Consider the following 288,358-nt stretch of genomic DNA (forward strand, 5'->3'; position numbering starts at 1 on the left):
GGATGCATATGTTAGTGGGTATGAAGGGAAAGATCACCACAACATTAACACGATGCATAATCACAGACTGGATCTCACCATCACTTTTAGTTGGAAAATGTTGAATAGCCTTCAGAAATGATTTAATAATGGCAATTATAAAAGCTAATGTACGGTGAAAATTCCAAAGTAACAAGCTAAGAAACAGGTGTTTTTAAGTCACACGTTATGCTTGAAGATGCTTTCACAGAAATGTACTTCCAGCATGGCTCAACATTTAGGTTCAGACTTATTTTCTGACCGCGACTCAACATTTAGTTCCAGACCTAGGGCCTCATTTAGAGAACGGACTTACGATCAATTTTGATCTTAAGTATAACTTACACAGAAAAAATATAAGTAGTTATTTATAAAACTTTACTTTGACGTGGAAATGATCTTATCGCTATGCAAAGTCTAGACTTCACCTAAGTGATTTTCCTGCTGGTTATGTAGGGGTATTGCAGTTTGGGACGCATATGCGTCCAAGCCTGTGGTGAACTTTGCATTAGCTTTATGAACAATTTGATAGGAATTATCAATTAAAGATGTGAGGAATTAATTGCCAGACGCAAGGTGTTTTGAATTAAAAACAGGATGCGATGTTCTATAAATAGTGTGTCAAATTAGAAAAAAGTAACCATGACTGTTCTTGCATAATTGGAAGACATTGAAAACCATGCTTTTAGAAGGGAGAAAGTTTTCAGAGACCGGAATGACTTTTTTGCGCATGATGATCTTCCAAAAAGTTTGCTTTTTTCTTTTGGTCCATGGTTATTCCTGACTAAACCCTCATTTGTGCTAGCATTATTATTCCAAGGGGAAATCGCTGATTGTAAGGCACGTTCAGGTGCCGTCAATTTTAAGTTAATTTGAGATTTATAGATCACAGGTGCGTAAGTTACAAATGGGCTTCTTAGAACCTGCATAACCAAAGTTTTTTATGCTCAGTATCTTTTATGAATCGAACGTAAGCACACCGTCGGAAATGAGACTACCCATAGGAAAGCAAAATCCAAGAAGAGATCTCATAGTTGTTTCTTTCATTTCTCCTAGACACAAATGAGCTATTTTTAATACTAAGGTGAGACCAAAGGCTTTTTCTCCTACTTCTCAAATTCAACTCAGGAGAAACAACCACATATAATTTCATTTATGTCTTACTCTGATCAAAACAAGAGATCTCTAAAAGATATTAAATAAGTCTAATTTAGGTCTTCCTGAACATGGGACCATGAGATCAGAGAAAGAGCTCAAAGAAAACTCAGCTATGACTCCTAGAACCTCATGATTCTTCTCATATATGTCTCAGTTTTCTCATAGTGACCTCATGAGAAACAACCGCATCTCAATTCAATATCCAATCGTCTTACTGAAGTCTCAAATTCATCCTCTCATTATCTCATCTTTTCTCCTAAGGGGGTTTTAGAGCAACAATTCAGATTGAAGTGATCTCAAAAAGATGTACAATTGAGATCTTACTACTTTCTCAAGAATTAAAGAAAAGACTATCCTGAGCAAAAGATTTTTCCTCTGGGTAAGTATAAATCTAAGAACATTTTTATAAACGAGGACCCTAGTCTTTGACTGTTTATTACATTGTACAATTACCTGGATAGGCATCTGACAAATTTGGTGGAAATAAACCCTTTGCTAACTCTCTTTTTAATGACTCTTTAGTAACTCTGAGCACATGAGCATCAAAAACACCATTAACGCAAATGTCCAGAGCAATAAACCAACACACACCGAAACAATAGAATAAAAAAACCTTTAAAACTTTTTGCAGTTCAAAGCTGTGAGATACCAGGAGTTCTTTGACCACCTTCTTCTGTGTGATAACTCAGATATTAATGATTTTATTTAAGTCATTTCCTGGTTGAGGTCTCTCTTGCAGGAATGGTTTCCCATCACCTGTATGTTAAAAGGTAGAAGTTCGACATACTCAGGCCCAGGAGTGGATACTCCTGGCATAAACCATGTGGCTTTTGTAAAAACTTGATTTAAATCACACTGTTCCCATTATAAATGTATAACCTGCATGCTTTTAAATTCAGGATTTTAAAAGCACAGTACAGTCAGTTTTTACCAACTGTAAAATTCCACTGCTCCACATTATTATGTAGTTGTATACAGCAAGATCAAAGGTAAACACTGACATGTATGATAAATGTACAGACTAAGAAGAATTAGAACAACGTGACAAAAAATTTTTATGTCATGAAATATTTCTTATTAATGACCATAATGGAAGTAGTTGCAAAACATCTAAAGACATCTTTTGAATTCGAAATTGAATCTGATGAATGTTTGTGACACAACAATGAGGTAATACTTCATGGGCCTTTGTACAGACATACATCACAAATTAATAAACACTATGTAGGATTACATAACAACATTCATAATTATTCATAGACACTCACAGCAGCTCAATACAACTGATTGGAAACTGTCATAAACATATGACATCATCATGGAACATTGCGTGCTGATATTTGTTTTCCATTGTATGAAATTTATTTGAAGTTCTTGTGTGCTATGATATGATGATAGCTGTATGGCTGTATGTGCACAGAAGTCATGTAGCTTTTGACTCCATGTAATGATATGAATGTGGTTATGAAGCAATTATGTGTGTCAATACAAGACACCATACAGCCAATGGTTAACATCTGTTGTTTTCTCAGACCATCCCTACACAACATTTAAAAGATACTCTTGAACATATTCAAGATACATCTTGAAAACATTAAGAAAAATCACATTTCTTCTGATTCTCTATGCTTGAGGCAAACAAGTAAAAATGTCCACTGCTGTAAAGCAAATATGGTGAAAAATTGCAAACATCTTTAATGCAATGCCATTCTGTAGGGTAATGCCAACACAGGTGCAGCTTTAACTGCATTCCCTCCCATCTGAGCAAACAACTCAGTCCACCCACAGCATACAGCACACTCAATATGGGCCTCTCAAAAGCACACCCACTGGGGCGGGTCCCTCATAAATCCCACCCACTGGGTGGCAAACCCCTCCCCAACCTTGCCCACCTGGGCCCAGTCCCACAACACCACCTTATACAGGCAGGGCCTCTTCTGAGTCATATGGGGCTCTACATACTGGCGCTCTTGACTTTTACTGACACACTATTCTGACCTTATGAAATGTACATGCAGCAAGAGAGAGGAAAAAGGGAGAGAGAAATGTTTGTGTCTCAGGTTTGGACAACATACTTTTCCATGTATACTTCAGGCATTTTATTTCAGGTTTGTGTGTCTGTGTGTGTGTGTGTGTGTGTGTCTGTGTCTTCGTTTGTGTCTGCCTTCATGTGTCCCACAGTATATGCATATGTATGTGTTATTATGTGTGTGAATGCTTATGTGTGTACATGTGTAAGTACCCATAGAAATCCCTATGTGTTTGGAACATTAGCATTGATTTAAAAGCAAATGTTTAACTGTAAAAGGTATGTTTTTTTTGCATCCTGATGTTTTCTTGCAGTAAGGTTAGACCTGTAGTTCATAATGAGAACAGGAAGAAAAAAAGGGAAAATAAAAACAGTTCTGAATTCTGTTCACACCAAATAAGTTTACAATGGCAAAGTAAAAAATAACTTAGATGAACACTGTGTAAATATAAATAAAAATTATGACATTCTCAATAAATAATTCTACTATTTACACCATTATATATTGCTAGGAGACTTAAATTACTAACTATCTAAAAACAGAAGCAGCAAACATTACAGGCATGAGGTACAACAAAAGGGCCCGGTGTTTACAGTAGACTGTTAGCATTGTTCTCCCTCAAAACAATTTTTCCTCTGAAAGTTCATTTGACTCATTTTTCATGGCTTCCAAAATATATGATGTTTTAGAAGAAAAAAAGAAGAAAAAGAAAATTAATGCTGACCAACAAAGAACAATGAGATTCGTGTTTCACAAGAGCAGTCAAGCCACAAGGAGAGCAGCAGGATCACAGCTTGGATTTGGAGGTTTGCTAGATAGCTATGAAAAATTTTCCAAGGGGGAAATAAAAAAAGAATAAAATAAATGAGAGTTGCAAATAGACAAAGACACAAAGAGGTTGACTGGTCCAGCTTGGTCCAGTACTAATGAGTTCAATGAAGTAAGGTACATGGTAATGTTGTGAAACATCTTGAGGAAACAGATTGGCTGTGTGGCTATTGTCCGGGAGTCCTTTATGGATTTAAAATGCAACTGTCAGTCTTTTTGATATACATATACATAAATATATATACGTATCTATTCACGTGTACTGGTAAAAACTGGTATTGTATACTGGTTATAGTTTGTGCACTCCCCTCTCTCTCCCACATTGGTAATACTCAATTTGAAAGCAGCAGTATTTTTGCATACAATTACATATAGTTTAACAGTATCAACAAAAAAGCACATATTGATTAACTATCACATAATAATACATTTATTTTACCAGAGCTATATGTAAAATAAAAAAACTTATTTAAAAAAAATATATCTACCTTTGTTTTTAATAGCTGTTGTACTATCTTCCCTACTGTCCTTTGCACTGTATGCTCATGCTTGTTTGCTAGTTTATTTGGGAAATGCATTTTTTCTAAGCAGACCATGCAGCTACTGAACGTTGGGCTTATTCTTTCCAAAAAAACACCTCTTACTTTTGATTGTCCCATTTTGGTAGCTGCTATATCCTCAATATCCACGTATTTGTGTATTTGTTCTGACTTAGTATTCTACTCTATAAATTCAGGTGATACGCAACAACAATACAAATGTTAAAAATAATAGCAATCATAATAGCAACAATAATAATATACATATACATATATAATAAAAAATCAAATATAAACATAAAAAAATACCTGTCTGACCATAGCAGCTTTTTTCTAAAGTAGATGGTTTGTTGTTTTGTTCATTCTTTTTTCTTAAATGACTGTACAAAAACAAGTGCAGTAAATGAGGTCAATAATACAAATACTGATTAAATATGGGTACAGTTTGTAAAAAAAAATCTAATAAAAACAGCAACAAATAAAAAAAAAACACCTTTAAAAGACAAAAAACACATTATCTACCTTATGCCTTCCTCCTATGCACGAAACGACCATTATGCAAATGTTGCATCTAAAGAAAACTACCTTTAAAAAATTTTTTTTTTCAAAACTGCCCAATTCTTCGACGCAACATGGTATATATTTTCTTTGAATACATATTTTTTTCCTTTTTCCTGTTCAACTCATTTGGGTCAGTGTGCTTCGCACAGTCTCACTGCCCTGAAGCTGTCGCTGTCAGTGTGACAGCTTCAGACCCACTGTAATAGACTGTTTGTAACAACACAGGTAGCAACCAGGATGAAGCCACAGTTATAACTGGGAAAGAGAACCAGAACGGGAGAGAAGGAGACAGGAGACGGGGGCAGGGAGGGGGATGTCTGTCTTACAGATCGCCGGTTAATTCTTTCTAAATACATTGTCACATGAATCACATTCTGATGCGGATGCTAGGGGATGACTTTGGATTACTTATGTTTGCGTGCAAAAGGAGGGTAATGTGAGTGTTCCAGGAAGATGAATGGAGAAACGGAGAGCAGGACAGAGGGAGTTGTATAACAGTGGTTTTCTACAGGTGGAGATTTTCAGTGTGAGGTTGCAATAATTGGCAGGCTAGATGTTACTGACTGATTTCTGGATGAGAATGCTGTTCACCAATGGAAAATCTCAATGACAAAGAAAAAAAACTATTTGCACTAGTGCATTGCCAGAGCGAGTATTAACACTAATCCTAAGTGAAAGAAACATTAGACCCTGGTCTCTACTGGTCTCTCAGTGGTGGCTGATAGCAGTCAGCTACATTTCTGCCAGAATTATCTATGGCCAGAAATGCTTTGGTAACATGTGTAAAGGATAAAAAATGGTCATGTAAACAAAACTGTTTGTCCTTCACTGATTTCTTTTCATTTAAAAACACACAGAAGGCGAAAACATCTGCAACTGAGGCAAAAAGGGAAATTCTGTGACGGTACTGAGAAGACTACATCCATGTGGCCAAAATTACATTCTCCAACTGTGGTAGAGTTTGACAGCAGAGAGCCTTGTGGGAGACATGACATATTGGGTAATGAGTCTTGTGTAAATCTGAATACACCTGCTATGTCTCCTTTCAAAGCTTGTCCCAAAAACTGTACCTGCTGTGTAGGAACTGAGGACAGACTGCCGATAGTTGAAATGGACATATCGCGTGAGTTTGAGTGTCTGCATATGCATACATGTGTGTGTGTTTGTGTTTGTTTGTGCACACGTGTGCATGCATGGAAGAAAGGATGCGTGTTTGTATGCACGTGTGTGTAAAAAGATTTCTGGGACTGGACTTCAGTGTATACACACACAAAATCCACACACATACACACACACCAATCGCATGTGAAATTAAAGGCATTACTTTGTGCGAGTACAGTATAGTAACATGCATTCTCACATAAAAAGCTACTGTACACAGATGTCTCACAGATGGTTAGAGGTAAGCTTTAAGGCAAAATTCTGTCTGACATCACCATCTCCCTTGGAATGGCCCACAGATTTCTGTTTGGCTGTAACGCAAATAGCAGCAAAACTAGCAGCAGCGACAGCCGCACAACACACAACCAATCCAATTTCCTGCCCCTCGTCTTTAGTCTTAATCTATCTACTTTCTGTTCTTTTATATTGGCTATTTATCAGGGGATTTGTGTTGTATTTACCCTCAGCTAATTAGAATGAGGGTCATCTTTCCAGAGCCAATAGTGACCTCTGTCCCCACGCTCATCTGTTGACCACCCCTGAGCCCCTATAAACATTTTCTTGTTGATTGAATATGTAGGATCAGGGTGTCCAATCTTATCCAGAAAGGGCCAGTGTTAAAGCCCAGCACTAACACAGTTGATTTTACTTATCAAGGTCTTGATTGAAGACCATGATTAGTTAATTATTTGAATCAGGCGATGAAAGTGCTGGACTAAAAACAAAAACCTGTATCTACATCAGCATTTTCGAATAAAATTTGACACCTCTGATGGGTTTAACTCAAACTCTCCGTAAAATTTCTCAGCACCTCAACTCGCACCCAGACATTACACCAATACAACCTCTGAGGTCTCCCCTCACCCATACTGCCTTTATCCCCAAAATAAAGAGAACTCAAAACCTTTCCTTCATCTGCTAATACAAAGTGATAAAGAAAGAAGTTAAAACAAGAAATGGAAATGAAAAAAGGAATAACAAGTGAGAGGCGACTCGTGACCTTTAGATGAAGGTCAAAGGTCAGAGCCTCCTTTTTTCTCTCCTCTGTTTTGTGTTAACCTTCTTTTTTCATGGACAAAATATTAATACATAGCCCCTTCATCATAAGAGTACCAAAACTGACAGCTGTTGTCTTCTTTTTCTTTTTGGCATGTTGTTTTATCTCCCTTTCTTTCTCTCAATTTTATTTGTTTCTCCTGTTCTTAAAAAAATAAAGACATTATAGCACAGCCGGCAAAAATGGCTACTAAAGCTTCAGCACAAAACTAGACAATCATGCTATCCAGGCTTTGAGTTGATGTTCATTTCCATGGCCGGAAAGTCTACCTTGGTTTGCTTGCTGTGGTTTTCTTTTTCTCCCTTTTCACAATAAAAAAAAAAAAAATATTGTTTTGTTTTTCCATATCATCCATTTCATAATTTATTTTGTTGTTGTTGTTGTAGTGTATTCATTCCCACTTTAGTCCCCGTGTTGATTCCTGATGAGGCGGAGAAGGCAGGTTGCGTAAATGTGGGGGTGTGGTATGAGAAAAGGGAGGTACTCCTGTAAGTAGCATGTAGAGGAATGTATGTAGAGGCTGTCCTGATCTGCCCCGCTCTGCCGGGGGGGCAGGGGGTGGGATCTGGAAGCGGGAGGAGTGTGTGTGTGTGTGTGTGTGTGGGGGGGCCGGTGCTGGCCCAGCACTCAGCCCAGGTTACGGTGTCGTCCCCCTTTGATGTTTTCCTGGGCGTTGGGATCTCGGCAGGCACAGTCTCCTCGGATGTCACACGACATAGGGAAGGGAATCACCTGGAAGAAAGACACAGCCGCCATGTTTCTACAGTCATCTACATACGATCACATGTTCAATCTGTCTGACACAGGAATGGCCATGTTTTTACAGTCATCTACATACGATCACATGCTCAATCTGTCTGACACAAGAATGGCCATGTTTTTACAATCTCCTGAAATGTATGGTTGCATGTTTCATCTGGCGGAAAGAGGAATGGCCATGTTTCTACAGTCAGCCAGTGTTTGTGTTAGGCTGCAGAAATTAGGGCACTTTCCTATTTCAAAAACTTTAATTGTCAGATGAGGCCATATCACTTTGGCAGACATGGATACTGTAAGTAACGCTTAACAAGCTTGTGTGTATGCGTATGTATGTACACTAGATATGTGTTTATACGGATGGGTGTACAATGTGTGTGTGTGTGAGCATGTTCGTACTTGTGAACGTGTGCATACACTATCTGTGCATTTGTGTGTTTTATGTATTCATGTGTGTGCGTGTGTTTGTGGGTGGGTATGTTGCATTCATGTGTGCACATGTGGGTACAGCCCATGGCTTGAGTATGGCTATGTGTGGTTGTACGTGAGTGCACGGGTTTTTGCAGAATGTGTACGTGTGTGCGCGCCCGTGGATGTGTGTGTATGTTTTCTATGTATGCCTGTACATGTGTCTACAATATGTGTGTGAGCTACTCAGGCATAAACTGCCACTTCCTGCGACCTCTGCACTGTCCTGGCTGGCTTTACATCACTGAGCTGGACTGATTTTCGGTTCAATACTGTCCCAAAGCCTCTCACTTCTGGGTCACCGCACCTTACTCCACTACCCCCACCAAAGAGAGTGTTCAAAATCCTATTGGCCTAAGCTGGTTAAAATGATGTCGCTCCTAAATATGTCCCTCTTAAAAATATTTAAGCTGGAGTTTACATGAGGGCTTTATCTGAGTGTAGGTCTCATCTCTTTCTGTTTACTTTTCTATTGTTTGTCAAGCTATGTTTATGATATGCCATTAAAATGTAAATATTTAAAGAACTGTAACAAATGCACACAGAATCCATATGAACACATCTAATACCCCAAATAATTTTTTTGGCATGGCAATCAAAATTCAAAAGGTGGCGGCACATAGAAATTGCAGCTTAAATTAAAGGGGCGCGATGGCACTGCTGTCCTGCCTTGTGGGAAAATGTACTACCACACAATACGCCCTCCAGTCAGACACAAACAATCCAACATTCATCTGCACACATGCATTCTGACTTGGGTCAACACGACACCTTGCACAAACAAGACTCAAACACAACCCTTTACCCGCAGCCAGACCTCCCCCCCCAAACCCTCACAGCACCCCCCACCCTCTCACTCACCCAGCTGAACGCAGAGCTCCACACACCCCTCCCTTACTTCAACCCTGGGCCTCCTAGCCTCTGATATTTATGCTGAAACTTTGACAATAATAGTATGGTAATTGAAAAGCAAACTTGGAGTGTTTCTGGTTTTCCCTGTTGCAACACTTTCTCTGAATTTTGGTGCATGAATAAAGCTGCACAGTAGACAAGGTTTTCATTGACAATGACATTTTTCACACCCTCGCACATATTATTTTTATTTTCTTAGATTATTCCCTTTCTCATTTTGTAATTTTTTGCATGCATAACTGATATGCGGTACTGTTAAAAGATATTCACACATTTTAATGAATAATAATGAATGACTGATAATTTAAAAAGTAATCATACTATTAAAACCAAAATGGTGTAGAAAGTGACTGCCTGGAGGCTTCCTCTGCTCTTCCACATGTGATCTGAGATGGCTCAGGAACCCCAGGCAATGTGTTGTGGGTTGCTGATCTGTGATCCCCTCCATCGTACCCACCATTCCTAGCCCACACCGGGAGAACCAGGAGAGTTTCCAGTGGCCTGGCCAGTCCGTTGGCCTGGAGAGTCAGGCCAGCATTAAATTAATATGAAATAGGTCATTCAAAGCAAAAGAAACATGGCATAGCCACATCCAGTCAGATCTCCCACCTTTTTGGTGACCAAATGGAATAGATCAGAGCGGTCATATGCACAGAACTCTGTGGTCATACATCACTGAATATGTTTACAACCACATATTATTCCTGTTATTACCCTTATTCCGAATAAGACAATATTCAGAATAAGTTATTGACATGGCTAAAGAGAAATTACCTTCTTTAAATAGTCCTGTTTACATGCAGCCATGCATCTTATTAAACATAAAATGGACAGGTAACCTTATGCCCCTTATGCGTTTTATTTAACTTTCTAAATTTTTTAAAGTTAATTTCTGCCTCCATCCAAAAATTGTCTTCCATCCTTGTGCCCTGCAAACGGTTAGCTGTCTGGTTCATATTAAAATGGAATAGGTAGCCAAGTCCAGTGGTTACCAAACTTTTCAGACCCAAGGAACCTTAGTAAATAATTTATACGACACCCGAAACACCTTATACACGTTTTTTAGGGATAAAAAACTGCTTACACAATGAATGTATTGGAAGTCCTGTAAATCTGAATTAAAGACAGAAATCAACATTAAAATATTTTTTGTCAAATATTTTTTTGTCAAAAATAGTCCTATGAGGTACCACTGGAGGAATCTCACAACATCCACTTTGAAAAACCCTGGCCTTGTAACAGGAGTGCTGACCGCAAACAACACCGTCAGGCCATTTGTGTTGTAAACGTTATGAGAATCCCAACTGAGATGGTTATTCTGAATAAGCTGTATGTCCCAAATAACACCCCAATAACCTGAATAATATTGGCATATGCCACATGGCAAAATCAGAATATGCCTTATTCAGGATATTTAAACAGAAAATGCTGTTTACATGACCCATATCTTATTCTGGATATTGTCTAATTTGAAATAATATTGGAATTTAAGTGTGCATGTAAACGTAATCAGAGAAATTTCTTTGTCAAAGCCCCACCCCCTTTTGGGGGAAAGCAGTGCCAAGTCCAAACTAACAAGATACAGTATGCCTAAGAGTTGCTGTGCTGCTTTTTGCACTTCTACTAAAGTGAAAACCTCAAAAATCTGATTTTGTTTGCTTCTGAATCAGGAAAAGGATCCAGAAAAAAGAGCTATACCGCTTCAGAAGAGCGGATAAAATGGGCAAACGTTGGGATTCAGCAAGTCCACACACATATGACTGTGGAAGGTCCTTTGCAGAGTTTAATTTGATGTCATGCTTTACCTGAGAAAAAAAATTAAGTAACGTAAGATGGGAGGAAGTAAATTAAGCAAAATTGACCACCGTTAGTGGCTGATGGATAAGTTAACGTTAGCCTGTGTTACTATTTCCACTGCTGAAATGCTGGTGTGCTTCCAGCGATTAGCAGTTTTTCATTTTGTGGGTTGTATAAACTTTGGTAAATATTTGGGATTAAGTAAAACTGACATCCAACTAACTGATCACATAATAGTCCAACCCTGCTTGCCCATATCCCATCAATTACAACCCAACACTTCATTAACTGTTCTGTGTATTACTATGTGTTTCTGTTCTTTAATTTCCCTTTGTCATTTCCCCCTTTGCCAGAAATGACATCAACATGTCAGGCCATTTACAAACAGCAATGATGCTACAGCTGTTTGTTCCAGGAATAGCCAGGAGAATAAAAAAGACAAAATAATTGTGCCATTTAGCTGAATACTGAAGTGTTCATTTAGTTGTAAAATTTGTCCTAACAGGAAAAGCATTAATTATTTATCCATTATCTTTTTCATCCATTTTTCATGAGCTGAAAATGATCTCTGCCAACCCCCCCACCCCCCCTCGCTATCTGAGAGGATGGACAGTATATTCACTTGACCTTTGACCCAAATATGGTCACTCTGAAAGTGGACAACAGGATGCTGTGGGAAGGTGGGTATTCGGGGTGGGTGTTGAGGTTAAGTGCGCACATGCCCACCCCCATCTCTGATTGGTTCTACGTCATGCTACTCCAGGTCATCTCATTTTTTTTGGCACCGACCCTGAGTTGCATTAATAACCAGCATAACTCAAGCATGAGCCCAGCACTGTAATGTAATGCCAGTTTGCTGGTTGTGCAGAGTGCTCCGTAGAGACTTTACATTATTTTACATACTGTATATTTCCAAATTAATGAAAATGTTGCTTTTCAACACACTTTTCTCTCTTCCTTTCTGAACAGGGCCAGACCTGAAACGACTGCATCTGAATCAGGGCCAGACCTGAAACGACTGCATATGAATCAGGGCCAGACCTGAAACCACTGCATCTGGACTCTGACATACATATTTGATGTAAATCCTTTGAACTCAAATGCTCCAGCATTTTACCCCAAGTTCAATAAAATACATCACAGGAGGAAGAGCAGATAAAAAAGCGATAAACATCAGGATGTCCGGATGTGTTAAAGATTAGGACGTTCTGCCCCACAGACAGGTTAATGTAGGAAGCGTGGTCACATTACAAGCACATATTAACTGAATATTCGGAGAGAAAAAACAGCCCCCGGTAACAAGGCAATTTATGATTGCCACTATAACATGATCATCTCCAACATGCACACACAGCCACATGCACACACACACACACACACACACACACACACATCCATGCCTAAAATATATCACCGTCTCCTCCGAAAGAAACAGTTCTGCAGTATACCTGTCGTCATTGAGGTTCAGTTCCATGACTGTGTAATTCAATTACTTACGGTCAATCTAACCTTAAATCATAACAACCAGAACAGCATTTAATCTAATCAAACCTAATCAGGCAGGAAAGATAAATAAGGGGAAATGCACGGAGCAGGATTTATTAAGACTAAAAGAGACACACGCAAATGATGGCATTCAGACACATGCCCATGTACACACACACACTCAGAGAAATAATACTGTACAGAAGCAGTATTTATGTGGGAAATTGTAACCATACTGTGCTCATTCTGGAGCCAAAACACCTGACCTGTCAGTAGAATTTGCAATTAATCCTTTAACAGTGCTAAACATTGTCATTAACTGTGCATTTGTCATCTAATAAATCTGTTTAAAAACTTTTCCCCCCCACAGCTATTAATGCAAATCAAGTTTAGTTTCAAATTGTTTCTAATGACATCAAAACGACAAACAACTATGCAGTAAACTTTCACTCTCTCTCTTTCTTTCTCTCACCCTCTCTTTCCCACACACACACACACACAAACAATATTTACACAAAAAACAGGAAGGAAATGTAAAGTTATTTTGTTCATAGAAAGATGAAACAGCATGCTTCATTAGTTACTTTTTTCCATATAAACATCACCATCAACTTCATCAAGCAACCACAAAGAAACAACAGCAGCAGCTCTGACATTAGTCAGGGTATGACTGTGTGGTGGCGTGAAGCTATGACGGTCCTTGGGATTTCCCGCAAAGGTCACACGATCACGATCCCCGCACCAGACAAAAGTGACCATTGAGGAAAGTCCTGGGTTTGGCTGCAGCGGAGGGTGACTCATTGAAAAACAGCATTTTGAGTCTGTGTGCCTAGACAGTGTCAACATAATATAACAAGGGCAATGACCAAAATGTATTTTTCCTTTCATGATGGCTCCTGTTACGAGGGCTTATTTTGGGTGGAGATTCCGGGACGGCAAAAGCAAACGTAAACGAGAGAAGTTACAAAAAAGTCTCCGTAAACATCAACACAAGCGTGCAAGCGTGTACGAGGAAGGGATTCCAGCAAGTGGCGCTGTCAGGAGCAGTGAGGGGCTCCACGCCAACCTGAACCACCAACCTTCCTTCTGCCAACGGAGGCCAAAGGCAGCCCCCGCCACGCCCAAACGCAAGGAAACGAGCCAGGGACATCCTGAAGAGCGAGGGCCGGCAGAGAAAACCAAGGGGTCAGGAGGATGTCAAAAACAGACGCCGCCGGCGTGCCCGCACCACCGGCTCCCCCAAAACAAACACACACCACTTCTGAGAAACAAGCGCTTCTGAGGGAGACGTGCGGCCAGCAGCTTTTCCGTCATTAGAGCGGTGACCCGGTGCGCGGTCAGACAAATAACCCAGCACCAGTCAGCCGCAGCCTCGAAACCCTGATAAGAAAGCAAAACAAACCGCGTCGGCTTCCTCTGCTTAATTACCGCGCTCACGCAGGGGAAGCAAGCGGAGAGTGGGGGGAGGGTGGTGGAGTGACGTTTCAGCAGGCTGTTGTGGCAATGCTCAGGGCCCGTTAGGGATATTTTTAAAGACCTTGCAGGGAGCAAGCCCAGTGCTCCAGCTGTGCCAATGCAGATCACAGCTCCAAAGACAGGAGAGCCTCTGCTCTAAGATTTGGCCACTACACCAAATATGACTATATATATATATATATATATATATATATATATATATATATATATATATAGTATATTGTTTACAGTGATCTCCATAATGTGTCTGGGACAAAGACATTACTGTAACCTGGAAAAAAAGTCTTATGGACAGATGAGACAAGTATTACCTGGCACCAAAGTGACGGAAACAGGAGAGGAGTGGGAGAAAGAAAGAAACTTCTCATGCTCCAAAGCACCCTCATCTGTGAAACATGGTGGAAGTAGTATTACGGTGTCGGAATGTATGGCTGCCACTGGAACTGACTCACTTGTCTTAATTGATGATGTGACTGCAGCAGCAGGATGTACAGCAGCAACGCAGGCCTAGTGCAGGCCTGGCAAAGCATCACCAGGAATACCCAGTGTCAGGTGATGTCTATGGGTCACAGACCTCAGGGAGTCATTGAAAGCAAAGCAACCAAGTACTAATTATTACACCTTTATTTCAGATTCTGTTAATATGTCCAATTACTTTTGCTCCCCTAAAATGGAGGGGCTGTAATTCCTACATGGATTACCCAATATGGATGTAAATACCTGTCAAATAAACCTGCCAATCTGCACTTTATCCTCATATTTATTGTTCTACTTTGAATCCAATGTGTTAGATGTACACAGCCCAAACAACAAAAATTGTGTCACCATCAGACTACTTTTTTTATTTAATTGTATACATACAGTATATTATACATATCTTGCTGCTATACCAAATAAAATTTTACACAGAGAAACAAAGACTTCAATTCTACATCGGGTATCTAAATTCCATGTACCAGAAGTGTTAATACAACATGAAATCCTCTTAGATGCTGATTAAAATCTGTTGACAAAATGTGCCCCCCTACAAAGAGGACTGTTCGTTTACACAGCTAATCTGGAACTTCATGCTTTCCTCAGTCTCTTTTATGGTCTGTTAATAGTTTCCTAGTGAAAACAGCGGGCATCAAAGAAATGCAGGTCAGATTCACAAAGTGCTTTCTCAGAATTTTCTGAAGATTATTTGTGGATGCAATGGCAGGCAGTGGCTCCTTAACACACTAACCGCTCATTACAAACTGCTCTCAAAGAACTCTTTTTTCTCTCCTTCATATAAAAAAACTTCTCCTGATTATTACAGTTTTACCATTTAGTATTGGTTTCTGTCAGCTGATACTGAAATTACATCACAAACTTTAGAGCAGATTTCCAAATAATTTTCAAAAGTTGATTGCTTCTTGGGGATGAGCAGAATTTGTCAGCTGTGATCTCTACTTGAGAAGCTACCAAGGAGCAGGGTGAAAGTCATTTAGAGAGCAACATGACCTACCATGTCAGGCGACCAATCTGTCATCCCTGATAGGTTATCTGTCACCCCTGATCTTGTCATATGCGAGTGAGCTGCGCCTTTTGCCACACAATCACAGCTGACAATAGCTCAGCATGTGCCTGTGTCATGTTTTGCATTTAATACTACAGTTAGTTTGTGCCACACACACACACGCACACATACAAAAAAAAGGGTCAGTATGGTATATGCTACACTTTCTGAAAGGCATTCCTCATAATGCTTCAAAATGGGATTTTTTGTTGTCTTTCTGTCGCTGAACCTGCAAATTTATCCTGTTTTTATTTTCATAATTAAAACATATTTTAGGAGAGCTCCAGAAACTTCTTTTCACACAAAATGGCACAGCTAGTACTTTGAAAACTTAATGACACAGACTGAAGTGAAGTCGGACTTGTGCATTCAAGCTTCTCTACTCATTGCAGAGTTATACTTTATCACTTCATCAGATTCTATCTCAGAAAGTCAGAATATCTTAAATTGTACTCAAATTTGCATAATTGATGTTTTCTAAACAGTCCATTAATTAACAGTCCATAAATTCCCAGGAAAAATAATGTATTCCCCAAAAGAAAACCTACAGCTAAAAAAAAAAAGGGGGGGGGGGGGTGAGGCTAGAGACTGGAAACTTCCAGGAAAACAGTGGGATACAAAAGAAAACAATACTTTATGAAAAAATACATCCAACAAGTGCTGCTCTTCCCAGCTCAGACACACAGCACATATGGCCCGTGGGTGAAGTTTGGGGCAGAGAAAGAGCCCAGCGTTAGGCTGTATACTGCACTTCCAATCTTCCGCCTGGTGGTCCAAGAGCGATGCAACCACAGCGTCCTATCTATTTGTAATTTGTAAATGATGCTCTCGTAACTTTCCTGTGGGCGAGCTTGTTACGTCCCAGTCTTTTTTGGGCTTTGTGTTTTGTTGCTGCCCCATTGTTTCGGGTTCCTCTACAGACGGACATAATGACGTCACGGTCCTGTTGCAGAAATGCGAATCCAAAATGTGCCTGAGAGATGACCCACGCCATCGCTTGGCAACCAATTTAGAGGATGCCTGTTGTGAGGACGATGGGACCATTGCGGAGCAGCAATATTGGAAAGATGCTGGACTATATATTTATGATGTGCATCTTTTTAACTTAGTCTTGGTCTTAGTTTTGGTTAGCCTACTGCCTACAGTCTATGTTGTATGTTCGCTGCAACTTGTAAAAGACATCTTCTATAACGTGTTAAATTACTAATAGTATCCTGCCTGTTACTTTTTAGTTACAGAAAGTGCATATTGTAGCAATAGTCAGCGATACCCCAGTTTCTAACTCGAAACATCTATAAGGAACTGCAGGATGGACTATCTTGCTGGGCTACATCTACCTGCCCGATAAGATCCTGCAACCTGCACTATACCTGTACATATGCTTATATCTCCTTTAGGACGGATAGCTCTAACTCCCAGTTTTGCTGTAAAATAACTGCCTTCTTGCATTTTACATATCTCTTTGTGCTTACCTGGGTCTTCTTTCGGGTTGTGGTTAATATTGAGGTGGCTTTGTGTTATGTCCGCTAGCGTACATCTGATTATTAATCGCAAGTTATGGGACGTAACAAAGCTGGGACGTAAAAAAACCAATAAGCTTTTTTATTTTCCAAAAAAGAAGGGACCCCTAAGAAATGGGTTTCATTTCTGAAGGCCCACTGGCACTGCAATATTGCAATAACCCCAACAGTTACAGTAATAAATGTAGTGCTAATTTTCGTGAGGACGGCTTCACCAACAATCTACAAAAACAATGTGGTTCTGAAAGTCAGTGCTAGTACATGGTGCAGTGCCTTCCTTCCCTTCACCTCCCTCCCAACTGTTGCTGCTAGCAACACTCCTGGTTGCCACAGAACAGACGCGTGATGGATTGGTAAGTAGGCCTACTGTTAACTAGTGATAATAAATAGCTTTCAAGCTTAGATATTTGGAAAGAAAGTTTTTCTTTATTTGATTGTAATGTCTGGAGCCACGCTGTCCTTATTTGATATATAGGTCACAAAAATCTGATCTAATCAAGTGTTTACCACAACTTAATGGTTATAATTGGGTTAAAAACGTGAAAGAAATATAAAGAAGAGAATCTACTGCCACAACTGTCAAAGTGTCACAATTTGAATACAGTTTCCTGGACCTTAAATATTTAACCTGAAACTGAAAGAGGAGTTAAAACGTGCCATGTAGGCACTAAATAAATGTTTCACTAGTTTCTAAATGAGTGTCCCATGCATGTTAATTGTGTTCTCCACCCAAATCATGATGGAAGTATTCATTCCTCCAGCAATTCCTTCTGCAGTTCTGTGTTGCTGTCCTGAGTGGCATGGGGGGTGTTTTTGACAGGGTGGGAGCTGCCAGCTGGAAGGGTTGGCTGACACAGGGGCCCCGGACTGTTTCCTGGCCGTTAAGGAGAGAGTAATGAGAGGCAGGCACCAGGGGCAGCCACCTACCCAGGTCGAGAGGAAGCCCCACGGGGTGCCGCGCCATGCTTCCGTAAAACTCAAACTACAGCGCAGCGGCACGCGCCCGAGCTGTGTCTCACCGAACACCCCCCCACCATGTAAATCTCCTCTCCTGACAGGGAGTTCCCCAACACCCAGCCCCCGCTTTTTGAAGGTAGGGCACCAAATGAGCTGTTTGCATTTTACGCAAACACCCCTGTGATCAAGCAGCTTGGGTTACGGGACACGCGCTATAACGCGCCACTCCCCGCTGGCCGGGTTGACACATCCAGGGCAGGAGACCCATCAGGGGCCAGACGCCATTTCCTGATGCTCTGCCTGCTACTGGAAGCCCGGCCACTTATTTAACAAGCACCAGCCGTCTGAGGGAGGGCACCGGCAGGTCAGAAACGCACATGTGCACAAACACATGCAGATTCACACACACATGCACACACATACACACAAACGCTCACATTCACACAAATATAGACACTAAATCTTAAACTGATGAAAGAATATAGCATAAACAACTTTTAGGCACAGACACACACACACACACGCACATGCTTACTCCATCAGTTCTCACATTGTTTCCCCAGCTGATGAAGACAAGTGTGAGAGTCCTGCTCCTGTGGTCAAGGGGAAACTCCCTCAACTTTTCAACCCTGCTGCAGCTCCAGAACCATGGCCCAGAGAGCCTGTCTTACTGACGCACTTACTGCAGGGGTTCAACATGATCTATCTCCCCACACAATGAGCTGGCAGCCCGCATAATTTATTCTGTTTTGTTTTGCAAACAGAATGTTGCTCCTGAGCATGACGTAATGTGAATCTCCGATAAACAGCCGCTGGGATCTCTGTAGCCTGAACGATTGTGTAACATCAGGTGGGAGGGGCCAACGAAAGCAACCGGGACGTGCGAGTCCTGTGTCCAGAGCCTACTTTATTGCTTCTGCTTCTAGACCACAAATAACCATGTAAAGGAGTAAGAGCACGTACAGCCAGCATACGCAGGGAGACGGCAGTAAAGAGGGTGCTCCCTCTCCCTCTGTGCGGGAGCACAACATGGCCAGATCTCGCAGAGACCGGCCTTTGCCGGTCCCTTAGTAATGATGTCATCAATTCAAAATTACCATGGCTGTGGTAGGTACCTTGGGGAGCTGCTTGTCAAGTCTGAAATGGAATTCAACTACCAACTTTTCAGCCGCTCCTTCCACGACTCATAAAGCTCCTGCAAAGATACTACCGCTGCTACAGTGCTACTGTACTGTAGCACTATTACTATTACCGTAGCTGCTACTGCTAATATGTATTTGTCTTCTCCACACCACTCCTCAACAGGCCCCATCATCAGAAGAAGTAATGAGAGAGAGAGAAACAGAGAGAGAGAGGGAGAGTAAGAGAGAGTGAGAGAGTGTGACAGAGAGAGAGAAAGAAAGAGAGAGAGAGAGAGAGAGAGAGAGATAAGCACACCAATAGAGTGCTATTGCCATCACTTCTCAGTACCCCACAGCAGGTTCTCTGAGACGTAATGTGTCCATTAGCAGCGTACTCCATACAGCCTGCTGCATGTACTGTATATACATGTATAGAAACAAAACAACCTACCCCCCACCACCACTACTACACAGACACACACATCCATATACACACACACACAATGCGGGCACAGTCAGTCCAAGGGCAGATGTTCAATTTGTTTTATTACTTGCTTGGGTAATCCTGTGGCGTGAAAAAGCTAATGGCTGCCTGGTTTAAGTTTCTATACGATTTACAGCAGTTTTTTTACAGCCCAGTCCAAAAACTGTTAAAAGATGTTTCGCAACACGCCGGGTTTCCGTCAGGAAGGATAGGATAGGTATGCCAAAGTAAACCCTCAACATTTCCTGAATCAGGAGCACTATCCCTAAGATAACTGCCAGGGTTTCCTAATCATTAACGTTCTCACAGCAAACTGTTGCGCATTCTCCCGACCATCAAATCCAGGGTTAGCCAACAAGCTGCCAGTCTGGCTCAGTCTATTACAAATATGCCTCTGGTTCCCCTCAAGTAAATCTGAACTGCAACTAAGGGATTTACTCAAACATTTGAGGACACACAAAACTAATAACACTACCAATGATTGGTGTAAAACAAATACCATGACCAATCATTGGTCATGATATTGGTTTTGCCTATGTTATAAGGTTTTGCACATGATAAAGGCCTTAGTAAATCAGGCACTAAGGTCGGTCCATGTAAATGTGACTAAGTCGTCAGCTGCACACCACACACAATTCTCTATGTTCCCTGCTCTTGATATGCTACCATAAGGAATGAGCGTTGAATCGTGTGCTTCAACTAAATGACTGGAGTAGCGCAGAGAGTTTATTGTGGCACAGAGGACTAGCGCAAAGGCAGCAATCAACAGGCGAGCCTGAGAGGGATTAGCAGGAGGGCGTAAGCCTGGAGCAAACACTGACGCCAGCCACTCTGCTGCGATGAGTCACGGCAGTTCATAATTGCTTTATAAGTGGATTCCACCATACACTTTCTAAAGGAAAAATAGTTTTTCGAGGTGCACAATCTTATTTTATTCTTTTTAAACATGTCTGGTCAATAGGAATAGTAAATTCCAAAATGAAGTGAACTGCAGGCTTCCAGGAAGAGTGAGCATGGAAGCCACTGAAAACAGCCCAGGCAAATGAACGGTGAAAGGCTGTGGGGGAGCTGGCAGCCACGCTCTCGAATACTGCACTCAATGTGCTTAAGAATGAACGGCACGACTGATAATAAAATCTAATCTCATTTCCTTAAATACACCAGTATTTTCCAAATCAAACAACTCAAAATGGTAGCCCTTTTGTTTCCCCGTTTTTTATGAACTGGAAAAGCTTACATTAAACATAAATAAGCCTAATGAAAGTCCAAATGTAGGAAAACCCCCTGCTTTCCAGATTTTTCCATAGAAACATGGAGCCTCTGATAGGTTAGAGGCTTCTCTGTGGGCTGCACTGGTTTGGAAATTTGCGTGGCTCTGACACTACTGTAAAGTCATTCAATTTAATACAACATTAAGGCTTTTAACGTAATCACCTTCTGCAGGTTGAGCAGACGCAGGATGGGAAAACTAATAAAACACTGCGTAATTAAGAGCTTTTCCACCAATCAGCTCATTCTCTGCATTCACCCTCTATGCTGCATGCTACCCAGACTTCCCGCACAGCTTGCAGTTTCTTACAGGAACAAATTCCGAGAGGTTGAAGGTCAGAGCGCTTGCTCACCTTTTTAGTCTTGACGGTGGAGTGACAGCAGTCGCCGCCATCATAGTTGCAGAAAGCCCGGTTGTTGATGGAATCACAGTAATTGTCACCCATGAAAGGCTGGGGAAGACATGGTTAAAAACCATAAATACCATAGAAACAACAGAAACACAGAACATATTGCTAAATAAATATTCTAAATAAATTAAACACAAAATTACCAGACTGTATTTGTAGTTGGGATCAGATGTCCTGTTAGATGCATGTACCTCAGTTATTTTTTATACTGAAGTAGAATAGCTGCTATGCTAAATAGTATGAATAAAGGGCTTATCTCTAACAGCAGGACCCATTGTGCCTAAGGTGCTGTTATCTACAGTACACGTGGACCAAAATAACACCATTTAAAAAGTGTAAGTGCACAACTACTCCTCTCCTGTCTGAAAGAATTTATGCATGCATGCAAGGATGCACACACTGACATATGCATGCAAGCATGCCAAAAAATCAGGCACGCACATACATGCACCCAAAATGACACACAGAATCATGCATTTGCACAGTACACCCTACATATCCCCACAGTCATCTGTGCACACACTCTCAGAACCCCCCCACCCGCCCCACTCCCACATGTTCAGATACACGCATAGAAGTAAATATATAGCTCACGCCTGTTGCAGTTATTTTGCCCTGGAAAAATTGAGCTGGTTCTCCAGTCGTGTGGATAGAAGAGGCCTCTTTTAATGGGGAAACTGAAGGCCTATTAAATTTATATGTGTCTCCCACGGGAGTTACTGCACATTTCCATCTTGACAAGCATGCAAAATATTGCCTGGCACACCTGCAAACCTCTACCAGCTACAACCATCCCTCAAGCCCAGCACACTTATTACCGCACACACCTCCAGAATCTGGGTCAGAACAATGCGTCCTCCAAATTCAAAAATTTTTGACTTAACCTCTTAGTGTAAAGCCCCTAGTGGTCAGCACTCCGGCGTGCCAAGATTGCTGAACTCAGACATTCAGTGCTACTGCAACCAAAGTATGAGTTAAAAACAGAAACTGTTTTAGTTCCATTAGAAGACGATACACGACAACTATGCCAAATACGGAGTTTCGCAGCGCCACCATTGTTGCTCTGGTTGTTAATTTAAAAGCACCCCCTCCCTGCAGTCTCATCTGCAACTACACCTCCCACAGATGACATAATAGATACTGTTGTCTATCTGGGCATTCATAAGAATATTCTTTCACCACTCAAAAATTGTATTCTGTCACAGCAACAAGATAAACCTGACAATAGCCCTAAGATCTGCCAATACAGAAGTGAAAACGCTGCTCACTGAATAACGAAATAAACAAGAAAATGTTTTCAAAAACTATACCATGTCATTCTACAGTCAATATCTGGGAGTAAATATTGAATAAATATACAACCTTCCCTTTGGTTTCACGTGTAGAGATGTCCCACACATGTTGTTTACAGCATTGCCGCCCCTTTTAGTGCAGTCTGGTTTGATTGAATTAATTTATTCAGCAGGTGAGAGAATAAGCTTTCTAATGATGTATAACATGTATAATTTTGCTTTTAGAATAGTGTTTTATATCTCAGTGGAACCAAAAGTTTTCTCATCATCGCATTCACTCCGTGGTAGCAGTAAAAGACACTGCACCTGACGAAACGTCGTGAACGATTTTTCGTAAATTCTTGGAAATACTATTATTATTGAGGACCATTTGAGCATAGCTTAGCCATATTTTTGCTGATAGGCATAGTTGACATTGTTTTCTACTGAACCCAGATAAGATTTCATCATTACTGTGTAAGTATTACTGCTCAAAACATTTCGGTTATATACATTATTTTTTAAACTGAGTGTCTTTAAATAGATTAGTGGTATTTTATAATGAGGATATTTCACACTGAATAGTAAGCGTTCGTTGGTAATTTAGTAGTTTTTGTGATGCATGCAACAGTGATGACGTGAGAATTGGAACATTGCCAAAATGTGGTGGACGGTTGAAAATGGTTTTTGTGTCATCCCATCCCCATAGACGAAAACATATGACAGTAAAGAGTATAGAAATACATACAAGAGTTAATTATTACACATTTAGGTACTGTACTGCATTGTGTGACAATATTTTTGCATTATTTGTTAATCTGATTATTTGTTTCATCTTAAACCTTCATAATGGGCTCATTTATATGCTTTATAATGGACAAAAAGCATTTTATTCATTTTTTGGAGAGATTTTGGATATGCTTCAGGAACCCTAGATATTTTAGACCACTGTACTGACTTGAGCTTGTAATTCTCACTTGAAAATGATGCAATAGTGAGTTGATTTGTAGTGAAATACGTGAATATATTGTTATTTACAGCAATGCATAATTTAGACATTTTGGATAGATTTGGAGACACTGCGTACACTGCTTAGTTTTTGCTTCATAGAACTATAGTAGTTCTACATATCCACCCTTAGATTTTATGAACTTGTGGTGAAGAAGTTTTTGATCCAGCACATAGTTTAACCTGCTGTATATATGCAATCTCTCAGTATTTCATTGCAAACTAAAAAAGAGCAAATTCGTTTTTGATTTTTTGCCTAGACAATTGCATTTGCGGTACTTAATTTCTTCCAAAATTATGAATATAAACTAATCTGCATTAGTACTGTAAATTGTATAAATGTCTTGCTTCATTTAAGCCATTTTTCAAGTCTCTGTGGTGTTCATATCTGGAGTTATAAAGCTTTAAATAGGGTACCCCCTAATGGGCAAGGATTGGCCAGATTTGGCATGTGCGTCAAGGGGTTAACTACAAAGAATGTAACTCTTTATTGTGCTTCAAGAGGCACCATTTTGCTAAAGAAAAACTCTTAATGCATAGACTGCCAAACAATTAATTTCAACATTTCCTTTTTTGTTTCATTTTGACCCACTATTTTGTAAACAAGAAGAAATGTAAAAGAGTAGAAAAAAAAATCACTTTCATTCCATCTTGCTGAGAGACATTTTTAGCCACCCGCGAGAGACAATGTAACCATGAGACACAGTTAGGAGGTATCCCGCCTTACGTAAGAGTGTGTGTGAGGAGTGTAAAAGAGGTCTTTGCTGACGAGAAAAACCATAAACATGCAGAGGGAAGTCTTTGTAGACCCAAATGGGGTACATTATTGTAACCATTTCATTTAATTTTCCATAACTCTTTATCTCTTTATCCCAGTGCTATCGTGGTGTTGAATTTAATAGAAAAGAAATGGAAATGAATGTACAATTTTGCTGCAAATTGTAGATGTAGAAAAGACAACCCTCAAAAAAAAGATAATCCTCAAATTTATCATATTTTCCCCCCATTGCCTGACAAAATGTGTGAAGTTTATGATTGGTTGAAGTTTCAATTACATAATCCTGCTTGAAGGTTATCAAGGTCTGCAAAAACAATTTCCTGAAGGCTATTTGGAGACTACAGGAGGCTTTGCTCACAGACACAACCTGGAAATGCTTTCAAACAAGGGCATAGCAAGCCAAGAGATGCATGGTGGAATAACAGTCACAAAATACAACACTGAAGCAGCATAAAAGCTATCACCCTTTCAGCTCCACTACTCTCTAGTCCCAAAGCTCAGTTCACGGCGCCCTGCCCACAACCGAGCCACAATCGTTTTTCCTGTTTGTGGAAATGAAGAAGTGTCATCGTGACCTAGGAAAGTCAGCACTCCGAGGATGTCTACACATTCTGAAAAGATGCCTGTTTCAGAAACACTTTTGGCCATCTGGAACTGTCAGATCAAATTCCTATTTAGATAGGAATTAGATGAAAGGTCTGAAACCTCCTTGTAGGACCAGGAAAGAGGGGATGGGGGCAGCAGCTAAGTGCCCCCCATGGTTCAATTCAATTACAATGCAATCCTCTCTCCATGTTCCACCTAAATATTCAAAGCCTTCCAGAAAAATTATGAACACCTTACTCACTACCTAACATCTCTAAAACATAACTTCTCTATCATTGCACTAACTGAAACCTGGCTCACCAAGAATATAAAGAGTCTGTATGAACATGAAGAATACAACTCACTCAAAGCAAAAACATTGTTATTGGCTGTGTGTATCGTCCACCTAATTCTAATATAAACCATTTTAATGAGAGCTTTGCTGACATTCTTAATTCAATAACTAAAGAGGGCAAATTAAGCTATATCCTTGGTGACTTTAACATAAATCTTTGTAAGAGTGACTCTCATTCACCTACAAATGAATTTCTGAACACCATGTTTACCAATTACTTCTATCCTACTATTCATAAACGGTGACAGACAATTTGGCCACTCTGATAGATAATGTCTTAACAAATTCTCTAAGCAATGAGACAAAAGCAGGAATATTGTACACAGATATTTCTGATCACTTCCTCATTTTCAGTTCACCTTATCTGAAGGCAAAATCACCAAACCTAAAATAGACAAAGTCACATATAGAAGATTCAGTAAACACAATATCAGGAATTCTAAAAACGTGTTACAAAATATTTATTGGGAAGAGGTCCATCTGGAATCAAAAGTAGACTCTGCTTATGATGTTTTGATAAAACTGGAATTCCAGTTTTAACAAATGCTTTCCACTAGTCACATCTACCAGCAAATCTAATACTGATAACAGCAATCCCTGGTTTTCTCATGGTCTTCAGAAATCCTCCAAAAAGAAAAATAAGCTATACACAAAATATCTCTTGTCCTACACCTCTAAATTTGGTGACATATAAAACATACAGAAACAAATTCACCTCTCTGCTTAGAACAGCAAAAAAAGTACTTTAGTGACCAATTCAAAGAGCCATCAAAGAATATTAACATGGAAAATTATAAATCAGCTATTGCAATGGAAGAGAGTTACTTCAGAGTTGCCATCTGATTTCTGTGATGGGGAGAGATCTTATAACATTCCTTATGATATTGCTTATAAATTCAATGATTTTTTTGTAAATGTGGGAGTTGCTCTTGGGAGTGGGATTCCAAACGAGCAGGGCAACCCCTTGGATTATATTGAAGGTTGTTTTTTTACCAATGTGTTCCTTCGAGCTGCCTTACTCTGAAGAAATTAGTGACATTATAATGAATTTAAAAGACTCAGCTGCAGGACATGATGAAATTAGTACCTCCTTAGTTAACGAGGTAAGAATGCTCATCACCACACCACTGACTCATATTTTTGCTGGGTCCATGAAAAGTGGTGTTGCACCAAATGACCTCAAACTTGCAAAAGTCATTCCTCTTTTTAAGGCAGATGATCCTAGTTCATTCACAACCTACCGTCCTACCTCAATTCTACCATGCTTTTCTAAAATCCTTGAAAAACTTATTTATAAAAGAATCCTCCATCATCTTAACACAAATAGCATAATATATGAAAACCAATATGGATTCCGCAAAAACTATTCTGCATAAGCTTTGTTACAACTTATTGATAAAATTTCCACTGCACTTGATAATAATGAATTTGTCCTGGGCATATTCTTAGATTTATCAAAAGCTTTCGACACAGTGAATCATAACATCCTAGTTTTTAAATTACATTGCTATGGCCTTCAAGGCAAAGTTAACAGCTGGCTCAGAAACTACCTTAGCAACAGAAAACAGTATGTTGTAGCTAAAGGTTGTGAATCCAACAGAGCGACAGTAAAATGTGGGGAACCTCAAGGATCTATCCTTGGGCCATTATTATTTTGAATCTACATAAATGACTTTGCTAAAGTCTCAAATACTGCATCCCCTATTCTATTTGCAGACGATACCAACCTTGTTCTTTCCAACAAAAATCCCAGAACTCTGACAAATGAGGCAAATAATGGTCTCATCGCATACTCAAAATGGTTCCACATCAATAAATTATCTCTAAATGTTAAGAAATCCAACTTCATCATCATTGCTGGTAAAAAGAAATACTGCAAAGAGGATATAAAGATCAGTATTGAAGATTGAAGAGATAAATAAAGTCTCATTCACCAGACTCCTGTGAGTACTTATTGATGAGAAACTTTGTTGAAGAGAGCATATTGATATTGTCTGCAGAAACATCTTGATATCCTTTGGTATTATAAGGAAAATTTGTTCTCTAGTAAATCAAACCTGCTTCTTAACTCTAAATACTAAAGCTTGATATATCCTCACCTCACTTATTGTAATATTGTGTGGGCAGCTACCTACCCCACATACCTTAAAAAATATTACTTGTCCAAAAAAGGTTTGTCAGGACAGACACATTCTAAAATTTCTCTGAGCCATCTGCACCTCCATCTCTTGACAATTTTTTTAACATCAACATCTTACAAACATGTATCTTCATGTTTAAGATTAAACAAATGAACAGGATCTTGCCAGAGTCTTTCCAGCTTTATTTCCACAGCAACTCCCAGGTTCACTCCTACAACACAAGACAGTCAAAAAACCTTAATCTCCCACTGTGCCATACCTCAAGAAGTCAATTTTCAATTTGATTCAGTTGGGCAGAAATATGGAATACATTTTCTAATCTAGCAGACTCCTCTATCTCCCTGAATGTATTTAAAAGAAAAATAAGGGCTGTTTTGAATTCTGACAGCTACTAATGATCTTAGCCATTCATTTAGTTGCTTACACTATTATTCTTATCATTCTACCCATTATCCTATCTTGATGATCTGTTAATATTTGTTGCACCTATTTTACTACGACACCATTATATCACTGTATTTCAGTATTTAGAATTTTTCATGTTCGTATCAGCTTGACATGAATATACAATGCCTGTAAACGTAACCGGTGAGGTTTTGATATAAGCTCTTTGAGCTTCTTATCTCACCTGCACATGTACTACTTTCTTTTATTTGTTGTATTTGTTTTTTCTTTTACTGTGTGCAAATACTCTAAACTAAACTAAACTATAGTCCATGATCTGAATTCCACCCCTTCCCAATCCAAACCCCCCCCCCCCCCCCCCCCCCCCCACCCTCTACAATCGTGATCTGAACAACTCCCATGTGCTAGCCCCTCGCCAATCCCCAAAACTTTGCTTATGGACAGCTATAATTCTAATTTACATTGTTTCACCTGGCTTTTATATGGACAGACAACTTTAGGACGTTGAGAGCACTTACGTAAATTAACTGGATAAGGTGCTTGCAAAAAAAAAAACTAAACCAAATAACAAACAGCAAAACATACTAGGCAGATCAACAGGGTTCCAGCTTCTGTAAAAGGAAGCAGGAAAAACGAGCCTGCTGGGCCGCAGGGAAGGAAAGCCCCATGCAGAAAATCTTATGCCAGCTTTCATCGCTGAGCTCTGAGTTACGGGCATCATGGTAAGAGACTCGGGCAGCAGTCTTTAACGCGCCTGCCATTCATTCATTTCTGTGTTTTACATTTTTCCTCAAAAGACAGGGAAAAGTTGGAAAAGATGACTTTCATTTGAGAGTGCAAGAGAGACAAAGATAAAGAAAAAGAAAGAGTGAGAGAGTGAGACGGAGAGAGAGTGTGCATGTGTAAATGAGGTGCTGCACACCTCAGGAGTAACCAGGGATTGCCAGGGAAACCACAGGTGGTGAGGAAGCAGACAAAGCAGACAAAAGGCTATACGAACCCACAGAGTGTGGTACTGTAATTGGAGCAACTGTGTCCCATCATTAGTATTATTAGGACACAGGGAGACTGTGTCCCATCATTAGTATTATTAGGACAATGGGAGGCTGTGTCTCATCATTAGTATTATTGGGACACAGGGAGAATGTGTCCCATCATTAGTATTATTAGGACACTGGGAGACTGTGTCCCATCATTAGTATTATTAGGACACTGGGAGACTGAGTCCCATCATTAGTATTATTAGGACACTGAGAGACTGTGTCCCATCATTAGTGTTATTAGGACACTGGGGGACTGTGTACCATCATTAGTATAAATGTGGCATAGAGGACTCAAGGCCTGTTTATTAGCTCTATGGTCACAAATACCTATATTTAGCAATCAGTAATATACTCTAATCATCTATAGACCATCTACAAAACATCCGTAAGTCATTTATTATTATATATATATATATATATATATATATATATATATATACATATACACACACACACACACACATATATATATATATATATATATACATATACACACACACACACACACACACACACACACACACACATATATATATATATATATATATACACGTATATATAGAACATAATAGAAAAACTATTAGCTGTATATATATATATATATATATATATATATATACGTATATATAGAACATAATAGAAAAACTATTAGCTGTGTCCTCGGACATAGTTAACACATGAAGTTGACACATCGTTGACATCTTTGTTCTTTCATCTCCCTCAACTCAAAGAAGGTCAAACTGATCGAAACATTGCTTATTTTGTGAACGGATGCATTTGGCGGGAAGCTGACCAATCAACAGGTGTGTCATTTGTACTGAGGAAGGCTCTGCTGTCTGAGAATCGTGAGCAACAATGAGCTTGTGTAAGCCAAAACCACCTCTGCTCAGCAGGACACCAGGTCAACACAAACCCACTCCTCTGAGGAAAAGGGCGAAGGTCAGAAACCAACAGAGCAAGTTTCCTAAACTGTAAAAGAAGTGTTAGAGGTAAGATAAGGAAGGTAATTAGGTAGGACTTTTCAAAAAGCTCTTACCTCACAGCCTTTGATGCAGTGCAGGGTCTCTGGCTGGGGGTACCACTTCAGGCCCATGGTGCACACAATACTCTGTATGGAGAAAGGCAAAAAGAGTCTGAGAGCCTGAGCGCTACAATGGCAAACGTTATGGAATCCTGTGGGCAAGAGCGAGGCTTCGTGAATCTCCATAATGGGTGGGGCTACCGCGTGATCTCAAATTCTGACCAGTATCAGAATGGACCAATCGAAAAACTGTTCTCTTCACAGATACAGAATGTTTCGTTTGAATGACAGACAGTGAAAGATTTTGTGTTCATTCACAAATGAACTGAATTTTTTGGGATCAAAGGGATCCTACTAGCACCACAATAATGGGCCAACTGCACAGGACAGAAAACTGCAATGTGAGGTAATTATTCAAAGGATGGAAAAAAGTGAAAAGACACAGCATTCCTTCAACAGATTCTTTCTGCTTGTCAGGAAAATAAAAATAAAAACAGAAGGAACGTTTTATTCTGTGCTTGTAACTCCTTAGTCTGCTATTTATTTTGTACCAGTAAGTTATTTCTAGTTATCAGATTTGTAGTAAAAGATGTGTGATTGAACATGAAAATTGCTGTGTGCAGGCCAGTATGTTCTTGCCTGCAAATGAGCCATGGTAACTCAAATACACAAATGAAGAGATTACTGTAGATGGGCCTGTTCTCATATCATACATTCCTACATTTTTAATCCTTTCTGTGTGCCTTCCTTTCCACTGGAGGAATGATACATGGCACTAATTCCTTAAAGAAAGCTATCTCTTACAAAATTTTGCAACAGCATCTTTATTTTTTATTTTTAATGAACCTGAAGGCTGTTGTCCTGAGGCTTCTGAAGTAAAAAAAAACAAAAAAAAAAAACTTGTAGAGATACTGCAGACACTGTGATGCAGTATCACTTTTTCCTCTGAAGAGAGGACGATGGTCTCCTTCCACGTGCTCCGTCCCCTGAGTGTGAGGAATCGCTTGTTATTTCTGGGACTTCCTTTGTGTCAGTGAGTGCGATGTGTGCCTTTGGCCCATAATAGGAGAATATTTCCCACGGCCATGTTTCCTCACAGAGGACTCTGCAGGAACCTGGCTTGCTGATGTGCATCTGTTTATACTCCAATGCCTCATGGGAAATGTAGTCAGGAAGAACCGTACCTGTTTTTCTCTATAGTGAGACACACGCATACACACACGCATGTCTCCCCTTGGAGTTCACTGCAATACCTGGACTGATTCTATGACATACTAATCTGCCCTGATTAAAAGGGGTTAATATCCACCTGGGCACAGAAAAGCTCAGTTGCAAGTGTTCATTTTATCCAAGACAATACATGGACTGTCTTCTTGAGTCAATAAATGCCTTGGAATTTTCAGTGCTGGATCTTCTGTGTTCGTCCAGCAGGACATCCCCCCTGCCTGTGACTAATGGATGTCTCGTCTCTTGTTTGGATGCTTTACAGTGCTGCAAAGGGACTCCTGTGGAGAGTGTGTATTTGTGCATGTGTGTGGTGGCGATGGGGAGGACTGAATTTGCTACTACAGAGGGATAGTAATGTGGAGGCAGAGAAGACAGACTTCAAAAGCAGAGGTCCCTCTCCACCCTAGCACATATAAAGAGAGACCTCCTCTTTTAAAGACCCAGCTTTTCTTTGTGTATGTGTGTGTGTGTGTGTCTGAGTGGGGGGGTGGAAGGGGGGTGATGATTGCTTTCTGGGGCCTTCTTGGGTCAATGCAGGTAAGCTGGATGTTTGGAGAGTCATAACGCCATGGTCTAGGGGAATCCTCTGTGGACTGCATTTGGAATCATCAAGTTTCCAAGAATGCACCACTTTCTCTTTGAGCTGGTGGGAGTGGAGCGAGCGCTGGCTGGGACATACGCCTGCACACATGTGCGCACACACAAACATGTTTACATAAGGGCTCCTTTAAACTTCCATCCCTTGAGAACTACTTGTTTTTACTGGTCCTGTTGGAGTTTTGATTTTGTTAAATGGATGTCATACTGTCTGCATTAGGGTTGTTTTTTTTTCCACCTTTTTCCAGTCCTGTAGTCAGAGCCAGGCCTTATCCATCTGCAGATTTGTGTGTGTACGCAACCTCAAATGGAGAGGTATGTGGGAATGTGAGAGTGTGTGTGTATGCAGGTGAGTGTACTCATTCAGGTGCACCTGTGTATGTCAACATGCTTGGAAGTTTGTGAATGTATTACAGTACATGTCAAGGACAGGCGTGAGGCAAGACTCTCACTTTTTCTAAAGCCATGCCTGGTAGCTATGCGCCAGTCAGCTGTGATGTAACTTTGCGTCAGGCCGGCCCTGATGTAACCTAACACTGGATCAATCGGGGCAGAGTGGCTGAACGGCAGCCGTGACGGCATGTTGGGAGGTGAGTCTCCTGGGCGACAGAGAAACCACCGCGTGACCTTAGCCACGGCTCGGGTGTCGCGGCCGCACCGCAGGGCGAGGAGGTCACTCTCCCCAGCCGCGCTGCTCGCTAAGGGATTTCACATTACCGTGCTGTCAGCACATTAACGAGGGAAAATGAGTGTCAAGCAAGCGCTGGTCAGCTCAGGAAAGACCTGAGGACAGAACCGTGTGCGCGAAGAACGAGGCAGGGATTCATTTTAGCCTTGCCAACAGGCAGCGTGCTGCACTAACCGCCTCCTCATCACGTTTGCTCAGACACGTGGCCCAGATGTGACGCCTTTCAAATTAATCTCGCTCTGTAAGTACATGAGAGGCCAAGGAATTAGACTGACCATAGGTGGGTGTGGATTCACTTAAAAAAACACTACCCGCACTGCTAAATAAATGAACATGGCAAACAGACGGTACTTTTGCAAGTGCCTTTCACGTGTCAACACGTGTGACGGAATGCTGCCATGCATGGAATCGCTGGCCGCTCTTCTGAGACATAAAATGACTAAGTCAATCAGAGCAGCCAAATATTGCTCATTTTTCACTTCCTGTACTGTAAAGAGTCCTTTATTTGAGCTGGGCTGCAGCATGATACTGTGTGTATGTACAGCAGTGATGTCACAGCAGTGCTGCTAATGCTATAAACATTACTACATAGTAGCAGGTAGTGTGTGTGTGTGTTTGTGCGCATGCGTGTGTGTGTGCATGTGTGTGTTTATGTGTGTGTGTGTGTGTGTGTGTGTGCATGTGTGTGTTTATATATGTGTGTGTGTGTGTGTGTGTGTGTGTGTGTGCGTTTGTGTGTGGGTGTGTGTGTGCATGTGTGTGCATGTGAGTCCCTGAAGGTGAATGTGTGTGTGAATGTGTTCATACTGGTAGTCACAGGCGAGGGACTGAGGTGTAGAGGACCATTTGTGCAGTGATAATGATGGGGCGTTTAGAGGCTGCAGGCTGCGTCAAGGTTCAGGGACCCTGAGACCATTCGGAATTCGTTGACACAGACTCACACACAATCCAGATCTGCTGAACCAACAAGAAGTCCTATCGATTTCACCTCAGCCAACCCGAACACCATGACCTCCCAGCCCATCATCGATCAGTCCCCGCCCTCCAACCCCCCCCGCCACCCCCTGTCTGCTGTCTCAGATTACCCTGGGAAATACAGAATATATCTGCCTCATAATGTATGTAGGTATCCGTTTCCAGCTGCAGACGGCTGACTCGGCAGGAGCTCCCTGCCTTGGCGCGTTCGTGGTGAGGACGCTCGGAAGAAATCAAGCTCCTGACAGCTACGTCGGAATCGGAGGGGGCCATTGGCGGCTCTAAGAGTGGTGACTGGCGAAACGACAGAAATCCCGCGGAACGTGAAGAGCTTGCTCCTCATCAGTTAATGACCAGGAAAAGGTGGTCAGGGGGGATGGGATGCGGTTTGCCACTCAAGCTGAGAAATTACAGCAATCTTACCTGGTTTTTCCCAATGTAGGGGCCACTGTCTGTCTTTGCTGGTAATGAATGGCGATTGACCGTAACCTGGGCAGTAATACGTCGAGCCAGACGAGGGAACGGCCGAGATGAAATAGAAAGCAGGCTTTCATCTTCACCTGGTTGCCAGCTTCCGCTGCTGGGTACGCATTGCTATCAGATTCACGGCATGCAGGAGAGGGTGTAGCAAGCTTTGGAGCTTGCGGCGCCGTGTGTGATAAGGCTGAGGTGTGTAGAACGCGTGACGTGTGTACCTGAGTGGAAAATGAACATTGCATCTACGCATTTCACAGATCGGGGGCACCTTTAACAAGCTGATGTTTTTCCATAAAATGCATTTCCAGTCACACACCTTCCATAAGGATGCACCAGGAAATTGAACATGCAACCTCTGAGTTACAAGCGCAGGTCCAGAACCATTGTACTTCACTGCGTTTTAAGATGGTGAGGGCCAGTTTTGTTCACACTCGACTGAGGATACCTTGTTAGTTTGGATGACCTTTTAGATTTGGGGTAACAAATAAAGTCCTGGAGGGCTGCAGTGCACTTTCAATCAATGACCAGCCTTGAAAACTTGGTGTTTGTACTTGTTTTAGCCATTCAGTGACTAAAATGATTCATTTAAAGGAACAGTCCACTTTCTGGAGTTTTTGATATTATTTCAGTTTTGGTGCATGTTCTCAATTGGCCCTATAAAATATCTTTCATCACACAAAAGGTGTCTGAGCCAATCAATTGTTGAAACACACCAACAATCAGCGGACACTGTCTGACACCTCTGTACTGGGAGCCAAACATATCGTAAGGGTCGATGGGCTGCAATTAAGTGGTGAGAACACAGTAGTCGTAGTTTGGTTGAAGTGACAGGGTGGACCAACCTTGACTTTTTCCGGATTCCTCCAGTGATCCTTCATCACGATCTCAGTGGTCATGTTGCCGGTCAGGATTACCACGTTGTTATTTCTGTCCTTACAGGTGAGCTCGCACTCCTCACCTGCAACCAAGTAGATCCGCACTGTGGTTGGCATGTCATCAGCGCATCATCTGAGACTGCAATTAAACATCCCTCCTAATATTTTACATGCCAGCGATGTCTTAAACCGTGTAAGTCCACAATGTACACACAGTTACACAAACACACACACGCACACACATAAACACATATGCACACACAATCGCACACACTCACAAACACGCACACAAAGCAAAAGGAAAGAGAAAATGGGAGTAGCGCTTATGGGGTACAGACCGATCCCGTATCCACGCCTGCAGTTGACCCACATGTTGGGGCTGAGGTTCTGGGGGAGAGCACACTGTCCCTTCAGCTGGGGGCACACCTTAAATGACCCAGTCCAGTTCCCATCCTTCCTGCACCGGATGACGTTGGAGGTGGGACCCTGGAATAGACAGACATCACCGGTCATGGTCACGGTCGCAAACTGAGGAGCTTGCTGTTCTTAGCCGGCGATCAGTGATGGCAAGATCGGTCAGAGCGGTCCAATGCGGTCAATGAGGGCCTATGGTGCGGTCGGTCATGGGGCACTCTGTTTGCTCTCTCAAAGGTGCAAGGGTTCCAGCTGTTAATGAACTGAAGTGCACACATACGCACCAAACACAAAGAGATGGGCACTTTTAAAGGCAACTCAAACCCTGAATGCTGAAACCATTTTCATGCCCATAAAGCCATTTTGAACCCTTGAGTCCTTCAGAAAAAGCAGTCTCTTTTCTGTTTTTATTCCCTCAGTGAAATGTATACTGAGAAGTCTGTTCAAAAGCCTGATTGTAAATAGTGCGATAAGAAAATGAATGATTTACAGATTCAGTTATCCTCTGAGTTATTCTCTCTCTCTCTCTCTTTGCTTTCCTTCATTGCTTATGGGTTTATATAGTGGTAAATGGGTTTCCCTGAAATAGAGTACAAAACAATGAACTTCAATGAACAATGTAACGATCAAAGAAATTAATTACTGATCACTGAGCCCAAAGCACCTCACTGACACCTCATAATATCATCCATTTCACAGATACTGTTGCTGGTGAAGCACTTGCTCTGGTGAAAGACTTGTCATGATAAGCAGACAACAATCAAAAGCAGATCTCACATTTCACACATGACTATTCACTGAAGGACTCATGGATGATCAGGTTACAACATGAGTTCCCTGAGGGGGATTTGAACTGGCAACCATTTGGTGTGCAAACATGTTCTGTCACACTGCAACCTATTTTGCAGAAGAATATTGGATGTAGATCTGCCGCTCACCTGTGTGTATTACAGGAGATAAGTCAGTTGTTGGTTTGATAATAAGCAAAATAACCTGCCAAATAACCTTTGGCTAGTTTGCTTTAAAAAAAAAAAAAAACACTGTGCCATCCTTCATTTCAACAAGAGTCAACCTTTAATGTGGAATAATTAACTCTTGTATGTATTTCTATACTCTGTACTGTCGTATGTTTTCTTGTATGGGGATGGGATGACATGAAATAATTTTCAACCGTCCACCACGTTTTGGCAATGTTCCAACTCATCACTGTTGCATTCATCACAAAACTACTAAACTACCAACGAACCCTTACATTACAGTGTGAAATATTCTAATTATGAAATACCACTAACCTATTTAAAGACACTCAATTTCAAAAATAACATATATAACTGAAATGTTTTGAGCAGTAATACTTACATCGCAATGATGAAATAAATCGATAGAGACAAAGAGAATAAATAAATGATACACTTTTGTCTGCTTCTGTCTTACTGCAGAAATCAATTTCAGCTAGGTCTATCAGCAAACATATGGCTTAGCTATGCCCAGAAGTCCACAATAATAATAGTATTTTCCAAGAAGTTACAAAAAATCGTTGACAACGTTTCCTCAGGTGCAGCATCTATTACTGCTACCACAGAGTGGTAAGTAAGTGTATGCGTAAGTGAATGCGATGATGAGAAAACTTTTGGTTACGCTGACCTATAAAATGCTATTACAAAAGCAAAATTAGACATGTTATACATTGTTAGAAAGCTTAAATTCTCTCCTACTGAATAAATGAATTGTCAATCAAGCCAGACTGTACTAAAAAGGGTGACAACACCGTAAACAACACGTGTGGTACTACGCACAACTATTTTGGAAGGTACTCAGGCGTCACAAACGCGCATATATTTCACAAACAGATTGTCCAAGACCATATATGACCACTCAGTCTCAAAAGGGACATTTCTACGTGTAAAACCAATGGTAAGGTTGTATATGTATTCAATATTTAGTCCCATATATTGACTGTAGAATGACATGGTATCATTTTTTAAAACCTTGTCTAAACCTCGTTTATTTCGCTATTCAGTGAGCAGAGTTTTCACTGCTCTATTGGCATATCTTACGGCTACTGTCGGGTTTATCTTGTTGCTACGACGGGATACGTTTTGAGTTGTGAAATAATATTTTTATGAATGCCCATATAAACAATATTGTCCATTATGTCATGGGTGGGGGGTGTAGTTGCAGATGAGACTGCAGGGAGGGGGTACTTGTTAAATGAACGACCAGAGCGCCAATGGTGGTGCTGCGAAACTCAGTATTCAGCATAGTCGTCTGCTAATGAAACTTAAACAAAGCGTTTCTGTTTTTAACTCATACTTTGGTTGCAGTAGCACTGAATGTCTGAGGTCAGTAATCTCGGCACGCTGGCGAACCGACCACTAGGGGCTTTGAGCTAAAGGTTAATTAAACCACCTGCCTGCTACACATATGCATTTTTGAGGGACAGAACTGTAAAAGACTACTTCCATCTGCTCTCTACAACATCAGGCACAATAAGGCATAAAATATCATCACACTGACAAATGGAACAAAAAAATGCACAAAAACCAGGACAGGGAGAAAAGAATAATGACTCAAAGAATAAGAGGAGGTGGAACGTACAGAAATGAGAGAGGGAAAGTGAGGGAAAGAGAATGATGGAGAGGGAGCATCACATGAAAAAGTGGAATGACAAATTTAAAAGATAACATGGTGGAAAAGTTTAAGAGAGAAAGAGCGACAGACCTGCTTGCATGGAGGGTGCAGTCTCACCGTGTGGTTGGCACTGTTGCAGTTGATCCAGCAGTCACTGTTAAACTTGAAACCATTGGTGCACTGGTACATGCCGTGGAAGATGGGGGGCGGGGGGTCACAGGTCACAGGCTCACAGGCCCCCTCTTGCCAGCTCCCGTCCTCTGTGCACTGCCTCTTGAATGCCCGTCTGGTGGACACACAGTGAGAGAGAGACGCTTGTAACGCAAACATGATGAGGCAGGTGAAATGCCATTCATCGCTGGAGTCAGGCATGGACGGAAGTGGAAAGTCCAGGGGTCAGAATGTAAAAGTCCTGCCTTGAGTTTCTTCCGTCCATGAACATGGCCAGCTGATTTTGGTACTTAGTTCTACCCCCTCACTGAAAAATTGTGCCAATTAGTAAATCCATGTGATTGGAACAAAATATTGGGAAGGACTTTTACTTTTTCCGAACCTGGATTTTCCACCTCCGGGGATGGTGGCCAAGGCCAGCTGTTTCAACCAGCTAATCCAGCCGACCATTATTCTCTGTCCATGCCAAATCCCTGAACTGGTTCTTTCTACATCTGGCCACTTAGCTGCATCTGATTGGCTGCACAAGCCCTTGCATTCCTACCCACTGGGCTTCCCCAGGTCTTCACTGCAAATGAGAAGAGAGCTCTCAAGTCAGCCATCCCAGTCAAATAAAGGAGAGTGAATTTTTTTTTTTAAATACATTTAAATTATTTTACAAAAGATTTATTACTTTGAAAATGGAATTTTCAGGGGGAAATTACAGGAAGCAAATTAAGTTCACAAACCCTGAAAAAAAAAAAATTATATATATATATATATATAAAATAGAAATGTGTAATTATTATTACTTATTTAACACAAATGGTAATTATTATTTCTTTATTTTATATTGATATTACGTTTATTACACATAACATGTATTATGCTAAAAAGAGATTGCTGCAAAATATTGCATTAATGTTTATAAAGGCAGTCATTCATAATTTGTGCAAGCAAATAATTTGAGTAGCTATCATAATTTGTGTAGCTATAATTTTTACTACAGTCAATTAAAATAAAAAGATTGTTGCGTTTATTGTCATTCTTCTTGTTACAAATGGGTGTAAGAAAAAAATGGAATACAGTAACCCAGGGATCACAATGCAGTATAAGAACAGCCATAAACAATTAAAAATAAAAATAAATACAGGAATGAACATTATAAAATTGTTTTAAAGACAATTAGCGATAAATGCAAAGTATGGATCTTTCCTGCTTCTGGGATTTATATCAAAGGCGAATTGGAAAGCAAATGAACCACAAAAACCACTTATTAGCTTATGATTGTATTGCATAGGAAAGCCCCGAAATTAGCAATTCAGCATATGCTGGGCGGCGATCTGTGTCACAGACCTGGTCTGAGTACCAGATGGAGATTAGACTGACATGAAAATTGCAATGACCTGCACTCAAATTGCAACGCACTGCTAGATCTTGACTGACACACCTCCAGCAGTGTCTTTCCTTCTACTTTGGTGCACAGTGAGCCACAAAATTACCAAACCACTAAGGAGCATCAAAATTTATGATAATACCAGTTCGTCAGTGCGAGGGCTGGCCATGCGCTGGACAGAAAATAGCACCCCAAATGCACATTTATATTGACATTCAGGCATTTTAGCAGAGACTACTTACTATAATGAATGCATAAAGGTTGAGGCAAGGAACAGATCTGATGCCAAGTCATCAGCGTGACAACCGATTGTAGCCAATAATTCATAAGCCGATAACATAAATTTAAGTGTATGTTGTATGTCAGTTAGATGTATGTAAAGCTAGAAAACTTTCACTTTTTAATCAAATGTAGCCGGGTTTTCACCTGAACACACAGATGGCGTTTCACTGACTTTTCACCACAAAAATTTTCAATGGGGATATAAAAATCAGATGTTTCCCTGAAGCTAAAGGTGGTAGAAGCGTGATGGCATCTGACCTCTTGGGCTTGTCGGTGTTGGGAACGTGGTACCCGGGCTTGCACTTGTACTTGCAGAAGGAGCCGACCTTGAGGCCAGTGGCATTGCAGCGCTTGGTTTGCAGCACAGCATTGGGTACAGGCGGGGGGGCGGGGCATCGCAGCTCACAGAGAGCCGCGGGGAAAGACCACATCCCGTCCTCCATGCACGTCAGAGTATTATTAGAGCCTGGAGAAAACAAAGGGGAGGACGGGGGGGGGCAGAAGAACGGCCAGATAAATAAGCACGAGATGGGGGGTGGGGTGGGGGGAGGAATGAGTAAAGAGAAAGAGATGGAGGAGAGCATGGGGGGAAGGGGCGAAGTGGAGAAAAGGCGAGACAGAGACAGTGGTGAAAAGACAGAAGGGGAGGCAGAGCGTCAATTGCCCTACACGTGCTAATCGCTTGCCGCTGTGATAGTAAAAGGAAATAAGTTTCATATTTCTAAGTTAAGCCCATAGATTAACTGTCCTGTCCACTATCTGACAGAGTCATGCATTATTAATACAGTTCATATCAGGTCTTGATTTTTCTGAACATTTTTTACCCTTCTTCACCTGTACCTGTTTGCAAAGGCTAAAGCTTCAGAAACATGTGATGCCCTAAGAGCCAGAGTCATCAAGGTCTCATTGCAGTGTATCAGTTTTGCTAATTATTGCCAGAGGAGAAAATGTCAGGCTAATGGGAAAATGGCTTGATAAATGGCAGGCTGTTCTCACCTACAAGCTGCGCTGGCTCTTTGCACTGGAAGGAGCATTTCTTGCCATACGTGGTTCCCTCTGGAAAGTGGAAGATGGCGGGGTGGACGTGGTACTTGTCCGGCCGGCCGCAGTCCACCGGCTCGCACGTCACCTGCTTGTTCCACTTGCCGTCGGCGCAGGTGATGGTCACCATGGAGTCTGACTGAAGGGGGGCACAGAGACAAAAGCATTCACGAAACATATTGCATACTTCCGTGTCAAAGTTTATTCTGGTTACATTCTACCAAAATAAAAGTTTTCTTTCCTTCTTCAGATGAACAGCAAAGATTGTGGATCTTAAGACATAAAGGGTTAAGAATGCCACTTGGTTGTATTGTGTTTCGGGATTCATTTAAAATAATTAACTCAAAGAAAAACTAAGATTTTTAAAAATACCAACAAAAATAATTTGTTCCTGGCTAATAATAACAATATTCCTGGCTCGGCACTGTTATTGCTCGAGATTGTGAAGTGATTGCTGTTCCTTCCAAAATGGCTATTCCTCATTTTCATTATATTAATTGTACTTTCCTGCTTTACTTAATATCTCCAGAGAAAAACACCGTCTCCCTCTCCTGTGAGTCCACACACCAGGAAGAGTTTGCAAGGCCTGCAATGGGGAAAGGCGCGTATACCCTCAGCTACCGGCTGTGGGAGGAATGAGGCGCACTGAAGCGTTCCTATGATTAGCGGTGGTCGAAGAACCAGGAGAGCCACGCACGACCGACAAGGACCAGGTTGCGTGTTTTGGAACCAGGAAAGGGCGACCAGCTTCCCCTTTTTCACAACTCCCATGGACTTCACACTGGAAACCAGGAATCATTTCCAACAACGGAACGAAAGGACTGAAGTAAGGTTGTAACTCTGAGCATAGTGTAAGTAGCAAAGGACTGAATGTAGTAATATTTGCAACTAAATGTATATGATGATTATAATTATTATGGTGTTTAATGATTAATGTAAACGTCCAGTATGTTCGGTTGGCTCTAAGCCATTCACCGCACTGTGTTAGTTTCATATATCATGCACAGAACTGATCCTGCATGTTACGTATTTCAATTACTAACTGGTCGTAACATGGCATGATCTCGAAAAACGCACACTGGTAGCCATATAGTCAAGATCTGTTTGGTACGCTTCATGCGCCATTGTTTAACTACTATCTTTAGCTAATTTCAAACCCCGCTCCATCCTCGATCCTTTGTTCTCCTGGAACACGTTACGCAACTTCATGCGTAGGAGAACATCCAACACTCCTCACATATACATGCACGCACACACAACGCCCACACACACGTGCACTCACATAGTTTATTATATCTCATTGTAGTGAATTGTGCTTTGCTCTTTTCGGTACTTTGTACTTAATAAACTTTATTATATTTACAAGGTTGTCTGCATTGATATTACTCTTTTGTTGAATTAAGTCAGCCGCTGCTAATCAAATGAACTTAGAATACCTTCACCTCTTAGCTAAATCATTTATATTAATTTAGTATTAGCTTAATGTGTAATTTTAATAATAATTAATTTAATTATTAATTTAAATGGCCAATTTATAGTTTGTATACTTAACTTATGAGACTGATCGTTATATGCTGGCACCACCTATGAGGATATTGATGTATATCTTCTACATGTTGGTGACCCACTATAAGAAGTAGCGGCATGTCCCCTACACTAAAAACACACATTTTTCTCCCAATCATAAAATAAGCATCAATCTCCAATCCTGTCATCGATTGATAGCATGTTGGCTCAGTTTTCCAGAGACCATAATTAAGAAATCCTTTCTGGCGGTTTACACATGTCATTCAGAACTCTACAGCACCAATGAAAGGATTGGTGCAGCGACTGCTCTGTATGGGCTCTCCTCAAGTGATGCCATCGTCCTCTGTCACGGGGCATAACAGAACGCAAAACACAAACACGGTCCCTGCTGAAGCCACTGCTGCGGCACTCCTGAAGCTGCCACGTGCTCGCCTCCCGGGGCAGAGCCAGAACCTGCCAGGACATGCGATGGCCAACTATAACTCGCTGAGACAGTGGGCAGAGAGAACAGGCACATAACAGACTGGTGGTCCTGAAAATACACCACAAATGCCCCCACAGCAAAGATGCCATACATACCATGTTAAATCCCAGTTGAGGTTGCCTGATTTACACATTCGCATCTAATTTGCGGAGAAATTTTTTAAATTCAGTTTGCGTATTAAAACTGTTATCTCTCAGTATTACACCACATTTTCAAACATTTCTGTACAACTTAACACTATACAGCAGTGTTTTAGGTTCCTGTTCAAATGTAACCTTCACAATTTAACCAACAGGAGCGTGTGTACTTGACTAACACGTGCTTGAATGTAACTGAGATACACACCTCCTGACTTTGAAAAGCTGTTTAAGGATCTGTCCACCTATGCCATAAGTCTTTTTCTACACAGTACATGTTTTGAGATTGACAACTTGGCCACAAATGTGTGGTGAATGCATAAAACTTGCAAAGAAGATAAACATTCAGTTATATCATTAAACCAACCACTTTCAAAATGGTTGGGGTAACAAAATCTTTCTGAAACCAATATGGGCCTGCTTGCCAAAAAAGTCTAGAAACCCATGTTAATAATGGCATTGGGCACTGGGGGACTACACAGCTTGTGGTGGGAACAAGGCAAGCCAGTACAGCCAAAAATTATTTTTAAGAGAAAAAGCATATAGGTCCAGAATAATAGACACGTGATAGCTTAGAGAGTACAGATCGCCTGGTCAACATTGAGGTGCTCCATCCACCTGGATGCAGTGCTGTTTTTATGAGCCCTATAAAATAGCGGATGAGAGGAATCATCCTCTGCACATCTCTGTACCAGGGCTTCCACAGCAAGGAAAAGTTTCGAAAACTTTGCAAAGGAGCATTCAATTAAAGCCAACGGCGTATTCCATACAGTGACGCAAATTTCTCCTGTGGTTACGCAGCTGAGAAATTGCTGCTGGTACGTGGTTTTCAATAAGGCTGCAAACTGAAATCAAGACTTACCTTAAAACAAAATTTATGAGCAAAAATCACATGATAAAAGTTATAAAACAACATAAAGTGTTTGTTGTGAATCAATCTATTTTCCACTTGACCTCTGAGGCGGACAATCATTCAAAACCCAGACCTCTGAACTCTGAGTTTCTCTGGGCACATAACTAGAGCATGAACGCACAACAGCTGCGATCCAACCGCCAGCGCCGTGGGCTGAAGCAGAGGGCGAGATTCGGTTGAGGAGCTGCACGATAGCCACAGGGAGGGATGAGCCATTTCTCGCCTCTTCGGCTTCAGGCATAGCTTGAGAGCCGGGTTTTGCCAGATTCCACAATGCCGCTTGCACAAAGAGGCCTGCGAGCCCAGTCTCCACACTGGCTTATAGAAGCAGTCTGGGAGGCATTCAGGCCCCCCATATCCTTCAGACACGCATCCCGAGGAGGGATGACTTATGGTCATGCACTCAGAACCGAATGGGTTCACGGCACCATGTGTCTCTCTTTTTATCGGCTGTGTAAAAGTACTTGTGTCCAGTTGCGCCAGCTGTGACAAGAGTTTACACGTAAAGTAAAACAGCACTTTGACATTTCACACCTTATGAGGAAGACTGTTACAAAGAGGAAGGTCCTGTTGGGTCAAAAGGTCACGACCTCCACGCACGTGTTAACGTGTCCCATGGATTTTTCATGCCTCATCTACAGTGAGCACCATAATTCATTGGACAGTGACACATTTTTTGTTATTTTGGTTCTGTACTCTAGCACTTTGAGTTTGAAAGGATACAATGACAATGAGGTTGAAGTTCTGACTATCAGCTTTAATTTGAGGGTATTTTCATCCATATCGGATGAATCGTTTATAAATGACAGCACCTTTTGTACATGGTCCCCCCATTTTAAGGTACTACAAGTATTTGTTGAATTGGCTTAACAGATGTGTTTCGTTAGGCAGGTGTATTCATTTGTGACGTTAGTGAATGCAGAAGAGAGCTGTTGATGTCTAGTCTTGATTCTAGACTTTGTAATTGCCTTTGGAGATTGTTGTTGGGGTGTGACAACATGAGGAAGACAGCAGTGTTGATGCAAATTAAGCTGGCCGTCATAAGGCTCAGAAATGAAAATCAATCAATCAGGAACGTTGCAAAAACCCTGGGCGTGCCCAAGTCAACAGTTTGGTTCATCATTAACAAGAAAAAAACAACTAGTGAACACAATTATGTCAAAATACCCGGTAGACCGAGGAAGACCACTGTAGTAGATGACCGGAGAATACTATCTATGATGATGAAAATCCCCCTGACAACCCAACCGATCAAAAACACTCTCCTGGATGCAAGTGTAGATGTGTCAAAGTCTACCATACGTACAAGACTACACCAGCAGGACTACAGAGGGTACACTACAAGATGCAAACCACTGATAAGCCTGAAGAACAGAAAGGCCAGATTACAGTTTGCTAAAAAGCACCTAAAAGAGCCCCAAGAGTTCTGGAACAAAGTCTTGTGGACAGATGAGACAAAGATTAACATGTACCAGAGTGATGGAAAGAGGAAAGTGTGGAGAAAAAAAGGAAATGCCCATGATCCAAAGCATACCACCTCATCCGTAAAACATGGTGGAGAGGGTGTTTTGGCTTGGGCCTGTATGGCTGCCAGTGGAACTTGTCTTCATCGATGATGTGACTGCAGAGTCTACAGAAATATTTTATCTGCTCAGATAAAACCAAATGCCTCAAAACTCATTGAACGGAACTTCATCATGCAACAAGACAATGACCCGAAACATACTGCTAGAGCAACAAAGGGGTTTTTGACGGCCAAAAAGTGGAAAATCCTTGACTGGCCGAGTCAATCACCGGATCTGAATCCAATTGAACAGGCATTTTACATGCTGAAGAGGAGGCTGAAGGCAAAAAGTCCCCGAAACAAGCAGGAACTGAAGATGGCTGCAGTACAGGCCTGGCAGAGCATGACCAGGGAAGATACCCAGCGTCTGGTGATGTCTATGCGTCACAGACTTCAAGCAGTCACTGCATGCAAAGGATATGCGACCAAATATTTAAAATGATTACTTTATTCTACATTATGTTAAACTGTCCAATATTTTTTGATTCCTGAAAATGGGGGGGGGGACTATATACAAAAGGTTCTATAATTTCTAAACGGTTCATCTGATATGTATGAATAATACCCTCAAATTAAAGCTGACAGTCTGCACTTCAACCTCATTGTCAGTGTACCCTTTCAAACTCAAAGTGTTAGAGTACAGAACCAAAATAACAAAAAATGTGTCACTGTCCAATGAATTATGGTGCTCACTGTATACAGCGTATTTGTAAACATTAAAACTTGATCATCGGGACATGAATGTGTTTTTGGAATGGCCATTTAGAAAGGGTGCTAAAAGCAGGTACGGTGTTATTGACTTCATAAAGACTGCAAAGCACAGCAACAAAGCTAACAAAGATGGCAAAAGAGCAAGAGAGCCTTGTCTGTCTGTCAGATAGCCAGGGTGAGCATGCTTAAAGAAAAAAAAAGAAAAAATTAAAACAAAGATGCCTAACTCAGCCATATGAAAATGTGCTTTGTTGAAGCAGGACCCCCTTTACTCTCTCTGCTTTTGGTCTCCATTTGTGAGGTTTTTTCATTGAGAAGTCATTGAAGAGGGGGGAAGGGGGGTGTTTCCAGGGGCAAGCCCCTCCCACTGGCACAGGGCAGATGTTGTGTTGCTGCCTAGAGGCCTCGAAAGAGGAGGAGAGAGAGAGCGCACTCTGTGGGCCCCCGGCAGACCAGGCATGCAGCCTGCAGAATGCAATGCATATGTAATGTACTGTACCAGGACATGTACCAACAGTATAATCTGGACAAAACAGCAGGAAACAGGATATAAAATGCAATCCAGACACAGATGAAAAATGTTTCTTTTCTGCTCCCCCCCTCTCTGTCCCCTCTCTCTCTCTCTGTTTGCAATGGGAGCCTTTATTGGAAACAGCTCCTTTTCAGGTCACCGTGAACCAGAGTTATGACTGAAAACTGGAATGGAAGACCACACAAGGGACTGCACTGCTGTGCCTGCTCGTGTGCGTTTCAGATCCCAAACATTTCAGAGATTATGTAAGGTTCTGAGTTAGCCAGACCTGCTAGCTTTTCCATGAAGAATTGCTCTCGGCAAAAAACTACTGCAAACTCTCGCTTGAAATCCATACATTACAGTCAATGCAATATATAGATATTTGTACTGTAGACTTACAGTAGCTGTTGAGCCTGTACAGTAAAATGTCCAGTTTATTCAGCTCTAACAGAGCGCATGTCAGTCCAAAATTTAACACAGTCCAAAAGCATTGACATAACACTGAACATTTTACTGTGTATAGTTGCACTTGACTTCCTTGCACAGGGAATCTTAAAAGCAGGCAGATCCAAATTGACTGGCCAAATAGCAGAAAAGCAGCGAAGTTGCTTTCATTCCACAGTGTTAGGGTTCTGCCACTTTCAAAATTAATTCCATCATGTCTGCTTTGTCAATCATGCAGATGATATAGGGCCAAAGCTCTGAACATGGGTCAGGTGACTTTTAAGTCATTGCAGGGACATCATCAAGAGGAAGCCTGAAGGGAGCTGGAGAGCCTATCTTGACAGAAGCATTTTCCCAGATTCCTCAGCCACGTATAAACCTATTTGTCACTTAGCACACTTTACCTCAATAATAAAAATGCACATACCTAATTTGGAGTTTAAAAGCTGCTTTATATGCAGGATACCTTAGAGAGGTGTTTATGACCCCATGAAGGGTCTGGGGATCTGTTGTGGCTAAGGATGGCTTTGGTCTAGTGCTCTGATACAGTTAAGAATGGTTAGGGTTTGCATTCTGAGGTGGTTAAGGATGGTTTGAGTATGTGTTCTTTACAGAGGTGGACATTCCAGGGGTCAGAAAGTAAAAGTCCTGCCATGTATTTCATCCACCCCTGAATTCAGCCAGCTGATTTAGCTCTACCTCCTGGCTGAAGAATGGTGCTCATTAGCAAATCCAGGTGACTGGAACAAAATCCTGGGATGAACTTTTACTTTCTGAACTTGGATTGCCCACCTCTGGTTCTTTGATGTTTATTGATGCTTTGGAGTATGGACTGGTTTACAAAGGTTTGGGTAAAGTACCGTTAAGGATGGTTCTGGTATGATTATGAATAATTTGTGTCTACATTATGGTGTGGTTAGGGATATTTTCGGTCTGGTGTTCTGGTAGATTTATGAATGATTTGCCTACATTATGGTGCATCAATTAGTGTAGGATACTTTGTGTAGGTTAGAGTTAAGTATGGTTTGGGTCTCATGTTCTGGTATAGTTAAGAATGGTTTGTGTCTATATCATGGAGTGGTTAAGGCTGGTTTGGATTTTTATTCTGATATGGTTAGGGATGCCTTGGAGTCTGACATGGTTAATGAAGTTTAGAGTCCTGGTATGATTAGGAATGGTTTATTTCTACATGAAGGTATTGGATGGTTTGGATCAGGTGCATTTAAGGATAATTTTGGTCTGGTGTTCTACTGTGGTTCAGAATGGTTCTGGCCTTGTGTTATATTGTAGTTTAGGACAGATCTACTTCTCTGTCCTCTGGAGGTAAAAGACCTGACCATAGGTCACTCTGACCTCTCCAACCAGACAGACCCCCTCCCGCCCCTCACCCCACCTCCCCCCACTAGTCACCTAGGGAACTCTGTCTGTCTGACCATAGTCAGAATCCAATCTCCTCCCCACCGACCGCTTCTCACTTTTCCCACAAGCTTCAGCCTCTCGAGTCACTGGAAAACAGCGCCTATTTATAGCCCGGGAAGCGCCCGCACTACGCGCCGAAGGCACCAGTCTACAGACCACACCCGGCAAAGTCCCCACACCAGCCGATGACACGGGGAGCAGAGGGACTATTCCAGTCTCGGCTAATGAGCGCTTCACATGATTTCTGCTTCTCAGTGACAGTGAGCAACTGCGGGTCAGTCTGAGGATAACCACAGACTTGTGTCGACAGCTTCATGCATTTCACAGATTTTAATTTTCCCAAAGTGTGGCAAGCGAGGAAGAAGGTGTTTGGAGGGTGGGGTGGGTTGCAATAATTATCACTACAAACTTTTTCAGGATCCATATTAACTATAACAGGCTTGAAAGCTGCTCTTTAGAGCTGCAGTTACAGACAATCCAGAGTACTGCGTACATACACCATACCATGGCCATCAGTATCACTGCAATTGGTGGCACACTGCTCAGCAATGTCAATGCCCCGCCTACAGAGGGCACTCACTGGAAACTTTTCTTCAGCAGTGAGAGAGAAACAAGGGCAGGGGCAGCTCATGCACGCCATTATTCTTTCTCTCCCTCTCTCCACACCAATCTTATGTTGCTTTCAACCCTCTTCCTTCATACATTCTCCATCACTCTAGCCAGTGTGGCAACCCACCCTCACTCCCTCTCCCACTTTGTCATTCTTTCCAGCTGTGGTGGAGAAGGACACAATCCCCTCCAGTGGGTGAGTGGGGTCCTTGGTGTCACAGAGGACGTGTTTGTTTGTCGGTGACACTGCCACCAGGAGACTCCTCCTGAAACATGATGTTCAGGACACCACTTCATTTTTAATGCTCCAAGGGGTTCTATTTTCACCATCAAGAAAAAGGAGAAAGCCTTTATCCCACCATGAGTGAGAATGTGTGACAGCGAGAAAAAGAAAGAGCAGGAGTGTCAGAGATATAGAAGGAACAAGGGTGTTAATATTTTCTGTAGAGCCCAGCCTGTTAGCACTCTGATATACCATCACCATAAGAATTGTGCAGATTAATGGTTTTGGTTTGAAGATCAAAATATATACTTCTAGTCAACAAGTGAGTCCTTGAGACAAACAACTGTATAAGTCCAAAAAATAAAAAATCGAGATAGCCCTGTCACATGATCGTGTGATGCCCACTTTGTATATTGGGGCTGTTATGTGGATGTTTCCACACGATTGATACTCTATATTTTCAACTTTAAAATAGTCTTATGCGGAAAAAGCGTTTATGTCCAGAAGCGAGAATGGAAGTACAAGCCGTATGCATGTTACATTACATTACAGGCATTTGGCAGACGCTCTTATCCAGAGCGACGTACAACAAAGTGTATAACCATAACCAGGAACAAGTATGACGAAACCCCTAGAGAGAAGTACCGGTCCAAGTGCAGGGAACAACCGCATAGTTCAACTTGGACCCTGAAGGTTAAACTGATTAACACTACCACAACGAGAACGGCAACAACGCAGTCTATGGAAAAAAAATACAAGCAGTAGTTAAGACAGTTAATGCACCTAAGTCACCTACGAAACAGCTGCCTAGTTACAACCCTAAGCTTACAGTTATTTACAGGGGGGTAGGGAGGGATGGGGAGAGGTGCAGCCTGAAGAGGTGAGTCTTCAGTCGTCGTTTGACATGGGTCAGTGTCTCAGCTGTTCTAACCTCCACAGGGAGGTCATTCCACCATCGTGGGGCCAGAACAGACAGGAGACGTGTTCTGGAAGTGCAGGTGCGAAGAGGGGGAGGTGCTAGGTGTCCTGAGGTAGCAGAACGGAGGGATCTGGCTGGCATGTAGGGTTTGAATATCTTGTGGAGGTATGCTGGGGCTGATCCCTTGACTGCCTGGTATGCTAGGACCAATGTTTTAAATTTGATGCGAGCTATAACAGGCAGCCAGTGGAAGGTAGTGAGCAGGGGAGTGACGTAGGAGTGTCTGGGGAGGTTGAAGACCAGACGAGCTGCAGCATTCTGAATGAGTTCCAGGGGTCTGGTGGCAGATGCCGGTAGTCCAGCCAGAAGAGAGTTGCAGTAGTCCAGGCGGGATAGAACCATTGCTTGGACCAGGAGCTGGGTTGAGTAGGTGGTGAGAAAGGGGCGGATTCTGCGGATGTTATATAGGAAAAATCTGCATGCCCGGCTTACTGCTGCGATGTTCTTGGAGAGGGACAGCCTGTTGTACATCACCACTCCGAGATTCTTGGCACAGGGTGATGATGTCACTAAGGTGTCCCCTAGGGAAATGGAAATGTCGAGGAGGGGAGAGGATAAAGCAGGAATAAAGATTAGCTCCGTCTTTCCCAGGTTGAGCTTCAGGTGGTGATTGTCCATCCAGCTCTGTATGTCCCTCAGGCAAGCAGAGATGTGGACAGGGACCTGTGTGTCCGATGGGGAGAAGGAGAGAAAGAGTTGCGTGTCGTCGGCATAAGAGTGATAGGACAAGTCATGGGCAGATATTACAGGGCCAAGGGATCTGGTGTACAAGGAGAAGAGAAGGGGACCGAGGACTGAGCCCTGGGGAACTCCGGTGGCGAGGGGACGGGGTGGTGATACCTTACCCGCCCAGGCAACCTGGAAGGAACGGTCAGAGAGGTAAGAGAGGTAAGACTCAATCCAGTCAAGAACATGTCTGCTGCGGACCTTAATAAGCGAAATTTAGGAAAGAAAAGAAAAACAAAAGTGAATGAATGGATGAACCAAAAACGCAAGACCATGAGGGATGCGAGGAAACCATATGTAAACAGAAAAGGAGAGCCGAAAGAAGGAAAAAGTCCACCTAAATAGGTACGTGGAAGAACTGTATATGAAATATTGTAACTAGCTAGCTAACTTGCTAACAACGGTTGTTGCCAGTTGATGAAATTCAGTGATCATGTTAGCTGTTACATTGTATAAAATTATGATATAGTTAGCTAGCTAGTAACCTTAATAAACTGTAATTATATTTACAATATTTCAATTTTGCTAGCTATCAGTATCTTGTGTAGCTAACGTTACATTTTTTTCTGTTTGCTCTTAAGGGGAAGGTGTGTGCCAAGACGTGTGCGACGGAATTCTCAAAACTAACGGAGGAAAGGAAACTGCAGCTCTTCACTGAGTTTTATGCTGTCTCATATGAGAGGCAGCAGGCTGTCATTCTTTCTGGTTTAGAGCAGGTAAGCAATAAGCGATTCATATTAATCTTTGTTGTTTCAACATTATGCAACAAGCATATGGCATTAATGTAGGCTATATGATATGGTGCTTATATTGTGTTGGTAATAGTCTATTCAAATTGTTGGTTCATGAAAGGCTGCAGGCTTTGCACAACAGATAACTCAACCATGCAGGCGTACTAAAAATGTATTTGATTATTTTGTAGTCACAATCATCATTGTGGTAAGGGGAATACAGTAATCTCTGAAACAATGTAGGTCTACTTCATGTACTATACAGACTAGATGATGATTCAAAACGCTGTGGTACAGTGGACACATGGCTTATTATGATTTTTTTATACTGGCAGGAGTATGGAGCTGAACTTTTGGCAAGAGTCATCTCTCATTCAAATTATTTTTTTAGACTGATTTGTAGAGCAAGATATTGGTGCTTTATCTGCCTACCCTAGACACTCCATGATGTATTCGCCAGAATATTTTCCTTCAGTTCAGCAAGACTCCATACTGTGTGCTTGCTCACTGTAAATGTTATATTGTGAGCCAACAGTCAGGCAGTCAGTTTCATACAGTGTTCCATTCCTGTGCATTAACATCCGCATAATTTTTAAATACACTGTTTACAACAAATTCGCTAACAGTTACTTATTAACTTTTGGAAAGGTCATTCAGGAAAAGTTAGGCAGTTAGGCTAAGGCAGCTCAGGGATCTAAGGCAGCTGAAGGATCAACAGAGCAGGCAGCTAAATTCAGGTGTCAATTAGAGGACTTAAGAGGAAAGCATAAGAACAGGTAATTCATTATTCAAGCCTAGTTTAAGTGTTAGGGACATTACTGGAAAGAACTCATGCCTGTTACTCTTAAAGCCGCTATTGATGACATAGCACCATGGCTGCCCCACAACTTGTGAAACTTAGTGATTGTATGTGAAAACAAAATTCAGGATTTAAGAGGAAAGCATAGCATTAGATAATACAATACAGACAAGCACCGACTCAAAATCCAGCTACTGTAGACAACAACATCATATTGCTGGCCGTATACTATCTTTTCCCCATTAATACTAGAGAAATGTGATTGTTTCATGAGTGGTTCATAATGCTATCTCACATCTTGTTTATGACTTCTGATTGTTTTTCAGGCCAAATAACATTCATCCTGCAGTGAGAGAGGGATAAGAGAACACATCCTGACCTTCCCACGCCAGCAGAACCACTATTCATGGATGAAGGGGGATGTGGACAGAGAGTACCTGAGCCCCCATCTAAATCTGCTGCGGATGTACTGACTGTACAAAGAAAAGAACCCAATGTCAACAGCAAAGTTCTGGCTCTATAGGGACATCTTCAAGCAGCAGAACTAGAGTTTTTGGCAGCCAAGAAGCGACACGTGCAAAATGTGATGTCTTCTTCACCAAATTAACAGCAGCTACAACAAATAAGGAAAGGACGAAGATTGCTGCTGAGAGTGAGCTCCACCACCGGAAAGCTGAAAAAGCATACTCCCAGCTGCAGGACAATGCAGAGTGGGCCAAAGCTAATGATGACTGCCATGTTATCTGTATAGATGTGTATTCGCCAAATTTTACACTCCATAGTGTATTACCAGCGTCAGTTAGCAAATTATAATCTTTGCATTCAAGAGCTGGGTACTGAAGATTCCACCAAAATGTGTGTCTGGCATGAGGGCATCGCCTACAGAGGGTCCATCAAGGTTGCAAGCTGTGTGCTGAAGTGGGTGCAGTCTTCTTTCTCTACCCTGGTCAAGCCCAAAGAATGGAAGCTCATCATCTATAGTGACCAATGCTGTGGCCAAAACAACAACTGGAGAATGCTGAATCTGATGGCACTGCTGATATCCAGGGGCTACTTCACTGAGATAGACCAGAAGTTCATGGTGTCTGGCCACTCTTTCCTGCCCTGCGACCGTTCCTTTGCAGACTTGGGGAAGCGGCGCAAGGTGTCCACACTGTGCACCCCCAGTGATGTGATTGAGATGATCCGTGAGGCAAGGCAACAACATCCATTCAGGGTCATGGAGATGAAGTGTGAAGACTTCAGACAGCTCCCAGATGCAACACTCAAGCGACCAGCTGGCCTCCTAATCACATCTATGATGTGGTTGAAAGTCACAGGTTTTTCCAAATTTCCTAAAAACATCTCATAAGAAATATGAATATGAATGATTGCTTGCCTGTCACAGAGAACTGTACTAAGAATCTTTATTGAATTCCTGTTTCTATTGTGATTCATGATTTCAGGTGCTGATCCGTGGTGTCTGCACACAAAAGAGAGTCACAGCCTCTATGAGGGATGGAAGTCATGGCTGGTCACCAAACCCCAGAAAGGACAAGCACCTCTAGCTCCCTCATTTACCAAGACTTACCCTCGAGCATACGAGAGCCCTCTGCCGATTAAGAAGGAGAAGTACCACGATCTGATGACCATGCTAACCTACATGCCTGCTGCTGCCCAAGCATTTTATGAGGCACTAGAATGTGAAGTTTAGGACCAGCACCAAATTGCTATTCATGATCTGTTCTGTGTGTGATTCTGTGAGTTAATCTTGTGAATAATACTGAGACTTTTCATCTTTGTTATTGTGTTGGAATAGTTGGCTGTGCATACGCACGTGTGTGTGTGTGTTTGTGTTGTTGATTTGTGTTTCTGCAATAAATTATTTGCCACCTTATCCATAATCTGTACCCACAGCTGGTGTCTGTTTTACAGTACAATAATAGTACAATGAAAGGAATATTACACACCAAATACATTCAGGTGATGTTAATCTAGAAGTCAGTATTGTATTGCATTTACCCTAAATTTCCTGACAAACGTGAAGTCGACAGGAATGTGGTAAACATAATAGGGTGTTAATTCAAATAGTTCAAGCTACTATTATGCATGGGACTTATACTGTTCTTCCACATTCCAAAAATATAAGTTCTAATAACTTTCATTTTTTCATTTAGCAAAATAAAAACAAATCTAACAGTAAGAAAGAAGTGTGTGTTCTATATCTTCAATACAAAACATTAATAATGTGATGTACACAGGCCTAAAATAAGAAAGGTTTGATTATCCAGAAATTGGTTCTTATATGGTTCTTCGTCTGTAGGATTCAAGTAATGGGGAAAATATCTTTACTTAATTGCAACGAAGACACAGAAACATGTTTTTGAAAAACATTGCGGCTGTCATGTTTCTCCGCCATTACCTTATTACCAACCCTAATCCCCCCAGTAAAGCTGCCCTAGCAACAGTCTTGTAGTCTACTAAGCACCATAAGCACATCTTACGCTAAAGCATGTATGCCCGACAAGACAACAGCAGCTACATCAACAACAAAAACAAAAACAATACCAGCCACAACAACAACAACAACAGCACCAGCCGCCCCATGCCAAAAACATGACAAAGGAATCCAGCATGCGGGCCAACAGCAGAGTAACGGCCCTGAGGTCCACATGGCCTCCTGAACTGCAACTTGTGGTCTTAACAAGATCCTTCAGAGAACACCACTGTTATCCTCAAGCTACTAGGAGCACAACACCATCACTGAATCAGGGAAAGCAGAATAATAATTATAATAATAATAATAATAATAATGTATCTGTAATTTTCATTTCAATATTATATTTTCAGACAAATTTCCTTAGTTCCTTATCATTTTTGCATACCAAGGTTTAGCTGACTGTGAATATGGCAGTGCAGATCCAGCAGTTTTTTTAATGTATTTGTTGGCAAGCAAATGCATTTTAAAATGTATACAAATTGCCATAATGAAAGGGAGGTGTGGTTAACATGTCTTTTCACTCTCCAGTGATGTTAAGTTAAACATTCAAGGGACCTATCTTGTCATCATCCCTGCCCCATCCCTGCCCCTGGCCCCCTTTGGTACTATGAAAGTTCTAAAACGCAGTACAATAATGGATTACTATTTAGCACAGTCTTATCCAGTTAGAAGTACATTGTCAAGTGAGTAACGGCAATGTTCTGTCTGGGATTAAAACCTGCAACATTTGCCAAGAGAAATGGAATGGCCTTTTACATGCAAGTATGTGTGTGTGTGCGTGCATCCGTGCGAGTGAGCGAGCATGCATGCTTGCATGTGTGTTTGCGAGCAAAGAGTTTCCTTCTTTTAAAAATGTACAGCTGCTGGTACTTAAATACTCCGCTGAGTATTTAAGTACCACTGGCTATTGACCCTAATTCAACAGACACATCCATCAGATTCTCCCTGACCCCCTTCACTGTACCTCCCTTTACAACTACAGCACACAGCCACACACACTACCAGACAAGAAGCCTCACACAGCCACAAATACAGCCATACTCAGAACCTCACACACAGCCACAAATACAGCCATACACAGAATCTCACACACAGCCACAAATACAGCCATACACAGAACCTCACACACAGCCACAAATACAGCCATACACAGAACCTCACACACAGCCACGAATACAGCCATACACAGAACCTCACACACAGCCACAAATACAGCCATACACAGAACCTCACACACAGCCACAAATACAGCCATACACAGAACCTCACACACAGCCACAAATACAGTCATACACAGAACCTCACACACAGCCACAAATACAGCCATACACAGAATCTCACTCACAGCCACAAATACAGCCATACACAGAACCTCACACACAGCCACAAATACAGCCATATACAGAACCTCACACGCAGCCAAAACAATCGTGCATAGAACCACACACACAACCACAAATGCAGCCACTCACAGAATCTCCTGAACAACCCCATCCACCTGCCTGCTGTATGGACTTCTGCTAAGAACAAGCGTCTGCTTCGCACCTCAGTTTAAATGTGGATATAAATGGCCACATTTATATACACATAAATAAGCAAGGGAACAGATTGTTTCTGATGATATGATAATGCCAGGCAGTTATCCAGGAGCAGAAATATAGTTACGCTTTTGAGCAAAACAAAGAAAAGGAAAAGATTTATCTCAGTTCAGAATGGGAGCAATGCTGTGTTAACAGCTCTTCCCATCGCTCCCTATCGTTCACTCTCTCTCTCTCTCTCTCTGTCTCTCTCTCTCCCTATCTATCTATCTATCTGCCTTCTAACAGCTCTCAGAGCAGGTAGAGCCCTCTTTGCTGTCCTGTAAAATCAAAAATTGGTTTCCTAACCTCACATAACCAGCCTAAGCCCCACCAGAACACTTTCCCCCACCAAATCCTCTCTTGGGTTTTATTTTTTATTTTTTGCATTTTCAAATGTCTAGTCATCTTATCGCTATGCGTCCAGCACCTTTACCCTCTGTGAGCTATGCACTCACTGTGTGGTGGACTGCACTCGGTGTCCAGGCAGGCTGCAGGTAGAGTAGCTGCTGGCGTATGGTGCGTTGCGGGTCACCCGACTAACTTGGGCATGGGTTCAGCCTGTTGTAAGTCACCACAGCCAAGGTTCAAACCCTGACTCTAGGGCGTCATGGCTTCTGGCATAACAAGCCCGCTTACACCAGCATAGCAAAGACAACCACAGCATGTAATAACATCCAAGATTTAAAAGATGGTCAGGATAGGACCCGTATTTAACTAAGCGGGTCCTTAAGTACTGCTCACTCCTAAATCAAAGCGCCCGCTCGGGGTCAGGAGTCTGAGCATCGCTTGCCGGCTGCGAGCACGCTCAGATGTCCTCGGAGCATGAGGCTGGAAACCGAAACGGTCCAGAGATCGATATCGGTCCCGCAAATGGCGCCCCGAGAGAGACCACTGGCTGGACTCTGGGGCGCGAGAGAAAGAGCGCCCTCAGATGTCAAATAGACCTGAACCTATTACATCCTTACCAACTCCAGCTGAAGCTTTCTTCACACGTTAAATGCTGCCATTCAGCTGAAATGAGCCGTAATGTGGGCAAGCGCACGTACACACGTGCTAATTCACACACTTGCGTGCACGCATGCACGTCCTACCGAAAAACACAGACAAAAATAAAGTTGTGCATCCTTTTCAGTTTCTACACAAAAACTGCTCTGGTTTCCAAACCGTCTTGAACAGTTAACAGTTGAAAGCCTTTTGATTGGTTGTTAAAATAATATAAGCGGCCCAAGAGGGTGCCCAGACATGTCTGCGTTCTGCGCTGTTGAAGACAACCGTGAACCTGTGAGCCATGGCCAGACATGTACGTGGACAAGCAAACAAAAAGAAACTGTAAAGAACCCTTGAATCAGTTTCTCTGGGCTGCTACATGCTAAGTCATTTATATTTTATGCCTTTTATTTGCAAGCTGCCATTTCATTCCTCGTGTGCCAAAGGTTGTTCTCATGGTTACAGCCCCCTGAAAGAAAGTGGTTTTGGAAAAGGGATGTAAACCTGCAAACAGGCCGATACTTCAGAACACCCTCCTCCCATTATCGTGGCCGTTAAAACAACCCACGAGCGCAGTAAACCTTTACTGCTGTTTCCTTTATTAGGCATTTGTGTGAGGGAATCAAACTGTTGGGCAGGTTTAGGCTGTGCCCAGTTCTGAGTGTGTATGAGTTTGTGTGGGAGTATGTGTGCAAGTTTTTGTGTGTGTGAGTGTGTGTGTTTACGTGTGTGTGTGTGGATGTGTGTGTGTGTCTGTCTCCCTCAGCAAGTTAGTGCGTGCACCTTGCGTGTGTCCTAGGTTAAGCATATTACAACAGCTATAAACAGGCACCATGTTCACTATGTAAGCTTGGTAGAATACTGTAACTATAAGCAATGTTAACCTGTTCTGGAGTGTCTGTTTAGCACATGAATAACATAATATCATGCAATATATTAAGGGAATCTGGAAATAATCACATCATTATCCTATAGGATTTAGCAAATATAATCCTTCTCTAAACCACACTGTCCTATAGATGGTCTTAATGAAGATGTTCTGGGAGATACTTCTGTGTGATTTGCAATCAAGGGGACATGTAACAATTCCTACTTGGGAAGAGGAGAGTGTACATACAGGTTTAGGGGAAGACAGGGATAAATGCCACCCCTGAGATTTTGTTATGAATTAGTAGGTAGACTAGTTACCATGGTTATGAGTCTTGATGTTTGACTACAAGAGACTAGGTGATCCAGCAAATGAGTCTCCCCCAAAGTTGAAATGAAGCCTACACCAATGGAGGGAGGAGGACTGTTCCACACTGGAACATCAACCATACACACACAGACTCACAGAATCACTCCCACAATTTATCCAAGTCCAGTCTATGCAACTCTATTTGCTCTAAATGCATACAGACTTTGCATTGGGGCCTGATGGCACAATATAACAGTATCGTTCCAGTCCATGAAGTGATTCAATCAGAGGCAGGATGTGTGAAGCAGGAAGGGGTGTCATGCAGTAAGTACCTGGGTCTTGATGATATCATCGTCTCGGTGGATCTGCAGGACATACCCGCGGTGACAGGTTATGGTGCAGCGGGCGCCGTTGTAGAAGCCTGGGCTGTTGCACCTCATGTCCGCATTGTGGACCAAGGGCTCCTGGCAGTCGATGAGTTCACAGGAGTAATGGACGCAGCTGGAGGAAACAGTTCAGAGTAGTCAGAGCCCGGGAGTGCAAAATGTCCAACCACAGGTGGTGTGGAAACAACCACAATTAACCAAGGAGTTGTTCAGCCAGACCAATCAATCATTTAATAAACCAATCAAAATGCATTTATTATGGTGTTTCATTACAATTGTGTTGCCATGAAGCGATGGAGAGAGTCCTTTTCCACTATTTACAGCTTCCAGAGAATTGTAAAATATGAAAATGCAGAGCCAATGGGCGAAAGAAAAAAAATGTAATATTCCCAAACCACAGGAAAAACTACTGGCGGAAACACAAAACAAACAGCCAAATGGATACGACAGTGGGACTGTAAAGAACGTCTTTGCTCTGTCCCCTGCATAAATCTGCAAACTGCCATGGGCATAGTGATAGAGCAAAACAATGGGATACAGGTTAGGTGGATGGCCATTCAGAAGAGGGATGTGAAGGGAAGTTGGGGGGGGGGGGGTGTTATTATTCTTTTATCAGTCATTATTCCTTAATCAGTCCGTGGCATTCGGTTTGGTGGTGAATTGGATTGGTCTTAGCTGCGCTGGCTGGAGGAGAGCACACGGGGTTGTGTTAACTAATCAGCCCAGGTGCTAAATGGTGTGTTCCCCTCCACAGTTCGGGGCTGAGACCGAGAGCTCACACTGCGAGCACGTTTATTTATTTAGTTTTTGTTTGTGTGTCTGTCAGAGCACAAAACGAAAGTGAACCGCCACTGAAAAGCAGGTGGAGCTGGTCCACTGAAAGCGAGCCAGCTATGAGCAGGGAACTGAAAACGAGTTTCTCAGTTTAGCTTTCTTTTCTTTTTGTTATTTTACTTTGTTGTTTTAGTTCATTGTTTTTGCCCAGAACCCGTGAGGCGGAAAGATGAAGGTGAGCGTTTATTTCATTTTGTGTTGGTGTGGGTGCTCTCTCTCTCTCTCTTTTATCTAGCTATTTCTCTCTTTTCTGCCTGTGGTTAGTTTGTTAATTGTTTTTCTCTTTATGTTGCTTGTATATTATTTTTATTTTGAAGTACAGTAATTTCTGTGGTTAAACAATGTCCCAATAAAAGGGTTCTTAAATCTCTCTCTCTCTCTCTCTCTCTCTCTCTCTCTCTCTCTCTCTCTCTCTCTCTGAGTGAGTGTGTGCGTGTGAGAGTGGCTCTGTTGAGAGAGTTGAGTTTTCGGGTTTTCTGCTATGTTTTTGTCTTTTTTACATATTCTTTCTTTTCTCTTCCTCTTTCCTATAGTTCTTTCTTTCCTTTTCTCCCTCATTGCACTGCTTTTATTGTTGTTTCAATACAGTAAATCGAAAGGTAGGAACTGCCCAATGCGGCAGTACAGGGTTGGGGAATGGCGTCCCGCTCTGACGGGGGAACGCAACCCTTTTCCCTTTGCAATGGTTTTCGATGCGTCCCTGAGGCGGGCGTAACTATTGAAGAGATACTCATGGCAGTGGGAGAACAAGTAGGGCATGATAGTATCGACTCGGTATCGAGAATGAATAAGGCTGTAGTTGTGTTTCTAAAAACCGAAAATCTCGTCAGTCAGATGATTGAAAATGGTCTCTGGGTGAAAGAGACGTTCGTGCAAATAACACCGCTGTCAGCACCGGCCACAAAAGTAACCATTTCAAATGTTCCACCTTTTATTAAGAATGGGGCGATTGAGAAGGAACTAAATCGATTTGGTAAGTTTTCAAGCGCGTTAAAATGATTCCACTCGGGCGTAAAAATTTTGCGCTAAAACATGTTCTGTCTTTTCGCAGGCAAGTATTTATGTTTTTAAGCTCGCCCACAGAAAGATTAGATGTTTCGTTCCGTGTAAGTCACGGAGAAACATCATATATGGTATATGCAAGCACTGACAGCTTACGCTGTTTTGAGTGTGGCAATATAGACCATAAAAGATTTGCTTGTCCGCATAAGGAAAAAGAGGGAGAGAAGGGTCGATCGACGGGAGAACAAACACGGAGTGATAATGGGTCAGCTACAGGGAGTAGGCCCACGGTAGTTACAGAGAAACCATTTTCTGGAGACTCCGTTGAGTCCGTAGACCCGGGAGAGGGACCTTCCTCTGCACAGGGGTTGAATACAGACCCGGGCAAAGTACTGTCAGTACAGGAGGAGAGCACTGACCCGGGCGAGGGTCCCTGCTCGGTACGGGAGGCGAGCATAGACCCAGGCGAGGGTCCCTTCTCAGTACAGGAGGTAAGTAAAGATTTACTGGGCTTGGAGCATTTAAAACAAGTGGACAATGAGAGGGAGTAAAATAACGTGTTAATCATGAAAGGGCAGAGTAGTAGTGGTGGGCAGGACAATTGTGCTACACAGGGTAAGCGGGGGGTACAACAAAGTTCAGACAGATTGCAGGAAACGGTAGAGGTTGCGGATGAAACAATGGAAGAAGAGGATAGGTGGTCAGATGGTTCTGATACTTCTTGTAGTCAGACAAACGAAGGGAGTTTGTACTCGGTCGACCAAATTAACGCGTTCCTGGATAAAACTAAGGGAAAGACGGTAGAATTAGGAGGATTCTTCCCCGATCTTGACAAGTTTGTGCTTTCAGCTATAAAGGGACAGAACAGCATTGGTTACGATGTTCTTGATAGGCAGAAACGAAAGCTTGAAGAAACACTTAACAACAATTCGGAAGGGGAAAAGTGTTAACGCTACTCTAAGGGTTAAATCGTTTAAAAAACTTGAATAAATGCACATGGGTTTGTGGCTAATTTCTTTCTGTTTTCTTTTCCCTTTGTTTAGTCTGTTCTTTCTCTACTCCTTATAAGTCTATGGAGGTTTTAAGGATAGGATCTTTAAATGTAAATGGAGCTAGAGATAAAGAGAAACAGGCATTGTTATTCGAGTATATTAAAATGAAACAAACGCATGTATTTACAAGAGACGCATAGCGATTAAAACAATGAAGCCGAGTGGGGATTGTGGTGGGAGGGCGAATATGCTCTTAGCCATGGATCAAACGTAAGCGCAGGAGTTGCAATACTTTTTCTCCAAATACAAACATTAATATATTATCCAGGTCTGAAGTAGAGCAAGGTCGTCTTCTGATTGTTAGGGCAGAAATAAAGAAACACTTTTATGTTTTTGTTAACATATATGCCCCTAATAAAGGGGTGGATCGGATTAGACTTTTAAACAAATTAAAAGCTGTTTTAAATAACTTTAACAGAGAAGATATCTTGGTAGTAGGGGGTGACTGGAATTGCACTCTTGATTTTACTTTGGATAGAGATGGCGAAGAGCCTTACCATTTCTCTGCATCAGTTTTAGCTGGCATTGTTACTCAGTTTGTTTTATCTGATGTGTGGAGGGAGAGAAACCCAGGTGTGAAGCTCTACACCTGGACCAAGGTATTAGATGAAAGGGTGCGAGCAGCACGGTTAGACAGAATATACGTGAGTAAGGCAGTGTGTTTTTAGCTGCCCATCTTTTCCCAACCAGTTTCTCAGATCACCATTTTATCACGGTAAACCTAACAGTCCCGCAAATTTTATTTGGAGGTTTAATACTTGACTTTTACAGGACATGGTTGTTTGTGAGAAATTTAAACTCTTCTGGAAAAATTGGAGTGAGCAGAAGGGAGAATGTGACAATCTATTACAATGGTGGGATGTGGGTAAAACTCAGATTAGAGGTTTTTGTCAACAGTATACCTCACACTCTACAGTTAAACTAAAACAAACCAGGCACAAACTAGAACAAGATATCTTCAGGATTCAGTCACACATGGTACAACAGTATAACACAGACTTACACACTAGTTTAACAGAAAAAAGGAAGGAATTGGGGGACATACTGCAAAGGAAAGCTAAAGAGGCACTAATAAGATCTCGGTACACTAATGTTCGTGATATAGATGCTCCCACCTCTTTCTTTCTTAACCTGGAGAGGGGCACAGCCCAGAAAAAAGCTATGTATTGCCTCCGCTGTCCTGATGGGACAGAGACATCTGACCCAATGGAAATGCGTAGAATAGCTGTTCATTTTTATTCTGAGATGTTCAAGGCAGAAGGCACAGATAGGCATTGTACTGAATAATTATTTCAGCTTCTTCCCTCCTTGGAGCAGCAAGAGCAGACATCTTTGGACAGTGATCTGCTATTTGAGGAAGTGACTGAGGCGGTGCAACAGCTTTCCACCGGTCGCGCACCTGGAATAGATGGACTGCCTGAGTTCTACAAACTTTTAGGGAGTCATTGGACAAGATTTTTTAAACGTTTTAAGAAGCAGTTTTGAAAAAAAGACTTTTCCAAAAAGTTGTCATCGTGCTGTTTTGTCCCTACTCCCAAAAAAGGGGGACCTGGGGCTGCTGAAGAACTGTCGGCCTGTCGCTGTCCTTTGTTCAGACTATAAGATCTTGTCCAGATGTCTTGCCAACAGACTGAAAAAGCTTAGGAAAGCTTATCCACAATGACCAATCATATTGTGTACCAGATAGATCCATTTATGATAATCTGTTTTTAATGCGTGATTTGTGGGATTATGCCAAAGTTTATGAGACAGAGTTTGGTTTTCTTTCCCCAGACCAAGAAAAGGCATTTGACAGGGTGGATCATCAATATGTATTTAAAGTACTAAAAATGTTTGGTTTTGGGGAGGTATACATGTCTTGGTTAAAGTTATTATATGAAGGTGCCACATGCATAGTAAAAATAGGGGGTAGATTGAGTGTTCCAATTAAGGTACAGAGGAGGATTAGACAGGGATGCCCCCTATCCGGCCAGTTGTACACCTTGGCAATAGAACCTCTACTCTGCATGTTGCGGAGTAAACTAACAGGTTTACATGTTTACGGGAAACCCACTAAGCAGTAAATTAAGTTGTCAGCCTATGCAGATGACATTGCAGTCATTATAAAAAAATCCACAAGATATGCAAGCTATACAACAGGTACTCAGTGTTTATGAGCGAGCCTCATCTGCGAGAGTGAACTGGGAGAAGACTGAAGCCTTATGGTGTGGAACATTTCATCAGGGGGACAATTTTGCTTTGCCACTCCTCCCTGGTAATATACAATGGGGAAGGTCAGGTTTAAAATATTTGGGGGTTCATTTAGGCACAGAAGAGTACAAAAAGAAAAACTGGGAGGGTATAGTGGAGACAGTGTGTGCCAAGTTATCTAAATGGAAATGGTTGCTACCCCAGCTATCATATAGGGGAAGAGTCCTGATCATTAATAATCTGGTTTCTGCCAATTTATGGCACAGATTTAATGTACTGGACCCTCCAGTGGGCCTAGTTGAAGAGACGCAGAAGACACTGCTTAATTTTTTCAGGTCTGGGCACCATTGGCTAAGGGCAGCAATTCTCTATCTGCCAATCAATGAAGGAGGCCAAGGACTGATTGACCTCAAATGCAGAGTGGCAGCTTTCCGCTTGCAGGCTGTCCAACGCCTGCTGTACCACAAGCACCACTACTGGATGGATGTTGCCTGTGCCCTGTTAAACAAGGTGGGTCGGATGGGCCTGGATAGGCATTTGTTTTTAATGACATTGAGCAGAATGGACTTGGCAGGACCCTTTTTACGGAGCAGTCCTACAGGTGTGGCAGATTTTTGCTGTTTCAAGGGACGATACCGCTACCCCTGGTTTTTGGACCCTTGAGGAGCCTGTGTTTTTTAATCCACTACTACATATTGGGACACTTGACTCACCAACAGTGCAATCTGACCTGGTGGAGGCCGGCATTTCCAAGATCCGTCATCTGCGGACAGCTGACGGGTGGCTGGCAGCGGAACAGGTGGCAGCCCTGGTGGGTTTCAAGTCTGTCCGTATCTGTCAGAGGATGCTGGAAGAACTCTGCACCTCACTTCCCAGACCCATGCAGGATTACTTGAGTGACCTAACTGGGAGAATTTTCGATGCCAATGACCTGACATTCCCCGAAATAACTGTGGCACCTGGTTTGGGGGATTGGCAGGAAAAGGAGGGAATGATCCTTTCTTTTAAATCACCTGAACTCGGTCATTTTAGCAGAATCAACAAGAAGGCGCTGTACATTATCTGCATAAAGGTGCTGTATCTCCGATTTATGTGACCTGCATGAAACAAAATGGACTGCTTTTCTTGGGTCAGGTTCTTCCTCGAAGGGTAGCTGGCGGTCTCTGTACAAAAAGCTCCTCGAAAGAAGGACAGGAGACCTTCAGTGGCGTATTGTGCATGGAGCGATAGCCACGAACAGATACAAGGCACACCTGGATCGTTCTGTGGGGCAGGGACGTCCTTTTTGTGGGGAATCAGAAACAGTTTTTCATATATTCTTAGGGTGTTCACGTTTGCAAACAATTGTACATTTGGTCAAAGGGTGGTGTCTAGCTTTAGGTTTCCTATTTTCAAACACACTTTTTGTTTTTGGGCCAAGGTACACTGTTAAAAAAAAGAGAAAAGGTGGTATTGCTAAATGTTTTAATAGGAAAAGCAAAAATGTCAATATGGTAGACACGGCGTAACAAGGTTCAAGGCAGTGGGGGACAAGATCCCGTTCAAATGGTGAGAGGTCTGGTAATGGGAAGACTTTTGTTGGAACATGCATACTATGTACTAATTGGGGAAGCTGGAAAATGTTTTGCAATTTGGGGGATAGATGGGTGTATTTGTAAACCTGACGAAGGTGAAAGTTTAGAACTAATGGTTTGAGGTGGAATGGAACACTGATTTTGTAATATTTTACTGGTATTTGTTTTCTTATTTTTATTTCTATTTTCTTTTGTTTTTTGTTTTATGTGTTTGTTTCTGTCTTTTTAACCATAATTTTACCTTTTCCCTTTCTTTTCTTTTTTGTAAATAGTGGGGATTTGAGGGATTTGTCTTCTTTTTATTTATAATAAAGGGAACTTAAAAGTCAAAAGTCTCTCTCTCTCTGTCTCTCTCTCTCTCTCTCTCTGAGTGAGTGTGTGCGTGTGAAAGTCTCTCTCTCTCTCTCTCCCTCCCTCCCTCCCTCCCTCTCCCTCTCCCTCTCCATGCAGCAACCAATGGTGTTTCCCGCAACTGCCGCATCTCCTTCCCAGGGGTGTCGTGCTGGCGTGTGACACAGTCATTTCTGTACTCTATTTAGTACCGTCTGGCTTGATTGACAATTCATTTATTCAGTATGTGAGAGTATAAGCTTTCTAACGATGTATAACATGTCTAATTTTGCTTTAGGAATAGCGTTTTATAGGTCAGCGTAACCGAAAATTTTCTTATCATCGCATTCACTTAGGCATTCACTCTGTGGTAGCAGTAAAAGACGCTGCACCTGACTAAACGTAGTCAACGATTTTTCATAATTTCTTGGAAAATACTATTATTATTGAGAACTTCTGGGCACAGCTAAGCCATATGTTTGCTGATAGACCTAGCTGACATTGTTTTCTGGAGCAAAACAGAAGCGAATCAGTTTCAAGAAGCCTGTTCAGTAGCTTTTCTTATAACTTGATATTAAACAATATGGAACCGGAATCTTTGTCATATCATGAATATCAGTAAGGGTAGGGGAATTAGGTACAATATGATGTGAAGCAGAGCACAAGCAATCCCATGCCAATATTCCTTGCATAACATGGTTTCCAGTTCCATAGTGCTTTTGTAAAACTGATCCACCTACAGATATCATTGCAAACACAGACAAGTATAAGGCAACTTAACGGAGAAAACTCTAACGTTAGTAATCAAGACATTTGGTCACTAAGCAACCAGAAATCCATTTCTACATCTAGCTACTTATTACATAGATTCATTTAGCTTCTTTCTGTTGTAACAAAGTTTTGGAGGGCTATTTTTTTCTGCGCTTTAGTAAGTCAAACAAAGGACATTCCATACTAAAGCTCTGGCCATTGAGCCAAAGCGGCTTATTAACAAGTTAAATGTCATTATTTCTTAAAAATGTTCTATTACAGTTGACAATAGAACATGTTTTGTGTAAGATGTTTATGTGAAATGATATTAAAATTATGCAAGAACGTTCTATGTAAACTATATTTTGAATATCGGCACTGCTAAGAAAACTGGTTGATCAATTAGCACCCACAAACTGTCCATTAATTTATTAACAGCTAAAAATAGTACAATTTGAATCAAATAAATAAATAATGACAACTGGGTGTTATTTGCGATTTGTCTATAGCCAGAAAATTTCATTTACTGAAAATGCAGTCAAGACAACATGTCTCTCTACATTCACTTTGTGAACTGCATTCTATAGCATTTCACCATGACAACCCAAATGTGTGCCCTTAAATTCCTTTTGACCCTTCTATACAACAGAGCAACTGGACAGTCTGAAAAGAGAGGAAAATGACTTCACAAAAAAGAACACTGAAATATGTTCCATATGTGCACGTTGAATAATAAGCTACTTCACTAAAATACTTCCATTCAAAAAAAAAAAATAAATAAAAGAGAGGGGGAGGGGGAAAAATATGACCAAAGATGGACCATAAAAGTGGATTATGTTAATAGCTATGTTGTTAACAACTTTGGGGATCTGGGAGTTGGTGTTTTTCTGAGCTCCAGAGGGGTATTCGAGGAGACGGGCTGCTGGCAGCCTCTGGCTTAGCCCAAGAGAGCAAGAAGACTGGGACGGAGGAGAGGAAACCCATATCAAGAAACACTCATTCACATTTTACGGTGACCCTTCAAGCACTCGTGTAACTGGATGCTGTTTGTCAGCCAGAGTAAAAAATGACAGTAATGAATCCTAAATCCAGAATCTCAGAGAGCGATTGTCCACCCTGAGGACCTGGGCTGGCCACAAACTCCTGGAAAATGATCATAATAATGAGAATAATAGTAATAGCAGAAAACATTGTGACTGTGTCATGAAATAAATTCTGTAAAACCTGCAGGGATGGTAAACTGGGGCTAGGTGTGCACAAAGGGCTTAATATTGATTGGGAGGTTCTGCGAGTGTGTGTGTGCGTGTGCGCGCGTGTGTGTGTGTGTGTGTGTGTGTGTGTGCATGCGTCTGTGGATGGAGGACATGTTTGAATGTGAAACAGTAAGACAAATACTGGAATGAAATTGAAAATCTAAGCAGTGTAAGTTGCCTGGGACACACATAGTGCAAATGCATGCACGCTACAGAGCATGAAAGAACCTTCTTTCAACGCTAAACTTCACCACAGCAAGAGTATTGTTTGTATCAGCGCTTCAAATATCTTGACATCGGCAAATCTGCAAGTGACTGTTATGGTTATGGTGTAAGCAAAAACATGACTGGTTTTGGACCACACTTTGTTATTAAAGAGTAGGCGCACACAAAAAGGCACATAAAGAAGAAAATAGAAAAAAACAAGAAAAAAAAAACAAGCCAGTCATTGTGAAATTCCAAAGATCTCTTGGAAACATTTCTGGGGCCAGTCCATGGCGTAGGTTCTGTCCAGTGCTGAGACACTTGGCTTTCAGTGCCGGACCGGGCTTTAATCTGAAATCCAATATCACACAATGTGCTCTGCCAGTACAGTACAAGCCAGGCAATCCAGGCTGAGCACTGCAAAGTGCTATGAAACTTCAATTATGATTATTATTGTTATTACTATTCTTATTATTGCTGTTATTATGATGTCCTGATTATGTGTGTTCTCTGTGTGAGACAGGACCCCATTAGAAGGCAATCAGTCTCAGATTGCATTAAGGAGAGGCAGCTGCCAGGAAAGCTTCGCTATGTCTGCGTGTGCACACGCGTGTGTTCTGCCGTGCCGACCCCAAACATTGTGTCAGAGTACAAGCAACTCCGCTCTCAGGAACACCAGCCAGTTCCCCTTGCCAACACTCTTATCCCAGGCCTTCATTGTATCCCCTACCTCACTTTGTGTCACTGTTTCGCACTCTTGCTCTCCCTCTTCCTCTCCCTGCCCCCCACCCTCGTTTGGATTAAAAGACACAGCCTGGCTCTATTGGGACAGAGGGAAAGATGTAGCGCCCCCCCGTCCTTCGCGCCCTACGACATGGCTGTAATGCTGGGACCCAAACACTCCGACCCACAGAAAATACAAACACATGTCCCGGGTAAGTGAAGCGTTTTCAACGATCAGTGTAAACAACATCTCAACAAAAAACATTTTCAATGTACAAAAATGCCAAGTTACAGAGCACTGTCTAACATTAATTAAAACTTGCTAAATCCAGGCCTGCCAATAAAAGTATTGATATAAAATGTGGCGAAGTTACAACAAACAATATTTGCTATCTTAGCTCACACAAATTAAACAAGCTCCATTCCAAAACAAAGCTACCCAAAGTTTCAGAAATTATTTTATGTAACTTGGCCTTTGTTTTTTCATCTTTCAATTTCTGCTAAGATATTAGCAGATAAGCCAATATTTTTTGTTGTAACTTTGCCTCATTTTGAAATCCACATTTTTAACAGCATTCCTAGATTTTGCATGTTTCAACCAATGACTTATAGACAGTACTTTGTATGCATGAGCAACTTGGCAAACCTTACAAAAGGAAGGCAACTTTATAGGAAAGGAAACCAACCTCTTTGCAAACAAGATTAAAAAAAAAAAAAAAAAAATACTGTACATATGACATAGAATGATAAACTCCCTATAACTAGGTATCACATATACACATACAATTTACAATTTAGTCATTCAGCAGCCTTTAGCCAAACAACAAATAGCACCCCAAAGCACTAATGCACTTTCACGCTACTGTATATCATCAATCTTTCCAGTTCCCAACAATCAGAATATACACGGTTGGGCCAACTGCGAAAAGCATTATTCATTTATTTACTTACTTTTTTGCAGCGAGAACATTAGGGCTGATGTAGATTGCATAGTCTATGCCATGTGCAGTTTACAGGTGATTTATATGGCAGGGGTGGTGTAGAATTGTACCAGACATTTGTAGTTTTTTTGCATACTCACAAGCCATGATTAAACTACTGGCAAGAGACATGATTGTGAACAATGAACAATTACTAGCATCACCAACTGATGCATTTATAAGTTATGCCACTGGATAAATTTGATACCATATGTAAGACATTACACAAAACAAGCCGCAAGTCATAATTGTAGCTTATGTCCACATGGGATGGAGTTGTCCAGAGGTTTCTGTGTTTTTGCAAGTCCAAACTTTTTTTACATTCATAAAGCTGAAAAAGATATCCCCTTTAAACCCACTGTTCCTCTCCTCATGGATGAATTAATGGTGTAGCTGAATGTAAAAAAATGCTAAACAGTAATTAAGAACTTTTTTGTGACGGTTACCCATACACTGCATGATAAAGTGGGTTTCATTTTTTTAAGATATTGTAATGATGGAATTTACCACAGCCTGAACTGGAAATGCTTGAAGTAATATATTCCAAATTTAGGAAAAAGTACATAGCAGAGGTCCAAAAAAAATTGTGAAGTGATGAATTACTGTTCTTTGTGTAATCAATAGATGCTTTTTCTGTCATTTTTATGTCATAACTTTCCTTTTTATCCTCCACAATGTGTCCAACTTTATATAACCCCCATTCTCCCTCAGCCTGTTAAAAATGATCATTATGAGACACCAGTGGCCACTGAAGGTTATAAGGCAATGTCTATGATGGACTAAGTGAGCAGGGTGGGGACTGCCTGAAGCTTATATTGGTTACTATACCTTTACTGTACACCCCCCACTCTCTCAAAGTCACCTCCCTCTCAGAAAGTCACTCCCCACTCTCTCAAAGTCACCCCCCACTCTCTGGAAGTCATCCCTACTCTCGGAAAGTCACACCCCTCTCTCAGGAAGTCACCCCCCACTCTCAGAAAGTCACCCCCTCTCTCTGGAAGTCACCCCCCACTCCCTGGAAGTTGCCCCCATTCTCTGGAAGTCGCCCCTTCCTATGGAAATCACCCCCCATTCTCTGGAAGTCATACCACGCTCTCCTTCTCTTTCGCTCCCCTACCTCTGGCCCATGGGGTTGTAGATCTCGTTGCTCTGGCAGCCACTGATAGTGATGGGGTCGAAGTACTGGAAGGAGCGCAGCCCCACGCCGGAGATGGCCACCAGGTGAGAGCGGAACTTCACCTGGATGGCCTTGGTGCGGTAGAAGGCTGTGCTGAGATCGTGGCTCACTGGGATCACCAGGGGGTTGTTCCTGCAGCTCAGTCTCCAGTCACCTGAGAGGGGAAGACATCAGGTGTGACCCGTAGCCAAACAGAGCACACATATATATTCAAATAATCCAATGCACACAGCCTCACCCCCATTCCTCCCACCCACATGCTCATGCCTGCACTATCACAGCTGAACATTTTCAAACAGACCTAAGCTGTGTATCTGGTCCTTGGTGTCCACCAGCTGGACGGAGATGTTGCACTGCGTCTGGTCTATGTAGCCAGTCCCATCCGCCGCCAGGTGAATGATGACCGCCGCAGCCACCATGGGATGAGAGTAGTAAGCCTAGCACAGGGCAAATTACAAACACAAGCTGATCACGATCTTTGACATGGTCAACATCTACCCTGCTTCACAGAAAACTAGGCAAAACCACTGTTAACTGCTCACAAGCAATCTGCCGATGATGTTGCTTGTCCCTCATGCACCCATTGAGAGAGCAACCTGATGGCGACAACTAACACCTGCTCTAACCCCCCATTCTTCCATTTCTCGTACCTTGAGCCAGTACTGCAGGTTCCAGTTGTGCAGTGGCGCCTCCTGGCAGGGGAACCAGGCATACTGGGACACGCCATTGGACAGGTCGAAGGCCTTCGACTGGCATGTCTGAAGACAAAGAACAACACGGGCATTAGGTGTGTGCCAACAGCACCTGAACCACTAAGAAATAACTCAAAACCTACACAGCAGCGCATTGCCCGGATCAACAGGCTTTTTACATTACATTACATTACAGGCATTTGGCAGACGCTCTTATCCAGAGCGATGTACGACAAAGTGTATAACCATAACCAGGAACAAGTATGACGAAAACCCTAGAGAGAAGTACCGGTCCAAGTGCAGGGAACAACCGCATAGTTCAACTTGGACCCTGAAGGTTAAATTGATTAACACTAACACAACGAGAACGGCAACAACGCAGGGTATGGAAAAAATACGAGCAGTAGTTAAGACAGTTAATGCACCTACGTCACCTACGAAACAGCTGCCTAGTTACAACCCTAAGCTTACAGTCATTTACAGGGGGGTAGGGAGGGATGGGGAGAGGTGCAGCCTGAAGAGGCGAGTCTTCAGTCGTCGCTTGAAATGGGTCAGTGTCTCAGCTGTTCTGACCTCCACGGGGAGGTCATTCCACCATCGTGGGGCCAGAGCAGACAGGAGACGTGTTCTGGAAGTGCAGGTGCGAAGAGGGGGAGGTGCCAGGCGTTCTGAGGTAGCAGAACGGAGGGATCTGGCTGGCATGTAGGCTTTCTCAGAAATGCTGGGAAACTACAAGTTAAAGAGCTACAGCAAGCTTCTGAAAGAAAAGAGAGCTGAGCTACAGATACAGGGAGAAACTACAGCTAAGCATTACAATACATTGTCTTGACTTTATTAAATGGCAACATCAAAACTGACAGATGTAGCTTGTATGCTGTTCATTTATATGGGAGAACATACAAGGCAGAAGTACAAGGCCAGTAATAAATATAACTGCAAGCAGCAATTAAGGGGGCCAAGTGAAAATATCCACCATGAAGCCATAAAAGCAGTATAGTGACCTGCGTGCAAATCAGGGCCATAGTTGGCAAATAGATAGGACATATTTTTCTTGCAAAAAGTTATGATAATATGTCTTTGGATTGGTTATAATATACAGTGCTGCTGCTGCCACTGTCTTATTGGATCAGCTGACTTTTTAGTAAATTTTCAGCAGAACTTAACTAGAAATTCCGCCTCGTGGTTGTATGCCTCTGCCAACCAGTAGCCAGTTTGGATATAAAATGTCATCACTTCATCATTTTATCCTATTGGACATTTGTGTGAAACTTTGTCATAATTAGCATATGAATTCTTGAGTTATGGCCAAAAACGTGTTTTGTGAGGTCACAGTGACCTTGACCTTTGACCACCAAAATCTAATCAGTTCATCCTTGAGTCATTACATTACATTACATTTATTTGGCAGACGCTTTTATCCAAAGCGACGTATATAAAGTGCATTTCATGGTCATGGACAACTACAAAACAAAGGTTCAATAAGATACAATACTGCTTTTTCTAGCCAAGAACACAGCTTAGTTCACACAGTGAACACTATTCTGACCTAACCACTGCAAAGCCGACTAGGCAGAAGAACAAGCTACAGTATTAGGACAAATACAAATTACCAAAAAGTGCTGGGATGGGGGAGCATGTAACGTGTGTCATGAAAGGGGGGGGGGTGGATTTAGAATGAAATATACAGAGTGGTGGTAGTTAGTCCAGGTATAGTCTGAAGAGATGAGTCTTCAGACCACGGCGGAAGATGGGTAGTGAGGGAGAGGTTCGAAGAGGGACAGGGAGTTTGTTCCACCACTGGGGAGCTAGGCTGGAGAAGCTCTATGATCCCTTCGCTCGGGTGGGAGGGGGTACAAGGCGCCCTGCTGCTGCAGAGTGGAGTGGTCGAGCAGGCGTATAGGATCGAATCATGTCCTCCAAGTGGACGTTTGTGCCAAATTTGAAGAAATTCCCTCAAGGCGTTCCTGAGATATCGCGTTCACGAGAATCATGGCGGACAGACAGAAGGACGGACGGATGGACAACCCGAAAACATAATGCCTCCGGCCACGGCTGTGCCCTCGTGGAGGCATAAAAAGAACGCATCATTGAAAGTTCCTTGTCGATATGTCAAATAATAATAATAATAATAATAATAATAATAATAACACTACCTCCTACAAATATAATAGGGGTCCACCCCTAATATGCCAAAGCCAATAATAATAAGCTAATAAGTACAACAATAACCACAAGAACACATAACGAATGACAAAAATTCAGCTCATACCACCTTGGCTTTTGTCAACATAACTAACAAACAAATAAAAAAATACATACATACATACATACATACATTAATTAATTCATTAATTCATTAATTCATTCATTAATGTTAGTAATATATACATTACACAAACTGCTTCAGTGGGACTAAATATGAGCAAAATATATATTCGACATTGTGGTTTTACACAAAAAGTCGAGACTTTTTTACATCTGAAAACTTTAAATCAAATCATGAATGTTGACTGAATTCAAACCTTTGACTTTGACAGGAGAGATAACCCTTTTCTTCGTAATGCACTGTGCTGTATCATTTTTTTTTAAATACTTTAAAAGTTATGCCATATGGAACTTCCATGAGTTATGCAATTCTGTAGAGAGGCTGGCAGGGAATTCAGCGGCCTGAGTTGATGCATTGCATGTGGTAGGGTGCCGTAGCACGCTAGGCACGCAAAGCACGCCAAAGCACCAGGAACTGCCAGCAACTCGCAGGGGCTGCGGCAATGGTTTGATCTTCTCCAAAACCAGACCCTCTCCCCGTTCCCTCTGTTCAAACCCCATCGGAGAGGAACGCTCCAGTCCTTTTCTGCCAATGCCGCTCCATTCCCAGTAAATCTGAATTAATGTCTAAACTGAGCCTCTGGTATTTTTTTCGCCTTTCAGTAGGGCTCAAATGGAGAATGCAGACAGATATCCATGGCAACAGGTGGGAGGGGCTGACTGATTTTTCCATATACCTACCATATCACCTTTTGTCTCAACAATCAGATGACCACAGAGGACACCGCCCCAAAGCCTTTTCAGAGTCAGTGCTCCAGTTCTGTTCACCCCTGGAATATTCTTGGCTGAGAGTGCGAATGAGGCCAACCAATGGAGCATTTTCAAATCCAAAGGACTGCATTCATTATGTTATATTTTAAGCATTAGCATTTAGCAAACACTCTTATCTACAGCGGCCATACACAGCTTAAAATTTTCAATCATGCAAACCATTTTAGTAGATTATTTACTGAAACCGTTCAACGGTAACTCTAATGAGTTAAGTTTATTTACAGTCAAAGAGAATAGGTATTGTTGATTAAATTGATTTCATGAAAGGAACATTTACATTCAAATGGTGTAATTCCATAAGGCACACGTCAAAATGATATTCATTAATCATATAAACCAGGGCACATGGCCTATGAATGGGTATGGCATACCAAAGAGCATACCATCCAGTTCCGAGGCACAATGATCAACATTCTCCAGTTACAAGGGGAATGTAACCACACAACATGAGATCTAAGCGAACAAGCAAAGAGTTACCAAACCCAGTAGTGTTGGCAGTAATGTGGGCTGCACATGTGATGGAAGAATGCACTGTGCATGCATAGGGTTGTAATTTTACTGAATTCCAATTTAAAGGGATGCTGGCAAATTATCAGTACATGTGATGGAAGAGTGCGCTGCTGAATGCAGTGCATGGTTACAATTCAATTAAATGGGCATACTTTTAACCAAAACATGCCATAAGACTTTTTTATGTGTATTCCCCCGCCCCAAATAAGTTCACTATTAAAAGGTAAGATTTTAATATTGAAATTTGGCAAAATTCCCAAAATTCCCAAGCCTAACTTCCCTTCCGGGAATTCACCTGAAATTTACTTGAAATTTTCCAACCCATTGCATCCCTAGCTATACCCGCCTGTCCTGGGCAGATACAGCCTGGACAGGGGCCAATCTATTGCAAGGCACACTCACACACTCATTCCTATGGGAGCCTCCAATAACCTACTTGTATGACTGGACTGTGGGAGGAAACAGAGTACCCAGAGGAAACCCAAGCAGACATGGGGAGAACATGCAAATCCACACAGAAAAGCCCAGGTCAGATCCAATCCCAGGACCTTCTTGCTGTGAAGCTACCCACTGCACCACCGAGCTGCCCTTTCTGTAATGTCACTGAGGTAATTTTTCACTTAAGTTTCAAAGGTCTTTAAAACACAGCACATCAGTCCTGGTGCAGCTCAGCTTCAAAATGTTTTAAAGTTCATTACAAGCAAATTACCTGAAATGCTCACAACTGAAAACATTGTAAGCGTATGATTGGGGGTCGGGGGAGGGGGATCAGTTTGCAATTTAGTATGGAGACGTAATTTAAACCATCTGGATATTTGCAATTACCCTCAAAAATGGCGCGGCTAATGCCGGCAAGAGAGCATCTGCGAATGAGTGCCACACCAGAAGAAACTAAGCAGACTGGTCATGCTGGGGGGGTGTTCCTGGGGACAATTGATCTTGCCTGCTCATGTTGCTCCAGCTAACGCTGTGCAGCCACCCATCCCACCCTGTCCCAGCCCTATGTGGGAGATCATGCACACCGTGAGATGGCTTAATTGGGAGCATCAGGGACTTGAGCGCGTTCTAATGAAAACTCAGACGAAAATTCCAATATATGAGGCTCTGGGAGAGAGGCCAAGCCACCAGCCTTTTAGAACCATTCCTCACAAATATACTTCTATCCTCTCCAGATATTCACTAAGATAAAAACAATTAAACAAATAATTAATTTATTGGGAAAGCCATAATATTTGTCTTCAAAGAAGCTTTTCCTGCCTGTATGCGATTGGCCTACTGACAGAGTGAATTCAGGTCACCGACATAGACAGAAACAGTTCAGAAAAACTCACACTGGCAGAAACCAATACGGTTATCCTCTGCATTCAATACACAAAACACACAGCACGTAACAAACACAGCACCATCCACACTGCAAACGCCACTGTAGTTCCACACTTAACATTCTCCTGAAGCCTTCCCCCTTACATACACACATACACACACACACATACACATACGCATACAGAGATCTCAGCAGAAAGACTTTGTCAAAGAGTTAGACTGCTGTTCTAGTTTAAGTATGAAAAACAGAAAAGACAGACAGCCAGGTCTTGTTCTGATTACTGTTTCCCTGCGTAACACACCAATCAAGAATCTGAGTATATAACAGGCTTCTAACCTCTGACAGGTTGTCTCCTGGAAAGAAGAAAACGACTCGGAAAACAACATTTGCTTTGATATTGGCTTTAAAGTATATTTAATTACTTTATCCATCATTTAATTACTTGAGTTGAAATTAATGAAAAATAAATTTATATTAATTATTTATTTAAGATAAGATTTGCATGTTGATTTGTAAGATATGTGCTGATTATTTATTTATTTATTTATTGCTGTGAGGTCATGTAAGGGCATGTGAGAAAAAAATAATAACATGAGAACCTTGCAGGAGCATCTCTGCGCTCTGTCAAAGCTAACTCCGCCTTTCCTTTTGCAGACACCAATTGCCCTGACCTCATTAGCACGGGCCTTAGCGATGGGCGGTTTAGCGGTTCCAGCCGGCACGTTGCATCCAAGCCTGCAGCTGCCTCTCGTCCAGGCGTGAACACAAACAAACCAAGTCCAGCAGTGGCAGCTGAAGCGGCAAAGGTTTTTGGGTTTGCACCTGCAAGCTGACGGAGGGAAACGAGAAACACCTGACATACTAAAACAGCTGTTTTCCGATACTCAAGGAGACTGATGTCAAGGTGAATTGAATTGCAGACGTTTTTTTGTTCCACTTCTGTTGTATCTGAAATGTGTTATTTGACAGTAATGGGCCACTGTAATCTGTAAACTGTAAACTGCGCATTTCGATCATGTGACAGAGCATTCAGCTCAGTCTGTGCACTTGGGTGACAGTATGTTTGGTTCAGATTATGTATTTGGGCCATGTGACAGTGTGTTTTAGGCTCAATCTGTATATTTGGGTCATGTGACATGTGTAAGGTTCGAGCACTACATCTGGGTTATGTGACAGTGTGTTAGGGTCAATCTGTGCATTTGGGTCATGTGACATGTGTAAGGCTCTAGCTGTACATGTGGGTTATGTGACAGTATGTTAGGCTCAATTGATGCATTTGGGTCAAGTGACATGTACGGCTCTATCTCTACATTTAGGTTATGTGACCTATGTGTTAGGCTCTATGTAAGAATTTGGGTCATGTGACAGAGTATTAGACTCTCTGTATTTAGGGACTATAACCATTTGCTGATTGTTTTCACCAGGTACTGGTTTTGCAATGCTTTGCCAGCATTCTTGTGTTTGTTTGTGTGTGTGTGTGTGTGTGTGTGCATGTGTGTGAGAGAGTGTGTGTGCATAAAATCCTGTGTGAGGCTGAGGCTATTTGAGCACAATGCTTCCTAGACTGCCAAGGCAGCATTCTCTCCTGTTTTTACTCAACCTTAAATGGACTCTCTGCCCTGTTTACGATTCTTTGATTTTTTTTTTTTTTTAAATGTAAATTCCCCAGCACTCCGAGCCAAAAATAAGCCAATCCATAACATTTCTACAAGCCATGGCTTAACTTCACTGTCAGTAAAATCAAAGAGTATAAATGTAAACATCACATAGAGCATGTGATTTGTTTATCTTTTCAGTACAGAAAAAGAAAATCTGCATACTCTTTAGCATTCTACATTCATTTTGTCCATTTTGAATACATGGTTTTAGTCTATTTTTACACTTCTTGTTTTACATGAGTGAACTTGGACTAATGTCCCTCCAAAACCATCAATGGCCAACTTAACAGCCACAAAGTGTGACTTTAGAAGGCCTGTTCCATATGAAAGTACTCCTCTTAATAGTCCCATTTGAAATATGCATATATATACATACACATCGTCCAACATAGGAAGTGTAAAATTAACAGATTTTTCTCTTGCAGAGCCTGAAGCTGTCCTGTTGGAACAATCTCTGTAAACAATTACATCATTCAACGCAAAGCTGCTGGAAACCTGCTGACTGATTCTGACATCCAGAAACAACATACTTAGGCCCCTGCATCTTTAAAAAGACGAGTTGGCGATTTACTAGGCATTACCACAGTTGACCTTCTGTTGCAATAATCTGTTGCGTCACCTTTGAACACATGACAATAAAACACAGAGAGATGGCTGATGAAGATTTGGAAGGGAGTCCAGTTTGCTAAAACCACACAGCAGGCTGATGATTTTGACACAAGGCTGGGGGGTTGATCAAATCCTGGGTTGGCACCTGCTGCTATGCACTTGACCTGATTTGCCCCCGTGCACTCTCAGTAGTATAAATGGTCTCCAGATTGTGTACTTAGTTTTGGATATGTAACCATATTTATTTGCTTAGCAGCCCATTACCCTGTGTTTCTGACATAGCTTACATATTTATATATCCAGTTTGATTAGTTTTTTTATTTTTTTGTTGTTGTTTTTTTTCCTGTATGAGGCAAGGCAGAAATTGCTATTTGATTAAAGGCATCAATGTCAGAACTTTGGCTGAATCACTACCTGGGAATCAAACCGGAGGCCTTCAGGTTTGGCAAGTGTAGACCCACAGTTCCGTCCACCATGCAACATCGTACTGTTGCTCAGACAGGCATCTGGATATTGTTATAATAAACAATATCTCTGTCAGGGCATTTAATTCCCCTACTGGCTGTCTTTAAATATACCATGGCCAATCAATACAGTGAGAGATAATCAAATGAATGTCCTTGCACTTTGTTGATTAATAAAGTGTTCCCCCCCCCCCCCCCCCCGCTGCAGTTTCCTCTACAGTAAGCCTTCTGTAAAGTGGCAGGAAACTGAAATCCTTGACTGTACTAAGTTATAAGAATTCTAAAATACCTATACAGCACCGAGAGTTTGGCACTTTTCAGGGTTCCCCACAGAAATAACCACAACAGCCACAGACACTCAGCCCTTAAAAACATTAAATTCTGTACATTCTGACCCCATTTAAACAGACAGATTTCATAAACAACTTCACATGCCCACACAATAAAGCCCCAAACTAAGGGGATTTTGCGTTTTCTCCTTCTTCTTCTTCTATTTCTTCTACTTCTTCTTCTTCTCATTCTTATTTTTCCTGCCGCCTATCCCACTAATAACATGTCTCCCCATTGGACATTTTACCGACACCCGCCAAATCTTCACCTACACGACCCAATGAAAAACTCGCATACACACGCAAAATACCCATACCTTTTTACTCTGAAACATTTTCAGTACAAACAGCTAGTCTGCCTGTGGCCTAGTGGGTAAGGTTACAGTCTTGGGAACACAGGGTCCGAGGTTCAAGCCCAGCTAGGAACGCGTTTCTTTAACCTGCTTTTACCCTCACTAATAATTGTCTACTACTTCTCAATTATTGCTTTTGCACCACATCTACCAGCCGTTCCCCGAACTGTATTATGACGTACCGTCTGCACGTTCAATTGTAACCGGCTGCAATATTGCAAAGCCATACGGATTCAACAGGAGCTCTTCTGTGCTAACTCGCCTGTGTTCTTCTTTAAAACCACGGACAGGTTTGCTAATGATATTTCACGCATTGCATAGCTATGTCATGGTGCTGCCCTAACAAATTGACAGACTGGTAAACCTCCGGTTGAACAATTGAATCCCGCCTCGTCCTCAGGCAGATAATTTACTCTTTTACACTAACGTTCTCTTACGCTTATATTTGCTTTACCAAAACTCACTCATGGCCACCCATATGCATTTCATGACGGCAAATGTATTTCTTTTATTAAAAAGTTACACCAGTTCACAGCTGTGCCATTTCTACTAACTACATTTCTTCACTTGGCTACTGTACAAAACCTTCTTATCAGCAAACGCCACGTTTCTACATTCATGTTACCTCGCCCTGTTCTCTATCTAGCCACATACAAACAATTACTACGTATGTACGTTCTGCAACTCCCCATTAAAACATTACATTTAAAAACATGATTCACTCATAATTATAACTACTAGCACTGAAAAAAACACAGCAGTGCAATAGATTTCACACGTTACTTAACCCCCCACTTTAACAGCTGGCACTTTATAGCGACTGTTATATATATCGTTCAATAAGGAATATAAGCTCGCTCATGGTCATTCCATTTACTTCGCACTATACTCCGTGATCATGTCAACCTTCACCTACATGCCCATTCTGCTAAAAACATATTGTTTCAACTACACAATTTCATCATTTCATCCTAATTTCTCTCACACTGTTGTTATTTTCTCATATGCAAAGCCTGCTGGGACATGCGTCTGCTCCTATTCTCCACTATCATGTTTTCCGGTTCTAGTTTAGCAAAACAGCAAAGAGGATTCCTACCTGCAGATAAGCCTATCAAAATGCCTTATAAACCTTACAAACACTAAAAGTGCATCTCCATGAAATAACAGACAACGGAGCAGGACAGAAGGCTACACAAGTTGCGACCTAGGGAGTTATAATTCTACGGGCTTGCTGATTATTTTGTCAGTCAATGCTCGTTGGATGGACGTCAAATCCGTGAGTACATACACTGGGCATATTTCATATGCGTTTCTGATACGTTTTACACTTATACGCCACCGCACAGTGACTTGAAAGAATTGAGGAAATATTGGGTAGCATTGCTTTGAAATACATCTTATGTCATTTCGGTGAGGTAAGATAGCCTATATTGTTTGTAGTACCGTAACTTGGCGTCATTTTGATATGAATACTTTTGAGTAACTTGGCATTTTTGTACGTTGAAAAGGTGTTTTTTATGAGATGACTTTTACAGTAAATGGTGTGAAACTGACAGTGGCTGTAGTTGGCATTAAACTTAGTCAACGTGTTCAGTCTTAGAAGTGCATGTGTGTGTGTGTGCACGTGCATGTGTGTGACAGAAAGCATGTGCTACTCAACCCCCCATGCTCTAGCACCATCCTCTATAAAAAGCAGAGACCACGCGCATGAACTGTGCTGGGGAGGAATGTCTATCTTGGCCAGCTAAATGCTGATTGGCTTCAGAGAGGGAAACCGCAAGCAACTAAGCTGTTACATACGGTGGTGGTGTGTATATTTTTGTTCCTAAGTACAAGGCTTGTACTCTGTGTTATATAATTTCTCACCCGCTTATGGGCTTGGCAGGTTCGGTGGCGTGCTTTTACAGTGCATTACGGTTTCCTCGGGCAGCCATGTTGCAAGGCAGACGGCTGTGCTCTAGGGTCAGGGGGTGACTGCCTTGGGCTCTCGGGCCTGGTGGAGAAGTATTACAGCCTTGAACAGGAGATATCCCACAAGGCCTTGCAGTCATGGAAAGAAAGAGGGAAATAGCCCCAGGACTCTGGCATGCGCTGCAGCCACATCTGGCAGCGGAGCATTCCCAGTAGGGTGTAGAGGAGAGACTGGATGTGTCCATGGTTACCGCTACCATAGATACGTTGTTCTGAATTCCATAGTCCCACCCTACTGCTACACAAAGGAGAACAGGAGAGTACACATCAAGGTGGAGTCCAACTGAGAAGATGGCACAAGACCTGCCAAACTGCTGGTGTCTGTCTGAAGAGATGCCAACGTCTGGGCACCTAAGGCTCCTATCACCTGTTCTTTACAAATCTGTGCACTGTGGCTTTTTAAATCACTCTGAACAGGTTCTACTTACATATACTAATTAATGAAATGGAGTAGAAAATATGCTCCTCGTTTTTCGAAAGACAGAGGACAAATGTTGGTTGTAAACAAAATAAACCGCCAAACTTTGTCCTCTTCTAATACATATATTAATTAATTAAACTGGATCAGCAAATGTGCTCCTAAGTTTTTAAAAGAGGGAGGACAAATGCTGGCTGTTCATAGTGTTTATATTATAGTGTTGGCTGAGCGTGATACAACATGCGCCAGTCACATGACAGTTATCTGCGTTGAGGTACGCTTCCACAAACCTCAGGAGTTGACAGCAACTGTCTGCCAGGTCAACAAGCAAATTAAATCTTAGTGAAAGACACAGCATATCTTGCTTAAGATCTTTCTCTGAAGACAACAAATCTTTGGATGCCATGTTTCCACCAATGTTTGTACATGAAGTCCTGAACAGTCTCCACCTCACAAGCCCACCTCTTCTTTAATCTATGTCTCTACATGAAACCAGCTGGCTAGATAAATCATAGCAGAGCAAAACCCGCAGGTCAGAGTACCCCCTGGGTGAGGTACACCCTGATCTCTAGAAAACTCTGAGAAATGCGATTGGCCTACTTCCTTTGTGCATGTTGACAGATGCTACCACCTGACAATGTCCCAAACCAGGCAGATCTGATCAGATCTGAACTGAATGCTACTGCATGCCTCTTACTTCAGATAGCAGTCAGGAAAGCAATAACTTCCTCAGATACTGTCTCCCGCTTAACGCACACCTGGCTCCCTCAGGTCAGCTTCACAGCCTGCCATTTCATTTCACATATTTATATATATTTGTTTTCATTATTACTTCTTTTTAATTAAGCCAATATCAGAACAGAAAAATAGTTTCAATATGACATTCTGTCAAATCCCACAAAATATTTTCAATAGTCCTGCCCTTCCCTTCTCCCTCCAATGTCTTAACTTATTTTTTCCTTACACGCAATGTTCGAAGTGAAAAAGTGACCAAAAAGAGCATTCACATCTACCAGCACTTAATCCAGATAAAATTAAACCACTATTGAAGTGCATTTGCAGTGTTTAAAAAGTCAAAGCCTTGTGACATGCTTGGATAGAGCAGAGGACTCAGATACGAATAAATATTAAACAGAATGGTATTTCTTGGCAGAAGATCCTCAATGTATCCTGTCACTGCAAGATAATATCTTCAGACTCTGGAAGTGTGTCAGATCTCACATAGAATAATAAATATTGCAGATTTTCTTATTTCACAACAGAATACTTCCATTTTCTTTCTAACAATTTTAAAGACAAAAGAACAAAAGTTATGATCAACATCTCAAAAAGACAGAAATCTCCAAAAGGGAAGCTCAAATTCATATCCATAATACAACAAAATTTGAGAACTTTCTGCCACATAAAAGGCAAACCGGCTGTTACTATTCATTCAAGTATTGTTGTCATTGTGACTGTGTTCCATGTTGTCTGCCTGTGGAATATATTGTAAAGCTTGATGAATGCATGTGCCTACATATATTTGTGTGTATTCTGGGCTTCCAGGTGAAATTTCCAGACCAAAAATAGGGAAAGATTTTTATATTATTCCTGGGCCGAAGACAATAATATTTATCACAAGTTCACAAACCATTTCCCTCCCCTCCTCCTCTTCCTCCTTCTGCAATGTACCCGGGTGTCCCCTCCGATGGTGGCCCTGAGTGTATGCAATGTATGCATTTTAAAGGCAGTGTCTAAGTTGATTCACTAGAGACAGGGAAACAAAAATGTATGTGACTTAAAATATGAGGGGAACAAAATATTATACGTATATATATATATATATATATATATAATAAAATCAGGCAGCTTGGCTCTTCAGGTGAAAAACAATTAAAAGGTAGAGAAGTAGCAGGAAAATAGCAGCAGGCGGGTGGAGGGTTGGGCAAAGACAGCTGTTTCTAATCGGCCTTCATTTGCATCCAAATAAACATTTGTCTCACTGAATACCACTCGTGGTTCAGCTGGAACTCCACATATTGAATGAAGGTACGTCTTCAGACGGTGAGAGCATCAATTAGAGTTTCATTGAACTCCACTGAAAAACAGTTCAGCACCAATCAAAAAATTCCATCTGAAAATTGTTGCCTTTTATGACACTTTCACTTAATAAAGTTGATTTAACTTTTTTTGTTTTTGTTTTACTGTGACAAACTAGCTACTTCTCTCCAAACTGCATGTACTAATAATAAATAGGTCCTTTAGCATAGATCAAAATGGACCCCTTGTATGATTCAAAGGACATGATATTCAAAGTTACTAACATAATTTATACTTGACAAAAAGTGCTAAACTCTCCTACAAAAGAAAGAATTAAGAAAAAATTTTCACTGTCTTGTTCTGGCGCATAAAGTATTTGTCAACAGCAGATGTTTGAGGCTGCAAGAGGCAACTTCCTACAGCAGATGGCACAAACACTGTGAACAGGTATGAGCACCAAAAACATGCACACGTTGTGTACACTATGTACAGCGCAAACATCCTAACTCCAGTTATGATCTTCGGATGAATGGCCTTTGTTCAAAAAGCAAGTTATTCGGAATATAAGGATCCTAAAAAACAATAAAAACTAAATATTGTTAATCGATGACACATTTGGCCTATTTCCATTGAATTGGAGACAGTATCTGTGTTTCCCTGCTGTGGGCCTGGCCTTGTTATAATATGGACGTCAACTGACCATGCAGCCCAGACCAAATCTGCAACTGAGATTGCACACCTGGAGGGACTGCCGACTCTCACGCTGGCGACTATTATGAATGCAATGCCTGGATTTTTATTTTATTTATCCCCTTCATTTGGCGCCCCCCATACAAATGCCACCCTATGCAACTACCCTTGCCATCTTTGCCTAGAGCTGGCCCCACCTGCATTCATGTTGAATTTGTAAGTTATATAGAAAATATACTTTAAAAAGTATATAAAAATATAATTTCCTTCACTTCACTGGTTTGATGGATTGTGAATGAGCGAGACAGGCATAGTGCTGTAATGGCTCCCACTGTAATTTCTCCGTCTCCAGCCATGAATGAAACCATTAAAAAAGCACAGTGAAGGGTGAAGGGTGGAGGTTCTGCATCCCAGAGCACGTGCTCAGCGGCGCGAAGCAGCGAGAGCCGTCAGCAACACACGCACAGCACTCGTCTCCACGCCCATCAATTATACATGGAACTAATGGCACATCTGTAGGATTGTAATAGCGATATGAGGTCCTCGGTGGCTCTGAGTGAGCGTGTAGCATGGGATACTAGCCTCTCCCCACCTCCCCCCACACCGAGCACACGCAGGCAGGAACTGGGGCAAAAAGAAGGCGGGAGCGGATTCATAACGCCTTTTTTCCTTATAAATACGTCATGAAAATTGAATGAAACCGGTTACAAAATTAGAACGCAGGGATGGAGAAAACTGACGTAATGCCTCAGAGAGTCCGCGGGGGGAGAGTGAGAGGGGGAGAGAGGAAAATAAGGAGGAGAGGGATGGAGAGAGCGAGTGAGAGAGTAAAATCCCACTGGATGTGTGCTTCTACACATGCTACGCTGCTCTATGTCCCTGGATGCTGCAGCAAGCAGCAGTGGCGCTCTCAGTCAGCACACCGTGTGACCGGCTGCCACGAAGAAATGAGAGAGCGCTGCAGTCGATATTATCGCTTGGCAAATGGGAAACTGTTTCACTGCTGTAAACCAATCATCTCCTGACTCATTATGTCAGGTTTTGTTTTCTTTCTTTGGTTTAGCTGGCGGATTAGATTTAGCTTCAAGAGCGGGTGAGGCTGAGCCAAACCCTTCACCGCTGCAGTTAAAGGTAATCAATGGGGCAGATTTTCCCCCTCCGTCAAACCCTGTAAACACACCATGGCATTACAAAAATCTCTAAACAAGCTCTTTGAATAATACATTTCCTCTGAAAACCTCACTAGAGATTATCTGAATGATATATTCACGGTTCTGATCTCCCCATTAAATTTTCTGCAAGAGGAAGTGCCCTGTCAGCTCGGAAATGAAGCTGGGGGATCCTGAGGCCCATCAAAGAGAAATGAAAACAACCTGGTCAAACGTGCCATTTCAGAAACCCTTAAGCCTAGCCTCACAATAAATCCACAGGAAAGAGTAAACAGGACAGGACACGCAATGCGCTTCCTCCTTGTGCAATATACAATATTCGCAAGTTCACCCTTGAAGCGATTGATGCATAACTTAACAATGACCGCCAGCATTTTCATCGCATTTTCTGTGTGGCGTATAAAATATGGCATGTAAACTTTAAAAAAAAAAACTGGTTTGCACTTAGGTAAAGGAAGCAAAAATGCTTTTTTAGGAGACAGGGAAATCCCACATTCCCTGTGCCCACGTCCTTTGCACATGGGGTGTGGGACAGGCATGAAACAAGCTGGATAGCGCCGGTACTTAAAGCATTGAACCAGCACCATAAACGGCACAACACGCAGCAGCGCTGGTATAGCACGGCATCCCGACACGACTCATTTAGTGGTGCGCTTGATTTTACAGCGCGTGAGGCCCGCGAAGGCGTGAGACTGAGACGGAAAAATGAGAGCGATGTCAGGGGAAGCAGATGACAGAATGATAAATGAATCGAAATGCAAAGTGTATCTCAGGTGAAATGAATGCTTAGCGTAAACAGACCCATTTTCGTAGATCCCTTTTAAAGCGCCCGAGCTCCACAGCTGCCCAAACCAGGACTGCGGCTCTCCTACAGACTCCAGAGCCGGCTGCCAGATATGTGTATGTCTGGCAGCTTAATGTGTCATTTAGGTGGATTACCCGGCATTTCTTTCTTGTGGAAGTTTACTTTAAAAGGTTTATTTTACAACAGGGTTAGCGGGGGTAATGTTAAGATGAAAATGTAATAACATTGATATTAAATTAATATGAATCCCCAAGACTGTGTTGAAGGCTACAGTGAAACAGACACCAAAATAAACAGCTACAGTATATATTCAGTACATACATAGGATATGACTGAATGAAACATGTAACAGTGGGCAGAACTGTGAAGCGCTACCAAAATGTCACATGGTCACCAACCCCTGCCCCCACCCCATGACCTGTGCTCTCCTGTCTTATTCCTGGCATGGGATAAATTATTAAATATGTGAAATGTAAAATGTAAAATGTGGTATTGGGGTTTACATTTATTTCTATTTATTTATTTGATTTCTATTTATTCTATTCCCTATGTCTTTTCAGCAAAGCCAGAGGGCGAGGCTCACCAAACAGAAACCGAAACGGAGCAACATAAGTAAGACTAACAGAGAAACAAAGCAACAACATAATTTGTTATCCAGAATTTACGACAAAACCCACAATGCTTGAGATCTCCTCCTCTTGACCAAGTGGAGCTCTGATCGAGACGTTTGTTAAACAGCGCAAGGTTGAAAGAGCTCATTTATAATCATTAGTCTTTTGTTTCTTTCTCCAGACAGGGAGCTTAGTTATTATTTGCATGGGGGCAGGGCGTGCTGCCGGGGAACATGGGTGGGCTTTGGCCGCATGGCAGGGGGGGCCGATGCGTGGAAGTGGAAATGACTGTTGTAGGGTTTTTTTTGCACAATGCCATGAGACAGCGTGGCTATTGTAGCATTAAATACTCCCACCAGCCTGGCTGACAAATTTTACACTAAATACATAGATGGTGCCATATGCATGAGAATGTGCCGGAATGAGTGCATGAGGAGCTTGGGAGGGGCATCACCTTGGTAACCGCAGGGTACCCCACCGCGACCTCGCCTGGGCAGTGCATGCTCTCCTCGTGCGACACCTCCACCGACATGGCCCACTGGTCCAAGAAGCCGCTGGGCGTGTACAGACCGCAGTCACGCACACTCGTCTCCCTCTCAAAGTCCTCACACACACCATCCCCGTCGTAGAAATAGCACATGCTGGGTTCATCTGTAAAAGGAGAAGAGAGGAGTGAAGAAGAAACAAGTGAGGAGGAGAGGGGACGAGAGGAGGTTTGGTCCCATGACAAATTTTAACATAGTTAGCAATGAAAAATTGCTTTACCAGGGTTGCTGTGCAGAATTCAGACCTTCAAATTCAGTTATGTCTCACAAGAAAGTGAGACATAACATTAAAAAAAAACGAAAACCTAATGTTCTTATCTCTTGGAGTTAAGAGATGCATGACAAAAGAAAAGAAAGCAGTAAAACTTTTTTTTTTTTTTTAAAGCCCTGTTAGGGTCATTTTTATCTGATCATGAAATGCTTCAGGCATTCCATACTGGAGGACACAAAACATTTTTAGTGTGATTTGAAACATGAAGCATAAAAGAAAAAGCAAAAAACATGAACAAATACATTAAAAACTATAGCTAAAGCAGTGGCTGATAGATGGAACCCTTCCAAAAACATTTGCAAGTCTAACAAAATGGCTCATGCCCAGATGTGTGTGTCTGTGTCAATCAAAAGTGTTCAGCAAGCTCTTGGGAATGATAGGCTACAGGCTGGAATGCAACTATTCAACATGCTTCGAAATAAATGTAAAGGTTTTATGTGCCATCTCCTCCTTAGCACTTGTGCAGACACAAGGATAGGGGAACAGGCAGGGACTGCCTCATGCATCAAGGGGATGGTGGAAAGGGACAAACCAGCAGTGTCAAAGGTTAGAGAGGTTAGAGATGGGACAGCAATAATACAAACATTCATAATTCAGCGCTGGTCACGTTCTTCCCAGTTACACTCCTTCACTGGTACATGGAATACCAAAAGTTTTGGCTTGGGGGGGGGGGGGCTGCAGGATTTGTTTTTACCCAGAGGTGTCAGTTATATATACGTAGACACCCAATCATATTTTCCGGAAAGTGCTGATGGCCCAAACTCTGATTTGCCTGCTGCCGTGCCCCTCTCTGCCTATACAAACGGCAGATGGGGAGTAGGGGTCGAACCACGTGGGACATTGAGGAAACATGTTTGCGGGATATCCGCTTATCAATCTGTGTACACTTTCCTCCCTGCCTCTGGCCTGCCACCCCCCAGGGCCCATGCGAAAACAAGGGGGCATCCTCCAGCCCCACAAAAGCTGGTGGGCCAGGCGCAGAGGAAAAGGGACTAAGAGAGGGACCTCACAGGCCCCCCTCCCCCCACTTTCCTGTTTATAGACATGTCCCGGTGATTGACACTTTGTTACTGTGCGCGTGACAGGCGCCAAACTTTAAAAAAAGACCAAATACCGAATAATACACATTGGCGGAAATATTTTTAATGCCTTCATTCAAATTGCTCCCTGGTGTGTCAGATTGGGTATTCCTCCAAGAACAACACAAGAGAAAAATAAGTGCAATGAGAGGCAGTCACATGCGAAACAGGCAGACTGGTTGGAGACTCTGCCTAGACCTGTTTTGCAGCGAAAACACCTGGAACTAACAAGAGGCCTAACCGCCACAAACCTCAGACACCACTGGCAGCCAAGAGCAGTCTCCTCAATGCAGCAACATCAGATCCTAATGAAGTATCTGCAGACTGGTGTTTCAGGAGACACATTTAGGTTGTTAAATCATTGGGTAACGATTCCCAACAACCTACTACTATGCTTGGCCAGCAAACCAGTACGGTGATGCGTAATTGACCACTCAGGGATGCTTGGATAGTAGAATTGTCCTCATCTCATCCAGAGCCACACCCCGGATCGACAGGGTACCTCCAGTCTGCTTGCTCCCAGCCTGCTCCAGTGGCACGTCAGGTGCACTTTGCCAATGCAATGGCCACATGGCTCACCTGGTGGATCAAATATGGAGGAGCAGTGGCCGACAGCACACGCTTGGATATGAGGACAAATCAGGAGTAAAACCTGGTTAAGAAAAGTTTAGTGTCTATGGATGGAATGCTAATAGCCACTGCAGAACAGAAAGAGTAACACCTGGTCCAAGAGGAGCGTGCGTATTACCATGATGATGATCAAACATTCATGAGGCGCAAATCTCGCCAATATCCATGAGCGCGCAGCACGGGATTGTGGAGAGGCAATAAAGGCCCTAAAAACCATCCATTTGCTCCCAATACTCGTGAATTTACCGCTAAACCCGTGTGGTGCGACTTACTTGATTCTTTTCCTCCTCCAATGTTGCAGATAGCTGGGAAGATTTGGGATGAGTGAAACTCTTGCAAAGTTTCGATAAGCAACTTTCTTCACTCACGTGACACAAGCCAAGTTTCATTCATTCATTTGCACCCAGCACTCATGAATACTTTTTTGATATCACAAAAGGAGAAGGGGGTGGAGGTGGTGTGATGGGGTAGTGACAGGATCATATTTTTAATTTTTTTTATTTGGAATGCTTAGCGTAAGCATTGAAGTTTTAATGGACTAGCATTAAAGGTGATGAGGTATGGATCCTGCACTGTATTTTAGATTGAAACATTCAATTTTTACTTAAAATCCTTAAAATATTATTTAACTCATATTTGCCCTACAGAAAATCTGCATGGAAAATCACACACGTGCGCACACACACACACACACAATCCCGTCCACCCTGACCCTAAACGTGCTGCACGTGTGGTCAAAGTCACGTTCTTTAGAGCAGTGCAGCCCCTCATCATGGGGCTGAGATGTGGCTCCTCCTGCATCAGGTCCATGGCTTCCTGTACTGGCCGACTCCACTCCACTCCAGCTGCTTCTCTCTCTCATTCTCTCTTTCTCTCTCTCTCTCTTTCTCTCTCCCTCTCCTAGCCTCCAGCCCCCATGCTGCACCTACACTCGATTGTCTCCTAAAACATTAAAACTTGACGACCCGTCAGGGACTCTGTGGGAATAAATAAGTCAAATCACAGTGCCGACTCAGCACTTCCACAGCCGTCAACCGCGCCTCCTATCACATGGTACTTTTCATTTACACTGGCTAGAAAATATGAGGAAAAAAGGAAAAAAGCTAAATTCCTCTGACAGAGTAGAGTTGGATCCAACTCATGAATTCACTGCATCTGAATAATTTTGCCAATTGGGATCTATCTGCCCCCTTTTTCACGGTGGGGGGATCAAGAGAGGGGTAGGGCACAGCCAGATGGGTTTTCCAGTCAATCCGCACCGATCTGCTATGTGGAAGTTAACTTGTGTCCCCCATCCCAGGAGTTCATTGAGTTTGGGAGTGGAGAGGGGGGTGCAGAGCGAGTTGGACAGAGCTCTTCGAAATTCCAGCGCTCTCCCACTCCTGTGATGTAAAACCAGGGGGCAGCTAAAGGGGGTGCGCAGAACTCACTTGCCGGTCCATGTGAGCGAGCATGCTGTTTCCCAGGGCAGGGGAGAGACAGCAGGGACCCTCAAACACTGTGGATCACTCTACAGAGCCTCTGGCTATAATCCCCAGGTTTCTCAGCTACAGCAGATCCTTCCTCCTTCTCCCCGGCCAGTGCCACTAGACATGTGGACAGACAAACGCTGTAAATGCTCAGTCCATCTGTAGGGTTGCCAGATGTCCGGTTTTCAACAATGCGATGTCCAGTCAGAGTAATACCACAAAATCACGTGTCATGACTCTCTGCTGGTCTCTGCTCCATACTCCCTTCCCCACCTTCCCCAGTCTCAGACACCTCCCAATCTTGCTCACAATTACGCTTTCAGTTGTTCATGTTGTCCGGTTTTGACAAATTCTAACTCTGGCAACCCTATCCATCACAGTGTGCAGTTTCCTCACAAAAAACTGGAAATATTTCAGAGCAGGCACACAACCTTGGCTCAGCCTATTTGTGGCTGTTGGAAAATGTCTATCCTTGTATAGGGTGCCAGTTAGGGCAACAACAATGCCACTTTCTATTTCCTATAGGCCTGCAGGAATGAGGGGTCAAAATCACTCATTCATTCATTCATTCATTTATTCATGCTTCTTTTAATTTGTTTCCTTTTTTCCCTTTTTAATCATTCTTCTCCCAACTTTCTGATAAGAAAAATTGCTGTTTGTGTCTAATTAGGATACCGTGCCAGTTTTGCACAGCTGTTTTGCAGCGGTTCTTCTGCAGAAGAAAGACTGACATAGTGACTGCGATCAGCTCTCTGTCTCATGAATTCAGCGCACCACCAATCCCCCAAGATCTGATGAAATGAGCTGAAAAGACAGCATTTAGATCTGGGAGAAGCAAGGTCACACCTGAACACAGGCAATTTCTCATGGGCCTGTCTTGGCTGAGCTTTTTCACAGCCCGACCCTATATAAGTCTCCCACACTCATTCAGATCCCTTCCCCTTTAAGGTCCTCTCCCTCATTCTGACTCTCATCCCTTTAAAATTTAAGCTTGTTCAGGCCCCCGCCTGTTTAGGACTCTCCCTTGTTCATCAAGTGAGAGAGCTGCTAATTAGGGTAGTGTTGGGTGTCTGATGGCATTACTTCAGAGGCCAGCGTACTACCACAGGTGCCTGGGGTCAGGCAAGGGCATGCATTCAGCTATTCAAATACAAGTTCACGGACCTTATATCAAAGGCCAGTAAGAATTCTCAATTTTTTTCCACTTACACTCCAGTTCCTTACTAACACTTCTGAAAGGATAACTGACCAAAGCTGTGCAGCTAACAGTAAAATAAAACAAACAGCCATTACTGTTTGAGAGAGAAATACGAGCCCCAGGATTTACTAGCTGGGAGCAATTTCTTTTGAGAAAAAATAGAAATGCAATGTGAAGACAATTACATCCCCAGTCAGCTGGCCAATTATTCTGATGGCTTTTGCTACCAGTGAATTTTCAATACGGGAGGGGTGAGCTCGTTCTGTGACAGAGTGGATGAAAAGTTCATGATGCCAGGATCAGATATTCCCAGTCTTTCAAAATTCACTAACAAAACTTTCTATCACACACACAAAAAACACAAAATACACTCTGACTCTGAGGAAGATGTAGACGTCGAAACATCAGTCCTACCCTACTGTTCATTAAAACAGCGTTTCTTTTGCCCTACGCAAAGAGTGCTCCAGTGTTCCTTATTTCGGGCCAGTCCCTGTGAAGTGTCCTGGTTAAAAGTTTTTACTCTACTTTGATCGTCCTGGCTATTTAGCACCTATCCAGTCCTCATTTATTTAGTAAGCATGCAGTGGGCTCTTTTGTCCAGTTTACAAAGAGTCATAGCTTCCAGTTGAAGAGAAGCATGTATAGTCACTAGCATGAATATTCCACAGGCATGTTGAATGTATGAGGTTGTAGACAGCTGATAGACGATATGGAATGTACATGATTCATTCCCACTAGAATGTAGTTTTCACACGTTCTTTGCAAATTTCACAGCTGCCACGCCACGGTGTCTAGCCAGAGGGTGACGCAGAACCACTAGAGACTAACCATCCGCACAACACCTTGCCACTGACTCATCAATCTGAAGAAGACTAATCAAACTGCCCCCCTCTGCAGCTTAGTCCTCAAAGTTGGAATATTCCATTTTACCCACCAAATAGGGTATTGATTTGGGTTGTATCAGTTGCAGTCAACTTTTCCAATGCTTGACTAGCACCGTCTCCTGACATCGACTAATGGCTACGCCTTTGCACCCTCCCCAAAAGACACACAGACACAAACACACACGCCACGCACGCACACACACACACACACACACACACACACACACACACACACAGTATTTGTCCTACAGAAACACTAAACCTCACAGAGCACGAGGACATCTGAGAAACTTTAATACAAGGCAAAATAACATAAGCATAAAGCATCACTCCCAGCCCATAGTTTGAGCCGTTTGGCTGATTGGCGCAATTCAGGAAAGGAAAGTTTTTCTCCACAGAGCATGTTTTTTTAAATTCTGAATACAACCAGCTGAGAACATTAAGAACACTCTGCCAGCCAAATGAGCAGCAGCTAATGCAGGTGCAATGCTGATCCTGACAGACACGTTTGTACAAAAAGACAAGGAAAATCTGGTCAACTAAAACCCTCCCTGGATGATAGTCCCACGAATAACGCTCCTCCGCATGGGGCCGCTGATCCAGAACAGGAAATCTTTAACAAGTCTTTCCACGTTGTCAACAATCACAGGCAAACCACATTTGAATGGGCACAGAGAGAACAGAGACAGGCAGGTTTCCCACGTTCGTGTTACAGGTCAAAGGCAACCGTAGACTTACCCACGCAGTTGAAGAAAGGTTCCTTCCGACACTGGCTGGAGCAGCCGTCCCCGTTGGCAGAGTTCATGTCGTCGCACTGCTCCCCCAGCGATCTGAAACCAAACACAAACCTTCAATCGTTCATTCCTAACAGTGTCCGCTGCGCAAATGGACGCTCAAGGATCAGGGCGAGATTGTGCGGCACTGCGCCTACCTTTGTATGCGGCCATCTCCGCAGTACGGCATCCCCAGCTTGTGAGTTAGCGCTGGTGATGGTTCGCTCTCTGCTCTTTTAGACACGGTCAGTACATGGTATGTGTATTCTCCACCCAGCTCCACATCCCTGTAACACATATGCACAGTGATTGAACAGAATTATAATACTGGTCCAATACAAATAGCCTCACAGCATGGTTGTAAACAATGTGACGCCAAAACATAGGCAGGTTGATTACCGATTTAGTTAAAAAAAAGGCCTCCATACTGATACGTTTGCCCTTTGTACTGACACGGAAGACAAACATTTATGTTCCCAATATAGTCATTTCAGCTGTATTGCAGCCAGATTGGCATCCAAGCCATTTTCTGCTCTGCCTGGGAGTTGAATCGTTGGTGAGCAGGGGTGGCTTGATTTGAATCCCTAGATGAAGCAAGCCTAAGGAAAATGTATCCCTACTAATCAGAGACATGCTCACTGGCAGTCTGTTGTGTAGAAGCTTCTATAGCCGAAGAGACATGGTATATCTGAATTTTGCTGAAAAAAGCAACAATCTCAATAAAACAGGAATGCAAAAAACTAGAAGCCTGAACAATTGCCAAAGTTTTACCAGTGACGCTGATCATTACTCCAGCGCAAGTACATTTTTTAACCTTTTTTTCTGAAACTACACAATTACAGTCAATACCAATAAAACATATGGGAAATTAATTGAACTGATGTGATATTTTCAGAGTAGGTCTTCCCCTATAACTTAATGGGATGTTGCATGTACAGTTGGAGAATTCTTATTCTTATTCTATTCAGTTCAGCTCACTCAAAACGTGAGGAAGAAGTGTGGAAATATGTTCAAAAAATCCTGTCTGAATTTTGCTGAAGTGAACTGAACAGAATTGTGAATTTAATTGGCTGCACTGTCAAATGCCAGACCAATAAAACACCTCTAAATAAAAATAAGGCATTTTCAAATTGTGGGAGAAAAATGCTGAGAGAAGAGGCAGGTAGAATGAGGCAGAGAATCCATGAAAAATATATCATGTCTTTTTGTGTAATATAAAATATAAATATTACAGCATTGTTAGTTCCTTGATAAATCAACACAATCAACATATTATTATTATTATTATTATGAGACAGAGCTAAAGGTTAAAGGTATTACTCTATATTAACGCTGCTTTCTAGGATGACTGGAAAATCTTTGGGGGCTGGCCAACTGATTTCCTATCCACATGCACACACACACGCACACACGCACACGCATGCATGAATAAACATCCTTAACCCGGTGAAACAAGGTCATCAGTGGAAGATGTCACAGAACACTGGTCTCTGTAGAAGTCTGCTTCAACTTGCAATGCAATCCTGCACACCAAAACTAAGGCTTTAATGAACACATTAGATGCCTTATGATCTCTACACACTTCTGGCTGTTTTTGCTGTCATCAGCGCGCTCCTTACCTCTTTCTACCTTTCAGCACGGCACTTTCTCTGAATTCCCTCAGTTAATACCCAACTAGGTCAGGTGTAAACCGGGAGCTATGTAAGCCATCCTGAATAAAGGCACCAGCCATACAAATAAATTATATCACTAATGACTAGTCACCACCACAGAATAAAGATAGAAAACCACCACAGAAATGACCTCAGCAACTATGCCTGATACCAGCTCTACAATGGCAACGGAGAAATAATGAGCCGATCTGTAGTTCAACAGAGGGAAAGGGGATAGAATGAGCCAAGGCAGCACACATCCCAAGGCACTGCACCCTAGCATATGTATTCTTCAGATTCCACTGGGGCATGTGACAAACTCATGATTCGGCCTTTTTCTGCACGGTTCATCACTGATGCGGCACATAGCACCAACTGCCAATATACAAGATGGTGAACTGAAGCACCAGGGCCCAGAGCCAGAGATGGAGGGGAAAGGAGGGAGGAAGAGAGAGAGAGAGAGAGAGAGAGAAAGAGAGGTAAACTAACCGATACAGAGCGGTTTGCTAAACATGACCACTCCTATAAATGATCCCTCTTCCGGCATGTGCACCAGAAAAATGGACTCCAGAAAATGGTTAAGTACATACAACTTCATCAAGACTTTTTATCACTGAAGCTGAAATTCTGACCAAATTAAGTGAGCTTAGGTTGAAAGAATGTCCAGGGAACTGACATCTTGACTCGGATTTCACTTTTACTGCAAAATACTTACATTTTAAACTATGTCAACTGGTTTATTAATGACACAATAGCTTAAAATTGGCACATTCTTTATTCTTATATCATGTTTTTTTCCTCTTTGGGAAACTCAATGTACAGTCAGAGTAATAGCATAAATAGAACACTTTCTTTGAATGTCGTAGTCAATAAAACGAAGGGAAAACATCATTAAACCATCCAATCCAGATTACAATGACCCTGGATTGAAGGAGGTTTTCTATTGCTTGGACATAATGGGGTCTCATTGGTTAGATACAACAGGTGTGGATTGATGTAGGCTACTACTACTGGCTAGACAAAAGGGAGCCAAGATTGAAGCAGTTTTTGCATTTGCTGTGGGTTCACATAAAGTCAGCCATCCACTAAGAACTATCTCTACAGTCAGCAGATGTGTCTCCTAGCAAGCAGATAAGCAACAACCACTAATAAGTGGCAGAGAAAAGAAAAAACTTTTAAAAAGAGAGAATGTCTATGGATGTCACGGCAAAATCACAGCATTTACCAAAAAAGAACAAAGCGCTTTTCGAGTACACCTACAAAAAGTCTTCTGAGATTGTCGCAGAGACAACTATATTTACCACTTGTGTTTGTGAAGTTATTGATGTCAGAAAAGTGTTGAAAAGTGTTGAATTGCCAGCCTCCACAACAGGCATTTCTCCACCCTCAGTGTGAACAGGGAGAGGCTCTCAGAGACATACAGTAAGCGAGCTGGCGCACTCGCCAGGGCTCAGAAGTGGCCCGTGAAGACTCCCGCGGACTCCTCTTCTAGGTAATGTTCTATTAACACCACGACACAGTATGCTGTCCTGATGGGCTACACACTGTGCATTCCGTTCCTGGAGTCTTGGCATCGGCAAAACAATTTTAGAATCACTTCCCGAAATTCGGGTCTTTATTAGATTAGTGAGTCACCGCAAGTAAAAAGAAAACATAGCTGCGAAAGATGTGAAGCCATCAGAAACACGACCCTGTAATGTCACCAACAGCCTTTCGCTCAGCCATGACATCACACTGAAGAAGAAGTAAAAAGAACAGCTTTCCATCGTGTAGTGCCTAAAAATAGAAGGTGGGGACAAAAAGTAAACAGGATTGCGAGACGTGAAAGAGACGAAAAAAAGACCCAGATGAGACTCACCAGCTTGCCGACCGCTGGCAAGGGTTCTGGCCTGTTTTCAAGAGCAGGTTTTGTGAAAAACCCATATTATTTTTACTACGTGACACTCTCCAGAACCTGAGAGTGAGTTCATTCAAGGCTTCCTCTTGCTTGTCTTCCGCCATCAACAACCATGCTCCACCTCCTCTCTCTATCTCTCAGAGAGAGAGTCGAAAGAGGGATGAAGACGGACATTTTTTTTGTAGACATACTAAGAGACGAGACGATGGTGAGAGCAGCTGGTGAGAAGGAATTGCGAAGATAGGTGACTGATACCATGCCTGCCTACCACATCTGCCACCGATAAAACCATGCATCACAGAATTTGCGATGCACACGCTTTGACGGCAGTAGCGTTTCTCACACACTCCTGTGAGCGCTTCATATTGAGGTTTTCTGCATTGCGTTTGCGTCTTATGCAAAGTCTCTCCCAGACATGAACTGCCCACCCCCCACCCAATTTTTTTGTGTCATGAAACATACTGGTTCTATTGCCACAAAAAATATGGCACACAGAAATTGAAATGAGACTGCAGGAGAAAAACAGAAGAGGAAGACCTTGGATAGTGCGTCAAGACGCTGTGACCCAGACAAGTTTGGAAAAAAACGGACCGACCGTCGAAGAGTGGAGGCCGCCTGCTTTAAATCAAGTTCATTGTCTGCAGAGACGAGAGTGTACAACCCAAGAGGCGGGGCTCTGGGGGAGGAAACCATCAATGACATCAGCAGAGGGAGAGGCTGTTAAGAGGAGGCTGCAATGGGGGAGGGGGCTCTGTGATCACAGGTTACCGTATCCAATGCTGAGGGCGCTGGCAGTGACTTACATTTTTTAAAATCTGTAGTTTACTAACACCTGAAGATCAGTATACACTGAAAGAGGATGTGGGGTGAAATTTTAGATTTTCCACAAATCCAAAAACAAGTGTGTAGAGTTATGAAGGCAGTATGTTGTATTCACTGCCGGCATGCGTGTGTGCGTGTGTGTGTGGGTGTGTCAGAAATGGAAGCGGGAGAAAAAGATGTTTACGGAGAACCTATCGTACTGTACAGAAAACATACTCCAGTCTAACTAACCTCAAACACCATATCAAAACTGTTTCCTGACCTGATAAATTATCTCTCTGATATTACATTACAGGCATTTAGCAGACGCTCTTATCCAGAGCGACTTACACAACTTTTTACATAGCACTTTACATTGTATCCATTTATACAGCTGGATATATACTGAAGCAATGCAGGTTAAGTACCTTGCTCAAGAGTACAACGGCAGTTCCTTACCCACTGTGCCACACTCTGTCCAGGTAATCTAGTAATCTGATACTAATAATCTGATAGGTAATCTAGTCTCAGCAGTCTCTCTTCTCCATTAAGAAGACTTCCCATCATGGGGCAATCTCTTTCTCTCCCTCTCTCTGTCACTCTCCCCCCATGTTTTAAAAGTCCTTATCTTTACTGTCTCTTGAAAGCCCTAATCATAGCATACTTCACATGTGTTTTGATAAGACAAATTGATTATACAAAGAGGAACTGGCCAACAGATTTCGCTAAAGCAAACTTGGGATTCATAAAACACTGGATTTGGATGAATGACTGACTAAATAAATTAAATACTGTAATATTCCCGCTGGGTGAGAAACCTCAAGTTAAAAACTGTAGAAATGTAGAAATTTGCACACGTGCATCATGAAGGACAATTGACAAGGTAAAACTCCAAATGTACTTTATAGATTTTAGCTACAAAGGAAGCCGTGAATTATTCTGAATTGTCATGATCAAACCACCAGTTTTGTTTGAATAATTTTTACCCATGAGCTTTGTTCCAATTGACACTCTATTTGAGTTTCCTTAATGGAAATACCATTAAATGTTTTTTTTTTTTTTTTATCATAACAGTGGTTTTTGTGAAAAATGAAACATTAACAAGTCGAAAATAAAATGCAACACAACAGCAAAAGAAATGAATTCATAAACAAAACAACCATGATAAAAAAAAGGTACTTCAACAAACCATGTTTTTGCAAGTCATACTCTATTTGAAATTGACTGCACAGATCCAGCTTAATGTAATTCAATTCGACCCATTATACACAATCCTAAAACACGTTTAAATATTTCTGACCAAACTTTGCTGTGATTTAATAAAATTGTAGAGAAAGAAAAAGATGGTTAATATTAAATAAGACAAAGAGAGCGAGAGCTCCCTTAAAGTCTATGTCTTATCATTGAGAAAGGAGAATGAAGTTGAAAATAACATGCAAAAATGATTATCTAAGTGTAGGACTAAAAAGTGCTGGAGATCATAGAAGGCTCTGCTCTGAAGGTCTACATATCACAAGGGGAGGAGGGACAGGATGGGGCTGAGGGGGGAATAGGGGCTTCTGGGTGGGTAGAGTGGGGCGGATGGGGTGGTGGTAGGGGGTGCATGGCTTTACGCTTACTATTGAGCAGCCCAATTTTAAACAGGGCACTTGCATTGAATGGACGCCCCCCCCCCCCCCCCAGACTGCCTTCCACCTTTGTTCCATCAGCATCCTAACGGTGCAGAAAGAAACCTATCTCTGCACAACACCGTACAACCGAAAGAATGCACCTCTTTCACAAAACAAAGTCCAAGTCACACCTCAACCCTAAAAAAGGCACAGCTTTTTACTCATTATTCAAACACCGAAAACTCAATAGCCCCTCCAATAGGTAACAGGTGCTGGTACCCATGTGTGAATGGGTTTCTCTCTCCTCTGGCACACTATTGGCACACTGAATGACCGAAACTTTGATATATGAACTGCTTGATCAGGCACTATAGAAACTAATTTTGCACACATAATCACACAAAATTAATTTTTGCAATTGTGTGATGAAGATGATTTACTTTGCTGATAAACTTCAGCGTAGGGATCAATAATTGTGGCCGTTGTAGTTCTAGAAATTACAAATTTACAACTCCGCTGAGATAACGCCTTCGACATACTTCCAGTTTTCACTGAAACTGCGACTTTGGCTGCGTGGAATCCGGTCCCTGCTACGCAAATAGAGCCTTGTGCTCCATGTGGAATTGAGAGACAGTACATATGTAAAAGCACACTCCATTTGGCGGGAGCAGGGGAAGGGAGAAGTGAACTGAATTTGCTATGACTGAAGAATTAAACAAAATGTATATATATTTTTTATATTGCACTTTGTATCATTACTTTTTCCATTTTGTGTTTTGCCTTGTTGAAATAGTTTCTCACTGTGCCTAGAATACCCTTGACCTTTAATAAAACCGATATAATTTAAAAATAAAAAAGTTGAAATTGATGTTGTGTCCTTTATTTCAAGAAAATCGTTTTGCAAAGTATGGTTTCAGAATCTTTATGAAATTAGGTGATGTGGGTACTAAAATTGATGCTGTAATGCTGCGTCAGCCTGATGCCGCTGGGAAACAGCCTTGGTCATATAAGGTAGCAAAAAAACATGGCCTTTCTAGTGTTATTAAAGAATCAAATAGGAAATAGATGCAAAATCTAGGAAAGAGTGCCTCACGAGTGCATACTGAGCCCTGAAGTTGCAGGCTGGGGGCCCAACAGGTCCAATCCTGCAAGGGTGCATGGTAAAGTCAGCTGGAGGTGCCTGGGTTACTGCATACTAACGTACTTACATACTACCGGTTTAGGCAATGAACAGACCTGATGCAAATCCATTAGCATCACAATGGATAGAAGTACATACATAAACTTACAACATAAAATTTCCATAGTAGGTGCAAAGGGGGGATTGAGAGTTGACTTGAGGGTACAGAGTCAGATGTAACATAGATAGATCTAGTTGATCTATGATAAATGCTCACAGTGGTTGTGCAGATCAGCTGTATTAAGCGAGAGATGCACTTCTCCTCCAGTAGGTGCTAACATTCTCCTGTCATACTGTGTGTAGTGCCCGAAGTGTGCAGGGCAGCCACTGGTTCGTGGACTCACAGTGCATTAGACAGCCACCCCCCCTCCCTCTCCCTCATCTGGAGAGACCGGTGTCTTCCTGTGTTTGGGGTCAGAGTCCGATAACATTGCTTCTGCAGCCCGTGGCCTTGGAATGCGCGATATGCGATGACGTCACTACAGAGGTCCCACTGGGGGCTGCCCCTCGGCATGGGGTAATGGACCACAGCAGCAGTCTGCGGCAGGAGAGGAGAGCCAGGTTTGGCATAGCCGCAGATAATCGGCCCTTTCCCACACCCCTTTATCCTGCCACAGGGTCCCAAGATAGCTTACAGATCTTACCACCTCAGCACCCCTAATCACAGATACATTCATGTGGCCTGGTGCTCTGGATCCAAATTCAAAAAAGAATACTCAGTAAACATGGGGCTCCAAGTCCCTTTCCGAGAATAGAGTTTGGGTTTTTCACGGAAATCTTAAATCAGAAAATGTAATGGATCACCACTTCACAGACAATGTTTGTGTGACACTGGCCCGGAGTTTTTTTTTTTTTTTTTTTTTTTTTTACTTTTTTGTTGTTTCCCTTTATTTTCCCATTTTTTCGTGTTATTATTATTATTATTAACCTTTATTTACCATGGGGAACCCATTGAGACAAAGGTCTCATTTGCGATGGTGCCCTGGTTACAAACATTCATACAGTGTAGATATGTTATGTTGTCTGAAAAAATGTCAGTTTCAAGCAAGTGGCTCAGTTTTTGGTTATGACCGACTTCTGAGAAAGACATCTCTAAAAACAGCTCAGCAGCCCCTCATGACATCAGTGTGAATTTCTGAAAATAAACAGGATTTTTTCGATTATTTCAATGTTCAAAATCAAGTGTGTGCTTATAGCACATAAGCGTGTAGTACAAAACAACTATATAATGACAAACAACTAAACCCCTTCACCATGTCTGCATGCTCTATATATATTGAGCTGAGTTGCAACCACATTTTTAGCTGTTCACATTAATAGGCTATTTGTGTAAATGAGCAGGTGTACCTAATAAAGTGGTCACTGACTACATATATATATATATATACAGCTGTGAAATCATCTCCCTTGCCTCGTCTGACCAGCCACCATTGATGTTACATTTGTATAGTTTAGCATGTTTTCGCAGCATTTAAATTCATTTGCATTTGTTTTATTCCACCCGTGATTCTTTCACCGGTGGCTCAGAAGCTCAAAATTCTCGAAATATCCACGAAAAAAGATTTGAGTTGCTATGAACTTCTGAGATTCTCAGGGCTCATACTTTGGCATTTCAGAACCCACGCACAAAAAAAACATTATCGCACCGGCTATCGTCATTGGCGCTAACTTCTTAAATATTTATTACTTTGACACTTTTTTCCTTTTCACACACATAAAGCCATGGGTGGGAGTAATGAAAATTCTTTAAAATACTGTTACAATGCTGTCTCGCTACACAAAGGAGGTGTGAAATCTATTCTCATGACCTGCCTGAATATTGTGCAGTCTTACAAATCAGTGGCGACTGTGTTATTCTTTTTAGGGCTTGTTATGGATATAATCTGTACATATTCAGAATTAATGTTTTGGTTCTTGGTTAAGTGTGGTTAACTTGCACTGGTGCTTCAATATCTACACTCAGTAATTTGGAAGTATTGTTAGATAGGTTAGGCACTATTGCTCATGTAAATCAGGGTGAATTAGCTTATGTTCTCCTGAACTGTTAGTTGCTCTGAATAAGAACTTTTGGTCAACGAATGTAATGGTTTAAATGGCAGTGTGTGTTACATCTTACTGTAGTCTCACGCATCCCATAAACAAACTAAGTGTAACATGGCCTTAACAGCACCAGAAGACATACCTAAACATTAAATCCCACTCACTACAGCACACCATGACACCCCAGACACTACACCCTTCCACCACAACCCAAACACTATGCCCCACACACTATACCCCAGATGCTAATCCCTGCACATTCAATGTCACCACATCCTAAACACTATTATATTACATTACAGGCATTTAGCAGACGCTCTTATCCAGAGGCACAACATTTAACATTGCATTTTTTACATTGCATCCATCTATACAAATGAATATATACTGAAGTAATGCAGGTTAGGTACCTTTCTCAAGGGTACAACGGCAGTGTCCTACTCAGGAATCAAACCTGTTACCTTTTGGTTTCAAGACCAGTTCCCTATGCATTATACTACACTGCCCCCCCCGCCCCCCCTCCACCCCCCACTATAACCCAATAGACGCTACATCACACCACTACATCCCACACCCTATCACTATACGCCCGCCACACAACACAACACTACACCCTACTCCTGTACACTACACTTCGGGAAAAACTGTGCCATAAATCTACCCAATCCACAAGACCATGCAGTAGAGTTCTAATTAGCAGTGCATTTCTGTCTGCAGACAACAGTCCCTGATTCGGGTGTCTTTCACCAAAACGGTAACGTAGTAACAACCCTCTGCTGTCCAAGTAGCTCAGCCACATTCTGCCAAGACTCGTGGAGCGGCCCCTGGACCAGCGACATCAAGCGGGACGCATGCTTTGGCGGTGAGTTTGTCACCCACAGTCCTACAGGGCCACAGGCAGAGCAAGCCCATTTGAGAGACTTTCTTCCCGGCGAGCTGCAGGCAGAACAGACTTCCTGGTGATGGTCCACGGCTGCGGCCAGTCAACGCATCTCGCGGAAAGGAACACCACCAGGCGAACAAGCCCGGACCATTGTTGATAAAGTAAAGTCTCAACAGCACTGACGGGATGTTAAAGACCCGTCAGCTTGACACATCCAAGAAACCCCACCCCTCAATGGAGTGAGGCTTTCGCTCTGTACTGAACACAAAGGGGTTCAAGCCAATGAAAAGCTGGAAAAGGGGGCACTGAATGGACTCCTGCAAGGTAGAACCCTGCCCTACGGCATGTTCCTATTAATGAGTTTCCTGGATTCTGGAATTCAGCTAAAGCTTCCCAAAGAAATCCTGTGAACCAGAAAGCCGTTCCTGGAAAAGAAGTCTGCACCTTCTCCTGCTTCAACCGCGGTCCACCACTTAGGAGCTGAGTTTGTATACTCAGCCCAAAATTTCTGTGTTCCGTGCTTCTCTCAATAGACTTCAAAGAACAGTGTACGTGAGAAAGAGAGGCAGAGAGGCACATGAAAAAGGAACGACAGAAGACAAAGAAAAATAAAGAGGAGAAAGAAAGGGGATGAGGCGACAGAAGGGGACAGAAAATGAGACAGAGAAAGAGAAATCTGCAGATTAGCTCATTCTCTGACTGCACCTGCAGAATTGAGGCCCAGAAACATCCGTTTAACCCTAGTGTTGTCTTCACATTACGAATGCACAGTGTCTGTAAAGGGTCTGTGATAAAAACTCTTCATTTAATTTTTAACTTCAAATCTATATTTTTAATGTAGAAACAACCTGTTGCTCACCAATAAATAGGTGAAAATCTGTTTTCCTACTTCACAATCCAGAGAAACTGTATTTCTTCAGTCTACACCACTCGTTTTCACTACAAAATACATTCTTTCTTTATTTTTTGCTGTAATAGATGCGGCACAAGTTTGATTATGATTTCTGATTTCATAACTGAAGGGTTTTAAAGACTTATAAGATATCTTTTTACCCTGACAGATTACTTTTATAAAAAAATTTTAAAAAGGGAAATGTTATCATTTTTAATGGAATGGTCACTCCAGGAAAAATCATCAAATTTCATAATGAAAAAATTTTATTTAGGGGGTTTTCACTGCTATTCACTCAGAAAACAGTCATTCTTGGCTGATTCTTGGCAGATTAAGATTAAGAAGCAGCAGAGCTGCATACTTTAGACTTGGCGGACAGTTCTCAAATTTTTGTCAAATTTTGAAAAAAAAACTTAAACAAATACAAAAACAACTCACTCCAGGAAAGACAAAAGTTTACTCGTCAAGATTGATGGGGGTCTACACCAATCACCAATTCAATGTGTATTCTTTGGCCACCTGATTGGCCAATTAGTCTCCTTGTTCCAAGATGGGGAACTCTCTTCACTCACTTTCTACGCTGAAAAACAGTCACTTGCCAATTGTGATATAAAAAAATCTAAAAGGGAAAACTTTGTGTCTTCACCTGATGTAAGATTTGTAGCCCATCTCTGTTAAGCGGGCTTGATAAAAGGTATAAAATGTGAGGGCCCAGAGTTTTTGGGCAGGAAAGGGTGTTGGGGGAGTGAGATGGATGCAGGTCTCCATGGCCAGGGAGACTGGGTAAGAGGGCAGGTCTCTGTGGGTGTGTGGGGGCAGGGGTTAGAGGGACCGGTCTCTTTGGGCGTGTGTGGGCGGGAGGTAAGAAGGGCAGGCCTCAGCGGGCATGTGCACGGGGGGAGTAGGAAGGGCAGGTCTCTGCTGTTGTGGGTGTTTGTGTGTGAGGAGGGGGAGGACAGAGGGGCAGGTCCCTCTGGGTTCGAGGGCAGGGAGGGGGGGTGGAAAGGGAAGAGAGGGGGTTTACACTACCCTCTGAACCCCAAACTGGGTGGTCTCTTCATATCAACATAAAGATGCTATTTAGCTCAGCTCTAGTGGTGCACTCCAGTGGGTGCAGGGGGCAGGAAGCCTCCCTCACAGTCCCCACACACCCACCAATGGAAGCCCTGCCCCTCAGCTGTCACTCTAGTAAATGGACAATCAGTTCCCTGATATGTTTCATTTTGAGAAGCTGGCTGTTTCAACCCTGCAAACCTCACAGATTGGATTATATACACTGACGTGTTCATAAATGTCATTTGTAGCTAGTGTTGCCCAACCCTGCTCTACAGTCTACAGATCTACAGTCCTATATGTTTTCATTTCAACCCTAATTTGACATACCTGACTCTACAAATTAGCAGCTCAAGGAGATCTCTAGCTGTTGAACGAGGTGTGCTCTGTTAGGGTTGGAGTGAAAACCTACAGGATGGTAGATCTCCAGGAACAGGGTTGGGCAGCCTTGTTTTTAGCCTTCGTACTCATTTGTAATCTCAAACTCCATGGCTGCCAAGCAAAATAAACTCTCTCAATCATTATGTTCAGATGTATAGTCATGCTTACTTTGTGGAAAAATTGTTACTCTGCCCTGACAAGATATGAAAAATATTAATGATAAACAGACATAACGACTAAACTCTTACTCCTATGGCGTAGGTGACATCACGGGCTCCTGTCTCTGTGGCTTTATTGGGGTAGAATGAGGGGCAGCTGAATTCTGACAAGTTAGTTACACCATCAGAAGTGAAAACCTAGACCTGCCATTTTGAATATCCCTGAGCCACTGCGATAAACTCCACCTTTCTGAATGCGGCCAATGAAGTGCAAAATACAGAGAGAGTGAAATAGAGAGTGAGACAGAAAGAGATGAAGAGAGAGAAAGAAAAGGGAATGAGGGCAGGAAGGAGGTAGAAGGGGGGAGGGTGTATGTCACTCTGTCAAAGTGGGTGGGAGCAAGAGTCTCTAGTGTAAGTGGTAGCAGGGAGCATGTGGCTTTTCTTTGAGGCATGGTGGACAGATTTATCCCACTAAGTAAGGGTCAGGGTGTAAGGGCCATCCTCTCACTACCTGTGAACATGCATGAGCTGCCCAATGGCTGGAGTCTCTTGAGATTTGAGTGATCTCCGGCTACCCCAATCCCGGCTGGGCCACCATCAATCAAACCCCAGTAACCAGAGGGAGGAAAGGCCTCTGTTCTTCAAACGCACACACTCCAGGCTTTAAGGTTAGGTCTGAGGAAAATTGATGGATGCCGACATGGGGCAGGTGACCAGGTAACCTCTTTCAGAATGTGAACTCTCCAATAACACAAATCCCGGCGTGAAATTCTGGCGACTGACCCCAGCCCCCTACCCCAGAGGGTCGGGTCCCACATCCTCAGAATGGGCCCTCGGATAAATCACCCAAAACCGTATTGCACTGGGGTGGGGTTAAGAAAAAAAGGGGGGAAACTGCACGTAGCCAGAGCTTGCACTTGACTGCCAGGGGTTTTCCGTTTTGCAGGAGGCTATGAAAAACAAACGTAGCTGTCAGTCGGATTGTGTTGTAGCTGTGGTGAAATGTACTGCTGCGAGGGCAAAGCCTCACCGGTGGCATGTTATGACCCCGCCGTGCCTTCATTGTGTCAAAACATTGTGCAAATATTTAAAAAAAAAAAAACATTTAAGTAGACATTTTTTACAATGTGCTAGATATAATTATTTCATCCTGAACCTCCTGAACAAACTATGGCATACAAGAGAAGCCTTCCCATAATGCAGTGCATGTGCAAGTGGTGTCAAAATTATCGCGAAGCATCAGCATGCTAACCGTAAGTGTGTGAGAACACATGGCTCCACAGAGGGAAACCGCTCTGGCTTTAGGTGTTATAATGTGCCACTCATAAAAACCAAGCAAAGTGCAGCACATTCTGTTTCTGTGGGCCTCACAATGTGAGTGGAGGTATTGGGGCCTAAGTAAGGGGTTTTACTACAAATGTCAGAAGAAAAGGACAGGGGGAAGATCGGTTTAGCAAAAAAAAAAACTGCAACCTCACGTGAATTTTTACTCCTTAAAAACCCCCGGCGAACTCTGTTCTACAGCGAAAGTCTCACTGCAGCTGTGGTGGGCCCTGATGCCACTGTAACTGGACCGCTTTAGCTCACCACTCCAGACAGGTCAGACCCAGTTATGTACTTTCCATCAATAATGAGGTGTAAAATCAAATCACATGGGTGTTTTTTTCTCTCGTTTTTATCCAACCTGCCATCCAGTCAAAATGTTTTTACACTGAATTTGTACTTTAACAAATGTGATATTTTCCAACCTAGAACCACTATAAAAATGGTCCTTAGAGCTTTACGCTACAACACTCAACAATTTGAGTGGTCTAGAAACATGCTATTAAAAGAGCGAATACACAGTGCACACAAAGACAGGGATAGCGCACAGGGTTGGCTCACCTGTCCACGTATCTCCGGCTTGGGGAGGAGATGAGCAGGCCATGGGGGGCGTGGGAGAAGGGTGGCTGGCGCACCAGGCGGTAACGGAGGGGCTGGCATGCACGGCATAGGGGGCAGTCGGGCTTGGAGGCAAGCAGCGTGGCGTCGATCTCCAGGTGCTGCTCGGTGGTGAAGAACTGCACGCCATACACCTCCTCCCGCACATCCAGCTTCAGCGTCAGGGGCGTGTCACAGAAGACATCCCTTGGGCCCAGCGAGACGTTCTCGCCGCCCACGGTCAGCAGAAGGATGTTGTGGATGGCAGGCAGCGCTGTCTCCTCGGGCGAGAAGAAGGTGACCCAGACGGTGAGAGATTCGGGCACCAGCGGGTACGGGAACTCCAGCTGCAGCATGCAGCCTTGAAGAGGGCATGGGGGAGAGCCCACGCTGCTGGAGTCCACACCCGCATTCGGGCTCCAGGTGCGAACGCTCGGCTCACAGACCTGCTCTACATCTGGTGGGCCTGTGGGGGAAAGGGGGGGGGGGGTGCAAAACCAGCATGACACATCAAAGATCAACTCCAGAATACACAGCATCCTCTCCATCAACCATGGATCAAAGGCCCTACAGTGATTACAGGCCTCTTCACTGAATTTCTCAGCCTTGACCTCATCTGTGAGACTTCTGCCACTTGTTTGTAAAATTCTTGTAAATTCTTTTTTAAGGGACATGAAAAAAGAAAAAAACTGTGCAATGCATTGAGAAAGTTAAAAAAGGTAAAAAGAACAAACTCTCACTTCACAAAACATTAAGTGGCAATTATCTTATTTTTGGCAGGCGTCCACTTAATTTTTTCTGAAGCTGTCAGGCGGTCATAGTAAGGCGTTGGAGGTAGGGGATCTCTTTTTTGGTGAGGAAGCCTCAATAAATGTCATCTTTGTCCCACATGGACAGCACACATTTCCATGCACGCGTCTGCCACACCCCGCATTGCGCTATGGACTACGGCAGATCAGCTCGGCACTTTACCACTAGCACGGTAAAAGCTAGACCACAGAAGCAAGTATTTTAAGATTCTCTGGGGGCCGGTCAAAAGGCTTTCATTTCAGAAGGGTAATTAGACCCAAAACAGGGCTGTCTTGCCATATCTGGAGCACACTCTCATTCAGAGTGAAGTATGTAACATCCATTCAGCACATTGAAAAGCTGCAGCCCCTGATCTGCACTGTGGCCCCTGTCTTCCTTTAGTACAGTTCCAATCTAGCAACCACAGAGCAAGCTCACTAACCTCATCTCTGAAAAAGTCCATGCTTAATCAACTTAGTTTCCAGCCCACATCATCTCCTCATATCTATTAATATGTGTGTGGTCAAAGAAGAGGTCGGCACCACAACTGTGAACTTACAATCATAAAGCTGCTTTACTGGCCACCACCTACTGATCCCTTATTCTTAGTATAGATTAGCCAGTATATAGTGAAGTGATAAAAATGGTGCTGGACTATCAAGTATGGCCAGTGCCATTTCGTGGCAGAGTGTACAAAATATTTCATAAATGCTCACTTGTGTTCAGACGTGGTAGTGCAATGGGTAAATATAGCAGTGACACAGAGAGTTAGTCACAGTTCTGGCTCCAACTGACTACCTATGGACTGCTATTGGATAAGTATGTGTTTTAAACTTTGAAACAGACATTCCCTGCTACTTCTTTGGTTAAGCCTGTGGTTATTGAGCTACATACCGAAAAATCAGGGGGTAAAAATGTAAAAAAATGTTTTTTAAAAAAAGGAAAAAACTCTAAATGTCATAATGGGAGCTTTTCAGCTGAGCATCTGAGCCAGGGATACTGCTAAGGCAGTAAGAAGACTATTCAGAGAAAGCCAAAGAGAGAATTTAGCTGCGTACAGCAAATCCGAACCATGCTTTTTCAGTCAATTAGCTAATCCCACAAGAGTATTATCCTGTCTAGGAGCATTCTCTTTCTAGGAAAAGAGGAGAAAGGCTTTCAAATAAATTCCTACTTAACTGTAGTCAAGGAAATATTTTGCATTGTGGGAGCACTATCCAACATCTAAGGCCAAACCCTCAACCTCCATCTCCCAGCGTTATGCAGAAGATAGGGGCCACTAGGTGCCAAAGGTCCAAGAAACCATGTTTGCACTAGCCTCGGGGCCAAACTGAATGCAGGGATCCGCTCAGGCGAATATCCAGGTGGACCCAGTGTGACACGACTCCACCCTTCACACTCTCGTTTTTTTTTTGGGGGGGGGGGGGGGTTGGAGGGTTTCAGCACACTTCCTCCTGAAATACTTGTGCCTTTCTCCATTTGACCTTGCTGGCATCCAGTCAAGACTCCATCTCTTGTTCAGGCCCTCCCCCACTAAAAACCTCAGGCTGCCAAAAGAGATGCATGTATAAAGCCTGGCCTCAGAAATAATTCCTGTAATATTATACAATGCAATTAGATTTTTGACAGAACAACCAACAGAGCAGCAGCAGAATATGGTTTATTTTATTTTTTCCAATGGAAATTAAATCTGTGTTTTGAATTAAACTTCTTTGTATCGGAACATGTCATGAACATGAGAGGAAGTTGAGGAAATCCAGATCCTCCGATGACCTGACAGCATATCAAACCCTGCTGGCAACTTTCACATCTGCCTTCTCATCAGCTAAAACCTCATTTTTCCAAAAAATTTGTCTCTGACCCACACAAACTATTCTCCACCTTCTCTTCCCTCCGACCTCCTCCACCTCATCTCCCTCTTCCCTTTCCGCAGATGATTTTCTGGTCACCTTCAAAGGAAAGGTGGCTAAAATCCGGAACTCCTTTGCCCATCCAGTGAGCCCCCCTACCCCCCGGGACAAACCCATGGCCACACTGACCTCCTTCAAGAGGCTGGAGGACTCCAATGTACTCCAACTCATCACTTCTCATCGCGCAACCACCTGTCCACTTGACCCTATCCCATCTACAGTCCTCCAAGCTATATCCGGCGAGATCCTTCCCTATCTGTCCTCCATTGTTAATTCCTCTCTTGCCTCTGGTCATGTTCCCTCTGATTTTAAGATGGCTCGCGCTACCCCACTCCTCAAAAAACCCACCTCATACCCCTCTGATGTAATGAAATATCGACCCGTATCGCTTCTACCTTTTCTGTCCAAACCCCTTGATCGAGCAGTGCTTAAACAACTAACCTCTTTTCTCCATCAGAACAACCTGCTTGACCCTCACTAGTCTGGCTTTCGATCTGGGCACTCAACAGAGACTGCCCTCCTGGCTTTGATGGAGGCACTCGCCACTGCAAGTGCCTCATGCCTCTCCTCTGTCCTGATCCTCCTTGACCTGTCTGCAGCATTCGACATGGTCAACCACAAAATACTCCTCTCCACCTTGGCTGAGATGGACATTTCTGGGACCGCCCTGTCCTGGTTCACTTCCTATCTTGCAGATAGGTCCTACCAGGTCACCTGGATGGGGTCTGCCTCTGCTCCGAATCCCCTTGTTATGGGAGTACTGCAGGGATCTGTACTGGGTCCTCTGCTGTTCTCCATATACAGAAAATCTCTTGGTTCAGTGATTTATTCACACAGCTATCACTGTTATGCAGATGACAACCTATTTTCTCTTCCCCCCCTCTGCCTCACAGGTTGATGATAAAATATCTTCCTGCCTGGCTGACATCTCAACCTGGATGGCCAGCCACAACCTGAAGCTCAACCACAACAAAACTGAGCTTCTGTCCTTCCCATACAAGACCTCCCTACTACGTGAGCTCTCAATCACAGTTGATGGCACCACAGTGACTGCCTCTCACTCTGCAAAGAGCCTGGGGGTGGTCCTGGACGACCAGCTGGATCTCAAGGAGCATATCAAGGCAACATCACGGTCCTGCAGATTCCTTCTGTACAACATCAGGAGGATTCGACCATTCCTGACTACACACTCCACCCAGCTGCTTGTCCAGGCTATGGTGACCTCCTGCCTTGATTACAGCAACTCTCTCCTTGCAAGCATAGCTTGTGCCTTACAGCCACTACAGATGATTGAAAATGCTGCTGCCCGACTCATCTTCAACCTTTCCAAATTCTCCCACGTCACTTCTCTGCTGAGGTAACTCCACTGGCTACCGATCGCTGCCAGCATCAAGTTCAAAGTCCTGACCCTCGCCTACACTTCAGCCAACAGGATGGCCCCTGTCTACTTGCAGGACACGATTCAATTCTATACGCCTGCTCGACCACTCCACTCTGCAGCAGCAGGGCACCTTGCACCCCCTCCCACCCGGGTAAAGGGATCACGGAGCTTTTTTTCAAACCTCGTCCTCACTACCCATCTTCCGCCATGGTCTGAAGACACATCTTTTCAGACTATACCTGGGCTAACTGCCACCACTCTGAGAATCATTTCACTTTAACCCTCTGGGGTCGGGAGCTCCGCCGGCGGAGCTCGACAAGATGAAATGAACTTTTGTTTCTATTTGGATGATTAACTTCACACGTTGTTATCATACAGACGCAACAAAAACATTGACAGAAACCTTAGAATTGCGACTTTCCAATGCGCCCATTGGCAAATAATATGAATTTTTAAAAAGGTTTTAAATTTGATTAATTAAACCATGTATGCTTCGTTAATCCTTACTCATTACTATGTGAATTTCGCTCAGCAGGAAGTCCGCCCAAATCACATTCACATGTTAATGACATTATAACTACTCTCCATAGAAGGAGACTAGGGGAGGGGCGATGCGAGATCCATGTGAGAAATGCCAAGCTTGCGAAAGCGGGATAGAATGTCAAAGTGTAGCCTAATTCACTTCTTTTGAGGTAAACATTTCATTTAATTTTGGAAAATGGTCCGTCCGGAAGCCGACACTGATGAAGAGCGGTGTCATTTCGAACACTGAACTGATCCAGCTGAGGATCAACTTCATGAGTAAGTATATTTCTTATGATCATATTGGTAAATAGGCTATGTGTACTGTATTGCAACGTATCTCTGTGTTTGTAGGAATATCCAGCAATATGTGCGTTTGTAAATTCCCACACTACGAACGATTCAAATTATTGCTTCTCAAAATTATAGGCTAGGCTCTCTGCGTCTGGTTGTGTTAGAAGTAGCAGGTAGACTGTATTTTTTTGATAATATTGGTAATAAATAGCCCATGCCTGGTGTGTAGCGGCGTGGCTAGGATTCTAAAACTGATGTCCTCGCACAATCGATATTAGCATACTGTAAGTAAATTCGGGAAATAGCAATAAAATAACCACTTAGCTAAACAGACCTAGCCTACTTCAGATTGAGGCATTGTTATTGATGAGTTGCATGTAGTTGAGCTGGAATATCAATGTTTATTTAGTTTAGCTAATGTTGTTTCGTTGATGACTTGCACTATTTGTAAATGTGTGCTGTATTACATTCTCTGTGTGTTTGTAGGAATATTCACTAATATGCGCGCTTGTAAATTCCCACACTACGAACGATTCTAACCATTGCTTCTCAAAATTATAGGCTACCTCTCTGCGTCTGGTTGTGTTTGTTTGGTTCTTTGTTTGTATATGATGTAACCATGTCACATTTCCTAAGTTTTGTTTTCATTAGTTAGTGGTTTGTCCCTTTTTTGTAAAGCACATTTAATTTTTACCTGTTGAAGGAAATGTGCTATATAAATAAAGTTTGATTTGATGTCACGTTTCCTAACAATTTTCTTTTTATCTTATTTACAGAGATGCTGATCAGGAAACACGGTCTAGTTCACCACTAGCTGAGAGGCCACGCAGGCGTTGCAAGAGTACACCAGTCTCATCTTATCTTCCATGCATATAGTTTACTTCAATAAACGTTCTAAAATCAAAAGATGTCTTCGCTTCTGTCTTCTAAATGGCTCACTGAGTCTTTGTCTTAGTGGTGGGGAGGCATGCGGCCAGGTGTGAATAGCCTACTTAGCTGGCAGGTCCTCCTACCCAATGCATATTCATTACAGAAAGGCCATTTTCCCTCCCATTCTCACCTGGTGTTGAAAAATAGTAGTCACAACACTAACTTTTAGCAATTTATTTTATATTTCTCATTGGATTTGCTAAAATATTTTGTCATCTTTTGATACCCAAAACCCTAATGAACACATTTCAGTGATCCAAAAACTATTATACTATTACTAATACTATTGTTTAGTGTGTTTTATTACGACATTCCTGTGCATGTTCAAAACTACTGTTTACAGTTTGTGTGTTTTTAGAGCAATTTACAATCCACATATGATTATGACCTACTTACTGCTGCCATATTATTGTAGCTGAGTTTGTGCTGAAAACAGAGATATGAAACACTTTGGAATCACTGCATATAAAGTTGATGAAATTTACACAAATGTCAGAGCATGGCACAATCACCAGTGTGCCTCATTTTACCCTCAGACCCCAGAGGGTTAAATTCCCCCTTTCATGACACTCATGTTACATGCACCCCCATTCCAGCACATTTTGTAATTTGTATTTGTCCTAATATTGTAGTTTTTTCTTCTCCCTAGTTTGGCTTGGCATAAGTTAGGTCAGAATAATGTTCACTGCGTGAACTGAACTGTGGTCTTGGCTATAAATAGCTGTACGAAATCAGTATTGTACCTTATTGAACCTGTGTTTTGTAGCTGTCCAATGACCATGATATGCACATTTGCACGTTGCTTTGGATAAAAGCGTCTGCTAAATAAATGTAATGTAATGTCCCCCAACCCCACACAATGGGGGACTGAGGAGAAATTATTATTATTATTATTATTTCTTCTGAGATGACCAAACAGGAGCAAAAGTGCACATAGTTTCTATACAAATACCAACTGGCATCTACTGTGCCATCCACTGGCATGCATTAAAATACCTTTTAGTTAGCATCAGGCACCATTGAGGTACAGTGTATCACCTTCCATGTAAAGTGACATTATCATTTACAACGAATGACATGACTATTGAATGAAATGAGTGTACTGCGTCATTTTTCACCCCAGGCTGACGCAGAAATTTGTACACCAACAGCTGTCAGCAGTGGCATATCTATGCTAAGTGTGAATCCCAAACTGGGAAAATATTGATTAAAGCTGCATTTGAGGTCAGAATTTTGGGTAAAAGGGATTAAACTCATCAGCAGAGCCCTTGTGAAAGTGACTATAGCAGGTTCAGTGCTGTGAATAATTATTTGTCCCTTTCCAGAGTTCCTCTATTGTAGCATATTTGTCACACTGAATGGTTTCAGGTCTTTAGACAACATGTATTATTAGACAAAGGGAAACTGAGCAAACACAAAATATGTTTTAAAATGTATCATTTAATTTATTTTATGAAAAAAGTTATCAAGCACCGGTATCGCCAATGTCAAAAAGTAATTGCCCCATTTGTTATGCAATCAACAAATTAACAAAATTTAATTGATCATTCAATTCAGCTTACTGAACACAGCTAGCCCTGTTGAATTTGAACCTCACTCATACTGAAACTTACCTTACTATGCCACAATCAAATGAAATTCCAGAAGAGACGAGAAATGAAGTTGTTGAAATATATCAGACTAGAAAGGGTTATAAAGCCATTTCTAAGGCTCTGGGACTCCACTGAACCATAGTGTGAGTGATTATCTCCAAATGGAGAACACTTGGACCATTTTGGATGACAGAGGTCCCATTATGTCTGGTGCCAATCAAATACAGCATTTCACATTAATAACATCATACCAGTCAAACATGGTGGTGGTAGTGTGATGGTGTGGGGATGCTTTCCTACCTGAGACAACACAAAAGCAAGTCCATATCTGAATGGTCTTCATGCTCAAAAACCAGTTTGTCAGAATTAAAGCAGTTCTGCAAAATAGTGGGTTAAAAATCCTGTGATGTGAAAGACTGATATAAAATTATCAGAAGCAATTGGTTGCAGTTATTGCTGTGACAGATGGAGCAACCAGTTAGAAAGTTTAATGGGGGAATTCTTTTTTCACATGGGTGATATTACAGTTTGATAACTTTTTCATGAAATAAATGAATACATTTTTATGTTTACTCAGTGTCCTTTAGTTTAATATTACATTTTGTCAAATGATCTGAAACCATTCAGTGTGACAAATATGCAATACAATAAATCAGTAAAGAGCAAATACTTTTTCACAGCACTGTATAACCTCATCACTCAGGCTCCACCTGGTGACTTACTGCAAAGACATTTTGAGCCTTAGGAAAATTCCAGTGGTTCACTCTTTGGAGCATTCACTGCCAGATTAAACAACCTGTAATTATTGTTATTTTTATGGGAAGACATTAAAACTGGCAAATTAATATGGAAATGTCTTTGCTGTCTTTATTTCAGACTGGATCACAAGTGACTTAATCAGGGCGCGGGAGTTAAACAATTAGGGCTCTATCTTACACCCAGCGCAAAGCGGCGCCAAGTGCAACGCAAGACTCTTTACTGGTTTCAGACCGACGCAGTTGTCATTTTCCCGTCCAGCGCCCACATTGTTTAAATAGAAAATGTACTTGCGTACATCTGAGCGCCATGGGGGTGTTGGTCTTAAAATGAGGTGTGGTCAGGCACATTGTTGGCGCATTGCTATCTTGAGGCAGCGGAAAGCGACTGCACGATTGACCAACAAAAACCTGGTCTTAAGTCAATGGCGCAGAATTTTACTGTTATTTTAAGGGCACATTATTAAGACAGGAATATGCGCCTACATAGGCGGGTGCACAACGTGCAATATTTTAAAAAAATGTGATAATGGTTAGTCATAATATTCTTTCCTACTACTTGGCAAATCCGCCATTATAATAGCAAAACGCCAAGGTGCAAGCGCACCTGGCTTTCAAAGGGAATGGGAGATGACACACTGATTGGTTTATTTCATGTGATGCCCAAAACACACCTATGATTAATTAAGAGACTAAGTACAACCCCTTTGAACCATGCACTTTACTTTGCGCTCAGATTATCCGCCATTAAACTAGCAAAAATGGATTTGGACACGCCCTAAATGCACTTGTGCCATGCGCTTTAAACTATGTGCTTAGATCGTTAAAATATAGCCCTTAGGCTTATACAAACATGGCTGCACCCAATGGGCCTGAAACCAGCCTTTTGTGGTCGTGGAGTTTTCGTGGAGTGCTTTTGTGGAGTGGTCGCCAGCCCTGCTCTGACCACAAGAGTGCATGGTCGAGAAGTCTGGGACTGCCCCCACCTCCAAAAACGTGCACTACAAATGTAGGGCTTTGTAGCTTGGGCTAGGGAGATCGCCTAGATATGAAAAACGTGTTGAGGAAATTCCTTTCCCACCTGTTGATAAAATGAGAGAGGAGGAGGCTGTGCCCTGTAGTACCGCTGACCGCAACAAATAAATCCATCCATTCAAACAGAAACAGCCCAGATGCTTTCAGTGGAAGTGCAACTCAAAAAAAAAAAAAAAAACATTTTCACAGCTGGAGTAAAGTAGGCGATATACTTAGTAAGAAGTAGAACTTTGAGCAAAAAGACGCAATGAGAAAAATTGAAGAACAAAAACATGGGGTGTAGTGTGTTCTCACGGTGCAGTATGCGACGGCCTCCAGGGAGAACTTTTAGAAAATGTCCTTCTTGTTCTTCGACCTCCCCCTCTCAGCTATTGGTCCAAATATCACATGGTTGGTTACGTCACGGTTGAAAGTTCAGAGGGCAGACTTCAACTTTCTTTTCATTCATTGCCTGTACTGTACTGTGGTAGCACTGTAATTAGAGAGAGATGAATACTTTCAAGGGAAGACTTGCTGAATTAGTAAGAGAATACCGTCACCTGTATGATCGATCACACAGAGATTTTAAAGACAATGAAATGGCTTCAAATTCCTGGCAAGAAATTTCAATTAAGTTGGGTGTCTGTGATCCTGAGTTGTGCAAATCGACTTGGAGGAATCTGCGTGACAAGTTTGGGAAGGCGAAGAAAAGAACAAAGGGTAAGAGTGGGAACGCAGCAAGTGAACAACGTGCCCCAAAACGTTTCACCGCCTTTTTTTCTTCTTTTGCATAACTAGATAAACTAAAGCCACCTTAAACTCCTCTCTCTGTCCCTCTCTCATTTGTGCTTCTATCACCGCCACCATTGTTGTTTTGTGTTGTGATCTCGCGTAGCCCTTCTATCCATGGCGTAGCTGAGAGATAGAGGTCTGGCCAAGATTCCAGCCATTCCAAACATTACGTTGCGGTGTTCTCACTGAGTATACCAACAACGGTGTTCGTGGACATGTTCGCCGGTGGTTCCAATCCTGAAGTTCTTTCTTCTTACTGAGTATACCGCCAGCTTAAAGGGCCGTTCACACCGTAGACCAGTGGTGTCAAACTCGTTGCCATGGAGGGCCGTGTGTATGCAGGTTTTCATTCCAACCAATTAATGCTGCCTTAATTGAGTCCAATTCCTCATTCAGCCATATGCGTTTAACTGCATTGAAGCACAGAATATAAGAAAATTTTTATTTAGACAATGCGGGTCACCATAGACGTCGGGTCACCATTGTGCACAAACCTGCATCCCTAATTCAGCAAATAATTTAACTAATTATATAATCAAGATCTGAGGCTGGAACGAAAACCTGCATACACACGGCCCTCCATGGCAACGAGTTTGACACCACTGCCGTAGACCATGACAGCAGGACGAAACTGGATGTTTTAAAAGAGACAATGACGTCAAGACAGCAGTAGATGGCAAAATCGGTGACAGCAGTAAAAAAAAAAAAAATTTTACCATCCACTGCTGTGGTAGGGTCATATGAAATGGAAGTGGTACATTTTTAAAATGATTGACGACAAGTTTGTGGTAGGGATCAATAGGTGGGAGGAAATTTGGAACCAAAAACTAAAAATGTGATGATCTTGACAAAAAAGGCTACAGCTTGCAGTGCTGTAAGTACTGAAATCCAGATTTGAGGAAAATATTATTATTATTATTATTATTATTATTATTATTATTATGTTTTCAGAAGCTTTTCTTTGTATGATTTGTAGTGTGGCAAGCTAGCAAAGCTACCAACAAGCAGACTACCAACTACTAACCAGTTGACATTATCATATTGTAATTTGCAGTTTTACTTGAAAAACTTTTCTAAAGCGATTTACAGAATAATTTAGAAAATAATGGTTGGGATATCTCACCAACATAACACTATCGCAACTGAATAGCTAGCTGGCTAGTTTGCATGTCAGCTAACTAGCGCTTCTTTTGAGTTAGCCAGAACGTTCTTTCGATTGCAGTCCATTTTGTAAAGGCACTTTTTGGTACACCAGTATTCTGTTTGGAGCGTACTATAAACAATGCAACAGATGTAAACAATTTTCAATGTCACCGCGACAGGTCTTTCTGTACTATCAAACCTCATCCATGCTGTGGTACCGTCAACCGTCCTACCAACTATCATTGGCTGTGGTTTGGTAACAAGAAGGGCTAACTCATGACCTGCTGTGGTGGCTAGTAGGGCAAACTCATAACCTGGTGTGGTAGCTAGAAGGGCTTACCTATAAACTGCTGGGGTGGCTAGTAGGGATAACTCATAACTTGGTGTGCTGGCTAGCAGGGCTAACTCATAACCTGGTGTGTTGGCAGGTTGGCCAACATAAAGGGAATCTCATACCACACATTTTTCTCACGAACATGCTCTTTTCTTCAACAAATCACTTTCATCTCTTCCATACTCCTCTTCTCTCCTCTCCTGGCTCCAATCAGTGAGCATATTTAACCACAGGGAGGGCTACTGGCATCGCACGCTTGAGCCCACCACCGTGCTTCTTCCAACTAGTTCTCCACTCCTTTTCTTCCCTTTTTCCTTTCTTTTATTTCACTGTAATCGTCCGGCGCACTCAGCGATAAAACTTTTCCACGTCAGGCGTCCCGGACGAGTCACATGGGGACATGAGCTGCAGAGAGACAGGACAGCCAAAGGGAGGACTGAGGCTGGGCAAGGGAGCACCCCACGTGACTGGAACGTTTGGGACCTGCGGACAGTACAGACGGAAGCAGGGCGCGCAATGCATAAAACAGCAGGGGAAAGTGATGGCACGCCTTAGGCAGGAGCAATTGCACGGTGGCCATGACGTTGTTCGCGCCAGATGATAAACAGCTGGGGAGAAGCGGGGGCGGGAGATGTTTTGTTTAGCAGGGAATTCCTCCAAAGCGAGAGTCAGCGTCGCTTTGCATGCCGCCGCATGGACAAGTCCAGACATGCCCGCACGTGTGGCTGCAAGGAGCCTCTGTTCGGGCAGCTGCTGGCTTATAAATGACAGTGCTGTGCTGACAGCCAGTCTGCCTATCCCCTCTGATATCATCCTCCACCCCTCCCCTGAGTCCCCACAGCACCCCTCCCAGACTTTCCAAGAATGAGAGGGCACTATCAGAAATGCACAGTATTGAGTCAGGAATACCCCTGCCCCTCTTTCCCACCTCAATGTCATCTGGTGCTACTTTCTTCTCTAATGCACATGACTAATTCCATATTGGGGATGTATTATGGTGGATCTCAGCAAGGGGATACTGCCCCTGCTGTGCCTCTCACCCTCCCACCCCAAATGTGAACCAACACAAAATCAGGCAGAGCTGATGTTTGATAACTCATTCCACCTGTAACAGATTCACAGAAGGTCAACAAAGTTACAATAGTAATGTATTTCTCTGGGTGAAAAAGCTCACATGTATTCTCCACTGGACAGTAAGTCCTATGGAAATACGAGACAAGTAGAACTAATGTTTTGACAATGACTATCCAGCCAACAGAAGCACTGTTTGCTTAGTAGCAATTAAGATTAATACCAGTTTAAGTTTTCCAGGGTCAGATGTTGCTCTACTTGGATGTGCAAACAAGCTCCTCATTTAGCCCCACCAACCCCATTTTTAAACATCTTGCTGAGGTACAGAAATATGGCTTTATTACATCATTATTATATTATTATTAAATTTCCCCACGACTATTGCCAAAAATTACATGTATATACAGCACTTAAAAAGAAGGGCTTGGAAGACCTTGGTTTGCAGCTAGTCTCTCTCTCGGTTTTAGAAGAGAACAGCAGAGTAAAAGGGAGAGGGACGAAGAGAGGAGAGAGGAGAGGTTGTGAGCAGAGCCATGGGGGTTCAAGGGGCACAGCTGCCCAGGACACTGAAGGGAAAACATGACTCAGCCCTAATTGTGAGAAAACTCCTAATATCTCCTCATTAGAACGTATCTTCAACCTGAACCTATATTCAAACCCTACATGCCAGCCAGATCCCTCCGTTCTGCTACCTCAGGACGCCTAGCACCTTCCCCTCTTCGCACCTGCACTTCCAGAACACGTCGCCTGTCTGTTCTGGCCCCACGATGGTGGAATGACCTCCCTGTGGAGGTCAGAACAGCTGAGACACTGACCCATTTCAAACGACGACTGAAGACTCACCTCTTCAGGCTGCACCTCTCCCCATCCCTCCCTACCCCCCTGTAAATGACTGTAAACTTAGGGTTGTAACTAGGCAGCTGTTTCGTAGGTGACTTAGGTGCATTAACTGTCTTAACTACTGCTTGTATTTTTTCCATAGATTGCGTTGTTGCCGTTCTTGTTGTTTAGTGTTAATCAGTTTAACCTTCAGGGTCCATGTCCAACTATGCGGTTGTTCCCTGCACTTGGACCGGTACTTCTCTCTAGGGGTTTCGTCATACTTGTTCCTGGTTATGGTTATACACTTTGTTGTACGTCGCTCTGGATAAGAGCGTCTGCCAAATGCCTGTAATGTAATGTAATGTAATGCATCTGCACAAATCTCTGTGGATCTTAATTTTGCTATATATTTTCATGTGCTTCCGTGCCTCAAAATAAACTCAAGAGGGATTTTATTGCCGGGAATGACATAATGACTAAAATTCTCCACCTTTCAGCTTCTTGGGAAATAGGCGGCCGCTTCCATGGCACCTATCCCATTATCACATACTGCACCTTTCAGGCCGAGAAACTGCATTTCCCACAACCCCCAACTTGCTTTCACCTTTCGACTGAACGCTTGACTCTTACTGCATTTGGCTGAGAAGAGGGATTCAACTTCTATCGTTCACAGGGTTGCAAGTATGTCTGAGATACAAGCATGCCACTGCCACTGCTTCTGGTTCAGAATCCAGTGACATTTTTCAGACTAAAGTCCTGCTGCAATGTGGATGCGCAGACCTGTATTGAACAGGTAGGGGGTACTTACCTTCAGCCTCTCGAGGGCTCCAGTATCCAGAGGGGGCACAGGGGCGGGGAGAGGAGGAGTTGGAGGCGTACTGTAGGAGGACTCTACCCTCAGTGCATCTGTCACACACTGATCCCACTTCTCTAGGAAACCAACAGACAACCACAGGTACGAACTTAGATACATTCAACAGAGATACAGTTGTAAGGTGGGGGGGGGATTCTATTCCCTTTCGAGCTATAATGGATGTGAAGCAGAGGGAGATTTTAATTTCTCAGCTGTAGAACAGTTATAGTAATTAAGGCTATATACATGCTTATTGTCAGCGCTTAGCTGGAGACTTCCTGAACAATGCACCTTTAGCACAGTCCCCAGGGGTCTGATGCCATACGTTAGTTTAATATTTAGTTTTTTTTTCCATTTTTATCCGATTTGATTTTATTCAGGTAATACAAAGCTAGTCAGAAAAAACAATGGCAAATCAGGGCTATGACTATGGGTGTAGAACTGGGCAGGGGAAAACAAATCTTAAGTATCTTATTATATTATTTTCTATTATCTTAACCATTCCAAGCCAGGTCAGGACTTGACAGAGGTAGAAAATCCAGCTTCAGAAAGTACAAGTCCGCCCCAGTATTTTATTCTAATTGCCATGATTTGCTAATTAGCTCAGTTCTCCAGAGGTAGAACTAATTAGTGAAATCAGCTGGCTGAGTTTATGGGTGGAAGAAACGCATGGCAGGACTTTTACTTTCTGACCTCTGGAATTTCCACCTCTGAAACTTGACAGCACCTGCAAACTCTCATTTAGCTAATGTAAGCTAGTAATATTTTTCTCACACATAAAATGTGTTTATACAGCTATGAGAGCAAAATAACTTGTCCCATTAAGGGGCTATCTTCAGTGTCTTTTCACACCGAAGGAGCGCTTTTGTTTGGCAACGTTGGAGGCACCGGCTATCTCTCTTATTTCAGTCATCGCAGGGGAAATCCCTTTAAGCCAGGGCTGGGAGTGAGAGAGCGTGCTACACAGAAGCCCAAAGCATTTTCAGGCGCCAGGGCTTCTGTTTGGCCTCAGTGTAATAGACCTGTGAAAACATCTGAGCTGTTTATAGGAAAGCACGGCTACACATGGCCGTTAGCCCAGGTAGGGTATTTTATGACACTGGTACAGCACTCAGGGCTGACCACCGTGCTTTTCAAGGATATCAGTGCCGCCAAAACAAGACACCCTCTACAGATGCATTCCTTTGGACTTTTTTCAAAACAATCGGTCGGCCAGCAACGTAAATAGAGCACCTGGCTTTTCGTTTCCATCTCTTAGTTCCACATGGATAAGGTTTATTGTTGATAGCTACCTCTGAGATTTTTAGCAACTAATAGCAGATCAAATTAACTAGCAGCAGTAGATACCTGCTGAATACGCCCCCTCCCCCACTCTCTTCTTTCAACAGAACCTAGGCTAAGCCCATGCTGCTCATTTTCACCTGTCGTAGAAATGACTGGTGATGGACGGGAACCATTCCAGTGTAAGGACGTCCTGCTCTTGCTCCACCACCCGGGGTGCCATGGGAACTGGTGGCGGCTTGCTGCTGGGCTGCCAGGACTGGTAGATCAGATCCAGGTAGCAGTGCATTCTTGCTACCTGGTTCAGTGTGAAGGAATCTGTGCAGTCATCGTCTAGAGGGGAGACCAGAGATTTAATGCAGAAATTAAACCCTCACATCATGTGTGAGATATACTTAAGAAAGAGGGAGAGAGTGAGAGAGACTTTGTTCCCCTGCGGATATTTACAGCGCTTGCGCACTTTACTGCAGGTCAGACAGCGTGCCCATTTGGATATTTACAGCACTCAGAGACAAAACACAGAGCTTTACTGGGTGGTCTGAGTTTAAAGTGTGTGTATTTTTTAAGCAATTCACTGTTGGCTCTTGAAGCACATATACAGTACCACCACTCCATGAGAAATGTCTGAGAAAGGAGATGAAGAGAAAAGAGCTTCTTTAGTTATCCTAGTGAGTCATGTCAGTGTGTTTAGGCACAGGTTTGTGTGTGGGTGTGTGCTTGTATGTGCAGAACAGGTGTATTCATTTTCAGGGAAAAAATCTGCCAAATGAATGAGGAAGTGTAGAAGAAAAAAGGTCAGGAATTGTCGATATTCACTCACCCACACAGCTTGTTCATTTGTTGAAAGCCATTTGGTTGTATGTCCTTTTGTTCTCTCACCTGTCTGTCTCACATAGGTATTGAAGGGTGTGTGGGTGTAAGTATATAGCTGTTGAAGGGTGTGTGGATGTATGTTAACAGCTGTTAAAGGGTGTATAACTGTATGTGCATTGCTGCTGATGAGTATGCAGTTATATGTCAATTGCTGTTGAATGGTGTGCAGGTGTATGTCGATAGCTGTTGAAGGGTTCTCTCACTTGTCTGTCTCACATACGTATTGAAGGGTGTGTGGGTATATGTAGATAGCTGTTGAAGGGTGTTTGGATGTATGTTAATAGCTGTTAAAGGGTGTATAACCGTATGTGCATTGTTGCTGATGGGTATGCAGTTATATGCCAGTTGCTGCTGAAGGGTGTGGAGGTGTATGTCTATAGCTGCTGAAGGGTCTGCAGGTGTATGTCGATAGCTGCTGAAGGGTCTGCAGGTGTATGTCGATAGCTGCTGAAGGGTGTGCGGGTATATGTCGATAGCTGTTGAAGGGTGTTAAGGTGTATGTCGATAGCTGATTAAGGGTGTGTGTGGATAGTTGTCAAAGGGTGTGAGGATGTACCTTGCGTCTCACCTGCATAGCTCATATAGTTGTTGAAGGGTGTTTTGGTGAAATGCCGACGGCCACAGGTGTCGTTTCCAGGCTCGGGGTCCCTGCATTGCTTGTATTTGGGCGTGGGGTTGGTGTCAGCACACAGGTCGCCAGTCTCCAGTGACGGCTCTGTCTCTAAGCAGGCATCGTTGCATGACTCGATCTCTGAGATCCCGCGAAACACATGGTACAGTCCCAGGCTGTGGCCAATCTCATGGACCATAGTGTGGGTGTGACCAAAGGTGCCATAGAAGGAGGGGTTGAGCACAATTCCACCTATAATTTGCAAGAGAGTAGGGGTGGGTGTGGCCAAAGACACCAAATAGGGAACTGCTGAGCACTATTCCAGCTAGCATGTGTCAGTGTAGTGGACATATCTTCACATACCTAATACATGGGTTGAGATTAAACTGTTATGATAACCAATTTCACATGTTCACTGCAGATGTCCAAGGACAAATATAAATATTCACAGGAAAACCATTGTTAATGCCTTTTACAGAAATGTCCAAACCTGTCATGCCTTTGGTTTTATTTATTATTTTATTCTGCTCTGTTATTTCTGGAATTAAAATTCAGTTTATTCAACACAAACAATACAGGGTGAAAAGATAAATATGATGACTGGCTTCTTTACCGAGATGTGTCAGGGCCTCTTTGTCCCAGGGCCAGGTAGCCACTCCCGCCAGGTCTTCATCGGACGAATTGGCGAAAAAGATGTTGAGATGCATGGAGCCATCGAGGTTCAAGATCTCCTTCAGTTCCTTCACATCCAAATATGCTCTAAAGAGGAGATGGGATTTGTTTGAGATTAACAGCTGATCCTCTGGGTGTCCTATTTACTCATCACATTCAGTAGAACAGGTACCCAAAAACAGAGCTGCTCAATCATTGCCACCACCTCCCCAATGACACCAAAGAGGTAGTAAGCACACACATCCTCCAAAATCCAGCTTGGCTTAGCACATTAAAAACTCAAAATGTGTCAGCGTGCTTAATGCAAATGCAAAGCTCCCATTAACAGGAGCAAGAGGTCTTTATTTAACATTTTTTCAATACTTGGAACCACAAGATCTGGTCAAGTCTGCACAAAAGTCCTTACATTGTTTATGATGACAAGGTCCAGAGCTCCCTAAACATGTTTCAGACAATGTTAAAGCTGGAACAGCTTAGATCACAAAGAATAATGAACAATGCAGGCACCTCTGTTTTACTGGTCCTCTTATGACAGGTTGAAGGCTGGGAAGTTACAGGATCAGAAGTAACCATAAAGAGAAAATACACTGGTTTGAATGGGGAATAGACAATGTTTGGTGGCAAGAGAACCTCCTACATTTACAATGTTTGATGAATGCGTGAAGCACAAGAGAACAAGGGGGGCCCGAGGTTCCCCAAACGTACCCTGTCCCACAGGCTCACAGGGCAGAGCAGAGCCCTATAAATTCACAGCCCAGAGGAGATGTCTGTCACTCGGTTGAGGGGGAGGGACTTATTGTGAATGAAACTTGAGCCACGTTCAGAAGGCGGGCCTCTGGGGTCAAAGGTTGCTGGCCCTGTCTAGGTAGGAATGCATCTTGTCATCTGGTACTTTCCGACCACCTCCCCTCTAACTTGCTAATTACTTTATTTCAAACACACCCCTCCACATACACACACACACAAACAAACACATCCCAACACTGAGGCTTTTCCTGGGTGTCTACACAAGGCTGAACCTTCTGACGGTCAAATGTGTGACGCAGTCAGATTTTACAGTCAGACAGGCAAACAGTACATGATTGGTGCTGGCACAAGGGATGCATAAGAAGAGCCACAACATCACTTCCTGTTTCTCAACATGGAAAATGAAAAGCCGCAAAGGCAGCTTGTCTTTTGTTTTCCGTGCAAAAATGTCAATACAATGCCACACATGTAAATTAACTGACTTTTTGGAAATTTTATGTTTCAGAACAATGGATATTTAAAAAAACATTACAATATCTGAAAACAGTTGCATTTTTGCTGGTGTATTGTAAAGTGCTCCAATTTATTAATAGAAATTTTTAAAAATATATTTTATTTCAATATATTGTAGAATAATTTATTTCCAATCTGTTTCAGTTCAGAATACTATTTGTTTTCTTGCGTCAGCATTTACCACAGGCTCATACATTCATATATTCAGAGGGATATTGAAATCTTCACACAAATATTTCTGTTGCCCTGAATAAACTGAATTCTTATCCAGAAACAAACTCACTTGTGTAAGTGTGCTAATTTGTTCCCTCTTTACAAATGTTGATTGAACACAATTAATTGAGAGAATTGCTAAGAGTAGGGTTCTGTAAAGCAGGCTTACTTTGATGCGGATATTTCTTATGAATAAATATAATTAACTTAACTCAAAAAATTAATTGTTAGGATGCTCAGTATCAGCTTTTCTCACATATTGGGCATAGCACAATTTGTTTATTTTTACTATTTTAAAAAAGGTAGAACAGGTTCACAGCCTATGGTGAGTTCTGTAAAGATGCAAAACACCTTCACAGAAACATGACATTTTTTTGTTTCAATACTTTAATTATCTTTAATTTCTTTGTCTTTTTTTCATCCCTCTTTGTGAGTCTCTGGAGAACCCTGAAAGGGACTCTCAACCTGGTTGGAGGCCCCTCTCAAATCCTTTTAACCCCTCCTCTTCACTCCCCACTGCCCCCTCTCCTGAAAAATCTCAGGAACAAAAAAACCTGCCCAACCCCCCGCAGAACTGACAACCCCAATATTCCTAACCTTTGGCTCCACCCCCCAGAACACCTCCGACCTCACTCCCGGGCTTTGAAGCCACATCTGCTAGCAAGCTCACCACTCCCATCTGTGGAAGGAACGGCACGCTGGACTCCCAGTGGCACCGGCCGCCGAATCGGATTTGAGCCTTGAGCATATCAAAACAGTGTTTCTTCACCCGCTGTAAAAATTGTGCTGGTAAAGAAAAGGCCTTTCCTGTGGAAAGCTGGGCTTATCCCTCTATCCTTCTTAGACTGGGGTGTGAAACAGATCTTACCTTTAATCCCAGTCCTATAGGGGTTTGGGGCAGATCCCAAAAAGAGTGATAAAATAATAGCCACCCTTATCAAAACATCCAAAGTCCCACCATCAGAAAACTGGAATAAATTGCATCAGTTAAATACAGCCAATAAATGTCAGCAAGCATACAAGACATTTATTTGTAGATGCGTACAAACATCTACATAATAAATAATAAATCAGTGAACAATACACATTTAAGAGACAAGTGGAAATGCAAACAGGCATCCATATGTAATTAATTAATAACATATGGCTGCCAGTTAAAATTAATTTACCGGTTTTAGTGTCATCACACCTCCGGGAAGAGGTGTGTGTGTGTGTGTATGTATATGCAGGTTCTGTGCCTAATACAGAACTAGGTCTGTGTGTGTGTAAACGTGCATGTGTGCATGCTAATGTGTGCGTGCACTGAATAAGTGGTGTGAGGTCTGAGTGACACCACAAAGCAAAAAAATGGTGATTAGATGCGGCGATAGCATTACCACCCACCACAGCTGTGAGACCCTGTCAACAAGCTCTGGTCACAATGAGATGGACTGTGTGGCCACCGACACATCCACCCGCCCACCTTGGACACCACTCCTTCCACCCTCCCAACCCACACCCCCCATTTAGCAATTTATGAAAATGCCAATTCATTTCGTAATACTACTCTCTGAAAACACAGCATATTTGAGTGGACCACGCATGGTTGTTCCTTACTGACAAAGTGAGTGGCCTCACCTCAGATGACACTGGTTTGTTTTGTTTTTTCAGCCTAAAACAATTACGTGATATAGAAGTATAGTACAGAATCTGTGAAGCATGATTAACAAATGAGTAGCATAAAGGAAGCCTAAAGCAGTACAATTTGCACTTTTTTGCAGATATAATAACGTAATAAATATAATAAGAAATAATGTATAATAGCTTGAATTTGCTGTAAAAACGTATTATTCATTACTTTGCTTTAAGAAACATCTCTGCAATAAAATGTCCAGAAATTGACCTTCAGCTCAGACAGACACAATTAAGGCCTACTCCACAAGGCACTTGTCAAATAGTGTTTTGTTTTCCCTAAATTCAGAACAAATTTGTTTGAGCAATCGCAAGCTAGAACTCATTAACAAATCTGCCAACTCTAAATATAATATGTTAATTTTAAGAAACTATGGAAACATACGTTTTGACTCAAAAATGAATTGAACTGAATAGCCACTTCACACAAGATGTGATGAGAATGTAAGATAAAAATCAGTAATGTACCAAAACCCATGCAAAGATATAAATTAGCAGCAATAATGTAGCTTACAAGTTGGCCATAAAACCAGTTACTTATAGCATTCATGTACATGAATGCAGTACAACAGCAATCCTCTCAGCAATAATGCGTAAAACACCATGCAGAATACAAATCAACCAACAGCAATAACGTGTAAGAGATATAATGTCAGCATAAAATACACGGGCCAATGATGATAGTCTTCATGTCATTTCCAGTGGGCTCACTGAAATGGAACACTGCAATAATTACCATCAGGCTACCATGCGGCTACAAATACCGGGCAGTAGAATCAGCAAGTAATCAAAACCAACGAGCACAATATACCAAACGAAGTTCTGTTCTTATTGGTATTTCTCCCAGAGAAAGTCAGCAATGCAAACAGTATGTTAATATGCCAATTATGTTCTAAAGAAGAATACACATCAAAAAAGGTTAGGCTTCCCTAGGGATTAAGTGTTAGCAACATTGATAGGCATCTAAAAGCCAAGAAAGTCCTTGGGTGCAACTAATGTCAGCAGCAACAACTGGTTGGAAAGATTACAAATAAACAATCTTAAAACAACCAAGCATGGAGGATAAATAATTGTTTGGGTGCCACAGCTTGTCAGCTTGTTTAATTGCTACTTCAGTATACTGCTCTCTTCCTTCCTGTCTGGTGGAACATACAGCCTATCCGCTTGTTAAGTCTGACGTCACGCGTGACGTTTTGCCATTTCCGGGTCCAAACGCTCCTTCAGATCCTGAACCTGTGAACCTTTTCACCATAGACATGTATATATAACTGCGTCCCAAATGACTCACTTGTTCACTCATCCACTATTCCCTATATAGTGGGAAATATGTAGTACACTACATAGGGAGTGAGCGGTAGAACGAACGTTTGCTTTGGGACACTGTCATCACCCTGCGCCGCTACTATATTTTGAATATCTGTCCCACAATAACGAAAATTGCGTTCATTATTGATGTGGCGAGAAAGCGATGTAGTCTTTGGTCCCTGATAAAATATTTTTTTAACGTAATCTTTACGTGTATATATGAAATTCTCGGTTAAATATTCATTAATATTGGCATCGACCAAATGTATAGCAATATACTGTTCAAAAATCTTTTATCAGGGACCAAAAATTACGTTTTGCTTGAGTTGCACTGCTACCGAGATTAGCTAGCTTCTTAGCTAGCAAGCAGCTCTCTGGAGAAAAACTGTTAATGTTACACGTGGCACTCTAACGAAAATTGGTGACTTTTTTGTATCGAATATGCAAATATAATTCATGATTTGACATAACTATGGACGACTTGCATTTATACAAGTAGCTACCGCTCTCTTTTTCCAACCGCCATCTTTGTTGAAAAAAACAGTAAAGCCCTACCGCAGTGTAATGTGGGATGTTGGGCTTCTGGATAGAGTACATAGCTTGTACCCTACATTTTGCAGTGCATTGTGGGGCGGAAGTCCCAGATGGGACACACTACAAAATGGCTGATGCCAAAAGTAGTGCACTATATAGGGAATAGGGAGTGATTTGGGATGCAGCCTATGTCTATGCTTTTCACGATCACTTCCTTCTTTAGTGAGGCACCATTGAGGGTTAAAAAGGGTCTAAATTCTTTCAACTCCAATAAAATCAGTGCGCTACAAAATCCAGCATTCTAAAGCAGTTAAAACAGCAACATTATTCTTTCGATTTTGAATTGTTGTTACGTCCCCTCCCCTTTTCAATGTCCAATTTCGCAATAGATGGCAATGTTGAATCACGGTTCTAGTTACTTCATTTAGGGATGCCAACCATCCCACAAAATACGGAATCATCCCTTATTTGGACAGTAGAATAGGCGTGAATGATTCCGTTTGTAGTAACCGCTGTTTTGAATACAATTCAATAGTTATCTAGCAAGCTAGCCGGCATAACAAGCATGCTGTGAGATCATTCTGACCTAAAACCCAGAATTTTAATATTGGCTAGGTGACAAGTGACGGCGAACCTATCATAAAGCTAACTGACATTCAAATCCGGTTTCAGAGTGTCTTGGAAAAACGCAATGTCTACACTGCTAGACCTTGCTAAAAAAGCAAGACAGCTAAGGAGATTAATTTGATTGAGTTATGGTTTCATGTAGTTTTCTTAAATAATGTAATGGCAAAAATGACCTAAATCGGTGCTAATTGTATGGTATAAAACAAGAAGGAACTATTTTTTTTCTTGATAGAATCGTTGGTTTCATAGAATTAACGACCAGAGGGCTTAACAACGGTGAAAATAGTAGAACTACCATTATTTTACAATAACGGGACAGCCCGTCGTGCTTTATGCCTTACATATAATACAGTGGTAAGAATATATGGTAGCAGGTGTACAGTAATGATAAGCTGTAATGTAGAAAGGTTGTGCACTAATGTATGCATAATGAGAACTGATAAGGACAGGTAAGAACAGGATGTAAACAGCGACCTAACGTTAGCACCCAGTGGTGCCAAACTTTGTTTTTCTTCATTCGTTTAAGAATTGTAACTTAATTATCAACTGCAGCCATTTCCTCTTCTCTTTCTCATCACAAGGAAAGCGGTAGAATGACAATTGAATAGTTTTTTTGGACTCAGATCTATTCCAACAACAAGGGACACAGCACTGCGGCACATTGAAAAGACCAATGCAGCTGAGGCTTGGACCCGGAAACAGTATTATTGGATGGTCGATACGTCACGGCTTAACAAGTGGATTAGCCCAGCTCACTTATTGTGGAGAGAATGCATAAGTTAAAAGTTCCATTACGGAAGTCGGCGTCTCTTAGTATTTGCAGCATTATGCTTATGGTAAACTCTAAGCCAAGGACATTGGCAAGCACAATACCGGTGTAATTACAAAACTGGTGCACCTGCAAAACCTGTGTCAATCTATTTCCGGTCCAGGTATCATCAAATCCTTATTGGATACAAGGCTATCACATGATTGTGTATTGTGTCACATTGTTTCACGAACGCTTACGTAAAAGTCACTGGTACATTAGCAGTGTTGCCAATTTAGCAAATTTGTCGCTAGATTTAGTGACTTTTTGACCTCCCCTAGCGACTAAAGATCTTATCTAGCGACAAATTTGGCGACTTCTCGCAACTTTGGCAACCTCCATTCTCGTTGTCGAGCAACAGCAAAAATCACCTTTCACCGATTTGTGAATGACGTCATGTCTGCCTTTTCTAGTGCTCTAGCGTTGCCCGCGTTTATAAGAAAGTAATGATTGACCTATGTAGAATCAGCCGCTGTAATTACACGGAAGTAGATGTTCTACAGATCTAACAGATACTATGCACCTCGGCCAACGTCATTAGCTGTTCAGCTACGTGACGTATGCAAATTAGACGTGGTTACGTCATCATGCAACATTTTTTGCGACATTTCAGAGACCCAATAGCGACTTCTGTTGAGATTTTTTTGGCAACACTGTTAGTTAACTTAGTAGCCTCATATGTTACTTTCGTAGCTGTGAAGGTAGTTAACAAGGCTCTATAGTTGCCTTTATCATCTCACAAGTAAGCAGCTAGCCAAGTAGCTGTGAACCTGCCAGTTGATAAAACCACATTCAATTTGGTGCACATCATATCACAGAAATGTTGCATTTTTGTAGGCTAGCTAAAAAAAGTCAACACTGAATTGGTGCAGATCTGGCCTGGAGTCGTCGGCTATCTGGGCTGCTTGATAGATAAGCAAATAACTACTGAAATGTTCACTTTTTTTAACTACTAAGCTTGCAGTGCTTTAGCCAGCAGGCTAACAATGGGTAATAATGTTCAATGCAGATCTTACATGAATATGCACATAGTCACACATGCTTAGCCTTGTATCCAATAAAAAGGTCCATAGGTATAAATGGCACCTGAACCAGAAACTGGATTGATGCAGGTTTTGCAGGTCCACCATTTTGGTCAGTACACCATTTACACCAAAAGTGCCATTTGTGCGCCACTCTGACTGGAAGTCATTGAATTACAAAAATGGCATGATTCTGCCGGAGTCGCTAGCAGCAGTGCAAATCACAAGCACCGTGCTAGTCCATCATGTAAAAACATTTTTTAACTTTTTCTAACTGACCAGCCAGTGTACCAACCAAACCTATGACAAAAGGAGGGTCTTCTAGTGCAAGACTTCCCTTATTGGCAGAGAAATAAATAGTCAGGCTTGGAATTTCCCAAAATGTACAATAAAGAGAGACCTAAAATTGCTTCGGCTACTAAGGCCCTGTCCACACGTATATGAATTTTTCTGTCCACACGAGAACGCTAAAACGATTTGAAATGCTCACATAAGTATGCCAGGCCAGTAGGCGGCGATGAAACTGTACGCCAAACACCACAGAAGAACATTACGAGATTGCGTATTGGGCTTCTTTTCCTTTACAGCGAAATACGAACAAAATCAAAGGAAAAACAATCGTTTGTTTGGACGGACAACAAAGTGAATCTGTTACTTAGCGTCACTCTCGAATATAAAGTCGAAAGGAGCCAAGAAAACATCGACTGGGAGTCCTGTCAGAGTAAATACGCTGACATTTTGTTGACGTCATGATGTCAGCGTTTTCATAAAGCTCAGTTTTTCTTGTCCACACGAAGACAGAGAAACCGGAGTTTTGAAAAATCTCCACCTTGGAAAGCGTTTTCAAAAAGCTTTGTTTTCAGTGACCTAAAACACCATTTTCATGTGGACAGGAGGCCAAAACGAAGGGAAAAACTATGTTTAAAAAAAAATCTGTATACGTGTGGACAGGGCCTAAATGTTCCATAACTAATTTGCTTAATATTTTACAGCTTGCATAGCTAGTTACCTAAACAAGCTGAGAACAGTTTACTCAGCTTGCGAAGTAACTCTAATGAAGGCTAGCTATTTTGTTAACTGGAAATATGCCTCCACTTATGTTCAACTTCTCAACTACATAGCTGACAGCTACCTATTTAGCTGATGACTTGCTTAACTTAGTATTTAGGTAGCTAGTTCAACATCCTGTTAACTCATTCGTACATTGGGACGTCTTTTCATATCACTGTTGTAGCTATCTGCAGTGGTTGTGACGATTTTAATTACAGCCAGTTAAATGTGCTAGATCTAGACATAATTACAGCATTCACTATATAGCCTATATACGAGCACACACATCATCTTGCAGATGTATTTGGTTTTTAGTTTTTTTCGAAAATGCTACAAGCATGCTGTCGCCTACAGATAGCTAGAAAAAATCCTAAGCGAGCCCCCTCAGATTCTCTGAATGACTGACACCAGAAGGGATGCCCACCTTACAAAGTTCCATGCAGTTATTTTCTGTACCAGCGATGAATACCTGCAACCAAAACGCTTCTGGTGTAAATAAGACACCACAAAGCAGGAAGAGAGCTCAAATAGCATAGCATACAGCAAATAGCATAGCAACAGATAGCATACACCCGAACAACTCAGAGCAGAAGTTCACTGAGCTGCAATTGTCAGAGCAATAATTCTTAGAGCAGAAATTCAAAAAGTAATCCACTGGATTGAGATCTGGGGACTGTGCAGGCCATTGGAGTAAAGTGAAGTCACTGATCAACAATGCTTAGGTATGCTGTGGCATCAAAAGATGTTCAATAGGTCTTAAAGGGCCTAATACAGGGCAAGAAAACATTCCCCACACCATTACACCACCAGCAGCAGCCTGCACCATCAACACAAGGCAGGATGTATCCGTGCTGTTTATGCAGAATTCTGACCCTACCATCTGCATGTTGCAGCAGAAATCAGAAGTAAGTCTTGGCAACATTTTTCCAATCCTCATTCATACAGTTTTGATAATCACATGCCCACTGTAGCCTCATATTCCTATTCTTAGCTGAAGTGTAACCTGGCGTGGTCTTCTACTGCTGTGGCCTATTCACTTTATGATTTGACACACTGCATTCAGAAATGCCCTTCTGCACACCACTATTGTAAAAGAGTGGTTATTTAAGCATTTGTGGCCTCATTCTGTTTGCTTGAATGAGCCTGCCCATTCTCCTCTGACCTCGCTCATTAGCAAGGCGTTTTTTCATGTAAAATGGCAGCTCACTGAATGTTTTTTTTATTATTATTGCACCACTCCCTGTAAACTATAGATACTGGAGTGTGAAAATCCCAGGAGGGCAGCTGTTTCTGAGATGCTGGAACCACCATGTCTGTCAACAACAATACAATAGTTAAAGTCACTTAGATCACGTGTCTTGCCCATTGTAATGTTTATCTGAACTAAACTAAAAACTAAACCTCTTCACCATATCTGCATGTCTTATATATTTTGCAGCCACATTATTTGCTGTTTGGAGGAGCAGGCTATTTGCGTTAATGAGGATATATATACATAAGCTACGATGCAATCAGCTGTGTCAACCAACCAGTCTTTTCAGGAGAACAAAAAAGCTCTATGCTGTTAGATCTTCAAACGTAGATTTAAAAAACAGTCCTTAGTTTTGTCACTGGTAACCAATGAACGTGTTGCACAGGGAAGGAAGGGGCAATATCAAAAGACTGTAGAGGTCAGGCAATGGAAGCTGGGAATCTTACTCTGGGGATAGGCTCAAGAAGAACACATGATATAAGGTTTCGCTCTTAATAATTTCAGGAATTTCATTATTTCCTATGAAAATATTTGGCTGGACTTTGGGCTGGGCAGAAGGGGGAAAAAAGGGTCAGATGGTTTAATAGTACGATGAATAAGTCAGAAAGTGGGGCCCCGCTTTAATAAAAGCTCCACTACTGTAGGTCAAAGCCGCCTAATCTGAGTTCAATTAAGTGTAATCCACTGGCTCCCTTACAAAAACACAACATAAATCACATGTGGACGTAGGCCTACTATGAAAACTGTGGGCCAAAATATGCATGTATTTATATGGGTGTCTTCCACATATATTCTGCGTGTAGGTGTGCGCGGGTGTGTATGCAAGTTTGCTCACAGCTAAATCGGTTATGATGCTCCAAAGAACAGCAAGTCATCAGCATGCCAGCCCTCTATCTTCTATCAGTGTACTGTGCCGTGCCCATCATCCGTTCCCTCCACAATATCCCCCTCTTAGGACCCCCTCCCCACATAGTGCTGCGGGTGCAGCCCAAAACTGGGCCTGAGGCCTCATCCCACATTCTGACACGGGATGAGCCACAGGAGAGATGCAGAATTTTCCATTCAGATTAGTTCTGCACTTTTAAACAGGGGTGCCTGAACAAAAAAATAAAAAATACCGTTTACTAAATGCAGATGTCATTGTAAATAAGTTCTGCATGAGCAGGCAAAACTGGCATGTTAATGCATATTAAATGCATGATTATAGCTTCATCCATTTACACCCGTATATTATTCATATAAACCTGTAAAATTGCCTCCTGTACAGATGTCCTGCCCGCTGTGGTGTGCTGCCGTGGTTGTGTTTGCCTGTTGGCCCACAGCCCCATAAATCGGAGGGCCCTCTATGATCCTGTCACCAGCTCAGTGACCACTGAAGCCATGAAAGCGATCATTCATCCTCACTTTTACTACAACCCTCTGCTGTTTCCTAAAGGAGTCTCCCAGAGTTAAACACTGAACCCAGTCGCCGGAGCATAGGGTAGATCAAGAGGGGAACGCGGCAACGAATGAGAGGACGGTGGAGAAACACGAGTTCCTCATCGTAGGATACACCGCGTCCCCTGCTGTGACATGTCTGGTGCGCAAATGCAGCCTCTGACAACGTATTTATGATGGTTCTTTCCATACCAGCATCCCGTAACCTGTGATATAAATCATGGGCTAGGCTGGTAGGTGGATCTGTGAAGGTTCTAATGGGTTCCTACTGAGGTAGGCTGGAATTCAGCAAGCTCACCAATTCAATTGCAAAGCACTAATATGATAGTGTGAGCCCGTGTGGGTGACACCGTAGTCTACAATGGAGAAATGTGATACATGTTGTGGAAGGCATGTAAAGTGTGATATGTCACTGCCTGTCCTTATTCTGATTTTGTTGTCACGTTTCCCACCGGTATTTTGTCATTAATTATTCTTTAGTATCAGCTGGCTCCACCATTGGACAGTGCAGTGTCTCCATATCCATGCAAAGGCATTATTCATTGTGTGGGTGTGTGTGCATGCGTTGGCATATGTGTGTGTGTGGACATATAAATAATGCATACATAAAAAAGTACTGAAGAGATTAAACACATTGCAATCTGCAACATTTTGCCTTGGGGAGATTAGAAAGGCTTGAATCTATAGTTTAAAGGAACCCCAATCCCAAGAGGGTTTAATCAGACAAATTTACTGCGTTTTAAACAATATGTGAAAAGCCACGGCCTGGCCAAACAGCATGAGACAGCGACTGTAAGGCTAGGGAGGCATGAGGGGGAGATACCGGGGGAGGCCCTCAGAGAATTCCAGGGTGAAAGACCCCTCCTCAGACTCAATCTGCTCCCAGCTCACAACAGTCCCTCCCCAAGACGGCTCCTTTCACTGCAGCCGTTTAGCAGAGGAAAACCCCTTTTTACCTCATGGCTTGCCCCCACTGGATCCTGTATTGCTCAGCCTGGTTTTCAGGTGGGGATGCATCGGGAAAGGTGCATTCTGGGCAACAGGTGTATTTAAAAGCCTGTCGAGCTGCTTAAAGAAAGGTGCTAAGAACATACTTTAGGCCGAAATCCTCTATTAGGCAAAACCATTAACGTCCCTGCGTTTATGAGCTGAGGGGCTTAGGTTTACACAAGGGACTGTAAAGTGCCCAAACTCAAGGGCCCTTGGAGGAAATCTGCAAAGACAGAGGCTCATAGAGAGAGCAATGACATCGGGGAGGCCGATGGCTAATCGGGATGGCGGCCCAGGGGCCAGCGCAATCGTTTCACCATGGGCTAGCTTGGTCTCCTTCGCTGCAGGCATGCAGCAGAGCCCACCTGTGCAGTCATGCCCTTGTGCACGTGATGTAGCAAATCTTCACTCTAATCTAATTACATTTCCACTGTCCGTCTCCATGCTCCCTCACAAAAATAAGCCTTAATTAATCATTAAATGCATCTGCAAGAGGACAAAAAGAAATGTTTGAGCTAATTAACTCATTTGTGAGGGACAGATCCATGCATTGATAAACATACCATGTGCAGCACTCCAGTATGGTAGATCGTTAATAAAGGGCTATGATCTAAATGTCAGTGTTTGCATTTGATTAACCAGAAGTGCAGGGATCCCTGGCTAAGTGCAGCCTATCCCTCAAGTTAACAAGTCTGCAAGAATAAAGAAAGTGGACCAGACACACAGCCATGGAAATGTTGTGAACCACTGCAACACAATGAAAGTCCCTCTCACTGAGTGAACAATACAGATGATCTAGATTCTTTAGTGCAATAAGTGGTAACAATCTCCTGGGCCAACAAAATAAACTCCAGCTCTCATATCCATTGTTGGAGGCTAGCAAAGCTAATTGTTCATGCAAAATTCCACAATCAACTAAGAATGTAAAATAATGTGTGTTGTGTTGCCCACGGCAATGCACTCGAGACATACCATAATCAAACCAAAATAAGCAAGCAGTTGGGGAGCTTGTCTTTCCAACTGTCACACATATTTCTTCTACTTCTTTTCTCTCTCACTGTGTATATACAGTGCCATAAAAATTTTTTTCCCCCTTCCTGATTTCCTCTATTATTGGATATTTGTCACGCTGAATGGTTTCAGATCTTCAGATGAAATGCAATAGAAGACAAAGGGAACTTAAGTAAATAAACATAAAACATATTTTAAAAATTATTTCATTTAATTAAAAAAGTTATCAAACACTCGTATCACCCATGTGATAAAGTAATTTCCACATTAAACTAAATAATTCATATCAGTCTTTCACATCACTGTGGAGGAAGTGAGGTGAAAGACTTTGTTTTAGCCCACTCTTTTCTTGATGAACTGCTTGTTTCGGGTCTTACCATTGCATCTCTATTGGGTTTCAGCCAATCAGATGATGACTTGCTTTTGAATTTTGCTGCATAACCAAATTATCCTTCAGCTTCAACTCACAAATTACCTATTCATGGTTCTGTCAATAATGGCAAGTCATCTAGGTCCTGAGGCAGCAAAGCATCCCCACACCATCGCACTACCACCACCATGTTTGACTGTTGGCATGATGTTCTCACAACATGGGACCCATGTTGTGATCATCCAGGTGCTGTTTTGCAAATGTGAGACAAGCATTGATGTTTTTCTTGGTTAGCAATGATTTCTGTCTTACTGCTGTCCCTTATTTTTTCCCAGCCTCTTTCTTATTGTGGAATTATGAAGACTCAACTTAGCTGAGGTTATAGAGGCCTGCTGTTCTTTGGATGTACTCCTGGGATCTTTTGTGACTTCCTGGATGAGTTGTCCCTGTTTCGCCCTAGGAGGAATTTTGGATAGTCGAACACTCCTGGGAAGATTTGCCATTGTTCCAAGCAATGTTCCCTCTAATTTTTCATGTATCTGGGCATACACACAAGCTCCCTGAGCAAACTGAGGACTACTGTGAGCAACATTAGATATGCACGCTTTATTTTTAAATAAGTAATTTGGTCCACTTAAAAAAAGACAAAAATCTGAAAAATGGGATGTGTAGATGTTATACAGTATGTGAGAGTCCTGCTTTGGCCATGGGAAGAGTCCTGCTTTGCCTGGCTGAGGGTCCTGTTCTGGAAGATATGAGACATATACACCTTTCAGACATAACATTTTGCTTACATTAAAACATTCACATTTTGCACAATGACTTGTGCTGTAGCTTGTGATACAGTGCAAATTCCTGTAACACTTTGTCTGTAAAATATCTAATTACACAGTTTTTCTTAGCATTTCTACTACCCATAAATGATCTAATAGTAACAACATTTAATGATTAATATCCATAAAGACAAAATCTTAATAACCGTCACTAGAATATGCACAAATCTGACTTAAATTTTACCTTATTTTTCACGTCTGTCCTTCTCACTTCTCCAATGGTTGTACACTTTGTCCAGGTTGATGCATTCATTTTGATGGCAAGTAAAATATTGTCAATGAGAACTTTAACTTGTTCAGGGTCCGATTTTGTTTTGTGTGACAGCTCGTTCCTTTTCTCTCGCTCTTTTGCGCTCTCCCGCAATAATGTACCAATCCCCTGTCCCATCTTGAGTCTTCGTACAGTTTCGACAGCTTTTAAATGACTTTTATGCTGAACGTGACGCTTGAGATAGTCCAGCTTCCATTCAGTCCACATTTTTCCCTCTGAAAACTCACTTGCTACTTTGGCATCGCTGCATGTTTTGCAGAGTAGACCTTTCTCACTTGAAAAAGAAAAAATCTCACCCAATTTCACCGCTTTTTCTTCAATTTGCACATACTCCGACAGCCATTCCATCTTAAAAGAACTGCATTTCTTTTTTACTGTGGCTTGCTGAGTGGATGTGTCGCTGCCTGTTCGTTTCGCCATGATGCGGGGTTTGTATTAGCATCTATTAACCTGCTAGCTAACCTGCACGGCGCATATAGGCAGGGCCCAGACGCAAGCACCGTCAATGCCATGATTGGCTTCGTACCGTAAGTGAACCGTATCGTATCATTGGCTGGACACCTGTCACTCACTGAGTGAGAAACAAAAAAACAATATTATTGGGCGAATTAATTAGATTAGATTAGGTCTAATATTAGATATGAATTAATACGTTATGTTGATGTTGTTTATGCGCTGGATAGATTTTCTTGTGCGCTGAGAATGTGCGGGCAGTGCGCGATTGCGCACGCGCGCAGCTTAGAGGGAACATTGGTTCCAAGTGTTCTCCATTTGGAGATAATGGCTTTCCCTGTGGTTCAGTGGAGTCCCAGAGCCTTACAAATTGCTTCGTAACCATTGGAAGGCTGATATATTTCAACGACTATCTTTCTCATCTCTTCTTGAATTTCCTTTGATCGTGGTATCATGCGCTTGTACAAGCTTTGAGGTGTCTACTTCACTTTGAAGGTTCAGTATGGGTCATATGGGTCAGGTTTACATTCACTAGGGCTGGCTGCAGTCAAGCCTGGCTGTGTTCAATCAGGTGAATATAATTATCAGATAAATTTGGTTAATTAATTTAAAAAATGTTTGTTGTGTTTATTTAGTTTCACATTGTCTAATATTACATTTTGTCTAAAGAAACCATTGAAACCATTGTTAAAAACATGCAATAATATGGAAAATCAGGAAGGGGACAAATGCTTATACATATATCTGTTAACCTGTGCTGATTAATCATTGCAGTGGTACAGTGATGATGAGAAACTAAATCCAGGGACTGATGCAGGGGATGATACAGCAGAACAACATCTCCTGATGGGACAGCCAAGAAATGCTGCAAACAGTTTTAGGTATGAGACATCTACAACCTGTTTCCTGTTGAAGGGAGCCCAGCTTAGAAACTTTGGTACAAGATCCCATTTTCACATTTGTTTTCTTGTGCTTATTTTACATGTATTGTGCCTGCATGGATGCGCCATGTCTCGGAAAACTACAACCGCACACTTCCTCTGTCGTCAGGGGCTTGCACTCATTTCCATGAAACAAATTTGCAGTGGAAAGCTAAACAGTCTAACAGTAAATAGTACAGAAAAGAAGCACCTGTGACAGGGGTCCTGCAGGGGTCCATCCATAAAGACCTCACAGAAATGTATTTGCTGTAAGTGATTTTAAGTGTAATTTAAGGGGTGAGGTAAACAGGGTGCTTCCTGAGTTTGGTGAAAAGGGCATTCTAAGGGATGCATTCCAAGCTTGTGTATTGACAGAACTTTACAGAGTGGAGCATGATGTAAACAGAGAAAAGAAAGGGTCATACAAACCCCAGTGTGACAAATGTGAGGTCAAAGAACAATCACATATGGCTCCAGATTTGGCTCCTGGACCAGCAGAAATGCTGTTAAGATAAAATGATTATCTAAATAACAAATGTCCACGCTAACATTGCTGTCAAGGCACTGCTAAAACATAGTGCCACACTATAAACCACACCGTTTATCTGAAGAAAAATATTTAGTAGCCTTCATACTTTACTGCTGGCTAGCTATATCCACCTTGACCTGGTAAATGGACTGCATTTATATAGCGCTTAACAATTGATTCCCTCTCATTCACACACACACACACCAATGGTGAAAGGCTGCCATGCAAGGTACCAAACAGCTCTTTGGGAGCAATTAGAGGTTAGGTGTCTTGCTCAGGGACATTTCGACACGCCCAGGGCGGGGGATCGAACCGGCAATCCTCCGACTGCCAGACAACTGCTCTTACCTCCTGAGTTTTGTCACCTCCTAATACCACCTTGTCAGCAGGCAGTTTTGTTCTTTAATGTTGGTTAACGAGCCAGCCAATAAGACTGTGGTGATGTATTCAGGAACATTAAACATCAGTCTTACAGCTGATGTTTTTTTTATCATCCTTTCCTTTTAGTCCTCCCAGACAGGGCTTTCTGTAGGAAACTTGTCATTAAAGCCAAACTGTTGTGCTACTTTTTATTATCTACCCCTGTACTTTACTTTGCTTTGCTACATTTAACATGTCTTCTTATCCAAAGAGACTTACAATGCCAGCAGGTACAGAGATCAAAGATCGAAGTACAGTAACTCCCTAGAAGGGGCAGGTATACTCCCAAGAGAAACAGCTATGCACTCACCTACCACCACAGAGACCCGGGTTCAATCCCCGGCAGCGGTACTTCCGGCTTGGTCAGACGTTCCTACGAACACAATTGGCAGTGTTCGCGGGTGGGAAGCCGGTGAGGGTATGAATCCCGATCGTTGCATTAGCAACTCCTACTGGTTGGACGAGGCGCCTATTCAGCAGGGAGGGGATTTGGGGGAGATATTGTGAACCTCCGTGCGCGTTATGCTCTCCCAGTGAAACTCCTCGCTGTCAGGTGAAAAGAAGTGGCTGGCGACTCCACATGTATCGGAGGAGGCATGTGGTAGTCTGCACCCTCCCCAGACCGACAGAGGATAGCGCATCGACCAGGACTGTGATACACACGGGGAATTGGTATAACAACTAAATTGGGGAGAAAATGGCAAAAAACAGACAAAAAAAGAGACAGCTATACCTTATAGCTTGCCCAGCTTTACAACAATCCCCCTTTAGCAAAATCTTTGATGCAGATTATCATTATCCTCCCTTATAATATTCAGAATCCTCTTTAGTCAAAATGTTATTAAGTGTGCACAAAAATCGAATTTATCATACGGGAGGGCAATAGTGGTATACACACTTTATTTTCTCTTACATACAAGGGGTCAACAATGCTAGCAGAAATGACTGCCACATCTATAACCTTTAATGTGGTCACTGGCTCTGATAGCCATGGATACGATTCCAAACCAATGCTCAGGATGGGTTTGTAGCCTCAAGTAGGCTGCCTTGCTGAGCGTAGTATATATTTCAGCAGTTACCATCTGGATCCCACATTGTAACAGACTGTCAGAAACATTCAATATTTAAAGAGTGCGGCGTGAGCAAATGCTCCGAAAGCCTTTATCTCACGGGAGAGAAAAGCTGGAGAAACTCAACGCCCCCATTTTCCATCTCCAGTGTACCTCACGCCATCCAACACCGAAACTCTTCAAGAGAGCTACCCCCTTCCTGAAAAGCACTCTCGAAAGCGGCTTCTGCAACTCCCACTAAGCAATGCGGTCAGAAGCCCTGCCCCCGAGCTGTAATTGCCTCTTGCCCCATCAATCCCCTTTTACATGCACTACATAATTCTAAAAAAGGAAAAGATATTTTAAAAATTTGCAGGGGAGATGGACCCCCCCCCCCCCACTCAACTGCAGCCACGGTACCAAGAGAGTAGTTTGAGGGTTCTGTTGGGTCTTGAACATAGGCCAAAACAAAGCTGTTATCCAGAAGGCCCAGACCCAAAGGCCAGGAAGAGTGAGTCATCCCAGCCTTGAGGCATTCAAGACTCAGCTCCACTGGTGAGGAGCGCTGGGATTTATCATGGATCTCAGATCCACCACTAAGACACGTGTTTCAGCACAAGCCACGATCTCATCACACTTCTGTTAGATTCTGCAGCATAAATAGTTCCATACACACAAACACACACATTTGTTGATTCCAAAAACATTTTATAACTCAAAGAAGCCACATCCAAAATGGCTTAATTCTCAAATGTCTCCTCACATCGTTGTATCATTGTAAGACAGATTTCAGTGAAATGGTTTTCAGCCTAAGAGGATACAAACATCTCTGAGAAATAGATTTTTTTTCACGTTTCTCTGTTTTCTGTGTGCAGATAATCAAATTCAATTGAGCTGAAAGGAGAGGCTTTTTCCTGTCTGTTGGGTGAAGAACCCTTCGTGGAACAGATTGGAGCATTCTGTGGCTGAGCTCATAATGTCACACAGTGAGAGTGAGTTTATTCTGTTCCTCATTTACAAACATGGGGGAAGAATGCAAAACAAAAGGCTTAAGGCCACCATTGAAAAAAGGAGGAGCCCCCAGTGACTGCCAATAGCACTGAGATGCTGATAGAACTTCAAAGCGCAGGAAATATAGAATGCAAACTAGGCACGAAAAGTGTGTTTTACAGTTAGAGCAGAGAGAATACCATAACATCAGCCAAATGTTACACATTCCAACCATAAGGAGAAACTAACTGCCAATTTCTTCTTACAGATGAAATGTGCACATTTTGGCGGTTGGCCCATCCTGGGAAAGTGCCGTGAGCATGCGTCAGAAATAACCACTGCCATTGTCACCCTTTAGGTGGTGATCGCCAACACTCACCCTCACCCTCCCACCAGGAGTTATCAGCGACTCACTGATCTGAACCATCCTTCTGTATTGCTTTTTTTCTCCTTTCACATCAGTTTACTCCTCATGCAAGAGTTTGAGCTATGATGCAATTACACACTTCTGCCACACCATCTGTCACAGGCACAAGAATAGAAAAACCCCAGATCACGGTGCATAAATATGCAAGCAGACAGAAGCTTAAAGGAGCACCACCAAGACTCTACCTGAGAGGAGAGGAGGGGTTGAAGCAGGTCTTGGTGACGTCAGTGATGTTGGGGTTGCAGCAGTCTCCCTTGTCATAGTAATAGTTGTCCCAGTTGCACTCTGGGTCGCAGACTCCATTGCCCTGCTTGCTCTCCGGACAGTAGGTCTTCAGCTTCTTGCAGTAACCAGCATCGAAGCCAGTGAGGGTGTGGTTGCACTCAGGGTCGCACTCCTCGTCACCCACCTTGCTGATGTCACAGTTGGCCAGCACCAGGCGGTTCCGCAGCGAGGAGTTGTATACGTTGTGTACGCTCAGCTCCCAGGTTATGTTGTAAGCACGGAAGGCGTCGTTCAAGTGCTGGTGCTGCAGGTGGATCTGGTGCTCGGTGACTGTGGGCTTGAGGCGGGCATCATCATAGACGTTCACCACGCGGTAGCGCACGATCTTGGGCTTGCGGAAGCTCCAGAAATTATTGTAGTTGGTTATCACCTCCATGTTGTCGCACACTGTCTGGCCACAGGGCGGGGGCTCCAGGATGGTGTCCAGAGAGAACCACATATCCCCTGGCCCTGCTCGCCCCTGGTCCTCTGCCTGGGGCAAGCTGCCATCTTTAACAGTCATCCACTTGTGCGAGGCATTGTGGAAGCTCTCGTGGATGACCAGCTGGGAGAGTTCATCCAGCTGCTCTTGCCCATGTCCACGCATGCCCCACATGATCTCCTGCTGGGACCGCGCCCGGCGCCAAAGTGTCAACTGCTCCACGGAGCCCCGGTAGTTATGGTTCAGTGCGTTGCCACCAATCATCAGCACCTTGCACTTCTTGGTGAGGTGGCTGAAGACCTCGCCTGACTGCTCACGGCTCACAGCCACCTGAGCGCCATTCACAAACAGCTTCATGTACAGCCCATCGTATGTGACCGCCAAGTGCGACCACTGGTTGGGCAGGTAACGTGCATTGGAAGTGATGGAGGTGACTTTGTGAGCACGATCGGTCTTGAGGGAGAAGAAAAGGCGGGGGTCTCGGTTTCCCTGCTCGCTAACGGCTCTGATGCCCAGCAGCCAGCCGCGGTCACTGGAGGCGTAGAAGCACTTATCATAAAGGCCTGCAGCCAGAGAGAAGGGGGGGAGAGAGAGAGAGAGAGAGAGAGAGAGAGGGGGCAGAACAGAAAAATGGTTAGCGATGTGCTGACAGACATTTGTCACTTTTCATCTTGAATGTTTCAGAGGCAGTTGGTGAGCTGAAAATTTATGGGGCCAGAAACTTAAACTGGTTATTGGTTTCAACCTGGTTGATTATTGGTTTTCAGTCGTTTTCCTTGATTATCAAAACCATCAAATATAGCCAGCTCTCCTCAATTAGGCCAATTATCGAGTATTACAATTATTTTTATTTGCCCTGAAAAATTGTGCACATTTTCTCAACATTATTTGTGGATACATGTAAACCTCCTCGTTCTTCGCACTCATACTGTTAATATTCATGGTAAAGACCTGCAATGCACAGATTTTAAGCAATCTTGAAGCGCAGGTTTCGTAATTGGTGGCTATGCTGATAGCTAACGCTGTCGCTAACAGAGTGGTGTATCTTTCAAGTGTCTTTAGTGATTAAAACAGATTTGTCTAAACTGAATTTATTTATATGTCAGTCTCTATCTATATTAACATATCTGTTATTTCAGACATGAGTATTGCAGTTTTTCAAAAACAAATTAAAAAAAACAACGATCTCTTGAATGAAACAATGATGGAGGTATTCCAATTCATGATATTAGTACCATGAAATCACTACCAAAGTAATGCTTATTTGGCAGCTGGTGCCCTAAGTGCTGGAGTCATCTGGGGTTAATCCTGATGACACTGAAGCAGTAAAAAGTAATTATTCATATTTTTTAAAATACCAGTTTGTTCCAACCAACTTTTGAAGAAACCTTAACTTAGCAAGTGAACATTCAGCAAATAATTTATTCCTACAATGACTTCTATAGGACTCTCCTATACTATAACAAAATAATATGCAACCTTAACTGATCCTCCAACTAGCTAACACTATGCCAAACAAAACATGCACTGGCGTGTGTGTGCGTGCGCGTGTGAGAAATTGCTGCACCAACATGCAACTGATTCTGGATGTGATTCTTGTGACACAGACCAGCATACATCATGACAAGTGGGGTTAATGATTGTAATGGGCGATGTTTGTTACTTTTCTGAATGCCACCCTCAAAGTAGACTGTAAGTTTAGGCGCAGCAACTTCTTTTCCCCCCGACCTTAAAAAAGCACGTTTAATGTTATGAGCCACTGTAATATGGACTGTTGTACAGTTAAGCTTCTGAAACTTACAGCACGGAACAGGTGACACCTGTTTCATGTACTAGTTAATGGTTCTGCCAGTAATTACACATTTCAATGGATTTTGTTCATTTATGGTAATACCTTTCCTAGAAATCCAATGTTGACAATTAATATTTAGTATGATTAATGTAAGCTGTGAATGAACATTAACAGCTTACTGTGTTAAACATTTCTGTTTTTTCTGTTTCCACCCAAATCATGTGCATCTGCAGGACAACAAAAACAAATCTGTCAGCTGCAGGTGCTTTCCTTCCACTTCCCATGTTCAACACACAGGAGAACAAACTTTTTTAAAGCTAGAATCAGCATGTGGTCACATGCACAAGTACACGTGTGAGTACGTATGTGTATGCAAGCATATGTGTATGGGCATGTGTGTGTGTATGTGTGTGTTTGGTGTGGACACTGACATTGAGTAGGTACAAGATTTAAGAAAACCCTGACAATTTGGGCCCAGTTGTTTTTCTATGGCCTTAAATAATTATAATGTGTACATGTGCACATACATGTATGTTTATTTGTTTTAAGAAAGTGAAGGCATGTCAACAGTGCCAGGTGTGCAACTTGCGGATGCTGAAGAGGCAATATTCGTAGTAAAGAGGAACGTTTCCCCAGTGACTACACAGGCAGGGTCTGTCCAACTGAGCGCCTCTCCCAGTGTTGTCTCTCCCAGTAAGAGCTAACTCAGTGTCTCACCCAGTAAGAGCAGACTCAGTGTCTCTCCCAGTGAGAGTGCCTGGGGCCTGGGTGTCTCTCCCGGTGAGAGCAGAGAGGGCATGCTTAGCACTATGTCAGCCCATAAATCAGGGGTGAGTTGCATAGGTCACTTACTGAGTTACTTCAGAGGCTCCTCATCCTGTCACTAACTGACTACAACTGGCCATCTGCTAACGATCAAACCCTAACGGTGTGGTCTTGGATCAACAGAGCAAAGGTTACGTGAACATTCAGTCTGCTCACTTGCAATGCATCTCATTGGCTGGGAAGCTAAAAATCAGAAACGGTACTTTTCTGCAGAAACTTTATTATGCTAGGGGCTCCCAAAACCCCTTTTCCTGTTTCGCTTGGAAAGCATACATTCAGTTCAGGAAGGTAATGTGTTCTTACAACTGAGAGGAACTTTCTGCTTTATAATCAACTTAGAGAGGGGGAAAGGGGAGGAGTGAAAACAACTCCTCAAAACAGAGAGAGAAAGAGAGATAGGAACAGAGAGGAAAACAAGGCGAAAGAAGGGGGAGATAATGATTGTGAAATTCCCCGGATGCAAACGATTTTTGACTCACAGCCATGCTCCCAGTTTTTCTGGATTCCAAAATGTCCACAGCTACAGGTACACACTGCATAAGCCAAACTATCCAGACCACAGATTCGTTTTCTGCCCCCAACTGAGAGCTTAAACCTGGGCTGATGTGAGTAACTTTTTCTCATCATCTGCAGCATTCAGGGGTCTGTGAGCTTCCCTTGTTTCAACAGCATCCATGGTATAACTAGCTCACAGACCCCAGTGGCTGATTTCCCAGGCAGAGCCACAAATAAAATTTGGCTGGGCAGAGTATTGCATTTCAGTGTTTTCCACCGTCTGGTAGAAAAGCAGTCATCTGTTCAGTGGAGCTGAAGTCATGCTGAAATGCCTGCAAGGTTTTCAGTGTAAACAGCTGTCATAATCCTGCCACACTGAAGAAATGGGACGCATTTAATTATTCCAGGCTAAATAAGCTCTTTGGTGTGGAATGGCAAGAACAACTATGGTGCGTGGAATACATACTCGGGCTGCTATGAGTAATTATGGTACTCTTAAGGCTTTTTTTCCCTCTCAGAACACACAAAACCTGTGGAAAACAGGACGATTTTGTCAGAATGTCAGAGAAATGGCATATGTGCAAATTATTATTTTTTTTTCTGGGTATAAATGATCTTTGTTCCAAATTAAATAAGTGTAATTTCCCCTCAGTCTTTCAACTTATCCATCTGCAAAAAAATTTCATTGTGCCCAAGTGGGAACTAGCTACCACTTGGCATAGGATCACGGAATGCTGTGGTTGGGCTGAGAGTGAACAAGGGCCACTGTAATTGGAGGAAAAGTACTGGCATATGAAGGATATACACATAGAGTAGTGTGACTTTGCTGTGACTCACAGTTCAGAGAGGCACTATCACTTCAGTTAACACTCACAGCTTCTCAGGTCCACTGTCGATACGCAGCATGAAAAGTGTCAAACATTCAAAATGTTTTTACTCATGTGTAGTGGTTCCCCAACTGCTAGAGAAGCTGCCAGGGGATTTCTAAATGGGAAGGTTACAATATCCTGGAATTCTTATTCACTAAAAGTGTGAAATGATATTTTCCAGTAATCTTGGACCTACTTATTGGTTATATTGGTTTTGTTTCCTCAAACACTGGCAGCGATTAAATCCCTGTATTGCACTGGATTTCTATTGTATTTTATTTTAAAGTTTTATTTAAAAAATGAATGGCCCAATGCCTGTAACATCTATGCGAAAAACGCTGTTCTATTGCTTGTCTATGCAGCACTCCTCAAACCTCAGTTGTAGTCAATAAATAACAGGAAACACTAGTCCCAGCCAGGTCAACATCTCTATACATGTCTTTCCAAGAACCATTGCACAACACAGAACAAAAACAATTGTCACAAGCCACAACAATTGTTGTTCCCAAGCCATAATGTAGTTATGGAAGAAACACATTTACTGTACATCCAGAGACAAATGCACATGTGTGTTATCACATATGATATCCCTGTTAGGTTGTGAAATTTCAAGCTAACACAGACCAAAGTTCACAAAAGCGTTAATTAAGCTTCAGACACCTCAGCGGTTGTAACTCTTGGAAAATAACAGCTTGGTAATTGAATCATAAGCTTCATATTTTTTCATGTGGACGATTTGTGAACAATTTGATGTAAATGCAACATCAAGACATACAAGCTGCTCGTCCATTTGCGATGGGCTAGCTCCTGGGTTAGGCAATTCAAAAAGGCATCTGAGCAGACAGTATACTGCTGTACATAACCAGGTAAGCTAGATCTCAACTCAATTCTATTACTTTTTTAATTTATTTAGTAATTTAGTAACTGATCAAGTTCATTCTATGCCCATGCTAAGAGTGATTAAAACCCATTGAACTTAGTTTGGTCAGAATTTGCTAGATGTCAGTGGTGTTACTGGCTACCCTTTCCTGATGCCTTTATTTATCTTGGTCATTTGCAATTGGTATTGTTTGCTATCATCGCCCTGAAAGACTGTGAACTTGCACTAAATATTATTGTCCTGGAACCAGGAATAACCAAAGAATATCATTTTATCCTGGACACAGCAGCCCAAGGCTACCTTACTGCAGTGAAAAACTACGACACTGCAGTAGCAAAGCTAACACACTACAGCCCATGTGTCTCATGAGCCTTTTCCATTTACATTTTTGCATTTCAGCAATCAACAAATCAACATTTCCCTGTCCAATTATTTGACACACAGATAATGGTGCTTTCCATTTTTTAAAATTTTATTTTCAGTTTGTTTCAAAACTAAGCACATCGGGGAAGGAAACACATTTGCATGTAATAGTAAGCAGCAGAGATTAATGCTGGAGCCACAGTCAATGAATAGACACCTGTTATCTTTTTCATTTGCTTCACCTGTGATATGGCATTCCTTCTACAGGTGCAAAATAATATTTAGTTTAGGAGTAGTAAATGGAGTTTTGTGGCTTCCCGAGGGGTGGGTGCTATATTTAATATTAAAGGGGGAAGGTAACCCCCCCCCCCCCCTCCTAGGCAGCAAATGGAGCACAAATCCCTATTTAAAGGGGGTTTGTCCCATTACGTCCAGCTGATACGGTTCCATTTACCCTGCGCTGTTCATGGTCCTGAACCCGCATCGTATTACTCCCACAGAACAAAAAAATCTTCCTCCTGCCACAACGCTAGTGGAATGCCCGTCATAAACCTTCAGGTCCAGACATCCACACATGTGCGTCATTTCAATCACCTCACAGGAGTTACGAGAACGATAAAGGGGCAACCTGCGCGAAAGCCTAACGAGCAGTGGGACAGCTGCTTCCTGCTCTCTGTCCTTGTGTGAACTCTAGAGAAGGCAAGTACATGTCTCCTCTGCAGCGCACAACATACACACGCAAACAAAGAGGCGATTTATGTTATCAATAGAAATAGAAGTTTCCGCACTTCACAATGAGGACGAGTGGTAGTTCGTTTGGAGCTCAGGGCATGGAGCAGGAGAGGGGCAAACCGTACCCCTCTGTGACTCGTGCCCTCATTTCTCATTCTTTAACTCCAATAATTCATATAAACAAGGAGGGGGAAGGAAGCAACGCAAACTAGGGTTTTGACACAAGCTTCCAGTTGTGGGATGTCGTGCAGGTCTCTTTAACGGGAAGAACAGGGACCACGTGAGTGTCAGCGGACCCTGGATAGGGCATTGCAGCCCAGTTCAGAAATAAGTGCAATCCAGCTATGAATTTGACTTATTTTTTGCAAATAGTATGATTACAAGTTATTCTTGTTAACATGTTAATGCTTGTTTACATACTTTTTCTGGATTTGGCTCCGTGCTCCACAATTTTAGATTTGTAATCAACAAATCAATCAATGTGGCTGAAGTGCAGATTTTCAGCTTTTATTAATGGGTATTTTTATTTATTTTGGCTTACCATGTAGAAATTACAGCATTTTTATACATGGTCCCCACATTTACACACCATAATGTTTGGGATAAATCGCTTCTCAGGTGTTTCAGATGAGTCAGAATCACTGGTGAGCTCAATATTCACAAAGGGCCTGGTGACCAAGGAAGACCTGTACTGTTTATGCAATATGTGCAATATGCTGGTGGGGGGTGTTATGGTTTGGGCGTGTTTGACTGCCACATGTGCTGGCTCACTTGACATCATTGATGATGTAACTGATGGTAGCAGAAGCTGAATTCATTCTGAAATGGTGTACAGAAGCATCTTATTCGCTCATGTTCAAATAAATTCCTCCAAATCCATTGGACATTGCTTCATCCTACAGCAAGGCAGTGATCCCAAACATGCTGTGAAAGCAACACAGGCATTTTTCAAAGCCAAAAGCCTGGCAGAGCATCACCAAAGAAGCACCTGGTAATGTACTCGGTAATGTCTATGGTTTACAGACTTCAAGCAGACATTGCATGCAAAGAATATGTGACAAATTACTAAACATGGGTACTTTCATTCACATAACTAATTTTTCCCACACATTATGGTGCCCTGAAATATGGGGGGGGGGGGGGGGCTATGTGTAAAAAGTGCTGTAATTTCTACACGGTGAAACCAAAATGTATTTTTAAAAATACCCTTTTCTTAAATAAAAGCTGTGAATGTGCCCCTTTATCATATTTGAATTGCTTGATTACAAATCTAAAATTGTTGAGTACAGAGCCAAAGAAAAAATGACTGTCCCAAACATTATGGACTCACCGTATATTCTACAAAATGTAGAGCACATTAGTTAGAGAGGGACAAGGGTTCAGAAAAGGGAATTTACAAAAATTACTACAAAATAAACAAATGTAATATCTAAGAGCTAATGGAAATAAAATATTGACATTTTAAATAATAAATCCAGGTTCTGCAAAACCCTTTCTGACGAAGAAACAAGCCAGGTAATAAAATATGTTACTAGTGTAAGTTTGACTGATTTTGTATGAACAACCACACACAATAAAGAAGGAAGAATTCACAGACAAATAATTATTTTTTTAGGGGCAAGAGATTGTTGACCTATTGTGGTGTGACCCTTCCTGAGAGGACTCCTGCATGGTGCGGCACTCACAGCTGTAAGTCAGGAAGAGATGAGTGAGGGCTGGCATGTTTGGCATAGCCGTGCCGTACAGTGTGGAATTTCACAAATCTCTGGGAATGGGCATGCAGGTGAGGCTTGGGCAGAAAAGGGTGGAAAAAGTGGAATTCTGTTCCGAAACACTTGATTCTCCAGGCATACCTCTGCATCAGGCTCTTTCAGGTTCTGCGCTAAATTATTTGAAACTCAAAGCGCAGGCTCTTACCTGGCTTGCTGAACATTCTCCCATTTGCCATCTTTAAATGTCTGGAAAGAGCCACTACAGCCTGACCTACTGTTAACCCTTCAATTCTTTTGATAAGTTTGGTGGGCTGCCAATGCCTGGTGCACTAAAATTGATGATTGAGAGAGCTAACGTGGATTTCATATAACTCATTTTGAACTTGTGTCCTCCTAAGACCCAGCAGAAAAAATTAATGAATTTTAACTTTTTTAAACAAAACACAAGTGTCTTGTATGACAAAAACACAGTTGAAGTATATAATATGTTCAAAATAGTAGAATAGTAGAATATACGGCTCTTGAGATTAAGACTGGAGACTCGCTGCCTACAGGGGACAAAAATGAATTGGTCTTAGGAGAATATAGCAAATAAAGCAGGTTGTGTGCGTGCTTCTAAGCAAGGCACCTACAAATGTTTAGTACCTGCCTATCACAAAGTTTTCATGTTATAATGAATCACAAAGCACTTTTTATTCAATTTTATTTTATTTTAATTTCAGGTAAAAGTGGCTCTGCCAGCATCCCACTACTCTTATGCTTGATCCATTCCCCACTCTTAATGTAATCTAGGGGCTACATAGCTCAGGAGGTAAGAGCTCCCAACGAGCTGATTGGTACCTTGCATGGCAGCCTGTGTGAGTGTGTGTGTGTGAATGGGTGAATGAGAGGGATCAATTGCAAAGCGCTTTGGATAAAAGCGCTATATAAATGCAGTCCATTTACCATTTACCATTTGTAAAGCATCTTTCAGACACTGTAAGAGCAGAATTATTTTTTTTTTATTATTGTGACCTGACACTGATGAGTTCCACTGAAGCCAGTGCTATCTGAGCTCATCACAGGGCATGGGAAAGAGATACAGATTTTCTTGTCAAGATACAGACTAGCCATGACTCAGATCACATTTACTGGGTTGACTGATTAATGCATCATTTAAAAATATTGAATGAATGAATGAATGAATTAATAAATGAATGAATGAATGAATGGTTTGCTTCAGTTATTTTCTTGATTTATACTGTAATCATGCAGCTGTGCCCATGTAAACATGTAACATTATCACATCACATTTTCATATAACTAATCTGGTTGCACTATAAACATGGTAAATCATTGTAGATAATGGTGCAGTAATTCAAAGTCAAATAATGTGTAACTTCTATATTGTTCTGACCCTATTTCTCTATGAAAACAGAAACTATGGTTAATCAGTGCACAAAACATAAAAAATTGTACAACGCAATAAAAACAAAAAGATGTAAATTACGAATTACAGGCTCGTGAATGGTGCATACAGTCGGATTTAACAGACACATTTAATGCCAGTTGTGTTTTTACCCTTATTTTAATGCGAAGAGCTTTAAGCGCTGATATTACATCGCTTGTCTGTCTTGTTTCTCTCCATATCGTAACGTAACTGCAATATGACAATTAATCGTTAAAGCAACCCTAACAACCCTCTCTCAATTATTTTCTGCATGCAAGGTGAAATGACACGATTGAGTGTCGACTGATCTGTGAAGATCGTATTCACGCGAGGATCCCTAAAACATTTTGCGCGTTTAGCGCATTTACGCTCTCTGTTGGTAGTAGGAGGGATCAAAAGAGAAATCAACTAACTTTTACTCTGTAAAAAGAAAAGCGACACGCCCTTTTACTCCAGTTCCCGTCCAGAGATCATCCATACAACTTCCCTTAAAGATGCATTGCCTGTTTTCTCCCACCACATTGAACACATGCTATAGCCTATGCCCTATTATAACAGCCTGCATTGATCGTATAAGCTCAACGAAACGGAGAATTTAAATAAATTCCTCTATTTTTTTGTTTTATGTAGTACTAAATATAGTAATGTATGATAGCCCGTCCTTGTTTCATTTAAATCAAGCATTAACCATTGCAGTTAATAATAATAATAATAATAATAATAATAATAATAGCTTTATCATATAGTTATTGTTGTTGTTATTATTATTATTATTATTATTATTATTATTATTATTATCATCATTATTATTATTGTTGTTGTTGTTGCAGTTGTACCAGTTGTATTAATTAAGAGTCAACAGCCTTCACTAAACCTCACAACTGTCTCACACTTCAATAGTACGTTTCATGCACTTCATTAATTAATCGTGATGATTTAACTATCAAGTAGGCACTCCAGATTGATACCCGTGAGTCTGAAATTGCGCAGATGCACTTCGTTCAACGTTAGCCTACCGCATGAAACCATTAGATGTTTAGCCACATTCCCTTAAAAATACTACGCTGTCAGGTTTTCTGCGGGGGGTATACACTTGTTATTGCCTGTAATTCGGAAGCGGTAGGGCCTCGTTAAAACCAGGCCATAGATCTGCGAACAAAAACACAATCAGCCTAGGTGAAGTTATCAAAACGCGAGAGCACTTTTTTGCTCAGCAATAGCCTATTCGTGGCTATGCACGGCATCAACGCATTCCGCACAATGAAATTCAGTTCATCGTTGTTTTTATTGTTTAACAGGGAAAGCAATTATTTTTTATGTGGTACGGTATTACATAGGCTAGCAGTCGTCAACAATGGTGAAGATGTGGTTGTACATCTTAAAGTATTTTAGATGATGAGAACATCCTAATGACATTAATCAACATATGAACGTATATTAAAGACAGCTCACCTCGTGTAGCTTAGGTCAGAAGACCAACAATTTGATCCAATAGGCTACCTCAGGGGCGCAGGAGAGATTTTTGAAGCGGGGGGGACCAAAGTGTGAGCAAAAGAAAGGTCTCAACTTTTAAGCTTATACAACTACCCCGATCCGGGGGACGGTTAGGGGTCCCTATAAAACTGGGGGGGACGCCTCTGAGCTACCCGACAGGCACTTCAGGTGAAATTTGGAGACAACAGTCAAGTCTTGAATGCGTCGCTGCACTTAGTCCGCAATGTTGCCATAGCATTTTTATACATCGTAGGGTACATTTGCTTGAAGAAACACATTTTAAGTAATCATTGCTAACAATCATAAGGAAAGTTCTAATTGATTAACTATATGGCATGATGTCATGCGAGGCAGCAACTCGAAGGCACGCCTCTTACTCACTTGCATTGTGATATGAAAAAGCGACGTTCTGCGATAGGCTACTCCCATAAATTTCTACCTGTTCATATGTAATAAAGTTTTCATACGACTAGGGACATTACGTAGTCTGCATGATTCGTACTAACAGTTTTTGTGCCTGGCTGTGATTAAAAATTGAGAAATAATATGCCGAGATTACTAAATAATTAACACGCTTCACAAATCGTTTAGGCTACACTACTTATGCACATTGATCAGATCCAGTGCGCCCATTCGAGATAAAATAGCCTATAAAAAGTTTAGTAGTCTAACAAAAACTACGTGTTTTATCGTCCTTTATTATATTTGTGTCAACATTATGTTTTTCTTAATTACATATAACTTGTGAACTACAACTGAAAGAACAAATGTGTGGCTGCTTCGTCTGAAATCGCCGGTTTAGGAAAGGTGGGCGGAAATTTTGCAATACCAGCAATATTCCCGACTACATATAAACTATCGTTATGCACTTACGTCTGCCTTTCAAATATTCGTCCACACGGGAGGGAGTTCCTTTAACCTCAGAAATTGTAGCACGTTTCAAAATAAATATTCTTCCGATGCACTAGAGGACCAGCTAATCGTTCAAGAGCCTAGGAAGCGTCAACCACCGTTGAAACCACCACTATACCAATATTTTTGAACTGACAACATGGCATGTTTTCACTTAATACCACAGCTATCCTTTGGTGTGACGCACTCAGGGCTTAAACTCAAAATAACTTAACGGAAACTACTACACTAATAAACCAGAAAGCATTCCCAAAGATCGAAAGGAACGGCGATAAAATTGAAATAAACATATTTCATCATAAATACGACACTTTTTGCCAAGACGTTTTGTGATTGGAGTCAGTTTGTGACACTTGGGGGTTAAAACCATTCAATCTCTTGTGAAGAAAAAATAGAAATAAATAAAATCTAACCTGCAATTACAGCGGGTGATCGCTGCCCTCCCTCTGGTTTGATCCACATTTCCAGCGTGAAATTTCCTCTCGGTACCTCCACGCCAGGCTTCAGTCGTAGCTGGTCTCCTCTGCCGGTAAAATAAACAGCCTTTCCCCGACCAGGAGTGCTCTCCTCCGCCTGGGAGGAGCGACGGTGCTGGCGAGGTGACCGCCGATCCATCCCGGGCAAAGAACGTTTGCCCCGAGGCAGGCGTGTGGCGCAAGCCCCAGGGAAGGTGACTCTGGCTTCCCTAATGCGCACCAAGTCTCTCTTAGATCTACCAGTTCTCCGGACAGTCCCGCACTCTGATCCCAAACACATGATACAAATCAAAAGGCAAGGAAGCCAGGGGAGAAAAGTCCAAAGTTTCATTTTCAAAGAGGACCGAAAATTTAGAAAAGAAGAAAAAGGGCAAAACAGAACAATAATAATTATATTACAATAATTCTTATTATAATAACATAATAATAATAAGAAGAAGAATGGAAAGAATGAAATCTCCTCAAAAATCTTATCTCCACAGAATTCCTCTTAAGGTCTTTCCCAGGTCCCGCTTCAGATTTTATAACAGCTTGTCAAGACACAGATTCTACACCAACCAAGAAGGCGATGCTGTTATTTTTTCCTTTATAATGTTAAGCCACGACCCCCTTTCCTTGCCCCTTCTTTAGGCAAAAAGTAAGACACTTCAGCACAGATTGAGGGCAAAAGGAATATGTTAATTCATGCAAGTGCTCCACCTTCTCAATTGAATGGATCCCATTAAACTAGAGGGATGACTAAGTAAGTAATCAATCAGTTTGGAAAGATCACAAAAATTTCTCTTTCGCTTTAAAAAAAAAAACAAAAAAAAACCTAATAAATGCAGTTGCAGCACCCGCAGCACTTTTACATTTGTCAAAGATTTTTGTTGATGTTTGTTTCCTTATCCTCGTCGTAAAAACAATATTAAAATATATATTTAAAAAAAAAACATACTTCAAAAATGTAAAACAAGAAGTCAGGTCATCTAGATTATTGAACCCAGGACGTCTTTCCTAAAGTTGATTTTGATATTTAAAAGTTGAAATGCACAAAATGATCTTGTAAAGCGAGTGGGAGCGCAGTAGCATCGGGAATCTTCAATGATTTGCCTGAAGCGGAAAGCACTTGGAGAGCTTGAGATGGGCGCGCTCTTTTGAAGCAGATTGCTTTGTATGTCTTTGTAGACTGTAGCAAGAAATTCTTAAGTTTATACCGTTTTTTTTTTTTTTTTTTGTTTGTTTGTTTTTTTTTTCTTTTTTTTTCTTTTTCTTAGCTGGACTGGGAAGTCACAGGTAACCACTGACGGCTGGTTTCTTTCTCCGTGCGTGTCTGAGTCGGGACGGTGTTTTTGGTCTTTTGAAACCCGTGCACGGATCCCTCTAGCGGTTATTAACTGAACAATCCTGTAGACAAGTTCGAAGTCAACCAGTCAGTGCACAGAAGTGAATCGTTTTGCAGTAGCAGAATTGCACTGACATATGTATGTTGGAGAGTGGCCTACCAAAAGCCATGGACTCTCTGGTTTACCAATCGGAAGTTCAAATGTCTCTTTTTTGGAAGCTAGTAGAATATCTCACAGCCTCTTGTTTATGTTGTTCAGTTTCATGCAATTTATTGTGTGAAAGTTTTTATTTTTTTTATTTTTTTTATTTTTATTTTTTTACTTTTACAGATTTAACCATCAAATTTTACAAACAGACAGAGAAGTAGACAGACATATTGGTAATTAAACAGACAGAGTGTATTCAGTGAATGTGCCATTACTGAATGGTATACTTGATCGCAAAACACCTGCAGCTGTCTGCATCAGAGTGTGTGTAAGTACTCAAAGAGGGATGTGATGAGACGGCTGACCCCTGCAGTAACATTTTTATGGCACACCATTACCGTTTCCCGTCTTCAGCAGCGCTTTCAATCCTCTACTCGTTTAGTCTTTGTGCGTATCTGCGGAACCCTTCATAATGGCAACAATAAATAAAACGTAGCATGTTACAAAGAAGACAGAAATTGAGTGATTATATACGCATTATTATTTTCATGTAAATCATTTAACTGCTATTCCAGGCCATCAAACGAGATTAGGCAATCTGCAAGAGAGTCCTGAGCAGAAGCCGCCAAATTGTGTTTATTCCTCTAAGTGATTAAATAAACAGTAATGCCAAACCAGCTGGTTATACAACTTTCCTCCTTCCCCGTTTTAGTCATTGCAGTGCCTTTCGTATTTATTTATAGGCATACCTGCTGTGATTTAGTTAGCCTCTGTGTTTGGAACGTGCCAATCATTTAGCACCATTTAGCATTTCAACTATGTTAAGGCTAAATAGAAACACTGCAAAATTAAGTAGAACAAAAGAAAACAATTTCTTGCAACTGGGAGCTTCAATTGCATTATCCAGTGTCTGAAAAAACGTGCCTATGTAATCAATCTGACATACAATCTTGTTCAATCTGCCACATTTTTAGCGATATGTAACGTGTATCTGTTTCAAAGCCTGTATCTGTGCGCACGCATTTTACGATGCCTTTGGTTTCTCTGTGGGTGCTTGTAAAAATTGTTGTTGTCAGGTCCAATAGACAATCACCTGTCTGTCAATGGGAGAATAGATTTGCAAAATGTCACTCAGGAGAAAAAAAGGAGGCTAACATCCCTTCGTCCTTTTCTTTCTTTCATTTACATCCCTTCCTCTTCTTTTTTTCTCCTGGTCATTTTTCTTTTGCCATTCTTTTTTCTCAGTGCTATCCTTTCCTATATGACTTTTTCTCAATGCTCTTTTGTAAATACCCAGAGTTCTGAATGGTGTCCCCCCCCCCCCCCAAGTCTGGGACTAGAGTAAACCTTGGTCAGTGTTATTGCTCTTTTCACACTGTGTGTGGACAGACCACATTTGGAAAAGTACTGAGTACACTTCCTACAGGTCTTTGCTCTTGTTCTCCATTGCTTGTTCTCACAACTGCCCTGGAGCCCCCATGATGGAGCAAACATGTGATGTCAGCAGGCAGGAAAGTCACCAAAGGGGGGGAGGGGGGCAGCGGTCACTAGGCATGGAGTCCCAAAGCTGCCCTCCAGCACAAGAACATCTTAATTCCTTCACCTGTTTGCTTTGGGTTTTACAGATGGACGTCGAAGCAGAATTTCCCCTTATATGTACTGAGAAAATGCAATTAAGCCAGCTGTCGTGTTTGTGTATATGTGTGTGTGTGTGTGTGTGTGTGGGGAGGAGGTTTTAAAAAGCAAGGTAGAACAAAGAACTTATGCACTGGGTAAAAAATAATAAAGAATGAATAGAAAATCTGTACGTATGATGAACAAGCAGAAATCCACGTAGACAGTGACAGCAGCCAAACCTCCCTAATGAACTCCCTATTTGTCCTTTTACTCCACCTTAAAAAGCCATGTATTTCAATAAACATGTTCCATAATAGCTTATTGAGTATGCTTCATTACACCTGTGCCTTTATTTTACATGAAGGGATTCCTGCACATGGGGACTGCACTGTAAAATGATTTATTGGTTTTATTGAGCAGAAACGCGTGAGGCAGAAACATCAATTATTAAGCAGATACAGAACACAAAAAAATGGCAGGAATATAACTTAGGAAAAGTTCCAAGCCAATGGGAAGTACTATCAATCAGCCAGCTCTATTCACCATCCCCCTTTATTCCTTTCTTTCTTGCACAGCTAAAGTTCTGTTCATCAGTAGTGTGGGACAGCTGCAAAGAAAACCTCCTTACATCACTCTGCCTCCATTTTGTTTCCCTGGCTATGGGTCTCATGACTCAAGGTGACTTTGAATAAATGCATCTCTATTGAATGTCCATCGAAATGTGACACTATGCCCAAGTTTATTTACTGTATTCCAGTCATGATATCAAGGCAAACATTGAAACTGTAATTGTTTCAAAATGACACCTTTGTCTAAATGCAGGATTCCAAAATTTTAGTGAATTCCCTGTCACAGAATTTTGTGTCCCTATGTATTGTAATTAAAGAGAGATTCTTAATCTGTAGTTCATTTTACAACTTTCATCTTACTTGTTGTGAAACTATCACATTGCATTGCACTGGACTTGGAATAAGCCAATTTCACATCCCAATGTCGAGATTAGAGTATAAAACTATCTGATGCTGACCTCTGGCAGGAGTGATAAAGTGACATCACACTTGCATGTGATTTGTATAAGCCAAATATTTTCAGAAATTTTATGAATCTATGACATGCTTCCCATTAAGACAGGAGTAACTAAGTAAGTAAGGAGACACATGGGTTGTGGCTATCAGAAATGTTTCAGAAATTATTCAGAAATTCTGTGTAATTTAGGCAAAATAAATGGTGCAAGAGTAAACTGGTTTTGTGTTTAATTAATGTGAGAAGAACTCCCCCCCCAGCTATTAACACATACACCTGCATCCACACACACACACACACACACACACAGCAATGCATACACATACAGTCACATTACACCATAGTGATTTTAACCTGTTTAAAACAGCTCAAGTGGCTCAGTGCTATTTAAAAGAATGGAGTGGAATGTGGTATTCTGGGTAATTACCCACTGCAGCAAGATTCAATGAAGTCAATGAGATATATGTATATATTCGTTTTTTTGTGAGTGCGTGCTGGTGGGTGGATGTACATGATTGAAAACATGAGACAGCTTCTGAGTTTAGTAATGCAGTGGTACTGTTTCAAATCCTGGCTTGGGCTGACGAAAGGAGAGTCAGCCCAAAGGAAACTTCACAGTCAGCGCCATTCCCCTGCTGACTGAGCCGAGAGGCTTTCTCTCCCGTTAAATAACCCCAACAAGCTGGCATACTGGTATTATAGCAGATTAAACCAGGGCATTACACAGCTCTGCAAAGGATCATCCTCCATTTTGCTCAAAATTTCAAATTCACGAAACGTGAAGACAGTGAGAGAGAGAGAGAGAGAGAGAGAGAGAGAGAGAGAGGGTGGGAGAGAGAGAGAAAGAGAGAGAGTGAACACCTCTTGCCTTCCCATGACAGTGAGAAAATCAACACGTGCAAAAAGCATTTCGTCTTCTTTATGCTTCGGTGCTGGTGAAAATGTAGAGAGATTAAACTTTAATTCCTGTACCATCCCAGGGGCAATCTGGGGTGCGGGGGGGGCTGGGATTGACAGCTCAGGCAATGCGTAGATGCTGACGCCGTGGAGTGCACGTTTCCAGAGACTCCCTGTTCTAACTCTTGTCCAGAGGAAGAGCCATAATCCCAGAGCATCAGGTGATGCTCATTCATGCGGAAAGATTGCGATGAGCGGTGGCTAGATAGAAAAAACACTGTCCGTAATCTATTAATGCCTGACTTTAATCTGACACTTTGAACCTACATTAATGCGCACAGCGCGGGGAGGATCAGGCAGGGCAGCGCAACCATGACAGGCGATGAACGATCACCACTGACACCCATTTAACTGGGGAAAAAGAAACAAAATGGCAGAAGCAGTAAGCTTCATCGTTCAAAAAACAAGGCACAGACTTGCCAATTGATACATGATGTACATATAGCTTATACAAAAACAGTCACATTATAATTGACCCATCAACTTGTCCTTCCTTAGAACTGACTGTTTTCTTTTACACCCAGTATTGTGGTCAGCTTAAGTCAGCTCTTCTTTTTATTGGGATGGGAGGTATGTCATCCCACCAAGTTACGCCTTGGCAGGGCAGCATACTCCATACCTATACAGCACAGAGAGTTTGGCACTTTTCATGATTCCCAACAGAAATAACCGCAATGACCACAGACCCTTAAAAACATTCATTTCTGTACATTCTGACCCCATTTCAACAGGCAGAATTCACAAACAACTTCACACGTCCACACAATAAAGCTCCAAACATAGGGGATTTACAATTTTTATCTTATTATTATTCTTCTTTTTCCTGCTTAGATAATGAAGATAATGACTTCTTCATGGCATTAAAAAGGCATCCATTTAAAAATATGATATACACTTTCATTTATTTATCATATCATTCATGAATCCATGCCTTTGTGTTTCTTTCAGCTAGAATGTGTGTTAGCATGCATGTAGGTGTATACATGTCTCTCATAGCCTACATTTATAATTACTTCTATCACTAATTCATTACACACTACAAAAAGAAATGATGCCTGCTGAAAAACATGTTTTCAACATACAAAAATGCCAAGTTACTCACACATACAAAACACTGTCTATAAGTCATTACTTCAAATCTACGCCTTCAATTAAAAGTATTGATATCAAAATTGTGCCAAGTTACATGAAACACTATTGGCTATTTTAGCTCACACAAATTAAACAAGCTGTATTCCAAAGCAATGCTACCCAATGTTTCATAAATTCTTTCTGATAAAAATTACACATACTGAGCTATATATTCCAGTACAGCTGTCCATGAGCAAACTAATCACCAGATAAGCTTCCATGATGATATTGACCTTTCTCAGGAGAATATTTTACTGAATCCATCTTCCCTTTCAATTTTAAATTCACTTCAGTTCATCTTAATGCAGTTTGTCTTCATACCACAGCCTCCAACTCTCTGACACTCCGAGTCCAATCATTACTCCTGAATGAGTTCGAAATCAATGTAAAATTAAATCAACCAAGAATATGAACTGCACCAATCATGTTGGTCTTTTGGGACTGACGTGTGCTAAGTCACCTGGGAGAAAACGCACTGGTCTTTTTTAGGTCTCTCAGGACTACAACAAAAAGGCAGCAGGTGTTCTTGGAGCTCTGACTCACATCCGGCAGGACCAAACGGTGATGCACTCAAGAATGTCAAAGCATGACCCTGCAGATGTGGCTGCCACTGACCACATCACTTCGCCAGACAGAAACTGACACTGACCCTATGCGAAAAATAGCATGGACTTGATCTGCAGGACAAAGTCTTAGTATTAACTGGTAGGGATCCAGGCAGTGGCTGAGTGTCATAAGCACCATCAACCAAGGAAACCATCACTGCAGCCCACAGCAGTGACTAAATGATAATACTAAGCATTGTACTCATTGTCCTGACCCACCAACGTCATTTTCTCTATAATAAATGCAATTTTCTCAGAATTCAAATATAGCTGGCTTGAATAAATGCATGTATACCATCCTCAGAAACCCTTGAATGTGTTACAAATGTTTATTAGGTTTATTAGGTATGTTGGTGATGTAATTATCCAAATCTGACTCATGGTTAGTCAGCATCACAGACTACGTCGGCAGTCAGGCAGAGTTTAAGTATGATGTATGACTGCTGGCATAAATAGCACCATTTCATTATACTACTTCCTCCTGTGAAATAGCAGATTCACTTGTTTCAGTTGGCTTAGGAGTTCATCCAGGCAAAGAGCAAAAAGGATTAGACCTCATAAAAAAGTTGAAGGTTATGTTGCTTTCATTTCTATCTGCACTCCCTGTCAATTTACAAGTACCAACTTCTGTGTGCAACTTCCAAAGTGCATGCAGTCACCCAATTGCCTTTTTCTCACCCTTCAGTCCATCTGCTGAGCTAATGCAGCTATCTAACCATAGGACTTCACAGCCGCCCCCCCCCCCCCCCCCACCCACACTTCTCTGGGCAATGCTGCAGCCAGTTAGACCAGCATATCACAAGGCGTGAACCTTCCTTCTGAGGTCCAGCAGTGAAGATATACACTTTAGCAAGCAGAAAAAATGCATGCTCTCTCTCTCTCTTTCCGTACCATCACATACTGTTAGTGACTTGATTACAATGAATCATAGTGTGGTGCTACAGAGTACAAAATCTCAGTTCATTCAAGTCTGTGACCAACTATGTAATAACATCCACTACAGGGTTCATGAGTCCACACATTCCCATTGCTGCTCACCAGAGCCTTTCAAGCAATTATAGAAAGTTGTAACCCAACTTCTCAGAGTACAGGTCTGTCTGTGTAATGGACAGTATTACTACGGAAGGTGACAGCTGACAGGCAGTGTAATCAGATCCAGTTCAATCCACACATCGTTCAAGTTTGGCAAATGAAAAGCCAAACCTAAGTCAGCACTTTTAATTTGTGCACTTAATACGTTTATGCATTACAGTTTGGCATTAGGATGTCGACGCCCCAGATCTACGGCAGCCACCGCCATCCCTCGGCCTTACGTGGTAAGCCATTTTCAAAAAGCTTATTACCCAATTGCAGCTCTCGTCAGTTCGTCCCACTCCCCTGCCAAAAAATATAAAAAACAAAAATCCATTTGCATGAAAAAAAATGCAAAATGTCATTGTTTCAACCTGGACATGCCTCGTTTTTTATGTCAACCATTCAAATAATGATCAATCAATATGCCACAGGACAGGGAGCAAGCAGCAGTTTGCTGCCATCTAAAAAAAAGCCAGCTGTAACTTATATACAGCAGCATAGGACACTCAGTTGAAAGCATTGATCCTGAATGAAGAAGTTCTGATGCTGTCTTTAATAGCACCAATATTTAAAGTTGATTTTCCCCCTCTTTTTTAACCTCCCTTCCGCAGTATGACTCACAAAAACTTACTCAGCATTTCCAATAGGAAGCCTGAAGCTCAGAGTCAGGGTAGGACAGGCATTAAATAAATTACACATTGCAAATTGTTGGATAAGATGAGATAAGATTAAGGGATCGCTTCAGCCGACCGCCTCTCTCCTGCTCCCCCAGCATTTGGTTGTGTTCATGGCCCACTGTTGGGTCTTCAGCTTCTGCTCCTTCCTGCTTACAGGTCTAGTTACATATCAGAACATCCTGTTTTATTTCACATCCTCTTTAGTTACATTCTGTTCTTAAAATGGCCTTATGGAACAATTTATTGACAGTGAAAAAAAAATCATCTTCAAATCAAATGTAATTAAAGCCATTCAGCTGTTTATGTAGCAGAGCCAATTCGTTTTTTCTTTTTTTCTTGTACAAGCATTCAGTGGTTTTCAGTCTCAGTTTTTAATATGTTACAGCATTCTGAGGTGTGGCAGGTCAATGCTTTTAAGAGAGGCTGTGCAATCAAAGCTGTATTTTCAATCATAAATAGGTGCCAAACAAAATAAATACTATATTAAACAGTTGATATGTTGATACAAAAGCAAAAAAGCTCACCAATCAACAGTGAATGCAAAATTAAACATATTAATGTTTGCACCGTAGTTGTGTAAGCAACTGTGCGGGCATGTCAAAAATGAAAGCTAACATAAAATATAGCTGTGTTGCAGGGAGGAAAACCTTTATGGAATAAAATAGCTATGTTAGCTGGATAACAGCATGCTGTGTTAATATACAGGGTTGGCAGAAAAATTATGTCACCAAGGTTCAAAAAGAGAGTGTGACATTTATTATGAGGAAATTTTAATTAGCAAATAATAATTAGGGGGCCAAGCACTGAGGGTGTGTAGGATCCCCATTGTTTTTGCAAGGATTTTAATTAGGGGGTCAGGCACCAAGGATGCATAGGCCCCGTATTGTTTTACTAGAATTATTAGGGGGCTAAAAACCAAAAGTATGCAGAACCCCTGTTGTTTTTGCTAGGATTTTTCTTTTTCTTTTTCTGCTTTCCTTCTTTTTCTCATTTTTCTTCTGTCTCTCGTTAAATTTTGACCCCTTTCCTTTAGGAGGCATGTCCAAAATGGCTTCCAATTTATTACTCATGCCACTCATTCAAATGACACTCTAGGTGACGCTGCAGCACCACCTGCACAAATTCAACACTAAAAAAATGATTACAGCCACCCTGTTTCACATACATGAACCAAATGTCTTTCACATCTCTACCTCCTCAAGCTGAACAAAAAACTTTATAGAAGCCATAGTGTCCACCATTTTGGATTTTCTGCCATTTTGATTTTTTTCCAAAACAAACTTTTTGTACTTCTCCTACAATGTTAGCCGGATTCTCAACAAATTACGCATGAATGTAACTGTACAAAAATATCAACATTTCCTTTATAATTTTACACTTTTAATTTAGCAAATCTGAGAAAATGTAGAAAATTATTGTACTTTCAATTTAGCAAAATGGCTGACCATACCTCAAAATAAGGCCACAAATGTACAGTAATTGCAACGATACTTCAGGGAATGATAGATGTAGTGTAGACAACATGCCCATGCTTGCATTGTTACAGTGCAATATGGCCTGTAGGGGGGTGGTTTTTGTAAAATACTAATTTGTATAGGCTCCATAAACTCAAATTGTAAGAAATTCAAAAGGAAGATACTTAAATATAATCAAATATGAATATGCAAAAAACTTGTGGAAAAGATATCCACAACCACAACCCCGTTAAATCCAGTTAAATTCAAATTACAAAAATATACAAATTGGGACCCATGTATCACATTTTGTGCCATTACCCTCCAAGGTGGCGTTACAGCACCATTTCAAAATTGCGATGTTCAAATCATTATTGCAGATGTACTTAATATCCGATACACAAGCATGATGGCCTAGCAAATTGTTTCATTTTTAATTTATTCATTGATTAAGGAACAAAATTGGCCTTTTTGAAGTAAAAACAACACTGATCCCTGGAGTCAAAATAACAATATTGACATTTTCTATATTCATTTGACTATGACATTTAATAAAACTTAAATGTAAAGAGGATCACATTATTAAAAGACATGACATTATTTCTCAGCACCTGACTGTAGTTTGATTTTCAAAGAAAGCATGCATATGTTATAACTCACTGCAAAACAAATCACTGCAAAAACTGTAAGACAACGTGTTTTCACTCTATGTGAGGTCAACTTATGTAAACATGAAGAGATACCATCCATAAGGACTATATCATAAAAACTTCTCCCATCAGGACAGCGCTGTTGGGCAGTGGTACATATTATGGACCTAACTAATGTGCCAATGCTTTATTGAATAAATAAATAATTCATAGCATCACAGTCAAAACTTCATTCCTCTAACTTAAACCAGCTTGAGCTAAGGGAATTATTCTCAATAATCAGCACTGCTGTAAATTGCATACAGGATTCAACATTAGGGACTGTCTCTGTGAGCACTGAGTGGTGTGCACATCTTAACAGTCTATGGATAAACCCAGAGAGATATCCATTATAATCTACTGTCTAGATTTTTTTAATTTATTGCATCATTAGGCAATGGGGAACAAATCAGCAACTCAAAGGAATATTTTTGCTCCAGAGGGGGAAATGTGCTTGTTCTCCAGCACCATTAGGACCTTCTGGGTACTTTGTGCCAGACTGGGAGGAAAAAAGGAATTGATTTTTCCCAGTGCAACATGGCAAATTTACAGCCATCCCATTTAACATACACACACCAGATTTTTCCCACATGTTCACCTGCTCATTCTGAACATATAATATCATAGAACCCATAGTGTCTGCCATTTTTGATTTTCCACCATTTAGAATTTTTTGCATTCCACAATACATGTGCATACTTACGAATCTGCCACCTTATGATTTGCCCAAATTACACTCTAACACTGCGAGTGACTAGTATTGGTTCATACATGTAGGCCTTTGGCTGAATCGTTCCAATCCTAATGCTGATTCTGTTATCTACCTCAAATTTGGTGTTGTTTTTGATGCGGTTCTCTATCGCCGCTAGCTAGCTAAGTAAAACGTGAGTCTGCCTTTTATAGTTGGATGCCTGCAGAAGTGAATTGCAGAAGGAACATGCCCTCTAGGTTCTTTAGCTCTCCTCTTCATAACCCTCATGAAGAGAAAAAGGTGATCACACAGGGTCTTTAATGTTTTAACAGTTCAACAACTGATATCCAATGAATTTTTATGTTTTGTTTGTCATAGCTTGATGCTCATGATCATAAATGCTTTCATTTATACTTAAATATGTAAATACTTTTTGAAAATTACCTAAATTAACAGAATTCACAAATGCATTTTACATGTATGCCCTTTGCAATGCAATGTCATGCAAAGTGGAGCTGACCAATGCGAAAAGGACAAATTGTGTCCTGCACTGTTGCATCTAATACACTAACAATCAAAACAAATAGCCAAGTACTGCAGTGAAACATATCTTCATCTTATCAATTTTGGATCAGTTTTTCATTGACATACAAATAAAACATGCAAATTAAATCATTATGTGCTGACAGCTGGAATCATCTAGTAGCATTTTTGCAAGGCTGTTTCTCAGTCAACAGTAAAGACTCCATGTTTCCCATTTTGCTTTAATCTGAATGTGGGGATGTATTTATTCAACTTTAAAAAAAATTCTAAACATCAAATACATTGACCTCACAACCAGGACTCAAAAAACGAACAGTTATTCCCTTGAGAGGTGTCTCAGAAAATAAGCTGATCAAAATAAACTAATAAATGAGTAAAACGCAGAATATGGAATATGCCAGACCTTCTCCTATGCCTGCTGCCAGTGCTGCAGTGTTTTATGGCCGGCAGAAATCTTAGGTCGGGTGTGATGACGTGGGTTTTTCTTTTTGCTTGTCCATATCCTGAACACCCAGGTAAATTAGGAGAAGCACTGATGGACTCCGCATCTGATTGATGCCTTCGGCACATGGCAACACTGACGTTATTTGGGTGGCCATCCCTGCCTTCCTCCCACCCAAATCAGGAAATGCAAGACTGTTAATTTGAATTGATCCTGGACTGTTTCCAAGCCATAGTCTTCCCCTTCACCTTTAAGACCAAAAGCAATTAATAAAGATGTAAATCTCCCAGTGTCTACACAACTCCCTTTCCAGTGATGTAGGGATCTTGCATTTTACTTCAGGAAGTGATCGTTGCTGCCTGACAGCTGCCGAGAGCACAGATCTTCTACCAGGCATGTTCTTGCGTCGTTTTTGTTATTTGCCACGAGACAAAGCCAGGGAACCATATTTTCTCAGTGCACTAAGCAACACTAGTCCACAGTCTTTGGGGAATGTCACTTGTCTTCAGGGTTTCATTTAATTGAATCATATTTTCCCCAAAGTTTGTGGCATGAGCCTACAGAAAACGTGAGTGTGGAATGGGACTCAGGGGCCCGGTGTTGCACGAGGACAGGAAACCATGATAACAGATCTTTATTCCCACGCTCCCCTAAAATGAAAGGAACATATTATTTAATGACACCTGCATGTCATCACTAGACTGAGGGGAGATTTACAGCACCCGCACAAGGACCACAGCAGCCATGACTCACACTTGGCCGCCATGCCAGACGTTTGGTTCACGGGGGGCAAATTCATCCATCAAGAACACAGGAGAGGACATTCTGTAGTCACCATCTTCACAGCTGTCCACAATGAAGATGTAGAGCTATCTACATCTTCATTAAATCTGTTTAAGAGAAGTGGTGGGGTTAAACAAAAGCCAAGGAGAAGAACGTGATGGAACATAACAGGCATTTGTAAGGCAGTCTGCCTGGGCCTCTACAGTATCTCCCACCAAACACCCTGTGTGGAGCGGGCCGCAGTGCGGATGCATGCAACCAGAGGTCATCCACCCGGATTTAGTTAACACATCATCATGGAGGATCAGGGCTGCGGTGGCAGGGGGCTTTCAAACCACTGCCTTTCCAATGCTTTTCTGCACACCCGGTATTTTCATGAGGAGGGGTAAAAACAGCCCTGAAATAAAGATTAAATGATGTGGCAGCAGAGGTCTGTTGTGAAGGGGGTGGGTCGGGGGGGGGGGGGGTGCAGGTAATAGTAGATTGTGCTACCTCCTCTTACCCTGTCCAACAACAGAGGGTAAGCAAATCACATCTGCTCCTCCTCGTAGGTGATGACCTTTGCATGGAGGGACACCATTGGAATGGGAATGAAAGAGGGTGATGTCGGTTTGGCAGAGGATCCTCTCACAAATGACTGCTGCATAAAGAAAAAAATATATGCTGATCAAATCCCAAGAAAATAAAATAATAAAATGTCTCTGGAATGTTTCTGGAACACCCACTGGACATCTAAAATTCCATTCTATTGTAAGGCGGCGATCATACAAAGATTTGAAAAGTGCATGGCCTGTCACTAGAGACAGGGATGTACGAGAAGGTAGTGCTATGTTTGGCACTGTGCTTTTTCCATTGCTAGGCGATACAATATGGGCTGCTCTTCCGGCTACCATTATCTAGCTAGTCTTACTAGGACCAGGCAGCAAGCGCCGTTAAAAAAGTGTGGGAATAGATCACATCTCTTGCTCATGCTAGATGAATAATCTCTTGCCCACAAAAGCTGATCAATATGAATTCAAGGCATTCCGGTAAGAAAGAATGGGCGTGGAGAGCACCTCAGTCTGGTCCAGGAGCTCCACCTGAATTATGGTCAGTTCCCTAACCCTAAGGAATACTTTCGCTTGGATGGGAAGCAAATAAAAACTAGCAAGTTACAGTATGTCTTTATTTGTAAGAACTGGCCTTTGTTAGCTAACTAGCCAACTTGTATAATCAGTTTCTCCAGGCATTGCCATATTTATCTCCAACTGTAGATTGACTAGATTTTCAGAGGTTAAACCACCACAGATTGACAACAATGAGTTCTGTTTTTTTCCAAGAAGGTTGAATCATTTTTGACTCTCAAATCACTGCTTAAATAAAAAACAGCTCTTGAAGCAATGCTGCAGTTATACAACATGCTACAGCACTTAAAAATTAAAAAATCTGCAAAAAAGCAGAAGTTAATGCTTCTCGGTTTGATTGGTGACAAATTCTGTTGTATTCTATTCCACATCAAATTCTAGATGGGGTGGGACATTCTATTGGTGTTCGGCTTAGACAGTTATAGTGTTGGTGGAGAGGGTCAGGAAGCTAAAGTCTGTTGGTGAATAGGGTGAGAATGTATTGGTGGATAGAAGTGAAAGTCTATTGGTGGTCTATTTATACTGAACAAAAATATAAACGCAAAACTTTTATTTTTGCAGCCATTTTTAATGTGTTTACATAATATCTCAAAGATTTGTTCTATGTGCACAAAGATCTTATTTCTCTCAAATTTTGGCCACAAATTTGTTTATATCACTGTTAGCTAGCACTTTTGTCAAGATAATCCATCTCCTGCACAGGTGTGGCATATCAAGATGCTGATTAAAAGCCATTATCACTACACAGGTGCACAGGTGCACTACACAGGTTGACAAACTTTATCTCAAAGGAAATTATTCAGTAAGAACGGCAGTCACAGTATCACGTGGAATAATTCAGATATACAGTTAGGACTCTAGAGAAAATGCTATCCAGTTGGGGTATATATTGGCAATCATGAACTACCTGGAAATCATCTAGGATTAGTGTTTATCTGTTTAACCACCAGGGTCCAAGTTGAACTAGGCGGTTGTTCCCTGTACTTGGACCGGTACTTCTCTCTAGGGGTTTCGTCATACTTGTTCCTGGTTATGGTTATACACTTTGTTGTACGTCGCTCTGGATAAGAGCGTCTGCCAAATGCCTGTAATGTAATGTAATGTAACAGGTATTCCTTATGATGGGGTCAATAAAAGGCCACCCTAAAATGTTTTTTGTTGTTCAGCACCATGTCACAGAAGCCTCAAGAGTTAAGAGATCATGCAACTGGCATGCTGACTGCAGGAATGTCCTGCAGAGCTGTTGCCAGAGCAATGGGCGCTCATTTTTCCACCATAAGCCGCCTCCAGCGTCGTTTCAAAGATTTTGGAAGTTCGTCTAACAGGCCTCACAACCGCAGACCACGTGTAACCATGCCAGCCGGAGACCACCACATCCGACTTCTTCACCAGCGGGATCGTCTGAAGCCAGCCACATGGACAGCTGATGAAACAGTTGGTTTACACAACCGTAGAATTTCTGCACAAACTGTCAGAAATCACCTCAGGGAAGCTCATCTGCGTGCTGGACATCCTGACCGGGGTCTTGATTTGTCTGCAGTTCGGCGTCACAATCGATGAGAGTGGGCAAGATCTCACCTTCGATAGCCACTGGCCCACTGGAGAACGGTCTTCTTCACTGATGAATCACGATTTCAGCTGTACAGGGCAGATGGCAGGCAGCGTGTATGGCGTTGGGTGGGTAAGCAGTTTCCTGATGTCAACGCTGTGAACAGAGCGGCCCGTGGTGGAGGGGTGTTGGTATGGGCAGGCATATCCTATGACAGAAAACTCAAGTGCATTTTATCCATGGCAATTTGAATGCAGAGATATCGTGATGAGATCCTGAGGCCCATTGCTGTGCCATTCATCCACTGTCATCACCTCATGTTTCAGCATGAGAATGCACGGCCCCATGTTGCAAGGATCTATACACATCCTCAAAGCTGAAAATGTCCCAGGTCTTCCATGGCCTGCATACTCACCAGACATGGCACCCATTGGGCATGTTTGGCATGCTCTGGACCGGCGCATACGACAGCGTGTTCCAGTTCCCACCAATATCCAACAATTTCGTACAGCTATTGAAGAGAAGTGGGACAATATTCCACAGGCTACAATCAACAATTTGATCAATTCAATGCGAAGGAGATGTGTTGGATTGCATGAGGCAAATGGTGGTCACACAAGATACTGATCGGTATTCTGTTCATTTCATGGTATCTTCTTTTTTGGGGAATCTGTTATGAACAAATGCATATCTGTATCCTCAATCACATGAAATCAATAGATAAGTGCTTAATTAATTTATTTCAGTTGACTGATTTACATTTATCCCCTTTGAACTCAATAAAATCTTCAAAATTGATAAGTGTTGCATTTATATTTTTGTTCAGTATAACTCTTCAATTTGATCCGCAAAATATATTTTTATTTCTTTTTGTGTAATGGCTTGCAGTATTGCATAATAAGCACAATGTGAACATGGGACTTGTATTCTTCATGGTATGCATAGCTATTTCAGACCTAATGTGGCTTTACAGGGTAAATCATCCTTCTAAACATAAAAAGCACCCAATTAAGAAAAATTAGCAGCTTTTTAAAAGTCTGGGATTACAATTGTGGTTGGAACAAAAACCAGCATACACAGTGGTCCCCACAGGACTGAGTTTGGGAACCACTGGTCTATATAATAAAGTACAAGTGTGAAAATTTGTCCCTTTGCATACTCATTATAAACCATACAAGAACATACTACACTGACATATAAAATATGTATCACACATACCACAGTGATGTTTAATTCATAACCAAACTATTTGCATGAAAAAGCACAACCATTCCATGACTCACTTCCCTTTTGTCAGGGCTGTCCCTTCAAAAACGTAAATCAATTTGCACAGCCCGAGCATCTTTGGCGTGCTTGATTTCTTGATTTTCATGGCAACATCGGAAAGCATACCTGATCTCTACCCAGCACTGCGCGGCCACTTTGTAGGCAGAGAGGGATGAATGATATTTTTACAGATGGGTGGCCGCTTGATTGTGGATTGAGGTTAGCCCACAGATAACATTTTTATTCAGCCATATCCACCACCAGTTTGGCCAGGCATCTACACAGCCATCTTTAGGTGCAACAGAGCAGTTCAGTGAAGAGAGCAGGAAGTCAACTGAACAGGCAGACTGTGTTGCCAGATTTTGCAGCTTTGAGATGGACTTACAAATATGACAGGCATTACAAGAGAACAAACTGTGGGCTATGTAGGAAATGAATGGGATCCAATGAGTCTGTGATGCACAACCCACTGCTCCCTTCAATCAGCTGAAAGAAGAGAGGTAGAAAGCACAGCACATTGTCTCAACAACAAAAAACAAAAAGAATCCCACATCTTCACCTGTCTGCTTTAGTGCATGTGTGATCTCTGTGCTTGTGTGTATGGGTAGATTAGTGTTTGTGTGTGAACGTGTATCTGCCTGTTATAGTGTTTGTGTATGTATGAGCCTGTGTCCATGAATATTTTTTTTTGTGAGTGTGTGTAATTCTTACAGTAAGAGGGACCCAGAATCCAAGGCTCTGCCATATCTATTACCTCAGTGACAAGCTAATTTAAAAGAAACAGTTTCTGGGAATAAAAAACTTTTAAGAGGAATACACACATTCTTTTCACAGCAGTGAATACCAGAGTAGCTCAGACCACAGTCTGGCTGGGAGAGAGCATACAACTGTCCTCAGTATGCCATAGTGCTCCTTAGCCAACTGTAACACACTTCAAGCACACTGCTGCACTCGTCAGCACATCGTAGCATACCTCAGTCCACTTCATAACTTAGTGCACCATGACAAACTTCAGCACACTGTATCTCCTATAAACACTATGCGACTCACCTCGGCGCACTGCAATGTGCATTACAATTCTGTAAGTCTCTCATTGAAATCTAACACACCATGACATGCTGCGACCTACTGCAGCACACTGTAACACAACTCAGCACACTGGAATGTACCGCAGTCCAGGGTAATGAATCTCAGCATACTGCAACGTACCTCAGCATACAGTAACATAACTCTACACACTGACAACACACCTCAGAGCACTGTATTAACCCTAAGCACACTATAACCTACCTCAGCACATTGTACCATATCTCAGCATACCTCAGTAGACTGTAACACACTTTAGCAGACTGTAATGTACTTCAGTAGACTGTAACACACTTTAGCACACTGCAATGTACCTCAGTAAATAGTTACACACTTTTTCACACTGTAATGTCCCTCAGTAGACTGTAACACACTTTAGCAGACTGTAATGTACCTCAGTATATAGTAACACACTTTAGCACACTGTAATGTACTTCAGTAGACCATAGCACAATTTAGCACACTGTAATGTCCCTCAGTAGACCGTTACACACTTTAGCAGACTGTAATGTACCTCAGTAGACCGTAACACACTTTAGCACACTGTAATGTACCTCAGTAGATAATAACACACTTTAGCACACTAATTTCCCTCAGTAGACTGTAACACACTTTAGCACACTAATTTCCCTCAGTAGACCGTAACACACTTTAGCACACTGCAATGTACCTCAGTAGATAATAACACACTTTAGCACACTGTAATGTCCCTCAGTAGACTGTAACACAGTTTAGCACACTGTAATGTACCTCGGGGCAATGCAACACACTGTATCACATGTCAGTAGACTAATGTACAGTGCTGGCTGAAATTATGAAAACAGTGAGCTTAAAGAAGCAGTTTCGTACTCTTATAACTTTCATCTGTGCCCCTTCTTCTGTGCCGTTTCATTTTCATCTGTAAAACATGTATTTGAGAAAGTTACACAATACGTGATCATCAGTACTTTGAAATAAAGCATACAAGCCAATATATATATGCTGATTGTAAAATTTCCAAAAGACACATTAGACTGCTAAATTATGTAGGTAGGAACTAATGCATATCAGAAGGTGCAATGATTATTACTTGTTTAACACAAATGCCAATTATTTCTTCATTTTTGCTCTATGTTGACATTACATTTATTACATATTACATTTAATATACCAAAAACATAAATTTGTGCTATTACTGTACCTCACACTGTAACATCAGAACAGTGTAACACACGTCAGCACACTGTAACAAACCTCAGCACACTTCACCGTATCTCAACATATTGCAACGTACCACAGCAGACTGTAATGCTCCTCAACATACCATAAAATACCTCCCAAGACTGAAACGCCCCCAGGACTGAAAGCCACCACAGCCCAAAGTGAGGTGATGCAGGATTAATACAGCATTATCTGGCCTGATCCCTCCCAAGAAATGTTTTCTGTCCCCCTCCCAGCCTAACTACCAAATCACCACAATGATAGCATTTTTGACTGTGAAACCAAAAAACTAAAAAAAAACACTTGAAAAAAATCTGCCCTTTCTCACTTTTCTCTCCTCTAATACCTCTCCTCTGTTTCTTCACTCTCTGTGCATGCGTGTGCAATGCATGTAAATGTAAATGCATGCCGGTGGATGTGTATTTCCGTATACGCATACTGTATATTGTCATTTTATGAATGATGTAACTTTCTTCAGTTTTTATAGCCTATAGTTCAGTGTTTGGAAAGTTGCACCCAGATCATTCACATATCCCCCAAAGAACCCCTTCCCTCTTACATCCACAGACCGTCCCCCGTGTGTGAACAATCCAGCCCCCAAGTTCCGCTTCACTCGTTCTTTCCTCTTCATCTTCTTTTGTGTCTCCCCCAGGAGCACTGATAACTGCCCCAGTACACTCTGTCAACATCAGACCATCCCTGTACGCTCTGTCAACATCTGGAATTTAAAGGCAAGGGACCAACTTCAATCGGCGACATCTGCACTAGAAGGCAGTGCATGGGAGATGGGATCAGCAGTACACAATTCCTCTGTCCACCACCGACAGAGCCATGGGACAAACTGCGCGCGGAGGCTAACATCTACGTACCTGCTGATGCACACCATTCTCCCTGGGATTTGACCTGCTCCATCTACACTCCACAATCCCTGGGAGATAACCTGCTGTACCTACACTCCACTCATTCAGACCATTATCATAGACTATTTCTATCAATGGTGACCTCACTAAAAATGTTCATTTTGTAGACTATTATAATCTGTTTCTCTCTCGGAAAAGGATGACGTGTCTAGAGAGAGAGGAAATGGAACCCAGCATCAGTAAAATTGCACAGAGAGTGAAACAAAGGCATGTTTGAATGTTTCAAATTTACAGTAAGCCAAGACTGTACCTGGAAAGTTGTGGTTAAATGTGCCACCCTTTAAGGTGGGCATATGGGCTTTGTAATTTTGTGGAATGTCTTTTGTAGTCCATGGTACCTACATGTCGTAAGTAGGCTGAAATACAGAATGAGAGAATGATCAAGAATAGGTGGGAGAAGAACACTTCTGATAATTAACTGAAAGTCCAGCTCAAAGTGCTTTGTGGTCATTGATTGGATCCCTTTGTTGGGCCCAAGTTCAGTCTCGGGACGCATGGTTTGCCCATGGCAGGGTCAGAATTCAGAATGATAGTTGAACCTGAGAGCAGGAGGTGGTGCATGAGGAGACAGCGGGAAGGATCACAAGAAACCCAGATGGATGATCAGTGGCTCTTGGTCCGCAGTAGTGTCATTATGAGGCCCGAGGAGAGACCCAGTTTCCCTGCAAGAGCATAACTCACTTTTCAGCATTTTTTTTTTGAATTTTTTTTGAACACACCACTTACATCGCGTAAAAAAAAAAATACACCAAGAAATCAAAGTTCAAAACTAACATTAACAAAACCACAAGTCTACCACAAAAACCCTATTCCATCTGCAAACAGTAATTCATTTCCTTCCACTGAACATAAGACACCCTTAAGACACCACACACTCTGAAACACAAACTCAAACTCTCCATTACTTTGTGATACTGAAACTCCATCAACACCCTATGCTCTCTGAATAAACTGTAGCCTGAAAGCAGCCCCCCTGCTTCCCAGATGTACTAGCCCTTGCCCCCCCTCCTCCTTGGGCAGGTACAGGAGGCTCTGGGGGATCCACTGTGAACAGTCCCAAAAGAAGTCCACTATCACTACCTGTACTTGGGCTAGTAGCCCGGGAGGAGGGTCCACACAAGCCAGGCGAAGCCACAGTGCTGTCGCCACCAGATCGTTAATAATTAGTGTCCGCCCTCAATAAGACATCTGTGGTAGCAGCCATTTCCACTTCTTCAGACGACCCTCTACCTTTTTTAGTACTCCTTCCCAGTTCTTTTTCGTGATGGCATCGTCTCCTAGAAATATTCCCAGGTACTTCAGCCCACGCTTCCACTGTAGACCCCCAGGCAGAGTAGGTGGCCCTCCTCTCCATTCCCCCACTAGCACTGCCTCACTCTTACCCCAGTTAACTTTTGCAGATGAGATGGCCTTGAAATCCTTAACTATGCTGTTCAGCACATCGACATCTCTTTGACCAGTAATAACAGCAACATCATCCGCATAAGCAGACAGCTTAATATGTGCCGTGCTACTTGGAATTTTTAACCCTTTAATTTCTGCCCTTATCTTGCTCAACAAAGGTTCAATGGCTAAGGAGTATAACATCCCACTCAGTGAGCACCCCTGCCTTATACCCCTACTCACCTTAAAGGGGGCACTCAAACCACCGTTCACCTTCAGCACACTCTCGATGTCTCGATACAGCACCTTAATCTTTTCAATAAAACTATTATTGAAACCAAAGGCCTCAAGGGTTTTCCATAAATAAGGATGTTCAACCCTATCAAATGCCTTCTCTTGGTCTAAGGAGATGAGGCCAATATCAGTTCCCAATTGCCTACAGATTGCTAAAAAAATCACAGATTAAAATGACATTGTCAGTAATTGTCCTGCCAGGCACACAATAGGTCTGGTCTGCTCCAATGACCTGCCCCATCATTTCTCTCAACCTGTTAGCGAGAGCCTTAGAGAGGATCTTATAATCTGTGTAGAGCAACGCCACAGGTCTCCAGTTTTTTATTTCTCTAGGATTACCCTTTTTTTGTAGCAATGTTATTACTGCTCTCCTACAGCTTATTGGCAACAGTCCCCTATTCAAGCTGGTGTTCAATACTGTTAACAGGTCTTCACCCAGCACATGCCAAAAGGTCTTGTATAAGTCTGCTGGCAGCCCATCAATCCCAGGAGCCTTCCCAGTCTCCATGCCCTGTAGCGCTGCATAGAGCTCCTGTTGGGACAGAAGTCCTCCCAGTTCTCTGTCTGCCTGTAATTTTGGAAGTCCATCATGAAAAACATGGGCCACTTCTGTCTGTTCTCCCCACTCACTGTAAGGTTGGGGCTGGCGAGCAACGTCAGAAGCGGACAATAAATCAACAGGGAGTCTAAAAGCTGACTGCGAACAGCAGTCAACCACTGAGCGAGGTAGGAGAAAGGGAAAAGGGGAATAAACCCTGGCAAAAGGCCAAACAAAACAATTTTTTTTGTTTGGCCTTTGTTTGGCCTGGCAATCCTCAAAAACAGGACGAAAGTCTCTTGACTGAGAACCAAAAACAATACCCGCCTAGGTAAGGAAGATCTCTCAGCTCAAGCCTGAGACTAGCTGGAGATAACTCTATCCACAAATACCTTCTATGAAAAGTGACAACTCTCAAGTGCCCCGGTTGCTACGTGTTTAGCTCCTGTACCAGATAGCCATCGAGTAAGTCACATCTAGCGCTCAAAATACCCAGAGCGCTACCGGCTGCTTGTAAAATGCAAGAGCCCCGAGCAGAGTGAGTGAGGTCCCTATAAAGGGTAGACTCCAGGTGGCCCAGATCAGCAATTAGCCAGGAATGAGAGAGTGAGGAGAATCTCCTCTGCTGCCACCCAGTGGCAGCACCACCGCAAGCACAGGCACATTACAGGACCCCCCCTCTAAGGAACGGCTCCAGACAATCCTCCACTGCCTTGCTTACGGAAATCAGCGATCAACCCAGGATCACAAATGTTCCTAGATGGAACCCAGCAACGTTCCTCCGGTCCGTACCCCTCCCAGTCCACGAGGTATTGTACCCCACGTCCGACCCGCCTACTGGCCAGAATCTTGCGTACCGTGTAGACCGGATGGTCATCTAACATCCACGGAGGAGGCGGAGCTGCCTCCCGAGGAACCAGCGGACTAACCAAAAGCGGCTTGAGTCGTGACACATGGAAGGTGGGGTGAACCCTCATGGATCTGGGAAGTTGAAGTCAAACAGCGACCGGATTGATCTTTTGGACGATCTTAAACGGCCCAATAAAACGCGGAGCGAGTTTGCGCGATTCTACTCGTAGTGGCAGGTCCTGAGTGGACAGCCAGACTCGCTGACCCACGCGATAAGAGGGAGCTGGCCTGCGTCTTCTATCAGCTGCCTTTTTTTGGCAAGCTACTGATCGTTCGAGAGAGGCGCGAACCCTCCTCCATGTAGCCCGACAACGACGAATATATTGCTCCACAGACGGCAACCCTACGTCCTTCTCCTGCTCTGGGAACAGGGGCGGCACATAGCCGAACTGAGCCTCGAAAGGAGAGCGGCCTGTGGAGGCGTTGAGCAATGAATTGTGGGCATATTCCGCCCAGGGTAGCTGGCTACTCCAGGTGGTAGGGTCGTCCAATCCATGGTTTGATTCGTTCGTTCGGTTTGGCCGTTGGACTCTGGGTGAAAACCGGACGAGAGGCTGACCGAGGCTCCCAACGAGGCGCAAAACTCTCGCCAAAACCTAGCAATAAATTGTGGCCCATGGTCAGACACCACGTCTAGAGGCAAGCCATGCACCCTAAAAACGTGAGCAATGACCAACTGGGCCGTCTCCGGTGCCGAGGGTAGTTTTCTAAGAGGAATAAAATGAGCCGCTTTAGAAAAGCGATCAACTACTACCATGATCACTGTGTACCCGTTAGATGAAGGTAGTCCCGTGACAAAATCAAGGGAGATGTGACTCCACGGCCGACTCGGGATGGGTAGCGGACGCAGTAACCCGGATGGAGCGAGACGTGACCCCTTGTTACGTGCGCAAACTGGGCACGCAGTCACAAACTCCCTTACATCCTTATCCAAACCAGGCCACCAAAACAATCTGGCCACAAACTCCTTGGTCCGGGTAACCCCACGGTGTCTGGCCAAAGAAGAAGAATGCCCCCACTGCAACACCTGAGAACGAGTCAGAGGCGGAACGAAAAGGCGATTGGGCGGACCTCCACCCGGGTCAGGTGCAGTCCGTTGAGCCCTCTTAACCCGGGCCTTAATGTCCCACAAGACAGGACCCACAATACGAGCCGCCGGCACGATAGGTTCAGTAGTGTGCTCGTCATCAGACAGATCGTACAACCGAGAGAGTGCATCGGGCTTAATATTTTTTGAGCCAGGTTTGTATGTCAGAATGAAATTGAACTTGGTAAAAAATAATGACTAGCGAGCTTGTCTCGAGTTCCGCCGTTTGGCACCCTGGATGTACTCTAGGTTTTTGTTGTCTGTCCAAACCGTGACCGGGTGCTCAGCCCCCTCTAACCAGTGGCGCCACTCCTCCAGCGCCAATTTAACAGCCAGAAGCTCTCGATCCCCGACGTCATAGTTCCTCTCGGCACGAGTCAAGGCCCAAGAGAAATATGCGCAGGGATGCAGCTTCTGGTCCAGAGGAGGCCGTTGGGATAAAACCGCCCCAACTCCTACCGCGGATGCATCCACCTCTACAACAAAGGGGAGGGAGGGGTTTGGGGTAACAAGGATGGGCTCCGAGCAGAACATTTCTTTCAATAAATTGAATGCTTGATCTGCCTTGAGAGTCCATTCAAAATGAGATGCTGATCTCTTCCCCATGAGCACAGTGATGGGGGCAGCAATGGTACCAAAATCACGAATAAAGCGCCTATAAAAATTAGCAAACCCCAAAAACCGCTGAACTTGTCTGACAGAGTCAGGGGTGGGCCAGTCCTTAACTGCCGAAACCTTAGACGGGTCCATCAAAACCCTCCCCTCCGAAATGATAAACCCTAGAAAGGAGACTGATTTGGAATGGAAACTGCATTTTTCAGCTTTAACAAACAACTGTGCGTCTAACAGTTTCTTTAATACCAGTCTTACGTTTTTAATATGCTCAGAAAGACTAGAGGAGAAGATCAAAATATCGTCTAAATAAACGAATACAAACTTCTCCAACATCTCCCTGAGCACATCGTTCACTAGCGCCTGAAAGACTGAGGGGGCGCTAGTGAGCCCGAACGGCATTACGAGATATTCGTAATGTCCGGCGTGGGTATTAAAAGCAGTTTTCCACTCGTCCCCTTCCCGTATGCGAACCAAATTGTACGCATTGTGGCGATCTAATTTAGTGAATATGGCAGCTCCTTGTAACCGTTCAAATGCCGAATTCATTAATGGCAGCGGGTACCTATTCTTTATCGTGATTTTGTTTAAACCTCTGTAATCTATACAAGGTCTTAACCCTCCCTCTTTCTTCTGGACAAAGAAAAAACCCGCCCCAGCAGGTTACGTGGAGAGTCGAATAAACCAGTTCAAGAGACTCCTTAATATAATCATTCATAGCTTTGCTCTCAGGACCTGACAATGAATAAAGGGATCCCCTAGGAGGAACAGTACCCGGATACAGCTCAATGGCACAATCGTATGAGCGGTGGGGGGGAAGGGTCGTAGCCCGAGCTTTGCTAAAGACCTCCGCTAGATCCGCGTACTCAGACGGAACATTAGCAGGTAATCAGCAATTTATGGCAGCCATAAACTTCATGTCTTGGGGGTCGGAGGAATCAGTGGGCGTATCGAAATGACAAGAATCTGTATCAGAAAACTCTGAGTGAGGTTCATCAGCGGATATTAACCCGTCATCGAATGGATCCCATTCTAAGCTCCCTTCCTCCTCACAAGGGTGAAAATTCCACACTTCACACAAGTCCTCCTCTCTATCATGTTCAGTGGAAAAGACGTCTGCCTGTCTATCATTAGCCCCCCCTACTTCAAAATCATAATTAGAGACTTCATCCCCCGCCTCGTTTTCTAATGTGTGCTGGGACGAGTGCCGGCAATGAGTCTCGCACAAGGAGCTCCATTGGAGTATAGTCTCGCCGGTCCCACCCCAGTTAACCAGGGGTTTATGCTTAGCCAGCCAGGTGTGACCTAAAATCACCGGGTAAGAGGGCGAGTCAGTTAAAAAAAACTGAATCTCTTCAGAGTGATCCCTAAACACAATGGTTACTGACAACGGTTCAGTAATCGATTGAATACTTCCCGAGCCTAGAGGTCTGCCGTCTAATGCAGCAATCTGGCGAGGAGTCTCTAATGTCAGTAAGGGAATATTATGTGCTTTCGCCCACTGAATGTCCATAAAATTCTCTACGGCTCCAGAATCAATAAACGCCTCAGTGGAAGTAGAGGACTGACGCCATTTGATCTGAATCGTAACACGTGCGAAAGTTTTCTAGTAACAGTCCCACTAGTGCCTTTCGCTCAACTAATGGGACTGATCTTTTACGGATCTCTGACGGGGAAGTTGATTAGCCTGTTTGGGGGCCGGTATCTCACTTGCCCGCTTACGACAGTCACGAATATAATGACCCGGTCGACCACAATAATGACATTTGCCTCCGGAAAACTGACTCCTGGTTTTGTGACGCCAGGATGAGCTATCTGCATGGGTTCCCCCTCTACAGCAGATGGCATACCAAGCCCAGACTCTACGGGAAACTTGTGAAAGTTTTGTGCGGAAGTATTCTTCCTCTCCCTTCTGTCGCGACCCCTTTCTCTAATACGATTATCCAAGCGTATAGCCATGGAAACCATGCCCTCAAATGTTTCCGGAGGATCCGACATGGCCACAGCGTCTTGGATATGTTCATCTAGTGCTTTTAAAAATAATGACTTTAACGGACCGTCTGGCCAACCCGTTTCGCCAGCTAAAGCACGAAAAGCAATGGCGAACTCGGCTACCGTCTCCTGCCCCTGTTTAAGATGAACCAGTTTCGTGCATGCTTCCTGCCCAGATTCGTCATGATCAAAGATTTGAGCCATCTCTTTCATGAGTAAAGCAACGTCACTCAGCACCGGTCCCTGAGCGCGGATAAGAGGTTCTGCCCACGCTAAAGCTGTACCAGTGAGTAAAGACAATATAAATTCTACTCGTGAATCTTGTGAGGTGAATCTGGATGGTTGTGCTTTAAAAAAAATTAAACATTGGGCGAGAAATCCACGGCATCTCCCTGCCTCGCCATTATACCGTAGGGGAAGCTGTAGTTTGGGTTCCCTGATACATGGGTCAGGTGGAACAGGGGGAGATGTGTCCGATGTGCGTGATTGTGCTACTGTGGCCGCGGTAGCGGCAGTCAATTGTTGCAAGCTTTCAGTTAGCGTTCGCAACCCAATATCATGCTGCCGCATTTGCTCCTGAATACTGAGCATACCTTTCTCATGGTTAGCTAAAATAAAAAAGTGACAACTCTCAAGTGCCCCGGTTGCTACGTGGATATATCTGCTCTGGCCATTTTTCTTTTCTAATCCAAAGAAAAACTTTGATGGGGCATCCATCTCTGCTATACTTTGGAATCTTGACCAAACCAGAAACCCCTGAGCTCGTATGCGTAGCAGGTCAACCAGGTCAAGCAGGTCAACCATTTCTTGAGGTCTCAAACAAACATTGAGGGGCTTCAATTTCAATTTCTAAAGCTTTCGTAGATTGTGTGATGTCTCCTGTAACACCGAGAGTGTACTGCATACACAGCTGTTTGATCTGTACTTTCCCACAATCCCACCATTGCTGTAAAGATGAATAACATTGCTTCTGTTTTTTCCATGTCCTCCAAAAGAACTCAAAAACCTGCCTGAAATTAGCATCTTACAGGAGTGTGGTGTTAAAGTGCCAATATGCACTACCAGGCTTAATTGCTTGCAATGAGAATGTCCCTGATACCAGGCTGTGATCAGAGAACCCCACAGGAGTAATAATACACTGTTTAATTGCACTACCTTGATGTTAAAACACATAGATTCTGTCCAGCCTCGCCATTGAAATAACATTGTCTCTCATGTGTGTCCAAGTATATTGTTTCTGCTGCCCATGGACATGTCTCCAGACATCACATAATTCATGAGTCTCAATAATCTTACAAATCATTCTACTGGATGGTACATGTGGCTCATTGTGATTCCTATCCAGTGTGTACTGTGCTGTACAATTAAAATCTCCAGCAACATACAAAAAGTCATCAGTGCTACATTTAGCTAGCATATCATTAAGTTTATTTAAAAATAGCATTCTCTCCTGCCCATTTGTTGGGGCATAGACATTAATAAAAACAATATTCATATTCTCAAATTTTGCTACCACCTTCAAAAGTCTACCGCCCACCATCTCTTCCACATCACATGAGAGGGGAGAGAGGGATTTTGAAAACAAAATAGCCACACCTGCACTGGTTGAGCTCTTATGACTAAGAAATATGTCACCCTCCCACTCTTTCCTCCAATCAACCTCATTTGTTGAGTCACTATGTGTTTCCTGGGCAAACACAACATCAATATGCTTTTGTTTTATTAACTGTAAGAAAATTCCTCTTTTTTCACTGTCCCGTGCCCCATTTAGATTAATGGTTGCTATCCTAGCCTCAGCCATTAATGATAAAGTGTTTGTGACGACAACAAAAATAAAAAAACCATAAGAGGGCTCAGCTTATTCTTGTTCATCATCATTTTGCTTTAGCTGGTCTTTTGCCTTCTGCACAAGTTTTACAAGCCTGTATATTTCAAGGTGAGGGAAAGCCCCTTCCCCTTTGATTTTCATGTGAACCTTTACTGAGTTTACAAATAACTTTAGGTTTGGGAAATGGTCCTTAATTTTAAACCCCTTTTGATTTTTCGTTGTTTTCAAAAAAGCTATAATTTCCTCAACACTGTAGCCATATTTAACCCCAATCCCACTGACTGTAGAGGAATCAGAGGCATATTCGTCATCACTGGAGTCTACCACACTAGAAACTGGCTCCTCCCCCTCGTCTCCCGTTCCCGCTGGTGATTGGTCAACTTTTTTAGTTTTTGCACTACGTCTGCTTGTGCGCCTGTGTTTCCGTTTTACAGCGGGTACTTTAATACTTACCCCATTATTTATAGACTCACCATCTTAGGTTTCATGTCTAACGGTATTATCTGTTATTAATTCTACTGCCTTTTCTTGTTCATTTGCCCCTCCCCCTATATTTTCCTCTACAACCGTTTGTGACGTTTCAGACGCGTCAATGCCAGGCTCTGCATTGCTTCCCTGTTCAGCTTTCACCATTTCCCCGGTTTCCCTGTGGTTATTCCCCGCGGTGTCTGATGTAGACGCTTCTAAAACAGACGGCTCAGGCGTTTCTGTAGCCAATTCAATGCTATCTGCTCGCTCTTTGTGCGGGCAGGACCAGGCTAGATGACCTTCCCCTTTGCACACAAAACACTTAAAGTTTTCAGAAGTTGCATATACGGTGTAGTCAAAGTTATCAATCCGAAAATTAAAAGACATAGCGAAGTGATCTGTATCGGCGTTTAATATCATGTACACCTGTCTTCTAAAGGACATGACATGTTTTAAAAGCGGGGACTGAAAGCCACCATGTAGTGTTTTTATCGGCGTGACTAATTTTCCATGCCTAGATAAAGCCTGTGTTAACATTTCGTTTGTTACCATCGGCGGCATATTTGACAACGTGATCCTTCTCGCTGGATTGACGAGAGGAAGCACCACGGTGAAAGTTTCTTTAATTACAATTCCGTGTTCAACTACAGTGTTTACTTTGTCGATGGTATCTAAAAACATCACAATGCCTTTATTCATTCTCGATGTAAACTTAATAGACCCGTGTTCAACCACCTCCGCAACAGCTAATGTACACTCCTCTACTGAACAAGGTACACTCGGGGTGGCTTTGATGCCATGACGCCACGTTAGCTGTTCACCCCCTGCAGCCACAGCCGCCACCGCCATATCACCCAGCAAAGCTGGCTGACTGTTCTCTTAAATTCCCAACTACTTTTAACGGTGTTTGAACAGAAAATCAGAAAAGAAAACAGTGCAATTTTTGGAAAAAGCTCACCAGTGTAGAATAAAGGAAGGGGAATAAAAGTTTGTAAATTGCTCACCAAATTGTGCTCCAGCCACTCTCACTCATGCACCCACTCACCACACCCACTCCCAGCATGCAGCAGAGAGAGAGACGGGGAGAGAGAGAGAGAGAGAGACCAAAGAGGCAATTGACCTGGTGTTGCTGTCGCCCACAGAACAAGGGCTACAGCAACATTTGGATTTACTGGTGCAATACTGTCAGAACTGGGCACTGACAGTAAACTTTAAAAAATCTAAAATAATGATATTCCAAAAGAAACCCAGATCTCAGGAAACCAGACATGTGTTCACTCTAGGAAACACCGCACTAGAGCACTCTCTGTTCTATGATTACCTGGGGCTCAAAATAAGTGCCTCAGGAAACTTTGGTCTGGCAATGAATACACTAAAAGGAAAAGCCTGCAGAGCCTTTCATGCAATTAGAAGAAAATTTCACAAAATAGACATACCAATTAGAATTTGGCTTAAAATCTTTGACAGTGTAATCCAACCAATTGCCTTATATGGAAGTGAAGTATTGGGTCCACTCAGTTATCACAACTACACTAGGTGGGACAAGCATCCTATAGAGGCCTTGCATGCAGAATTTTGCAGAACAATACTAAACATCCAAAGGAAAACACCCACCAATGCATGCAGGGCAGAACTAGGCAGATACCCATTGATAATTAACATTAAAAAAGAGCACTTAAATTTTGGATGCACCTCAAATCAAGTCCCCACGACACAATGCAATTTCAAGCACTGAAAACCCAGGATCTGAAACCCAAAAAGAGTCCTCTCAGTCAGCTGGTCATGAGACTCACTAACCAACTAAAACCAAACACTGACCAAACTCAGACCAGCGCTGCTTTAAAACCAGAAATTAGAGTAAACCAAATAATTAAACAAACAAAAGATGCATATCTGGAACACTGGAATAATGAAACCAAAACACAAAATAAACTTAATTGCTACTTGGCCCTAAACAGAGAATACAATTTTGCAGAGTATCTCTTCTCTGTCAGAGATACAAAGCAGAGACAAATCCTGACCAAGTACAGGCTCAGTGACCACACCTTAGCAATTGAAAAAGGAAGGCTACCCAAAGAAGAACGTATATGTGATCACTGCAAGACAGGAGAGGTAGAGACAGAGATGCACTTCCTGTTATATTGTGGAAAATATTCACAGATAAGGGAAACATATTTTAATAAGATCCAAAATTCAACATTCCTAAACAAATTTCCCTCCCTAACAAATGATCAAAAGCTGCGAGTCCTATTAGGAGAAGGACCAACAGCCTCACTTACAGCTAAATACGTTTTTGCCTGTCACAGCCTGAGGGACAGTGGGTGAGCATCTAACAAACATATGTATGTGTGTGTGTATATATGCATACGTGTGTGTATGTATATGTATGTGTATATGTGTGTGTATGTATATATGTGTGTGTGCGTGTGTGTGTGTGTGTGTGTATGTATGTATGTATGTATGTACCTATATGTGTATATACAGTCCCCTCCAAAAGTATTGGAACAGCAAGGCCAATTCCTTTGTTTTTGCAATACACTGAATACAATTGGGGTTGAGATAAAAAGATTTATTGTTTAACAAATCAATCTAACAGGACATATTTGGGCAACAAGAAACACCTGTCAGTCACATGTTCCAATACTTTTGCTCACCTAAAGATTGGGTTGTCTGATACAAAAGGTGATATGTTCTAAGTTGTTTAACAAATCTAGATAAAAATACCAGGAAATAAAAGCTGAAATTCGGATCTGTCATCTCATGTACATCTTTTGACCTCAAACTCAATTGTCTTCAGTGTATAGCAAAAACAAAGGAATTGACCTTGCTGTTCCAATACTTTTGGAGGGGACTGTATATATATGTGTGTGTGTGTGTGTATGTGTGCATGTATATATATATATGTCTGTGTGTATGCATATGTATGAGTATATATATATAATACTCTTATTGAGAAAACATTTTTTTAAATTAATTTAATTTAGTTAACTTAATAGATAATAAGTGTTATGTGTCACGGTTTCTGTGCAGGTAGATCATTTTTCTGTGCCTGCACCGGCTCAGTGGTTAGCATTCCGATTAGCCACTCGGCTAATCGTTATTTTGGGGTGTGGGGACGATTAGTTCGAGCTTGCAGATTAGCCACTCGGCTAATCGTTATTTTTGGTTCCTGTGGGAGGATTGTTCCTGCTTGAACATTCCATGCATTCCTGCAGGGTTACCTCTGATTGGTTTCACCTGTGGGTTGCTCACATCTTCCGCTGATTACCAGCCACACCTGTGGCTGGGTATTTAAAGCGTCAGTAGGCAGTGGAACGGTGCTTGAGTGTAACGTGTTTTGCTCTAGCCAGTTCCCTGTCGTATTTCTGAGGAAGGTGTAAGGATTTGAAGAACAAAGAAATTTAAAAGAATTCTGACTTCAGTTTGTTTGTTTTTTTTTGGAGAAAGGTATTAGGATGGTATATGTCCAGATTCTGAGGCTGGCGGTTTTAAGGGGTCATAACAACAACAACAATCTCTCTCTCTCTCTCTTGCATTTTCTCCATGAGAAATATATTCCAAGAAGAAGGACAGAGGTTATTGGTTAATTGAATATTGCCTTTCTTTTCAGCATTTATTTAATATGTATTAGGAAGTGAATCTTGAGTAAAACCCATAAACATGTGTAATATACTGAGGGGTGCATCAATCTGTAACCAATACACAATAAATATTGAAACACGTAATCTGCATAGTGCACCCAGTTTAATCTTTTTAAGCTGAGTATATCATACGGGAGGGCAGAGGCTAATCCACAAAGTTAGTGAAAGAGCTCTCTGTATTAACCCTGTCTGTTCCTGCCTGGCACAGGTGAGCATAATAAACGCTGTTTGAGCATACATAGTGAGGCCACCACCAGAGAACACAGAGACATTCCAAAGGCGTCAGCGAAAGGCGGCATGGCCACCGATCGGGGCCCGAACGCACGTGGAGTTTGAACAGGAGAAAGCTTCATGTATCATCCAGGCTCCACAACCGACAGCCAGCTGACTTTATCTCTGCAGTGTAATCAAATGGGACCCTCTGTCCTGCATCTCTAGCAGAATATAATCTTTTGAATGCATGCGAACAGACACCCTGTGTGCCCCATAAGTCGACAGATTCCTGCGGCCGGCCTTCAGCAGGATAAAAAATGTGCCATCAAAGTCCAGGGATGGCGGTTGGAGAAGGCAGAAGCTGCCTGCCTCAGCTGGAATGATCTTAATTGGATTCTTCTTAAGTGTGTTCAGATAACTCCCAGACTGCTGCTTTGCCTGTTGGCAGACACAGTTGGGCCAGCGCTTCATGTTGGAGGGGGGCAGGGTATTGAAATCCTTGAAAGAATGGGGGGTGGGGGGTTGTTTTTGTTCCTGCCTAGGGTTTCAGTCCTGTGGTATAGGAAGTCAAATTAGTCTTCCCCCAGATGGTGGCTAGGGTGTTGCTCGGTGGTTGCTATGGAGTTCTAGGTGGTTACTAGGGTGTTGCTAGGTGGTTGCTATGGAGTCCTAGACGGTTGCTAGGGTGTTCTAGGTGGTTGCTAGGGTGTTAGGTGGTTGCTATGGAGTTCAAGGTGGTTCCTAGGGTGTTACTAGGTGGTTGCTATGGAGTTCTAGGTGGTTTCTACGGTGTTGCTAGGTGGTTGCTATGGAGTTTTAGGCAGTTGCTAGGGTGTTGCTAGGTGGATTATATAGAGTTCTAGTCGGTTGCTAGGGTGTTGCTAGGTGGTTGCTATGGAGTTCTAGGCAGTTGCTAACATGTTCTTGGTGGTTGCTAGGGTGTTGCTAGGTGGTTGCTATGGAGTTCTAGGCGGTTCCTAGGGTGTTGCAAGGTGGTTGCTATGGAGTTCTAGGTGCTTTCTATGGTGTTGCTAGGTGGTTGCTATACAGTTTTAGGTGGTTGCTAGGGTGTTGCTAGGTGGTTGCTATGGAATTCTAGGCAGTTGCTAGCATGTTTTTGGTGGTTTCTAGGGTGTTGCTAGGTTGTTGCTATGGGGTTCTAGGCAGTCGCTAGGGTGTTCTAGGTGGTTGCTATGGTGTTGCTAGGTGGTTGCTATGGGGTTCTAGGTGGTTGCTAGGGTGTTGCTAGGTGGTTGCTATGGAGTTCTAGGTGGTTGATAGGGTGTTGCTAGGTGGTTGCTATGGAGTTCTAGGCAGTTGCTAACATGTTTTTGGTGGTTGCTAGGGTGTTGCTAGGTGGTTGCTATGGAGTTTTAGGCGGTTGCTAGGGTGTTGCTAGGTGGATGCTATAGAGTTCTAGGCAGTTGCTAGGGTGTTGCTAGGTGGTTGCTATGGAATTCTAGGCAGTTGCTAACATGTTTTTGGTGGTTGCTAGGGTGTTGCTAGGTGGTTGCTATGGAGTTTTAGGCGATTGCTAGGGTGTTGCTAGGTGGATGCTATAGAGTTCTAGGCAGTTGCTAGGGTGTTGCTAGGTGGTTGCTATGGAGTTCTAGGTGGTTGCTATGGAGTTCTAGGTGGTTGCTAGGGTGTTCTAGGTGGTTGCTAGGGTGTTGCTAGGTGGTTGCTATGGTGTTCTAGGCGGTTGCTACGGTGTAGCTAGGTGGTTGCTATGGACTTCTAGGCAGTTGCTAGGGTGTTCTATGTGGTTGCTAGGGTGTTGCTAGGCGGTTGCTATGGAGTTCTAGGCAGTTGCTAAAGTGTTAATAGGTGGTTGCTATGGTGTTCTATGAGGTTGCTAGGTTGTTGCTATTATGTTCTATGCGGTTGCTAGGTCTTTAACGAGTCCATTGAGACGACCCATAATTCTTCATGACAAACGGTTCAAAAGTTATGAAATATCTAACATCGGCCAATCAGGAAAGGGGGCGAGGCTAACCTACACCAATAGACAAAGGACTCTACCAAGTACAATGAGGCATCCCACAACACTCTACGACAAGTGTTTCAAAAGTTATGAAATATCAAAGATCAGCCAATCAGGAAAGGGGTAGGGCTTATCTTCACCAATGAACAAAGGACTCTCTACCAAGTTCAATAATGCACCCCACAATTTGTGGGAAATTTTGCCCCATAGATATGAATGGCGGAATGTTCAAATCCAGAGAGAGACCTGTAGAGTACAGCTGCCAGAAGACAGAACATTGTGACATCACAAGGGTGAGAAGACAGAGCATTGTGACATTCCGCCGTTCATTCTCTATGGGGAAAAATTGCTCACAAAAAGTCAAATTTCTCAAAAACCGTGCACCGAAACTTTCCACAAATAGCACAACATTCCCAATGAAGCCGCTCAATTTGACATATTGCACGTGTATGTGGTGCGAAAACTCTGGGAGGAGTAGCGGCCCAAAAAATGGGTGGAAAGAATAATAATATGTGCAATAATAGTAGTGTGATTGCCGAAGGCAACCACACTAATTAAAGAGAAATATGTCAGGTTTTGTTTGAAAAGGACAGGGAAATTCCTCCTGGTGTTTACAGATCTCTGCTCCCAAGCAATAACCATCAGAGGAAGAAAGAGTTAAAGTTTGCATGTTTAGACAGTGATTTACATCTGTTCAAATAAGGCAAGGCCAGAAACAAAGCCACGCTCATAACCAAACCACAAAGTGAGCAATAAAGTTTACCAAACAGAATTTATCCAATCATCAAACTGCCTTCATTTATCATTGTCATTCCTTTGTCATCACATATCAAATGCATTCCAATTTTACAACATAACAAAAAACTAATCTTAAATGTCTATTCCCAGGAAGTCAGGAATGTACCATACACAACACCCATAATTCGAATCACACCTGCTAAAGAATGACCACAAATTTCCAGGAAAGAACAATGTTGGAAGAAAAAGGTGATGCGCCAAAATCATACATGAAAGAACTCGGATTGGATTTTGGCCAAAACATTACCAATCTGAACTCCACACAAGATAATGTGGAAACAACAAATTGTTTTCACAGGGGGGAAATGAGTGAAGGAGGAATTGAGGATGAAGTAATAATGATTGATGATGTTTAAACATTAAACAATGAGATGTGATCTTTTTGGGACATATTTATAATACTGTGCAATTCAGGAAGCCAGGCGAACACACGCCTCACCTGTCTTCTCTATTTTGTCATTGGATAGTATTTGCAAGGGACAATGTTTTCACAGACATTTTACTTGGGAAGTAAGTATGTCATTTCATCAAAGAATTTTCAGAAATTTGGTAGCTGGTCAAAGGATATTAAAGAGCAAATTAGGTAAGAGGTACAAGTTATGTGACTCCCCAAATATTTTACTTCTTTCAGTGCCTACCATTGTCTCTTTATCTCCTATCCATTCCCTTATCACAACTTTCTGGTCATTCATTTCACTCCCTTCTGGGCAGCCCATATAATGTGCATGGTGCCCAAGCCAGCCATGAGTCTGAAGTTATTTGTAATTGAAGTGCATTTCCAAATGCACTAGAGAGAACATTTTGTGGTTGAGACTATAGATCATTGGACACTGTTTCGTCAACCGCCTAATCAAAGTAATTCAGATGAATGACACCATTCAAGCTCAATATTCCTGCCAATGTCACTGTTAAAAAATTATATTAAAAATATTACAAAAACATTTTAAAAAAACCCTCACAGATTTAAATTAAACAGGTTAAATGACAGCTTTCACATGGTTTTACCCGACAAAACCATAATTTTAATACCAAAGCATTTTCTCAGGCTTGTGTCTTCGTACTTATCTATTTCATTAGTTTTGCTGTGGCATTTTGTTTTGAGACACCCTTGTTGAGACTGTCTGTTCTTTTCAAGTTTCAAGTTTTTTATTGATCACATACACATGGCTTACATGGCAGTGAGATTCATTGTTCCCATATGCATCTCTCAATTCATAACACAGTAAACACAAAATAAAATAAAAACAATAATATTTTAGCAGGTATTTACAATTAAGTGATAATGCTAGTAATAAATAGTAAACTGTAATAATAAGTAAAGATAGAAGTAACTAAATTATTGCACATCACACTTGAATTGGCAGTATAAAGTGATCACGTGACAGTGCCAAAGTGACAGTGATACAGTGGGGTGTGAGGAGGTAGGAGGGGAAGGGGTGGGAGGGGGCAGTTCAGTTGTTGGTGGAACTGGGCAGTGGTTAGGGGTCTCAGCTCAGCATACAAATGGCTTGGGGGTAGAAGCTGTCCTTGAGGCAGTTGGTCTTCGCTGCTATGCTGACATAGCCAGTCTTCCTCTTGGACATCTACTTGATTAACAGGCCATGGCTCGGGTGACTGGGGTCGGCGATGATCTTGTTGGCCTTCGTCGGGCACCTCGCTGTGTACAGGCCCCTCAGGTTAGGCAGTGCACCGCCTGTGACCCGCTGGGCTGACCGCACCACCCTCTGCAGCCTCTGCCGATCACGTTCGGTGCAGTTGCCGTATCAGGCAGTGATGCAGCTGGTCAGGACATTTTCCGTGGTGCACCTGTAGAAGTTCCTGAGGATTGGTGGGGGCAGGCCAAACTTCCTCAGTCGTCTGAGGTGGAAAAGGCCCTGCTGGGATTTCTTCACCAGCGTGTCCACATGCCAAGACCACATCAGATCCTCTGAGATGTGGACTCCGAGGAATCTGAAGCTGCTGAACCGTTCTAAGTGATCAAGTGAAATTCCATCGATTTGGAACCCAGTGTCCCCGAAGCGCCGGACAGGGCGATGTGGTCGGAATACAAAACATCGGCGTGGTAATTGGCACTCGGGACTGCACTGTTCTCCTTTTGTAGATTTGGCGCTCTTTGACCATAGGGTTTAGAGCGAATTAATCGAATTACATGCAGGAAAACTGAGAGGGGAAACTGATACTGTATTTTGTATATATTTTTGCTTTTGGAACCTGATGACCGAAATCTGACCTGAGCAGTGAAAGCTTAGGAACTTTGAATTACTCTCCATATCTGTTATCATAATCTGTTAACATAATCTTATTAATCTCACACAACCTACCCAGGCCCATCCTTCTGTATCAGCAACTTTCTGCAGTTCATCAAAAACATTATTTTACCAAAAAGAAATGACAAACTAATTAAACACTCAGCCAGTGACGGAAAAGTGACGCAAACATCCCCACCACGTTTTTAAACATTAGGAACTTCCCATCCCCCTGTTAATTAATTTAATCCCCCACTCACCAGTTTGAATTAACAGACCACCCAAGCACCTTTGTCTCAATCACCCTTGTCTGAAGGCCCAAGCAAATGTAGCATGTAGCATGTAGTGTTGTATACTGCCCCACCTGTGGTCTGTGTTCTTAGCAGTAACGGTTTGCGTGGTTTTTAACCACAACAGGACATTGATGCTGCATGCTGGAAGCAGTTCGGTTGGGGGAAGGGGGAGTCACATCAATGGAAGATGTATGACTCCCCTCTATATGCATCAGGGGACCCAAGTGCTGGTCAGCACAAAGACCCTACTGCAGTAATATCTGATTCAGACCTCATAAAAATAACATACAATGCTGTGAACTGGGCACATCTGTTGCAGCTTAGTTTATCGTCAGGTTAGCTCACCTCAGTGATCCACACTTGTCAGCAATGACAAAGTGGATTTTCTATCAGGAGTTTATCTTTTGTTGCCATTGGGAACTAAAGGGAAATAATCAGCTTTTTCTCCTTTCAAATGCTTTTTTAGGTTGGTATTCATTCCTCAAAGAGTTCATGTGATACCTCGCTGTACATAAGGGCATTGTATTACGATAACTTTGTTTTATGATGTAACACAATATGATATTTTATTCTGTTTTGTGAGAAATTTGTTTTTCATCATAACCAGCTCTGTTCCGCACAATTGCATGATACTGATTTACATAGACACATCACCTAACAGAAGACATTTGACCATTGTCTTGCAAACTTCACAATTGTCAGACAGACATTTTAGAGAAAAAAAATATTCTTATCATTTGCAAATAAAAGACAAACAGACAGGTGTCCCTGAAAGTGACATATGGCTCTGGTCTTAATCTCGAGAACCACACAGTCCACTATGCTGAAACCTACACTACCAGAGACATTCAATAAAAATAAAACAAGTAAAATTTTTGGAAATATTTTCACTGCATGTTTTTGTTATTCAAGACACTTGTGTAATGTCAAAAATAATTTAAATACTTAAGCTTTATTTCTACTGGGTCTCAGGTTATTGCCTCCTCGCAGTCACATCCTGCCATTCCTGTATTCCTATTGCCAAAACCTCACCGTGTTTCCTAGCACATTATATCCACTAGCACTGTGTCACACACCAAGCGTGACACCCCTGGGAGGGAGATGCGGCAGTACCGGGGAACACCGTTGTCTGTCGCATGGAGAGAGAGAGCGCACCCACACAAACATGAAATAAAATAAACAGACAACTTCACCCTCACGGGTTCTGGGAAAAAACAATAAACTAAAGCAAGTTAAAATAACAAAGACAAGAGAAAGTAAAACAGAGTGACAACTATTGCAGTTCGCCGCTCTGCAGCTGGCTTGCTTTCCAGCAGACCAGCTCCTCCGACTTTTCAGTGGCGGTTACTTTTCTCAGTCTTTTTTAAAGAAACAAAACTGAAATTAATCGAAACTCAAATAAAGAAACTCGTTCTCTGTGTTAGCTCCCGGTCTCAGCTCCAAACTTTGGAGAGTAATACACCTTTAAGTGCCTGGGCTGATTAGCTAATGCAGCCCAGGTGCATGTGCTCTCTCCACCAGCAGGCGCAATCGAGACAAATCCGCCTCTCCGGCGGACCGAAAGGCACATATTGTATCTTAACTTTTTTGTTTTTTCTCCTCCGATGGAATTAAATAAGTTTGGCCCTCTGTGACATTTCCTTTGTAAAGAGCTCTATATAAAATGTTATTTGATTTGATATAAAGAGTCGGCACACTGATTAAATTAGTAATGATTTTTTTTTCTTAAATGAGAAAGAAGCAGACTGCAAAAAAAATTGATGAGACCAAGAGTCCAAGCTGGGTTTAGCTGCCCGCTTGGTTTTGCTTCTTCACTATAGATGTAACATGAGACTTGTCCTCCTGACTTTACAACCTAGCTAAATGGCAGCTGGGTCTCGCATTGAAAGCTGTGATTTTGAATTATGCAAGGACTCCTCCATTTTCCATGCTGTCTCCTCTTGATTCAATGGCTCAACCTTAACTGCAATTCTTCATCTGTACGTTATAAAGATCTATGAAAGAAGAAGAAGAAGAAGGAGGAGGAGGAGGAGGAGGAGGAGGATAGGCCATAAGTCTTGATTCCATTCAGTTGAGGTTCCACCACTTGATCAGGGGTTCATGTGATTCTGTGGAGACTCCATTTGAAACCAACCCTGAGACCAGTAGAGACATACTGTGGCAGAAGAGGTTTGAAGCAGTCTTACAGCCCACAATCGATCTGCCTAGATCAATGTAAATTTTTTTTCCACAGAACGCACTGACGGTAGTGTCTTCAAGATATTTTCGCCAGTTAGACCAATTTAAGTCATTTTTATTTTACATTATTATATAATCAACCATGAGAATATTTTTTTCATGAAGAGTTGTATTGCTTTTTAAGATAAAATCTATCTATCCATCTACCTGCATGTCTGCCTGTCTGTCTGTCCTGTTTCTGATGTCCAGAAAGGGCATCTCAAATCCATAATTAATCTATCTATCTATCTATCTATCTATGCTGCAGTATAGTTATTAATTGGAATAAACCAAAAAAATAAAGATGACCATGGAGTAAGCAAAAGGGTAATAAAACATCTTCCTAAGTTAGCTATTTCAGGTGAACGACTTCCTTGTTTTAGAAAGATCTGAGTAGTTACAAATTGATTAGCAAATAATGTCTCACAAATCAAAATAAGGTTTGTACATAGCTGCCTGTGAGGAGAAAAAAAGGCATTGTAGCACTAACTAGCTACTGAAATGGTGATTAACTATCAGAATGAATGTCCAATTCAGCATCTCACTGCTAGAGTGGCAAAAGTGCAGAATGCAATACGCAATTATTTTTCTTGTAGGGCAGTTGAGAGGAACCACAGATGGTTCCAGTCAGTGTTAGCAGGTGAGCTGCAAAGATAACTTTTTAATCACTGGAAAGCTTGAAAATGATTTTTCTGATTAACAAGCTTGCCGGGTTTTGTAACTTGGTTGCAGCCTACTAGGAGCCCAATTAATTCGAGGGAGCGTAATAAAACTATTAGGTGCAATCAAGTGAAGATGGGATCAACTTTAGATGGGTAAGACTTACCTTGTCTTTCACTGAAAATACTAGAATATAGGTAGTACAGTGAGCAACTAAAACTTACATGTTCAGCCTCCCCTCAAGTTTAAAACCTGTGCCATGGTCCAGGCTATGTTTATGTGATAAAGACTCAATACTTAGATGGGTAAGCTGTCACCTAAACCACAAGGATTAGCATTGCAGTTTCACATTTGCTGTTTCTGGTGTCTACCTCTAATATGTTCCCAACTGCCAGCTCCTTCACCATATAGACCACTACATGGCTTGGTTACTTGAAGAGCCCCTTTATTATGTATAATATATAATAAAGGGGAGAAAATATCCTACTTCTGGTCACTTCATCCACTTCCTGATATCTGTCAGAATCCAACTGTGGCTCCGAGCAGTGGGAATCCTTCTGTTTTTGTTTCCTTATTGATGATGTCATAAATTTTGTTATGCCATTATTTTGTCTTCCTGCCATAATAAACATTGTTTATTATATTAATGTTTGTGACAGGAAAGCAAAGTACAATAAAAAATTATAATCAACTCAAATCCACATGGAAGATTTATGCCGGGGATAATTAGTCATGTTCCTGACACAGGAGGTACGTAGTATTAGTGACCATTCAGAAAATGACTCAGATGGTAATAAAAAAATATGCATAAAGAATTTAAGACTGCTCAATTTTAAACGCATCTAACTGGGTGTTCCGCAAAACACTGTGTTGACATAATTTGTCTAATACATTTAGTTATATTTTGCCAGTATTGGGGTGTAGATCTTAAACCAGGTCAGCATGTGTGGCGCACACTGTAGGAGAGGCTGGAAAAAGCAAAAAGACCAGCTGTTTTGTTCCTGAAAATTGCCTTGAGGTGGTGAAAGGAGTGGCCTCCCAAACCCCAAAGATACATTTCATCAATCACTCAGAACCATTGATAATGGTTTTCTATGGAGAGCAACGTCTTTTAATTGGTTTGCTTGAGTGACTGGGAGCAGGCGGTGTGCCTGCCCATTATGGGCTCCAGAAGACTCACCTTTTCTCTCCTTTGGCTGACTGCACAAGTGTGCGTCCTTGGGCGGGAGGCCCATCATCCTTTATCTAAAGTGTGTCTTGTTCAGTGCCAAGTGCCGCGCAGCGGGTCTGTTGAGCTGGGTGAAAAAAACAGGTAGAAAGAGAAGAGAGAGCTGTGGTGTCTGAACTGATACTCTCCTCATCCCTCACAACAGAACAGGTCTACTAAAAGAGAGAAAGGGCTGCAACAGGGGTCTCCAGTTACCTCTTTAATTGTTCTGTGTCGCCTAAGCAACGAAAGCTTTTAATGAATCAAATTATGTGTCTCAGACATGTTTGAATCAATAGCTGCCCATCGATCGGTGACACACGTCTGCTCTGCTCATTTTACTTGCAAAGTTGTTGTTTTCTTAGGACCGGTCGTCAGTGATGGGAGCAGCAGAAGGACAGCCTGCCCAAAGTCTTGGAACACCACCACTATCCTGCATACAGAGACAAAGCCCTTGCTTCACCCTACTGGACCCAAAAGTGACCCCTACCACATCACAAAATCGTAGCTGCATCAGCCCAAGTCTACACAGCTACATCACCTCCAAATGTATTACCCCAAATGAACACTCTCCTCAGATATTCCACTTGCGTCTTCTCTAAGTGACCCCAAACAGTGGCCATAGCTTCATTTCCACCAAAGTTGTGACTGCATCACCCCTGAAACCCCACCTGCGCAAGCCAAAAAGGCAGTTCAGTCAGGACCACTGTCATCAAAGTAAGATCTTTATTGACAATAAAGGCAATATAGTTATGTTTGGCGGTATGGCTCTGTTTTGGAAGCCCTCCTGCCAACCACGCAAGCATGGATAAGGCCGGGAGGTCAGCAGCCAAACCCCCAAACAACCACATGCCGACATGCTATTAATAAGTGTCTCCGGCTGATGTGATGACTATGTGTACGACCACCTGGAAGAATTCTTCGTCCAGTCAGCTTGAGGCCGTCTAGCATTGCATTATATTACAGGCATTTGGCAGACGCTCTTATCCAGAGTACAACAAAGTGTCAACTGATCAACACAAACAAAAGCAGCAACAAAGCAGTCTATGCAAATAATACAAGCAAAAATATTTAGCGTTACGTGGATCAGTAGTTATGTGTACCAACAAGCATGTTGGACTTTCCCCTGAGGTCAATAATTAGATGAATTATTAATTAATAAACCAGGGGAACATACTACGTGTGATAAAAAAGGCTAGGCCTGTCTTCATGGCCTTGGCTTAGCTACTCATAAGCCAGGCCGTTCTAAATAGTGAACGAATATTATTAGGCTATGTGTACCAACAAGCTTGTTGGTATTTCCCCTCGAGCGCCGAGATTTAAACTAAATCGGGGGGAAATATACTACTACCTGCATCAGTGTAAATGAATCCTCACTCGTTGCCTAGAATTGTAGACATTTATTAGACATATGACGGAGACAGAACGCCATACTCTATACAGCTGAGCTCATAGCTTTTTGAATTGAAATTATTTTGTCGACACCCAGACGGATGTAACGTTCGTAAGCATCAGATGACCAACGCCCCATCAGATGACCAATGCCTTTCAATGTGGAGACCGAGGCTAATGTAGCAGCTGTCATCGCCGCCCCGATGCAGAAGGAGTGGGCGGTGTACAGCTCGGGGGAGAGATCGGAGGATTGGCAAAAGTGACGAAGGCAGGCAGCAAATCAAGATCTTGTCATAGCAGTTCCTTTGTCGGTGGCGAAGAGAGGCTTGTCCGGGCTTGCATGGGGGTGCCACCGTAGGTACCGTGCCATGGAAGAGAAGGGACAGAAAACAGTGCTAGTTTGTGCAATAATGATGGGAATTCCTTTAGCATGTTTATCAGTTTTGGAGCGCTCGAGGTGAATAATAAAATACTGTGAACTTAAGGATAAATTTGAGAATGTGAGATCGAGGGACGGATCAAAGTTCTCAGTGTGAGTGGTATATTCCCCACACCTAAGAAAGCCGTAAAAGGCAGTCATAAATACCGCCTCTAAAAATGAATCTACATAAGAATTAAAACACCTTTCTCTTAAGTGCAACACCAGTTTGTGAACTAAAGGCCTAGTGAGGGGAAGACGTTTATCTTTGCTTTCAGGACTTCTCTTCCTCAGGCCATCGAAGAACAGACAAAGGGATGAATTCCCGAGCAGGCTACCGACCGAGGGATCCATACATCTTAAATGGAATTGGATTCCTGCAACGAGTGTCTTAATGGAGGAAGGCTCCATTTTTCTCGATTCAAAACAGTGAACTACAAAGGTGCAGACAAGAGGTATATTGACAGGCAAGACAGCTACTAAAAAAGCGGTGCAGAAAGAGGAGAAATAATACCATGCAGAGTCATACTTTTTTAACGTAGATTTAGCCAGTCCCGATCTTATGTAGCAGGAGGCGGACAACAGCATTTGCAGGACAGCATTTAGTCTAGCACCGTTTGGTCGAAGGTTTGGCAAGACAGGCTGGAAGGTGCGGCATCTGGACGCAGGATTTGGAAGACAAAGAGTCAGTGATTCTATTATCGAGGCCGGGTATACGGACAGCGCGGTGCGTGAAATTATTTGTGACGCAAGTCCAAGTGAGGCGTCTAACTAGCCTATTAATAAAAGGAACAAATGAACGCCCTTTATTAACCCCTTAGCGCACAAGCCAAATCTTGCCAATCCTTGCCCATTTAGGGAGTACCCTATTTAAAGCTACATAACTCCAGATGAGAACACCAGAGACTTGAAAAATGGCTTAAATCAAGCAAGACCTTTGTACAATTTACAATACTAACGCAGATTAGTTCATAATTTTGGAAGAAATAAAGTGCCACAAATGCAATTGTCTAGACAAAAAATCAAAAATGAATGTGCACTTTTTTAGTTTGCAATGAATACTGAGAGATTGCATATATACAGAAGGTTAAACTACATGTGCTGGATCAAAAACTTCTTGACCACAAGTTCATAAAATCTAAGGGTGGATATGTAGAACTACTATAGATTTATGAAGCAAAAACTAAGCAGTGTACCCAGCGTCCTCAAATCTATCCAAAATGTCTAAATTATGCATTGCTGTAAATCACAGCAATCACGTATTTCACTACAAATCAACAGTTTTGACTCAAGAAACTCACTGTTGCATCCTTTTTAAAGTGGAAATTACAAGCTTTCCATTAGTACAGTGGTCTAAAATATCTATATATCCAAAATCTCTCCAAAAATGAATAAAATGCTTTTTGTCCATTATAAAGCATATAAATGAGCCCCTTATGAAGGTTTAAGATGCTATTAAAAAATAACGTAAAAATGTTGTCACACAATGCGGTACAGTACCTAAATGTGTAATAATTAACTCTTGTATGTATTTCTATACTCTGTACTCTCGTATGTTTTCTTGTATGGGGACGGGACGACATGAAAACAATTTTCAACGGTCCACTACGTTTTGGCAATGTTCCAACTCTCACGTCATCACTGTTGCATGCTTCACAAAAACTATTACACTACTAACTAACACTTACATTAGTGTGAAATATCCACATTATATAATACCACTAACCTATTTCAAGACACTCAATTTCAAAAATAACGTATATAACCAAAGTATTTTGAGCAGTAATACTTACATAGCAATGATGAAATCTTATCTATGTTCAGTAGATGGAGACAGTTAATCAATGATACTATCCTTATTTAGCAGGAAAACACTGCTATTAGTGTCAGAGCCTTTGAATAATCACAACCGCAATGATGTATAGTACAAAAAGAGCAATCTTTATTAAATCATCACATAGGTAAATAATATAAAAGTTACTTCATGAAAAGGTGAGGAGGGCTATAAACAATTAGGGGCAACCAGCCACACCAGGACAACCAAGGCTTCCATTAAGTGGAAGAACCACTACACACAGGGCTAGACTCTAGCTTAAGGCACACCACTCGAATACGGCAAGCTGGCACACTCTAAACAGGAGGTACTGAAAATTATCAATCAAAGCAACCAGGCACTGCAATCCACAACAATCACTGGCTTAAAGTGAAACCATATGAATGTCCCACCTATGGGCTTGCAGTTACCCCTCCCTCCCCACGCTATTAAAACCACAAATAGGCCTACCTAAACACATACATACATGAATAAATATAACAATAACAACATATACTTAACTTGCCCGCTCGGCAAGACCCTCCCCGGGGTCTGAGCTTGAGACGCCGTCCAACTCCCCGGGGAAACAGCTTCGCTGGACGGCGAAGCTGGCATCTGCCCAGTCTTTTGTCTGCTTAGAGTCTCTCTCCCGCTCGCAATCAGTCACACCTGTATTCAATTCAGTCAATCCGCGAGTCCATGCTCATTCACGTTACTGATTAGTGAGTCCCACAGGTCATTCACATCACAATACTGTTGTATTTGCTTGTGTTTTGCTCCAGAAAACGATGTCAGCTAGGTCCATCAGCAAACATATGGCTTAGCTATTCCAGAAGTCCTCAATAATAGTATTTTCCAAGAAATTACGAAAAATCGTTGACCACGTTTCGTCAGGTTCAGCGTCTTTTACTGCTACCACAGAGTGAATGCGTAAGGACATAGAGCACACAATTTTCCAAACAGGAAAAGGAATGGTGCTAGCTTTCGTGCCTGGGTGTGTTTTGTGCAGGTGAAGAGATGGGACTTAATTGCTGCATTTGTTACAAAAAATGCGGTCGTGTGTGGCGCTCATTTTAGACTGGAGGATTATCTTCCCGGCGATACGATGGAGTTCAGGATGGGATGTCGAAGTCAGGACCAGGTGAGACTGACAGCTGGTGCGGTTCCTTCAGTGCACACAGTTGCTTCATCAGGTCCGCCATCAGAAGCAGGTCTTACTCCAGAAAACAATGTCAGCTAGGTCTATCAACAAACATATGGCTTAGCTACACCCAGAAGTCCTCAATAATAACAGTATTTTCCAAGAAATTACAAAAAATCGTTGACAACGTTTCGTTGGGTGCAGCGTCTGTAACTGCTTCCACAGAGCGAATGCTTAAGTGAATGTGATGATGAGAGAACTTTTGGTTACGCTGACCTATAAAACCCTATTCCATAAGTAAAATTAGACATGTTATACATCGTTAGAAAGCTTATACTCTCACCTATTGAATAAATGAATTGTCAATCAAGCCAGCCAGACTGTACTAAAAAGGGCAACAACGCTGTAAACAACACGTGTGATATTACGCACAGCTATTTTGCAAGGTACCCAGGCGTCACAAATGCACGTATATTTCACAAAAGGATTGTCCATGACAATATATGACCACTCAGTCTCAAAAGGGACATCTCTACGCGTAAAACCAATGGTAAGGTTGTATATGTATTTAATATTTAGTCCCAGATATTGACTGTAGAATGACATGGTATCATTTTTGAAAACTTTGTCTCATTTATTTCGTTATTCAGTGAGCAGCATTTTCACTGCTGTATTGGCATATCTTAGGGCTACTGTCATAGCTAATTTTACAATGTTGTGATGTGAACACAGCATTAGATGTCGTTAGCTAACGCCCATAGATATATATGTGTATACATCTATAAGCTAACGCTGGTCACTCACTCAATATTATATTTATTGTTATTGAGCCTCCTGATTTCGTTTTGACTTATAAGTGGTCATGCTGTTGGTCTTTTAATTCAGTAGGCCTAATTCATTTCGGTAAGGCCGGAGTACGATTTGTTCCAACCCCTGTTAAAGCCTTGCATCTGTTGTGTTCGCTTTATTTGACTTAAATAAACAGTGTATGTTTAGGTATTGTCTGTTATGTGATGTGAATGACCTGCTAGTGGACATGGGATTCATGTTTTGTGTATATTTATTTTTCGGTTGAAAAGCATGCATTTTGACGCTGCTTGGTACATGCTGGGTGGTGGTATGTTGTGCGTGTTGGGCTGTTGCTTGGTTAGTTTGTTTATTGCTCTGGTGTAGCCTGTTGATGCTTGCTTAGAGTCCACGTCTATATTAGATCTATCTATTGTGTGTAGTACATGTGAATCAACAGAAGTGTTTGTAGTAGGCATATAACGCTTGAAACTGACTTTTGGATGCTGTGCGTCCGTGCCTAGCCTTGTGTATGCATGTATTTACTACAAATTCCAGAGCACCACCACTGCATAATAATAAGCCCCCCGTAGCACCGGCAAGAAAAAATCTCTGGCACCGCCCTTGACTGCCAGAGGGACAATGGTGGCGCTGTGAAACTCCCTATTCGGCATAGTTGTCGTGTATCATCTACTAATGAAACTAAAACAACGCGTTTCTGTTTTTAACTCATACTTTGGTTGCAGTTGCACTGAATGTCTGAGTTCAGTAATCTCGCAAGCCGGCGTGCCAACCACTAGGGGCTTTGCGCTACGAGGTTAATTATTTTAACCGTTGCCTCATTATTGCAATAAGCTAGAATGTGTTTCCTTGGCCAGCGGCTTCCCCAAAGGATACATGCAATGACGATGAGGTATAATTCGAGCAGTGCTGTAGAGTGAGTATTTAAAGTCAATGATTGCAGCTCTTTAGGCCATACGTCTGCAGACCACTGATTATTGTAAAATCCCCCAAAACCAATGGATGGTGCTGCGTCGGTAAAAAACTTAAGGGTGGCCGACGTTTCCACATGATCATTATAGAAGAACGAGATGCCGTTCCAATTGTTGCATAGCATTGACCAAAATCGTAACCCGCATCCAAAATGATATGATTGTGCACATTATTAGCGGTTTTTGAGAGGTCGAGGAGTCTGGATATAAAGGAACGTTCCTGAGGGATTATTCACATTGCAAAATTAAAATGCCCCAATAAGGAGAGCAACTCTTTTTTTGAAATAGATTCCGCATCCACCGCAGATTTAATAGCTTCGCGAATGCAGACCAGTTTTTCCAATGGCAGGGAGGCCTGCATGAGGTTGCTATCCGGGATAATACCCAAAAACTCGATAATTTTTGAAGGGCGCCTTTACCGGCTTCTTAAATTAAATCAGTAGCGTGATCTACTGTGGCATAAAATAGTGAAAATTATTGTGGAGGAATGAGACTATTAATAGAATGGACATCATTGTTGTGAGGTGCAGACAAGTCAATTATTGAGCATTTTTTTCCGGAGTATTTGCGTGTGGCCAAGCCTATGGGATTAATACGAAAAGAAGGAAATGGTGAGCTATCGAATGGACCAATCATGTAACCTTTCTCGGACTCTCGTAAGAGCAGTTCATCTACTATATCCACTTCATTTAGAGCAGATCGAAGATTAGGGCAAACACGGGACGCTTTGGGGAGAAAAGATAAACTAGCAAGAAAACCATGAATCAAACCGGTTATCAAATAATGGACAAAACAACAGTTGGGATGCTGCTTCAGAGCTTTCCCCAGCTCTGGAATGTTGACAGGCGTAGATGGCTTTAATGACTTTTCTTTTTTACAAAGCAAGTTCACCTGGGGCACACAGACTTGGGACGCTCGTCTCCACAGTAGCTGCAAGCATGTATAAATTTACAGTTACGAAATGCGCAGAAAGTTTTGTTGAAATTATAGCACAGCGGGGTATGAAGGGTGGTCGTCACCTTGCTTTCCCCACTAGGCTTGCGTTTTGAGTTAGGGCCTACAGGTTGGAGAGGGGACACTGCCTTGGGGCAGAGGCTGGTGGTGTGGGTAAAAGAACCACACATGTGCAGGAGAGGGCGCGATGCCCCATGAAATGCCTACTGATTAAAGACAAATCAACCACTGACCAATCAAGTCTCTGGTTAAAATGCTGGATGTACATTGCCACTTTAGCGGAAAAGGACTTATGATTAGGGTTGGTTATCAAGAACCGGTTCCAAATGTCCAAGAACCGTGAGCATTTTACAGTCCATAAAAGCCAGGATCTGCTACGCGGACCTAACCACACGTCATTTGTTACGCAGTACGTCAACAAAGCATGTGAGAACAGACACTTCTGTTTACATCCTGGACCATGGCTGACCGCAGCAAACGCTCAAAAGTTTGGTTTAGCTTCACTAAAAAAGATAATGGCACAGCAAAATGCATCACCTGAAGTAAGGATACTTTGTCAAGGGAGGAAGCACCTCCAATATGATGAAGCATTTACTTCAACACGGCGTGAATCTGAAGGAATGCACCGTGTTCAATGTGTTGCGGTCTCCCAGCCACAATAGAGGGTATGCATTGATGTCACTTTCCCCCGGAATATGCCCCCTCAGTCGGGACTGAGTGGCAAAACATGCTGCGACATGGCTGTCTTTAGTAGAGGAAACTGCAAAACCGGGAGTAAAACAAACGATTATCTGCTTAAATTAAAGGCAGCTGGACTCGACAGTGATCCTTACAACTTACCAAAGAACCAGTGGTCCATGGACATTCAACAAGAAAACGGAGCTATCTTTTTATACACTGCCGAAAGCTAAAGAAAAGAGAAGCAAATTCATCGCTGCTATTCGCAGAAAGAACTCGAATCCAGGCACCGAAAAGTGGATTTGCGGTTGTTATATTGTGTCAGGTATGTTGGATTTTTGGGTAAAATCATATCTTAATAATTTATATGCTTGGCTAGCTAATACTAGCTAACCAGTCCCCCTTTGTTTGTAGAACACAAGGCTCATCATCATGGATGTTTTTTTAATAAATGCTGACAAAAACTTTACGGTTACACAGAATATAAATGAAAGATGCTAAATATTTAATTGATGAGTAGTCAATACAGTAGCCTACATAACTTAAGGTATGATTTTACCCAAAAATCCAACATACACAAAATGACAACCGCAAATCCACGTTTCGGTGCCTGGATTCCAGTTGTTTCTGCAAATTGCAGCGATCCATTTGCTTCTCTTTTCTTTAGCTTTCGGCTGTCTGTAAAAAAAGATAGATTCAACAAGAAATCGGAGCTATTTGTACAGTCAATCGCACAACAGCTCTTTCCCATTTTAGATGTGTTTTTTGTATTTTCACAGCATTCAAGCTGAACACTAACGCTGCCACTCATAGTCTTTCTGCCACTCAGTGGGTGTAACCGCAGTGACGTCATGTCCATCCCTCTATAACGCCCCAGATACAGCTAACGTTAACAGTAGCAACATTGTCATAAAATTTTCCCGGACCGTGAAAACTGCCTGACTTGTTTACATTTTGGACAGATGTGGCAAGTGGGTAAATCTATCGCTGTTTCCGTACACCAAAATACTTAACTAGTAGTAAGTCACTAGTGCTCAGTGGATGTTTAAGTTACTTTTAGTGTTATTAACTAAAACGAGAGCCAGTTTAGTCCCAAAGCTGTCAAAGTCAGACTAGTGGGTCTATATTTAACGTTAACGTGTAGCCTACAGTTTTAATTTAATTTAATTTTTTGGTAAGGGGTGGTTTTATGGTTTTAAACACTCGCGCTATGATGGCATTATAAATAGAAGTGGGTGGTTGACAAGCGTTTTTATGTTTTTATACGGTGGTAGGTTTGATCTAAATGCATTTACAGAATATAGCGCTTTTTCCCAAAGATGGTATTTCTCGATATAATTGTGCCTACGTGTTAACACATTACTACGGTTGCGGGTCAGGCACTCTTCATGGCAAGAAGAAGTTTTGGATAGCGCTTCCGATTTTGCATGTTTCGAAAGTGCTGCGATGGAAACAGCGATAGATTTACCCACTAGCAACATCTGTCAAAAATGTAAACAAGTCAGGCAGTTTTCACGGTCAGGAAAAAATGTATGGCAATGTCTCATGCTCAGGTACAAAACACAGATGAGCTGACATTCGCCTTTTATATTGAAGGTAAATGAATGATGTCTACAAATTATTTTTTATTTTTTTTATTTTTCCATTATTTATTTCAATAGTTTTGGTTTGTAATTGTTTTTATTGATCATTCCTTATAAGAAAGAGTAATATTTATTTTTATAAATGAAGGGAAAAAGAAACCTTCCTGTCACAGTTGACAGATTACTGATTATAGCCTAATTTTTGTTCTTTTTTTCTCTCCAAAAAATATTGGAATCGGAACTGAGATTCGATAAGAACCGGATTCAATAAGCAGAATCGGAATTGATAAAATTGAAACGATACCCAACCCTACTTATAATATTCGTAAAACAGAGCCCCCCCCCATACGACATGGCTAAATCCGAAATGATAGACAGGTAAGTGTCCAGTTCCTTCCTGCGCTCGGGACTGATTTCACATATAGTATCCTGGTATACTCTGAAGGATATATTAAATTTGGCCATAGACAGGCTTTTGGTAAGCCTTGGGTTGCTATCCTTGAGGAGCACTGAAATGTCCCCACAGTCTACTATGCGTTTGTCGCTAGGCTCTGAGCACAGCAATACTTTAATTTAATTAATGTCATGACCTGCCAGAACGTGAGCTCGCAGCTGAGGAGATATGGCAGCCGCTGGAGGAAAGAAGGGCACCCCAGCTGGGGCTACAGGAACTGCAGTTGCCAGCGTTCTCGGTGGTGCCATGACAAATTGAGGGGGCACGTATCTGACGTCATAGACGGTGGACGGGAAGATGTCGGGTCTGTTGTTTTCTTGGACGTTGGTAGCGGAGTGGGGATATGAGGTAGAAGAGGAAGCTTCCAGTGCTTGAATTTGAACGTCCAGCTGGGAGAGGGAGGATTGAATGTTATGCAGGGCGGCCAGGACTGGGTCTTCATTTTGCTGATTGATTGGTCGGTGGTTGTGTCCTAGCCCTTTTGGCGGGGGCGGCGGCTCGGGATTGGAGGCGCGGGCGCAGTTTTTGTGTTTGACTGGGGCTTTCCTGGGGCAGATGGTGTGGCTGCGGGACCTTCTGTGGCTGTGGCCGTTTCAAGATCAGGAACCTTCTCGGTTAAGAAACTGAAAAGTTCTTTGTGGCTGGCACCAAGGGGAGGATGCAGGCTACGCCGGAATAGAACTTCAAGGATCTTATCCACCGGCCCGTTAGACACGCATGGGTTGGAGGGGCTTTGGCTTGCCAGGCGAGAGTTCCTACGAACGGAGGTGAAGTTTTCATCCTGGACGTGTCTGGTCGTACCATCGGGCTGCGGCTGCAGTTCTACAGCGTCGTCTTCTGTCCAGAGATGTTCTTCTTGGTCGATGATGGACATTGTTGATTTAAGCCAGGTAAGAATGTGAAGTACTGAGATTACTGCAGTAGTCTCATCACAAGATTTGGTGCAGTATTAACATATGTTCTAGCTAGCGATTTACAACACAACGTGCAGCAAGCTTGCAAGCAGGAGGAGCAGCCGAATGAGTAGAGGGAGGCCCTGTTATGTGAATGTACTGTGATTAGAGTGTGGTTCGGGCCGGATATTTGCGTCCGAAACCAAACCGAGCCCGAGAGAATAGTACCCGACCCGACATGAGCCCGACGAGCATTCTGTATTTTGGTGTCCGAACCGAACCGGACACAATTTAAAATATACATAGCTCACTGCCTAAAACCATTGATGTTAAGTACATAAGTATGCAATGCTAGCTACGTTGCAAACAATGGAGTGTGTGGGGGAAAGATGTCTGTCACTTTCCACCGTGCTGCTGCTAGCTGTAAACAGCAGACTCACTGATTCAGTTGATAAGTAACCACCGTCAGCAAACCATTCTAGCCTTGCTAGATGCTATCGACCAGTCAAAAACATTAGCCAAACATTGTTGCTAAAGTTAGCTAAACATGCCATAAGTATGTAATTTTTTTTAATTATTATTATTATTATTATTATTATTATTATTATTAATAATAATAATAATAATAAACCTTTATTTAAACAGGTTAGTCCCATTGAGATTCAAAAATCTCTTTTTCAAGGGAGACCTGGCCAAGAAGGCAGCAGCACAAAAAGTTAGACAATATAAAACCATAAACATAAAAACATATATCCAAAGCAAAATGTGTGAAAGAGCATAATAGAGGAATAAGACAGCAATACGAAAGCAGAAACACAAAGTAAGTACAATCAAAAGCTAGATAACAGCTTATTCAAAGCAACGACAATTCCCAAGTGACTTTGTTTCCATAGCCCTAAGAACTGATTTGAACTCAGTGGCCCTCATTTACGAAATGAACGTACGACAGAAAATTGGGCATACGGTCATTTCCATGCAAAGCTTGGCATTTATTAATTTGGACGTGAGCGGAGGCTACGATCAAATCTCATGTCAAGTCTCAACTCGTGTATGCAAGTTTTCATGTCAGCGTGGACTTGAGGTGCAGCATAGTAAATTTGGCTGAGTTGGAGAATTGTTATTAGACCATATTCTGACTGGCATCTAAGCATATGCAGCCACATATTCATCACTTAAAATTATGTAGCCTATGGAAAAATATTCTATTTTGTAAAGGCCTACATCGACTATGTCATATCCCTAACATAAATAGTTATTTTCAAATTGTTTGCAATTAACGGGGTTAACAGTTTTTTGGTGTAGGCTATGAGATTAATTTCTCTTTCATTTAGAGATAGCCTACTTGTTAGGCTACGCTACTGGTGACATAATTACAAGCGATTAGCTTAGATGCTTATTCAGTCACCTATTTAAACAAGAGCTTTGACAGTCATCAAACCTTGGCAATGGCAGATCTGGCTCTGTTAGAAGATCTCTACGCGCCCGTAAGACGAAAACGAAACGAAAGCATGTTTATAACATCATTAAAATGAAGAAATAAATTAACCTGCAACCGTGTAATTATACTAGTAGCCTAGGCTATTAAATTTTTACCATTATCCGGCTCAGACACAGGTGGTGCGTCTGTGTCTCCTCCGCCACCTGTTATGCCCGAAATGGAAGCAGACGGACACTCGCTCCTCAATGCAAGCCTGGAATCCAGATTGCCTCCTCCAGTCAGCTGGGTGCTGCGCCTACGGGCTGCAACACGTTTTTTGGTGACGAGTTTGAGGTCTGACCATTTTTTCTTCACCTAAATGTAAAGAATTACGATAGAAGCTAATTACTATTATATATATATATAGGCTATACATATCACGGATGTATAAATTAAATATTCCAACCTCAGCTGGAGTTTGTTGACCGCAGCAGTGATTTCCTTCCACACTGCATTTTTCTGAATTCCTTCTATGCCACTTTTCAGGCTGCCAAATAGAACTAATTGGTTCAGATTCTATTTCTAGTTCGGAGAAATTTCTCTTCTGGGCCATATTACGCTTCTACATGTCGTGAACTCTAGGGGCAAGGCCTCTAAAGCGAGAATATATAGGGGCGTGATATTTAAATGACGATTGTTTTAACCGTCTGGGGTCTGAGGGTAAAATGAGGCACACTGGTGATTGTGCCATGCTCTGACATTTGTGTAAATTTCATCAACTTTATATGCAGTGATTCCAAAGTGTTTCATATCTCTGTTTTCAGCACAAACTCAGCTACAATAATATGGCAGCAGTAAGTAGGTCATAATCATATGTGGATTGTAAATTGCTCTAAAAACACACAAACTGTAAACAGTAGTTTTGAACATGCACAGGAATGTTGTAATAAAACACACTAAACAATAGTGAATAAGGTTTTGGATCACTGAAATGTGTTCATCAGGGTCTTGGGTATCAAAAGATGACAAAATATTTTAGCAAATCCAATGAGAAATATAAAATAAATTGCTAAAAGTTAGTGTTGTGACTACTATTTTTCAACCCCAGGTGAGAATGGGAGGGCAAATGGCCTTTCTGTAATGAATATGCATTGGGATGGAGGACTTGCCAGCTAAGTAGGCTATTCACACCTGGCCGCATGCCTCCCCACCACTAAGACAAAGACTTAGTGAGCCATTTAGAAGACAGAAACAAAGACATCCTTTGATTTTAGAACATTTATTGAAGTAAACTGCATGGAAGATGAGATGAGACTGGTGTACTCTTGCAACGCCTGCGTGGCCTCTTAGCTAGTGGTGAACTAGGCCGTGTTTCCTGATCTCTGTAAATATAATAAAAACAAAATTGTTAGGAAATGTGAAATCAAATCAAACTTTATTTATATAGCACATTTCCTTCAACAGGTGAAAATTAAATGTGCTTTACAAAAAAGGGACAAACCACTAAATGGTAAATGGACTGCATTTATATAGCGCTTTTATCCAAAGCGCTTTACAATTGATGCCTCTCATTCGCCAGAGCAGTTAGGGGTTAGGTGTCTTGCTCAAGGACACTTCGACACGCCCAGGGCGGGGTTTTTTTCAACCGGCAACCCTCCGACTGCCAGACAATCGCTCTTACCTCCTGAGCTATGTCGCCCACTAACTAATGAAAACAAAATTTATGAAATGTGACATGGTTACATCATATACAAACAAAGAACCAAACAAACACAACCAGATGCAGAGAGGTAGCCTATAATTTTGAGAAGCAATGGTTAGAATCGTTCGTAGTGTGGGAATTTACAAGCACGCATATTAGTGAATATTCCTACAAACACACAGAGAATGTAATACAGCACACATTTACAAATAATGCAAGCTATCAACGAAACAACATTAGCTAAACTAAATAAACATTGATATTCCAACTCAACTACACGCAACTCATCAATAACAATGCCTCAATCTGAAGTAGGCTAGGTCTGTTTAGCTAAGTGGTTATTTTATTGCTATTTCCCGAATTTACTTACAGTATGCTAATATCGATTGTGCAAGGACATCAGTTTTAGAATCCTAGCCATGCCACTACATGCTAGGCATGAGCTATTTATTACGAATATGATCGAAAAACATACAGTCTAGCTGATAGGCTACTTCTAACACAACCAGATGCAGAGAGCCTAGCCTATAATTTTGAGATGCAATAGTTCAAATTGTTCGTAGTGTGGGAATTTACAAACGCGCATATTGCTGGATATTCCTGCAAACACACAGATACATTGCAATACAGTACACATATTTACCAATATGATCATAAGAAATATACTTACGCATGAAGTTGATCCTCAGCTGGATCAGTTCGCTGTTTGAAATGACACCGCTCTTCATCAGTGTCGGCTTCCGGATGGACCATTTCCCAAAATTAAATTAAATGTTCACCTCAAAAGAAGTGAATTAGGTTACACTTTGACATTTTATCCCGCTTTCGCAGACTTGGCATTTCTCACATGGATCTCGCATCGCCCCTCCTTTAGTCTCCTTCTATGGAGAGTAATTATAATGTTGTTAACATGTGAATGCGATTTGGGCGGACTTCCTGCTGAGCGAAATTCACATAGTAATGAGTAAAGTTTAACGAAGCATACATGATCTAATTAGTCAAATTTAAAACTTTTAAAACAATTCATATTATTTGCCAATGGGCGCATTGGAAAGGCGCGATTCTAAGGTTTCTGTCAATGTTTTTGTTGCGTCTGTATGATAACAGCACGTGAAGTTAATCATCCAAATAGAAACGAAAGTTAATTTCATCTTGTCGAGCTCCGCCGGCGGAGCTCTCGACCCCAAAGGGTTAAGAAAGCACTTTGATTGACAATTTCCCTTTGTCAGACATTTTATTACATAAAGCAAACATTTTTCATGTAAATCAACAAATGCTTTACCTAGTTTGTACTTTTGTCAAAACCTTTCTTCTAGCCCATACCAAAAATAAATATATTGGCATATATTTCCATATATCCAATAATATATGTGCACTGTATGTCAGTATATGTTCATTCCTGTTCAAATATATTTCTTATATTCAGAATATACAGAACATATATTTGAATATATGCTTAAAATATGTCACAGTATATTTTGGTTAGAAATATATAGACAAGAATATATGCATAAATATATGTCACAGTACATTTTGGTTAAGAAATATATGGACAAATATATTCAAAGGTATACAATTAGCCTACACTCCTAGCTATGAAATGTACACTAAAATTAATGTATGTGGCATGTTTAGGCCAAGTGCTTGTGCTTGAATAGCTATTGTCTATTTGATTCTGTGGGTCAAGGAAACCCCAGACATCCTTGTGCTATAACCTTGGACTCTGGGGAGAGCAGAGCCAGACCGAAAGCCTCTACACCTAGCATTAAATGGACAGATGTTGTTCATCGGTCAGACAGAAAGAGTAGAAAGAACAAGAATGCTACAAGAAGGAATACACACCCATTTCCCGACAGAGCTTCGACTGGAAAACAGGTATGAAAGACTTGGTGAAGTCCAAAAACTGAACGTTAAACTGCCTGCTAATGTTAGTCCGAACACTAACACCAGCTTCCCTACTGGACCTAAGCAGCCCACTAGCGCCAGCTCCGGCACCAGCGGTGAGTCTAATGTGAAGAAATGGCAGACTACTAACACTCACAAAAATACGACTTTACTCATTGGGGACTCAATAACCAGAAACATAAAGAGCAAGATTATAGAAAATATTTTCATCCCAAATGCAACAGTCGAACGGGTAACAGATTTAACACCGCAAATCCTCTCCACCAAACCCTATGTACAGAAGGTTATTGTACATGCAGGGTTATACGATATCCTCCCTAAGGATTCACAGGGATCTGAGCTATTGAAAAAGGACTTGTCTAACCTGTTGAAGCTACTTTCTAAGCTTCCTATACAGACATTCATCTCAGGCCCAATTCCTACTCTGAACAGATGAGTTTGATCCTTCAGCAGGCTACTCAGACTTAATACCTGGCTAACAACAGCCTGTGCCACATATGGAGTAGATTTCATTGACAACTTCAACCTGTTTTGGCTCCGAAATTGAGTTTTTAAACAAGATGGCATGCATCCCAACTGGCCTGGGACGCGGCTCCTTAGCGCCAACTTAATCTATGGCACAAACACAAGCCCCAAGGATGCTGATAACAAGCATATGCCCCCCCCCCCCCCCAGAGTTAACAACGGGCAATGCTTGATATCTCTCTACAAGGCCACGGCTGAGCGGCACTCTCCCTCAAGGATCACCAACAGGGGTATGCATTCTCCCCCCTCTGCATCTCCCACCTCCCACTCATCTGATCCTGTCCTAGGCCTGACCACAGGCCTGGAAAGACTATCTCTGTCTGCCCCACGGACCTCACCCCCCGAGCCTCCCCCCATCTCTCCTGTCCGCCAGGTTGCTGACTGCCTCAAGTCAAAACTTCTGGAGATTAATGTTTTGCTAGAGGACTAGCCATCTCCCACCCGGGTGGCCCATCACACCAGAGCCACCAGGACTGCAATATGATGTCCTCAGGGTCCCTGTCTTGACACTGGCACCCCACCCTACATCTCCTCTACCAGGCATGGACCGCTATCCAGGATCGACAATGTTTCAGTGTCTGACATTACCGTTTCTGATCATTACTGTGTGTACTTTGATGTTCTGTTAAACATCTCCAGTAACAAAAAAAGAAATCACAATTCAAAAGCGATATTTAGACGGTACAGCAGAACGTAAGTTTTCTGAGCTTGCAAAATCCTTGGATGTCTGTACTGATAACTGCTCGATAAATGAGATGGTTGATGCCTTTAATAGCAAGTTAGGTAACATGTTGAATGAAGTCGCTCCAGTTAAGGTTAAAAAGAAGCTTTGTGATAAAGCGGCACTATGGATAAATAGCACGATCTGTGAGCTTAAGCGATTATGTAGAAGAGCCGAAAGAAAATGGAGAACAACCAGACTAGAGGTTCATCGGAGCATTCTTAAGGAATGCATTACTACCTTTAATAATGGTATACACACAGAAAGAAGAGCCCACTTTTTGTGGGTCATTGCAGAGAATGGCAGCAACTCTAGGGTACTGTTTTCAACTATTGGTGGGGGCACAGGTTTGCTGATCTCTCCCTCCTGGAAATTCTCTGTTCTCCCCCTCTCTCACCTCTCCCATCTCTACCTTTGAATACCACTCTGTCTCAATCACCTATCCTGTTAACTTGTATATTGCTGTTATCTATCGCCCTCCAGGGCCCCTGGGAAGCTTCCTCGATGAGCTTGACACCCTGCTCAGCTCCTTCCCAGAGGATGGCACCCCACTGATCCTCCTGGGAGACTTCAACATCCACCTTGATGCCTCCCACTCCGCAGCCTTCCTGCCCCTACTCCACTCATTCGACCTCTCCCTGATGCACTCCCCACCAACACACAAGGCTGGCAACCTCCAAGACCTGGTCATCCTGAGGAATTGCTCCTCCTCCGATCCTACAGTGACCCCTCTGTACCAGTCCGACCACCACTTCATTTCCTTCTCCCTCCCTCCCCTCCATCCACTCCTACTGTCATGGTCTGCCGTAACCTCCGCTCCCTCTCTCCCTCCTCTCTCGCTTCTAGTGTCACTGCTTCACTCCCCCCTCTTGAATCCTTCTCCAACCTTCCCACTGACTCTGCATCATCCGCTCTGTCTTCCTCGCTCTCCTCAGCACTTGACTCTCTCTGTCCTCTAGTCTCCAGGCTGGCACGCTCGTCCCCTCCCAGTCCGTGGATGTCTGACCCCCTCCAAACCAACCGGGCCAGCCTACGTGCAGCGGAGAGGAAGTGGAGGAAATCCATAGCTCAATCTGACCTTTCTGCCTACCAGTCTCTGCTAGCTACATTTTCTACTGCTGTAACCTCTGCTAAAATTAATTATTATCGAACAAAAATTCATAAGTCTGCCTCTAACCCTCATCAACTGTTCTCCATTTTCTCTTCTCTCCTCAGCACTCCTCCTCCCCCACCTCAGTCCTCCCTTGCTGCAGATGACTTCGCGGTTTTCTTCGATGAGAAGATTGCAGACATCCGCAGCTCCTTCACGTCTTGAACGAGCTGCTTCTAACCAACTCTCCTCTTTTCTCTTGCTGAACAACCTCCTAGACCCCTACCAGTCCGGCTTCAGACCTGGCCACTCGACAGAGACCGCACTCCTCTCGGTCAGTGAGTCGCTTCACGCCGCACAAGCAGCATCCCATTCGTCTGTCCTGATCCTCCTAGACCTTTCTGCTGCCTTCGACACAGTCGACCACCCCATCCTCCTGTCCTCCCTGGCAGCTATGGGGATCTGTGGCACAGCACTAGACTGGATCGAGTCCTACCTCTCCGATCGCTCCTTCCAAGTCGCCTGGGCTGGTGCAGTATCGGCACCTCGCCCCCTTGCCACAGGAGTTCCCCAGGGCTCAGTCCTTGGTCCCCTCCTATTCTCCGTGTACACCCAATCTCTTGGTCCTGTAATCTCTGCCCATGGTTTGTCCTATCATTGTTATGCCGATAACACCCAACTCTTTCTCTCATTCCCCCCCTCTGACACACAGGTCTCCCCTCGCATCTCTGCTTGCCTGAGGGACATCCAGAGCTGGATGGATAACCACCATCTTAAGCTGAACCCAGGTAAGACAGAGATGATCTTCATCCCTGCTCCATCCTCTAACCTCCTTGACTTTTCCATTTCCCTAGGGGACACCGTGGTGTCATCATCACCCACCGCAAAAAACCTCGGAGTGGTGATGGACAACAGTCTGTCCCTCTCCCAGAACATCATGGCGGTGAGTCGAACGTGCAGGTTCTTCCTGTACAACATCCGGAGAATCCACCCCTTCCTCACCACCTACGCAACCCAGCTCCTGGTTCAAGCGATGGTCCTGTCCCGCCTGGACTACTGCAACTCGCTGCTGGCTGGTCTGCCAGCATCCGCCATCAGACCCCTGCAGCTCTTCCAGAATGCTGCAGCGCGTCTGGTCTACAACCTCCCCAGACATTCCCATGTCACCCCCCTGCTCACTGACCTCCACTGGCTGCCTGTTATGGCTCGCATCAAATTTAAGACTTTGGTGCTTGCATACCAGGCAGCTAAGGGGTCAGCACCAGGATACATCCAGAGGATCATCAGACCAGACACACCAGCCAGACCTCTCCGTTCTGCCACCTCTGGACGCTTGGCACTTCCCCCTCTTTGTGTCTGTACTTCCCGCTCGCGTCTGCTGTCTGTCCTGGCCCCTCGCTGGTAGAATGACCTTCCCGTGGCGGTCAGAACAGCAGAGAATCTGACTACCTTCAAACACAGACTAAAGACTCATCTCTTCAGGCTGCACCTCTCCCCACCCCTCCCTAGCCTATAGTTTAGCTCAATGTACCTAGTTAGGCTAATGCGATCACGTTAGTTTTTATTTGGCAGGATTGTTTTTGTCTGATTCTGATTAGGCAAATGTGATTTCAGTGCTAGTTTGTACTTGGCAGGATTGTTTGTTTGTTTGCTGAACAGGTTACCCTACAGGGTCGGAGTCCTGATCTGTGTGGTCACTTCTGGAACTACGATCTTTGCTTCACTCTAGTGTGTTTTTCTGCACCTCTGCACCTTGAACTAATGCACTTGTTGTACGTTGCTCTGGATAAGAGCGTCTGCTAAATGCCTGTAATGTAATGTAATGTAATGATCGATTAATAAATCCCATGCCAGCCTCTGATCTTCTTAACCAAGCGTCTGCCTCAAAGTGTGAGGAATTTGCACATTTTTAAAAATAATAAAATAACAACCATTAGCGCTGGTATTGTTAGAAACACTGGTAACTTAAATGATCTGCCCTGTAACAAGCCAGCCATGATGAGAAGCTTTACAAGCATTTTTGAGGCAGAGCTCTGTAAGATAGTAGCGCAGAGTAAACCTTCAACATGTCATCTTGACCCTGTTCCTACTGCATTCTTTAAAAATGTTTTTAAGAGTATCTCCACACCTGCTCTAAAGATAATTAACACAGCTCTGGAGACTGGAATCTTTCCCAATGCTTTCAAAACTGCGGCTGTGAAACCCCTATTGAAGAAATCAAATGTAGATTCAAGTGTCTTAAGTAACTACAGACCTATATCCAACCTATTGTTCATGAGCAAGATACTTGAAAAGGTAGTCTTTAGTCAACTTGACATCTTTCTAAATGAGAACAGTACTCAAGAGAAGTTCCAGTCAGGTTTTAAATCGAATCACAGTACAGAGACCGCTCTAACTAAAATAGTGAATGATCTTAGACTTAGTGCTGATGCTAACAAGGTTTCAGTTCTTATTCTTTTAGTGCAGCTTTTGACACGGTTGACCACAATATCCTAATCAATCATCTTGAAAACTGGGTTGGTCTCTCCGAATGCGCTCTTAACTGGTTCCGAACATATATTACAGGGAGACAATTTTATATTAATCTTGGAGATCACGTGTCAGAAAAATGTGACATATCTTTTGGTGTTGCACAAGGGAGCTGCCTTGGTCCCCTTCTTTTTTCATTATATATGCTTCCTTTAGGTCATGTCATCAGACAGCACAATGTTAATTTCCACAGCTATGCTGATGACACAATTATACATTGCAGTTGAGCCAAATGATCCGAATGCATTATTCTCCCTGACTACCTGTCTGTCTGCAGCGAATCAGTGAATGAGCAATAATTTCTTAAAATTAAATGAAGACAAGGCAGAACTACTTTTAGTTGGCCCCAAAGCCAAAAGGGATGCATTCTTTAATAGGAAATTAGGCTCCCCGGGATAAAACAGAAGTAACAAGCCTGGGTGTAATTCTAGACTCTGATCTAAATTTTAAACCACATCAACAAGGTGTCAAAGACTGCTTTCTTCCATCTAAGAAACATTGCCAAGGTACGGCCATTTCTATCAAGACAGGATTCTGAGCAGTTAGTCCATGCATTTATTTCAAGTAGGTTAGACTATTGTAATGCTCTTTTTACTGGTCTTCCAAAAAAGTAAATTGAAAGATTACAACGAATTCAGAACTCTGCCGCTAGACTTTTAACAAAAACGAGGACGAGAGCATATTACTCCTGTTTTAGCTACACTGCACTGGCTCCCTGTATCTTTTAGAATTGATTTTAAAATCCTTTTACTTGTATACAAAGCTCTTAATGGTTTAGCACCCTCTTACATTTCAGATTCCCTGCTGTTTTATGTCCCTTCACGAGCCCTAAGCTCATCTGCAGCTGGTTTATTAATGGTTTTCAATAGTTCACAAAAGAGAATTGGGAATGCCGCAATCATCATTAATCATTTAATCATTATGCCCCTAAACTATGGAACACCCTGCCAATTCATATCAGAAAGGCTAGATCTGTGGAAATTTTTTAAGTGGAAACTCAAAACATACCTTTTTAATCTAGCTTATATCTAGCAGCACTGTTTTTAGCACAGTTTTTATAATTTTTTTAATTTTGTTTTTACTGATTTCTTTGTCTGCATTTTATTTTATTTTTTAAATTTTATTTCTGTATTCTGTATTTTTATCTTTCAATTCTTTGTAATTGCTTTTATGCTGAATGTAAAGCACTTTGAGCTACATTTTATGTATGAAAGGTGCTATATAAATAAAGCTTATTATTATCCTTGTGGAAGTTAGGTCCCCTGCAAATGAGGAATAGTTTCACTAATTTATATCAATGGCAGACAATTAAGAATCCATTCTAAACATTGGTTTCACTACCCACCTGCGTACAGTTATAATTATATCTAATTAAAATGTTCTCATATGGGGTTCCTGGGACAAAATCTCAAACCATGACATGAAATATTTTTTATGATCGATATACAACATGGTTTAAAACGAAATTCTATACAGTCTTCACAATCATTATAATAGTCAGAAAACATATATGGAAATATATTTAAACAAAATATATTTAATGTGCCAATTTTTAATGTTTACATATATTGTTAAAATATATTTTACATATATTTATTTTCAGTATGGGAGTGAAAATAATAAAGACTAAGAATAACATTTAAAAAGTCATTTTACTGTCCTTTCCAATTGCTAGCATAAACACATAACTTAGATGTAGCCAAGGTGGCTAGTTATGTTGGTAGAAAAATAGACAGAAGGCTAAACTGTAAGGAAACCATAAAAATGAAATGACCCTCATATGGCACAAGGCTGTGTTTGATTTTAATATTAACAATTAAACAAAAAAAGGCAAAATTATAGACAGTACAATAGAGTACAATAGAACCTTAAAAATACAAAACCTTTGGGAATTATGGCTGTCCAGAAAAGAAAAACCAAGTTGTAACTATACATAACATATATAACATAACTATGAATCTAAAATTAAATAAGTTAAAAAACAATAACCAAAGTAGTAAGCCTGATCCAGAGGTGGAAAGACCAGGGGTTAGAAAGTAAATGTACGTAGGTAGAAGTGTTTCTTCCACCTATGAACTCAGCCAGCTGATTTCAGTACTATAGTTCTACCTCCTTGCTGAAGAATTGTGCTAATTAGCAAATCAAGATGATTGTAATAAAATACTGAGGAGGCTTTTTACCTTCGGCAGCTGCATTTTCCAACTCTAGCCAGGTCTCATCAGAACTTTATCTTTTTCTGTGCCAGCTTTTCAAAGGAAATAGTATAATAATTCATAAAAATTCAGCCTCTCCAGAGGTAGATACACCTGCTGCTACAATCAGGTCCTGAAGTGACTGGTAGCAACATTCAAGAGCAAGTTGGGGGCAATGCCCATGTCCTCGTAACTTCCAATCCCCTAAGAACAACTGCTTTCAGCTGGGAAGGAAGCAAAAGACCCGTGAATTCTTGCACTAGGTCAGACCCAGTAAATAAATGCAATCGGGAACATGCTGGTCATTGTTGGCTAACGACTCGTCTTTCCAACAGAGATTGCCAGCCTTAGTGCAGAATTGACATTCTGGTCTAGTTCCCTGCAGTTTATCTACATCATAGAGCTCACTGTTCCATGGGAAGACTCACTGAATGAGGCAAATCAACGCAAGAAGCTGGCAGGAGAACCACATCTTGGTGGCTGGAAAGTGAAGGTCTGTCCACGGAAGTGGGATGCTGAGGATTTGTTGGCACATCTGCCACCAGACTGCTGAAAGAACTAGCCATCCACAGCCAGACTGTGCCAAACTAGCAGAGCAGCCTCAGAGGCAGCCAAAAGCAATAGTCAGTGCCTTCAGCTGGAATATTCAATGCAGAGATTATTTTTATTAGCTGCGATGTAAAAATGAATTGGTAAACGGACTGCATTTATATAGCGCTTTTATCCAAAGCACTTTACAATTGATGCCTCTCATTCACCCATTCACACACACACACACACCAATGGTGAAAGGCTGCCGTGCAAGGTACCAATCAGCTCATTGGGAGCAATTAGGGGTTAGGTGTTTTGCCCAGGGACACTTCGGCACACCCAGGGCAGGGGATTGAACCGGCAACCCTCCGACTGCTAGACAGCCGCTTTTACCTCCTGAGCTATGTCGCGCACAATTAATTTATTCAAATTAATTCAAAATAAGTCATAGGCTACTTTCTATTGATAAAAAAAAAAAACGGGAAATAGACCCACCATAACTGTCAGCGGGTTTGAATCACAGTATTAAATGCTATGACATGACCTACCAAGACACACCTGCCTCACACATTGCTGCTTACTGTACATCTTCTATGTAAGGCTGTCTGGATAATCAGCATGTCCATAACAGATATGTTGCATTATAAGAAACTATGAGACAGCAGAGGGGTTGATATGGATGTGCCAAGATTAGGAAGGGAGCATTACAAAATATTACAGGTCTGAAGGGTTTGGAATTGTTTCTAAAACCCCTGACCAAAGTGCTCTCTCTCACTCTCAAAAATTCAGATTGTACAATTGTTTACTGACATGACGAGATCTCTTGCTGCACACAAATGCTTGACAAGTAACAGAATATAGCATTAACACCATATTGACAAAAAACCTTTCTCAAGGGCTGTTTCTATAGTCATTCAGTTATTGTACATGGTACATTGTACACGTGACATAGCCCAGGAGGTAAGAGCGATTGTCTGGCAGTCGGAGGGTTGCCGGTTCAAACCCCGCCCTGGGCGTGTCGAAGTGTCTTTGAGCAACACACCTAACCCTTAACTGCGCTGGCGAATGAGAGGCATCAATTGTAAAGCGCTTTGGATAAAAGCGCTATATAAATACAGTCCATTTACCATTTACGTCTCTGTATTTGTTGTCTTTAGAGCCTTCCAAAAAACAGAAAGCCTTACAAACCACCAGGGAATCATCTCGTTGTCCTGCTGTTACATATTTCACAGGAATCTATCCCAGGTACTGTTTACCACAGTCACATTAAGACTAACTTCAATGAACAGTGGCGGAATTTTCATGCTTTGTCAGAAGCGACTGCTTTGCAATACTTTGTGCACATCTGTGTCCTGACATGTTATGCATGAACACAGACTGGCCCTATATCATTTCTGCACAGTGGAAATACCCTGCTAGCATGAGTAGATATTTTGCGCAAGCAGACAGCAGAGCTTTCAAGTCTTGTGAACCTACGCCATTCAAAGTCGGCTCACATCGTTGGTCAAACCGCACGTGTCACTGACATTTATGCGCCCAACACACTGATGACAGAGACATCCCACATGTGGCAGTATTGACCTTGGTGGGCTGATATCAGATTTTTTTTTCTCACTGAGAGGAGAAAATGTCAGGAGCATTTATCTTTCAATTGTCATGTAGTGTGCACATCTACATGTGCAGCCTGAAACTCGTTTACAAAGTCTTGTAAATGGAGTATGTGAAAGACAACCCCAGGGGACAGAATTAATTTGGATGCAAGCATCACTTCTTAGTCAAGAGCTACATAAAGGTGACTTCATAAACCCACAATACATGCAAGTAAACACATCTCAGGATTTACTTGCCTTTAGACCTAGAATGGGCTGGTATTCCTGTCTATATCTTTACTCAGTATCCCTCTGTCAGTCACAGCTTTAACGTATTTATTTTGTGAAGACATGTATGATGTTATCTTCACTAACAGAGAGACGATGCGTGTGTATGAGAGAGAGAGAGAGAGACAGAGACAAAGAGACAGAGAAAGAGAGAGGGGGTGTAGTGCAGAGAGACTTTGTTTTTATTTTTTAAATGTATATTATCCACTGTTGACAACAATTACTTGTATACATAGATTGTAAATCCATTTTCTGTCACTGTACTTGTACGACTGTAGTTTATTGGGAGGGTGGGGCAAGGGGCAGATGGTGGTGATGAAGCAGGTCCAGATGGACTATGGAAGTGTGTGGAATAGAGATTTTTTTTTTGGTTCTGGGAAAGTGATAGCTGGAGTCCAGCTTGTCAGTTGCTCCACTAGCTGTGTGTGTGTGTGTGTGTGTGTGTGTGTGTATGTTTGATTAAAAAAAGAACATCTGCACAGTGATAAATTCCCCAAAGTGCCTTACAGTTTGTTTTTCCCACTCGGCCACACGTCCCTCTCTCTGCACAACATTCCTCCTGCAAGGCCCAACTGTGACTTAGGCCAATGTACGCAGTCTCCCCCCTCCCCCCAACACGCAGACACACACACACACACACACAAACACACAAACCCAGTTCTCGTCCCAAGGAGCATTCTTGCCAACCGCCAAGCTCACCGCCTTCATATTGTCTTTCTTTGCCTTTTTGGATCAGAGAAAATAATCAGAATGATTTCAGTGGTTATCTGAAAGAATGGTCACAAGGAAAAAAAGAAACACTGCAGAGTACCCCTTGACTTTACACAGGCCTTCAGTTTTTGGAAATTTTTGCTAAGAAATTTTCCATGAAGCATGGCCAGAGGGAGGCAAAAAAGATCAGCATGCTTTCAGAACACGCTACTCTGAGCAGTGTATAGGTGCTCCGTTCTCCAAACAGTAATATTTTACATACAGTAAAGGGAGAGTACAGTCTGGATGAAAGTCTAATTACAATAATGAATAATATTTGAACCTTTGGCTGAGCATAGATACAAAATTAACACACCATTCTCAGTTCTACATACTGCAGTAAATCCATTTATACAGAAGAGCATTTTACTGAAGCAATTCAGGTCAAGCATATTGCTCAAGGGCAGAATTGCAGTGTCCTACCTGGAGTTTGAACCTGAAACCTTTAGGCTCAGTTCCCTAACCATGACACAACATCACTGCAAATGCCCACAATGCCCCAGTAGGTTTTGACCCACAGCTAGGAAACTACTGGAGCAAAACAAAAAATCTAGGGTTAAATCTAGAGCTTTCCTCACATATAGGGACTACACTGAGTGATCTGAGACTGGAAATCCCAGACTCAGTCCCAGGGCCTCCCCCCATATGCTGGTGCTCATTGCAAGCACAAGTGTGATTCCCAAAGTGCAACAAGCTGTTAACTGTTTTTTTATTGGCCACTTTAAATGGCTCATGACACTAAATGTTAACGACAAAATGTAAAACGAAAATCATTATTATTAACGAAAATATGTAAAACACATATTCATGTTACAAAGCTTGAGCATTGCATGCTCTTCTAAGGACTTTAATGAGTGAAATAGGTTATTAGACAACAAATTAGCTACATTTTACACAACGAGCTGAACTTAGGTCCTTTTCAAAGAGGTTTCATTTTGATTTGATAATTGAAAGATCAACTCATGATACCAGTGCAGCCTTAAGCATTGAGAGTGTCGACACCTGGTCTTTGAAACAAATGTGAAACACTACAAAGACAAAGAGAATGGCAAAGTAAAGCAAATCTGCATTGTGTTAAAATCTCCAAGCACATCATTACGGAACAATTTAAGCATGTGTTTTCAATAAGTTTAACTGATAGAGAGATAGGCTGGAACTAAAACCAGCGATGGCGAAGCCTGAGTATATTCCCAGGGACAACAGCTGCACATCGCCTGCTTTACGTCCCAAGGTTACAAACCCAGACCTTACCTGACAGCCCACCATGCTCACCCTGAATCATGCCCTGCCAAACCGCTTTTCATCCACTACAAGGGCAGAATTTGTAGTCTGCAGGTAAACTCACATTAAATATTTTGGAACTGCATAATATAAAAAGAGATATTCAGTGTGCAATATGTTCTGAGTGACCCTTTGCACCTGCAAGTGGTTCCTCACCTCTTGGCAGAACATAGGGTAATTACACTAGTCACAAATCCTATAAATGTATCTGACAACCACAGAGCGAGCCAAGTACTCCGTGAAATTATTATTATTATTATTATTATTATTATTATTATTATTATTATTATTATTATTATTATTAATAATTGCATTTGTATAGCACTTTTTCCAAATGCTCAAAGTGATTTACAGTGAAGGGGAACTCACCTCACCCACCACCAATGTGTAGCACCCACCTGGGTGATGCACGGCAGCCAATTTGCGCCAGAACGCTCACCACACATTAGCAAAGGTGGAGAGGGAGAGAACATTTATTTAGCCAATTAAATCTGGGGATGATTTTTAGTGGCAAGTTTTTGCGAGAGCCAGATCTGGGATTTGGCCAGGACTTAGCGATAAGTGTCATGGGATCTTTAATGACCACAGAGAGTCAGGACCTCGGTTTAACGTCTCATCCGAAAGACGGCATCTCCTACAGCATAGCAAATTGAAGATTCATCACAGGCACGGTGCTCCAGTATTGAGTACCAAACAAATAACTAAGAACTCTGTCCATATTATCTTCATAAGAATGAGTGGGGCCAAAACTAATTCGCGTACAGGTAAATCAATGTGTGAAATCACAATCACCAGCAAACTAGATATTGGGATGGCAGGTATGCCATCCCGCCAAGTTACGCCTTGGAGGGGCAGCATGCCCCATACCTATACAGCACCGAGAGTTTGGCACATTTCAGGGTTCCCAACAGAAATAACCACAACAGCCACAGAGACACAGCACCTTAAACACATTCAATTCTGTACATTCTCACCCCATTTCAACAGACAGAATTCATAAACAACTTCACATGTCCACACAATAAAGCCCCAAACTAAGGGGATTTTGCGTTTTTTCCTTCTTCTTCTTCCTGCTGCCTATCCCACAAACAAAATGTCTCCCCATTGGACATTTTGCCGAGACCAGCCAATCCTTCATCCTACATAAGCCATTCAAAATCTCGCGTACACATGCAAAATACCCATATCTATTTAGTCCGAATCATTTCCAATCTCAACAGCTAGTCTGTTCATGGCCTAGTGGTTAATGTTGCAGTCTATAGACCATGGGGTCCTAGGTTCAAGCCCAGTCAGGAACAAGTTTCTTTAACCTGCTTTTCTCTTCACTAATAATGGTCTATTACTTCTCAATGAATGCTTTTGCACCACATCTACACGCCGTTCACCGAACCTATACACTGCATTATGACGTACCATCTACACGTTCAGTTAACCGGCTACAATATTGCAAAGCCATGTGGATTCAACGGGAGCTCTTCTATTATCACCCAAGAAATGTCCTAGTTTCAACAGCTAGTCCGTTCATGGCTTAGTGGTAAATGTCACAGTCTGCAGATCATAAAGTCACTGGTTCAAGCCCAGCCAAGAACAAGTTTCTTTAACCTCGAATCCTGCCTCGCCCTCAGGCAGATATTTTCATATTTTACACTAACGTTTTCTTACGCTTATATTTGCTTTACTCACGGCCACCCATATGCATTTCATGACGGCAAATGTATTGATTTTCTTAGAAAGTTACACCAGTTTACCACTGTGCCATTTCTACTAACTATATTTCTTCACTTGGCTACTGTAGAAAACATTCTTATCAGCAAACGTTTCTACATTCATGTTACCTCGACCTGTTATCTATCTAGCCACATACAAACAATTACTACGTATGTACGGTCTGCAACTCTCCATTAAAACATTACATTTAAAATCATGACTCAATCATAATTATAACTACTAGTACTGAACATGAGAAAACCACATCAGTGCAATAGATTTTGGACGCATTATCACGCGTTACTTTACCCACCACTTTAACGACTGATGCTTCATACTGTCATGGTTCTGTGTTTTCCTGTCTGTGTTTCCCTTGTTGGGCCGCCAGATGGCGGCACTTCTGTTTTGTGTCCTGCTCCCCCCCTGTTAATTGTATGATTGTTTTCAATTGTCTCGTTATTCCATCATTGTTCCCACCTGTGTCTTGTTATCCCCTCCTTCTGGTTTGATTGTTTTTTGAGTTCACCTGTGTCTTGTTACCCCCTGTCTATTTAAGTTCTTTGTCCCCTTGACTCGGGTGCTGGTTCCTTGTGTTTGTTCCCGACTTCTGTTTGTTTCAGACCATATGTACCTGCCTGTGTTTTGTTTGACCTGCCCTTGTGCTCTGCCTGCCCGTGTTCTGCCCTGCCCGTGTTCTGCCCTGCCTGTGTTTGTGAGTTCCTCTTGTTTTCTGTTTTATTTAGATATTTTTTGAGTTTGTGTTTTTGCCCATCGTGGCCTTGTCTGTTCCCTGTTTGTTTGCCTTTTTGTTAGTAAAATCTTTGTTAATTTTCCCTTTTTGAGTTTGTGTTTTTTTCTATCTGCGTTTGGGTCCCCCCTACCCGTACCGTGACAGAAGGAACCAGCCAGTGCTGGACCCAGCAGAGGTTTTTTTTTTTTTGTTTTGTTTAACATGCCACCGGGGTGGTGGGAGCTTGAACCTCCCAGTGCCTGGGGCGGGCGGTCGCGGAGGCGCCGTGGTCGGGCTGCCTCCCGGTCGGCCGGACCTCCAGCTGATCAGCCGGCGGATCCTGACCCTTTTGAGGGGTCTCGGCTGGTCATTTTTCCGGGATCCGGCCCGCGGGGGTCCCACCGGTCCCGTCCGGCTGCCCAGCCGGGTTCCCTATGGCTGGGGTCTGTGTTCCTGTCCCCTGCCCAGCCCAGACGGCAGGGGCCGCGGCCTGCTCCGCCCCAGGTCCAGGAGGGGCCTTCACGGCCTGCCCCGCCCCGAGTCCCAGAGGAGCCTTCACAGCCTGCCCCGCCCCGAGTCCCGGAGGGGCCTTCACGGCCTGCTCCACCCCGAGTCCAGGAGGGGCCTTCACGGCCTGCCCCGCCCCGAGTCCCAGAGGAGCCTTCACAGCCTGCCCCGCCCCGAGTCCCGGAGGGGCCTTCGAGGCCTCCAGAGCCGCCTCGAGCCCCGGAGAGGCCTCCAGAGCCGCCGCGAGCCTCGGAGAGGCCTCCAGAGTCGCCCTAAGCCCCGGAGGGCCCGTCTGCTCTGACCCTCGTTCCGCGGGGGCCGCCTGCTCTGACCCTCGTTCCGCAGGGGCCACTGCCGCCTGCTACACCCAAATTTCGGGCTTTGCTTGCGCCTCGAGCCCCGGTGGAGCCTCCGGAGCCGCCTCGAGCCCCAGGGGGGCCTCCGCATCCGCCTCGAGACCCGGGGGGGCCTCCGGAGCCGTCCAGAGCCCCGGAGAGGCCTCCAGAGCCGTCCAGAGCCCCGGAGAGGCCTCCAGAGCCGTCCAGAGCCCCAGAGAGGACACCTGCTCCGTCTATTGTCCCGCAGGGGCCACCGCGGCCTGCTCGGGCCGCTGTTACGCAGGCTAAGCCACCTGCCTTGCCCCCTAGCGTTCGTGCTCCCCCTGGCGTCGTGCTCCCCCTAGTGTTCTCGCGCCCCCCAGTGTCCGTTCTTCCCCTAGTGTTCTCGCTCCCCCGGTGTCCACACCTTGCCCCCTAGTGTTCGTGCTTCCCCTAGTGTTTTCACGCCCCCTAGTGTGTCCAAGCCATCACTGCCCCTACCCAATGCCCCGAGACCTCGCCCTATCCATGTTCCCCACCGTGTATCTGCCTGTGCACCTGCCCCCTTGTCTAGTTGTCTGCCCGCCTGCCTGTCTGCCTGTTTGCCCGCATGTGTGTCAGCCAGTATGTTGGCCTGTTTGTCTGCCCCCCAGGCCGTCAGCCCATCGGCTAATCTGTTCTCCCGCCTGTCTGCCTGTCTGTCGGTGTGTCAGTCTGCGTGTTTTTTGTCATGTCTGCCCATTTGTCAGTCCATGTGTCATAGTTCACCCCTCTCCTTCCCTCTCTGTCTGTCCCTTAGTGTGTCTGTTGGTCTTGCCGTGTGTCTCCCCGCCTGCCTGTCCCTTTGTCTGTCCTTGTAGGTTTCCCGGTGTTCCTGTTCCGAGTCCTGTCCCCGTCCGAGTCCAGTCCCGAATCCTGTCCCCATCCAGTCCCGAGTCCTGTTCCCCCGTCCGAGTCCTGTCCCGAGTCCTGTTCCCCCGTCCGAGTCCTGTCCCGAGTCCTGTTCCCCCGTCCGAGTCCTGTCCCGAGTCCTGTTCCCCCGTCCGAGTTCTGTCCCGAGTCCTGTTTCCGAGTCCTGTTCCCCCGTCCGAGTCCTGTCCCGAGTCCTGTTCTCCAGTCCCGAGTCCTGTTTCCCTGTCCGAGTCCCGTTCCAGTCCTGCGTCCAGTCCTGTTTCTGCCCAGAGTCCTGTGTCCAGTCCTGTTTCTGTCCTGAGTCCTGTCTCCAGCTCCCACCCTCTGTTCACTCCCTCCCCGGGTCGGCCTCCTGGGAAGTCAGGAGCCGTCCCTTGGGGGGGGGGGGGTACTGTCATGGTTCTGTGTTTTCCTGTCTGTGTTTCCCTTGTTGGGCCGCCAGATGGCGGCACTTCTGTTTTGTGTCCTGCTCCCCCCCTGTTAATTGTATGATTGTTTTCAGTTGTCTCGTTATTCCATCATTGTTCCCACCTGTGTCTTGTTATCCCCTCCTTCTGGTTTGATTGTTTTTTGAGTTCACCTGTGTCTTGTTACCCCCTGTCTATTTAAGTTCTTTGTCCCCTTGACTCGGGTGCTGGTTCCTTGTGTTTGTTCCCAACTTCTGTTTGTTTCAGACCGTATGTACCTGCCTGTGTTTTGTTTGACCTGCCCTTGTGCTCTGCCTGCCCGTGTTCTGCCCTGCCCGTGTTTGTGAGTTCCTCTTGTTTTCTGTTTTATTTAGATATTTTTTGAGTTTGTGTTTTTGCCCATCGTGGCCTTGTCTGTTCCCTGTTTGTTTGCCTTTTTGTTAGTAAAATCTTTGTTAATTTTCCCTTTTTGAGTTTGTTTTTTTTTCTTTCTATCTGCGTTTGGGTCCCCCCTACCCGTACCGTGACACATACAGTCTGTTATATTCGTTCAATAAGGAAACTCAGCTCGCTCATGGTCACTTCATTTACTTTGCACTATAGTCCGTGATCCTGTCAACCTTCACCTACATGCCCATTCTGCTAAAAACATATTGTTTCAACTACTCAATTTCATCATTTCTCCTCATTTCTCTCGTAATATTGTTATTTTATCATATGCAAAGCTTGCTGTGTGTCTATGTGTCTGCTCCTATTCTCCACTATCAAGTGTTCCGGTTCTACTACTTCCAATTCTCACGGTTAGCAAAACAGCGAAGAGGACTCCTACCTGCAGATAAGCCTATCAAAATGCCTTATAAACCTTACAAACACTAAAAGTGCATCTCCACAAAATAACAGAAAACGGAGCAGGACAGAAGGGTATACAATTTGTGACCTAGGGAGCTCTAATTCTAAGGGTTTGCTGATAATTTTGTTAATCAAGGCTCGTTGGATGGCCGTCAAATCCGTGAATACATACACTGGCCATATTTCTGTTGCGTTTCTAATGTGTTCATACTTATGCCACAGCAGGCTTTGTCACAGCCACCATTTTATATATATATCAAAGCGAAAGTGCTAAACGGTACATGCTTATCAGACTGTACAAATTCACACAAGGATAGCCATAATCCACAACCGTATCTTAAAGGGTCACTTCGCATTTCTCACTTTCTCATAACAAAACGCTTTGGAAAAAGAAATTATATCTCATAAAAACCATGTTTTCAACATACAAAAATGCCAAGTTACTCACACATACAAGACTTACACTGTCTATAACTCATTCATTCAAACTGGCAAAATCTAGGCCTGCCATTGAAAGTATTGATATCAAAATGATGGCAAGTTACTGTACTACAAACAATAGGCTATCTTGCCTCACCAAAATTAAATAAGCTTTATTCCAAAGCAATGCTACCCAAAGTTTCCTCAATTGTTTCAGGTCACTTGGCCCTGTGTGTATAAGCATGCAGTACATGGACAGGCCAAACATGTGTGTGGGTGGGTTTGTGAGAGTCCAGATGGATTGACTAGGCGTTTATATGTCCAATTTTTATTGGTATGTATGTATTTAGCTGCCCAGCCTTTCTGTTGCGTGAATGATTGTATGTTTCTTGGTATAAATGTCTGTTTGTAAATGTGGATGTAACGTTGCGAGGGAAATGTCACCATGAGGATAAAGAAGTTTTTTATGTATGTATGTACAATATGTATTTTACATGCAGTATTTAATGTAAGTAGCAAATATAGAAGAACTTGTACATTTAGTAAAATGAAGTTGACAAGCAAGTATAAACATATGTTTTTTGGAGGAATATGCTTCCTGTTGTTATTCACCAGCAGTTTTGTAAATGAATTTAAATGTGTTGCATGAGGCAATTAGAAATATTTGACACTTTGATCTGGCACAAAGCTTTAATGACATTGCAAAATTGTAAGATTAAAAAAAACAGGGCCAAGTGACATGAAACAATTGAGGAAACATTGGGTAGCATTGCTTTGGAATACAGCTTATTTAATTTTGGTGAGGCAAGATAGCCTATATTGTTTGTCGTACAGTAACTTGGTGTCATTTTGATATCAATACTGTCAATGGCAGGCCTAGATTTTACCAGTTTGAATGAATGAGTTATAGACAGTGTAAGTCTTGTATGTGTGAGTAACCAAAAATTTTTGTACGTTGAAAATGTGGTTTTTATGAGATACTATACTTAGAACTGACATGAAATCTCTCTCTCTCTCTCTGCAGAAGGTTCAAAGAATAATTTTCCCTTAGCTATTCTGTGACCTAGATTGTCCATGCCCCCTCTATCCCCTCCCTGTACCAGGAGATGGCTCCTCAGGTAAAGGGGAACATAGAGACACCCTTTGCCCCAAAGGATGAATATTTCAGGTCTTTACGTAAGCCTCATCTCTGAGGACATTAGATGTCCCCTCATCTGAGGGGTCTGCCGGCACCCCTGGGGGGCTGGGGAGGGGACGACGGATGGGGGCAGGAGTCAGGCTGATTTCTACCGGCGTGATGGGATGCGACAGAAAGAACATTCTGATCCCTCTGTTCCCTTGAGTCACCTGTGTCCGAGCTTCACCGAGAAAGAAAGAGAGAAAGAGAGAGAGAGAGAAAGAGAGGCAATTGACCAAAATTCTTTCTGGAGTTTATACAAAAAAATTGATGACCAACATCATAAACAAGAACTGGCCATTCAAAATGGAACCATATGGAAGACCTATTTTGAAAATCTTTACAAAAAAATTGAAATTGAAGATCTAAACTTAGATCAAGAGAATATAAAAATGAGATGCTGAAATGTAGTAGCCCTGAACTACAAGAGGCAATATTAAAGCTCTTCAACCTTATATTAGAGGCGGGGTGTTTCCCTGAGATCTGGAATCAAGGACTAATAACCCCAGTTTATAAAAATGGTGACAAATTTGATCCAGAAATCTGTGTGAGCAGTAACCTGGCGAGGGTACTTTTCAATATTAATAATGCCCGAATACTGGCCTTCCTTAACAAACACAGTGTCTTGAGTAAAAGTCAGATTGGCTTTTTACCAAAACATCAAACATCAGACCATATTTACACCCTACACACCCTAATACAGCAAAACATCAAAATTAACACAGAAAATGGGAAACATTAACTAAAATATCAAAACAAACTTAGCGCTTTGGTGAGGGGTTTTAGTAACTACTTCAAATCTTCATTCTCTGTTGACCCTTCCCACCCATGACAAGTCCATACCAACCATGGTGCTGTCTCATGGTTACGCACAATCAGGGGAGATAGAGAGAGGGTAATAAAGCAGAAGAGAATTAGAGAGAAAGGTCTTTGCTCTGTGAATTTACATTATTTATTTACCACAAGACAGCCTCATCCAGGCCCACTTACATAGCTCATGTTTTACACTCTATCCACTTAGACAGCGGACTATTTACTGGAGCAATTCAGCTTAAGTACCCTGCTCAAGGGGACAGCAGCCTTTACCCCCACCCAGGAAATGAACCCACAACTTCGGAGCTTCAAAGCCCACTGCTTGGATCCCCCACCGAATAGGAACTGAATGTTTCAGCTCTAACATCAGCATTGCCGATAGAGTAAGATCAAGAGGGTTTCTAGGAACATATGAAGTTATAAAGCATTAAGGGCATACCCCTGAACAATTATCATTGCTGCCATTTCACTTGATTCAGGAGAAAGGGAAACAAGTACTTTGGTTTAAAAAATTTTTATTTTGGCCCACATGGTGATTTGTTTAACTTAAAAGCATGTACCCACACTCACACCTGTTCATAGAGATTATATCTGAACTTACAGTTCACATGTGTACTTAAAGATCACACCTGGTCATGTACATCATAATGGGTCTTAAGAACAACACCTGGTCATCAGGATCGCATGTATCTGTTTGTGTTTGCATGTATGTGTGTGTGCGCGTCTGTATGTGTGTATGTGTACGAGTTCACGAATGTATGTGTGTGTGCGCGTCAGCATGTGTACGAGTTCACGCATGTGTGTGTGTGTGTGCGTGTGCATGTGTGTGTGAAGTCCCCCCTTATGTTTGGTTACCTTGACATTTAATAAACAGCTTCATTCATGTGTCAATACCCATGACCCATACAAGGTTAGGGTAACAGGGTCTGTTTGAACCACACGCTCGCATAGCCCCCCACAAAGAGAAATGCCATACCCATGAATGCTTTGAAAGGTGCAGAGAGACAAGGGTTTCAAAGCCTGTGGAGTTGGTATGCAGATTATTTATGATAATTGTATTAGCAGTGTGGGTGACATTCATTTTGTTCCTGGGGCTGGGAGCTGTCCGCCTTTTGGCACATAGCTCATTATCTGTCAGAAAGAGAACTAATACGAGAGCACGCCTCCCCTCAAACTCTCAAACGCAAGACTCCAGCCTTTTTCCCTGGTAGCAATAAACAAACTGTTTTCTTTTCAAGCTCAGATTTATCTCTGAGAGATGAAGTGTGATTTTGGAAATAAGAGAAATAGCTCAGTCATTTGACAGTGAGGGACAGCACAGCACAGCAGTGATCGACACAGCCTCATACTGGCCAGCCCGCAAGAGCGAAAGGTGACCCCAAGGTGGAACACGGAGTCCTAGTCAGTGCCGATCCTTTGCCTGCTGTACCTAGAGACTGCACAGATATGTCCACCTGTCCGTCATTGACATAGCCACTGGACTCACAATCATAGATGGGTGTGAACTTTTCTTTGCAACCCAGTTTCTGAAACAATATTTTCGCTCATGTTTCTCAAATATTTCCTAATGTTTTATTATTTCCTAATGTCAAATTATTGTTATTATGATTTTAAAATTATTATTTTACATTATTTCCAAGACTGACCAATGATTAGAATATTTTCTCTTTACTCATTCATTAGAGAATCCCATTGGTGGAAATCCATAGTTTCTAAAGAGAATTTGTGATTAGCGCAAAAATCTGAGTAAAGTGCCATGAAAAGGGGTTTGCCACCTTCCTGATTTCCTATTAATGTATATTTGTCACACTGAATAGTTTAAGTTCTTTAGACAAAAAGAACCTGGGTAAACAAAAACATTATTATTTCATTTATTTCATGAAAAAGATTTTAAACACACATATCACTTGGTTAGCAGTGCTTTCTGCCTGGCTACTCTCCCATAAATCCCATTTTTGCACAGGCTCTTCCTTATTGTGACCTTGACCATGGACACTAGCCTCTCTAGCTGAGGCTAGAGAGGCCTACAGTTCTCTGTTCACTGTGCCTTTGGAGAAATGTTGCCTGGCCTGCCACTCCTTGAAATATACACCACTGTTCCAAGTGTTTTCTATTTGGAGATAATGGCTCTCATTCTGGTTCAGTGGAGTCCCAGAGCCATAGAAATTAATTTTTAACCCTTTCCAGACTGATATATTTCAACAACTTTTTTTCTCATCTCTTCTGGAATTTCCTTTGATTGTGGCATAGTGTGCTTGTAGAAACTTTGTGATGACTACTTCACTCTGATGGAAAGGTTCAATATGAATGAGGTTTAGATTTAACAGGATTGGCTGTAATCAAGCCTGGCTGTGAACAGTCATCTGAATCTAATTATCAATTCTATTTGGTTAATTGATTGCGTGAATAAGGGGGGAATTACTTTTTCACATGGGTGAAATGAGTGTTTGATAACATTTTTCATTACATAAATGAAATAATAATAAAAGAATATGTTTTGTGTTTACTCAGGTATGCCATCCTGCCACGTTATACAGAATTTGGCACTTTTCAGGGTTCCCTACAGAAATAACCACAATGACCACAGACACTTGGCCCTTAGAAACATTAAGTACCTTCTGACCCCATTTTAACAGACGTAATTCATAAACAACTTCACATGTCCGCACAATAAAGCCTCAAACTTAGGTGATTTTGGCTTTTCTTATTCTTCTTCTTCTTTTTCCTATTTTTCCTGCCGAATTACATCATCATAATGCTGCAAGCCCACAAACATTGAGCCTTATTCACCAATATCTTCCTAAGTTTTTTCTTAAATTTGTTCTTGAGGTCCTAAGAAAAGTCTATGTCAGATTCATGACGTGTTCTTAAACCGCAGAATTGTTTGCAACCGTGTTCTTATAATGATGAATCCCATTATCCTCGTAAACTGAAAGCGTGTGCCAGTTGTTCCTAATTAGCATACGTAAACACCCCACCAATCCCCATAAAAGGGCATGAGAGTGCAGGGCCGTGTGCACACACACAGAAATTGAAAAGAAAAGTTGAGAGAGAAGTCAAGAATGCCCAAACGAAAATCTAAAGACGGTGGAGCACCGGACTCCAAACGTAAGAAAAACTTCAGTAGTTCTGAAGTGGAGGTACTGCTGCAGGAAGTGAACAGCAAACGACCTGTCATATTTAGTAGCGTCAGTGGATATAAAATAACACAAAAAGAAGTTGCATGGGATGTTATTACTTGTTCAGTGAACGCTGTATCCGGAGAAGGTCGCACAACTGATGAAGCAAAAAAAAAATGGTTTGATGTCAAATCTGAGGCAAAAAACAAATGCTGGTGGGAGTGGGCACAAGCAATTGCGTGTTATGCATTCAAACGACAAAGCGCTTCTTGTCACATTAATACTAATAATAACTAATAACTAATTAAATCAACCGGCAGTAAACTGCATCGGAGAAACTAGCTGTTTCAACCCGTCGCTGCACAAAACACTGCACAAAAAATTATCATTCATTTTGGTGTCACCCCCCTCTGATGGTGTCACCCGGTGCGGTACACACCCCCCTAGTGCCTCTGAATAAGTGTTCTCTTCTTCAACGTGTCCATGTGTTTAAAAAGTGTTACCTAAGTGCTTAGTTTGTATTCAAAATTTAATAAAATAAACATTTAAGCAACCACCATCTGAGGTGGAACCTGGCACCTTAATGCTTTGTAAAATAATGTAAATAATTATTTTAAAATATTATAAATTATAAAAAATATTATTGTAATTTAAATCCTATAATATTATACAAAATGCAATACAGGGTTTCTGCCAGTGTATTGCAAGCCCGGCGGGTCACCCGGCCTAAGCATCAGGGATTTTTTTTTATTTTTATGTATTTTTAAGATGTTGTTTAAACTACTGTTACAGTGGGGAGGCTCGGTTGGAAAGCTCACCAGCGACATCTGATGGTTAAAACGTGAACGCACTATAGGAAAAAAGCAGATCTGAGATCAGTGTCCTTTACCCTCATTGTGCTAAATGACCACGTTGTCGTGCACATCAATGTCATTAAGCTAACGTTATTAATAAACAAGTGAAGTCGTTATTTCGATGGCGATTAATAAATCATGTAGGCTGATGTTACAATGTATCGAACGTTACATTCATGCTACTAGTTTAACGTTACCTACACACTGCTTAGGTTAATATAAACAGAATGTACCTACCGATGAGATGAAGTGATAACAGTTTGTAACGAGGTTAGTTAGCCTACTAAAGAAATGGTGCCTTGCTAGGTACCGTTAGCTTGTGATAGTTGGAAGCATCAAGTGTTGAACGTCACTCTATGCACAATGAGGGTAAAGAACAGACCTGCTGTTTTCCTATAGTGCGTTCACGTTGTAACCAACAGATGTCGCTGGTGAGCTTTCCAACGAAGCCGCCCCACTGTAACTGTAGTTTAAAAAACATCTTAAAAATACATTTTTTTTTAAATCCCCAATGCTTAGGCCCGGCGGGGGGTCAATTTAGGCCTGGTGGGCCTAATGTTACCTTGCCCTGGTCTCTTTCTACCGACATACAAACAATTAGTATGTCTAATTGTCAACAGAAAAGTGTGCGACACGTTACCAATTGACACTAACCTTTTACCATGGACAATCTCCAATCAGTTCTGAAAAAGCTGAGCAAAACAAAAACGCCAGGACCTGATAACATCCAAGCCTTCCTATGGAAACATGAGCTGTTTCATAATCAACTGCTGGAGATCTGTAATGAAACGTTCAAGGGTAACAAGCCTAAAGCATTCTCAAATTCCTGCATCATCCCACTACCAAAGAAATGTGATCTACAACAGCGTGGCAAGTACAGGGGCATCACCCTATCTGCCATCACCTCGAAAGTCTACAACTCTCTTCTTCTAAACAGGATTACTCCTCACCTTGACCCGAGAAAAAGATCCACCCTCCCACAAATTCTAGCACTAAGAAGAATTATTGAGGAACTCAAGGTCTCGAATAGGAGAAGCTCCATCGTATTCGTAAACTTCTCAAAATCCTATGCAGTGTTGGGGAAGCTACTTTGAAAGCATAGCTTTGCAAGCTACCAACTACTTCACACTGGAAGAAGTTGAACTACAGCAAAGCTACCCTAGGGAGAAATCTAGTGGTGGTTAACTAAAGCTACTCAGAAAAAGTAGTTCAAACTACTTCATTAAAAAAAATGATCAAATTGACAATGTACATGTGATACAAAATTATAACAAAATATAATACAAAAAAGTCACATGCCAGCAAAAAATGCCACTCAATTGAGTTTATTTCAAAAAGTGCCCACTCGTTCGCAGGTCATACATAAACCAAAAAAATAAAATGCCCTACTATTCATGGGAAAGTCCAAGGAATGCCAGCTTTGGTTTTGTATACAATCTCCATCAGTCAGACACCTGCCTTCCAGAAACTAGAGTCCAGGTGGGGGTATTGCACCAAGCAGGATTACTCAGTTAGCCAGGTAACTTCTAATATAGAATACCATGACGTTTATAATGTTCCATAGAATTACCCTCTATATCACTAGATCAACTTTAAAGTGGCAATCTCGAAGATTTCCGTTTCGTTCCCTTTGGCGGTACCAATGGCGAGAAGCGGTAATTGCAGGTGTGTTTTTGGACCTCACTTCCCAACTTCCAAACAGTGTCACCTGTGTGTGACGTCAGTCAGTTGGCACCTGGGCCACGGTAACTATAACACTTACTATTTACTGAATAAAAAAATGGTTGTTCTAAAAGTAACGTTATGTACATACTCATTCATTGTCTAACATTAGGCTAACTTAAGCTGTTTTTACACTATCGAGCTGGGTTAAAATGCTGTAGCAGACCTGGGGTAGAATTAGTGATGATCAATTTCCACAGATGTTCTTTATCCACCTTTTGCCCGGTATGAACATCTTTACACTGTAGAGAAGAATCCACAGGATTCGCTGTGGCTTGTGCAATTATGTATCTCGTGCACAATAAACATTGTCTTTCTCGTGAATAATTGTTGTGTGATATTTTTTGAAACAACTGCCTTACAAAATGTTACCCCTGGTGTTTCTGGTTTTGCTAGCTAAACTGTTTGAGAATAAAGCTGAGCTGGGTGCTAAATTAGCAATCAGAACAAGAAGAATAAAACAAAAACAAATGAGATTTCATCAAGAAAGGGCATCAAGGCTGAAGAAACATATGAGGAAGCGTAATAAAATAATAGCAACACTAATCCATACTGCGTTTTTTTTAATATAGTTTTCTCCGGCTTGACATCTTTACACAAAAATCAGACTCTGCTCCACCTATACCCCGGGGTTGATGCTCTGTGTAAAGATGGCTTTATTCCGATCATTATAATATATTGATGAACTTTTACACTTGGCAATGTAAATAACGGTAACGTTAAGGTCAGTTCAGATCAATGATTCGCAACAAGATGAAACGGTTTTAGAATGTTGCAGAGAAAATTGCAGCGGTGTGAACTGGTTAGTTGCACAGCGTCTGAAGCCTTTGCCTGGGGTCTCAAAAGACCCACCTTGTCAAATCGCCAAGTGCAGTTTTTAAAACATTTACAATCAGATGTCTTGGAATTTTGCAAGTTGCATCCAGTCTCGTTGCAAATCATTGATCTGAACTGGCCTTTAGTTAGCTACATTGCAACGTTGCAACCTGGTTGCAACAAGGTAGCATTGCATTCGAGAGACTTCTGCATGGTCGGTACCGGTTGGTAGTGTTAGCTAGCGTTTTTTCTAATTGTTAGCTGACATTAGATTGTGTTAATTACATTAGCTAGCTAGCTAACGCAACGTTACCTGATATGAGAGATGGATACTGTGCGCAACGTTGTCGAAACTAATGTTGCCTTTCTTGACATGGTCCGGTAGCTAGCGTTAGCTGTGCAAATAGCTATGTAATTTAGTAACGTTACATTGTCATCAAATGTAATACGAAATCTACATCAGCAAATAATATGACCTCTCATGTCACACAAGAACTTTTTAGGGTTCCATAACTTTCTCTGTTATTGTAGCAGACAGCGGAAAAAACAGTACGCCGCTGACACACAAGTGAGTTGAAGAGCAAGCCTGTTGTGTTAGCTCCGCCTACCCTCTCTGGCAGACCAACCACTGATGGGTGATGGAAAATGCGTTACATGTAGTTCACTACTCCCCAACACTGTGCCTATGTGCCTAGTGTAAATAGAAAAGTTATGATGCACATCCTCCTTAACTACGGAATTCCTGAACAGATTGTCAATGCCATTGCCGTTATGTATGAAAACCCCATCTGTTTCATCCAGAGCCTCGATAATCCTACCAAAGAATTTCTTACTACAGCTGGAATTCTCCAAGGTGACACGCTTGCGCCTTTTATTTTCGTCATCGTGGTGGATTATGTCCTACGACAATCAGTCGATCAAATCAGTGGCCTCACTGTCGGAAGAAGATCTGGTTGTCAGTCAGAAAAATTGAACTGACCTCGATTATGCAGATGATGTCGCTTTAATCGCAGAGCTTATAGCTTCTGCTCAGCAACTTCTCATCTCACTCGAAGAATCTGCTGTTAAGGTAGGACTTATGCTAAATGCAAAGAAAACTGAATGTTGCATGATCCTCAATGAGGACCATACCCATCCATCTATTAAATCAATGAATGGAACAAACATCAAGGAAGTTGATGACTTAAAATATCTTGGTTCCTACGTTGCCAACAGCAGAAAGATTTTTTTTTCCAGAAAGGGACAAGCATGGAGAAGAAGAAGCAGAGATGGCTACCATTGACGAACCCACCATTCCCAGTGCACTGACAACCATCCATGACCTTATTTAAAAGAAATGTTTACCTTGGTTGGCATTCAAAACAACTCAAACAAGATGACGTCTACATTGTTTGCTACAACCCAGGGAAATAAGTGCCATCAAATTTGAGAAAGCACTTTGAGGTACGCTAAATAACGTTGGCTACAGCAACTGCTTATTCAACCAAAGATGAATTAAGATAGCTAGCTAGCTAGTTAACATTAGCTTGCTGTTATTTGCCCAGCAGGAAAGTGTTTGCTGCTGCTATCTGTAATCATAAAAATATTTTTGAATGGAGATTACCTTGGGATTTGCTAAGAAAACATTAAACTAATTAGAATTAATGTTAGTCTAGTGATTGCCTTTAACGTACAGCACATTTATTGATGACTATATGTTTTTTTTTTTAACTTACAGTAGCACAAATATTGACTATCTAAAGGTTGTGATGACACCAGGTAATCTCAACTAACATTAGCTATGTAACAGGCTCAATAAAGGAATGAAACATAATACAGCCTTATTGGATGGCACGTGAAGAGTGAATGTGCAGTCAGTGACTTGGCTCAGGCATGGCAGTCATTCCAGTTCATTCAGTTATGATGAGTTTGTCTTGTTAATTTATTCATCATTGGGTTTTGATAATTTCCTTTTTGAAATAAGACTGCCCATAAAAAAAAATAATTTAAAAAACACTAGAAAACTAAGCTTACTTTTATTACGTATACTTACATTTACAATACAATTGTATTGTGTATTTGTTATTTGCATGCAGCTATAGAGAGCAGAGCCTGGGGAATTAGCTACTTATTTCTCATCTCAGGGTAATCAAAGAAGGTACTAGAGAATTCAAACATGCCTGCCCGTTTTCAACTGGCAATGTGGCACCTTACGTCTTTACACTATACAGAGATGTGTATGTTTGATGTTGTATAAAATGGTTGGTTTTGTTTCATTGCAAAATGTTTTTTCAAATTGTACTTTTGACAACTTGAGTACATTAAAACCCAGATACTTTGAAACTTTGACTCAAGTATTTCTTGACTTGTACTAATACTAGAGTAATTATTTTTTGTTTGTGTCTTTACTTTAACTCAAGTATGATATTTGAGTACTTGTACCACCACTGCCTTTCAGTGTCTTCTCAATCATCCCTACCTTGCTTTGAACTAGCAATCCTCCTAGCATGGCTAATAGCTGTCAGTTTTATCTGTAATCCCTAACCTGGGTGTCCACTTATCCCACAGTCCAATACACTTAGGTGCAACAAAGATAAATACAAAGAAACAAAAAACATTGCCGCACTGGGATGAATTGTGCATGTGTTCCAATGGTGCTAAGCTTTTGGCCAGTCAACCTTCATCAAGCATTCGAATGAAACATCAGAGACAGACATTTTCAAATGCATTGGATGGAGATGGGTACACCAGGAATTAATTAAAATGTTACATCCCTCATCGATAGACAAGTATCCAATATATCTCCAAATACAACAGTGGGATTAATGCTCTGGGTCCTAAAGGTGAGTGGATAAGCTAGTATCAAACAATAGTAGAGACAGCATTTGTAATGGATGCAAGATTTGCAATGGCAGTGTATAATAGGCTAGAAAACTGACATTTTTCTCCTTTGTACACGCTGTATGTTTAAAACACCCCACTTACTGTCTTTGATCTCAAATCAGATGTACATACTGATCATTTTGATAAAGATAGTGTTGTATCCACCCATACGTAGTACTGTAGTGTGAGAAAGTGATTGTGTGTCTGTGTGTAAAATAGAATATGCTTGCTTCTCTGTGATTTTGCATGTCTGAATGTATGCATGAGTGTCTGTTTGCAGTTGTACATATGAGACCAATTTTGTGTGCTTATGTGAGAGAAAGTGTGTGTGTGTGTGTGGGTGTGTATGTGTGAGAGAGGTTGAGAGAGTGCATATTTTGTGCAATTTTTCATGTGTGAGCATGTATGTTTGTGTGCGTGTAAAAGAAAGAGAGAATGTGTGTAATTGTGCATGTGTGTGTTGTACATGTTTTTGTATTTTCTAGCCCCCTACACAGCACATAATTACCATGCGTAGGTCTGTCTGTGAGCCGTACAGATCTCACTGTCCACTGTGGCCACAATCAATTCCTCCTGCTTGATCAATCAGCCTGATCAATGAGCCCGCCTTTTCATCTGCACTACAGACTGACAGGTCACAAGAACAAAGATCAAAACAGACATCTGCAAATCCTCCTGCTTCAGACAGGAGCTTGTGTCAATTGTGTGACATTGACAAGGACTGGCTAATGATTGACCTGCACCCATCTGAGCAGCAGGCTACTTCATTAGTCTTTGTTTTTAAAAAGCAGCAAAGCCCATTCTTAATTCCTTCTGCATCACAAATGATTTGTGAAATGTAACATGTTAACTCCTTGGGCTATAAGCACCATGCACTTTGAACAATAAAAGCAAGATTGGTTTCTTGCTCACAAGAATGGTATTTTTCTGATTAATTTCCACCTTAGTCAAGCAATACTAGAAGAAACCACAAAACCCCTCTGGGTAATCACACAGCAGGATGAAAGTCACATGACATGACCTGACAATGGTGCCCTTTCAGTATGATCAACCCATGCCTATTCAGTAGTGATGGGCAAAGCAGTTCTTTTTAGTGTTGTGTCGTTCGCGAACGATTCGTTCAAAAGAACGAATCTTATGGGTGAACGATCTGAACTGAATCACTTCCTGAAATAATCCGTTCATTTCTCAGTCAGTTGCGAGAGAACGTGATTTGTTTGCAGGGATACACTGAACGGTGCATGTTCAGTGATTCGTTCACTGAACATACACAGTGAACGTGAGCCCTGAGTGATAGACATTCACTGAGTCTCTCAAGTCTGCCCCTCTCCCTCCCTCTCATGTCTTTAAGTCTCGAAGTAGGAAGTAGTACCAAAATATTTTATTTAATAATTAGGTGTCGCAAAAATATACGTGCTGTACATAATAGGGTAGGACTTTGTTACAGCAGCTTTCAGTTTGCAAACGGTATCTTTATCCAACTAAATTCTCAGCTCACTGGCTTATCCTTCACAAATGACTGTACTCAGTTCACTAGTTAGTGAGCTGAACTGAACGTTTGGCCATGTTTCAGTTCAATGAGTGGGGCTACGTAGTCGGAGCTCCGGTAAAGCACTGAACGATTCGGTGAATGACTTTTTTGAACAAATCTTTTTAATGAACTGATTCTAATGATTCAGTACACTGAAAAGAACTGCTTTGCCCATCACTAGTTCTTTAAAATCAACAGCATTTTTGATACTTCGATCCTATTAGCACATTTGAATCGAATTAACAATGCGAGTTAATGCATGTTAACTCATTATTTTCCACCAAAGTAGTAGATTTAGCTATCGTTAACAGATAACGTTAGCGTAAGATAATGGATAAAGTTAGCAACATAACAATCTATATTAATTGTAAGTTACATTTTCTTAATGCCATTTCATGCATAACGTTACTAAATTAGAGACAACGGCTTCCAAACATGTCTTTGGGGGAAAAAATTGTATTTATTAGTTAAATATAACATTGGAGCGTGTGCTTTGTAGTCTGGTGGGTGGTGGTGGTGAAATGAGGATATCCAATGATTTGAACTACGAGTTATCTGAAATAGAATAATAAAGAATAATAAGGAAGGGTTAAAGCTGTTGTTTAGGCTATTTTTTGATGCATGGCTGTTGATATGGATGGGAGAGTGCAGGTTTTAAGATGTGAGACTTTTAAACATAGTTAGTAAAAACAGAATAGTTGCATATGTGGTGAGTGTGTTTGCTGTAGGCCTAGTGATTCTACTAGCTATTACCTGTCTGTATTATGTTGCAGCCTCACTGAAGCTCTGATGTTGGTGGCAGAGAGAGGGAAGTTGGTGGACCTAGGTGAGATTGAAAACACAAGGTATATTTCAAATAGGCCGGCAGTATCAGAGAATATTTATTTTAAGCCACTAGTTGGTGAAAAATAGTAGCCTACTGTATTATGTCATGAATCATACTAATACTTTTTGACAATATCCGCAGGAATGATGAACACCTGTCTACGGACGAGGGCACTCTTTTGGTTTTTGACCAGATGGGGGACATCAGGCATGAAATAGAGCTGCCTGTCTGGCGTTACTGGATGTGGCACCGATGTTTTATTGTGGTCCATCCCAAAGGACATCCCCATAGTCTGGTTATGGCTACCCATGTTGGTGGTGACATCAAGCACATGTAGCCCTATGGATGCTGCTCTCTCTTTTATTTCCAGAATGATTGGCCTGTACTCTGCTCCATTCGTAGAATTACCACTGTAGTGGTAAGCCACTACTTGCTTCTACCACGTTGTGTTTCCCGCCAACATAAACACACAAGCATGTGTTGCAGCTCCTATGTGTCCTGCTAAATTCACATCACCATATAATTTGCCTGTCCCCATATGCAGCTCCACGACTGGCTGTCGGCTGACTGGGTGCTTAGTCTTTGTTTTTAAAAAGCAGCAAAGCCCATTCTTAATTCCTTCTGCATCACAAATGATTTGTGAAATGTAACATGTTAACTCCTTGGGCTATAAGCACCATGCACTTTGAACAATAAAAGCAAGATTGGTTTCTTGCTCACAAGAATGGTATTTTTCTGATTAATTTCCACCTTAGTCAGGCAATACTAGAAGAAACCACAAAACCCCTCTGGGTAATCACACAGCAGGATGAAAGTCACATGACATGACCTGACAATGGTGCCCTTTCAGTATGATCAACCCATGCCTATTCAGTAGTGATGGGCAAAGCAGTTCTTTTTAGTGTTGTGTCGTTCGCGAACGATTCGTTCAAAAGAACGAATCTTATGGGTGAACGATCTGAACTGAATCACTTCCTGAAATAATCCGTTCATTTCTCAGTCAGTTTCACTGAAGCTCTGATGTTGGTGGCAGAGAGAGGGAAGTTGGTGGACCTAGGTGAGATTGAAAACACAAGGTATATTTCAAATAGGCCGGCAGTATCAGAGAATATTTATTTTAAGCCACTAGTTGGTGAAAAATAGTAGCCTACTGTATTATGTCATGAATCATACTAATACTTTTTGACAATATCCGCAGGAATGATGAACACCTGTCTACGGACGAGGGCACTCTTTTGGTTTTTGACCAGATGGGGGACATCAGGCATGAAATAGAGCTGCCTGTCTGGCGTTACTGGATGTGGCACCGATGTTTTATTGTGGTCCATCCCAAAGGACATCCCCATAGTCTGGTTATGGCTACCCATGTCGGTGGTGACATCAAGCACATGTAGCCCTATGGATGCTGCTCTCTCTTTTATTTCCAGAATGATTGGCCTGTACTCTGCTCCATTCGTAGAATTACCACTGTAGTGGTAAGCCACTACTTGCTTCTACCACGTTGTGTTTCCCGCCAACATAAACACACAAGCATGTGTTGCAGCTCCTATGTGTCCTGCTAAATTCACATCACCATATAATTTGCCTGTCCCCATATGCAGCTCCACGACTGGCTGTCGGCTGACTGGGTGCTGTCAGATGTCTGAGTCTCCTCACTAGCCATGTCCTCTCTCACTTTCCCTTCTCTCACTCTCCTCATCCCCTCCTCCCTTCATCTCTGAAACGGATGTAATGAGAAGACACGGCACTGTTAGTCTTAGAGGGCATGAAGACTAATCATTTCAGTGTGAAATGAGAAATACTACTTCAAATATGAGTTTTCATTAATTATACCTGTGTCGGCTTTAGCACTATAGCTGTGGTCAGCAGCTATATTCACAGGTGCAGGGGTGTAGGGGCCTTCCTCTTTTTGACCTCAGGGCGATGCACAAAGATCGTAGAATTTCCCCTATATCTATATAATGTGTAATAAGTGTTTTGTACACTCGCTGTATATAACTGTATATGATTTATTTATGTCAGTCTATATGAAGATGTAAAGGTACCATTGTTATGGTAAATGTTTGTTATGGCCCTTCTATGCATTTAGGTTGTTATCTGACACTTTTGTCTGCCAAATAAATGTCATCATTTTTCACACATTATGTAGTGGAAGCATTACTTTAGAAATTTGATTGAATCAGAATTGGTGAAATAAGTTGGAAGTTGGTGAAATAAGGATTATTTTTTGTTGTCAATCCTAACATTAGGGAGTGTAGGATATGTAGTGTTTAGATTGTGGCCTTAGAGAGAGAAACAGTGAATAAGAATGTGGCCTGGCCTCCCCATCACAAGCATCAAAGCAAATGTGATTGTGGAAATTTTAAATTCCACTGATGCCCTAATGTAGGCTGACAATCTATGGGTCTCACCTCCTCAGAAGAGACAAACCATATGACACAGGACACCATGTCGGGGGTTGGAGACCCTGCATGCCTAACATTTCCCATTATTTGAATGCAATCTTTAGGTAGGTCAGTCCTTGTCAATAATTAGTCTGACCCCCCTTCCCTTCTCTCCTAAACCTTAACCCGGCATCACCCAATCAGGGCAAACATCCTAAAGCCATGCTGGGTAAGGTATTTAAGATGGCCACAGGAAGTTTTCCTCTTTTTATTTTGGTGGTGGTTCCTTGGTTGTGTGTTTTTAGCTAGTTTCCTTGTGGTGCTTATACTGGAAGTGGGTGATACTTTGACAAGGTCTGGCCAATCCGTTTCTCTCTCTCTCTCTCTCTCTCTCTCTCTATTTTCTGGTATTTCTAGATTAGTTGTTCAATGTTTTGTATTATGTCATCTGTTGTGTAATTTAGAAGTAGTGTGCCTGCATTCAATAAAGAATGTATGTTTTCAATTAATTAATATAATTGACTGCTTATTATTGAATTCAATTATTTAATCTTAAAACCTGGTATAGAGCTTGTTTTGACTTTTTGGTTGATTCCACCAGTGCACTGTAGACTGACCTATCAATGAATTCGGAGATTTAATTGATAATTCAAATTTTGAACATAATTATTAAATTAAATCAAATAAAATATATTTTACATGTAGGTTAAGTGAGGGGTTCTAGCATGCAATATCGCTTGGTTCAGTATTCAGAGTGCTGAACAGTTTAACAAGGGCATTGTCTGTTGGAACCGCTGGATTCAGTTATAAACATATTCTTAATTAATCCTTGCTTGTCCGACAGGAGCAAAAGGGATAACTGCATAGGAACCTTATCAGTCAGCCATGATTTTGTTAACCTTTTAAAACTTCTCAGAGAAGGAGTTGATTTAATTAACGTATCCAAACTATTCCACTCAGAAGTTCCTAAGTATGTAAAAGAACCTTTTCCAGCAAGACTTTTAAATCATGTTTACACCGTTTGGATTTGGATCTTATGGCAAATTTGTTGTGACTTTACTTTATTGATTATTCAAAGTTGCATCATTCAGCATTTTGACAAGTTTCACAAGCAAACATATATATATATATATATATATATATATATATGATATACAGTGGGCTCCAGAATTATTGGCACCCTTGATAAATATGCACAAAAAATTCTTTAAAAAAAATGATAAACTAAAAAGTAATGTAGTGTGGTGGGGGGGGGGGGGGGGGCATGGTTTGTGCGTTGGCTGCAGAGAGAGAGTGGGCTCTCGGACTCTGTGCCACAGCTGTTAGAGATTGCTAATCAGCACTGCTCTTTAAATGTTAATTGTTTAACGATGTGCTGATTACCTTGACAGTGAGCCTGGGTGCTTAAAAAGGCGTTCTCCTAGACAGACGGGGTGGCTGATGACGGAGGACGCGTGGCATTACAGAGGGTGAAGTTTTAAAGAAAGAAAGAAAGAAACCTATGTAAACCGAAAAGCTGTGTGTTCGGCTTCAATAAAAAACCAAAGTGCAACCTAAGAACTCGTCTCTCTCTGTATACGAGAGCGGTGGCACTCACCTTACCACATATAGTTATTGACATAATCTTTATTTTCCAACATGTGTAAACTAGTGTGCTTGATGAATGATTCATTGGAATCAACCAAAGTCTTAAATGTTTTAAATAAAAAAATATTTCCCCAAAAAACAGGTTCCACAATTATTGGCACCCCTGGTTTAATACTTTCTGAAAACACCCCTGGCAAAGATGACAGCCATGAGTCTTTTCCTATAATTTGTGATAAGGTTAGAGAATACATTTGGAGGGATTTTTGACCATTGCTCCATGTAGAACTTTTCAGAATCAATATCTTTGGGTTTGCGCTTATGGACCCCCCCTCTTCAGTTCAGAACATAGGTTTTTGATGGAATTTAAGTCTGGAGACTGAGAGAGCCATTGGAAAACATGGATATTGATTTCACTTAAGCATTTCTGTTTAGATTTTGATGTATGCTTGGAGTCATTGCCCTGCTGGACAATCTACCTATGACCAAGTCCTAGCTTCTTAGCAGACACAACCAAATTTTCTGCCAGAATTCCCTGGTACTTTGTTGAATTCATTGTGCCATTAATCTAAAATAGTGCCCCGGGACCACTGCCAGCAATACATCTCCAAAATATCAATGACCCACCTCCATATTTGACAGTAGGTATGAGGTACATCTCCTGTATGCATTCCTCTTTTGCCGCCAAACAGGTCGATGGTGTGTATGGCCAAAACGTTCAATTTTGGTCTCATCTGACAATAGCACTCTCTTCCAGTCATAATTCCAATGAGGTTTGGCAAGCTCCAGATTCTTGGTTTTGTTCATTGTGCTCAGTAAGGGCTGTCTTCGTGCCACCCTTCCAAAGAATTTTGTTTGATTTTACTTACAATAATTGTTAGGGGTGCCAATAATTACGGAACCTATGGTTTTCAGAAAAAAAATAGATTACTTAAATATTGAAGCATGAGAGTAAATGTATTGAAATAAAAGTATATAGTTTTCCCATATGTTTGAACATAACATATAGCCTAGATTATTATCTGTGTCATTTATTATATGCAGCCTTTTTTCTTCATTTTTATTAAGGGTGCCAATAATTCTGGAGCCCACTGTATATATGATCTCATAAAAAACACGTTTTCAACGTACAAAAATGCCAAGTTACTCACACATACAAGACATACCCTGTCTATAACTCATTCATTCAGACTGCCTAAATCCAGGCCTGCGATTAAAAGTATTGATATCAAAATGACGCCAAGTTACGGTACTACAAACAATATAGGCTATCTTGCCTCACCGAAATTACATAAGATGTATTCCAAAGCAATGCTACCCAATATTTCCTCAATTCTTTCAAGTCACTTGGTACCACAAGCATCTGTACAAACAATTGTATGCAAATATAAAAATATTGGGACCACACAGACACTGCATCATTCAGGAAGGAGGTACAAATTAACTCCCAGGGCTGAATGAACTTTGGTCCGAAAGGTTCCACTGAACCCCAAGACAACAACAAAGGAACTGGTGAAGGAGTTGGAAGCATCAGGTACCAAAGTATCTACATCCACCATAAAGAGATTCCTACATTGCCATAGCCTGAAAGGCGGTCACGCAAGGAAGAAGCCCCTACTCCAAGACTGGCATAAAAAACCAGAATGAAGTTTGCAGGTGATCACCAGGACGAAGACCTAGCCTTTTGGAGGAGTGTTCTCTGGTCAGATGAAGCAAAAATGTAACTGTTTGGCCATAATGATCAGCGACCAGCATGTATGGAGGAAAAAGGGTGAGGCTTTTAATCCGAAGAACACCATCCCTGTGAAGTGAAGCATGAGGGTGGCAGCATCATGTTGTGAGGTTTTTTTTGCTGGAAAAGGGACTGGTGCTCTTCAGAAAATAGGTGGCATCATGAGGAAGGATGATTATCTAGGAATACTGAAGCAACACCTCAAGATATCAGCTAGAAACTTTGTTGCAACTGTGTTTTCCAGCAGGAAAATGATAACTCCATAAGGTACCTCCAAGCATACCTCCAAAGTTGCAACAAAATGGCTTAAAGACAACAAAGTGAAAGTATTGAAGTGGCCATCACATGGCCCTGAATCCCACAGAAAATCTGTGGACTGAACTGAAAAACAGTGTTGCCATATTGGGTGGGTTTCCGCCCAATTGGGCTCCTTTTGATTACGCGGGGCGGTGAAAAATATCGTTGGGCTGGTAGATGAAATTTGAAACAATACTATGAAACAAGTAACACAGAAAATACCAGTACTGTACCTCTGATACCGGTTGATTTAATTAGCGGTATTAGCAGAATGCATAACACCTGCCACCCTCCTCCCTGTCGACAGCATCCAACAGCAGCATCACCCCCCCCCCCCCGAACAGCATCCAACACATAGACCGTATAAAAATATGGACGAAGCGCTCCATGACGTCATCCACTGATTTGCTATGGTTAGTGCTCACTGGCGCATGAAGCCCAAACTAGGGTGCAGCCACATTGCCCGTTGCAACCCACACAAGCGCAGTGGAGCGAAAGACTGGAGTCCACTGCAGGACAATCCACCCCGACTACCTTACATGGTAATTACACACGCCCACACCTGGACAACAAGCGTGGCCTTGCAACCACAGAACCGTACTGTCATAACATTTCAAAAAAAGTTAACACTAACGTATCTTGCACAATTAAGATATTTACATAGAAAAATAGATAAAATAGATCACTAGCTAACTAGCTAGCTAGTTATATAGACAGATAGATAACAGAACTCTAGATAGCTAGACAGATATATCACGAGATAACTAGCTAGCAAGTTAGCTAGATAAACAGATAGACCGATAGCTAGGGGAAGCAAGCTTACTGTCTTGCTAAGTAAATCTCACTAGCTTGTCTTCTTAAAGAAGCTTCAAAACTGCTTACAAATCTGATTTCACGAACAACATACAGGGCTCGAAATTGCGACCGTTTTGGTCGCATATGCTCCCGAAATTTAATTTGTGCGACCTCAAAATATAATTGGGAGCATTTGTGCGAGTGCAATAATTGTTCTGGTGCAACCTTTTTTTTCCCCCAGTCGAACGTCCCTTTCTCTGTACATTCGCTAGTCAGTACACTCAGTATGTGCCTTGTGAGCTGACAGTGACCATTCTAACCAATCAAACGTGAGCTTGACATTCTTACCTTTAATGCTGATTTTATATTGATATTAGCCTTCAATCACTCCCTTTCACGGCACTCCACTGTCACGCGACACAGAGCGTTAACTAATGTTACCTGAAGACAAAATCTAGCTAGTGTTATCGAAAGCTAAGATGAAGCGAACGATTACGGATTTTTTTAGTAACGTTAACGTTCTGTTCCGTTAACGCTGGCCGTTCAGCTCAAGAGGCAGAGCTGAGTATCAAATTTAACACCGCCTACACCATCGCCAAAGAGGAGCTCGCCTTCACTAAATTTAAACCTATGCTGCTTCTTATGAAAAAGAACGGCATCGACATCAACATGGACTTACGCCAACGACAAGTCATGTGCCAACATCATCGGCGTCATTGCAGATACCATTCGCGAGCACACCGCTGCTAAAGTTTCGTTAGCTCAGTACATGTCGTTCATCATTGATGGAGACACTGACGTGTCTGTCAAAGAGTGCGAGATCGTGTATGTCCGCATCCTGGTTGATGGACAGCCCACACACATCCTGGTCGGTCATGTGGAGGTGGAACACGCCAATGCTGATGGTGAGGATGTTTTTTAATAAATATTTTGTATTATATAGTAACAAGTAATAGATTACCTGCAGTTATCAATGGCAATCTTACTATATTAAGGTCACTTATCACAATTATTCAGTGTTTCTTACTGTACGTGTATGTTGGTTTTCTATTTTAATTGTTATTGTAGTGCTGATTATTTTATTATAGTATTATTAGGTAACCCATGTAAAATGGAGTTGTAAACAGCATGTGTAATGTGTCAATATCTATAAAACTGCCCTGAATTAATCTGAATTTAACAAATGTAATTGTTAAATTAAAATAATTAATGTTGTTAACTGTGTTTAAACTATATTTAACCTGTGGGGATTATTGTAGGAATCTATGCAGCCACTAAGTCAGCATTTGCTGGTCTTGGGGAGTCATGCCAGGACTGGCTCCAGAAGACAGTGGCCATGGGAGCTGACGGAGCAGCTGTGAATCTTGGGAGGAAGGGAGGAGTAGCAGCGAAACTCCAAGAGGAGGCAGGAAAGCACATCATCCCGTTTCACTGCATGCCTCATAGGTGAGCTGATAATGGTCCACTTCATTAAATCACAGATTAACAAAAAGGCTATGGCTCTCTTGTCTTGATAGCAAACTGAAATGTTGGATTTGTACACTGTTGCAAATTGGAGCTTGCCCTACTGTCTGCCCAGAAGGATTCACCTTACATAGGCAATGTGTACAACCTGCTCCACTTGGTTTGGAAGACGTACTACTTCAGCTCTAAGTCCAGAAGGGAGCTGAAGAGCCTTGGAGTCGAGCTGGGTGTGTCAGTGAACAATCCAAGTAAAGTCAGGGGAGCAAGATGGTTGCCACATGTGTCCAGGTCATTGGATGTGCTCCTGAAGCCAGAAGAAGGAGGGGACCCTGGAGGATGCAGGGCAGTACACAGTTGTACATGCTCATATGGACCACCTGGCCGCCTCATCAACAAATGCTGATATAGCTGGCAGAGCAAAGAAGGTCAGTATAAACTATGGGTGGAAATTAACAGTGGGGCTCGGGGCAAATATGTCCTTGAACGTGGAAAAAATGGTGCGGGGGCAGGGGGTGGGGGGATGCCTTTGAAATGTTCATTTAATTAATTTATTACTTTACATTAAATATGCTGAAACTGTGTGGAAACGTACCTGCTGTGTCTTACCTGTATGGAAATTGCCCCCAAAAATCAGTTAAGGGGGGCAAACAAAAAAAAAAAAAGCCTCAGGGGAAGAAAATCCTACACCAATGGCCTACATTAATTTACACATTCAACATTACTATTTTCTGATTGAACGGAATGTGTTTTTTTTTTTCTCAGCAGGCTATCATACAGAAATATTCATTTCACTGCTTTGTTTGTTTGTTCTTTGCAGGTCAAGGAGACCATGGAGGATGGCTCATTCCTGGCATTCTGCCATTTCTTGGCAGATTTATTTACTGCCATCGGTAAATACAGCCTATTGCTGCAGAGAAATGACGTGATCCTCCCTTAGGTGAGCTTTACGTGGTGGTCAAAGAATAAATCATGTCATTATTTGAGATCTCAATCCCTTGCCAAGTTGAGTACAAAGTTATGTCTTGTTGGAATCACATTAACAACAGGCAGTCAGCAGCTTGGAGAACCTCATCCTCACCATTGAGTCAATAGCTGTGAGGCCATGTCATGGTGGCAGGCTGGTTTCCTTCCACGCAGACATGAAAAGGCAGAGAAGTGATAGGGAGCAAGAGCAGGAGGAGTGAATACAGCCTGAATTTAAGTATCGGGTACATCCTTTTTCATGCAAAAGCATTCAGTTAAAGTTAGGCACTTAGAATCAGTTCATTCATTTGATGTACTCTAATGTACTCTGTTCATTCTCAATTGTCAAGGGAGTTGCTTTGAGGAAAGGAGAGGCAGGGAATATGGCTGAGGATGGACCAATCAGTCAGACTGCTCCCAGACTGCAGAAGCAGATAGACACTACTGTTGCTGCAACAGTTAAACACCTCTGTGTCCGGTTCAGCAGCCTACTTAGTATGTTAAGATCAAGATGCTTAATATAATATGTAACATATTTCAATACATACTATTGATAACCTGCACCGAAAGAACATTGACTGTCATTACAAAACTACAGGCCATTTACTAAACTTTTATTCCACTGCTAAGTTTGCACCTATTTTATTCATAAAAAGTAAAAACTAAACAGAATAACTATTTATAGAAACAATTTTTACTTCTTATTTAGGTCGGGAAGACCATGGAACAGACACAGCAGCAACCAAAGCGGTCCAGTGTTTCCAGGTGTTCAACCATGACACTTGGCCAGAGACAGTGGAGGAGTTGGTTGATTAAGGAGCTGTGGAGGTCCACTTCTTGTTGGACCATTTTCAGGTTGTACTGGAAAGGTAACAGTCATGGTTAATCAAAATATAGACTTCTGAATGTTTCTGTGTTAAAAGTCCTACCATATAAAAACCAACCAGTTACAGTTGGATTGTATTTCATTAAGGAATGGCTGTGACTGTGCCCTGGGTGAGGAGGAGTTCCAGGCTTTGAAAACCCTGGTGTTCAGGTCCTTCAAAGACAAGAGCTACAAGGAGTTATGGGAAATTATTCTGACGAAGGAACCCTATTGCCCGGATTTAAAGGTAGGCTATATGCAATATAATGTTTAAAATTAGTTTGATCAATGTATTTTAGACTGTTACAATTATTGTATTATGTTATGCTGCCACTGAATACTTCTACCTTGATAATGATATTCAAATTATTTTGGCTTCAGAACATCCTGGTAAGGATCATGTTGGTCCTTCCTGTGTCCTCGGCGCAGTGTGAGAGGGGGTTCTCCACACAGAAGTGCATCAAGTCGGACATCGGATCTGCATTAAACCCCAACACAGTCGAAGATCTGATTTGAATCAGTGTAGATGGTCCTCCTCTGGAGACGTTCGATGCCTCGGTCTCAGTGAAGAGATGGATGGAAGAGGGACAGAGAGCCAGGAGACCAAATTTTAAATTCTGGCCCCAGGATATTGCGTAAAGCCCCAGTGGTGGCCATGCGTTTTTAAGGCTACTTTCACTGTTTTATGTTACTTTAAACCGTACTGTTATATATAACCGTACTGTTATATTTCAAAAAATAAAATCTATTACATACATTGTTGGTTGTTGGTGCTCCTAAATTTTTGCTGGTGCTCCTAACTTTTTTAAGTTGGGAGCACCAGTGCTAGCAAGTAAAAACGTTAATTTTGAGCCCTGAACATATACAAATTATAAAAGACGAGACTTCATGAGAATCAATCAATTGAAACACCGAAATGGTCAGAAATCGCGTTTTGACATAGAACCTTGTTTATCTGAAAATGTCTCATGTATTAACTGAAAGAACTGGAGAGAAGAATCCTTAGAATAGCAGTTAGTACAGTTGAACGCAGCACACAACATTTCTGGACCTTGAACTTTTAAATGGTGAGATCGTATGTAGCTAGCTAAGCGGAATAAATTGACACAGCGGCAGGTGTGATGGCTGCGCTGACGGGGAAATCCTTATATGGTCATACAGTAGTAGGACAAGCCACACTGCACCCCCTGAAAGTAACCCAGATTTGGGAATTTTGGCAGAATTATTTTTAAAAATCAGACCCAGGGGAGACATTACAAGGGATGGCATTAACTAGTTAAACCATCATTTCTTGTGTAAAAAATGTATTGACTTTATATTTCCTCAGAGAAAATTGGCCTCTTTTCAGGCTTTCCCCATTGACATTGAGTGGGCGGGATTTCAAGTTCTTTTTGCAACCCGGCGTTGCAGTTCACGCAGAGTAGCCACTGGGGTAAAAGGCTTCACTCATAGAGGTGAGTTGTTGCCCCTTGATCCAACAGCAGCACCCACCCCCCCTAAAACTGCTGTAAACTGGGGCCCAGTTAAGGCCTGGTTTTCATTGAATTGGGCGGGTTTTACATTGTGATTGGGGTGGAAACTGTCAATCTGATCTGGCAACACTACTGAAAAAGCGTGTCCGAGCAAAGAGGTCCACAAACCTGACTGAGTTACACCAATTCTGTCAGGAGGAATGGGCAAAAATTCTGGCAAAGTATTGTGAGAAGCTTTTGGAAGGCTACCCCAAGCGTTTGATTCACGTTAAGCAAATAAAAAGGCAATGCCACCAACAAAGTGTATGTAAACTTTTAACCCACTGAAAATCTGACATACATAAAAGCTGAAATAAATCTCTTAGCTATGAAATGACCTCTTGTGGAAATAATGTAGGGTTAGGGTTGACCGCCGCACCCTTTGTCACAGCCATTGTTTTACATATATAGCAAAGCAAAAGTACTAAATGGTACACGTTGATCAGACTGTACAAAATTACACAAGGATAGCCATAATGATAGCCATAATACGCAACCGTTTCTTAAAGGGTTACTTCGCATTTTTACACCCCGGTCCGCTGCGCTACTCATCACGAATTATGTGCTCAACTTGGCCCTCCCAAAATCTCGCTCTGCCTCCCAGTCAAACCAGTCTACATACGGGACTGCCTACGCTGCATGCATGTTTGCATGTATGTATGTGTACTCATACTTCTCATAGTCTACATTTGTATTCATTAAGGTCTTTGCACACCAGGGACATGACGAACAAACAACACGAAATGTGAATAATTTGGAGGCGAATTGTGACGCGCCTGACTATCCACATCAAGCGCGACACGATTTTGCGAATAAATTATTAAAGGTTCTAAAAAAAAATTGCGCCACTGAAAAAAATGGAATCAATATCACTGCATGACCGAACCATTTTAAAAAGCAAGACAGAGCTAGGGAGATTAATTTGATTGAGTTATGGTTTTGTGCAGTTTTCCTTTCCTTTTGTAATGACAAAAACGACCAAAATTGGTGCTAATTGTATGGTATAAAACTAAAAGGAACTATTATTTCTTGATGGAATCGTTGTTTTTATAGAATTAATGACCAGAAGTTTTTGCTTAACAACGGTGCAAATAGAACTACCAACCAGAGTTTTGCTTGACAGTGGTAAAATATTATTCCCAAACGGCCGTGGAAAAATATTTCACTTTCAGCTGATTTAGTCGATAAAAATCTATAAATATTAAAGTAACCATATATAGTCATTGTTGGTAACCCGTTGTATAAGTGGAATAAACCCCTCCGGGCAGTCCCGTTATTGGAAAATAATGTGTGGTGGTTTACCGTTACATTAGCATAGTTGGGAGTGTATACACACACCATCATCATACTGAAGCTCATTGAAATCATTGTTTTTGTAGGTCTTTTCCCTTTTATCATAGCCTACAAAAAGTTCTGTGAAACAGACAATCAAATGATCCGCCATGTTGAATGTTTTGAATGTGACGTTGTCAACAACAAGCAATTTTATTGGTCAGATGTGTACATGTCGGAAGCAAAACCTCTGAAAAATCGACCTTGGTCCGAAAAAATAAAAGCTGCAATATCGCTCAGTGAAATTTCGTCGCTGATGTGAAAGCTTGCATTGACTGGATACAGGTTCGACAAATAGTATTAACGTGCGAATTAATCGCACAAAAAAAATGCATCTGGTGTGTAAAGACCTTTACTCTTATGACTTTCTCATAACTAACACTTTGCAAAAAGAAATTATATCTGAAAAAAACGTGTTTTCAACATACAAAAATGCCAAGTTACTCACACATACAAAGCAGTATAAGTCATTAACACTTCTAAATAAATAAACACTTCTACAAATCTAGGCCTGCCATTAAAAGGAGTGATATCAAAATTATGCCAAGTTACAAACAATATTGGCTAACTTAGCTAACACAAATTAAACATGTTGTATTCCAGAGCAATGCTGCTACCCAATGCTTTCTATGTTCTTTCAAGTAACTTGGCCCTGTGTTCTCTCTTCTTACCATCTGAACACACTGTGCTCATTAAAACTTTTCTATGTCACATCAAAGTATCACATAAAAAATGGCCCCATGAAAGAACACACCATTTAAATGAATGTTCTCAACAGCTGATGAACACTTACACACCACAAATGATATGCTTATGCTTGCTTGTCAAGTTCATTTTACAAAATGTACAACAATCTTCAACATTTCCAACTTTTTTCAATATTATATCACAATATTCTAAATGCTGCACACACATATACACGTACATACGTCCATACATACAGTACATAGAATACTTCATTATTCCCATGACAACATTTCCCGGGGGAAGGGGTTTTTCCAAATAAGTACAATGCTAAAATTTATTCTGCAATGTTAAACAATAGCATCTCCTCTTTTTGAACAGAATTTTCTAAATAAAATTATTTCATTCATGCGTTTCATTCAATATGTACTTCCTATACACCCAAAGCACTGCATGCACGCACTTCTTTAAACATATTGTGCAGTCATTCAAATAAAACATACATTGCTGTAAAACAGCTGAAATTATTCACAAAGATTATTCCCACTATAAATGATTTCCATTTCACACTTCCATATCACACATGATGAAAATACACAGGGCCAAGTTACTTGTAGAAATGGTAGCAACATTGCTTTGGAATACAGCATGTTTAATTTGTGTTAGCTAATGTAGCCAATATTGTTTATTGTAACTTGTTGTAATTTTGATATTAATCCTTTTAATGGCAGGCCTAGATTTTGGAAGTGTTAATGACTTATAGTGCTGTGTATGTGTGAGAAACTTGGCATTTTAGTATGTTAAAAACATGTTTTTTTCAGATAGGGATTTACAGAATTAACTCTTGAGATGATGTCCCAATCAGAGCTCCAGACTACTTCAGCAAAATAAATAATAATGATGATAATAATAATATCATAAAGTAATCACAAAAAGATTCAATCAAATCATGGGAGGAATAAATCTCCTTTCATAAAATGAAAGTTGTCAATAGGTCCTGAGGTCAAGGTCAAAGGTTTCTTAATTTATTTAAACATAATATAGTGTGTGTGTGTGTGCGTGTGTGTACTAATAATGGTGGCAATGTTTGTATTTTTTACATTTGAGCTGTCTCGTGTGAACATACATAAAGACTTACATACAGTCTAACATGTTGAGGGGGGTGGGGGGAAAGTGAGAAGTATATGAATCTGACTTTTACAAGATGCAGAACAGAAGACCAGTAGCCATAATTAATTTAAATCAGAAGATGGGGGGGGGGGGGGGGGGAGGGAATCTGCAGTTTCTGTTCAATCATTAAAAATTGATTGGCTCTAATCCACAGCAGCCATGAGATGACATCATCTGGAGGAGCTGCAGAGCTGTCACTGATAAAAATCCACAACCATTTCCCTGACATTTATATTTAAACAGCCCGATATTAAAATTACAAGAATGCAAAATGCTCGTAGAAATGCAAATCCCTCATTGTGCTGCTTTTTTTTTTTGTTTTTTTTTTACACATTTTTAAAATGCAATGAATTTTACAACCTGCAAAACATGCTTAAATTATGCACTGATTGCGATTGCACTCTGATGTAAGAAATCACTCAAGTTATTGAGTTTGTCCAGCTTGCTCAGGGCTATAAAAGGTTGTGGTGGGAGTGTGACTTCATGAACCCCAAAATGGGTGACATTACGAATGAGTGACAATGAACTCCTAATCACTGAATGTATAAACCTGCCAGTATATTTTTTCTTTTTTTTCATTGATGGGCATGGTGGTGCAGTGTGTATCACTGACGCCTCACAACAAGAAGGTGCTGGGTTTGAATCCGGCCTGGGCCTTTCTGTGTGGAGTTTACATATTCTCCATGTGTTTGCATGGGTTTCCTCCCACAGTCCAAAGACATGCAGGTAGGCTAACTGGAGACTCTAAACAGCACATAGGTGTGAATGGTGTGTGTGCCCTGCGATAGATTGGCAGCTTGACCAGGATGTATTCCTGCTTCTCGCCCAATACACACTGGGATAGGCTCCAGCAGCACCCCCTGCGATCCTGCCTAAGATAAGCAAGTATGGATAATGGATGGATGGATTTTCAATGTTTTCTGAAAAAGCAGAACCCAGGGCACAGTAAGTCATATGGTACATGGGTTTGATGCAATTCCACTGTTAATAGCCAATAGAACTGATTGTTTTATATCTGTATAGCCAAAATGAGAAGGCTGCATCCAAACTCTCCTTGATCTGAGCTCAGACCATAGAAGACAGATTTGTGGAATTATGGCAGGAGTCACCGGACATATTACCATGAAAAAAGTACTGTATGAAGGACAGAAGCTGGAGAGCCCTTTGAATTTAATTAACCTTGTAAATAATCAGTTGCCATTTATTTACCATACTGTAGCTAAATATTTACAAGGATTGTATTGACAAAGAGCTCTATTAACCCCTTAGTGTGGATGCCAAATCGTTCCAATCTCCTCCCATTTACAATGTGTTCTATTTAGGGCTTTATAACTCCAGATGAGAGCATCATAGAGACTTAAAATTACTTTAATTATGCAAGACACTTGTACCATTTACAATACTAGATTAGTATTGCTTCAGTATATATCCAGATGTATAAATGGATGCAATGTAAATGCTATGTAAAAAGTTGTGTAAGTTGCTCTGGATAAGAGCGTCTGCTAAATGCCTGTAATGTAAATGCCTGTCTGTAATGCATTGGAGAATAGTGCAAACCTCTTGAAAGTTACTCAGTTTCACTGTGAGTGGTATAAGTTCTAACAAAGCAGACCACTAAGAGCCACTATACTAACTGCCCAGGGTATGCTAACAATGCCCCTACACTACACTAGCAACCCGAATACATATGCTAACCATTATTAGCAAAGGCTTTTATGGTTAGCATATGTATTCTTTCATGTAGTCTTTCATTACCAATGCAAATATAATATCAAAAATATGACACAATATAAATCATTTAAATGTTACAAGCAGTAATACATACATCTTTGCCATGTTCGCATGTATCCTCACTAAACTTCATGCTTCCTCCTCCTCTTCTGGCTCCGCAGAGAATTTGATTTAGACATGCTCATCAGCAGGCAAAAATTGTACATTTCCAAAGAAGGAAAAAAGCAATTATGAACTGAAGAGTTGCTATGTCATAAAAAGCAAGTAGGGTTTTGCACATGGCTAGTGTAAATAGTGTATTTTTATGAACTCTCAAATAGATGCTATTGTAGTTGGCATAGTTGCAGATGGGATTGCAGGGAGGGCATGCTTGTCAAATGGATGAAATACACAACAATGGTGGCACTTAATTATGTATTTGACTTAGTTGTCATGTATTGTCTACTGATAAAGCTAGAACACAGAGTTTTCATTCACAGTTTGGTTGCAGAAGCACTGAATATCTGAGTTGAGAAATCCCAGGATGCTGGCATCCTGGCCACCATGGGGCTTATGCAAAGGGGTTAACAATGTTTTGAAATTTGATTATTTATATATACGCGGGGACAACTACACCAAACTTCAGTATTCGCTGGTGTACATTTCATAGTGTGTGTATGAGTTAGTGCAAACAGAGGTTTTTTCTGCAATTCCATGAAACAATAAAAAAGAATGACCTACCGCATTCACAGTACGAATAGCTAGACGCATTGAGAGAGTTTCATCAATAGATCCGGTTAGTAAAGGCCTGCTCCTGAGCTCTCGAATGCCTAAAAGAAGAAAAGAAAATTGGATAGAGCTAACTCTAAAACTATAATAAACATAACAATTTAGCAGCATATTATACAATTAGAAAAGTGTGACATGAAGCTGCTTTGAAAAATACAATAAGTAGCCATTGTCGCAAGTAAAAAATACTTCAGTCTGTGCAGACGGTCAGAAAGGCTTGCATGTATTGTAGCCCCGATTCAGTACTCTATTGCTGGATGTTCTACAACTTTTCAGTTGTCTGCTGTCAGAAAGGTCCGACTGCAAAATATCCTACGGAATGTTAGGATGTTAGGTTAGCCTGCAATGCAATCACAATGGGAGTTCCACACACAAACATTAAACAAAATTGGCGTCTGGGCTCACTTTAACAGGTCATTTAACATGGAAATATATTAAATCAGAGTAGATAGATTAAATTGTTTCAAAAGTGCACTGGCAGTTCCGCAATGTTACTTTTCAACTCTAGAAGTCAGAAATGATTATGCGAACTTGACTCTGTATACGAGAATTTGTGATGATACTTAACACTTCACCAAAATCAGTGGGGCAATTTTTAAAAAATCTAACCACATTGAAGGGACTATTACGTACTATTATTCACCACAATAATTCTCATTTCAGATGTTAATTGGTTATTATGTATTGATATGTTTGTATATTTAGGTGTCCTAAAAACATTATAGCTGCCAGCATCCTAGAATTAGAATTGTACAGCCATTTCAGAAGTGATATGGCACCAAAAAAAAAAAAAAAAACTTGGTGCTCGCTATTCAAAATAACCCCAGAAGGGGTTTTGTACTGCTGAAATGAAATGTTATTCAAATTGTAGCCAACCCATATCCTGACATCCTGACTGTTCAATTCCAGTTCGTCCAAGTTATGCCGGGGGAAGAGAATCACCAGGAAAACTTGTTTGAACAAGATCTTCACCAAGATCTTGTCTACAGTGTGATATAAAGCATTTTAGTTTTTCGAATGGGTGTTTTTTGTAATTATGGTGAGAGTGAGACATGCGCCTACTCTGGAATCTGAATCCCCAGCAGCTAGAATAAGTATGCCACAAACAGCTATACCCTAGGCTACATGTTTTCTGGTGACTAAGTCACAGAGAAAACTTGTTTGGACAACAAAATCCTTTCATGAATTTCTTCTCGAAGATCTTTTCTACAGTGTGGTACTGTATAAAGCATTTTAGCTCTACGAATGGGCATTTTTGTAATTACAATGAAAAGGAGTCCCAAACTGAAATGGAATTTTTTTAGCCACAGGGCCACTGTTTGAAACTGAGACATTTGGCATGTATTGCGTTTTGAGAATACACCTTTCATTAAATGTCACATCCCATAACAATACATACCAGTAAATGTGTATAGTATATTAGTTTTACTGTATGAATACCACAAAATATTGGTTCATGTTGTTGAAGAAAAACAGATAACCCCACCCTAAAAGTTGCACATGTGATGATGTGTGATTACATGCCAAGGGAAGCGGCATGTATTAAAGCAAACAACTGTTATATTCTGGCAAGTTACCGATTTATATGTTATGATTTGATTATACTGTAGCATTTATGACATTACCCAGAGGAAAAATCTTTTGCTCAGGTCGTCTTTTCTTTAACTCTTAAGAAAGTAATAAGATCTCAATTGTACATCTTTTTGAGATCACTTCAATTTGAATTGTTGCTCCTAAAACCTCCTTAGGAGAAAAGATGAGATAATGAGAGGATGAATTTGAGACTTCAGTAAGACGAATAGATATTGAATTGAGATGCGGTTGTTTCTCATGATGTCACTATGAGAAAACAGACATATTTGAGAAGAATCATGAAATCCTAGGAGTCATAGCTGAGTTTTCTTTGAGCTCTTTCTCTGATCTCATGGTCCCATGTTCAGGAGACTTAGGGTTATTTAAGATCAGTTAGAGATCTCTTGTTTTGATCAGAGTAAGACATAAATGAGATTATATGTGGTTGTTTCTCCTGAGTTGAATTTGAGTAGGAGATAGGGATGAGCGAGTACACCATTATCTGTATCTGTATCCGTTCAACCAACAAAATTATCTGTATCCGTACTCAGAATGGGCAGGGCTTAAACCGGAAGTGGAAGAGGCATAACCGGAAGTTGGTATTTTAATGTCTTAGCAAAGCCCCTAGTGGCCGGCACGCCGGCGTGCCGAGATTACTGAGGTCAGACATTCAATGCTACTGCAACCAAAGTATGAGTTAAAAACAGAAATGCTTTGTTTTAGTTTCATTAGTAGACGATACTTGACAACTATGCCGAATACGGAATTGCACCACGCCACCATTGTTGCTGTGGTCGTAGGGAGGGCAAAACGGAGCTTTACGGTGAAGCAGGGTTTTCGCCAGTGTATTGCAAGCCCGGCGACCCGCCGGGCCTAAATTGACCCCCTGCCGGGCCTAAGCATCGGGAAATTTATTTATTTATTTTATGTAATGTATTTTTAAAATGTTTTTAAACTAGTTACAGTGGGGCGGTTCGGTTGGAAGGCTCACCAGCGACATCTGTTGGTTAAAACGTGAACGCACTATAGGAAAACAGCAGGTCTGTTCTTTACCCTCACTGTGCACAGAGTGACGTTCAACACTTGATGCTTCCTACTATCACAAGCTAACGGTACCTAGCAAGGCACCATTTCTTTAGTAGGCTAACTAACCTCATTACAAACTGTGTTATCACTTCATCTCATCGGTAAGTACATTCTTTTTATATTAACTTAAGCAGTGTGGAGATAACGTTAAACTAGTAGCATGAATGTAACGTTAGATACATTGTACATGATTTTACATTGTACATGATGTACATTGATGTGCACGACAACGTGGTCATTTAGCTAACTTAGCTAGGTAGCCAAACAGTCAGTAACACAGATACATAGATATTTTGTTGTTGTTGAAATGTGCCCAGCAAAGAGAGCAAACTTTTTTTTGTCAGTGACATTTCCTTCTGACATCTACGACGGCAATCGCAAACACAACATTTATTTTGCCTTTTTGTATAGCTATTTCCATGGATAAAATCACATTTATTATTATTATTTATTGGTGAAAACATTTACTTCATATCCAGGGAGATAGCCAACTACTTGCACGTTACATGACATGTGTAGTCATATAGTAATACGATCGCATTTCAGGCTAAAAAATAACCCGTTAGTCCAGAGAAATCGCTGAGTTGTCTTAGAATCTTTATCGCGACAGAATGTATCAAGGCTGGCAGCCCGGATCAAATTTGTTGTGACAGCTGCCGTCCAAAACAAACACATGAGAGAGGCTGCCTGCGTGCTTGCCTCCCCCAAGGCATTACGTTATTGTTTTGCAATGCGCAGCTGTTCTAAAACCATACTGGCTTCGATAAGCGGAATTGATAAGCTCGGAGCCATACGATTCCAATGAATAGGACAACTTGGAACCGATTCGCGATTCCCATCCCTATTTAAATGTGCCCAGCATTCCAAGGCTTGTTGTAATATTCAGTAGCCAATCAGGACTTGAATACAAGTTTTTTGTAGAGTGCAAAAACTTTGATATTATTTATTTTAATTTCTTTTGTTGTTGTTGAAATGTGCCCAGCATTCCAAGGCTGTAAGAATCAGTAGCTGAATTATTTTCCGTTTCTCTTGAAACACTAGCCAGTTGAGCAGTCTTTGTGACCCTCTTTCAAAGCCACTGAGATCTTTGCCATCTTTATCCAAAATAGAGGTCAACTGGGCCTGCTCAGCTTTTTTATACATGCCACAGAGCATGATAGGATGTTAATTGCTTAATTGTATCATGCAGTACACCTGTATGGAAGCATCTGCATTCTTTATTTCTCCACTCATTTATTCAGGGTTTTCCTTTATTTTGTCATTTTATATATATATTTTTATATATATATACATATTTTATATATATAATTTGAACTAAACACACACACAAAACACAACTGGAGTGCAATTGGGTGATTTATTAGGGAAAATTTACACAAGGAGGGAAAGGGGGAAATTCAGCAACCAATCCAAAGACCACAATCCGTTCTCGTTGTCCTTTTTCCGTATTCCATGGGTAATCCAAAAAACCAGGTCCTCAGCCAAAACAGTTCGGTACACAGTGGGGTTTGTCAAACAGTCCAGGTAATCAACGGGTAATCACACAGATATTTTAGCTTTCTCTCACTTTCCGCAACACGTGTTTCCCTCACGGTACTTTGCACTGTTTGTGCAACCCGCTTCCCCTTTTATCCCCATGCACTTAATGGCTTAATGAAGCCCAGGCTTGCCTTGTTGGGGCAGGAAGTCCATATAAGGCTCGGGGGTGGAGCCAGCAGGCTGCAACATATCTGCCCTCAATTACCACTCCCCTCACCTCTACCTGCCGTCTGCCACAAAATATATATATATATATATATATATATATATGTATATAGGTAAAACAACTTCAAACAATTGGCAACATCTAGTTGTTGGATACAAATTAATTAATTAATGTACAAATTAACTTTATTACAGAAAATGTGGTGTTGTCATCGGATTTTCAGAGTCTGAAAAAAAAATTTATTTAAAGATGAACAATAAAAATATGATAATTGAAGTTTTGAAGTTCAACCTCCAATTATTTAAACTGATCCAGATAATCACAATACACTAATCCATATGCAGATGCAAAACTCTCAGTCACATCAAGCATTTGCCTTTAAATGAAAACAAGTTATTTTCTGAGTTCCTGCACAAACGAGCCCTTTTATAAACTACCATTGCATATATGAATAACTGACAGGTTGACCTCCTTTACCTGCAAGAATATGATTAATTCGCAGCATTACAATTCAATGGAATTCTCTAACTAAAAAGGGAATAAAGAATGACTGTGTATAATGTAATAGCTTTTCAATGTTTGAGGAATTACTGAAACACAATCAGTATATCCACACATACTTTCTGAAAACAAAAAAGCAGGTGATGTCACTGCCATGGTTCTCTGCCGGAACACAATTACATGTACAGGTCTGTGTCCAGTTCCTGTTGGTCACGGTCAAGTAATGTCTGAAGTCTGAACTCTCGGACCACATCCGCATGCCAACAGACTGTATTCAAAAGAAAAAAGACCTACAGTAGTGCCCGTGCCAAAGGTTGTTCAAGCAACTAGAAAAAAAAAAAAATTCTAGTTGCTTGATAAAAAATATCAATCAACTAGAAATAAAGAGGAAAAGTAAAACAAATCATCTTTTTTATTTCTGAATGAATTAAATAGTTCAATCAATGAATAGAGGAAATAAGGAAGGGGGAAAATACTTCTTCACTGCTCTGTATATCTGAGGCATGGACACATTTTTAAAAATGTGTATTTTATGTCTTTATATTAATATTAATGGGGAATATAAGTATCCCCCCTTTTCTCCCCAATTTGCAATGCTCAGACAAGCACACATCCTGTCCTCCAAAGCATTTGATGGCAGCCTATCACTGCTTGTAAGTCAGGCTCACACAGACATGGGTCGGAGGACACTTCATGTGCATCTTGACAGGCAGACTTGTGAGCACCTAATCGACCAGCAGGGGTCACTGGTGCATGATGTTGTCATCCCAGCTGACCAAAAGCATCCCGCCCCTGGGCAATGCTAGAGCCAAATGTGTGTTTCCCTGTGGGGCTACCTGCCACAATCAGAACTGGCACTGTCCAGTTTTTATCCTGGACTGGGAGACCCATCCATGAGAACGGTGCCTTAACAGGTTGAGCCACCTAGCAGCCATTATAAGATATTTCTGAAAGAAGGTAACATGAATCACCCCGGACAGTAAGGACATCTGAAACCCTGGATAATATCCTTGATAACCTGACAGATACGACTTCCTAATTTCTGATCAATTCTGATCAAACTGTGTCTTTTAAGTATTTGACACATTTTGACAGTTGACAAAGTTGTTCTTTCGGCTTACGATTGTCCATAAAAACCAAAGCAATAGTTTCTTATTTAATTTTTTTTTTTTTTTTTTACAAGACTGCAATCACAGAAAATTAAAATCTTTTTTTTTTTTTTTAAATAACTTTTGGAAAGTGGCACTAAATTGGTATAAGTTTTCAAAATGTTTTACAGTAGTAAAGGAAAAAGATGGGTTCCAGATGTTTAAAAAAAAAAAAAAACCAAACAAAACAAAAATCATTTTGTCATTTTCCCTCCCACCACCCACCCCGGCCCCCTACTCCCCAAAATGTGACATCCTGAAGTCTGAGTTTATTTGAATTGTTAGAAAAACATATGACTCAGGGCTGTCCCTTTCGGTTAACCCCCCGCACCTCACCCTTAGAGGTAGCATGGAAACCCCTGTCAGAGAGACTGCTCTGGAGAAATTTCAACAGGTCAAACAAATATAAAAGACACACAGAGATGAAAAACCCTAGATTTGTGTTTTTTGCCACGCCCCTTACCCCTAGCCCCCAGCTTTCACCTCCACCCCTTTCCCACCACCCCACTCTTTTTAATATATCATTTAAGAGGCTGGGTTTCTTTGTTTTGAGTGGAAACTAGACCCAAGGATTTCTGAGGGCCTGGAGTTGGAGGTGTGTTTTTAATGTTTGGTGTACAAAACTCAAAGGGGAATCTATGAGAGCTTAAGTGGCTTATATTTATAGGAGCCATGCGCAAAGGCAAGGAACAAGTGGTCCTTTTAGATGCAAGACAGAGTTTGGCTGTTCCCGGGGTTTGGAGAGGACTGGCTTTGTGGCTCTGTGCCAGTTTACACAAAATTAGTGCTCCCCTGGTCTGGAAAGTGTACCTATAGAAAACTGTAAAGACCCCAAACTAAGCCTGCAGCTCCAGCAGAGGCAGAGACCCGCTCCCAGCTCCCCGAATCAAAATGACCACATGAAAATGAAGGCTCTACCAGTTCCATATGGGGACCCCAAGAATTACATTCAGTTCAAATAAACAGTTTCCCCTTCACAGACACAGTAATCCCCCCACCCCAACCCCCCATCGGCAGCTCAAAACAGCCCCAATGTGAGGAAACATGTGTGCTCAGTGCTGAAGGTGATACAATTTCATTCTTGTTGTTTCCCAGGATAAATAATCCAGTTTCCAGCTTCACTTTTACATCCATGGTCCCAGTGCCACTACACTGATTCTGAACTTTTTTTCATGCAAAGACAAACCATTGCAACCCACTTGGTGTATCTATGCGATTAATGCTAAAGGACTTTCAAGGGGCCTGCCGCTTATCCTCAACCAACAGCAAGGCCACTCTAGGACCCAATATCCAACATTCAACATTCATCTCAGAGCAGGTCAAGACCATTGAGAAGCAGGAGACCTCCCAGTCTAAGGTTTCACACTGACAATGTTTAAGGGAAGGGGTTATTTGTGGAAGAAAAATAGCTACCGTGTAAAAAAAACTATTTGGCAATAGTACCATTTCCCTTATGCAGATAGAATGGCAATCACTTGTCAGCAGTGGGAAACCAGAATCCGTGTCACACAAATTCTTGCCAAGATTTTAACTAAATGATCAGGGGCTTCATTTATAAAACTTTGCATATATTTCATACTAAAGTGTTGCATACACACAAAAGAAGAAAGGTGAATACAGTCAAAAATATCCTGATTTATAAAACCATGCGTACATTGAATTGCACACAGTTTCTCATTATAAATCACAATCAACTTGAAAGTTTACCGTTTAATCCTGCCCCATTAAGCCCCACAATTAACCATAAATGTTTAATGGAATGCCCATTGTGAATATGATGTGCATATAAATCAGCTTGACATTCCAATGAAAAGAACATAGCAGTCAGATTGCACAGGATACTCACTACACTCACTACAAAAGAAGAGGCCAGCTGGGCTTTATTGTTTCATGGAAATAGTTGTGGCGTAACCAGTAAAAGAAAATTTGTTGAGTAGCAGCATGTCACAGCAGCTAAATGATTTCAGAAATGTAAAAGAGGTGGTCAGACATTTAAGTGGATGCAAAGAAGCGCATTGAGTGCATAGCAAAGCGTAAGCGCCCATGACAAATTGCATAAAGTCAGATTATCGTTTTTAGGACTATGTGCATGCCTAAATATGAACTTTCAGACCAACACCAAAATGACAGAAACTACTGAGGCTGAGATGCTCCTCTGACAAGGGATATGATTAGAAGGCTGTGCACTTTGATATGTAAATTAAAGGAATTCAGTTAAACGGGTCTGTAGGACATTTATCTGCATTTCACAACTTTACCATCAGAATCAGCAAAATGTGTGCAAGTATGGGTCATCGTTTGTGTAAGTGCTTGTTTTTATAAATTCAAAATTCACTGGGGAAAGTGGTGTACAGATCTTTTTCATGGGTACACACTGTAAATGAGGCCCCAGGTTTGAATCTGGAGTAGTAAAAATTTAACCAGAATGTTTCCGTGCCCTCCCACAGCAGCACTCTTTCCGGTTCTTGTCATCCAATTTCTTCAATCCTCTTGAACCAGCAGGAGCATTCTACACATAATTACAGTGCCCTTCATATTTATTGATGCCCTCAATTCGTATGAGCAAAAATACTGGATAACATTCACTTTATTGTTCATCAAATGTTTTTGATGCTCAGTAACATGAAAAAAAAACTTATTTTTGTTTTATTGAAAAAAGAAATCTTCAGCACAAGATCATTTTTATTCTGAAAAAGATATTGGCACCCCTGCATTTAGTACTTTGTGTACCCTTTGTTTGCCAAAATAATGAGTCTTCTTTTACACTGCTTGATTTGGTGGGAGAACATAAAGGGATCTGAGGGATTCCTCCACACAAATCTCTCCAGTCCCTGGTCCTCATTTATGGTCTCTCTGTTCAGCTCACCCCACAGGTATTTAATGGGGTTTAGGTCGGAGGACTGGGATGGCCATTGCAAAAGCTTGATTCCATGGTCCGTGTGTGGTTTGTGTGGATTTGGAGGCATGCTTTGGTTCATTGTCCAGCTGACAGATGAACCATGAGCCAGTTTTGCCCTCCTGGCAGAGGCAGCCAGATTTTGAATTAAAGGGAAAAAAACTATTACGTCTCAATGAGGGCTTGTATGTTACTGCACAACCGTTCACAAGAGGCTCTCAATCTTTGTAATAAAATTTAAATGAAACATGTCATACACTGTTTGAAGGCTTGTATTGTCCTCTACTGGATAAAATAGTTATCAATCAGATCTAAATTAACTAAAAGGACTTACATTGGCATTAATAGCAAGTGGGTTTCGCATGTGACCATTGGAAATACCTACCCCTTCTTTCTATTTGCATGTTTATTTCTCAAATGATGGATAGTTGAAGACAATAAATAAGCACTGAATCTTGAAAGGAACATCTTCACATGTAAAACCAATTATAAGATATAATTGTGTATATTTATTCCATATTTAGTCATAGATATTGATAGTAGAATGAGGTGGTATAATTACACAAAATTTCCTCTTGTTTATTTTGTTATTCAGTGAGCAGCATATTTCACCTTTATATTGGCATGACTTCAGGTGATTTTTATGAATTCCCAGATAAATGCTATTGTCCAGTGTCATGCTTGGGGATTTCAGTTGCAGATGAGACTGCAGGGAGGGGGATGCTTGTCAAATGGATGACCTACACAACAATGGTAGCACATTGTATTTGGCATAGTTGTCGTATATCATCTACTAATAAAGCTAAAACAGAGTTGTTTCCACTCACAGTTGCAGGAGCACTGAATGTCAGGACGTCAGCATCCTGGCCACTAGGGGGCTTGCATGAAGGGGTTAAACTGGTTATTAAGCCGTCTGGAATATGCATTGCATTATATTACAGGTAGACGCTCTTATCCAGAGCGACTTACACAACTTTTTACATATCATTTACATTGCATCCATTTATACAGTTGGATATATACTGAAGCAATGTAGGTTAAACTTATGGACCCGGATGACACCTTTTGGCATCAAATTCGTTGTCAATGAAGATCTCCGTAATTTCCGAAGCTGACTCGTTTTTCTTCATTTTATCAATGAGGGGAGGGTCTGAACTTTGAGTGACATGTATCTTTAGGCATTCTGGTGCAATCTATGGTGCTTTAACTATGTCAACAAATCACGCCCAATTTTCGCCTGGAAGCAATGGCAGAGCAATTCATGCTAATGTTTGTTAGTTTTAGAGGATGAATAAGTACTTTTCTTTGGCATGGATCGATTTGAAGACAATATCGGGTGAGTTCGTTTAGTCTTTGAATCCGTCATTATGCTGAGAAATTTCTAAACCATTTTTATTGATAGTATTTGCATTTTTCTGCAAATGCGCGAAAACACTCTGGTATAATAAAACAATGACGGTAAATATATATATATATAATCCGCATCGTTCCAATCCTACCATAATGTAACAAACTTTCTTGTGTCTACAGCTGCAGTTTCTCGCTGCAATTACTAATATTGAATATCAACTGTATTATGCTGTAGTCTGCCAATGTCGAAATAACTAATAAGGTACTCTGCGTGCAGCACTCAGGTAGCAGGGATGACGAGTTGATATTTCGTTTTCTTTCAATGTCGTATTTATTATTTGAAATATGTATTATTATTCTATTTGTCTCTGAGGCGCTCTGAAATGTGCATTCTCTGCTAAGCTGAACAATGGATTGGAATATGTGTCTAATGCCTTTTTTTTCCCAGGGAACTGCTATCAGCACATCAATGCACTGCCCCGCCTCCAATCCCCTCAGCTCTTCAATGAACTCCGCCTGCCCCCTCCCCTCCCCCGTAACTCCAACAGCAGTGAAAATAATATAGTAATAATAAAGTAATATTTTTGTTTTCTTTGTAGTTTACTATTGTACAAAAACAAACAAAAAAAATGTAATACAATAAATTAAAATAAATTTTTATGTATGGTATATAGTCCTATATATATATATATATTTTTTTTTTTTTTTCCAGTTGTGCTTTTGGAATAAAAACATATTTCTATCAACATTTTTAGGTCTAGTGTCCTTTCTGGTGCAAGGCTCAGATGCCAGACTCTTCATATACATAATGCCACATTGTAAAGCAATGGCAAGTTGAATTGACATGATATTTGATGTGGATACTACATACACCCTGGACTTACATTACGGGGTGTTTTCAGTGTGGTATGTACTTTAGGAAATACCTTACAAAAAACATAAATGATTTTGTTTTGCTTTGAACTGCTATTATTGATTATCTAACTCATAGAAGCAGAATGTTTTGGTAGATTTGTGTTCCCAAGAGACTTCTGATAAAACTGGTATGTAAAACTTCTTCTCAATTACCATGTTTAGGGGTACCCCTCAGTACTCCTCATGAATCCTTAGTCAGCTGGAATTTCTATGATACTGGAAAAAGCCTCATAGCACTTATTAAAAAGCATACATTTTTGGCTTATGTCTAAAGACACAGTTATACATTGGTCTACTTGTTACACAAAAAATCAGAGAAGTTAATGGAATATGCACACTTGTGCTCATGGAAAAACACTTTTATATTATGCACAAACAGGATTTTCGATACGATATAAGATTTTCCTTTGACTATGAATCCTTCCTTTCACACATTTTCCCCTCTGTTATGTTTCTGTTGTCACTTCACTTTCTAGTTGATTATCTGTTTCTCTCCTGCACAATCTTTGTTTCAGTTTGTAGTATGGGCGTGGTTTCCTCTAAATCTCTCTCCCCTCAGCTGATCACTCTCACTTGTTCTGGCCGCATTCTCATGCACTGGGTATTCACTCTCATTTCATTCACCTGTTCCCATTCTCACGCTCTGTTCTATTATCTCATTTCACTCACCTGGTTCACATAGTAGGCCTATATATTCTCTGTTTCCCTGCTCTTCAGTGCCAGATTGTGCCTCTGTTTACAGTGCCTTTCCAGCGGTTTCTCGTGTAAGTTTGTCTCGTGCTTGATCTTGCTTGTTTTCCCGACCACCGTTTTTTGCCTGCCATCTATGCTTTGTTGATTTCCTGTTTTGACCTTCGCCTGTTTCTCGACTTTGATTTTGCCTTCTGTTTTTGTACTTTTGCCCCGGTGGATTTTCTGGTTTTGATCTTTTGCACTAACTGACTACGAGACTGCCTGCTGTATTGTGTACCGTTGCATTAAACATCTCCTACGGGAGTCACGCCACTTCGCTGTCTGAGTCTGCATTTGGATCCACCGAACTTCGACCTGTGACACCCTCTTTGTGCTATGGTGCTGGTCTTTGTCTCATATTTTCACTGCTTTTTTCCCATAAATATGCCATATCTCTATCTTGAAAATGGTTTGTTAAAATGAAATCCATAGAGTGTTTATTCAAAGAGCCCAGCTCCAAAGTGAGGAAACCGCAATGTATATGCAATGTATTCAACATTCTCAGAAAAACACACAAAACCTCTAATGACTGGGTGCACAGAATACTGAATGAAGGTTAAAAAACTGAGTTAACAAATATTGCTTGGATATTAAGAAAACATTTGGTTTTCTCCAGCTTTGGTTGTTTTCATATTTTCTCTGTGATACTATAAGTCAACGTATCCACACGTGAGCATGCTGAACACGTGGATTCCATTGATCTATGATAGCTAGTATCAAGCTGCATGCCCTGCATATTTTCAAGAAATAATTCTTGAGGACAGTGAATCTGGTGAAACTACTGTAATATGTGACTATACACCAGACAGGCACCACTAGCATACAGCACAATTTGTTGATATAATCAGTCAGTTGCTATAGCTGTTTCATCCACCTACACCGTGAGAAGCCAAATAGCTGCTGTCTCTATTGGGACTGGTTGTGTCTATTGTGTTCTGTATAATGCCCTCACAGCAGGGTAATGCTAATTATGACCGAGAACAGTAAGCCAGTCAACTCAGCCAACTCATCCGTCCCCTCAGTATGGTTATGGGGACAAACACACTGTCTCCTCAGGGCTGCTGTGAGCCAATAGGCAGTCTGAGCATGGATGAGAACCTTAGTCTGCCAACCATTTCGGCTGTGATTAGGGACACACTGTGGAACAGAGGCATATTCAGCTTATTGAATGGTTTTGCCAAGATTATGATGTGTTATCATTTTCAGTAGAAACTTTAGTAAGTAAGAAAGTAATTCACCACTGAAGAAACCCTAATTCATTAACATAAAAGGGGTGTAAATGATGTTGGATAAAATGAATGAGAAGTGTAAGTAACTTGATGTGTAAGCAGGTATACCAAAAATGTGTGTGCATTCCCGGAGGAGGTATAAGTTGTCCAGGGTTCCTTGAGCATGTGGTGCATTAAATCCTCTTAATAATATGGCAACTATGTGCAGACAACTAGTCCTCTTCCCCATACCAGACTACCTCTCTCTTGTAGTACTGCATGGTCAGTAGGGTGTAAAATGATCATTGCCATTTCCGTAGTATTCTATGGAATGTTGGGTGTAAAATATTCACAGGCCCTTCAATTGTACTATATGGGCTGTGGGATGTAGAATAGTCATGGGCCCTTCAGTTATACTGGATGGGTGTAGGGTGTAGAATAGCCCTCTGGTTGTACAGTATGGCCAATGCGATGTAGAATAGCCATGGCTCATCTGATTGTACTGTATGGGCTGTGAGGAGTAGAAAGGTCCCTGGCTTTCTGGTCGTACTCTATGGGCCGTAGGGTGTAGAATAGCCATGGCTCATCTGATTGTACTGTATGGACTGTGAGAAGTAGAAAGGTCCCTGGCTTTGTGGTCATACTGTAATGGCCGTAGGATATAGAATAGCCATGGCTCCTCTGATTGTACTGGACTTTATTTTCTATGGGCAGTAGAAAGGTCCCTGGCCTTCTGGTTGTACTGTATAGGCCATAGGGTATAGAATAGTCATGGGCCCGCCTGTGGCACTGTATGGGCTGTGGGGTGTGAAAATTCCTGTAATATTGTGTGCACCATAAAATAGTCACTGATAGAGATAGAGTACATAGGAGAACCTCAAGGACCCATTACACAGGTACAGGTACAGTGGTACCCTGAAAGGTAGCCTATAATTAGCTATTTCAAATTGGGGGTAAATGACAATATTGAAATTGTTTTCAAATATGCTTTGTATATATATATATATATGTGTGTGTGTGTGTGTGTACAGACATTAGAGTTAAAACAGCAGAAATATTTTTGAATGATTAAAAGAATAAGCAGGAAAATATAGCCACTTCTTGATATGGGACAACATATATTATTGATGTTAAACAGCCCCCAGAACATTTGTTAGTCACTTATATTTCCTGCTCTAATGCATGTTTAAAATATTGTTAATTAGTCATGCATAATGTGTACAAGAAAGTGGTCTATTACTTCCTTACTCACTGATAATAGTAAGTAATGAGTAAGACTGAGTAATATTTGACAAGGGATTTCAATTATAAATCATTCAAAGATTATTTCTTTACAATTCTTATTTTATTATTATTATTATTATTATTATTATTATTATTATTATTATTATTATTACAACTGCATGAAACACTATACGTATACATGAAGCCATCTTCAGCTTCTGCTTGTTTTGGTGGCTAGTTGCCTTAAGCTATCTCTTCAGCATATGAAATGCATGTTCAGTTTGATTCAGATCAGGTGACTGACTTGGCCAATTCAGAGTTTTCCAGTTTTTGGCTTTGGGGGCATTTGGTAACTGCTATCAGCACATTCATCAATGAAGACAAATAAGCCAGTACCTGTGGCAGCCATACATGCCCAAACCATAACACCCCCACACCCATCGTTCGCAGATGGGGGTTGCTTTGGATCTTGGGCAGTTCCTTTTGGCCTCCACACTTTGCTCTTGCCATCACTCCGATACAAGTGAACATTGGTCACATCTGTCCACAAGATGTTTTTTTCAGAATTTTGCAGGTATTTCTTAGTAAACTATAGCCTGGTCATCCTGTTTTTCCAGCTAGCTAGTGGTTTGAATAATTGCTGTGTAGCCAGTGTAATTCTGTACATGAAGTCTTATATGGACAGTAGTCACTGACATATCTACTGCTTCCTGAAGATTGTTTCTGATCTGTCAGACAAGTGTTTGGGGGTTCTTCTTCATTATGGTGTAAACTCCTTGTTCATCAACTGCAGAGGTCTTTCTTTGTGATTACACCAGTGCTGTCTTTCTTCTTAATGATGTTCCAAACAGTTGATTTCGATAAGCCTAAGGTTTGGCCTATGTCTCTGACTGTATTTTATATTTCCCAGCCTCATAACGCCTTTCTTGGCTTTCATTGATACAACTGTAGTCCTCATATTGACAAATGTGAATAACAGACTTCAAAGGCAATCAAACTCTTGAATGAAGACTAGATACTGAATGCTGTCTTATAAGGAACTGCACTAAGGAATAAATTGGACACACCTGACTAATTAGAAACGCCTGTGAAGCCATTTGTTCTAAACATTATGATGCCTTGAAATGGAGGGACAATGTATAAAAAGTGTTATAATTTGTACATGGTGAAACAAAAATGTAACAAATAGCCTTTAATAAAAGCTAAGAATCACTTTAACACAAAAAATATGACTTTGTCTCAAACATAGCACTCACTGTATACAGTTGAGGCCAAAAGTTTACATACACCTAGGCTGAAGATATTCAAACTCGGTTTTTCACTACTTCGCAAATTTGTGTTACCCTATATTTCTTTTGGCAGGTCAATTAGGGCATTTACTTTGTTCACATCAGAGGTAATTTTAAAACAATCGATAGAAACAGATTTATTTCAGCTTTAATTCACTATATCACAATTCTAGTAGGTCAACCAAGTTGACTGTCTCTTTAAACAGTCCGGAAGATTCCAGAAATTTATGTTGTCAGGGAAATGACAATATAGCCTTACACAGAGTTGGGAAGGTTACTTTCAAAATGTATTCTGTTACAGATTACTGATTACCTCATTAAAAATGTAACCAGTAACGTAATTTAATGGATTACTCAATCCAAGTAACGCAATCTGATTACTTTTAGATTACTTCTAATTAAAAGATTACATATATTAAAATAAACAAAATGAATTTCAATGATAAAAATAATTTTACGTTGTTCCAACTGCAACTGAATTTTGGGAATTAATGGGAATTAATATATTTTTGGTAGAGATGCACCGATCCACTTTTTTCAGTTACCATACCGATACAAATTCTGATACTAGAGCTCTTTTTTCTTGAATAATAACAATGATGTTATTATTATTATTATTATTATTATGTGTAAGGTTATATGAGGCTGTAATAAACACACAGCACTTCTTATTAAAAGAGCAAAAAATATACAAAAAATGCATTACATTTAAATTCCAAAGCAATTTATTTTAACTGTAGGTTAAGTAAGCTTCAAATACAACCTGGTAGTAATAGGCGTGCAAATTGCAATGGCAACTCCTTTAACATTTTGAAATACTTGAACAAATCAAGTGCACGGCAGTGTATTATCAACTACTAGTAAGTAGATTTGTATAGATTAATTCAAAAGCAAAAGTAATAAGAGAATTTCAAAGAAACATCAGTACAATGGCACATTAAAAAACGTTTTAAGGAGTTGTCAAAGTGAATATTTGAAATAAATGTGCAAGAACTGTGTAAAGAAATAAATATCTACACTATCAAAAAAAAAACCCTACAAATAAGTTAAAAACAACGGAACCCCCCTCCTCAGCGCAAGCTCCGCGTCTCCGTCTAAAGGCTGTTTTACTTCTGCATAGTCTGCATAGTTTGCGTTGGGTGCGGCACTCGCGAACGCGCAGATCATTCATACTTGTGCGGCAGATTGCGCAGGCCACGTGATTAGATTTTGTTACTGACAGTTATAGTTCTAAAGAAAATACGTTCATTCATATTTCCAAACCTACTAAATACTGCACCAATGACCACAAATATGCTTAGCTAGATGAAACGAAGACATTCACCTGAAAAAAGCGCTTTTTGCCGCATATTTAACGTAGTACTGTAACTTTTGGGGTGGGGCGCAAGCGCTGAAAATTTCTGATTATTCGACGACTTGCAGTGTTTTATTTCAACCGCCATTTTTAAAAATCTGCAGCCGCAAACCGATTTATTTTCATAATAACTTGAAATCAAACTTGTATGTTATGGGGCACAGCAGCCTACTTTTGGTTATAGCCTGCCAACGTCTTGGATTTATAACATGTGTGCTCTTCTGTTCTTTTCTTGCTTTAGTATTCGTTTTATAAATTGTTAAGCATTCGTGCTGGGACAGCATATTACGTAAAACATTCAAACAGTAATTGACTCAAAACGTTTGATACAGTTATGTGAGGTATGCGGTAGTTCTGCGTAATTTACATTGGTGATACAGTAAAAGCAAACTGGAAATCACCTTTCGCACTTTTTGTCAGGGTAAAATAACAGGTTAATTCTAGTAATCGTCCCTTTTGCTTTTTCAGACTGCCATAATTTTACTCTGCCATTCTTCAATTCCACAAAAAGACTAGGAAGACTATGGACTAATTTATGGTGCATGGTTCGCATCTGGAGGGCACACTTCGCTGCTCGGCTAGCAGTAACTTAAGGAAAGCAAACGGTGGCTGTACCACTGTTAATTTAAATTTTCGCGCAAGTCCGAGTTTTCGTTCTATTCTTGCGATTAGCCTATATGGAATTGACGATGAGAAAGTAATCAATTCAACAGCAAATCAATTCAACGACGTGTGCATGTTTTCTGCTGTTGTTGCCAGTTATTTGTGGAATGTGAATGCATTCTGTCGCCTCGGATGTCAAGACATGAAAGTGAATGTTCGCATAAGAACATAATGAATGTGTTTGAGAGGATACATAAAACAGTTACAATCTGACTATTAGCCTGTTATATCCTATTTGTTGCATAAGAACGGTCCAAGTCCAACTACCAACGACAGTTTTGCTTGACAAAGGGAGCATCGCGTAGTTCTGGCAGGCCACGAGAGTCAAGCGCTCCGGCTGAATCAGCTGATGGCTCAGCTGAGTGATGTTCGCCTATCACAGTACATTCACTAACAGGGCGGTCTACTTAAACAGCCTCCCTCTACTCATTCGGCTGCTCCTCCTGCATGCAAGCGCTGCACATTGCTTCGTAAATCGGTGCTTCTTCCTGCAATCCAGCTACGGCATGCTGCCAGTGTAAACCATGTCTGCTTGCTACATGTTAGCTGCTAGTCTAAGCTCACAGCCTAGGCACTATGAGGAAGTCTTGCTATTTATTTGCATTGCTCCTTACCTCTAAGCTCTATAGCTGCCCATTTGGGGCCAGCCACGCAAAGCGTTGTTTAAGCGGCATATTCCAGATATTGAGGATACCGGTGCACTGTCTTCACTGCTAACTGGCCAGGGAGCTTCATTCAAGGAGCGCTGCTTTGCGGCGGCCGCCCCTCCATGGAGGACGCCATGTTCAAGCCTGGAAGCTGCTGCCACGTCCATATCTGCTAGCTGCAGATTCTTGCCGGGTAATGTCATCAACCTTATTTAAATTCTGCTGAGCTCTGAGTCTAGCGGTAAACGCATAATATACACAGTGTTGCCAACTATTTCTATGGAAAGTAGCTATGGCATCCTCTAAAAGTCGCTAAATTGACAACACCGAATATACACATTCGATTGCGGGGACGTCTCACAGAGGGGCTGATTTCACGAATATCGCAAGTCTTTCGCTAAAAGCGGAAACGTTCCAACATATGCGGGCACAAGTTAATGGCATGCTTATTGTCGAGTTTCTCACCACCAGAGTCAACGCTAGATGCTGTCACTGCTAAAGAATCCCTGGCGTGAATGCTTTCGACTACCTTCCGGAACGCAGTAGAATTGGGTCGTACGCTGCATCCCCTACTTGATCAGAGCGGGGTCTTCTAATCAATCGTTTTACGCGAATTTGGGATTCATGCACGTAAATCTAAGCGGAAATGTCTGAATTGGGAAAACGCCAAAGTTCTCACGCTTGGCTGAGATGGAAAAGTAGGCGTATCGATAAAGAATCTTTGTTCATTGTGAACGGCTAATGGATTAAAGGCAGTCCATACCACGCAGCTACTAGTTAGCCCCCATGTCTCACATGGGCTATAGTTTGTGTATTTGTAGGCTAATGGCCTACTTCCTGGTGTAAACAGTTATTCCGGAAGGATTGGGCTGCGAGATGGCAGTTAAACTCTGGCTGTTATAGGATTGGCAGATTTAACATGGGCGGCAGGGCGTGTTGCAAAGAGCAGAGATGCAGAGTCGTCTAAATTGTTCAAAGCTGCATTCTACCCTTCGTTGAATCGCTACACTACAAGGAGTGTTAGACTGTTACCAGCAAGTAGGCTACAGCCAATGTTGTAAAAATGCAAACCAGCTTCGGCTTTCAACTTCAGAAACAGAAAGTTTTCTCCACTGATTCACGATTTGCGCTTAAAAAGCCGGTTCCCTATCGGGACCCAATCATCGCGACAGAAAAATGAAAACATTAAATTCATATTGGTTTTAAATCTGCGAGGATACAATTTGGTTGGCTATCTAATTTAGCTGTCAGATCACGATGCTGAATGTTTAGGGATTGCTAATGTCCATTGTAATGAGACAAATTAGGCTTAACGCTGTCTCGTCCAACTGGTTCTCTCAATATTGTACTGTTGCAAGACGCGAATGCGTACGTTCCGCATTCATAAGTGTATCGTTGTATTCCATGACACTTAAACGGGCATTTAGGCTTATCACAGCGGAGAAGGGATTTCACGCGGCCTTCTCCACGTCACTGCTCTGACCTCTTCACCGTGCATGCGATCACGCATGTGACTACACGACTGAGCACATATGTCGGGAAAAAATTATACCTCCTGCTACGGACATGCTCCACATAGCCTAGGTACTGGCCTCGCCGTCTCTACAATTGCATGCTCACGCGAATGGCGTTGGGCGTCATCCATTGCATCTGCTCCCGGTTATGGCTGGTTCCAGGCAGATTTGTAGCATGTGCTTTCGCAACTTTGTCATAGTTTCTTTAATCGTACATTGCATTTTCGTCTAAATAGAGTGCAATACGATGGATTAAAAAAAATTTTTTTTAAAAGACTGGTTCCAATTCCTCTCCTAATATACTCATTCGGTAAGCATATTAGTAATGCAATGTGACGCTTTAAAGCAGCCCACTGTGCCCAACTGTTAAATAATATTTAAATAGTGACGTATTGAGAAATAATTCTTCGAACCTTATTGCTTCGATGCCCGCCCTCGCCCGGAATGGCCTTTATGTCGGGGAATTAAGAGAAACTCAAAAACACGATCGCCAATCGTCTCGGCTTTCGGGACCTGGCTAGACATCTTTTCCAGCGTATCCATTTGGCAGGAGTCGCTTCCGATAGCGCAACGCAAGATTAGCCTCATCGTGACGCCTGATGGGCAGAAGCAGTAATATGTTCATCCAATCTCTGCATAATGCATTTCCCCACAATTTTTAAAAGATGCATATACTCTTCAGCCTCATAACTCAGTTCACAACTGGTCTCTCCTTTAAGGCAAGAGTTTCAACCCCAAAGTACCCACTGTTGGAAACTGCATTTCCTTATGCTTCATGGTTCTTTATATGATCTCACCATGGCAAATATGCTTAAATTAGCTATATTTTGTATACACCTCAAGCTTTTAATCTGAGAAAATGAAGGAACTCGTGTCATTATTGCATACTAGCGCTGTTTTCCATCCTCTCCTCCATGACCCGGTACCTGTGGTGGCGCCCCCATGCAAGCCCTGAGGAGCCTTCATTGGGAAATTCCATGACGAAATCTGGTTGCCGTCCGCCTCCGTCTCATTGGCAATGTGGTCCCCGGAGTTCTACACCACCACTCCTGCTCCAGTGCGGCAACGACAGCAGTGATGGTTCCCGGCATCCTCAGTGAAGCTACGGGGCTTTGGACATGTACTTCTCCATCCGTTGGCATTGACATAATTTCCGTTCAAAAGCTATGAGCTTTGAAGTATAGGAGCACGGCTGCTACTGTCCACTGGCAAGTACCGGTGTCGCAGCCGCCAATGTTTCCTCTATAATCAGTTTCCTGCTGCTGCTAGTGCTGCTGCTACTGCTACTGCTGCTGCTACTGCTGCTGCTGGGTGCTACTGCTGCTGCTGCGTTACTGCTGCCACTACTGCTGATGTTACTGCTACTGTGTTACTGCTGCTGATGCTACTGCTCCTAGACATAGCTCAGGAGGTAAGACCGATTGTCTGGCAGTCGGAGGGTTGCCGGTTCAAACCCCGCCCTGGGCGTGTCGAAGTGTCCTTGAGCAAGACACCTAACCCCTAACTGCTCTGGCGAATGAGAGGCATCAATTGTAAAGCGCTTTGGATAAAAGCGCTATATAAATGCAGTCCATTTACCATTCCTACTGCTCCTGCTGTTTATTGCTGCTGCTGCTGCTGCTACTACTACCGAAAGAGGATTCATTACACTAATATGAGTAGTATATTTCCCTCTAATTGGTTTAAATCTCTGTGCTGGGGGGAAATACCAACAAGCTGTTGGTACACATAGCCTAATAATATTTGGTGATTAGTTTGAATGGACTTGGGCTTACGAGGTAGCTAAGCCACTGACTGACATGCTTGTCACAATCAACAACCTGAGCCGACCAGAGGAGGATGGGTTTCCCCCTTGAGCCTGGTTCCTTCCTATCTGCCACAGGGAGTTTTCCTTGCCACTGTCGCCTTAGGCTTGTGTAACAAGTGCTTCAATACTAACACCGTTACTAGAATGGATAAAATCAGGTAAGTATGGACCAGATCAGAAGACAACAGATTCGACTCGAGAGAGAGAGGCGGTTTGCACATCAAGAATGAAGCACACGGAAGCAGGATCTGTATTTCAAAGGTAAGAGAAGGATTTTTAAATTTTTATTTTAATTTTCCCTTTTTTGGTTCTCTGTACCCTTTGTTTTTTATTACAAAGTAGAAAGCATTAAACAACAACAGTACACATATCTACAAAATGGGAAAAGGAAAAAATACAAGTTGGTCCCAAGCCCTTTTACTTTGTGTCTGTAT

General features: G+C 41.9%; 1 protein-coding gene and 2 long non-coding RNA genes across 4 annotated transcripts in view; 1 reads left to right on the plus strand and 2 right to left on the minus strand.

Annotated features, from left to right (window-relative positions):
- Positions 1 to 451: 451 nt before the first annotated feature.
- Positions 452 to 159,973, minus strand: LOC135233733 (pappalysin-1-like). Its single transcript, XM_064297537.1, has 22 exons — positions 159,105 to 159,973; positions 146,668 to 147,751; positions 126,982 to 127,127; positions 126,327 to 126,620; positions 125,026 to 125,218; positions 123,560 to 123,681; positions 109,367 to 109,868; positions 95,091 to 95,219; positions 94,898 to 94,989; positions 88,538 to 88,734; positions 72,016 to 72,123; positions 71,667 to 71,802; positions 71,306 to 71,519; positions 59,243 to 59,411; positions 40,863 to 41,046; positions 40,125 to 40,332; positions 38,156 to 38,324; positions 35,332 to 35,479; positions 34,961 to 35,076; positions 30,170 to 30,241; positions 21,491 to 21,589; positions 452 to 8,084 (listed from the first exon to the last, which is right to left on the minus strand). The coding sequence occupies exons 1-22, from the start codon at positions 159,496 to 159,498 to the stop codon at positions 7,980 to 7,982; spliced, it is 4,881 nt and encodes a 1,626-aa protein (XP_064153607.1). The 5' UTR covers positions 159,499 to 159,973; the 3' UTR covers positions 452 to 7,979.
- LOC135264492 (uncharacterized) lies at positions 141,177 to 141,670 on the minus strand. Its single transcript, XR_010332705.1, has 2 exons — positions 141,608 to 141,670; positions 141,177 to 141,335 (listed from the first exon to the last, which is right to left on the minus strand). It is a non-coding gene; the product is annotated as an uncharacterized LOC135264492 (long non-coding RNA).
- A 127,720-nt stretch (positions 159,974 to 287,693) lies between the features above and the next one.
- Positions 287,694 to 288,358, plus strand: part of LOC135233074 (uncharacterized) — a 1,353-nt gene continuing 688 nt past the window's right edge. For both annotated transcript variants that reach the window (XR_010323753.1, XR_010323752.1), the window contains exon 1: positions 287,694 to 288,185. This is a non-coding gene — a long non-coding RNA (uncharacterized LOC135233074). The remainder of the gene's footprint in view (positions 288,186 to 288,358) is intronic.

This window comes from Anguilla rostrata, chromosome 10, assembly GCF_018555375.3.
Source record: "Anguilla rostrata isolate EN2019 chromosome 10, ASM1855537v3, whole genome shotgun sequence".
NCBI lineage: Eukaryota > Metazoa > Chordata > Actinopteri > Anguilliformes > Anguillidae > Anguilla > Anguilla rostrata.

What these genes read in the sequence shown, in the direction of transcription:
- LOC135233733 (XM_064297537.1), bottom strand. Translation starts at nt 159,498, where the DNA reads ATGAAACTTTGGACTTTTCTCCCCTGGCTTCCTTGCCTTTTGATTTGT. An exon ending in CAACTATATGAGCTATGCAG is followed by an intron (nt 125,219 to 126,326) that starts GTGAGACGCAAG and finishes TCTCCCCTCTAG; the next exon opens with ACGATGACTGCACAGATTCC. An exon ending in AGCCGGAGATACGTGGACAG is followed by an intron (nt 95,220 to 109,366) that starts GTGAGCCAACCC and finishes TATGTGTTACAG; the next exon opens with GGATGTGGAGCTGGGTGGAG.